This window comes from Rhinopithecus roxellana, chromosome 19 (genome assembly GCF_007565055.1).
Source record: "Rhinopithecus roxellana isolate Shanxi Qingling chromosome 19, ASM756505v1, whole genome shotgun sequence".
In the NCBI taxonomy this organism is placed as follows: domain Eukaryota; kingdom Metazoa; phylum Chordata; class Mammalia; order Primates; family Cercopithecidae; genus Rhinopithecus; species Rhinopithecus roxellana.
The window spans coordinates 70,647,250-70,935,607 of record NC_044567.1 but is presented as its reverse complement, the minus strand read 5'-3'; the positions used below and the strand labels follow the sequence as shown (position 1 = coordinate 70,935,607).

General features: G+C 43.3%; 3 protein-coding genes, 1 long non-coding RNA gene and 1 other non-coding gene across 14 annotated transcripts; 2 read left to right on the top strand and 3 right to left on the bottom strand.

Moving 5' to 3' along the window:
• The first annotated feature begins 26,079 nt into the window (after window positions 1–26,079).
• Window positions 26,080–26,554, top strand: LOC104661701 (small EDRK-rich factor 2). Its single transcript, XM_010362447.2, has one exon. It carries the CDS (start codon window positions 26,100–26,102, stop codon window positions 26,277–26,279), a length of 180 nt encoding a protein of 59 aa, XP_010360749.1. The 5' UTR covers window positions 26,080–26,099; the 3' UTR covers window positions 26,280–26,554.
• Window positions 26,555–61,362: 34,808 nt separating this feature from the next.
• On the top strand, window positions 61,363–214,717 carry MYH10 (myosin heavy chain 10). Of its 2 annotated transcripts, XM_030923661.1 has the most exons (42): window positions 61,382–61,474; window positions 68,712–69,085; window positions 86,981–87,137; window positions 102,658–102,685; window positions 113,936–114,038; window positions 121,388–121,480; window positions 137,079–137,142; window positions 138,936–139,034; window positions 141,123–141,266; window positions 141,502–141,597; window positions 143,225–143,343; window positions 144,262–144,414; window positions 147,851–148,024; window positions 154,163–154,336; window positions 154,592–154,706; window positions 159,364–159,426; window positions 168,744–168,937; window positions 169,030–169,151; window positions 171,381–171,450; window positions 171,546–171,706; window positions 176,169–176,277; window positions 176,384–176,515; window positions 177,381–177,587; window positions 180,053–180,190; window positions 181,329–181,452; window positions 183,859–184,030; window positions 185,479–185,691; window positions 189,485–189,629; window positions 190,966–191,172; window positions 193,177–193,281; window positions 194,538–194,690; window positions 195,398–195,646; window positions 195,889–196,101; window positions 197,845–198,057; window positions 200,792–200,953; window positions 204,487–204,615; window positions 207,357–207,445; window positions 208,180–208,303; window positions 208,389–208,597; window positions 210,289–210,397; window positions 211,653–211,825; window positions 212,980–214,717. In XM_030923661.1, exons 2-42 carry the CDS (start codon window positions 68,741–68,743, stop codon window positions 213,122–213,124), a joined length of 5,994 nt encoding a protein of 1,997 aa, XP_030779521.1. In that variant the 5' UTR covers window positions 61,382–61,474; window positions 68,712–68,740; the 3' UTR covers window positions 213,125–214,717. The 2 variants fall into 2 exon arrangements, with proteins under 2 accessions (XP_010360747.1, XP_030779521.1); XM_010362445.2 differs by lacking the exon at window positions 159,364–159,426 and having other exon boundaries at window positions 61,363–61,474; window positions 68,710–69,085; window positions 212,980–214,646.
• On the bottom strand, window positions 174,468–185,572 carry LOC115894855. 2 transcript variants are annotated; one of them, XR_004055073.1, is made up of 9 exons: window positions 185,202–185,572; window positions 184,904–185,108; window positions 183,602–184,157; window positions 183,191–183,244; window positions 180,898–181,255; window positions 176,743–176,985; window positions 176,236–176,323; window positions 175,726–176,070; window positions 174,468–175,176 (listed from the first exon to the last, which is right to left on the bottom strand). It is a non-coding gene; the product is annotated as an uncharacterized LOC115894855 (long non-coding RNA). The 2 variants fall into 2 exon arrangements; XR_004055072.1 differs by having other exon boundaries at window positions 184,904–185,572.
• LOC115895008 lies at window positions 178,854–178,915 on the bottom strand. Its single transcript, XR_004055218.1, has one exon. It is a non-coding gene; the product is annotated as a U7 small nuclear RNA (small nuclear RNA).
• Window positions 204,337–278,024, bottom strand: NDEL1 (nudE neurodevelopment protein 1 like 1). 8 transcript variants are annotated; one of them, XR_004055071.1, is made up of 10 exons: window positions 254,618–254,811; window positions 246,488–246,585; window positions 244,993–245,146; window positions 243,957–244,105; window positions 241,850–241,986; window positions 239,639–239,812; window positions 235,412–235,503; window positions 230,080–230,231; window positions 214,750–215,418; window positions 214,112–214,220 (listed from the first exon to the last, which is right to left on the bottom strand). XR_004055071.1 is itself a non-coding variant. In XM_030923664.1 (10 exons), the coding sequence occupies exons 3-10, from the start codon at window positions 246,571–246,573 to the stop codon at window positions 215,301–215,303; spliced, it is 1,062 nt and encodes a 353-aa protein (XP_030779524.1). In that variant the 5' UTR covers window positions 246,574–246,585; window positions 269,250–269,322; window positions 277,889–277,946; the 3' UTR covers window positions 214,730–215,300. The 8 variants fall into 8 exon arrangements, 7 of the variants coding, with proteins under 7 accessions (XP_030779526.1, XP_030779524.1, XP_030779523.1 ...); XM_030923664.1 differs by lacking the exons at window positions 214,112–214,220; window positions 254,618–254,811 and adding exons at window positions 269,250–269,322; window positions 277,889–277,946 and having other exon boundaries at window positions 214,730–215,418; XM_010362444.2 differs by lacking the exons at window positions 214,112–214,220; window positions 214,750–215,418 and adding exons at window positions 221,118–222,350; window positions 225,889–225,923.
• Window positions 278,025–288,358: the final 10,334 nt, after the last annotated feature.

The following is a 288,358-nucleotide window of genomic DNA, read 5'->3' as shown; positions in this document are numbered from 1 at the left end:
CCGGGCAGTGACTTATACCTGTAATCCCAGAACTTTGGTAGGCTGAGGTGGGTGGATCACCTGAGGTCAGGAGTTCGAGACCAGCCTGACCAATATGGTCAGCCTGACCCTGTCTCTAATAAAAATACAAAAATTAGCTGGGTGTGGTGGCACACACCTGTAGTCCCAGCTACTCAGGATTTCCTACTGAGGCAGGAAAATCACTTGAACCCAGGAGGTCAAGGTTGCAGTGAGCCAAGATCACACCACTGCACTCCAGCCTGGGTGACAGAGAGAGACTCCATCTAAAAAATAAAATAAAAAATTAACTCACATTTAGAAAAATAATGGAACCCAGGAGGGAAAAGCATGACGGTAACCCAAATAGAAACGATGAACTGGGGAGATGACTTGAGAGGAAAGAGACAGTATAGGAGGGAGGATAAAAATGAGGACATTCTAAAACACCATCACTGGCCACTGGAGGTGTGCTTGCCAATGCCTTCCCTTGGCCAGGTGGGGTGAGAAATGCCAATGTAAGGAGGTGTGAAGAGGGGACCCTATAAATTGTGAAACTTTGAGGCAGCAAGAGTGGGGACTGTCAGCTAAGAGTTGGAAGCAATTTTTTATCTCTAGAAATAGAAATGTCAATTTATACTTAAGGCCGACCATTTCTATCATTGTTTGTTTTGACAAAATTCACTAGAATTGAACCTTTCTTGCTCAACGATGAAGCAGGTACCCATCTGTTGTTCTCAATTTTTTTTTTTTTTTTTTTTGAGACAGAGTCTCGCTCTGTCACCCGGGCTGGAGTGCAGTGGCGCTATCTTGGCTCACTACAAACTCTGCCTCCCGGGTTCACACCATTCTCCTGCCTCAGCCTCCCGAGTAGCTGGGACTACAGGCGCCCGCTACCACGCCCAGCTAATTTTTTGCATTTTTTAATAGAGACAGGGTTTCACTGTGTTAGCCAGAATGGTCTCGATCTCCTGACCTCGTGATCCACCCTCCTCAGCCTCCCAAAGTGCTGGGATTACAGGCGTGAGCCACCACGCCTGGCCCTATTGTTCTTAAGGAAACTGAGACACCACCACAATCCAAATGCATTTGTTAACTGCTGTGGTTTCTTCGGGTCAGTCTCTGTGTCCGCTGAGTCAAAGTGTGTAAGAATGTGCCATTACTCTGCCTTTTACTACAGAAACGTGGCTTTGTGTTTATTTTTAAAGCAAGATTTGATTTCCAGAGATGAGAATCCCAGGGACAAAGCAGAAGACTTCTAAATGATCTTCTATCTTTAACCTTGCCCTAACCCCATCATTTTTTATTTTCTACACATAATGATCTTTTTGCTTTTTAAATAACTTTATGAAGGCATAATTTACCTATCATAGAATTCACTCCTTTTAAAGATACAGTTATATGAGTTTCAGCAAATGTATCATTAGGCAAACATTACCAGAATCCAGTTACAATATTTCCATCACCCCAAAGATTGCCCTTTGTGTCCACTTGCAAACCATCCTTGCTGCCACTCTAAGCCCCAGGCAACCACTCGTCTGCTTTCTGTCCTCTGGTTTTGCCTTTTCTAGAAATTTTGTGTAAATATCACACAACATACGCTTTTTCATGTCTGGCTTATTTCACTTAGTATAATATTTTTGAGGTTCATCCTTGCTGCAGAATGTATCAGTACTTCATACAAATATAGTATTTATATTATTGTTCAGTATATTTGCATATAGTACATTAATATTACAGTGTATTACAATAGTATAACAGTGTATTACTCAATATTCTATTACTCAATCCACTTCTGCTGCATGGACATACCACATTTTGTTTATTATCAGTTAATGGACGTTTGCGTTGTGTCCAATTTTGAGCTATTATGAAAAATGCTGCTACAAACATTTGCTACTAAGTCTTTGTATGGATATATGCTTTAATTTCTCTTGGATATACACCTAGGAGCAGAATCACTCAGCCATATGTGTGTCTGTGTTTATTTAGGAAGCTGCCAACCCGTTTTCTAAAGTGGCTGCATTATTTAAATTTCCACCAGCAGTGACTAAGGGATCCAGTTTTCTTCACATCCTCACCACCGCTCACTATTGTCAGTCTCTTTGACTATTACCATTCTAGTGGGGCATTTCCTGGTTTTTTTAACTTCTATTTTCCTAATGTCTAATGATGCTGTCTTTTCATGTGCGTATTTGCCATATAAACATCTTCTTGGGTGATGTTCCTATTCAAATCTTCTGTCAACTTTTAAATTGGGTTATCTTCTTACTAAGAATGATCTGTTGCTGGCCCAGCAAGGTGGCTCATGCCTGTAACCTCAGCACTTTCGGAGGCCGAGGTGGGTGGATCATGAGATCAGGAGTTCGAGACCAGCCTGGCCAACAGGGTGAAACCCTGTCTCTACTAAAGATACAAAAAATTAGCCGGGCATGGTGACATGCACCTGTAGTCCCAGCTACTCTGGAGGCTGAGGCAGGAGAATCACTTGAATCAGGGAGGTGTAGGTTGCAGTGAACTGAGATTGTGCCACTACACTCTAGCCTGGGGGACAGTGCAAGACTCCATCTCAAAAAAAAAAAAAAGAATGATCTGTTAAGAAAAGAAAACATAAATTGGGTGGATTACCTCCTTGTTGAAAACCTTTCACTGGTTTCCACCACTCTGAGGACGAAGACTCAGAGCCTCCATCTGGCCCTGCATGGTCTGGACCCTGTCTGATCCTTCAGCCTCATCTGTTCCACCATCCCTCCCTTGCTTTGCTGTTCTGTCAGAGTGTTCTTTGTTCAAGGAAAGTACCTCGGTTGGGCGCAGTGGCTCACAATTGTTATCTCAAAACTTTGGGAGGCCGAGGCGGGAGGATCACCTGAGGTCAGGAGTTGGAGATCAGCCTGGCCAACATGGCAAAATCCTGTCTCTACTAAAAACATAAAAATGAGCCAATGGTGGTGGCGGGCACCTGTAATCCCAGCTACTCCGGAGGCTGAGGCAAGAGAATCTCTTGAACCCGGGAGGCAGAGGTTACAGTGAGCCAAGATCGCACCACTGCACTCCAGCCTGGGTGACAGATGGAGACTCAGTCTCAAAAAAAAAAAAAAAAAAAAAAAAAAAAAAAAAAAAGGAAAGCAAAATAAAAGCAAATATGGAGCCGGGCGCGGTGGCTCAAGCCTGTAATCCCAGCACTTTGGGAGGCTGAGACGGGCGGATCCCGGGGTCAGGAGATCGAGACCATCCTGGCTCACACGGTGAAACCCCGTCTCTACTAAAAATACAAAATACTAGCCGGGCAAGGTGGCGGGCGCCTGTAGTCCCAGCTACTCCGGAGGCTGAGGCAGGAGAATGGCGTAAACCCGGGAGGCGGAGCTTGCAGTGAGCTGAGATTGGCCACTGCACTCCAGCCCCGGCAACAGAGCAAGACTCCGTCTCAAAAAAAAAAAAAAAAAAAAAAAAAAAGCAAATATGGTTATATCTTATGTATAAAAATATACATAAAAGGCCACATTAAACATTTTGCAAAACAAAGAAACACAATGATCAACAATGGTTTATTCTAGGCCTGCTAAGAAGCACTGATATTAATAAATATACCACTATTATTCATCATATGATAATCCATATTTGTTTATTTATTTATTTATTTATTTATTGAGATGGAGTCTCACTCTGTCGCCCAGGCTAGAACGCAATGGTGCAACCTCGGCTCCCTGGAGTACAGACAAGTGTGGCAGGGGGAGCTCTACCATAGATGGAGAGGCTGAGGGAAAGCAGCATCGCTTATCCGTACTCCAGTGAGCCAAGATCACGCCACCGCACTCCAGCCTGGGTGACAGAGCAAGATTCCGTCTCAAAAAAAAAAAGAAAGAAAAAGAAAAGAAAAGCATCCAGAATATTCTCTCCTGGAGCCTTTTGCATGTCAGTCTCTCTCTCTTACTTCCTCCACCCATCCTTTGTCTCAGCTCATTCATTCCTCTCCAAGCTAAGTCGGGAACCTCCTACATGAGATACTTCGTCATATTTCCCAAGACATCCACTGCCTGGCACTTAGTACTATTGTGATTAAATATTTAAACATGTAACTTAAATATTTGTCTCCTGTGCCATTCAAAAGGCTCCACACAAGGGGCAAGGAGGCTGGGTGCGGTGGCTCACGCCTGTAATCCCAGCTACTCTGGAGGCTGAGGCAGGAGAATCACTCGAACCCGGGAGGCGGAGGTTGCAATGAGCCAAGATCGTACCACTGCACTCCAGCCTGGGTGACAGAGCGAGAACTCCATCTCAAAAAAAAAAAAAAAGAATAAAAAATAAAAACACACACACACACAAGGGGCAAGGAGTTACCCTATTGTTCCCTTAACATTTAGCCAGTGCTGTGCACTCAGTGGGCATTTTGAACATATTTGTTGGATGAATAATTGAAAACAGAGTCCGTGCTTCCCTAAGGAGTGAGGTCCCGGCAAAACCAAGCTTTTCATAAACCAGGGGAGGACAGCAATGGGAACTGACAAGAGAGTCAGCAGAGGCTGTGACCAGAACCATGGCCACAGTCAGAGCCACAGGGAGGAACTGTGGATTGGAAAAATAGCAGATGTCACTGAGAGGAAACTTTAAACCATTAAAGTGTATGTACCAAGAGCCTGTCCCAGGAACGAGCCTCCAACAATAATTTGTACACTCAGAATTCCTTCCTCGGGAACCATAATCTTCTTTTTGAATTGAGAATAGTTGAGGAATTACAATGGATAAGTGTCAGAGGGGGAGCTCTACCATCAAACAAGAGGCTGTGGTAAAGACCTCTGACTCAGTCTTGAAAGAAAAAATTCCCTCTCTCCATTCCCCAGGACAGAGCTTTAAAAGTTAACTGGAGAGGCCTGGCGCGGTGGCTCATGCCTGTAATCCCAGGACTTTGGGAGGCCAAGGCGGGTGCCTGTAATCCCACCTACTCAGGAGGCTGAGGCAGGAGAATCACTTGAACCTGGGAGGCGGAGATTGTAGTGAGCCGAGATTGCACCACTGCACTCCAGCCTGGGCAAGAGAGCAAGACTCTGTCTCAAAAAAAAAGTAGTGTCAGGAGACCCAACAGGGCCCTCGATGCCAGACTGTGCATGAAATTTTCTCACAACCTTTTTCTCTTTCTCACAGTCAGTATTTCCTTGTTTGTCTCTCTTTATTTTAACTTAGAATGAAAACAGTCATAGGTAATTGTATTTGCTTGAAGGTACCCCGTGTTAATCAAATAAAGTGTGGATGAAATGAACATTTTGAAGTATCACTCTCAAAAACAATCTAAATGTCCGCAAAGGAGGGTCTTACAATTACATTTTTTCCATGGGTTGGTGGCCGTTGGTAAATGAGCTTTGTGAGCAGAAATCACTTTTCTTTCTTTCTTTTTTAAATAAATTTTTCCCCGGTTTTATTGAGGTATAATTGACAAGTAAAATTTGCATATATTTACAGTGTACAACACGACATTTTGATATATGCCTCATTGTAAAATGATTACCACAATCCATCTAATTAACATACCCATCACCTCACATCCTGTTTTTGTTTGGATGTGGCAAGAACATTTAGGTTCGGCTCTCTTAGCAATTTTCAGGTATATGATATTTCATACGTTGTTATTAATTATAATACCATACTGTGCAATAGGATCCCTTTGATTTTTACAAAGCCATGTGACTTGATTACAGAACAGAGAAAGACGGCTGAACTGTAAGTGTAAGTTGCTGACTTGGATAAATTCAACTGTAGGTTAGATGCTCGACACCCTCAGGCTAGCAGGGGCTGTAGAAATGAAGGAGAAGGTACCCAGAGCTAGGCTTTGAGCCATGAGAAGTTGCCAAATCCTCATCCGACTGTGATGCAGAGCTCCCTGTATTAAAGTGTGCCTCTGACCGGGCGCGATGGCTCACACCTGTAATCCCAGCACTTTGGGAGGCTGAGGAAGGCAAATCACTAGGTCAGGAAATTGAGACCATCCTGGCGAACATGGTGAAACCTTGTCACTACTAAAAATACAAAAATTAGCTGGGCCTGGTGGCATGTGCCTGTAGTCCCAGCTACTCGGCAGGCTGAGGCAGGAGAATTGCTTGAACCCAGAAGGCGGAGGTTGCAGTGAGCCGAGATTGCACCACTGCACTCCAGCCTGGCGACAGAGCGAGACTTCGTGTCAAAAAAAAAAAAGAGTGCCTCTTAAGTTGTGGGCGTGGCTTATTTATTGCTACAGATACAAAGAAAGTAAAATATCTAAAGAACGTACCAGGATACATGATTGCCCCTCATTGGGAAAGGACTAGGCAGATGAAAGTCAGTGATTAGAGGGAAAATTTTGTACTAGAAATTTGAAACCATTTTTAAAATTTTGAAAGAATCTCATGTTTACACAAAAGTTACAAGCATAGCAAAAAATATGTTTTTCTCCTGAACCATTTGAAAGTAAGTTGTTGATATGATGCCCCATCACCTGTGAATACTTTAGTGTTTAAATTCCTACAAGGAAACCCCCACATATGCACAATACAGTCAACAAGATCAGGAAATTAACACTGATACATTTCTACCTTTCGAGTGTCCGGATAATGTCCTTTATAGCAAAAGGATCCAATTCATAATCATATGTTGTCTTCAGTCTCTTTTAATCTGGATTGTTTCTCAGTCTTTCCCTAGCCTTCACCACCAGAGAGATTACAGGCCAATCTTTTTTCTTTTTTTTTTTTTTTTTTTTTTTGAGAGGGAGTCTTGTTCTGTTGCCCAGGCTGGAGTGCAGTGGCACAATCTTGGCTCACTGCAGCCTCTGCCTCCCGGGTTCAAGTGATTCTCATGCCTCAGCCTCCCAAGTAGCTGAGACTATAAGCAGGCACCACCACGCCCAGCTAATTTTTGTATTTTTAGTAGAGACGAGGTTTCAGCATGTTGGCTAGGCTGGTCTCGAACTCCTGACCTCAGGGGATCCACCTGCCTCGGCCTCCCAAAGTGCTGGGATTACAGGGGTGAGCCACCATGCCCAGGCATAGGCCAATAATCTTAAAGAATGTCTTCTAATTTGGATTTGTGTGATATTTCCTCATGATTAGATTCAGCTTACAAATCTTTGGCGGGAATATCACAGGAGTGACATATAGCCTTCTCATTGCATCTATCAAGCGGCACACAATTCCAATTTGTCCCATTACTGATGACATTAACATTAATCGCTTTGTTAATGTGGTGTCTGCCAGGGTTCTCCTTGGTAAAATTCCTCTTTTTCCCTTTGTGACAAATGAGATTTTGTGGGGAAGCACTTGAAGACTATGCAGATGTCTTGTTCTTTTATCAAATTTTCAATTTATTCCTTTTTTGATTTATAGTTTTCTATTTTATTACTATTCAACTTCCCTTGCTTTTTCTGGAACCATATGAGTGTATTCACTATTTTAATAAATTAATTTCCAAAAAGAAAGGACCTGAAGTCTAAAAGCTCCGCTGATCATACGTGTTCACCGAATTCATCCTTTCCCTTTGGCAAAGCTGAGGGCATGTACTACCCAAGGTACCCGGGGGGTGTGTGTGGTGGTGGGGGTGGGAGATAGTGGAGTGTTAGCAACCCTTGTGGGTCACAGGCCTGGAAGATGGAAATGGGTGACTATTACCAAAAGCAGGAAGAATGGAAACGGGACATCAAAGACAATCAGGGTCAGCCAGGCACGGGTGGTCACACCTGTAATCCCAGCACTTTGGGAGGCCGAGGCGGGAGAATCCCTTAAGCCCAGGAGTTATAGACCAGCCTAGGCAAGACGGCAAGACTCCATCTTAACAACAACAACAAAAAATTGTTTAAATTTAGCCAGTCGCAGTGGTGCACCTGTAGTCCCAGCTACTCAGGAGGCTGAAGTGGGAGGATTTTTTGAGCCCTGGAGTTCAAGGTGGCAGTGAACCATGATCGTGCCACTGCACTCCAGCCTGGACGACAGAGTGAGACCCTCTCTCAAAAAATAATTAATTAAAAAGACAATTAATGCCAAGAAGAGTTCCCAAAGTGCATATAAGAAAAACAAAACACTTGTGGAAAAATAGGAACACTTTTACACTGCTGATGGTAGTGTGGAAGACAGTATGGCGATTTCTCAAGGATCTAGAACTAGAAATACCATTTGACCCAGCAATCCCATTACTGGGCATATACCCAAAGGATTAAAAATCATTCCATGATAAAGACACATGCACATGTATGTTTATTGCAGCACTATTCATGAACAATAACAAAGACTTGGAACCAACCCAAATGTCCATCAGTGATAGACTGAATCAAGAAAATGTGACATATATATGCCATGGAATACTATGCAACCATAAAAAAGGATGAGTTCATGTCCTTTGCAGGATCATGGATGAAGCTGGAAAGCATCATTCTCAGCAAACTATCACAAGATCAGAAAACCAAACACTGCGTGTTCTCACTCATAAGTGGGAGTTGAACAATGAGAACACATGGACACAGGGAGGGGAACATCACACACCGGGGACTGTGGCGGGTCGGGGGCTAGGGGAGAGATAACATTAGGAGAAATACCTAATGTAGGTGACAGGTTGATGGGTGCAACAAACCACCACAGCTCGTGTATACTTATGTAACAAAACTGCATGTTCTGTACATGTAACCCAAAACTTAAAGTATAATTAAAAAATAAATAAATAATGAAATAAATAAATAAATAAAATAAAGTTGGATTGAATCATATTAAAAAAAAGAAGAAGAAGAAGAAAAGTAAAAGGCAACACAAGAAACAGCCTATGACCAGAGGGCATTCAGCGTCTAGTGTTTGAAAATGGGAGATTCTTGGGCCGGTCATGGTGGCTCACGCCTGTAATCCCAGCGCTTTGGGAGGCCGAGGCGGGTGAATCATGAGATCAGGAGATCAAGAGACCATCCTGGCTAACACAGTGAAACCCCCATCTCCACTAAAAATACAAAAAATTAGCCTGACGTGGTGGTGGGCACCTGTAGTCCCAGCTCCTCGGGAGGCTGAGGCAGGAGAACGGCGTGAACCCAGGAGGCGGAGCTTGCAGTGAGCCGAGATTGCACCATTGCACTCCAGCCTGGGCGACAGAGCGAGACTGTCTCAAAAAGAAAAACAAAAGAAAAGAAAAAAGAAAAAGAAAAGAAAAGAAAGAAAATGGGAGATTTATTAGAATGGAAATGGTGCCCAAAAGTAAAGGAACAAGCCCCAAAACCGGAGGGCGATCATGGGGACAGTGAGGTCCCTGTTTGATGGTATGTAGCATTGTAAGCCAGACCCGTTTCCATGGACCACTTCTCCCAAAAACAGTATGTCTTGGTAAGAGACTTTAGATGGAAGAACAACCCATGAATTTGCTCGCAGTTCTTCCCAGAGGTGGACATCAGCCCAGCATCTAAACTTTGGCAGAGATAATGGTATGGAGAAAGTTGTCGGCCACTGCTGAGCTCTTTATCGACTCTATTTTTTAAACGCAGGAAGTATCTGCCAAATTACCCGAATTATGCTTAATGCCACTCATTCTATTTCTCTCCCCCAGGCTTTTCTCTCTCCACCTCTCAACCACAGATCTATGGGGTCTGCTTATCATTCCTGCACGCACAGGATATTTTAGGAAACTGTTTGTATGTTGGCAACTGTCCCTGGCCTGACCAGAGTACACCTCCGCAGACAGACATATTCTGCAGATTTCAAACAAAGCAAATATGTTGATTTTGGCATAGGTTACCCCCAACTTATCAGACTATATCACTTGGTCGACTATGAGAAAATATCCAGGGAAAACACATTTTATGACTTCAATTGTTGTTATAGGTGCCTTCAAAAAATAAATCAGTGACCTGTAATATATTTAAGTGAAAGAACTCACATCTGGTTCCGATTAGCTCTGGAGTCTGTTGGCTGACTTAGCACGGGAGCCTTTTCTGGAAGTCAACTCTGTGTCTAGGGATTTTGTTTTCGCCCAGAGAGGCACAGTGAAGACCTTGTTTCAGCACAAAGGCATTAACTGTTAGTGTGACCCCTTGTGAATGTGGAAATGCTCACGAAAGACCTCAAAGTCAGAGTCTTGTCCTGGAGGGCTGAGACCGGCAAGTCTAGAGGCAAGGGCAGAATGGATGAGAGAGAACGTTCCAGCTCAACTGACTTGGCATTGAACGTTGCCACTTTAGCCTCCATTCACAAGAAGGACCCGTAGAAGCTTTTCTGCAAACAGTGACACCTCTCACCCTCATTCTTAGTAAGAGGATAAAATCAATAATAAATACAGTGGTATGTCTCATTTTCATTATGAGCAAGGTGGTACAACCCATAGCAGACACCCTGGAATCTCTCACTCTCTTCTCACAAGATAATAAGCGCTGTAATAATGGCTCTTACGTAATAAACAAAGCAGCATGTCTCACTTTCCTTCTGGGAAATATGGCAGGATTCATGACAAAAATGGGTGAAATGAAGCCAGCACATCTAATAGCTGCACTGCAGCCCACAGATTCTGAGGATTCCACAAAACAATGTGTAGAATGAGATGCCTTTGACCTGAATTCTTGGGATTTTAAAATCTGCTGATGGTAGCAGTTTCTGGCTAGCAGGGGCATCACAGCTCTTCTTGGATCCCTCTCTGGAGACAAGAAGAAGATGGCTACAACCTCCAGTTCCTCCCTCTCCAACTCACATTCTCCCCATGGATGATGGAAGCTGTGAAACTAACCCACCCCAGGGCCATGTAGGAAAATAGCATTCTGGCCTTCTCCTGGGACAGGAATGGATCTGTTTTGGGGTGGTCTCTTCTGGCTTCTCCATCTACATGGCCCTCCATCCCCTAATTACACCCTAAAGTCCAAGAGCTCCATCCTTGTTCAGCTGTACCACGTTGCCTCTCAAAGGAAACAGAGACCAATTTTTACCAGGTACACCACTGAACAGAGCGAGGTAACGAGATCCTTGAACAAACCTAACTTCACAGGGGAAAGACAGTTTCTTTGCCCGGTTGCATGCATATATACATGTAATAGACTTCGGCCTTCAAAAAGTCTTTGACAAGTGGTGCCATGTAAAGCTCCATGAGTCATTGGATGGTTGGTGGCTTTTTGTCACAGGTAGGAAGCTACCTTAGTGGCAAGGATAAATGGGTGCTTCTCTGGATGGAAACATATGAATAGTAATCTTTCAAATAGCCAGTGGGCCAGGCACAGTGCTTATGCCTGTAATCCCAGCATTTTGGGAGGCCGAGAGGTCAGGAGTTCGAGACCAGCCTGGCCAAGGGGGTGAAACCCCATCTCTACTAAAAATTGGTGGTGCACGCTTGTAATCCCAGCTACTCGGGAGGCTGAGACAGGAGACTCGCTGGAACCCAGGAGGCAGAGGTTGCAGTGAGCTGAGATGGCGCTACTGCACTCTAGCCTGGGTGACACAGAGAGACTTTTTCTCAAAAAATAAAACACAATAAAATAACCAACGATTATTGAGCTTTTATTATGTGCAAGACATTGCTCTAAGCACATTACAAGTATTAGCTCATCTTAGCCTCACCCACAGCCCTCTAAGGGAGGTAATATTATGATATTAATTTTACAGATGAGGAAACAGTTACAAAGAGTTTAAGTGACTTGACTAAGCTAGTTCTAGAACAATCGTTGGTGACGTTACAATAATTAATTTTGATTTTGTAGTAAATTTTCATAGTAAATATGGTAAAATTGTAATGTTTGTGAATGACACAAAAACACTTACAGGTATTGAAAAGTCCATGAGAATAAATTGCAGAAAGATGGTATTAGGTCCCTGGTCACATTTTTGGCTCTGTCTGCCTTAAGTCTCCCAACAATTCTAACCCTGCGTCATCCCTCAACAATGTCTCCTCCTTCCCAAGCCCTAGCAGCCATCCTTTATTCAGGCCTTTACTGTATCTGCCTTGAACTCATCTGATGGCCTCTTAACTAGTCTCTTGGCTGCCTATCACCTCCACACCCCAATTCAGTTAACACATCACTGCCAGATTAAATGAACACACAACAGCTCTGTTCTAGGCAAAGCCTGCTGATACCTACATTCAAGGCTGTAGCTAACTTTTCCAGTGTGATTTGAGTTATGCTCTTTGATTCAATACATTTTTGTTGAGTGACTATCTTGAGTCCAAGTGCTATTGGTAGGTTCTGGAAATTCAAAATGGAAAGGACTCAGTACTTGCCCTCAAATTGTTTATCATAGTAAGAAGTCACACTTGTAAACAAACAAATGTAAAATGGCAAGATAACCCTGTTCCAACATCGGAATGGACAAAAGAAAGTGGGAGAAGCACCTACATCTGTCCAGAGGCATCAGAAAGGGCTTCACAGAGAAAAGAAGCTTTCAGCTAAAAGGACAAGTGGAAGTTCCTAGTGGACCAGCCTGGGGAATGAGTTCTACGTGGAGGAGACAAAGCACAGTGAGGAGTGTGCCCTGGTGTGTGTTGGCAGAAAATCAAGTGGCTAAATTTAGTTGGAGTGCACAGTTTGATGGAAAGTGCAGGAAGTTGGGGAAACAGGTGACGAATAACAGCCCTTCATGAGCTGATTTATTGTATGGATACAATTCCAACTCCAAACTATGGAATGATTTTAAAGTTTGGAAACATAAGTGTGAGAATTGCCCATGATTTTTTTTTTAAATGAATAAGAAAGAAAGAAAAAAATTTTCTCTATTAAACATTAAAATATGCTGTAAAATTGTCATAGTTGCAACTGTGTGGTCCTGATGAGGATTAGGAAGATAGATAAAGAAGGAGTAGGAAATACAGAAATGGATCCAAGTATATATTACTAGACTTATGAATATAAATGTGGCATCTCAAATCAGGATCAAAGTGATGAATTATTCAAAAGATGGTATTGAAATGATTCCATGAACTCTTTTGAACAATGTTAGATTCCCTGCCCCTCTGCATGGTTCACGAAATAAATTCTAGATCAGCTCTGTCCAATAGATGTAGAATTTTCTGTGAAGGTGGCGATATTCAACACCTGTGCTTCTCAACATGGCAGCCACTAGCCACAAATGGCTACTGAGCATTTGAAATGGACCCAGTACACTCAGGAGCCACATTTTTTTATTTTAATTGCTTGAAATTTAAATTTACATAGCCATTAGGGCACAGCATGGTTCTAAAAGAACTAACAGTACTAATCTATGAAAGAAAGAAAAATACTAGAACGAAATATAAGTAAATATTTATATAATCTTGGGGTGAAGGTCTTTAGTATAATATCAAAAGCAGACATCACAAAAGAAGAGATTGCTCTGACCAACTAAAAATGTAAAATTTCAGAAGACATGGAAGTCAATGTTAAAAGTCAGAAAAAAATTACCTCACATAGGACAGAATTTATATGTATATAAATGATTTATATGTTATATAAAATTATAAATTAATAAATTAATTATAAGTTAACACTCTTAATATTGTAAATTAACAAAAAATAAAGAAGCCTTAGAAAAATAAACAAATAATAACACAAAAGGGTTGGGAGTGGTGGCTCATGCCTGTAATCCTAGCACTTTGGGAGGCCAAGGTGGGCAGATCACCTGAGGTCAGGAGTCCGAGACCAGCCTGACCAACAAGGTGAAGCCCTGTCTCTAATAAAAATACAAAATTAGCCAGGTGTGGTGGTGCATGCCTGTAATCCCAGCTATGCGGGAGGCTGAGGCATGAGAATCACTTGAATCCGGGAGCCGGAGGTTGCAATAAGCCGAGATGGTGCCACTGCACTCCAGCCTGGGCAACAAGAGCAAAACTCAGTCTCAAAAAAAAAAAAAGAAAAAAAAAAAAGAATATCACAAAAGAAGAAATACAGTTGTCCAATATATATGAAAAAAACTTCAACCTCACCTCTAATCACAAATTCACCAATCAGAACAACGATGAGGTAATTCCTTGAACTGGTGATGCCTTTAAAAATGTTGCTACAGGCCAGGTGTGGTGGCTCACGCCTGTAATCCCAGCAGTTTGGGAGGCTGAGGCAGGTGGATCACTTGAGGTCAGGAGTTCGAGATCAGCCTGGCCAACATGATGAAACCCTGTCTCTACTAAAAACACAAAAATTTGCCGGGTGTGGTGGTGTGCGCCTGTAATCCCAGCTACTCAGGAGGCTGAGGCAGGAGAATTGCTTGAACCCAGGAGGTTGCAGTGAGCAGAGATCACGCCACTGCACTCCAGCCTGGGCGACAGAGGGAGACTCAAAAAAAAAAAAAAAAAAAAAGAGAGAGAGAGAAAGTGTTGCTACATGTTGAGCGTCCCTAATCCAAAACTCCAAAATCCAAAGTGCTCCAAAATCCAAAACTTTTGAGCACCGACATGATGCCACAAGTAGAAAATTCCACACATAAGTACTTAACAGAAATTTTGTTTCATGCACAAAATTATTTAAAATGTTATATAAAATTACCTTCAGGCTATGTGTATAAGGTGTACATGAATTTCTGTGTTTAGACTTGGGTTCCATCTCCAGAATATCTCATTCGTTTATGCAAATATTACAGAATCTGAGAAAAATCCCAAATCCATAGCATTCTAGATAAGGAATACTCGACCTGAATAGGCCTTGTTGGTGAAGGGGCAGGGAGGCCAGGCACTTTCTTACATTGGAGGTGCAAGTATAAATTGATGCAACCTTCCTGGGATACAATTTAGCAATAAAGATCAAATTACATGGCCAGGTGCAGTGGCCTGTAGGAGTTCGAGATCAGCCTGGCCAACATGAAACCCCGTGTCTACTAAAAATACAAAAATTAGCTGGGCGTGGTGGCAAGCACCTATAGTCCCAGCCACTCAGAAGGCTGAGGCAGGCGAATGACTTGAACCCAGAAGGTAGAGATTGCAGTGAGCCGAGATTGCGCCATTGAACTCCAGCCTGGGTGACAGAGACAGATCTCTGTCAAAAAAAAAAAAAAGAAATAAAGGAAGGAAGGAAGGAAGGAAGGAAGGAAGGAAGGAAGGAAGGAAGGAAGGAAGGAAGGAAGAGAAGAGAAGAGAAGAGAAGAGAAGAGAAGAGAAGAGAAGAGAAGAGAAGAGAAGAGAAGAGAAGAGAAGAGAAGAGAAGAGAAGAGAAGAGAAGAGAAGAGGATGAAATTACAGGCTGAACATGGTGGCACCAGCCTAGGGAAAATGGCGAGATCCTGTCTCTAAAAAAAAATACAAAAATTAGCAGGGCATAGTGGCACATGCCTGTAGTCCCAGCTGCTTGGGAGAACTGAGGCAGGAGGATTGCTTGAACCTGGAAGGTTGAGGCTGCAGTGGGCAGAGATCCCGCCACTGCACTCCAGCCTGGATGACAATGTGAGACCTTGTCTTCAAAAAAAAAAAAAAAAAAGATTAAATTACACATCCTTGGATCAAATTTCAGGTGTTTTTATATCCCTCATCTATATCTTACCTGAAAATTCACAAAGTAAGACCTCCGATGTAGGCTGTATGATGGCCATAATCTGGGTTGCATCTCAGGTTACCTGGCTTTCTTTGTGGCAAAGGGGAGCCACGTGAAGGTGAGAGAAGTCCGGAGAGCTCCAGGAAATCATGATCACCTCCGTTCCCTGAGCATTTGTTTAACTGTATGCCAAGCACTTTGCACACAGCATCTTGTTTAATTCTCATGACAACCTTGCAAAGTACTCTTCTCCCCATTTGAACAGTGAGAAGAAGATTCTCCCCACTTTGCAAATGCACAAGCAGGCCCAGAGGGATTCAACAGTATCATAGCGCAACCAGAAAGCCAGGGTTTGAAGTCAGATCTGCTACTCCACGCTGTGCTGCTGTTGCTGGCAAGGACTCTGGGGCCACAGGGAGCATTGAGGCCCCCTTGAGGTGAACCTGTGGCCTGTAAGACCTTCTGATTAGGAGCAGCAACCCTCACCAGGCAGGGAGACAGGCAAACAACTCTGGGGCCATAAGAAGAGGATCACTTCAGTACCCCCTTCCTGGGATCCAAAGCAAAGAAATTCAATGTGTGTGTAAGTAGGGAGGCTAGGTTATAACTAGTCTGAAAAGACTAATTTGTTGGAGCTGAGACAGGGTAGAGCTCTCAGAAAAGGAATTTGGGGAATTGAGTGTTCTCAGACTTTTCCATCTGCTCTTTGACAAGGACCTGCCAAGTGACGATGGAATGCTGTGTGTGTGCCCGGCCTTGTCTGGGTTCATCCGTCTCATGCATTGGGCTTGGTGGCTTGGTGGCAGGTTCTCCAGCCGGGAGGGTGGGGGTAAGCTCCTTGGGAAGGGAGAACTCCTCCTGCCAGCTTCCTCCTGCAGCATACTTCGAGCCTGAGATGGTCTGACTGCTACTCAGACAGAAATGGGGCGGGCGGGGCAAGTCAAACACCATTTGGTCTCCATCAACGCTCGGAAAGCAAGTTGGAGCAACACTGCAGTCAGTTAGGTCTACAGTGAGGGAGATGGCCGGGACATTTTCCAGAGTGGCTAGACCTGCCCCCAGTGAACAGGACAGGGGCAGGAGAGCCCTGAGAAGTGGTCTCTGCTGGGCAGGGAGGAATGGAATGCTGTAGGGTGTGCTGGGACAGAGAGAGGAGCACAGAAATCAATTCTTGTTTTAAAAATTAGACCTGCCTCTTCCCTCAAAGAAATGAACATTGGGCTTTTGTTTCTGTTTTTGAAGCCTTTAGAAAAAAGTAGCCATGTGAACTTGGACAGTCATGCAGGCTCTGTTGAGACTCAGCTGTCTTATCCATGGAGCAAGGAGCTGAGCCAGAAGGTATTCTGTTGAGGTCCTTTTTAGTGTGAAGGTCAGGGGTACTCACTCTTCCTCCAAGATAAGATTCCTTGGGATGTTTATTTAAAACATTCCCAAGTTGTGCCCCAGACTTATTCAATCAGAATCTCCAGTAGGCGGGCCTGGGAGTCTGTATTTTAATCTGCACCCTGGATGAGTCTTATGTCGTCCGGGGTGCATTACGTTCTTACATCAGGAAAAGCCAGGGATTGCTGGTCGGTGACAGGATATCTCTGAGCTTCCCTAGCCCTATTTTGGAGAAAGGAGGAGAAAAGGGAAACTGGGGCTTGGAACACTAACCTTTAAGAGGGTCTATGATCCCTGAGTCCTTCTGTGCCCTTTGGTGTTTCCAGTGACTCCAGAGCTCTGAGGCTCTTCTGTGAACTTACTTTGCTTACACCTGGACACCCAGAAGGAGCATCCGGGGACCAGCACGGGTTTGGGGAGGCACAGCCCAGGACAGGGTTTAGAAAACTGGGGTTTTGGTGTGATCTTGGCAGAGCAACTGTGCAGTACCTTGGGCTAGGGCTTGACTTTCCTGGGCCACAGTTTCTTCATCAATAAAATGGAGACAATTAATGACTAACTCATTGACTGTCCAATAGTCAATAAAGATTCTGGAGGTCTAACTGCTAGGCACTGTCTTTTTGGCTGGCAGGAAGTATTCAGTGAGGTATTAACAGAGGAAATGCTTTGAGCAGTATGAAACTTTTTATCAGCATTTCCCAAGGGGCACACCATGGATGTGGGCTGTTAATCATGCTCCATGAAAATAAAAAGAGCTCTGTGTTCTGTTGAGGAAATGCTTGATTAAATTGAATTAAATAGTCTTTGATTTAGGACTGCTCTGGGTCTTTTATTGAATGTGCACTGCGACTTGCCAGGGCAAGAGTGTGTGTGTGTGTGCGTGTCTGTGTGTGTGCGTGTCTGTGTGTGTTTGAGTGTGTGTGTAGGAAAATGTAATCAGACCTCCCCAGACTTGCTTGTTTGGTGATACCATTAGTTAGTGAAACACTTCTCCTTTTGTCCTCCTTTAAAAAATTCTGGTAATATATATATATAACACAAAGCTTACCATTCCGTGGGCATTAAGTATCTTTACACTGTGACAACATGCAATCATCACTATCATCCACCTTCAGAGCTTTTTCATCTTTCCAAACTGAAACTCTATATCCGTTGAATAGTAACTCCCTGTTCTCTGATCCCCTGGCTGCTAGCAAGCACCATTCTACTTTCTGTCTCCATGGATTTGAACTACTCTCGCTACCTCATATAAGCAGAATTGTGTAATATTTGTGCTTTCATGTTGGACTTATTTCACTTAGCATAATGTCCTCAAGCTTCATCTATGTTGCACCAAGGGTCAACATCTATGTTGGAATAGGAATATCCTTCCTTCCTATTAAGGCTGAATAATGGTAGGGCCATTTGTATATGCTACATGTTATCTATCCACTTATCCATTGATGGAGATTAGGGTTGTTTCTTCCTTTTGGCTATTGTGTGAATCATGATGTTGTGAACAGGGGAGCATAAATACCTGTTCGAGTCCCCACTTCGATTCAGAAGTGAAATTGCTGGATGATGGAGCATCTCCTGGGCTAGTGTTTTGTGAAGGAAGCTTTGGAAAGGTTGCTGTCTGTAAGTCTGGGGGAGGACTACTATTAAGTGAGAACATTACTGAATTTTCCGGAGATGTTCCCGCCCTGGATGATGCAGTGGGAAAGCATGCTGGATTAGGAGTGAGGACTCAAATTCCTCCCTGAGCTCTGCGGGTCTTGTTTTCTGCAATGGTTAAATAACTATGACAAACTGGATGATCTTTTGAAATCTAAGATTCTTTGACCTATTGTGGTTCCCCTCCTACAGACATCAGGGTGGTGGGTGAGGGTGAGGGCGACGGGAGGGAGAAGTCTGGGAAGGCAACATTAGCTTGTGATGAGGGATAACTTAATGTCTTCGTCCTTCGACCTCAACGTTTTAATTGTTTAGCCTACAGTTGACTCTTAAACAACATGGGTTTGAACTGTGCGGGTCCACTATATACGGGAATTTTCTTCCACCTCTGCCACCCTTGAGACGGCAAGACCAACCCCTCCTCTTCCTCTTCCTCCTCAGCCTACTCAACATGAAGGATGAAGAGCCTTATGATGACTCACTTCCACTTGATGAGTAGCAAATATATTTTCTCTTCCTCACGATTTTCTTTTTTCTTTCTTTCTTTTTTGAAGAAAGATTCTTGAAGCAATTCTTCCACCTTAACCTCCTGAGTAGCTGGTACTACCACCGCACCTGGCCCCTTATGAGTTTCTTAATAACATTTTATTTTCTGTGGCTTACTGTATTGGGTTTTTTTTTTTTTTTTTTTTTTTTTTTGAGACAGAGTCTGTTGTCCAGGCTGGAGTGCAGACAATCTTAGCTCACTGCAACCTCCTCCTCCCAGGTTCAAGCGATTTTCCTGCCTCAGCCCACCAAGTAGCTGAGATTATAGGCGCATGCCACCATGCCCAGCTAATTTTTGTATTTTTAGTAAAGATGGGTTTTCACCATGTTGGCCAGGCTGGTCTTGAACTCCTGACCTCAAGTGATCCGCCCACCTCAGCCTCCCAAAGTGCTGGGATTACAGGCATGAGCCACTGCACCTGGCCCTTGGCTTAGTTTATGTGTGTGTGTGTGTGTGTGTGTGTATACATATATACACACATATATATACACACATATATATACACACACACACACATATATATATATACACATGTATTTTTTTAAAAATTTTTTCCCGAGATGGAGTCTCACTCTGTCGCTCAGGCTGGAGCGCAGTGGTGCGATCTTGGCTCACTGCAACCTCCGCCTCACGGGTTAAAGCAATTCTTCTGCCTCAGCCTCCTGAGTAGCTGGCATTACAGGTACATGCCACCATGCCCGGCTAATATTTTGTATTTTTAGTAGAGACAGGGTTTCACCATGTTGGCCAGGCTGGTCTCAAACTCCTGACCTCATGATCCACCCGCCTCGGCCTCCCAAAGTGCCGATGTGTGAGCCACTGCGCCCAGTCGGCTTACTTTACTGTAAGAATACAACATATAATACATATAACACACAAAATATGTGTTAATTGTTTATGTGATCAGCATGGCTCCCAGTCAACAGGAGGCTATTAGTAAAGTTGGCAGGAGTAAAAAAAAATTGTACATGGATTTTCAGCTGTGTAGGGGTCGGTGCCTCTAACCCCCGACCCCGTGTTGTTCCGAGGTCAGTTGTATTTTCTCTTATGAGGGAAAGTCATATTTTGCTCTATCCTCACCTTTGTGCTTCGGGATACAAAAACTTCTTGGATACTTCTCTCTCAGTTGTTCTTTCACCTCTAGAGCGGGTATCATAGTTGTGAATTTCTTCTCTTTTGACTTTTCCCTCCTCAATCAGTCTAATGGCTACTGGGAGAGAGCGAGCTGCTGTGTCTCCTCTTCCACTTTTCTCTGCTTAGCCTGGCTTTCCTTTTCTTCCACTATTAGAAACACACACACACACACAAAAAGTCCCACGTGTTTGTCTCCAGACCACGAGGGTGAACCTCAGGAATGACACTTTCCTCTAGGAGTTAACCACTTTTCCTCTTCAAAAGTAAAGTCTTCCCTCTACCAATAGGAATCTCTGGCTGCTGCTTGAATTTTAAATATAATAACCAGGTTTATACATTAAGCAAACTTTGCCTGGTTCCCTTAGCAACAGCTCTAACTTGGATAGCTTGCCATAGCGTGTTCTAAAGGAACTTGTGCATTTCATTATAATGACATCCCACTTATTTAGAAGGGAAGAAATCTTAACCTTTCAGAAAGATGGAAAGCTAAAATTAAGCCATGAACCAAAGCAAAACCCTTCAAGCCCCTCAAATATATAACCTTCACAATGTCCTGCTCTAAAGACAAGAGTGGCCAGGTGCAGTGGCTCACGCCTGTAATCCAAGTACTTTGGGAGGCTGAGGCGGGTGGATCACGAGGTCAGGAGTTCAAGACCAGCCTGGCCAAGATGGTGAAACCCCATCTCTACTAAAAAACTATAAAAATTAGCCAGGCACGGTGGCAGGCACCTGTAACCCCAGCTACTTGGGAGGCTGAGGCAGGAGAATTGCTTGAACCCCAGCGGCAGAGGTTGCAGTGAGCTGAGATTGCGCCACTGCACTCCAGCCTGGGGGACAGAGAGAGACTCTGTCTCAAAAATAATAATAAAATAAAAAAGACAAGAGCTTTACTTGCAAGAAAAAGTCTTTAGGCCCTGTGATTCTTTTACTCTTTGTTTTTTTAACACATCCTTCTCGACAGCGACTAAAAAATAGGGAGGGGTTTCTAGAAGTAGACACAGTTAGCACAGTGTCAACCCACATGGTACCCTGAAGACAAAGGAGACAGAAAAACTTAAAAAAACAACAAAAAAAGGAGGCATAGATCTGTGCTGTGACAGTTTTGACAGATTCCAATCAAAATGGATAAAATAAACGAAGTGTTGGGTTTTGTAGAGATAATCTTCAGTTAGCTGGAAAACTCATTGTTTTCTGAAGATTTCAGCGCCACCAGAGCTGTCCAGTGGAAGCATCACTGTGTTTTGAACCAAAAAAAAAAAAAAAAATCTAGCAAGGCATTCATACAAAGATTTCCAATCTATTCATCGGATGAATCCCCAGTGGTATGCATGGTGGTGGGGGAGCTGGTGAGATCTTGGCTAAGACTGAAGCCCTGGATTTTATGAAGGTTTGATGATTCCATGTAGGAAAAACTGATATATTAAATGCACAAGCAGTCCTTATGTTTAGACATAGGCGGGGGTTTTAGCCTGTGGACAACTTGCAGTGTTGATTTAGGGAAAATACTTTAATGGGCCTTTGATTCTATAAAGTCAACATCCAGTTGTGGAACGGGGACTGCTCTGCTCTGCATAGTAACGGAAATAATTATCTTCCCTGAGGGCGAAGCTGTAGGATGGCCCTATTTCTAAAACTATTGTTTCTTCTGGGGAGAGGTGTAATGCAGTCTTGTCCAAGACTGGGAGCAGTGAGCAGAAGGTGCAGGAAAAACTGCTAGGGCCAAATCTCTGTGCCCAGACTCACAGAGGTCTCCTAAGGCCTGAAGCAACCTGACTCACCTGCTGACGATTCCCCAGGCCAGGTTATTCAAGAACAACTGTGCAAGTGGGGAAAGGGAATGCAGAAATGTAAAGCAGCACTGCTTTAATGGAAAACTGTTTGGCAGTTTCTCGAAAAACTAAAAATAGGCCGGGCGCGGTGGCTCACGCCTGTAATCCCAGCACTTTGGGAGGCCGAGGCGGGTGGATCCCCTGAGGCCAGGAGTTCGAGACCAGCCTGACCAACATGATGAAACCCCATCTCTACTAAAAATGCAAAATTAGGTGGGCATAGTGGCACATGCCTGTAATCCCAGTTCCTTAGAAGCCTGAGGCAGGAGAATCACTCGAACCCAGAGGTAGAGGTTTTGGTGAGCCAAGATCGCACCATTGCACTCCAGCCTGGGTAACGAGAGCAAAACTGTCTCAAAAAAGAAAAAGAAAACATAAAAATAGAATAAGCATATGATGTAGAATAACCATATGATACAGCAATCCAACTTCTGGTTATTTACCCAAAAGGTTTGAAATCAATTTGTCGGAGAGATGTCTGCACTCCCTTGTTGTCACTATAGCCCCAGGGATTCGCAGCAGCCAAATTACAGAACCAACATAAGTGTCCATCAACAGATGAATGGATAAAGAAAATGTGGTATATAGACACAATGGAATATTATTCAGTCTTTAAAAAGAAGGAAATTCCGTCATTTGTGACAACAGGGATCCAAGTAAAGAACATCCTACTAAGCAAAATAAGCCAGGCACTGAAAGACAAATACCGCATGTTCCCACTCACAGGTAGACTCTAAGACAATGGAACTAGCAGAAGCAGAGAGTAGAATGGTGGTTACAGAGGCTGGGGATGGGAGGAATGGAGAGATGAATGGTGAAGGGGTACAAAAATCTTAGAAGGAATACTTTCTTTTTGAGATCTATTGTGCAGCATGGTGAATATAGATGATAATAGTGTATTATATATTCCAAAATTGCTAAGAGAGTGTGTTTCAAATATTCTCATCACAAAAATGAAAAGCATTTGAAGGGATGAATATGTTAATTAGCTTGATTTAATTCTTCTGCATTATATTCATAAATCATAGCATCACCTTGTGCACCATAAACATATACAATTATAAACTGTCAATTTACAATAAAATAAAATAGAACGGCTGGGCGCGGTGGCTCACGCCTTTCCCAGCATTTTGGGAGGACGAGTTGGCCGGTCACGAGATCAGGAGATCGAGACTATCCTAGCTAACACGGTGAAACCCCGCCTCTACTTAAAAAAATACAAAAAATTAGCTGGGCATGATGTTGGGCACCTGCAGTCCCAGCTATTCGAGAGGCTGAGGCAGGAGAATGGCGTGAACCCAGAAGGCGGAGCTTGTAGTGAGCTGAGACCGCGCCTCTGCACTCCAGCCTGGGCGACAGAGTGAGACTCCATCTCAATAAATAAATAAATAAATAAATAAATAAATAAATAAATAATAAAAAAGAATAACAATGCAAGATAGACTTCAGGAAACGTGCAGATCCCAGAGTATTGTTCTCATGCCATTAGGAGGCAAAGGACAAGAGCACATTCTTGGGTTGGGAGTTCTCCTGAAAGGAATGGCTATTTCATGATCAGTCATCCTGGAGCCAGAATTAGGGACTTGGAAGGAGGCTTGGACTCTTGGAGGGGAAACCTGCTCCCTGTTCTTGGAGCTTTGAGAGTTGAAAAGAGGGGAGGGAGGGTTTCTCCAGGGCTCCCTTATTATGGGAAGTAAGTTGGATTCTGGAACAGAGGACATGTCAGAGACTACAGAGAGATACCCAGAAGAGGCAGGGTTGCCTGATAAAATGCTGGATGTCCAGTTACATTTGAATTTCAGATAAACAACAAATAATATTATAGTGTAACTATGTTCCAAATATTGCCTGGGACATACTTAAAGTAAAAAAATTATTCATGGCCAGGTGCGGTGGCTCACGTCTGTAATCCCAGTACTTTGGGAGGCCGAGACGGGCGGATCACAAGGTCAGGAGTTCAAGACCAGCCTGGCCAACATGGTGAAACCCCGTCTCTACTAAAAATACAAAAATTAGTTGGGTGTGGTGGCAGGCGCCTGTAATCCCAGCTACTTGGGAGGCTGAGGCAGGAGAATCACTAGAACCTGGGAGGCAGAGGTTGCAGTGAGCTGAGATTGCACTGTTGCACTCCAGTCTAGGCGACAGGGCAAGACTCCATCTCAAAAAATAATAATAATAATAATTAATTAAATTAAATTAATTATTCATTGCTCATCTGAAATTCAAGTTTAACTGGGAGTCCTATATTTTTATTTGCTAAATTTGGCAGCCCTAAAGAAGGGACCTCTGTAAAGACCCTCCATTCTGTGCTTTCTGTCACCTTGGCTTTTCCGTAGTCCCCTTATGTGGCAAAGTCGGCCCCAGCCTTGTTGGGAACACGCGAGGGAAGGTCTGTGCCCCATGCTTGAGATGAAGCCATACTGGAGGGAGGGGCAGCCACTGCCAGAGGAGTCAGACTCCAGACTGAGGAGGGGTCCTTGGAGAGAAGAGAGTGGGGAAGTGACGCAGAAGCACAGGGCTGATGAGGGTGGAGGTGGGGATCTGGGTGGATTTGTAGCTCTCATGAACATTTCTGCTAGTGTACTAGAAGACTCATGGAGGAGAATCTGGTAAAATTGTGTGTTCAAGGGGACTGGGGCCCTTGGCTACTGTGATTTTGACAGCAAATGGTGTGACCTCATAGCTGGTGAAGTCTGGGGCACTTGGGCTACAGGTGCAACTTGAGGCATCAGTTAGGGACGTTTCTAAGCAACAGCCTCCTTTTTTTTTTTTTTTTTTTTTTTTTTGCGATCGATGGAGTCTTGCTCTGTCCCCCAAGCTGGAGTGCAGTGGCGCCATCTCATTGCAACTCCCACCTCCCGGGTTCAAGCGATTCTCCGGCCTCAGCCTCCTGAGTAGATGGGATTATAGGTGCATGCCACCACACCCGGATAATTTTTGTGTTTTTAGTAGAGACAGGGTTTCACCATGTTGGTCAGGCTGGTCTTGAACTCCTGACCTCATGATCCACCTGCCTTGGCCTCCCAAAACGCTGGGATTACAGGTGTGAGCCACCATGCCCAGCCAGTAATGGCCTCCTTTAACCTCCAAGGTATCATCACAAGATGTTAACATCCAAATTTTCCTGTTGTCTCCATTTCAGATGAGGTCTCAAGCTGAGAACATAAAATGTTAGGTGCCCACATGCTCTAAAGAACAGCTCTAAACCATCTATGCAGAGTTTGCTTAAGAATGATCCAAAAAAGCCAGCGTGGGGACTCTTGAGTATCAGCCTCTGGAGGCTATTTAGGGGTTGCTAAGAACTTCACTCATAGATCGGAAAGGGAATGATTTGATTCCCCCAAGTACTGGGATGGGGTACACAGAGCAGTAGGGGATGCCCTGTCTGTACTCAAGCCAGAGAAGCATACCTTCAAGTGCTTAGAGAACCTGGCCTGTGTGCCGTGGGTGGCCTCACGCTGGAGCCTGCTAGGTCTGGGAAATAAAGGTGAAGCAGCTCACAGCAGCTGCCCAGAACGTCCTGCACTTGCGTTGAGTGACAGGTCACAGATGAGTGGACTTTCCTATGGGCCCTGTGCACCTGTAGAAGGTGGCTGTGCTTAAGTTATCTGGAAAAAAGAGCCCCACCGACACACACACCCTGTGATGAATCTGAAAGGAATTGTGCTGAATGGGAGAAACCAGACAAATCAATGATGCCAGAAAGCAAATCAGTGCTGCCTGAAGACGGGGGAAGGACAGGAGGGAGGAAATATTAAGGGCCGTGAAGAAACTTTGGAGAGTGACAAAGTGTGCTCTATCTTGATTATGGTTCACGGGTCTCTTCAAATGTCAAAAATTACCAAATAGTGCACCCTAATTATGTGCAGTTTATTAAATGCCAACTGTATCTCAATAGAGCTGTTTCACAAAAAAAGGACTGCCTCTGAGAGGGTTTTGTGCCAGGAAAAAGAGGTTGGATGTGGAAGATGGAGTGGAGGAAAGGAAGGTCAGAAGTAGTTAGCCACACCAGGCATGGTGGCTCACGCCTGTAATCCCAACACTTTGGGAGGCCAAGGTGGGCAGATCATGAGGTCAAGAGATTGAGACCATCCTGGCCAACATAGTGAAACCCCATCTCTATTAAAAATACAAAAGTTAGGTCGGAGCCGCTGCCGTCGCCATGACCCGCGGTAACCAGCGTGAGCTCGCCCGCCAGAAGAATATGAAAAAGCAGAGCGACTCGGTTAAGGGAAAGCGCCGAGATGACGGGCTTTCTGCTGCCGCCCGCAAGCAGAGGGACTCGGAGATCATGCAGCAGAAGCAGAAAAAGGCAAACGAGAAGAAGGAGGAACCCAAGTAGCTTTGTGGCTTCGTGTCCAACCCTCTTGCCCTTCGCCTATGTGCCTGGAGCCAGTCCCACCACGCTCGCGTTTCCTCCTGTAGTGCTCACAGGTCCCAGCACCGATGGCATTCCCTTTGCCCTGAGTCTGCAGTGGGTCCCTTTTGTGCTTCCTTCCCCTCAGGTAGCCTCTCTCCCCCTGGGCCACTCCCGGGGGTGAGGGGATTACCCCTTCCCAGTGTTTTTTATTCCTGTGGGGCTCACCCCAAAGTATTAAAAGTAGCTTTGTAATTCCTTGAAAAAAAAAAATACAAAAGTTAGCTGGGAGTGGTGGTATACACCTGTAGTCCCAGTTACTTGGGAGGCTGAGGCAGGAGAATTGCTTGAACCCGGGAAGCAGAGGTTGCAGTGAGCCAAGATCACGCCACTGCACTCCAGCCTGGTGACAGAGCAAGACTCCATCTCAAAAAAAAAGTGGGGGTTAGCCAGAGAGTACGTTCCCCGGGCCAGAAAGGGGTGCCATGCAGTGTCCCAGCAGGAGACTTTCTGAGGGATCCATCATAGAGGCCCTTGTCACAAAGAGGCAACATGGGCCCACCTGCCAAACCCAGAGGGCACTAAAGTCAAGCAAGAATTGTCCTGCCTCTTACCCCCACTCCCAGCCCCCATTTTGCAAGAGCTTGAGGTAGCCAGGTTAGTGGAGGAGGCATGGAAGGGAAACAAGGAGGAAGCCAGCCATGACTCCCTTCCTATTTCAAATGCCAAACCCGGCAGGAGAACAGCTTTCAAACAGTTGGGAAATTAGAGTTTTGATATTAGGCTTGGTCTCAGTTTTTAAATCTCTAGTGATGAATAGTTTGTTAATTCCTGCAAGACTGTGATGTGGAAAAAATAAAGTTGAATCCGGTTTTGCATACCTATGAGTCTGGCTCCTTTAGTAACCTATTATGCTTTTTTTTTTTTTTTTTTTTTTTTGAGACAGTTCTAGCTCTGGCTGGGGGGCAGTAGTGTGACCTCAGCTCACTACAATCTCCATCTCCCAGGTTCAAGAGATTCTCTTGCCTCAGCCTCCTGAGTAGCTGGGATTACAGGCACACGCCACCACGCCCAGCTGATTTTTGTGTTTTTAGTAGAGACAGGGTTTCACCATGTTGGCCAAGCTGGTCTCGATCCCTTGACCTCGTGATTTGTCCACCTCGCCCTCCCAAAGTGCTGGGATTATAGGAGTGAGCCACCATGCCCAGCCACCTGTTATGTTTTCTTACACAGAGTCATCTACCTGGTCTTCTCTACCTACCAAGAAGCAAATGATCTGCCAGTTATTCTTAATTACCTCCACGGGAAATGAAGAAAAACAGCATGCATGGAGATACTGTCGGCTAAAGGAGTTTTGAAGGAAAACAACAGACACTTTCAGAGGCAATTATTCAAGTGGTTGAGAGCATGGACTCTGAAGCCAGGCTGCCCAGATTTGAATTCTAGTTTTCCCACCTCCTGGTTGGATGAGATTCTTTTAAGTTGCACAATCTCGGCCTTGGTTCCTTCGTTTGTTAAATGGTGATAATGGTAATAGCTCAGGCTAAGTTTTTCTGTGATAACAAACAACTCCATACACTCAGTGTCTTACAGGAACAAAGATGTATTTCTTGCTTATATCACATGTCCATTGCGGGTTGGCTTTGGCCTTCCCCTGTGGAACCAGAGTGAAGGAGGAACCCTTATCTAGAACATCGCTGGTGTTAGGGCAGCAGGAAGAGTGGTTGATGGTGGATCCATGAAATGGCCCTTTAGGCTTCTTCTTGAAAGTGATGTATGTGTCTTCTTCTACATTTCCTTGGCCAAAACCAGTTACATGGCTAAGCTTGACGTCAACATGATAGGGAGGTGTAATTCTCCCACAAAGGGCTACAGAGAATACATGAGACAATAATATAGTCTCTCTCTGTACCTATCTATGCAAAGCACTTAAAATTGCACCTAAGAAAGCCATACAAGTGCTATATAAGAGCTAATTAATACTTCTTTTCCATTTGAATTTATTTTGTCGTTTTCCTAAGGAGGCTGGTTGCTCTCAGACCCTGATTTAGAAACAGTCCCCACATTGCGAACTACCCAATTTGGCAAGAACCACCAAAACACCCAGGAGGAATTCTAACTAAGAAGTAGTTGGAACCTGGACCTCAAAGCCTGATTTAAGGGTCTTGCTGAGACATTTTAATAAAGAGAAATATATAATGTGTTTTCCCGGGCCAGTCTCTGGAAGTGTCTCCCTGAAAGACAGGCATCAAGGTAATGGATGATCATGTCTCAGCTATTTCAGGATGACTAGGACTGTAACGCTCAGCCTCTGCAAAGTTATTCTTAACTCGCTTGTCTCCAGGCAGACAGCAGTAGCTCCTTCTGTTAAATGCTTAGACCACGGATGGAGCAAGCCCAGGCTCTGGGCCAGCCACCCTGTTTCCTGGCCAACAACTTTTCCATGAAGCTCGATGGGGACCCAGACTGCCCTGTGGCAGGCCTGACACAGAATGTCTTCCGCTTGTGTATTTAGTTTTGAGTTTCCAACAGGGCAGTCAGAGTGTGGGACTGGAGCTGTCACCAGAGCAGAGGGAAGGGGGATTATTCCACCTTCCCTGACCTCTGAGGCCAGATCAGCCAATGGACAGGGCCATTCTTGGGTCTCCAAGACTCTTCTTAGCCCTTTAGAGCATTTCAAAGCCATCCCATCTAAAGGATGCAAGAGACCAAAACTCCGACTACTGTAAGTGGGGTACTAAAGCAGATGAGCTGTATTTTAGTTCTTATAGGGCAACTTTCATTTTATTCTAATGGCTTGCAAATCATTTCAGAATCTACCATACAGCTAATCTCTCCCTCACCTTATCTCGTTTCTACTTATCAGTTTAATTTATAAAGGGAAACATTTATAGATTATTTTTTCCTCCCTCCCTCCCTCTCTCCCTCCCTCCCTCCCTCCCTCCCTCCCTCCTCCCTCCCTCCTTTCTTTCTTTCTTTCTTTCTTTCTTTCTTTCTTTCTTTCTTTCTTTCTTTCTTTCTTTCTTTCTTTCTTTCTTTCTTTCTTTCTTTCGAGACAAAGTCTCATTCGGTCACCCAGACTGGAGTGCAGTGGTGTGATCATAGCTCACTGCAGCCTTGAACTCCTCGGCTCAAGTAATCCCCCAACCACAGCCTCCCCAGTAGCTGAGACTTTGGTGGACACCCCCACACTCAGCTAATTTTTATTAAAAAATTGTGTAGAGACAGTGTCTCGCTATGTTGACCAAGCTAGTCTAGAATTCCTGGCCTCAAACAATCTTCCCACCTCAGCCTCCCAAACTGCTGGAATTACAGGGGTGAGCCACCATGCCCAACTTATAGATTATTTTCTGATGAGTAACACAGGTACTGACTAGGGCTTTGGACCATACAGACAAGGTTTGAGTTCCAGTCCTGTCCCTCACAAACTCTAAGTTAATAAGTTCACAAGTATCTCTACCACAGGGACAAAGGTGATGCGGCTACAGCAGAGATCAGGAGCATCAGACGTTCATGCCGTAGTAGGTGATAGAGACTTCCTGGAGAAGGTGGCAAATTGAGCTGGGCTTCAAAGGATGATGTTGTATGTTAAATTGTGTACCCCAAATAGATTTGCTCAAGTCCTAACCCCTGGTACCTGTGAATGTGACCTTACTTGGAAACAGGGTCTTTGTAGATATAACCATGTTAAGATGGAACTCATACTGGATTAAGGTCGGTCCTAAACCAGTGATTGGTGTCCTTACAAGAAGAGGGAAATTTGGACACAGACACAGGGGAAATGCCACATAAGAACAAAGGCAGAGATTGGAGTCATGTATCTACTAGCCAAGGAGTGCCACGGATTTCCGGCAGCCACTAGAAACTAGGGAGAGGCAATGATGAGTCCTTCCATAGAACCTTCAGAGAGAGCATGGCCCTGCTGATGCCCTGATTGCAGATGTACAGCTTCCAGAATTGTGAAAGAATACATTTCGGATGGCACAAGCTACCCAGTTTGTGGTCATTTTTTAGTAACAACCCTAAGGAGCTAATATAGATGGCTAGGACTTAGAGATGGAGGAAAGGACTCTGTAGACAGCTGTGGTGTGCAAACCTAACAACTCTTGAAAGCATATAGTGTCTTTGGGGAATAAATAGTAATTTGATATGACTGGAGCAACAGAGGTGGAAAGAATTCAGAAAGAGCCAAATATAGTGGAAGATGATGATAGAAATACAGGCTAGACAGTGGGGCGCAGTGGCTCACACCTGTAATCTCAACACATTGGGAGGCCAAGGCTGAAGAATTGCTTGAGCCCAGGAGTTTGAGACCAGCCTGAGCAACATGGCAAAACCCCATCTCTACTAAAAATACAAAAATTATCCAGGCATCCTGGGCACACCTGTAGTCCTAGCTACTCGGGAGGCTGAGGTGAAAGGATGGCTTGAGCCTGGAGGCAGAGGTTTCAGTGAATCAAAATTATGCCACTGCACTCCAGCCTGGGCAACAGAGGGAGACCCTGTGTCAGACAAAAAAGAGAGAGAGAGAGAGAGGAAGGAAGGAAGGAAGGAAGGAAGGAAGGAAGGAAGGAAGGAAGGAAGGAAGGAAGGAAATAGAGGAAGGAAAGAAAGTGAGGAAAGAAGGAAGGAGAGAGAGAAAAGAAAGGAAGAAAGAGAGACAGAAAGAAAGAAGAGCGTGAGAGGAAGAGAACCGCGCCCGAAAGAAGAACCGAAAGAAAGAAAAACTCCACAAGAAGCACTACACGAAAGAAAGAAATCCCCCCCACCGCCTCCCTACCCGCCCTCCCAAAAGCCCGCCAGCCCTCCTCAACGAAAAGCTCCCCCTCCAGCCCGCCCACCTACCTCCGCAAGAAGGGACCCTCATGCCGCTCCTTATCCCTCAGTGCAAGGATTCCTGAAAGCCCCCTCAGCGGAATACTGAAAAGAATGATAGCAGGGGGACGGGCGCAAGCCGACTACGGACTATGGCAGGAGAGGAGCAGGGAGGGAGGGAGGTAGGCTGAAACCGTCAGTGCCAGGCTGGGGAGACTGGCCTTTATCCAGTCATGTTTTTGCCTGTCTCAGTGGACACACAGGAGCCCTTTATTCTGTCTCTGATTTGCTCTTCCTCGCCAATCATGCCTTGCTCTCATCAGAGGTCTGAACGGTGCTCGAGATACATACTTTTCATTTTTCAGGGTAAAACATTGCCATCCCAGCATGACTTTGAGTTTCTTTTTGTCCTTCTCACTGGTTTGGGCCCCAGTAAGGTTAGATGATGCTGGGCTTAGAGCCACAGGATGGATGACTTAAAGATAGGGACAGGGTCTCATTTGCCTTTGAATCCTCAGCACATAGCATAGTGTAGGTGACATGTATTATTCAGGACTTTAGCTGTAAGTAAAAGAAACATAACTTTGCTTAAGCAAGGAGGAAATTCATTGGCTCACAAAACTGGTGAGAAAAATGAAAGGGTGTATTTGTTTCCTAGAGCTGCTCTAAGAAACAACCACAAACACGTGTTGTTTAAAACAACAGAAACTTACTCTCTTACAGTTCTGGAGGCTAGAGGTCTGAAACCAAGATGGCAGCAAGGTTGGCTCCTTCTGAAGGCACTTGGGGAGATTCTGTTCCATGCCCTTCTCTTAGCTTTGGGTGTCGCCAGCAATCCTGCACCTTCCTTGGCTTGTAAACTCATCACTACAATGTCTGCCTTCATCATCAACTGAGGCTCTCCCTGTGTGCCTGTCTCTGTGTTTCTTCTCTTCTTATAAGGACAGCTGTCATCATGGATCAAGGCACAGCCTAATGAAGTATGACCTCATCTTTTTTTTATTATTTATTTATTTGAGATGGAGTCTCGCTCTGTTGCCCAGGCTGGAGTGCAGCAGTGCTGTCTTGGCTCACTGCAAGCTATGCCTCCTGGGTTCACGCCATTCTCCTGTCTCAGCCTCCTGAGTAGCTGGGACTACAGGCACGCACCACCATGCCCGGCTAATTTTTTGTATTTTTAGTAGAGACGGGGTTTCACCGTGTTAGCCAAGATGGTCTCACTCTCCTGACCTCGTGATCCGCCTGCCTCGGCCTCCCAAAGTACTGGGATTACAGGTGTGAGCCACCGCGCCCAGCCTCACCTCATCTTAAGTTGATTACATCTGCAAACACCCTATGTCCAAATCAAGGCACGTTCACAGGTACCAGAGGTCAGGACTTCAACATACCATTTTGGGAATACAATTCAACCCACAACAGAGGGATAGCTGGTTTCAGGTGTGGCTGGTTTCAGAGGCTCAAGCAATATCATCAAGGTTCTGTCTCTTTAATGTTCAGATAGGCTCTCTGCCTTGATGGCCACTAGCAGCCCAATGATATATGTATACGTATATGTATATGGTGATGATACCTGTGGACTTGGACAGGAAGTGGCAGTAGACAGCTCTTACATTTCATGCTTATAGAGGCCAAGAGGGATAATGAATCCGGAAATATGACAGCAAGACATGCTTGGTGATCAAGAGCAAATCGGAGACAGATTAAAGACAATCTGGATAATACAGAGAGAGAGGGGGGATGAGGGTGCCAGTGGAATAGAGCTGTTATGTCCGGGTGCCCTGGACAACTTGTTTCCTGGCTGGGTGGGACAATTCTCTGTAAAGCGTTCAATAAAGAATAGTTGTCCAATATCAGGCTCGAGAAAAGCACTGTTTTTATGTAGAGCTTGGTATCTCCTGCCAGGATGGGTGGGCTGGGATCTGTTTTTTCCCCTATGCAACTTCCATTTCCCATTTCTTTGGTGACAGCACCATCCTTTTCCTTTAGAGTAATCCCCACCACCACCACCACTGCCTCCACCTCCAGCTCCAGCTCCAGCTCCTGGGGTCTTCAGATAGCACAGGACTGGGCGGGCCATCAGGAGACTCCATCCCCTTGACCACCGTGATTGGCTCAGGGAAAGGACTCCTGTCTGTCTAGCAAGTCCCAATCCCTGGACTTTTTCTGGAACTACTGGGGAAGAGAAGTGCTCTTTTCTGCGAGAAGGTTGTTAAACTGGTAGGATGTAAGTGTGAGGCTGCTCGGAACCATCTGTGCCACCACATGGGAGAGGATGCCTGTGAAGGAAATCAAGACGGAAAAGAGCAGAGCTGAGAAACGCAGAGAGAGAACCTGAGGCTCGGGGACATGGTTTGAGCAAATGCGTGCGGCCAGGCCTGAAACAATGTCTTCCCAGGCACTTTGCAGAATTCACATGGGCCACTGGATTCCCTTCTCTGCTTTAGCTACAGCAAGAGTCCAGATTCCACAGGCCTGCTTCTCAAAGGCACCTCAGCCTTTGGTTGGGATGGACCCCGAGACAGTTAAATGTAGCCCCGATGCCTGGCACATCCAAGGAGTTGGGGCAGGGGGTTTCTCCCCTTGCCCCAAGTGTGGTCCCCAAAGGGGACCACTTTCTCCCCTTGCCCTCAAGTGTTTTGTTAAGAAGAAAGCAGAGGCTGAGTCAGTGGTCCCTTGAGTTGCTCTGGTCTTCCCCCAGGTTGTACCAGTGGGGACCACTCTGTCTCTGAATTTCTTGGCCTGCTCTGGCTAATACTGAGTCATAAGTAGTCACATCAGCCGCCTTTGCTAAAAATAGTCTTTATTTAATTCCAGGTGGATACCTTGCATTGAACACTTCTTGCTTTCACATCTCATTTGATCTTTACAGCAACCATGTAAGAAAGGCAAGACTGATATTATCATTATTGTTGTTTCCCCCAACATACAGATGAGGAAACTGAACTGGTAGTTTAACGGTGCATGGCTATAGTGTGATTGTTGCCGAGCTATAATCACAAAGTGAGACTGGGCCCCATTCATTCACTTATCCACCTATTCATCCATTTACTAAGGGTCTGCAAGAGCCAAACTCTTTGCTAGTTCCCCCTCTTTTTTTTTTTTTTTTTTTCTTTTTTTGAGACGGAGTCTTGCTCAGTCACCCAGGCTGGAGTGCAGTGGCACAATGTTGGCTCACTGCAAACTCCGCCTCCCAGGTTCACCCCATTCTCCTGCCTCAGTCTCCCGAGTAGCTGGGACTACAGGTGCCCACCATCACACCTGGCTAATTTTTTTGTATTTTTAGTAGAGACAGAGTTTCACCATGTTGGCCAGGATGGTCTCAACCTCCTGACCTTGTGGTCTGCCCGCCTCGGCCTCCCAAAGTGCTGGGATTACAGGTGTGAGCCACCGTGCCCAGCCACTAGTTTCAATAATGAGTTTAAAATAAGTAATAAGACGTGAATCCTACCTTCAAGGATTTCATGGTCTCTGAGGAATGATAAAGACATATTTCCAAATTATAATGTTAAAAAGGAAGGAAAGGGTATGTTTTATGAAAGGCCTTGGTAAAATGCTGTGGAAATTCAGGAGAAAGAGATTATTTCTACCTAGGGGGATTGACATTCGTGGACATCTTTGGAAAGCAAGCAGAATTTGGATGTACAGGAATGAGTGAAGCAGATTCCAGGAGGAGGGAAAGCATGAACAAAAACACAACCATGGGGGATCAAATTGATGAGCCAAAATATGGACTTGACTCAAGCACAAGTCATGTGAGATGAAGGATAGGAGAGCTTGCAAAGTTGGGTTCAGAGATGGATAAGGCCAAGCTAAAGAGATTGGGCTGTATTCTGTTGATGATAACTTTTTTTTTTTTAAGCAGTAGCTCCTTCCTGGAAACTAACCTATACCATGCAGAGGGTAGTTAGAAGGATAGGAGACTGAATGTAGGGATCAGTTTTCCAGGCAAGAAGTTATAAAGTCCAGAGTAGGATAATGTTCTGGTTATTTATTGCTGTATTAATGTATCACCCCCAAAACTTGATGGCTCAAAATGGCAACTTTTTTATTATTATTATTTTAGAGACAGGATCTTGCTCTGTCATGCAGGCTAGAGTGCAGTGGCATGATCATAGCTTACTGTAACCTTGAACTCCTGGACTCCAACAATCCCCCACCTCAGCCTCTCAAGTAGCTAGGACTACAGGTGTGCACCACCACACCCAGCTAATTTTTTACTTCTGGTAGAGGTGGGGTCTCTTTATGTTGTACAGGCTGGTCTCAAACTCCTGGTCTCAAGCAATCATCCCGCCTCAGCCTGCCTAAGTGCTGGGGTTAGAGGCTCAAGTCACTGTGCCCAGCCATCAACAGTGTTATTATATCTCACAATTGTGTAGATCAGGAATTTCGGTAAGGCTCAGCTGGGTGATTCTTCTGTTCCATATAGCATTATCTGGAGTCACTCAATGGTATTCAGCTGGTAGGCTGGAGGGCCCAAGATAGCTTCCCTCACATGCCTGGCTTCTTGAAAGAAATTGCTGGAAGGTTGAGCTCAGTTGATCTCCTCTCCTTCTCTTTCTGGCTGTCCAGGTAGCTCTAAGAGTGAGAGTTTGACAGAGGAAGTGGAAATTGCTGACCTCTTAAATCCTGGGCCTGTAGAGTGTCACAGCATCATTTCTATCACATGTATTGGTTCAACTAAGCACAGAGCCCACCCAGATTCCAGGGGGCTGGGACACACAGTCACTTTTCAATGGGAGCATTGTCAAAAATTTGTGACCATCTTTCTTTCACCACAGGTAATAATGGGAATGGAGAGAGGATAACAGGTAGAAGGTGAATTATAAAGGGAGAAGTCATAGGACTTGGCAACTGCTTGGAGTCATTCAGTCATGAAAGATTTATTGAGCATTTATGATGTCAGACAATGTTATAGACACTGAAGACACAGCAGTGACCAAAACAGATAAAAACCCCCGCCCCCGTGGAGCTTATATGCTAGTGGATTGGAGAGTGAAAGGTGATACTGATATTTCCAATGTCTGTTCCTGGCAGCACAGTGTGACCATTGTCAAATAGAGGGACCTGGGGAGGCCAGTTCGAATTTAGGTTTGATAACATAACTGGGAAACTCAGTGCTCAATTCTACTAGCACTTGTGTTGAAATCACAACCACAGTAACAGCCCTCCAACTCCAAGCCATTGAGGAAATCCAGGATTTTGCTTCCAACCACAGGCAGTGCCTAGGAGATTACAAAGAGAAAGACAGACACTTTTAAAACCTCATAGATTTCTGGCCTGCCTTGGGCTGGAAAAGCATGTGGAATCATGTAAATCCACAGTTTCACCAATTTTTAATTCATGAACAATCTTGTTTCAACAATAATTCTACCCCTTCCCCTTTCCAGATAATTTTGAATAAATTCCAGACATCATATTGTCTTAAATATTTCTGTGTGTATCTCTAGATAAAGACTTAAAAAATTAGCCACAAGGTCAGGTGTGGATCGCTTGAGCCCAGGAGTTTGAGACTAACCTGGGCAACATGGCAAAACCCCATTTCTACAAAAAATACAAAAATTGGCCAGGCCTGGTGGCACATGACTATAGTCCCCACTACTTGGGAGGCTGAGGTGGAAGGATCACTTGAGCCTAGGAGGCGTAGATCACAGTGAGCCAAGGTCATGCCACTGTACTCCAGCCTGGGTAACAGAGTGAGACCCTGTCTTAAAAAATAATAACAAATAACTGACCACCATATCATTATCACACCTGAAAAATTAACAATAATTGATTTCTTAATATATATTAAACCAATATTCATATTTTCCCAATGTATGGTTTGTTCGAATCAAGTGCCGAAAAAGGTTCATACATTATGTTTGCTGATCAGTATTTCATCCCTTGCACTTGATCTTGATCTATAGGTCTCTCTTCCATTTCTCTTTCTCCCTTCCTTTTACAGTAGCCCCCCTCTTATCTACTGGGGATAAGTTTCAAGAACCCCATGGATGCCTGATAACACAGATAATACTAACCCCTATATCTGCCATGTTTTTTTCCTCTACATACATACCTCTAAAATAGTTTAACTTATAAATTAGGCATGGTAAGAGATTAACAACAATAACAAATGATAAAAAAGTAATTAGAACAATAGACTATAATGAGAGTTACGTGAATATGGTCTCTTTGTCTCTGTCTCTTTACAACTATCTTATTGTACTATACATACCTATTTTTGGACTGTGGTTGACCACAGGTAACTGAGACCTCAGAAACCAAAGCTGAAAATAAGAAGATACTATTGTAATTTCCTTGTAGTTGTTTTGAGATGGAGTCTCACTCTGTCGCCCAGCCTGTTCAGTGCAGTGGCACGATCTTGGTGCACTGCAGCCTCCGTCTCCCAGGTTCAAGTGATCCTTCTGCCTGAGCCTCCCTAGTAGCTGGGATTACAGAAATGCACCACCATGCCTGGCTAATTTTTTTTGTATTTTTAGTAGGGACGGGGTTTCACCATGTTGACCAGGCTGGTCTCGAACTCCTGACCTTAAATGATCCACCCCGCCTCGGCCTCCCAAAGGGCTGGGATTACAGGCATGAGCCACCGTGCCCAGCCCCCTTGTAGTTTACTGTTGAAGAAATCAGGTTGTCCTATAAAATTTTCCACAGCCTGAATTTTTCGAGATTGCTGTCCTATGGTGATGTTTAACTTGTTTCTCTGTCCTCTGCATTGCTAGTAAATTGGTAGTGAGATCCAGAGGCTGAATCACACTCAGGTTTCTTGACAAGAATAGTTCAGAGTGGGATTGTGTCTTTCCATCAGGAGTCACATGTCAGGTTGGTTTCCTTCTTGTGACATTAACATCCATTGGCAATTTTTGTTAAAATGCAGTATTTTCAGGGGTTGTAGAGCAATGATGTTCCAATTCTATAATTCCTTTGTCATTTTTCAGCTGCAATACTTTTAGAAAGAGAAACTTCTTTCTCTCATCAACTATTTGGCCATCTGAGATAACAGTCAGACAGGAAAGGCAAGATAAATGCTGGATTTTTTTTTTTTTTTGCCTCTATTTACCTGTTTTTAAAATGATAACATCGTTCCCTTGCCCTTTTCAAAGCTAACCAATGAGCTAGATTGTTTCTTTTTGTCATTAAAAACCCATGTATTTAAACATATTTAATATGTTTCAGTTCATTGTCCTTATTATCATTGACACTCACATTGCGCCTCCCACCTTTGGCCAGTGGGAGTCTCTTCAAGTTAGCACCTGAGTTCTTTTGTCCCAGCGTAATAGTTTTCGATATTTTGTTTCCTGGCTTTCTGTTATGGCAAGATGTTCCAAGCTCATTTTGTATATTTCCCACCTCCAGACTGGATCTGGGCATTTCTCCAAGGAGTCTTGGTTTCATTGGTGGGAATGAAATATGTCTAGACCACAATTAGTAGCCATGAGGGATGCTCATTGCCATTGTTTCTAGGCTTTTTCAGTGGGCAGGGCTAGGAAATAATTTTTCTTTTTTCTTTTTTTTCTTTGAGACACAGTCTCACTCTGTCACCGAGGCTGGAGTGCAGTGGTGTGATCTCGGCTCACTGCAACCTCCACCTCCCGGTTTAAGTGATTCTCCTGCCTCAGCCTCCTGAGTAGCTGGGATTACAGGTGCGCACTACTACACCCAGATTTTTTTCTATTTTTAGTAGAGACAGGGTTTCACCGTGTTGGTCAGGCTGGTCTCGAACTCCTGACCTGGTGATCTGCCTGCCTTGGCCTCCCAAAGTGCTGGGATCACAGACGTGAGCCACTGTGTCCAGCCGGAAATTCTTTTTAATGACAAAATATTATCACCAATTCATACTGAAACTTCCAGTTCAATTCAGTACCATCAAGCTTTTACTTAACTTAATCTATCTTGCATATACATGCCTGCTTTTTCTGACACTGAAAATCCTGGTTCTTGACACTATAACAGAATTACTTATTTCTTTTATCTCACAGTATACACACAGTGGTCTCAGAATAACATTACCACCAACAATATGATTACGGAAAATAGGTCACCATTTTTTTCTTTCTTTCTTTTTTTTGGACAGTTCTTTTTGTCTTTAGGATATAGCCACTAGGAACGTACACTCAGGTTTCTATGCTTTCAAGTCACTTGGAATCATTTTTCTCTGTATGGTTATGCTTCACATTAAAGAGTTACGTTCATTTTTCCATTTGCTTTAGACTACTAATAATTACTCTCTTTTAAAACTTTATGTTTCTTATATTTATATAAAATATTTACATGGTTCTAAAGTCCTGTCTACAAAACAAGGTATACTGAGAGAAGCTCGGCTTTTATCCTTCTCTCTCTATCCTATTCCCTCTCTTTCCCTGTAGATAACGTTTTTGAAATTATGGTTTATCTTTTGTAAAATATACATATATAAATATATATAGTCATACGTCACTGATACTTTTTTTTTTTTTTTGAGACAGAGTCTTGCTCTGTCGCCCAGGCTAGAGTGCAGTGGTGCAATCTCGGTTCACTGAAAGCTCCGCCTCCCAGGTTCACGCCATTCTCCTGCCTCAGCCTCTTGAATAGCTGGGACTACAGGCGCCCGCCACCACGCCTGGCTAATTTTTTGTATTTTTAGTAGAAACGGGGTTTCACCGTGTTAGCCAGGATGGTCTCGATCTCCTGACCTCATGATCCACCCACCTCGGCCTCCCAAAGTGCTGGGATTACGGGCATGAGCCACCACACCCGGCCCAAACATCCTCTTTCATAATGAACACCATTCAGGCCCCAGGGAAATCCTCCACATATCTCACCTGGGCCTTGAAACCATGGTAACTGTGTCTAATGCCATGGATATGTGTGGGTTGTGCTGCTGCCAACCCTGGAAACGGACACAACTTTGAGGCCTGGGGAGGATTTAAGCAAGGAAAGGGCCCAAGTAAGAGCAAAGATAAATGACCATGGGCTGGGCGCTGTGGCTCGTGCCTGTAATCCCAGCACTTTGGGAGGCTGAAGCTGGCGGATCACCTGAGGTCAGGAGTTCAAGACCAATCTGGTCAACATGGTGAAAGCCCGTCTCTACTAAAAACACAAAAATTAGCTGGCCGTGGTGGTGCATGCCTGTAGTCCCAGCTATTTGGGAGGCTGAGGCAGGAGAATCACTTGAACTTGGGAGGCAGAGGTTGCAATGAGCCAAGATCATGCCATTTCACTCCAGCCTGGGCAACAGAGCGAGACTCCATCTCAAAAAAAAAAAAAAAAAAAAAAAAAGAAGATCAACAACAACAACATTATTTAATCCTGTCCCCCACTGTAAATGCAGTCGATTATTACATAACAACATATAGCTCCCCAGGAAAGTCGAATGCGTCTGCTGTTGTTTCACCTTGCGAAGAATATGTTGTAAAACTTGTGAGGTTTCACCAATCTGATAGGTTAGAAATAGTATCTGTGTCATTTTAATGTTTTATTATTCTAATTATGAGCGAGGTTGAGCTTGTGTGTGTGTGTGATTAGGACCATTTGCATTTCTTTTTCTGCGAATTATCTATTCGTACCTCTAGCCCATTTTCCTGGGGTATTACTGGGTTGTTTTTCTCTCCTCTATTTTTAGGAGCTTCTCATAAATAAGGATATGAACTCTTTGTGAGCACCTGTTCTTTCTCTGTGCTAGACTCCAGATTAGATTTAGGGAATTCAACAAAATATAAGACACCACCCACGCTCTCAAACAAACTTTAAATACTACACAACAACAAGAGATATACGTACCTTCATGAAACAATAAGAAAGGAGAGATCTCAGATGAGAACATAATTTGTGAACAACATTAGTTGCTATAACCCAGAAGTTCAGAAAAAGGGAGTGTTCAGGCTACGGTGCCCGGAAGATCTTATGAAGGTGGAATTGGATCTAAGCTGGATTTTGAGGAACAAATTGGAAACATAGAAAAGAAGTTTGGAAGGTGAGGATCCCACCCCGGCGGGGAGAGCCGTGAAGCTGGGTGGAAGAGTATGGTCAGCCGGGCGCGGGGGCTCAAGCCTGTAATCCCAGCACTTTGGGAGGCCGAGACAGGCGGATCACGAGGTCAGGAGATCGAGACCATCCTGGCTAACACAGTGAAACCCCGTCTCTACTAAAAATACAAAAACTAGCCGGGCGAGGTGGCGGGCGCCTGTAGTCCCAGCTACTCGGGAGGCTGAGGCAGGAGAATGGCGTAAACCCGGGAGGCGGAGCTTGCAGTGAGCTGAGATCCGGCCACTGCACTCCAGTCCGGGCGACAGAGCGAGACTCCGCCTCAAAAAAAAAAAAAAAAAAAAAAAAAAAAAAAAAAAAAGAGTATGGTCTTCCTGGGTAGGCATAGGAGGAGAATGACGCGTGCTAAGATATCAAATGAGAGGATGCAGGACACGGCCCTGGGGGCCAGAGAACATTACACCAATGACTCCAAAGCTTCCCTCTACCAGCAGGTCGAGTGAGCCCCACACCCTCTCCACACACCCCAACACTCTCTGAGGGTGGGAAACAGCAGGGACGCAAAAAGAGGGGCCATCAGAGAGACTCTCCTGAGTATTTATCTTAAGGACAATGAGCGCTACCTAAACGGGCTACTTAAATGATCAGGTCAGACAGATTCTGTTTTGTTGTTGTTGTTGTTGTTGTTGTTGTTTTGTTTTGTTTTGGTTTGTTTGTTTGTTTGTTTGCTTGTTTGTTTTACGGAGTTTCACTCTTATTGCCCAGGCTGTGGAGTGCAATGGCGTGACCTTGGCTCTCTGCAACCTCCACCTCCTGGGTTCGAATGAGTCTCCTGCCTCAGCCTCCTGAGTAGCTGGGATTACAGGTGTGTGCCACCACGCCCAGCTAATTTTTTATATTTTTGGTAGAGACGGGGTTTCACCATGTTGGCCAGGCTGGTCTTGAACTCCTGACCTCAAGTGATCTGCCTGCCTCAGCCTCTCAAAGTGCTGGGATTACAGGCATATGCCACCGCACCTGGCCTGGACAGAGATTCTAATTATATTAGCCCCTTAGTTCATTCCACTCCCATCACATGTGAGTGAAGCCGATGGGGGCTGAGGAAGAAGCCAGATGAGTTATAGACAAAGTAAAACATTTACGTTGGTTTACCCATCTCAATTATAGTTTGAGCTAACATTTTTGACCCTGCTGTATAAGACTGTAAGGGACAGAATGTGTTCCCCCACCCCAAGTTCATATGTTGAAACCCTAATCCTCCAATGTGACAGTATTAGGATTGGGGCCTCTGGGAGGTGGCTAGGTCATAGGGTGAAAGAGAGCTCTCCTGCCCTCTTTCTGCCATGTGAAGATACATAGAGAAGTTGCCAGTCTGCAACCTGGAAGAGGGCCCTCACCAGAACCTGACCAAGCTGTCACCCTCATCCTGGACTTCCAGACTTAGAAACTGTGAGAAATAAATATCTGGAATTCTATTGTAGTAGCCCTAACTGACTAAGACAAATACCTATCTCATAGGGCTGTTAGAAGAATGACATGGGCTAACACATATAAGGTGCTTAGCACCTACCTGGCACATAATAATGCTTAACAAGTGTAAGCTATTATTATCAGGTGATCGAAAAATAGTTGCTGAAGGAGTGAACAAATAACTAAGTCAAAGCATGAATGACTGACCAGTTGGTGACAGTCCTTGGTAGGAATAACAAAACCCTGAGGGTCAGACAAGCCTAGTGTCCCTCACTCCCTTGCTGAGAACCGCAACCCTCCCATGCCTGCACCCTCATTTTGCCCTAGTAGGAGCCAGTGCTGGTCTGGCACACAGATTCCTTGGCTGTGTCTCTTGGACAATTATAACTAAGGAATTCAGCTTATTTTGGGTGAAATCCCTGGAAGTCCAACTTGCGATCTCAGTCTGGGCAATGCAGCCACATTTTCCAATGAGTAACTCCCTCCAATGTAACTCCTGGCAGACGATGCTATCGGTCGCTGAGAGAATGTGCTGTCATACGTGGGAAATAGTAAGACCACTGCGTGGAGCTTGACTCATCTGTCAGAGATGGGGTATTTTGAAATCTTGACCTCATTTGCAAACATGTGTTTGCACATACCTTTTGTCAGATGCAACTTTTCCATTCCCAATTTAGCTCCTCCAAATTTTCCCTGAAATGAAAGATGTGACAATGAAGAGAGATAAAGAAAGACACTTTGAATAGGTCTTGATCCAGGTATGTTTTGGGAGAGCTCATCTGTCTCTAACTTCCTGTTGACCCCAGAGCCAGGTCTAGGGAGACGGAGGAGGAAAGTATCAAAAATGTTGACAACTACCACTTACTGTAAGCGTTACCTGTGTGCCAGGCACCATGCTAACCACTGTATGTACAGAGATTCCTTCACGTACATCGTGACGCTACAGACCCAGAGAGTTTAAGTGGCTTGCTCAATGTCATGAGCTGGAATGTGAATTCAGGCTGCCTGTCTCCAAAGCATCTTTGCTTAACCACTTCGGTAGACACTATCTGGATACTACTTTGCTTTATAACATCAACCAAGAGCCTCTGGCCTTCTGGTTGGAAACATGGACAAAGTTTCTAGCATTTTTTTTTTTTTTTTTTTTTTAGATGGAGTTTCGCTCTTGTTTCCCAGGCTGGAGTGCAATGGCACAGTCTTGGCTTACCGCAACCTCCGCCTCCCGGGTTCAAGGGATTCTCCTGCCTCAGCCTCCTGAGTAGCTGGGATTACAGCCACACCACCAGGCTCGGCTAATTTTGTATTTTTAGTAGAGACAGGGCTTCTCCATGTGGGTCAGGCTGGTCTCGAACTCCTGACCTCAGGTGATCTGCCTGCCTAAGCCTCCCAAAGTACTGGGATTACAGGCGTGAGCCACCGCACCCAGCCAAGTTTTTGACATGTTTATAGGCTGTCAGGCATTGTGGGGAAGAGAAGCTAACAGTAGGTCTCTGTGATTTGTAAATAAACACTTCAGAGGAAGAGTGGGTAGCCTTCTGTTTAACCTCCCAAAGGCTTCTAGGTCTGGCTCCCCCATCATCCTGACACTCGATGTCCTCCTCTCCTCCTCTCTCTGAACTGAACATAAGCCCATTGCCCCCAGGTTCTTTCCCATCACTCCCCAAGCCCCCACTGAAACACACCAGCATCTTCTGAATTATAGCAACCTTTACGGGAATGCGCTGTGTTATTTTTCCAGCGTGTGAAACAAGTGCTTCCCACTTGGTAAGTGCACCATAAAATTGCCACGACTGGCAATGAGGACACAGAGAGAGATGTGGATGGGGAGCGGGCACATGGCTTAGGGCTGAGCTCTGCCTTGACTTGCTGTGTCATCTGGTGCAAGTCTCCAGCTTGGTACCTCATCCATGAAATGATGTCTAGGTGGCATCTTTGGTCTCTTCCATCTGTAGAGGTCTGGATTCTGTGATTCCACAGGCTCATCTGAAGGGCACACTCCAGCTCTGCTGCTCTTTTGAGAAGGCTGGGTTCCTAGGCAGGGCCTCTGTCTCCTGCCTGAAGCCAACTTTCATATACCAGGGATGGAAAATAGTGCTATTATTAGTCGGCTCACAACTGTCAATGTGTTAAATGGAAGGAAATTGGGAAATCTCATTTCATGAGCACATTTAAGGACAGAGCAGGAACCACTATGTTCTGAGGTGTTAAAAGCTCTGCACAACTAGCTATAAAATTTGGGTAGCTGAGCACGGTGGCCCATGCCTGTAATCCCAGCACTTTGGGAGGCTGAAGTGGGCGGACCACGAGGTCAAGAGATAGAGACCATCCTGGCTAACATGGTGAAACCCTGTCTCCACCAAAAATACAAAAAAAAAAAAAAAAAATTAGCCAGGCGTGGTGGCAGACACCTGTAGTCCCAGCTACTTGGGAGGCTGAGGCAGGAGAATGGCGTGAACCTGGGAGGCGGAGCTTGCAGAGAGCTGAGATTGCGCCACTGCACTCCAGCCTGAGTGACAGAGCGAGACTCTGTCTCAAAAAAGTAAAAGAAAAATGAAAAAAATTTGGGGGCATAAAATGTGGGGAAATGAGGGCCTTTTCTTGAGCTCCCCAGTGGTGTTTCTCACACCCAATAGCTGAGGCTGGGCCAAACCAAAGAGAAGGCTTCCCAGCACAACGCACCCAACAGCCCCTTTGGATGGCTTCCCAAACACCTGTGGCCAGGCTCCTTCCAACAAGGAAATTAGCTAACTTGACTAGAAAATCCATCCCCTCACCCTGCATTAGTCAGGGTTCTCTTAGGCAGACAGAACTAACTTTTCTAGAGGGACAGAACTATCAGAACAGGGCTCTCTTAGAGGGACAGAACTAACATATATCCTGTTAGTTTATTAAGTATTAACTTACATGATCACAAGGTCCCACAATAGACTGTCCGTAAGCTGAGGAGCAAGGAGAGTCAGCCCGAGTCCCAAAACTGAAGAACTTGTAGTCCGATGTTCAAGGGCAGGAAGCATACAGCACGGGAGAAAGATGTAGGCTGGGAGGCTAGGCCCATCTCGCTGCCTCACGTTTTTCTCCCTGCTTTATACTCACTGGTGATTGATTAGATGGTGCCCACCTGATTAAAGGTGGGTCTGCCTTCCCCAGCCCACCGACCCAAATGGTAATCTCCTTTGGCAACACCCTCACAGACACACCTAGGATCGATATTTCATCCTTCAATCCAATCAAGTTGACACCCAGTATTAACCATCACACACTCCCAAGCGACAGATACCATCTTATGGTGACTCTCCATTGTTACGGTTCAAGCCAAAAGAGTCACTTGGATGATGGGAGGTTTGTGGCAGATAGATGGGTAGTGCCACAGTAAACCCATGGGGAAGAGTTTCTGGGCTGACGGGGCCTTGCAACACCCCCAAGACCAGTGATGGAAGCGGCCACATGCTCTACCAAGACACCAGATCTGTCCTCATGTAGAAAATTGTCGAGAAAGCCCGCAATTATCCCAAGTTGCCTATAAGATGCCATTTGCCCTCGCAGGTCTAACGTTTGCTGCATGATTGGGTCAAGAACCTTGGGGTGCTGAGGGATATCTAGGACTTAGCCTAGCCTAATACAAAGTCCAGTGTGGTGTTCCAGCCTCTGCCACAGATGCCTCACAATTACTCTAAGATTTTCAGCAGTTGCACAAATCTGAAAACGGTCCCTTGATTCTGTTCCCTAGTAGAAAAGATACATGGCCGGACACAGTGGATGTCATCTGTAATCCCAGCACTTTGGGAGGCAGAGGCAGGTAGGTCACTGAGGTCAGGAGTTTGAGAGCAGCCTGGCCAACATGGTGAAACCCAATCTCTACTAAACATACCAGAAAATTAGCCAGGTGCCATGGCGCACGCCTGTAATCTCAGCTACCTGGGAGCCTGAGGCAGGATAATCGCTTGAACCCAGGCGGTGGAGGTTGCAGTAAGCCGAGAACGTGCCACTGCACTGCAGCCTGGGTGACAGAGATCCATCACCAAAACAACAACAACGACAACAAAACTGAGCTCAAAGTTCACCTCCTCCCCGAAGCTTCTCTGAACACTTTAGCCAAAATCTTTTTGAATTCAAAAGTAAATATCGGTTCAATTCGTGATCCCAAATCTGCCTCAAGTACATTTGCAGCCTCATCTCGTCCCTCTCATGGATAATCCCGAAAACCGGATCAAGCCCAATTCCTTGAACATACCCCACTCTTTCCCATTACTTAGATTTTGATCATGATACTTTCTCTGCCAGGGCCTCTCTGATGCCTCCACCTATTTATTCTTGGAGGCTTATCCACCAAAAAGTCCTCCTCTAACAGCAAGTCTTTCTCTACCTCCACTCCCACCACACCTGCAGCCCAACCAAATGTGATCCTGTTCTTTTAATCTCGAAAACAGTATGTTTTAGTGTTGATGGAAAATGATCACTGAGCACTTTTGTTTTGTTTTTAATTGAGACTCTGTCTCAAAAAAAAAAAAAAAAGAAAAAAGAAAAAGAAAAAGAAAAGAAAAGATATAAAGAAATAAACTGGAAAAGCTACTATGAGCCAGGAGCAGATTTTAAAAAGCAGGTGGTTGATTAATTACACGATTATTCACATCAATCAATCACCCAGTCAGTCGAATTTGACTGTGCAACAACCATTTTTTGAGAACTTAAAATGGATGCCACATTATGTAGGTGCTATGGGGGATGCAAACTTTAGCAAAGTATGCTTTTCACTTTAAGGTAATCTAGAAGGCCGGGCGTGGTGGCTCCCGTCTGTAATCTCAGCACTTCGGGAAGCTGAGGTGGGCGGATCACCTGAGGTCAGGAGTTCGAGACCAGCTGGACCAACATGGTGAAACCCGTTTCTACTAAAAATGCAAAAATTAGCCAGGGATGGTGGCGCATGCCTGCAATCCCAGCTACTCGGGAGGCTGAGGCAGGAGAATCTCTTGAACCTGGGAGGTGGAGGATACAGTGAGCCAAGTTCGCACCACTGCGCTCCAGCCTGGGCAACAGAGCGAGACTCTGTCTCAAAAAAAATCATCATCATCATCATCATCTAGAAGAAAACATCTTATTTACAAATAATGTGAACACCAGAAAGATTGTTAAGTGTTATATGAAAGGGAACCAGACAGGAATTTAACTTGGGTTCATGAGCCTTCCCCCCAGAATCAACTATAACATTGCATGTGCACACACACGTGCAAATGGGAAGGACAGTGAGGATCCATAGTTCCCATGAGATTCTCAAAGTGGTCACTGGGTATTAAATGAAATAAGGCAAGCACAGTAAGACAACACTGTAAATCTCATTTATTTGTGGTATCTGAAAAAGCTGATCTTATAGAAGTACAAAGTGGAATAATGGTTACCAGAGGCTGGGGAAGTCAGAGGAGAGGGGATGATGGAGAAAGATTGGTCAACAAGTACAAAATTGCAGCTAGATAAGAGGAATAAGTTCTACAGCACAGTAGGGTGACTATGGCAAACAATATTGTATTAAATAGTATATATTTCAAAATAAGTAGAGAGGATTCTGAATTTCTCATCACAGAGAAATGATACATGTTTGAGACGATGAATATGCTAAATACCATGATTTGATCATTAAGCAATGTATACATGCATGGAATCATCACACTATATCCCATAAATATATACAATTATTATAGGTCAATTAAAAACAAAACAAAAGTGCTCAGTGATTGTTTTCCACCAACACTAAAACACACTGTTTTAGAAATTAAAAGAACAGGATCACATTTTGTGGGCTGCAGGTGTGATGGGAGTAGAGGCAGAGAAAGACTTCCTGGTGGAGGAAGACTTTTTGGTAGATAAGCCTCCGAAAATGGATAGAATTTCAATAGATGGAGACATCAGAGAGGCCCTGGCAGAGAAAGTATTGCGATCAAATCTAAGTAACGAGAAAGCGTGGGTTATGTTCAAGGAATTGGGTTTAATCCAGTTTTCAGGATTATCCATGAGAGGGGAGAGATGATACTGCAAATGTATTTGAGGCAGATTTGGGATCACGAATTGAGCCGATATTTATTACTGAATTCAAAAAATTTTGGCTATTCAGAGAAGCTTCAGGGAGGAGGTGAACTTTGAGCTCAGTTTTGTTGTTGCTGTTGTTGTTGTTATGGTGATGAATCTCACTCTGTCACCCATGCTGGAATGTAGCAGGTGATCTTGGCTCACTGCATCCTCTGCCTCCTGGGTTCAAATGATCCTCCCACCTCAGCCTCCCCAGTAGCTGGGACTACAGGCACATGCCACCACATCCAACCAATTTTTGTTTTTTGTTTGTTTGTTTGTTTGTTTGTATAGTTGTTTTGTTTGGGTTTTTTAGAGACGGAGTCTCGCTCTGTCACCCAGGCTGGAGTGCAGTGGCGTGATCTCAGCTCACTGAAAGCTCTGCCTCCTGGGTTCACGCCATTCTCCTGCCTCAGCCTCCTGAGTAGCCGGGACTACAGGTGTCCGCCACCACATCCACCACAAAAAAATAATTTTTTGTATTTTTTAGTAGAGACGGGATTTCACCGTGTTAGCCAGGATGCTCTTGATCTCCTGACCTCGTGATCTGCCCGCCTTGGCTTCCTAAGGTGCTAGGATTACAGGAATGAGCCACCGTGCCTGGCCTGTTTTCTGTATTTTGGTAGAGACAGGGTTTCGCCATGTTGCCCAGGCTGGTCCGGAACCCCTGGGCTCAAGTGATCCTCCAGCCTTGGCCTCTCAAAGTGCTGGGATTACAGACGTGAGCCACCATGCCCAGCTGGGGTTCAGTCTTGATGGGTGGGAGGACCAGGCCTGGTGAATTTGTGGAGAAAAGGCCTTCCAACAGGAAACAGTACAAATGAAGAGGGGAAGATGGCCAGAAAGAAGCAAAGAAGATGACAAGACCAACTGGAGGTGATAACTGAGAGAAACATCTGTTGAAGGAGGAGACATCAATTGAGAAAGTAGGTTGACACTAGATTATGGAGGATGGTAACATTCAAGCTGAAGAATTTCTTATTTTCCCTGGGATCTCATTGTTCCCCACTAGGATTCGGCACTCCCTGTAAAAATCATATCAACCAAAGTAATTTTTAAGGTTTCTTTTATGGAAAATTTCCAATATATCCAAAAATAAAGAGAGAGGGGTGTACTTTTTACTCAACTTCAACAATTCATGAACAAACTTCTTTCTATACCCTCTCCCACACTATTTCAAAGCAAATCCCAGACACCATATTATTTCATCTGTAATTTTATAGTGCACATCTCTAAAAGGATTCTTTATTTTTATATAACTGTGATAGCATCACCATACATTTAAAAATTAACAATACTTTATTAATATCATCTAATATCCAGTCTGCATTCAAATTTCTGATTGTTTCATAAATTACTTGTTTTCCATTGTTTCATAAACAGTTCATTTGTTTGAATCAGGCTCCCAAAAAAGCTTCACATATTGCAATTGGTTGATATACCTTTTAAGTATCTTTTAATCTATGGCATTGGCCCATCTCTTTGTTGTTGTTTACTTGCAATTTATTGGTTGAAGAAGCCAGGCTGTTTGTCCTGTGATGCTTTCTACATCCTGGATTTCGCAGATTGCGTTTGTCTGGTATGATTTAACATGTTCTTCTGTCCTCTGTATTTTCTGTAAATTAGTAGATTCACAGGCTTAATAAGATTTAAGTTTGAGCACTTAAGAATAGCTAGATATGGCCAGGTGTGATAGCTCATGTCTGTAATCCTATCACTTTGGGAGGCTGAGGTGTGTGGATGGCTTGAGCCCAGGAACTCAAGACCAGCCTGGGCAACATGGCACAACCTTATTTCTACAAAAAAAAAAAAAAAATAGCCAGGTGTAGTGGTGCATGCCTTTAGTCCCAGCTATCCAGGAAGCTGAGGTGGAAAGATCACCTGAGCCCAGGAGATCAAGGCTGCAATGAGCCGAGATTACACCGTTGTACTCCAGCCTGGGTGACAGAGACTCTGTTCAAGAAGGAAGGAAGGAAGGAAGGAAGGAAGGAAGGAAGGAAGGAAGGAAGGAAGGAAGGAAGGAAGGAAGGAAGGAAGGAAGGAGAGAGAGAGAGAGAGAGGGAAGGAAGGAAGGAAGGAAGGAAGGAAGGAAGGAAGGAAGGAAGGAAGGAAGGAAGGAAGGAAAGAAAGGGAATAAAAGAATAGCTTCCTAAGAGCCGAAGGGTAGGCCAAGTCTTTGTATGCATTGTCTTATTTAATCCTTAAAACAATCTCATTCAGTCTGTGCTATCATCATTGCCATTTTACAGATGAGGAAACTGAGGTCTTGAGATGTCATATTGCTTGTCTAAGGACACAGTTGTAAGTGGTAGAGCCAATTTAATTGATTGCTGAGTCCAGATGTTTACCCCGTATTAGACTGCTCTCATGCTGCTAATAAAGACATACCTGAGACTGGGTACTTTATAAAGGAAAGAGGTTTGATGGACTCACAGTTCCACATGGCTGGGGAGGCCTCACAATTATGACAGAAGGCAAAAGAGGAGCAAAGTCACATCTTACATGGTGGCAAGCAAGAGAGGTTGTGCAGGGGAATTCCCATGTATAAAACCATCAGATCTCATGAGACTTATTCACTACCACAAGAACAGTATGGGGGAAACTGCCCTCATGATTCAGTTATCTCCACCTGGCCCTGCCCTTGGTGCATGGGGATTACTACAATTCAAGGTGAGAATTGAGTGAGGACACAGCCAAATCATACCATGCCACCCCCTGTGCCATCCATCCTACCTGCAACAGAGGATTACCACCTGCCTGATACACGGTACATTATGAATATCATGATTATCCCTTATCTCTTTCAATTTCTCTTGCTTAGATATGCAGAGTAAATGCTGCTAAGTGTGTACAGGTATCTGCATGTCTATCAGAGTGGATCTTTCTATGTAAGGGCTGTTGGTATGGTCTATTTCGCTGTACAACTTCTAATTAGCACTGTCTTTCTATATTACATTTTTTCTTTGCTTTTTATAAGAACTTTGATTATTTCTTCTGCAGTTATGTATTGCCTCTGTATCATTTAAAACTCCAAGCAAGGAACAACGCTCATTAACATGTATCTATAGAAAATAACAAAAGAGCACTACACAATTCCTTTGAAAGGCTATGTACAAGTCCTTTCCAAATGGCAATGATAATGATGATGAGTATAATAGCAATAATAAAGAGTGACACTATTGACTGCTAGTTTGTGATAAGATATTTATCTTAGTTTGCTAGTTTGTGATAAGATATTTACAAATGCCACTGTGCTGAAACCTTTACAAGTATTCGTTTATTATATTTAACCCTACAGCGACCTTATAAAGTAGGTATTTTTTCTTGTGTGTGTGTTGTTGTTTTTGTTTTGGACACAGGGTGTTGCTTTGTTGCCCAGGCTGGAGTGCAGTGGCTTGATCACAGCTCACTGCAGCCTCAACCTCGTGGGTTCCAGTGATCCTCCCACCTCAGCCCCCCAAATAGCTGGCGCTATAGGCATGCAACACCAAACTCAGCTAATTTTTATTTTTTTTTTGTGGAGATGAGGTGTTCCTATTTTGCTCAGGCTGGGCTCAAGTGATCCTCCCACTTTGGCCTCCCAAAGTCCTGGGATAACAGGTGTGAGCCACCATGCCCAACCTGAAGTAAGTATTGTTATCCCTGCTTTTCAGACAAGTAAATGAAAGCTCAGAGAGGTTAAGGAACGTTCCCAGTATCACAAAGGATGTTTTAAAGCTTTTGACAAAAATATCTTTCAAGAATACAACTGATTTGGATTTTGAAAACAACTTTCAATGAGATGTCCACATACTTTTTTGCCTGCAGAATAATATCTATTTTCAACAAATCCAGGACAATATCTTGATTTCCTCTAATGCTCGATGTGTAGGACTGACCAGAAAGGAAGCAAACCAGTCCTGGCTCCTTAAAAATGAGATGGCAGCAATATTGTGTCATGTGACAACAGTCAGGCTTGATGCCAAGCTTGGACCCTCTATATCAACAAATGCATCACATCCCCTCCAGGTCTGATCCATCAGGGAGCAGCAGAAACTCTGAGACCAATAACACTGTATTATTTTCTAACCACTGATCTACTGACCAGACTTCAGGTTTCCCAGGCTATTCGCCTCCTGTAACCTGTTCCTCTTTCCATCAGGATGGAAAGGATAATGACAAGGGTCATCTGATAAGCTTTACTATTATTTGTTATTTGCTAACACTAAAGCCAGTAATTCTTACCCCTTTGCTAACATTTTTCTTTCTTTTTGTTAGTATTTCCTCTTTCATGTTACTTCTTCCTCTCATTTCTCTTTTCATCTGTCCCTCAAATATTGACTGAAGCAAACAACGCTAAAGCTTGGGAGTTCCCTGGTGTACATAGGGTTTAGTGTCAGATTTAGGAATCTCCAGGATCACTTCCCATCTTCTCTTGTCCAGCAGGTATTACATACTTTAACCAAACTCTATTACTTCCCGCCATTTCATGATATCACTTTTCCTTGCCTTTGCCATGCTTTGGTTCCTTCCATGCTTGCCTTTTGCAGCCCATCATCCTTGACTGTTGTCATCCTGCTCATCTTTCAGACTCAGCTTCAACACTATCTCTTCCCCAAAGCTGAAAGGGATCTCCTCATCCATCCGTCCACCCATCCACCCATCCTGTCAACCTACCGTCCATCTCTTCTTCTTTCCATCCATCCATCATCCATCCATTCTTCTTTCCTTTCATCCATCTATACTGCCATCAAACCTGCCGTCCATCCATCCTTCTATCCATCCATCCATTCATCCATTCATTCTTCTTTCCTTCATCCATCCATACTGCCACCAATCCTGCTGTCCATCCATCCTTCTTTCTATCCATCCATCCATTCATTCTTCTGTCCTTCATTCATCCATACTGCCATCAGTCCTGCCATCCATCTGTCTATCCATCCATTCTTCTATCCTTCATCCATCCATCCATCCATCCATCCATCCATCCATCCATCCATCTATCCTTTCTCCCATCCACCTATCCATACATTCATCCATCCATCCTGTCATCTTTTTATCCAACAAACATTTATTGAGCATCTACTATGTGTCAAGCACTAAGCTAGTTCCTGGGGATACAAGCTGGCCCTTCCTGCCAGGAGTTTACAGTCTAGCACTCTGTTGTCCTATATGGTAGCCACCAGCTACATGTAGCAGTTGAGCACTTACAATGTGGTTAGTATGAATTGACATGTGCTGTAAACCTAAAACATACATCATATTTTGAATACTTACTATGAAAAAAAGAAAGTGAACTACCCTAATAATCATGGTTTTCATTAATTACATGTTGAAATGTAATATTCTATATGTGTTTGGTTATATATGATTAAAATTAATGTGAATGGTGTCTTTTTACTTTTTAAATGTCTCCACTGGAAAATTTTAAATTATATATGTAGCTTGCATTGGTGGCTCATATTCTATTTCTCTTGGACAGTGCTGGTTTTCAATGAGGATACAGGGATAGAGGGAAAAAAGGGTAAGGATTTTTAATAGGTGTTTTAATGAAAGTGTGTACAGGATATGGGGGAGGGATTGTTTTTAGTACAGGAGGCCATGAGAAGAAAGAGGAAGGGAATCAACTTACAATGTGTCAAGCATTGTGCCAGGCACTATAAATATCCTTATGCACTATGGTAGGCATTTTAATATCTTCACGCATTGGCTTGGCACTTTAAATATCTCACTTAATCCTGACAAAGGCAATTACCGCAATCGTACCGTGTCTTTCCACCCACTGGCCCCCCCTTAGTCAAAGTCACCATCCTCTCTGAGCTGGGCTATCTGCTGCTGCAAACTGTTAACTGGCCTCCCCTGACTCACTTCAATCCATTCATCCGCCTTAAGGCCAGAATGAGCCTTCTAAAACACAAACCTGGTCATGTTACTCCCCGAGGTGGAACTCTCCCACAGATCCTCCATTGAGTTCTGGATAAAATCTAGTTCCACATCATGGTTTACATATACAGCCAGCCTGTCTACCCTCTCTGTTCCATATCTTGCTGTACCTCCATGCTTCTTCTCTTTGTTCTAGCTACTCTCAACTTCTTCCTGGGCTTGGAAAGCTCTGCGTTCTTTTCTCTCTGTGTTGGTCTCTCTGACAGAATTTTCTTCCTCTCTTTGTCTGGTTAACATTTTATTCTTCAGATTATATATATATATATATATATATATATATATATTTTTTTTTTTTTTTTTTTTTTTTGAGATGGAGTCTCACTTTGTCACTAGGCTAGAGTATAGTGGCGCGATCTCGGCTCACTGCAACCTCCACCTCCCAAGTTCAAGCGATTCTCCTGCCTCAGCCTCCCAAGTAGCTGGGACCACAGGCACGCGCCACTGCACCCAGCTAATTTTTGTAGTTTTAGTAGAGACGGGTTTCACCATATTGGCCAGAATGGTCTCGATCTCTTGATCTTGTGATCCGCCCGCCTCGGCCTCCCAGAGTGCCGGGGTTACAGGCATGAGCCAGTGCGCCTGGCCCAGATAATATTTTTAATATTGCTTTCTCTAAGAAGACTTTCTGGAACCCCCATCATTCAGAGTTAAGCGGCCCTCTTAACTTGACCTTGGATCTTGCGGTGTTTTCCATAATGTAGCACTGGCAATACCATATTGTATTCTTGCAACCTTTTTGGATGCCATACTATATTGTATTCTCCCAACCTTTTTGGATGAGAGGCATCTATGAGAACCTGCTAAAAGTTAGATCTTCTCTCCAGAAAAAAGAACACATGATAAATTTTGCACGCAATTTCAGAGATTTTATAGAACTCCTAAAACCCTCCGGGTTTCTGGGCACTCCAGATTTAGAACCTTTGCTCCACTACAGTTATCTGCCTATTTGTTTACTTTTCCTGCTAGACTTTATGCTCTTTGAGGGAAGGACCATGTCTATGTTATTATAAGTATTTCCTTAGTACCTGGCCCAGCCCATAGATACAAAAGATACTCAATAACTATTTGTCACAGGTATGGCTTGACTAAGATGCTAGGGGGATAGGATTATCGTGCCTTCATTTTCCTTTTCATTATTTTTATTTATTTATTTATTTATTTATTTATTTATTTCTTTATTTCTTTATTTTTGAGACGGAGTCTTGCTCTGTCACCCAGGCTGGAGTATAGTGGCACAATCATGGCTCACTGCAAGCTCCCTCTCTGGGTTCAAGCGATTCTTCTGTCTCAGCCCAATGAGTATCTGGGATTACAGGCACGCACCACCACACTCGGCTAATTTTTTTGTATTTTTAGTAGAGACAGGCTTTCACCATGTTGGCCAGGCTGGTCTAGAACTCCTGACCTCAGGTGAGCCACCTGCCTCAGCCTCCTAAAGTGCTGGGATTACAGGTGTGAGCCACTGTGCCTGGCTTATTATTTTTTTTTTTTTCAATGGGTTTTGAGGTACAGGTGGTTTTTGCTTACATAAATGAGTTCCTTAGTGGTGAATTCTGAGATTTTAGTGCACCTGTCACCTGAGCAGTGTACACTATACTCAATATGTAGTCTTTTCTCCCTCCCTCCTCCCATCCTGCCCCCACCATCCCGGAAGTCCACTACATCACTCTGTGTGTCTATGCATCCTCATAGCTTAGCTCCCACTTATAAGTGAGAACATGCAGTATTTGGTTTTCCATTCCTGAGTTACTTCACTTCAGAATAATGCATGCCTTCATTTTTCTAAACCAAATTAAATCTGACTTAGCGAAATCCTACATGTTGATGAGAAATGTTACATTAGTAATTTTCAGGAAGCTCTTCTCCTGAGTTTTTTCACCACTCCAGAGCTTAAGTACCTCAAGAAAATTCTGGAAGTTTCATTTTTTCTCAACTCATTGAAGCCTCTGTTTTTACCATCACTCCTGTTCAAGATATCACAGTTGAGCACTGCTCTTTCTCATTGGCCTGGTGTGACTGCCCTGGGTGGGCTGTGAGATGACCATCACGGTAGTTCATGCCCTGAGGTTCTACTGCTTCCAGGAATCGTATTCAAAGGGTATCCCTGTCTACACTTCTAGACACCCCAAACCTCCCACGGCTTTACCACAAAGGAAAAATTCTTCAACTCAAAAACACCACCCTTCTTATTTCTCTGGGATGATCTCACAGGAAGCCCTCCAACAGGCATGGCAGAGACTGAAAACTCAAACAAATAGCTAGAAGGATGGAGCAAATAATGTTAATGAGCATAGTAGGTCAGCTTTAAGAGATAACAGGGGTTGGGCACGGTGGCTCGCGCCTATAATCCTAGAACTTTGGGAGGCCGAGGCAGGTGGATCACCTGAGGTCAGGAGTTCAAGACCAGCCTGGCCAACATGGTGAAACCCTGTCTCCACTAAAAATACAAAAATTAGCCAGGTGTGTTGGCACACGCCTGTAACCCCAGCTACTTGGGAGGCTGAGGCATGAGAATCGCTTGAACCCACGAGGTGGAGGTTGCAGTGAGCCAAGAAAGCGTCACTGCACTCCAGCCTGGGCGACAGAGCAAGACTCCATCTCAAAAAACAAACAAACAAAAAACAAAACAACAACAACAACAAAACAGACAGCAGAGAGCGGCAGTGACTGAAGCACCCTGGGAAGCACATACTTTGTCTAAAAATGAGCAGCAGCCAAGGCATCGACAAATTGTTGCTTGAATTTCCATACCGTCCAATTTTTCAAGGGAAGCTGGAAATCTGGATGTTCATGTGATAGCTCTTTTTTTCTTTATTTTTCAGAAATTACCTTATTAAGGTATATTTTGCATATTCATATCATTCGCAGTGTATAATAATTTTTTAAATAACTTTACCAAGTTCTCCAACCATCACCATAAATCAGTTCATCAACTCAATCAGATCTCTCCTGTACATTCACCGTGCTGACCCTCCTCCCCAGCCCCAGGCCTCACTACAGGCAAATATTCTATTTTCTGTCTCTACAGCATTTTTATTTTTTTAGACCAGGTTTCACCATGTTGTCCAGCCTGGTCTCAAACTCCTGACCTCAGGTGATCCACCCGCCTCGACCCCCCAAAGTGCTTGGATTACAGGCGTAAACCACTGCACCCCGCCCTATGTTTACCTTTTTTAAAAAATTGTGGTCAAAAACACAGAATACATTTAACTTTTTAAGAAACCGCCAAACTATTTTACAAAGTGGCTTAACCATTTTCCATTCCTGCCAGCAGTGGCCTAAGGTTCCTGTTTCTCTACATGCTTACCTACATTTGTTATCGTCCATCTTCTCTATTATAGTTATTCTAGTATATGTGAAGTGGGATCTCATTGTGTTTTTTTTGTTGTTGTTTGTTTGTTTTTGAGACAGGGTCTCCCTCTGTCACCCAGGCTGGAGTGCAGTGGCACAATCTTGGTTTACTGCAACCTCCACCTCCTGGGTTCAAGTGATTCTCCTGCCTCAGTCTCCCGAGTAGCTGGAGTTGCAGGTGCCCAGCACGACACCCGGCTGTTTTTTGTATTTTCAGTAGAGATGAGGTTTCACCACGTTGGTCCGGCTGGTCTTGAACTCCTGACCTCAAGTGATCCACCCACCTCAGCCTCCCAAAATGCTGGGATTACAGGCACGAGAGAGCTGGCCCTTCAATGTAGTTTTGATTTGAATTTCCCTAATGGCTAATGATGTGGGATAGGTTTTTAAAGGTTGGAATTCATTCAATTTTTTTTTTTTTTAATGCTGTATATCAGTCCTGTACAGATGGAACAAAACAAGTTCAGGGGCTGGAACTGCCCTGAGGGAACAAATGTGGACTTCTGACCTACAGCCTGCGAAACAATGGTCTGTGAACTTTTTCTTTTGGAGATAAAATCAACCTAGACCGACAGCAAAAATTACTATAGAGAGAGGAGAAAAATTCCTCAGTCTTCTGTAATAAACATGTACACTAGAAAAAGGGACAATTTTCAAACTATTTATAATGCCACATTTTGTTTACAGGAAATCATTGTTACATCTTCATGAATGAGTCTTTTAGGTATATATTTATATCCCCTTTTTAGAGATGAGGTTAAGCGATTTGTGAAAGGCAAAGTTGGATTCAAAGCCAGGTCTATCTGCTTCTAAATCCTGTGCTTTCTTCATCAAGATGGCACCAAATTCTGGGATGAAGCTGCATGGGTGGAACTGGAGTCAGAGGAGGCTGCCTGGGATGGATGATAGATATATAGTGGCGCTAGGTGTTGGGAGAAAAAGAAAGGAAGGAATCAAAGAGATTTCAAGAGCGGTTTCATTCACAAAGAGAAGTTGGGAAGACAAAGTTTGAGCGGTGGGGAAGGGAGAGAGAAGAAAATAGATTTGGTACCTACCGCTTTTGCAGTCCCCCTCTCATCCACGCAGTTGGAAATGCAGGGCCCAAGTGCCAAAGAGCCACCAGGGGGAGAGACACATTTGGGGATATTCTCTTTATTATTAATTTCTCATCAAGATTAATGTCTTCATGGTGTTTCATTCTGGTGAACTTCCTGCCCTCCTCTTCTGATGGTCCAGACAGAGTTTGTGTTAAAATTATATGAAAGTTGGCTGGGAGGGGTGGCTCACGCCTGTAATCCCAGCACTTTCAGGGACCGAGGTGGGCGGATCACGAGGTCAAGAGATTGAGGCCAACATCCTGAACAACAAGGTGAAACTCTGTCTCTACTAAAAATTTAAAAATTAGCTGGGCGTGGTGGTGCGCGTCTGTAGTCCCAGCTACTAGGGAAGCTGAGGTAGGAGAATCACTTGAACCCGGGAATTGAAGGTTGCAGTGAGCCGAGAACGTGCCACTTCACTCCAGCCTGGCAACAGAGCGAGACTCCGTCTCAAAAAATATATATATAATATGTAATATATATAATATAATAATATATATAATATATAAAAATATATATATTATATATGCGCAAAAGTTTTTAAATTATGAGAAACCACGGACTCCGTGGCTTACAGGGTTATTCACGAGTGGATGCACTAAGCATAGAACATTGCAGAGAAATGACTTTGGTGGCTGACAAAGTGGAGACTCAGGCCTTAGAGAGGGAGTCTTTGGTCTTCTCCAAACACATTTCAAAATCCATTAGTGGAATATCATTCATATATTTTGGAAAGTTAACTTGCACTAACACGTGCAGACTGCCTTAGAAGGACAGACCTCTGCATGGAGCCAAGTCACAAGACACCTGGACACCGGGTAGTACCCCAGCAGGCAGGTGGGGGTGGGGGACCAGATGCAGCAGGACAAAGGACAAAATAGAGCCTGGGTCGGACTTCCCCAGGAAGGACTCTGCACTCAGCTGCCTTCGAGCCTCTTCTGAATTCCACCAACCCTTCCTCAGCACTTCCTGCCTTGTTTTTTGCTTAATTCACTTTTTGCCAGACTAGACGTTTCCTAGGCTTAGGCAAACACATCATTATCACACGTATGAAAATGCACCCATAGCCTACATTAATAACTGATTAATAACTGCATCTTGCTGTAAATTTTTATGATCTTGACTTTCAGCTTTTGTATGAATAATTCATTTTGTTCATGTGATTTAGACTTTATTATATTTATATATAATTATGCAAGAGTTACGTTGCAGGTGCCTAGATTCTCCAGACATTTCATTAAGTTTTATTTACTTTGATTTTTCCAGTTTCCTTTCCTTATTTTGGGGCCACTGTGTTTCAGTCTCCAACGTTTCCACAGGCCCTAGGGGACATGACAGTGCTGCAGGAATCCAGCCTTATATTCCTAAGAACCTCTCACAGCCCCTATCACGTAGGGAGCTCTGATGAATGAATGAAAGCGCGAATGAACGAGTGAATGAATGAGGTGAATAAAGTTTCTTCCAAGTTTTCTCTCCAAGGTCGGTTCTCTTCTCATTCTTCTGGAATCTCAGCCTTGCCTGGAGGTTGGGCAGGAGAGCCTCTCGCCCCGCTAACACCAAAACTGCGACCTTGGAGGATCGTGTCCTGGGCCCGGCCCTCAGCCCATCCCGGCAGAGTCCGCCTGGGGCCGGGGTCGGGACAGTGGCCGCAGCGTGGAGCGCAGCCGGTGCCCAGGCAAAGCCTGTGCGCATGGGCGGTGCGGCGCCCTCCCCTGAGTTCCCTCCCCCACTGCAGGTGAGTCGCAGCGCCGCGGCCCCCGCCCCGCGCAGCCCCGGGGGTGACGTCAGGCCTCTGGACCGCGCTCCGCCCCGCCCCTGCAGGCAGCGCTGAGGGACCGCGACTCCGCGGTGGAACCCTGTCCCGCTGCGGTAGAGGCCGGCTGCCGCAAGCAGAGGGGGCGACCGGGCGCTCGAATGTGCTGCGGCAGGGGCGGCTGCCAGACGCTAGGACGAGGAGTCTGCAGTCAGAGCGGCAGCCTCCTGCCGCGGCCCACCTGCCCCGCGGCCCCACAGCCGGTGTCAGCGCAGCGCGCGGGCCACAGCGGGGTCCGCACCCGCCACCTCGCGGGATCGCCGGGCGCCCAGCCAGCCTCAGCTGTCCATCTACGCACGAGCCAGCCAATCGCGTGCCACTCCTCCAGCCGCACCTCCCGGAGCCTATGACGGGCGTAAGAGGCAGCCTATGAAATTGGGGCTTCGGTGGTCTGGGCTGGGAGCGGGAGCCAATGAGCATCATTCCAGGTGGGTGGAGGGAGCCGGACTCGGGAAGGTAGCTTCGTTCGGGTTGCTAACGTCTTCCCTTGGAGATGGGCGCGCAAACCAACCAGTGGGTCTGGGGGCGGCGGTGATGGGCGTGGAGCTGGCCCAATGAGGGTGGGAGTGGGTGGGGCAGCCCAGAGCAGCAGTGCTAAAGGAGCCCGGCGGAGGCAGCGGTGGGTTTGGGACTGAGGCGCTGGATCTGTGGTCGCGGCTGGGGACGTGCGCCCGCGCCACCATCTTCGGCTGAAGGTGAGAGGTGCGGCTGCCTGGGTCCGAGTGCACGGCCCAGAGCAGGGGGACAGTTTGTGGAGAGAGGAATGGATCCTGGGCTGAGGGGCCCGGGCAGCACTGGAGGGCAGGAACGGGGGACCGAGGCGGGAGCTGGGGAAGACAGAGGGGCTTCTGAGCTGGAGGGTTCGTGCTGCGGGGACCTTAGGTTAGTTTGAACAGGGTCCTGGGCTGGGGGCAGTGGGACCCCAGTGGGTGGAGATGGATGGACTCCCAGACGGGCAGGGAATGAGGTCCTTGTGAAACCCCTGCGGGGATCAGGGCCTAGGTGTGCAAGAGGGCGACCCCTGGGGGGCTGGGGATGGAGATCTGGGGCTGGGGACGTGAGGACCAGGTTTTCGGTGTGTGGGATCCCTGGGGACGCTTGGTCGAGGGGCCAGTGTCCCAGCCGAGGTTTCGGCGTGCCCCGCGAGCCAGTGTCTGCCTCCCAGGAGGGGAGGGGATTCTAGCGGGGCTGGAAAGCGCAGTCCCGGAGGTCGGGTGGCGGGGGCGCTGGACAGGAAGGGCCCCTGCCTGGGTTGCTGGGGGGGGGTTAGGCCTGGCCGGACCGGGTCCCCCGGAGCGCTGGAGGGGTTCACCAAAGGCTTGGAAGGCGGGCGGCGCGCGCCCGACCCGTGGGTGGAGGGACAGGAGGGCAGAGACTCTGCGCGGCCGGGGGAGCGCGCGGCGGGTGAGGGGCTCCGGAGCCGGCCGCGGGCATTGGGAGGGTCGGACTCCACCGGCGCCGGAGAAGGAGCGCGGGAGGGGGGCGTCCTGCAGCGCCCTCCATGGAGCGCCTAGGCCGGGGGTGGACGCCCGGCGAGGCCCAGGCGGTTTGGGGGGGGGCGAGGCGGGAAATGTGGCGGGGCGCGCTGCAGCAGGACGGCCGGGGGGGGAGGGTCAGCACTCGCCTCGGGATCCCTTTATTGTGTAAGCGAGCTGGGAATGGCTCCCCGCAGTCTCTTCATTGCCTTCTGCAGTTGGGGGTCACACCCGGATCCCATAAAATCGGACTGGAATTGGGTCGGAGGGAAGTTGAAGCCGCGGAGTCCTGCCATTTGCGGGGGCTTTGTGGGCCTGTGGTGGGCGGATGCGGCCCTGGGAAGCGGGAGGCCCCCAGCCAGGCCTGTTTGGAACTAGGGCCTTAGAAAGGAGGTTGGCGACTCGGCGGGTCAGACCTGGGCTGGGGAGGTTTGGATAACGTGGCCTCTGCCTACTGCCGTTATCTCTGTTTCTTTAGGGCCTCTGCAGCTCCCTTCAAGATCACTGCGGTGGATGGAAGGGGGTGGGGTGGGCTGGGGTGGGGTAGGGGAAAGCAGGCGGGGTAGATGCAGACTGCAGATGAAACAAAGACGGCTGTTTTCGCTGAATAATGTAATACCAAACATAATACTTTGGCTTTGCTGAGATTTTGTTTTTTAACGTTGAAACTGAGGATTCTTTGAGTCAGGTTTAATTATTCTTGATAGTATCTCACTCTGGAAAACTTTATAATCTATTTATTGTTTTATCTCCATCAATCTGGCTTTATTAATTATTCTTTGAGTCCCTTGCTTTGGATGTTTAAGTATGCCCTGTCTGTCTCGGGTTCTGGAAAAGTGGCCATTTTATGCATCTCCTTACTTCTGCATCTTAAATTCAGTTCTTCCGCGTCCTTATCTGGAGAAAGCATATGGTGTAATTGTGCGATATAGCACGAGCTTTGGCAGCAGAAGGATGTGACCCCTGAGAGCCTGGCTTTTCATTTGGGCTCCGTAGGGAAATCATTACAACGAAGGCAGCTGGGATGGAAGGTGAGATGGAGGAAATCTTGAAGGGCACGTTGTAGGGTGGAAGACTATGCTTCAGCGGTTTATGTACTTTGTTATCGCATATGAGGAATTAAAGTCCCTGGTGTTGGATCCTAGTTTTGGAAATGTTTAACACAGTATAGAGATACTAATTGGGAGATGGGGCAGGCCATAAGTAGCAATAGTGGCCTTTTGCGTTTGGTTTGTGTTTGTGATCACTGGGTTAAGGATTTTGATAAATTAGCAGACTTGTCCCGCCCTGTCACGTAAATGACCTCAATGGTAGCAATACACAAATTGGGACAGTTCTGTTTTAGCTCATCTGTTATAGATGGATGCTCTGTCATGGATAATTTATCCATCCTTCTTGTTTGCCTTTCTATATGCAGGCCGTTCATAAAATTGAATTGTTTGCCTCTGTCCACACTTATAGTAAGTGCTGCGAGGGGGTTGATAACTTTGCTGGGTGGCATTTCATTGGAAGTGAAAAATGACCTGGGGGTGGAGTCCCAGGGGTGTGTGTGTCAAACCACTGAAAGGGATGGGAACTTCGGCTCTGTAGGGGGCTAATTCATACACAGATAAATGATTTAATTATAATTAGGCAGCAATTTCATATGACACCGATAACCCTCAGACCATCTTTATGTCTGCTAACAAAAAGACTCCTGTTTATCCTTATTTCCCCTAAGTTATGGGTATCTTTTTCTATAAAATATAAAACCTTTGCCAGATGATTTGTTGGCCAGTCCTATACTTTTTAAGCCATAATTGATTGGGTTTTTATTTAGTAGAAAGGTAGTATGTAGCATTGTATACTACACACCCTTCAAAATTTCCTCCATGCCACCTTCCATCATTGTAGCGTGTAGTCTGGAGCTGAACTCTGAGTTTAATCCCAGCTCTGCTGCTTGTTAGCTGTGTGCCCTTGGGCTGGTTATTGGCTTTCTCTATACCTCAGATTCTTCATCTGTAAAATGGAGATATTAATAGTGCCTCCCTCATAGGGCTGTTGTGAGGATTAAGAGTTGATATATGTAAACTGCTTAGAATAGTCGGGCTGTAATTAGTGATATATGACAATGGTATCTGCTGTTTTAAAAATCATAGTGTTGTCCATAGTGTTGTCCTCTGCAAAGCAAAGCACCGGTGAGTGGTACACTATTAAACACCAGTATTATCCAGATTGGATACCAAATGTACAATGGAGTTAACTAAATGTATTTGACAATCACAAGTGAAGAATTAAACCGAACAAAATATCTTCAGTGGTCTCATGAACTCTGTCAGTCAAACAATAATATGAGCACTTTCCACCTGCAAAGCCCTCCGGTGCAGCACAGGGTAGGTTAAGAAGAAAGTCAGGAGAACGGTACAAAATGTTAGGAGAAGGAAAAGGATTAAATTGCCACATTGACCTGAAAAGAACTTCTGAAAGGATGGCATTTGGGTCAGAAGTTGAAGGAATAATAGCTTTTTGGTTGTGGAGAAGTTGAATTTCACTTTAAGGGTTAGGACCATTCAAGTAAGTATTGATCAATAAATACAGAGCCCCTGTTATATACCAGGGACTAGACAAAATGCTCAAGATACAGCATGGAACAGACAACTATCCTCATAGTGTTTAGTTGTAGAAGTGTCAGAAAAAGTGAAAGTAATTGGTAATCCTACTAGCCAGTAAAGACCCAGTGAATACTTATTCTGTTAAAAAAAAAAAAAATACACGCGTGTATGTAGTCTTCCCCACAAAATTGGGAGCATGCTGTGTAATTACACTTTTGTGTTCTATCAGGTTTTTAAAAAATACTAAATTACAAGTATTTCCCCATCTAGAAAAATTGCTGATAAATTTAAGATGTCTCAATTTGATAAAATAATTTTAAGATATATAATCTACTGTTTCTAGACCTGTTCTAGAAGTTATTTGTTAAATTATGCTAATTTATAGTCACCTGCTGAATTTAAGCATCTAATTACGTGTCCAATGTAAAACTTAAGAAGTGTGTGCATGTCTACTGACAGCAAGACAGTTTCCTAAGTCCTCTGTAGGATATGCAGTTTACACCTGATAAGAATAGTAAGAGAAACTTATTGTATTTTGCTATGTATATTATATTTTGTTGTATATTTTCTTTTAATAGATTCTATCCTTCTGAAAGATGGAGTGTGTATCCTATTATTTCTCTTCAAATTTACCTATGATGTTTCCCACCTTGAAGCCATGCCTCCTTTCTTCTTTTCTAAAATTTTTTATTTTACTTATTATTATTATTTTGAGACAGAGTCTCATTCTGTTGCCCAAGCTGGAGTGCAGTGGTGTGATCTCGGCTCACTACAACTTCTGCCTCCTGGGCTCAAGAGATCTTCCTGCCTGACCCTGCCGAAGAACTGGGACTACAGGCTTGTGCCACCAAGCCCGGCTAATTTTTTGTATTTTTTGTAGAGATGGGGTTTTGCCATGTTGCCCAGGCTGGTCTTGAACACCTGGACTCAAGCGATCTACCTGCCTTGCCCTCCCAAAGTGCTGGGATTACAGGCGTGAGCCACCCCGCCTGGGCTCCTTTCTTCTTACCAGTGTGCAATGTTTAAGTTGGAAAGAGAAGACTTGTTGTTAATGTTATTAGACCAGTCCCTAGAGGTAATGGGCTTTTAAAACTATTATGCAGAATGTACGTGTACCCATGAATGTTTTCTGTATTGCCCTCTCCCAAGAGGATGCCTTAGAAGACTACTGCAAGTTTAGGTATAAAATGTAGTAGCAATTTTATTTGTATAGAAGTTTTAATAACATTAATCACGTTTTGTGATTTTTTTCGTTTCATCCTATTTTACGATTTTTGTTTTATCCAAGTCTATAACCTTTAAGACATCAACGTGTTATATAAATTGTTATGAATTAGTCTAGAATTGGTTTTCAACCTCTTTTTCTACTCTAACGTATCTGCTGGTAGCAGTGGCGCACAATAGCAACCACAGAACTTTGGAGCAGTGGTTGTCAAATGTGTCCTGGGACCAGCAATGGCAGCAGCATCTGGGAACTTGTTAGAAATACAAATTCTAAGGCTCAGGCTGGGCGCGGTGGCTCACACTTGTAATTCCAGCACTTTGGGAGGCCCAGGCGGATGGATCACCTCAGGTAAGGAGTTCAAGACCAGCCTGGCCAACATGGTGAAACGCCGTGTCTACTAAAAATACAATAATTAGCCGGTCATGGTGGCAGGTGCCTGTAATCCCAGCCACTTGAGAGGCTGAGGCAGGAGAATCACTTGAACCCTGGAGGCAGAGGTTGCAATGAGCTGAGATGGCACCCACTGCACTCCAGCCTGGGTAACAGGGTGAAACTCCGTCTCAAAAAAAAAAAAAAAAAAAAGTTCTCAGGTTCTACCCTCTACCTACTGAATCAGGTACTCTGGGATACAGCCCAGCGATCTGTATTTTAATAAACCCTCTAGGTGCCGCAAATGCATGCCAGAATTTGACAGCCGCTACTATAGAGGGTGAGTATTTGTAATGCATTACATTGCAACAAATACTTTCTGAAGAATCTTAGCTATTTGGTTCTAGTAAATTATTTTTTTAAATTTATTTTTGTTTGTTTTCGAGATGGAGTCTCGCTCTGTCACCCAGTCTGGAGTACAGTGGGATGATCTCGGCTCACTGCAACCTCCGCCTCCCAGGTTCAAGCAATTCTCCTGCCTCAGCCTCCTGAGTGACTGGGATTACAGGCACCCACCACCATGCCTGGCTAATTTTTTGGTATTTTTAGTGGAGATGGGGTTTCACCATGTTGGCCAGGCTGGTCTCGAACTCCTGATCTCAGGTGATCCACCCATCTTGGCCTCCCAAAGTGCTGGGATTGCAGGTATAAGCCACTGCACCCAGCTGGTTCTAGTAAATTATTATTAGGGGTTAAAGGGCTAGAATGTGTAACCACTATCAGTGATTAGTCTTTCAGGATACAAATAGAGCCCTTTAGAATCTAGAGAAAGTTATGGCACATATACGCACACACTAAGTGCATAATATTTTTATACCATTTCAGGGATTTCGTTGAACTTGAGATTAGCTGATGGACTCAGGAACCTCTGAACAACCTTAGACTACTTTATGATTTCCTTTTGCCTACAGAGAACCCCTAGCATTTTTGGCTAGGAGAGTGGAGTGAAGGGAGGGGAGAAGTGGGGACTGGATAGAGCAAGAGTAGGCACTCAGTTGGCTGCTTCTGTTGGTTTGAGTGAAGTCATGGAAACTATGCCTATGAAATTTATAATAACTTGGAGTTCGAAGTAGCAGCAAAAATGTTTAAGTTGGTATCAAATCCCAAGAAGATCCTGTCAGGCAATCATGATGAGTCACATCAGCAGGATGATGATGATGGATGTAAAATCCTGTCATTTGGTTCAAAAAGCTAATGCAGAAGTAGAGGAGGGGACGTAACTTAGCCACAAAGTGATGGAGCTCTCTCTGCTAGCTCTTTGTGAGCCAATAGTAAATGGGTGTTAAATAAACCGACTAGGTCTTGAGATACATTAATTGTAAATGTCACAGAACCAGTACTTTCCTCGATGTGGCCAAGAGAGTTGATAGTTCCTTTTTCTTCTGCACTGGTCAGACCGTATCCGGGCTATGATGTTTGCTCCTGGGCCACACACTTTAGAGGGAAGACAAGCATGTTGGAGTCTGTTTAGGCAAGAGATCCGGCAGGGGAAGGAGTCTTGGTGAATGAGGGGTGGAGGAGCTGCAGGGTGGGAATGGAGGCGTGAACAGCTACCATGACATATTCGAAAGGCTGCTGTGTGAAGCCAAGTTATGCTTGTGTTTTGTAGCCTCTGTTGATCACATTAAGACCTCATGGGGCCATAGAAAAGCTATAGGGAGACTGATTTGGGTTATTCATGAGAAGAACTTTCTAAGTCTGTTATCTGAGGCTAGAATGGGAGGCATGTTTTAGATTCTTTAGATTCTTTACTCCTCTGACAATCATGTGTTTTTGTAGCTATTTCCTTGTGGTCATATTAATGCCGGTACCACTTCATGAACCTTTTATTACCCATCTTTGTTTTCTTTTTTTTCCCTTTTTAACTCCCTGTTTAATTTGTGGTGAGGGTGAAAGAGGAGATAAAGAGAGAAAAAAAAAAGGTCAACCTGCAACTTTGCCTTTTCTTCTGTTTTTTTTTTTTTTTTTTTTTTTCAGCCCTCAGTAACTGAGGGCAAACTGGTTCATCAGACAACCAGAGCCGTAATTTGTGGTCACCCCTGAAATTAACCTTGGAAACTTGGTTAGTATGGCTGTGAAGAGGTATACCCCAGCCCCTTAACACAGAGTTAATGCTTAATCTAAGGTTTTAAGTTTCGTAGGAAAGAAAAACGTGTACATTCTTTTGTGTTTCTTAAACATCTAATTTTGCGCTCCTCCTCTTCTCTTAGAGGCGATTGCTCTTGGATCCTTCCACTTATAATGGCGCAGAGAACTGGGCTCGAAGATCCAGAGAGGTATCTCTTTGTGGACAGGGCTGTCATTTACAACCCTGCCACTCAAGCTGATTGGACAGCTAAAAAGCTAGTGTGGATTCCATCAGAACGCCATGGTTTTGAGGCAGCTAGTATCAAAGAAGAACGGGGAGATGAAGTTATGGTGGAGTTGGCAGAGAATGGAAAGAAAGCAATGGTCAACAAAGATGATATTCAGAAGATGAACCCACCTAAGTTTTCCAAGGTGGAGGATATGGCAGAATTGACATGCTTGAATGAAGCTTCCGTTTTACATAATCTGAAGGATCGCTACTATTCAGGACTTATCTATGTAAGTATTTCTTCCAAATAATCATGTGAAGTGGTAGCTAGGAATTAATGTAAATTATACATCTTGTCATAATCAAATGACAATGTGGAATGCCCAAACTCTCTGTTTAACATTTCTGTTTCTATTTAAGCAAGATTTGTTGCTTGCTTACCCAAGTCTTGCTTTTCTTTGAATCTTAACACATTAAGTTTAAATAATACAGCCTGCAATTACATATAATAAAATGGCATTTGAAGACTTTTGTAGTGGCGTTCTGGAGCATAATAAGGTGGGAGAGAGCGTGTAACAGGAAGACCAGAAGGTTTAATAAGGTAAAGAGAGTTGCATTAATAGGATGCAGACAGCAAAACGGTAGAAAATCAAGTGCATACCCAAGAGAGTAAAGTGGACGGGCTGTAAGCTTAGAAATTTCTGTGGACAGCATGAACAGCTTCACTGGATGTGGGGAACTAGGAAAGATGAATGCTGAGGTTTTTAAGAGGAAACAATTAGGGTAAGATTGAGGCTGGCTGGGGTCGTCCTGTGGTTAGCTGCTGACATGAATGTTAAAGTCACGGACTATGTCATTGACCATGTAGAAGAAGTTATTGAAAATCATAAGGGATGATGTAGAGAGGAAAAATGTAAGCCAGATACTAAAAATGACAAAATAGATTTGCGGGAATGGTAGACAGGTGGCAGTGATTTGAAGGAGGTGGCATGTATGGGACTTCAACTGACGATGAAGGGAAGTAGGGAGAAAAGTTGATGGTCGTGGTTTGAAATTGGAAAAGGGTTGTTGAATTTTACACAAGGAGTGTGCTACTGAAGGTCATGAATAATTCAAACTTCAGTCAATCAGAGGTACTTTTCCCACAGAATTAGTTTAAGGAATATTTCTGAAGTGCCCCCTGTGCTCTAGGTGCTGGGGGTAGTACAGTGAAGAAGACAGGCCAGGTCTCTGCCTTTGTGAAATGTCCAAGGAGGAAATGAAACAGGGCTATGGAGAGAGTAAGTAGGAGGATGGCTTTCCCCAGCAGGTCTGTTAAGGGCTGTTCGTGAAGGTAGCATTTGAGCTGGAGTCTGACTGGTGGGAGGCAGCTAGCCATAAGAAAAGCTGAGAAAAAGAATGATTCATTCATGACCTTTGCCAGAGTAGTTTCAGCCAAGCCTGATAGATCTCCCTTATTTTCTTCTCTATGAGATAGGAGAGTAAGAGGCCACAGGGTTGGAACGGTGGCTTGAGGAGAATGGAAAGGCTTAGGAACAACCCTTATCCAATTTCAGACTAAGCCAGGGATAAGAAAGCAACTGGAGAGTGGCATTGAGAGTCCAGCTGAGACTGAATAACCACGTGTAGGGCGACCGCAGTTTTGTCTGGCTATGTGATTTTGCCAGACCATGGGATTGCCCCAGGTCTGTGAGTGTGGGGGCTTTGGATCTCCATGGCTCCCACAGTGAGAGGGGGATTCAGTGGCCGTCTTTAGAGTCCTGGTTCGGTAGGAATGGGAGTCTGGCTGGGAGGGGCTGATGGATCAAGGCCTGGAGGTTTTCGGAATGTTGATGAACAGGGATCATGGAGTGAAGGGGTGAGAAAACCGCAAACTTAGGAGGTTGTGGTCAGACTGTAATGTCGACATGTAAGATTTGAGAGGTGGATCAGTTTCAGATGAAGCCCATTGCAATCAGGTGTGCAGGTATGGAAATGTGATGTCACCATCAAAAGCTGTGCAGTGTGAAGAGGAGCCAGGCTGCCTTTCTGCCAGCCTTCACCTTGATTTCCCACACTGGCAGCTGGAGGTAGCTGCAAAGGGAGCTAAATAGAAAAGGAATGAAAGAAAGGACAGGTTTTTTTGTTTTTGTTGTTTTTGTTTTGCAGCCATTTCACATAATTCAGAGATTTTACAGTTATCTCTTAGGAGTTTGTTGGATTTTTTTTCCAACTTAACTCAAGGACAACCGGAGTGAACTTCTGAGTTTCTTCTCAAAGCACAGCCTCCTTCTGCAGGAGAATCTGGATTTTTCTCAAAGACTCAAGGTCACACAGAGGTGGGGGTTTGGGAGGATCATATCTTCAATTTGTTGGGTGGAGAAAGGGTTCTTACCTAAGGTTCTAGTTGGAGAACTTGACTCTAAAGTCTATCTCGTCAAGAGGATGGTGTTGAGGAGAGCCATGCTAGCATTGTGATAAATATGTATTGGGCTTTGAAATTAACCAGCCAGTTGAGATGATCAGTTGAGGTGCAATGATACAGATACTAGGATAATTTGGGTAGAACCTTTTTTGGACATATTTCTATAGATAAGATATAACAAAAACTTATTTAAACAAATTAGGTTGCTAACAGATTTAGTTATGTTCTTTTCTCACCTTTTCTTTGGATTTATTCTCTCTGACCCCCAATTTCTCAGGTCATTAATTTTCATCTTCTTTCCTAATAAAACAGTTTAAAAACTGTAAATGTCTTCTCTAATACTGTTTTAGCTCACATCACAAGTTTCTATATATAGTATTTATTCTTCAGTTCTAAATATTTTCTAATTTCTACGATGATTACTTTAACTAGTGAACCATTTAAAAGTGTATTTGTAAAATTTGAAAATGTTGATTTTTAAGGTGTCTTTTTATTATTGATTTTTAAAATAATCTCAATCACAGAATGTTGTTCATATAGGAGACTTTTTTTGTGTAGTATATTGTCAGCTTTTATGCGTGGTCTGTATGTGTTTGCAAAGAATGCGTATTCTGTTATTGTTGAATATTGGGTTCTATATATGGCCATTAGATTAAGCTTTTTAATTGTATTGTTTATATCTTCCATAGCCTTGCTACTTTTTGTCTGCTTGATTTGTCAGTTACTAAGTGTGTGAAAAATCTCCCATTGTGTTTTATCAACGAAGTATGCATCCCTAAATGACACAGTTTAGTTTTGCCTGTTTTTGTTTTTGTTTTTATTTTGAGACAGTCTTGCTCTGTCGCCCAGGCTGGAGTGTAGTGGTGCGATCTTGGCTCACTGCAACCTCTGCCTCCTGGTTCAAGTGATTCTCCTGCCTCAGCCTCCCTATTAGCTAGGATTACAGGCTCGAGCCACCATACCCAGATAATTTTTTGTATTTTTAGTAGAGATGGCGTTTCACCATGTTGGCCAGGCTGGTCTTGAACTCCTGACCTCAAGTGATCCACCCGCCTTGGCCTCCCCTAGTGCTGGGATTACAGGCATGAGCCACCGTGCCCGGCCTAGTTTTGCCTGTTTTTGAATTTTTATATAAATGAATCTCCTAGTGTGTAGCCTTTTGTGTCTTTTGTTGTTGTTGGCTTAGGATTACATTTTTAAGATTTATTCATATTGTTTTACTTTGATGTAACTCAGTAGTTCCCAAAGTGTGGTCTGTACCCTCTACGATTTCCCTGAGACCCTCTCAGGGGAGCACACAAGGTTGAAACTATTTTTATAATAATACGAATATGTCATCGGCCCTTTTTACTGTTGACATTTGTAGTGATGGTGCAAAAGCAATGATAAATAAAACTCCTGACACCTTATCATGAATAAAGGCAGTGTAATAGGACCAAAGTGTACTAGAACCATTTTATTCTTCACTACCACTTATTGGCACTTTTTTAAAAAAAATGCAATTTCGCTCAAGAATGTTCTTGGCAAAGCAGGAAAAATAACTGATTTTATTAAATCTCAACCTTTAGGAATACAGTTTTTTAATATTTGGTGTGACGAAATGGTAAGTATGCCTAAAGCACTTCTGATGCATATCAATGTATGATGGTTGCCTTGAGGACTAGCATGTGGGTAGTTATTTGAGTTGCAAGCTAAACTTGCTACTTTTTAAATAGAACACTATTTTCATTTGATAGAGTGGCTGATAAACTGTGGTTACTCACACAGAGGTATTTGGCAGACATTTTCTTGAAAATGAACAAAACGAGCCTGTCACTTCAAAGAAAATAACTGACTGTATCTGTTGCCAATGATAAAATTTGAGTTTTTATGTCAAAATTAGAATTTTAGGAAACTTGTATCTACCACCATGAACTTGACAGCATGTCAATACTTAAAAACCTTTCTGATATGATAGATGGTGATAATAATGAAAGTGTTTTTTTTTGATGTCGTATAGTGAAATGTCATCATTTGAAAGACTTGCATAATTTAATGATGTGTGTATGGTGTCACGAAATCATACATGAGTAAAAAGACTTACTCAATACGCAAGATAAACTAGTAGATTTTGATGCAGTGGAATATGAGAAGTTCACTGATAGGGTTTCAGATGGTACCTTGCATCTAATTTTTAAGAAATTATCACTTGTTGGCCGGTCACAGTGACTAATGCCTGTAATCCCGGCACTTTGGGAGGCTGAGGCGGGCGGATCACCAGAGGCCAGGAGTTCGAGACCAGCCTGACCAACATGGAGAAACCCTGTCTCTACTAAAAATACAAAATTAACCAGGCTTGGTGGCACATGCCTGTTGTCCCAGCTACTTGGGAGGCTGAGGCAGGACAACCCAGGAGACAGAGGTTACAGTGAGCCGAGATCGTGCCATTGCCCTCCAGCCTGGGCAACAAGAGCGAAACTCTGTCTCAAAAAAAAGAAAAAATGAAATTGTCACTTGTTAAGTGTTAGTAGTGTCAAAGATAAGTATCCACGATTATCTGAAAAGACTGTTAAACCGTTCCTCTCTTTTCCAACTAAATATCTGTAAGTCTGCTTTTCTTCATGTGCTTCATCCAAAACAACGTATTACAATAGACTGAATACAGAAATAGACATGAAAATTGAGTTGTTTTCGATTAAGCTAGACAATAAAAGTTTTGCAAGAATGTAAAACAGTGCCATTCTTCTCACTTTTGTTTTGGAAATGAAAAGTTATTTTTCATAAGAAATGTTATTTATGTTAACATATAATGTATTTACTGTTTTAGAATGAATAGATATTTGTAAAACTTTATATTTTATATGAAACAAAAGGTTTTTGGGGTCCTTAATAATTTCTAAGAGTGCAAAAAGGCCCTGAAATTTTAAAAGTTTGAGTAGTTTATTCATTTTTGTTGGAATATAGTATTCCATCATAGTATTTTGGCCCAATAAATTTATCTAACTATTCCACTGTTTTGTACACTGTTTTTTTCTGTCTTGGTAATATTATGGTCAGTGCTTCAATGAACAGCCATATACATGTACTTAGTGCACAATAAGCATGCCTTTCTGTAAGGTGTGTAACTAGGAGTGGAATTCCTGGATGATAGGATATGCATATCTGTAACTGATATCTTCAGCTTTTCTAGATAATGTCTGATTTAGTTAGAGTCCCAGAAGGAAACAGAAGGCTCTCAAACTAGGTATTTGAGAGTTTAATAAAGGGTTTTACAAATAATGTGGGTAGGGTTTAAAAAAATAAATGAGTACTAGTGCAGTATCTCAGTAGTAGTGACGGCTGAGAGCCCTTGAAACATCTTGATCTTTAAAGAAGTCTTAGGAAAGAGCTATTGCCTCAACTCAGAGAGGTACCTGTATGGAGAGGGCTACCTGACAGGAATTGCCTTCCTTAGAGGCATGAAAGTCAGCTCATGGTCAGGAGGGAGCCTAGGGAATAAATATCCTGACCTTCTGTTCTCACGCTTAGTCTCCTGTTGATGTCTACCATTGGTTGAACTCAGTTTGAAGCCAGAGGGGAAGGTAATTTGATGATTCTTTCCTTAGGGTCAGCCTTAATTCGGTCTGGAATTGAATGTTGTGTATGGTGTGAGGTTGGGACAAGATTCATTTATTTTTCCATGTGGCTAGCCAGCTGACCCAGTTTACTAAAACATAATCTTTTCTCCACTGCTCCGAAGTGGCATCTTAGTCATAAATTCGGGTTCATAAGTATGCTTTTGACTCTATTGTATTTCCTGGGTCCATGTGCCTATCTTCTAGCTAATATCACATTTTCTTAATTATTACAGCTTTATAATGTGTCTTGGTGTTTAGTGTGGTAAATCCTCTCCTTTTTGTCCTTTAGGATTGTTTTGGCTGTTAAGTTCTTGGCATTTCAATATAATTTTAGAATCTGCTTGTCAGTTTTTCATTTACGCACACAGCCTTGTTGAAATTTTGATTGGGATCTTATTGATTCTGTAGATCAGTTTGGGGAGAAATTAGATCTTTATAATATTTTATCTTTAATTCCTGAGTAAACTCATTTGTTTAGTTCTAAATTTTTATTAATATTGTTTTATAGTTTTCTTTGTAGAGGCCATGAGCATCTTTTGTTATTTATTTTTGGATATTTTATTTTATTTGAATATTATTTAAATGGTGTTTAAATGTTTCCCTTATTACTCATATGGTATATAGATAATATGTACATAATTGTTACCATTATGTAGAAATACTGTATTTTTTACAGTTAATTTTTGTATATTGGCTTTATCTTCAGTGACCTAAGTTTACTTATTGGTTATAGCAGTTTAGCCGAAAATTCTATCGGATTTTCTATGAGCACACATGTTGTCCACAAATAATGAGTTTTATTTTTTACTAAATCTTATACTTTTTTTTTTTTTTTGGAGACAAGGTTTTGCTCTGTCAACCAGGCTGGAGTGCAGTGGGATACTCGTGGCTTAATACACCCTCAACCTCCTGGGCTCAAGTGATCCTCCCACCTCAGCCTCCCGAGTAGCAGGGACCACAGGCACGTACCACCATGCCTGGCTGATTTTTGTGTTTTTGTAGAGACAGGGTTTTGCCGTGTTGCCCAGGCTGGTCACGAACTACTCAGCAAAAGCAATCCACCTGCCTCAGCCTCCCAAACTGTTGGGATTATAGGCGTGGGCCACCATGCCCAGCCAGTTCACACACATTTCTTTTGCTTGCTTTATTGCACTGCCTAGGCCGGGCGCGGTGGCTCAAGCCTGTAATCCCAGCACTTTGGGAGGCCGAGACGGGCGGATCACGAGGTCAGGAGATCGAGACCATCCTGGCTAACATGGTGAAACCCCGTCTCTACTAAAAAATACAAAAACTAGCCGGGCGAGGTGGTGGGCGCCTGTAATCCCAGCTACTCGGGAGGCTGAGGCAGGAGAATGGCATAAACCTGGGAGGCAGAGCTTGCAGTGAGCTGAGATCCGGCCACTGCACTCCAGCCTGGGCGACAGAGCGAGACTCCGTCTCAAAAAAAATAAAATAAAATAAAATATTGCACTGTCTAGAATTTTCAGTACAGTGGTTTTTGAACAGAAGTGATCATCAGAGGCATCCTTGTATCATTCCTGATCTCAGAGGGAAAGCTTTCAACATTTCATCATTAAGAATGATATTTGCTGTAATTGGTGTTTTTTTAAATACTGATTCTTTATCAGATTAAGGGAGATTTTCTTGTATTCCTGAATGGGTGATTTTTTTTATCTTGAATGGATGATTTAAAAAAAAATGGATGTTAATTTGTCAAATGTTTTTCATTATTTAATGAGATGATAATGTGATTTTTCTTCTTATTTTGTTATTGTGGAGAATTATGCATATTTTTGAGTGTAAATTAACCTTGCAAGGACCAACTATTCTTCATATATACACAAAGAGAGAGTGAGATTCCTAGATTCTGTTTGCTAGTATTTTGTTTAGGATTTTTGCATCTACATTCATCAGTGAGATTAACTTAAAATTTTCCTTTCTTATACCTTTGTCATATTTTGCTATCAAGATTATGCTGGTTTTATCAAATGAATTGGGAAATGTTTCATCTTTGTTCTCTGGAAGAGTTTGGATAGGATTGATGTTATTTCTTTTTAAAGTAATGATAGTGTTTTCTTTGTGGGGAAGTTTTTCTATAATAGATACAGAACTTTTCAGATTTTTGTGTGGCTTTTTTTTTAATCTTTTTTTTTTTTTTTTTTTTGAGACAGGGTCTCACTCTGTCACCCAGGCTGGATTGCAGTGGTGCAATCATAGCTCATATGCAGCCTTGAAATCCTGGGCTCATATGATCTTCCTGCCTTAGCCTCCTGAGTAGCTGGGACCACGCCCGGCAAATTTCTGTATTTTTTATAGATGGGATTTCACCATGTTGGCCAGTCTTGTCTCGAAACCCTGAACTCAAGCAATTCACCCACCTTGACCTCTCCAAGTGTTAGGATTACAGACATGAGCCGCTGCTCCTGGCCTTGTGTCAGTTTTGATAATTATGTTTGTCTAGGAATTTATGTTTCATCTAAATGTTCAAATTTATTGGTATAAGTTGTTCATAATATGCTTATTTTCTGTAGGATTTATAGTCATGTTTTCTTTTATTCCTGATACTGATAATTTATTTGTATTACCCTTTTTAAAAATGAGTGTCACCAGAGGCTTATCAATTTTTTTGTTCTTTGCAAATAATAGACTTTTGACTTTGTTGGTCCTCTCTATATGTGCTTTAAAAGCTGTAAATTTCATTCTAAGTACTGCTATAGCTGTATTCTACAAGTTTTAATATGCTGCATTTTATTATCATTCCGTTGAAATTAATGAGGATGTTTTCTTTGACTCTGCGGGTAATTTAGAAGTGGATTGCCTAGGCTGGGCACAGTGCTTCGTGCCTGTAATCCTAACACTTTGGGAGGCTGAAGTGGATGAATCACTTGAGGCCAGGAGTTCGAGACCAGCCTGGCCAAAATGGTGAAACCCTGTCTCTACTAAAAATTCAAAAATTAGCCAGGTGTGGTGGCACATGCCTGTGATCCCAGCTACTCAGGAGGCTGAGGAAGGAGAATCGCCTGAACCTGGAAGGCAGAGGCTGCAGTGAGCTGAGATCGCACTACTGCACTCCAGCCTGAACAACAGAGTGAGAATCCATCTCAAAAAAAAAAAAAAAAAAAGTGAATTGTTTACTTTCTAAATCCAGGGGATCTTCAGGTTTATTTTATTATTTCTAATAGATTCCCCCCTTGGTCAAAGAACATACCTTCAATAATTTTCAATCCTTTTATATTTGTTAGACTTGCTTTATGGTTTGTTATGTGATTAGTTTGGTAAAGGGTCATGATGCACTTGAAAAATATGGATACTTTATTATCTGTCATTCCAATTACTGTGAAAATCCCTTCCTTTTTACTTCTGTCCATTTTTGCTACGTACATGCTGAAGCTATTATCACGTATATACAGATGTAGAAATTTGATGTCAGATCATGGAATGGTCATTTTTAGTGATGTTATTTTCTTGCAAAGTTGACTGTTGTTTTCTTGCAAAGTCTGATATTTGCATTAGCTTCTTTTTCTTTTTTTCTTTTTTTTTTGGATTAGTGTTTGTGTGGTTAATTGCTTTCTTAACTTACTTTCAGCTTTTCTGTGCCTGTGCATTTAAAATATGTCTCTTATAAACTGCTTATGGTGGTTATTTTTGTCTCAAATCTGACAATATTTTTTAGCTGGAATGTTTAGTTTATGTACACGTGATGTAATGACTGTTAAATTTTAGCTTAAATCTGTCCTCTGATTCATTGCTTTCTTTTTATCCTACCTGCTCTATGGTTTTTTTTAATCTTTTTTTTTCCATTGGTTAATTTTTATTATTCTGTCTTTTCACCTCATTAGCTATACAGTTTTGCTGTTCTCTTAGCTATTCTTTTAGTGGCTACCTATTCTAACACGGATCCTTGACCTATTAGATATGTGGAGCCTCTTATTCCTTTGTAGACCATGATAGGTAGAGCCTTAGGTAGAGCCTGAGAACACCTGAACAATTTTCTTTCCTCTTCCTTCCTAATTTATGTGCTTTTGTTGTTTAATTCCCTCTGTATTTTAAAACCCGCAAGACACATATACATTTTAATACTGTCAATATTCATTTCGTTTTATCCATTACTTTTTTTTTTCCCCACATCTTTTAGCTTCCATTCTTTTAGAAAGGGCCTCTTTTATCTGAAGTATCTACTCGTCCTTTATTTTTGAAGTTTTTTTGGGTTTTGCTGGATTTGGAATTCAGAGCCGGCGGTGGTTTTCTTTTAACATTGTGAACATGCCATTGCATCGGGTTCTGCCTTTCGTCTTTTTCTGTTGAGAATTCAGCTTGTAGTTTGACTGTTGTTCCCTTGAAGGTCATCTGTATTTCCTTCCCCACCCCGGCCACTGGCCGTCTCTAAAATTTTCTCAGTCTTTGAATTTCAACACTTTGACTCTGATGGGCTTAGGTGAAGTTCTATTCTGTATATAGTGAGTCCTCCTTGTCTTCAAGGGATACAGTCTAAGGTCCCCAGTGGATGCCTGAAACCACAGATGGTGTTGAACCATATATAAATGATGTTTTTTCCTATACATACGTACCTTTGATAAAATTTAACTTACAGTTTAGGCATGGTAGGAGATTAACAACAATAACTATTAATAAAATAGAACAATTAAAACAATATACTTAATAAAAGTTATGTAAGTATGGTTTCTCTCCCTCTTTCAGAATATCTTATTGTACTCTTCTTGTGATGATTTGATGAATTTCTTTTTCCTAGTTCACAAATTCACAGATAGAAGATTCATTCTTACCATAGATTGTAGCAGCCTCAGCATATGATTTTATCCTTATTAAGTTGAAAACTTACCGTATCACTTAAAGGAAGCACTTTATGGCTTCTCTTTGGCGTACCCGAATTGCCAGCATCACTACTCTTGTGTTTGGGGCTATTCTTAAGTAATATAAGGGTGACTTGAACACAGTTGATCTGAGATCTGGGAGGGCTACCAAGTGACTAATAGCTGTACAGCATGATGATGCTGGATGAAGGGATAGTTCACGTCCTGTGCACGATGGAGCGGAATTGTGCCAGATTTCATCACACTGCTTAGAACGGTGTACAATTTAAAATGTGTGAACTGTTTATTTCTGGAGTTTTTCACCAATTATTTTTGGACCACAGTTGATTGTGGACAACAAACTGCAGAAAGTGAAACCACAGATAAGGGGGACTACTGCATTCAGCTTGGAGATTGTAGTGGTTTTAACTCTGGCTTGATGGCTTTTGTTGATCTGGGAAAATTCTTAGCCATTATCTCTTCAGATACTGCTTCTGCCTCATTCTTTTTTCTCCTTCTTGGGCTTACATACTTCACATGCCAGATCGTTTCACCATGTCCCATCTGCCTCTCACATTCCTCTACATTTTCATCCTTATTTTTCCCCCATGGTTCACTCTGGCTGTTTGCTTCTGATTAAAATGTCATGTAACTAATTCTTTCTTCAGCTGTATCTAGCTTGCTGTTTAACACATGAATTCTTAATTGTAGTTCCTGGTTTTCTTTTTCTGTTTTGTTTGGTTTTTCAGTTTTAGAATTTTCATTTGGGTTTTTCCTTTAATAGTTTCCAGTTCCCTGTCAGAATTCTCAGTCATGTCTTTAATTACTTGAACATATTGTAACCCAGGGCAATAATACAAGTCAATAAAAATAGACACACAGAAGTTCCAGATATTGTCTTGGATTTCAGCCACAACTTGTTGCCTCATATGCCCAGTTATTGTGTACAAGGAATTGTGAAAATAATTTGAGACTCTGGATGGCATTAAGGTTATTCTAGAGTTTTGCTTTGGGCAGACAGGCTTAGGGAAACTAGGACATGTAGTCCATGCAGGAATTGACATCTTTTCCAACCGGGCTTCATGCTGTGTGGGGGCTGGTCTGTTTCTCATAGTCTTAACTCTTAGGGTATAGCCATCAGAGTCCCAGCTAAAAGCCTGGGGTGTTTACCACCCCCACCACCTACCTCTCCCTGAGTAGGCTGGAATGTTTTAATTTTTTGTTCTGTCAGACTTTTGTGCTGCTGAAAGCTCTGCTTAGCATCTTCTCAGCAACAGGTTTTGGGATTCATAACTATTATCTATCTAAGAAAGAAATAACAATTCCATATCATCAAATATTCAGTTACTTTTCTTATTTTCCTTATGTCTCATAAATAATCTCATAAATAGTTGGGCAGTTCGATTTAGGATCCAAACAAGGTTGACATATTGTGATTGGTTGCTTAGTCTGTTTTGTGCTGCTATGATAAAACAACACAGATTGTATGATTTATAAACAAGAGAAGTTTATTTGGCTTATGGTTCTAGAGGCTGGGAAGTCCAGGGTCAAGGAGCTGCATCTGGTGAGGGCGTTCTTGTGGCATCATTCCATGGGAGAAGGCGGAAGGGCAAGAAGAATGTGCTCAAGAGAGAGCAAGAGATAGAGTTTATAGCCTCAAGCCCTTTTATAATTGGCATTAATCCATCGATGAAGGTGGAGCCCTCATTGTCCAAGCACCTCTCATTAGGCCTCACCTCCCAACACTGTTGCATTGGGGATTAAATTTCCAGCACATGCTTTTGTGGGGACACAGTCAAAGCATAGCAGTTGTTACATCACTTTTAATCTCTTTCTCTTCCCTCTTTTTTTTTTTTTTTTTTTTTTTACTTCTGGAAATAGGGGTCTCACTATATTGCCCAGACTAGTCTTGAACTCCTGAGCTCAAGTGATCTTCCCACCGTGGCTTCCCAAAGTCCTGGGGTTAGAGACATGAGCTACCATGCCCGGCCACTTCCCCCCACCCTTTTTTTTTTTTTTTGCATACCATAGGATTGCAATCAACAAAATCCAGAATATGGGAAATTCTGGACTTTGTTGATTGCAATCCTGTGGTGCTCCCTATAAACTGGAAGGAGAAAAATCCGTAAGTTAGATCCAGAGTCTTAAATGGATTCAGATTCAGGAGACACTTAGTGCCACATTGTCTCTCACATTATGATGCTGAGATTGATCAGCAGTGAGTCATTTTAGGTTTTGCCAGCCTGATTGGTGCGTTAGGAATGGTCTCATCTGCCAGTCACCTGAGGATTTTAATAGTGATGGACATTGTCCAGATCTCCTGTGGCACTGGGGGCTGCAAAATGGTGAGTCTAGTGCCATAATTCCTCCTGCGTTTATTATCTTAGTGAATTCCTTTTAATTCAATGTATATGCCTTACACACACACAGTTTTCTCAAGTTGTTTTTTTGTTTTCTACAGAGTTTTTTCCTATTTTCTCTCAAAGGAGCAATAGCAACTGATGTTAGTTATCCTTCCTGTGCCCTCTATGTCTTATTATTACTGATAAGTTTTGTCTTTGTAACGTCCTTTTCTTTTATTATTTTACCATTGTTCTATTTTTCTTTAACAAGGATGCTCTCCTAGAATAAATGTCTGCTCTTATCACTTGATTTCTTGAGGTATCCATTCTGTTCTTTATTTTCTCCACTGTGGATTTTAATTTTACTTTTTCAGGTGATTCCTTACAGTCTTCTCTGGCCCTGGTCACCTATTTTTTTTCTTATGCATTTCTGTCCTAATATGTAGACTGTATGTTATACTATATTCTGTTGCAGATATAAATCTATCTCCTAAAGTTTTCTTTTAGTTATTTTATAGATAATTTCCACAGGTAATTTCTTTCTGAATCCTCTGAATGATGATCTTTTCCTTATTATGTAGGTTTTTTTTCAAACTTTGCCTGTGAATTTTACCTAAGTGCAGTGTTTGCAGGTGGTATGGGTGAATTATTCTTTCCTGCCTCCCTTTCCTTTTGAATGGTGGTCTGATTTCTTCTGAGAGCTACAGTTGGGATGTAGGGTTATATGATATTCCCAGTTCAATCCCTGTTCCTAGTAGGAGACTGTTGTATCTCTGCTCCATTGTGTTGACATTTGCACCAACCTCCACTGTCTGTTTCTCTAATCCTTTGAACCTGTGAAACAATGCATATACATAGCCCTGCTTTCTTAAGCAGAGGCCTGTCACTTCCAGGCTGAGTAAAATTTCCCAATCCTAGACGGAGGAGGATAGGCATTCCAGGCAAAGTGGTCAGCATAGGGTGGGAGCCTGGAGGCATAAAGCAGCATAGTGTGCTTGAAAATTTGTAAATTTTTCCAACTGCAAAGATTTTTGTATATCTTCCTTAGGTAAAGTATACAGTAGTGTTATGACGCAAACTTATATTTCAAGCCTTTGCAGCTCTTCAGGATTTTCCCAAGGTTCTGGCAATCCCATATTTCCAGCTGCCCAGGAGGCATCCTGCTTGGCTCACCCACCACACCACAATGTCAGTACATTAGAGGGATTCGTTATCTTTTCCCGCAAATCAGTTATTTTTCCTTCCATGAATAATGTTTCTGTAAGGCCTGGAGACCTTGGAGTCCTCTTTGACTTAGGTCTTTAATGGCTTTTCTGTGTTGAAAGTTTCTGAGCACTATGAAGTCTCCAGCCTTCTCTGTTTTGTGTTGCCTTTTCTCTCATCTAGGCCCTGTTGTGCCAGGACAGTTGAGCAGTCTCCGCGTGTCTTCCTGCTTCTCACCTTTTGCCCCTTCAATGTGTTCTCCATATGGCTGCCAGATTTATACTTTGTCTAAAATGCTTGTTTCATCCAATCACTTTTCTCTCCTGAACCTTCAATACCTCATCACCCATGGAGGACAAAATCTGAATTATTCAGTTTGTCTTTCTAGGCCCTTATCGCTCACATTCCATGGTACAAACTATTTTTGCTATGCTGGTCTTCTCACACTGCCTCGAGTATATCCTGCCACTGTAAGAGTTTTGTGCTTTTACTACTTTAACAGGAATTCCTTTATCCCTTCTTTTGACCCCATAGTCTTTAAAAAGAACATCAAAGACCATTTGGGGGCCGGGCGCGGTGGCTCAAGCCTGTAATCTCAGCACTTTGGGAGGCCGAGACGGGCAGATGACAAGGTCAGGAGATCGAGACCATCCTGGCTAACACGGTGAAACCCCGTCTCTACTAAAAAATACAAAAAACTAGCCGGGTGAGGTGGCGGGCGCCTGTAGTCCCAGCTACTCTGGAGGCAGAGGCAAGAGAATGGCGTAAACCCGGGAGGCGGAGCTTGCAGTGAGCTGAGATCCGGCCACTGCACTCCAGCCTGGGTGGCAGAGTGAGACTCCGTCTCAAAAAAAAAAAAAAAAAGGACCATTTGGGTCTGAATTTTTTACTTCGTTCTACAGTCTCTGACAAGGTGGTCATGACTTTCAGTGCCTGGAGTTTGTTGTGTTCTGCCCCAGAGCTTTCCGTTATTGATAATACCTGTTCATCATTCTCTTTTTGGTGCTTTCCGTTGTAGCTTGTTTAGTGCGCATCTATTTGTCTTCATACCCAGAGTGTATGTTTCTTAAAGAAGCTTAGTATCTTGTGTGTGTATTCAAATACTTAGTAAAGTTCATTTGAACTTTAAGGTCTCCAGAATAATTGTTTTAACAACATATTGCCTTCCTACCATGTGCCTGGGGGAAGATAGAAGTGGTGCAGTATCAATTCAGTGATCAGTTTATACAAGAGCTCAATACTTGAGCTAACTTTTTAGGTAGTTAGAAGTTAGGTTTATTAAACACTTTAATAATGTTCCTTCTTAAGCATTGATTATTGCTGCATTTTGGCAAGCATGGGATACTGATGATTAGTTAACCTTTTATATTTTTGATGACTAACTCATATTTGTGAGACTTATTCTTTCTTATTCTAGTTCTCAGGAAAGTGCCTAACGCATGGTAGACACACATGTTGGAATTACTTCTGATTAAACATGTCAGTTATGATATGTTATCATCCCATGCATACTGTGGGACACTAAACTGAATTTGTGTATTTTCGCTTTCTTGGAGCTTTTTTCTTTTCTAGTCTCTAATTATTTGCCTGTTATAAAATTGAAGAGTATAATCTGTAGCTTCATGATAGACTGTGATCTAATTTTTGAATGAGAAAGTGAGGTTGGGTGTACAAAAATTCATCAATGTATGGTTGCGATTTGTTAACTTTATATAAATTAAACTCAGTAAAAAAGTATTGAGGTTGCCTCTCCTTTGTTTTTCTCACCCTTAATAAAGCGTCTATTTTTACTGTTCATCATTGCCTTTTTGTCCTGTGGGCAGCAAAGATATACAGGACTAGTTAGACAAGAGACTTGATTGGGAGAAAGTGCAAGGTGATGGTCTGGGAAGCCCAAGGGCCACCCAGGGTTCACAGAGGTCTGTACTTTGCATACAAGAAGTCCAAGAGTCTGAAGACTTGAGGAGTCAGTAGTAATAATGTAGCCTCAGGCAAAGAACAGACAGATAACCTCCTGGTCTGCTCAGTAGTAAGGCTTCAGCAAACAGCCCAAATCTGAATTTAGGATGGGGGCCCTTTGCCCCTTCTACGCTACTAACCTAAGTAGGAAGTGCGTTCTACATCTGAGCCTGCAATTGTGAGTTCAGGAAAATACAAGGAGGGCAGCCAGAGAGAAAGTTTTGATCACTTGAAATTTTTTGGCAGGCTTTCATTCTCTTGGTTTAGCATTAGTAAACAGAGTAGCCTCTGGAGGGCTTTCTGGTGGCAATTGCTGGGGGTTTCAGCTCTTAATGAACGCAGCTGTTAGTTAGAACCCCCCTTAGTGTTCCCTGGGGAAGCTGGCCATGCAGTACCAATTCTCCAGCCTTTTTTCATGTCCTCTTGCTTTTAGATTTTGGTCTACCCAAATCACCTTAAATAAAAGGTCTGTTTCGTAATGCAACTGAGTGCCCTTCCAGATGTCTTCAGTCCCTGAGAGGGTTAGAGCATCTGTCAGCAGTTCTGACTGCTCTTGTTTTTCCATAATGCCCAGAATCGGTTTTGTAGAATATTCTCAGAACTCATTGTGTCTATATTTAAAAAACCCGCAAGTCATAAGCATTCATAGGGCCAATTCTGTGTAATGATTACAGTATTGATCAGGAAAAGTTTGTATCTTCTAGCCTGGCAGCTTTTATTTACTGAAGATCCCGAAGAGCTTTTGTTTATTTGGTTTATGTTTGTTGATATTTACTGTATTAGTAATTAAAATACATTTTAAAATCTTTATTAATTCATTTAAAAAGAATAGTAGTAAATCATGACAAGTTAACATCAATACATTTTTAAGAAAAAAATCCCTGTATTTTTCAAAACAAAAAAAAATTAGATGGATGAAAACTCTTACATTTTTGCAAATCTCTTCAGTATTAACCAAACTAGCTGGAATCTCATATCTGCTTTTGCATTCTGCTTTTTTATAGTATGTTATTTTGGTTGAAGTATATGAAGAAAATCCAGCCATAGAGATATTTAGTTGGAAAAAAAGAAGAGTGTTTTTTTGGTTTGTTTTTGTTTTTGTTTTTTGAGATGGAGTCTCAGTCTGTCGCCTAGGCTGGAGTGCAGTGGCGTGATCTAGGCTCACGGCAACCTCCGCCCCCCCAGGGTTCAGGCGATTCTCCTGCCTCAGCCTCCTGAGTAGCTGGGATTACAGGAGCCTGCCACTGTGCCTGGCTAATTTTTGTATTTTTAGTAGAGACGGGATTTCACCATCTTGGCCAGGCTGGTCTTGAACTCCTGACCTTATGATCCACCCACCTCAGCCTCTCAAAGTGCTGGGATTACAGGTATGAGCCACTGTGCCCGGCCAAGAAGAGTATTTTAATACCCTTTTTAGATAATTGTGGATATTCTTCTTTGATACTGTACTCAAACTGGACAAATGCTATTTTCTTAAAGATTAACTGCAATGTGGAATCTGAAACTGCATTAACAAGCTTTTCACACCTTGTGTACTCACGAGAGAATGAATGTAAAAAAGTAAATAACATATTGATTGTACCTTGTGATAGCCCTGTGAAGTCAGGAAGCTCACATTATTTCTACTTCATGGATGAGGAAATTGAGTCCAGCAGAGTGCCACTTAATAAGCTATCTGTGGGAGAACTACTTGTGGTTCATCGTACTAAATTGCCCATTATAGGCTAAGTTTAATTTGGGGGATAGTTTAATTATCCAAAAGGTAAACATCTCCTGCTTAAATGACTGTGTGGTTTCTGTCTCCTGATTGGACCCTTACCGATAAATGCAGAGGTTTTTTTTTTAATACTCTATTTTATTTTTATTCTAGACTTATTCTGGACTCTTCTGTGTAGTTATAAACCCTTACAAGAATCTTCCAATTTACTCTGAGAATATTATTGAAATGTACAGAGGGAAGAAGCGTCATGAGATGCCTCCACACATCTATGCTATATCTGAATCTGCTTACAGATGCATGCTTCAAGGTAATTGGAAATATTTGAATGCTAAGTGCTCAGAATTTCTTAAATGTAATTTAGTGTTTTTTAATGTCTCAGTGTATTCTACAAGTTTTGAATTTTATTTTTTTAATTAAAAAATGTTTATTATAGAAAAATTGTGAGTTTTTAAGGTTAAAACAGACAACGTAGCCATTTTCTGTAAGTATAGTAAGTATGTTTGTTGCTCTAAAACAATACCTCATAAATTTATATGTTAAAAAGCATCTAGTTTTCATATACATTTGATTCCCACCAGAAGCCAGTCTAACCAAAGCTCATTATATTAGGTTTTAAAACCATAGGAAGAATAATAGGAAAGGTAGATGCTTCACTGGGGAAAGATTATAAAGTATTATTTGTGATTTAAAAGCATGTAAAAGGTGACAATAAAAGTTAAAACGCATGTGTTAAGTTGGTTGATTTTGATTGTGTTCCTTTGGATCAGAATGAATATAAATTTGAGGAGTCATTCATTTGAACCCTGGCTTTAGACACAATGATTTATGGAGGGACATTTTTGAAAAACCAGAATGTAGTGGTTTTGAATGCAATTAATATTATTGCTCTACAAGACTTCATTTAAACATGAGAGTTCCTGGTGCTACGTGAAAATCCAATCTTCTGTAATAACTCTCCCTCTCTCTCCTTTTTAATGTATTTTTTGTTAATAAATTCTATAAGTTTTAATAAAAAACATAAGGTTCTTATAAAATTGTTCCACAATCTTCAGAAAACAGGCTGTGCTGCACCCACTTTTCATCAAATTGCAGGTCATGGCAAGTTCTTTTTGGTGATTAGGTCTGAAGGATAGTGTGAAGGAATTAATAAAGTACAATACCCATGTCCTACTTCTAGTTTTTGTTTGGATACTTACTATATACCAGATCTTCCAGGGCAAACAGGAAGTACTTCAAGAATAGAATAGTGTCATATATAAGTTGGTAAGGACAGTTTTGTAATTTAAAAATAAGCTTAGGCTTTTAAAGAAAGATTAAATTTAATTTTTTTTTTTTGGAGTTCAATACAATTTCTTAGTATTCTTTAGGAATACTAAGAAATGGCTAGGACTGTGAAAAATTGCTGTTAGATATGGAGAATGAAGAATCATCCACTCTTTTTGTTTTTGGTTCTGTCTCTGTTAAGAAGAATGATCTTTAGATGCAGAAAAGTGTATTAGTGAGCAAACTCCGCCATATGTGGGAGAAGAAATTGAAGAAAGTGCCCTCCTTCTCTGATTAAGCCCGTATTGTTCCTCATTAAACAGATACATCTTACAGTTGAGATTGTTGACCCTCTGGTCTTTGAAGTATTCTATAGAAGGGGAGTTTCCAGAAAGCTAGGGACAGGCTCATATGTATCACTGTAATTTTTAAAAAGGGGAACCTTCAAACCAATCCTTGGGCTTGAAATATGTTAAGAGAGCAGTCTGAAAACAATGTGAATATATTGATTAATGACTGATTAATGACTGAGGTTGGCCAGGTCTATCAGGATGTGCACCAAAGGGTGTGTGCCCCCTTTTAACATTTTTATCAGCGTACTTGAAGAGGTGGGATGCATGCCCATAAAATTTGCCAATGGCATGAAACTGGGAGGGATAATAATACATTTGATGAACAGAAACAGCATTTAAAAATCTCTTGACTGGGTGAATGAGGAGTTGGATCTAACATAATAGTTAACAGATAATAATATCCCATTAGTGGGTTCCCAAACCAGCTGTATAGATACAGTATGAGGAAGAATTGTTGGCTCTGGGGCTTTGCTGGTGAAAACTCCTCTTGAGTAAACAGAATGAGGAAGATATGAGGCAGATACGGCTTATCAGCATATCATATTATTATTAATATCATTTTAGTGTTAGAATAAACATTTATTGAAAATTACTGTGTGCCAAGCACTGGGTAAAGGCTTTGTGTCTGTTATACAGCACATGACAAGCTTGTAAAGTAAATAGAATTACTATCCCTATTTTACTAAGGCACAAGAAAGTGAAATAAATAACTTGACAAAGAAAGTGTATAGAGTGAAAAATACAAGCTAGGATTCAAAACCGGGCCATGTGACACATTCTTATCCACAATAATAAACTTCCATGTGAAAGTTAAAAGGAATTAGTTGATAGTTTTGATTACATAAAAATTTAAAAGTTTGATACAGAAAATGAAAACAACCCACTCTAAACAATTTCCCTTTGTATTTGATCTTGTAAGTAGGGGGCTACCTGCTGATCTACTACACGACGTTATTGAGGGGGCATCTTCAGGGCTAATCAGACATTAGCATATGCAGCATTGTTGATAAAGCTCACACCAGCTGCCAATGCCAATCAATCTAGGCCTTCAATTACAAATGTGAATGGATAGCCAAGTGTCACTGGACCTAAGAAGAGGATCAATAGCTTGACCGAGGACCATGTGGAGAATTCAGAGCACATGGCCCCACTAATCTATCATTTTAGATTCAATTCCCCATCCAAGCTGCCAAGAGCTTTTAAGATTCTGTTTCTTTCATCCAATGTGTTTATCATCCTTCCTAGTTTCATATCATGTAAAAACTTTTTCGGTCACACATCCCACATCTTTAAGTGTATTAATAAAAAATATTGAAAAGTTTTGCTTTTTATGTGAAAAAGCAAGCTAGCTTAATTTTTTTTAAGTGGATTTTAGGGGATACTGGATCAAAATGCAGTTGTGTGCGTGGCACATAGTCGTTGCTCAATAAATATTTGTTGAATGAATGAATGAAATCAGAATTCTTAGACGTAAACTTGATTGCAGAAAATCACGCATTCATTAAAAGCGTGAAATGGTAGATTAGACACAATTGGAAACTAAAGCAGTAGATTTGAAGACTAGAATGGAAACCAAAAAGAATCAGATGGTGCTTATGAGAGAAGGAGTGGGAAACATGGAATGTGTGTGTAAACTCGGGTTCCATGAAAAAAGTGATATTTTTGAAAAAGGTCACCAGAATTATAAAACACACTCAGGTCTTCAGATAAAAGTGCTGGGTGGAAATAATGAAAGGAGACATGCCTTGTCTTGCATACCTTGGTGGATAGGGTAACATGACATGCTGTCCATGGAAAGGGAGTCAGTAGCATCAGGCTTTTCATTTGCGATACTGTGTGTTAGGAACTGAATTCAGGAACACTGAGGTCTCTACCCTGCACATAATCATCTGAGGTCACCTAGGACTACCTACAGTGAGGCTCACCACCTTGTGGCTTGTCTTCCTTTGCTCCTGACACCTCACCAGCCCAGTTCCATCCCAGCTAGCTTCCATTCAGCAGCAGGCAACCAACACTGCTACCAACCCCTGTTGACCTGGATAGATGGAAAGGAAAGTTTTGCTTGCTGTAACAATACCTGCAGGGGCCACCTTTTTAGGCCATCATGAAAATTTAAGACCTGAGAGTCCACCATCTTCATGGAATCCTGGAATGAAATTCACTGTGTTTCCAGTCATGTTTTCATTTCTGTAATATTCCCTTTTCATTTTTGCCTTAGGTAACTCGCACTCTCCAATGTGCAAACTTTCTCTATGTTTAGTATCTTCAGTGAATATTTTCTTTTCCTTCAAGCTTTAACTGAGACTTGGCTTTCCCCCGCATATGGGGTATGAGCCCACTTAGTGAAGAGAACTCCATCACTCAAATCCTATGCACTGGGAGACAGGGTTGGTGTCCTTACTAACACTGTGTCTATGTGTCTGCTAAACCATTATTCCTTTACTGCCTCCCTCACCACTCATTACTTTCAGCAGCTTTCTTCTTGGTTCCTCTCCTCACTCCATAATGGGCCTCAGCACATTGTTTCCTCTCTGCCTCAAGCCTTGCCATTACCCTGTGTTACTTCATAGTTTTTAATGAACGGTCAAGTCCCTTGATCGTAAGGTCCTTCATTTCCTCTGTCTCTGACTTATGCCACCAACATCTATGGTGATGCTCTAGACTTTGCCATATTTTAGAATTACCTGATTTTTCAGATAATGTTTCATAAGTTCTATTGCAACGTCCTTCCATATTGGTAGTCCAGTCAGGAAGTCTCCTAAATGTGTTCTTTGCCTTCATGTGGATCCTCAGCCCATTAGTTGTTCTTCTTTCCTCCTGTATGTTAACAACACCCTTTACTTTGTTCCTTGTATAGTGTAGATTTCATGGCCATCTTCTATCCATTTCCTAAACCCCTCCCTTGTCCCATTGTTCATTGGTTATACTTGGTTAGTAAAACTCCCACGCTGGATGAATCAAGATATTTGTCTCTTTTAATGCTCTTATTTGGGTTGCTGATGCTTCTAGAGTTATGCTTACACAATGGAACCCACAAATGCCACTGTAATTTCATGACCACGAGCCCTGATTCTACTGTCAACTCTTGCTAATCCTACCTTGTTCCTCCCACTCTCCATAATGACTATTTCAAACCTCTGCAGGCTCCCGATCTCTGGGTCCCTCCTTGCTCCTCTACTCCCTGGCTGATGGCTTGGTCCCCATTCCACAGAGGCACTTGGAGAGGAACTGCCCCAGCTTGCTGAACAGATCATTCTCTCTTGTGTCTACTCCTGTCAAAGGCTGGTCTTACCGCGTCCTTCACCTCTGATGCTGAACACATCCTCTTAACCTTCTGAGGAATCTCGTGGTGTTGATTATTCTGGGTTGTGACTGTATCCTCTGCTTCTCTTTTTATAGGCTCCTAACATTAGCATTACGTTTTCCCTGTTAACTAAAGTTTTACCTATTACTTTAAATAAGAAAGTTAGTTCTTTTCACCTTCCTTTTACAGCCAGATTTTTCAAACCAGTGTTGCAGGTGGATAGGCAGATACGGTTGCTGGCAGGAGCTTGTGAAAATGAAGCAGGGTTTCAGCTGAGAGTGAGGAGGAAGGAGGAGAGATTGGAGGTTTAAGATAGAAATAGTGTGATGTAATCATCTAGGAGAGACAGATAATACTTACAATACATCACTGACATTGCATCAAATATTTAAAACAGTTGCTACTGGAAATGTAAAGAGAATATGAACCACAGTTATAGAGGGAGTTTTAACATGCTTCTGTCAGAATTTGACATATTAAGTAGGGAAAAAGAATATTAAAGAATGTGATTTAATACAACTTAGGAAGCTTATACTGAGAAATGTTATGTATGCAAGCAGAAAGCACATGTACAAACATGATGTCAATTTTGTATAGCAGGCCACCAATAAAACTCTCAGTTCCTGAAAGAAGAAATCACGGGCTACAGTCTCTGACCACAGTGCAGTAAGACAAGATATTAGCAATAAAAAGATTTCCAAATGGGTTAGTGTTTGTGGGAGTGTGTTTAATGAGTATGAATGTTTTTGTTATTAATCACTCATCTATATGGCTTTCAGTAAAAGAGGAAGTCAAAACTTACAGATTCTTTTTTTTTTTTTTTTTTTTTTGAGACGGAGTCTTGCTCTGTCGCCCAGGCTGGAGTACAGTGGCCGGATCTCAGCTCACTGCAAGCTCCGCCTCCCGGGTTTACGCCATTCTCCTGCCTCAGCCTCCCGAGTAGCTGGGACTACAGGCGCCCGCCACCTCGCCCGGCTAGTTTTTTGTATTTTTTAGTAGAGACGGGGTTTCACCGTGTTAGCCAGGATGGTCTCGATCTCCTGACCTCGTGATCCGCCCGTCTCGGCCTCCCAAAGTGCTGGGATTACAGGCTTGAGCCACCGCGCCCGGCCAACTTACAGATTCTTTAGAAATCACTACAACAAGCTGGGCACCATGGCTCATGTCTGTAATCTCAGAACTTTGGGAGGCTAAGATGGGCAGATCGCTTGAGCTCAGGAGTTTAAGACCAGCCTGGGCAACATGGTGAAACCCCAGCTCTATAAAAAATTTAAAAATTAGCCAGGTGTGGTGGCATGTTCCTATAGTCCTAGCTACTCAGGAGGCTGAGGTGGGAAGATTGCTTGGGCCTGGGAGGTGGAGGTTGTGGTGAGCTGAGATCATGCCACTGCACTCCAGCCTGGGCAACAGAGCCAGACCCCATATCAAAAAAAAATAAAAAAAATTACAAAATGTTACATATAAAAATTTTGTGAGTTACGGCAAAAGCCACTTTTAAGAAACAGTTCATGGCTGTAAACGTTTTCATTAGCAAAGGAAGATTTATAGACAAAGTAAAGTTTTTATTCAGCAAAATAGATAATAGACAATTTTTTGCGAATTTATTGAGCTGTACATTGCTTTTTTCCTGTGTCATTTCATAATAAAAAAGGTACTTAAAAATACGGCAATGAAATGAACCAAAACAAGAGGGAAAATGTACGAAGAGATAAGCAGATTGGAACAAAGAACATTTTCTCCTAGAACTGTTAAGAACAACTAAGAGCTGGTCCCATGAAAAGACAGACTAGACAAATCTTTGGCAAGTGTGACCAAGAAGACAGAACTACCAGAAATGACAGAGAGTATATAGAACACCATAAGCAAAGACAAAATTGACTCAAAATAAGGTGGAAAACTTAACCAGAACATTGTCCATGGGAGAAATAGAAGACATTGTTGAAGATCTATCTTTATGTCTTCAAGACAAGGCCCAAACGATTTTAGTGGTGAGGTCTGTCAAATCTTAAGGACTAGGGTGGCACGCGCCTATAGTCCCAGCTACTCCAGAGGCTGAGGCAGGAGAATGGCGTGAACCTGGGAGGCAGAGCTTGCAGTGAGCCAAGATCACACCACTGCACTCCAGCCTGGGCGACAGAGCGAGACTCTGTCTCAAAAAAAAAAAAAAAAAAAAAAAAAAAGTCTTAAGGACTAGGTACTTCCTATGTAATCTAAATGGGTTTAGACCACTAAACAATGCAGAGTAGGCCGGGCGCGATGGGTCACGCCTGTAATCTCAGCATTTTGGGAGGCCGAGGCAGGTGGAACATGAGGTCAGGGGTTCGAGATCAGCCTGGCCCACATAGTGAAACCCCGTCTCTACTAAAAATACAAAAAAATAATTAGCTGGGCCTGGTGGCGGGCACCTGTAATCCCAGCTACTTGGGAGGCTGAGGCAAGGAGAATCCCTTGAACCTGGGAGGCAGAGGTTGCAGTGAGCTAAGATTGTACCATTGCACTCTAGCCCAGGAGACAGTGAGAGACTCCATCTCAAAAATAAAATAAAATAAAATAAAATAAAGATGCAGAGTAACCTATATAGCATCAAAATCAGAATTTGTCAAAGAAATTTGAATACTTAAATTATGTTTTACTTTTTATTAAGGCAATATATAAAGATACTTTTAAAAAACACAAATACACAGGAGAATAAGACATAAAACTGGAGATACCCTATTCTGGATTCCCTCTTTAGGAATTTCTTCTTATATACATACATATGTAAATAAGTATATATGTCTATAAGTAATTATTAATAAGTAAGAAGCCTATGATATTCTTTTTCTTTCCTTTCTTTCTTCCCTTCTTTCTTTCTTCTTTCTTTTCTTTTATCTTTAGACTTCCTATTATGGAAGAAGAGTTTTTTGTTTTGTTTTGTTTTGTTTTTTGAGACGGAGTCTTGCCCTGTTGCCCAGGCTGGAGTGCAGTGGCACAATCTCGGCTCACTGTAAGCCCCACCTCCCGGGTTTACGCCATTCTCCTGCCTCAGCCTCCCGAGTAGTTAGGACTACAGGTGCCTGCCACCAAGCCCGGCTAATTTTTTATGTATTTTTAGTAGAGGCGGGGTTTCACCGTGTTAGCCAGGATGGTCTTGATCTCCTGACCTCGTGATCCTCCCGCCTCGGCCTCCCAAAGTGCTGGGATTACAGGCTTGAGCCACCGTGCCTGGCCTGGAAGAAGAGTTTCTATACTCATCTAAACCCTCACCATATCTTCCTGATAGAAGTTCAATCAACATTTTGCATTTTAACATTCAACATTTAAATTATTATCCTATGATTACATTTCCTTTCTTATATAATTTGTTTTCCTTGTGGTTAGTAATTTTCCCATTTTGGGGACTAGGGTAGTTTTACAATCACCTACATTAGTTTGAACTACAAATCCTCTTTCAGTAGACACAAATGCTTCAAGTAATTTCTCAGGGTCTTTCCCCCTTGAAGATGCACCTCCCAAAGCCTGTTATCCTCCTCCAGTTCGTACTTGTTTCTTTAGACTTGCCTTTGCCCTTCCTCTAGAAATTTCTTTTGCTTCTTTCCTTGGTTATATTAATTTATGGATCTCATATGCTGTTAACATTTTTGGATAGAGGATAACCTCTGGTAAGCTTCCTGAGAAACACTGGAAACAACCAATTATTACATCAATAAATAATTAATTAGAGGATGGCTCATCCATATAGTGAAATGCTAAGTAGCCACCTTGAAAAGGTGTTGAACCTACTGAGTGATCTTCCCTTCCCTTTTAAGAATAAGCATTTTAAGAATAAGATTGATATACATCAAAATGTGAACCTTGAGAATGCAAGTTGAAGGACTTTGAAACTGGATACAAGTTTCCTACATTAGGAGAAATAAAAGCAAGGAAAACAAGCCATTCTTGAAAAGAAACATCAAGGAAAGCTTTAAAAAGTCAGAAACTGGGCCGGGCGCAGTGGCTTATGCCTGTAATCCCAGCACTTTGGGAGGCTGAGGCAGGTGGATCACGAGGTCAGGAGTCGAGACCAGCCTGGCTAACATGGCGATACCCCATCTCTACTCAAAATACAAAAGAATTAGCTGAGCGTGGTGACACATGCCTGTAATCCCAGCTGCTCGGGAGGCTGAGGCACGAGAATCACTTGAACCTGAGAAGCAGAGATTTCAGTAAACCAAGACACGCCACTGTACTCCAACTTGGGTAACAGAGCGAGACTCCGTATCAATTAAAAAAAAAAAAAAAGTCAGAAAATATGTAACACCAAATATAGCACTTATAACAACAAACATGAGTACTTGTAGCACCCCTGTAAATAAAAGAGAGCCTAATACAATCATATGCCATTTACAAGAAAGACATCTCAAAGTAGCCGAATAATAAAAGTACAAGACTGGGCAGATACCTCAGCCAAATGCATACAAAAAGAAAGCATAGTCTAAAGTCACTTCAGCCTAAAGTAGACCTCAAAGCCAAAACAGGGACAAAAAGCATTATTTTATGTCAGGAAAAGGAACATTTAATAATGGTTTATAGTTGTCTTGGATCTATGTATTGAATCTTCTGATGTAGAGATACAGACAGTAGGAACTGTCCCTCCTCACCCACCCTGTGAAGCTGTAAGATATGGTAAAACCCTTGCGTTGACACTATTAAAGAACTGTTCTTGGGCCGGGCACGGTGGCTCACACCTGTAATCTCAGCACTTTGGGAGGCCAACGCGGGAGGATCATCTGAGGTCGGGAGTTCGAGACCAGCCTGACCAACATGGAGAAACCCCTGTCTCTACTAAAAATACAAAATTAGCTGGGTGTGGTGGTGCATACCTGTAATCCCAGCTACTTGGGAGGCTGAGGCGGGAGAATCTCTTGAACCCGGGAGGTGGAGGTTGCGGTGAACCGAGATTGCGCCACTGCACTCCAGCCTGGGTAACAAGAGTGAAACTCCGTCTCAAAAAAAAAGAACTGTTCTTACTGGGGAGACAGCATACAAATAAAGACAATATTGAGTAGTATGAGGAAAACGAAAAGAGGGTGAGGGCACACAGACTGAAGGGATTAGGGAGCGTGAAATGGTGATTTCATAGGGCGATTAGTTTAAAAATGCCCAAGAATCATTAGCTTTCTTATGAATCACCCGTTATCCTTTACTATAGCCAAAAATAAATAAACGCTAGGAATAAACACTAGTGCTGCCATTTCGGGGATGTCATATAGTCATCCACACTTTAACCTTTTGAGTGTGGCTTCTTTTATTAGCATAATGCCTTTGAGATTCATTTACCAGTAGTTCACTCTTTTTTAGTGCTGAGTAATAGTCCATTGTATGCCTATTCCATGGTTTGTTTATTCATTCACCGTGTAAAGAACATTTAGATTGTTTTCGGTTTTTGGCAATTAAGACAGTGTACAGTTGGCCCTCTGTGTTCGAGGGTCCCACATCTGCAGATTCAAGCAACTGTGGATTAGGGAAAATAATGGATGGTTGCGCCTATACTGAAGATGTACAGACAGACTTTTGTTCTTTTCATTATTCCCTAAACAATATAACAACTATTCACATAGCGTTTTCATGGTACTATTATAAGTAATGTAGACAGGTCTTAAAGTATTAACATATGGGAGGATGTGTGTAGGGTATGTGCAGATACTCTGCCATTTTATATAAGGGACTTGAGTGTGCAGGATTTTTTTAATCTGCTGTGGGTTGGGATTGCCGTGGAACCAATCCCCCACAAATGACATGGGCCAACCTTCGTATACAGGCTTTTGCATGAGCGTAAGTTTTCATTTCATTTGAGTCAATACCTAGGAGTAGGATCACTGGGTCATATGGTAGATGTGTATTTAACTTTATAAGAAATCACCAAACTATTTTCCAAAGTGGCTGTGCCATTTTGCATTTCTACCAGCAACAGATGCATTCTAGGTATTCACCATCCTTGTTAGCCCTTGGTATTGTCCATCTTTATTAAATTGTAGTCTTTCTAATAGACGAGCAGTAGTATCTCACTGTAGTTTTAAGTTGCATTTTCCTAATGCATCTTTTGATGTGCTTAAGATCTGTATATCTTTGGTGAAATGTCCAAATCTTATTGTCATTTTAAAAAGTTTGATAGTTTTCTAATTTTTCAATTTTGAGAGTTCTTTGTCCTTTCTAGATGTAAGTCTTTTATTGGATAATTGATTTGCAATTTTTGTCCTCCCAGTCTGTGACCTATTTTGGGTTAATTGTTGTATATGGTGCAAAATATGGGTTGAGATTCATCTTTTTGCGTATGGGTATTCAATTGTTCTAGCACTGTTTGTTGAAACAACTGTTTCTCAATTGAATTGCCTTTGTACCTTTGTGGAAAATCAACAAAGGTCTATTCCAGGACTCTCTGTTCCTTTGATCTATATGTCTTTCCTTTTGTCACACTGGCTTGGTTACAGTAGCTTTATAGTAAACCTTGAAATCAGGTAGTGTGAGTCTTCCACCACTGTTCTTTTTAAAATTCTTTATTCTAGTTCCTTTGTCTTTCCATAGGTATACATTTTAGAAGTCAGTTTGTTCCTTTTTGCCCAAAAAATCCTGCTGACATTTTGATTGGATTGCACTGAATCTATCGATCAGTTGAGGCCGAATTAACAGCAGTATTGAGTCTTCCAATCCATGAACAGTTTGTCTCTCTGTAGGTCTTTGACTTCTTTCATTAGTGTTTTGTAGTTTTCAGCATACAGAGATGTCGCATATACTTTGTTAGATTTATAACCAAGTGTGTCATATACCTTGGTATAACTAAACATTTAATATTTTTTAGTTTTAATGGAACTTTTAAAATTTCAATTTCAAATTGTTCATTATTAGTATATAGAAATAGGATATTTAAAATATACATTGACTTTTTTTGCAACCTTGCTAAACCTACTTGTTCTGAAAGGGTTTTGTTGTTTGTTTGTTTTTGTGTATTGTAGATTGTTTGGGATTTTCTGTCTAGATAGTCATGTCCTCTGCAAATAGAGACATTGCTATTTCCTCCTTTTCAATCTATGCTTTTGATTTTGTTTTCTTCCTTTGTAGTGTTGAATAGGAGTGGTGAGAACAAACATCCTTCCCTTCTTCCTGATCTTAGAGGGATAGCTTTCAGTTTTTCACTATTAAACATGATATTAACTGTAGGGTTTTTCGTAACTGCCCTTTATCAGGTTGAGGTTCCCTTGTATTTCTACTTTGCTGAGTTTTTAAAAATCATTAGTGGATATTAAGTTTTGTCAAATGCTTTTTTACATCTATTCAGATGGTCAGAGGGTGTTTCTTCTTTAAGTCTGTTGATGTGATGAATTAGATTATCACCTTTGGGATGTTGAACTAGCCTTGCACTCCCAGGACAAACACCATTTTTTCATTCTGTGCATCATCTTTTGTTAATATATATTGCTGGATTTGATTTACTAACATTTTGTTAAGAATTTTTGAGCATTTGTTTATGAGTAATATTTATATGTGGTTTTGTTTTATTGCAATGTCTTTTTCTAATTTCATTATCATGGTAAGGTTTGTCTCTTAGAATGGATTGAGAAATGCTTCTTCCTCTTCAGTTTGATGAAGAGTTTGTATACAATTGGTGTTACTTACTCCCTACCTGTTTTGTAGAATTTTCTAATAAAGCTATGGTTTCTTTGTGAGAAGATTTTTAATTACAATTTCATTTTCTTTAATACATAGAAGGCTATGCAGGTTACCATTTCTTCTTTTAGTGGTTGTGTCTTTTAAATAATTTATCCCTTTCATCTTGGTTGTCAAATATTTTGTCATAAAGTCATTCCTAGTATTTTCTTATCTTTTTAATATCTGTGGGTTCTTAATGATATTACTTCTTAAAAATTCCAGATATTGGCAATTTGTGTCCTTTTCTACTTTTTCCTGATTACTTTGGCTAGAGGTTTGTCAATACCACTGATCTTCTCAAAGAAGGAACATTTGGTTTCATTGATTTTTTTTCTTTTTTCTGTTTTCCATTTCATTGATTTCTTTATCATTTCCTTTCTTCTCCTTACTTTGGATTTAATTTGCTCTTTTCTAGTTTTTATTTAGGTAGGAGCCCAGATCACTGATTTGAAAACTTTCTCATGTTGAGAAAATGATTTCCTTCAACATGGATTTATTGCATACCTCCTTACGTGATTTTTGGAAGGTGCTTTGGAAAATACTGAGCTATCAAATGAGTCCCTAGTGTTTAGAAGGCTAGTTGCATTTTCGAAAGTGAGTTTTTTCCCCTTGAATATCACCATAAGGCTCTGTTTGGTTACATGTATAGGATTTTAGACTATGAAGATCATTAGAAACTGTCATAGTGCTGCAGTTGATCCTTGAAGGGTAGAGAGGATTCAGTGAAGCAGAGGTGGGGAGTTGATCACAGAGTTGGAGAGAATCTGGGAAGCTGGGTACTGAGGCCCAAAGTTAATACAAGATCAGATAGACAGATAATAAAAATAGATGGATCTGGCTAGAAGAGAGTTGGGTTTTTTTGGTTGTTGTTTGGTAGGCGGTGGGATAGCAAGAAGCATGGGGGAATGAAGTGTGCAGCAGGCTGTAGTGTAGGTCTCAAATTTTAGATAATGATAATAGCATGTACAGACGCAGGAAGAACGCCATCTTGAATGAATTAGGAGGCAATTCGATTTGGGTTAATTTGTGTGCTTTGATTTCTTTAATGTGTATACTACTTTCGAAAAGCCATAAACGACTTGGTATAGTGGAGTTCTATAGAAATTGCTAAGACCAGGAAAATTCGGGGTCTGAAGATTCATATTGAGAGTGAATAAGCAAAGACTTGGTAAAATCATGGTTTATAGGTGAAGAACCAGCCAGCAAGGAATAAATGCCTCATTTATAGATACATAGTTTGTGGCAGAGCTAGAACTAGAAAAGACTCCAGGCCCCATTATCTTGCCAGTGCCCACACGACACCTAGCCCTGGGTTTCTGTCAGCAGACCTTTATTAAAGCTAGCTATGGCTCACCAAGGCTGTTAATACTGAGAATAAAGAAGTAACACAGTCTCGGATCTCAAGCAGTGCATTCTAGTGGGCAGTCAACTGCAGTATTGTTTGTCTGATTCTAAAATACACTTAAAAGAAGGCAACATTGAGAGACCTGAGGGAGAGCATCTGGGAGGGTATTCCTAGAGGAGGTGAAGCTGGATTGAGGCAAAGGGACATGCAGGAGATATTCCAGTGGTTGTGGGTCTAGGAAGAGTATGTTGGAAGAAAGGATATAGTGTGACCTCTGTGTAAGTAAATGAGTAAAGGAGGCAGACATCGACTATGTACTATGAATGTTGGCTGTGGCAGCCAGAAAGAAGAATAACACTGGGTTATGAGCTATCAGAATGAAATTAGGGCCGGGTGCCATGTCTCACAACTATAATCCCAACACTGTGGGAGACCAAGGCAGGTGGATCCCTTAAGCCTAGGAGTTCAAGACCAGCCTGGGCAACATGGCAAAACCCTGCCTCTACAAAGATACAAAAATTAGCCGGGCATGGTGGCCCTGCCTGTGGTCCCAGCTACTCAGGAGACTGAAGTGGGAGGATTACTTGAGCCCAGGAAACAGAAGTTGCAGTGAGCTGAAATCACACCACTGCACTGCAGCCTGGGCAACAGAGCAAGACTCTGTCTGAAAAAAGAAAAAGGAAAAAAGAAATTAGACTTGAGGGGCAGGACAGTACTATGTTCTTTGTAAATCTCAGTTTATACATAGAATATATGAATGGATTTGTTTAAGAATATTATATAAAAAGAATATGACATAGTGAACACAGCCCTTATTTCTCTTTCATGGAAGTTATTTATGCCTAACTGCTGTGAAATCCTCCTTGGGCGCCTGAGACATCCACCAGAGGAAAAGCAAGCACAGCATGGCAAGCAGTGAAAAAGCTACTTGGGCCAGGCCCTGTGAGCTCAATTCCTTTCTAGGCAATGACAGACTTGTTTCGTATTGTTGAGAACACACACAGGTGCTAGAGGCAGACAGGCCTGGGTCCTCATCCCGGCAACCTTGCCCCTTTTTGGCTGTGTCACTTGGGAGGATTACCTAGCCTCCCTGAGGAACTTTTTCTCAGCTGTGAAATAGGGATAATAATACTCATAAGTGATTAGAAATTCTGCATCCTCTACTGGGAATTTTGTCCATGAGCTGGATATGGGTTTGATTTTTCACCTTTTTATTTGAAAATTTTAGTTGGATCCTTAAATTATTAATCACTTTAAAATCATGTGCGAGTCTTTTGTTATGTTTGGTGTATAAAACATGTTGACTTGAGACAATGTTTATAGATGTTTATCCTCCTTCAACTCTCTTGTCCTCTCAGTGTTTACTACTTTTTTTCCTCCTTTAAGATGAAATTAGCAATGATTCCTCTCTGCTTGTGGGTGTACTTGAAGCCATTCTGAAAGGCCATGGTTTCCAAATCTGGCCAGGTGTCAGAATCACCCGGGGAGTTTATTTAAGGAAGAGTTTTTAATCCCCATCTCCCAGAGCTGAGTGATTTAGTGAGGTGGAGTGCCAGGAAATACATTTTTATAAAACTTCCCAGTTGAATTTGATATGCGGCAGGGTTCGAGAATCAAGGTTAATTAGGCATATAAAGTCATCCAGGCAAACGATGTGTGGAATAAGCCTGAGTTACTGTTATTTACCCTCAGAGACTCTGGCATAAGAATAGGAGATAATGAGGGGGCTTGATTAGATTTAGGACTGTATAATGGGGTTGGAGGTGTTAACTTGGCTTGAGAGGAGTAGTTATTAATATTTTATAGGCTATTACTGCAACTTTATTATATCAAATATTTTTAAACCAGGCAAATGGTCACTTTCTTTTTTTTTTGTTTGTTTTGTTCTGTTTTATAGATCGTGAGGACCAGTCAATTCTTTGCACGTAAGTAAATGTTGAATGTTCAGATTTGTTTTTGATTTTCTTGGAAAGTGGAGCAATTATTTTTGTCTTGGGGGAGGGGAGAAGTAGAGCAGTAATTTTTGAGTTTGATGTAAACCTTGCAGTTATTTTAAGACTAAGATTATGTAAGTTGCTTAAATTGGGTGTTAATGTTTGGTTGTCAGTCTGGGCTTTTCACACATTTTGTAATGTTAATCTGTGAAACTGACATCTTTAGTTCATATGTCCAAGTTAGGCCTACTGGACGTTTCGGTAATTTATTCTTTTTACTCAATAAGCATTTACTGAATATCATGTGCCTATGGTACTGTGTGCTCAGTGTTAAACATTCACAGGAGAATAAAACAGTATCCACCACGGGACACAATTAGATTTGCACGTTAGAAAGATTACTTTGGCGGCAGTGTGAAAAACGGAGTGGAGGAAGAGTTGAAACAAGAGAACTAGGAGGCTCTTCAGTCATCTAAGCAAGAGATGATGAGGACTTCAGGTATAGAAGTGGTTGTGAACCTAGAGAGAAGTGGTTGCATTTAAGCAGTGTTCAGTTTAGGAGGCAGACTTAGCAGGACTTGGTGATTTACATGCATCAGGAAAAGGAGTTAAGAGAGAAGGTGAGTGGGTGAGATGAGCAGCAGCGTGTGCATTGGACCAAGCAGTGGAGAACAGAGGGTGCTGGAGTGGACTGGGGATAGCGAGAAGGTGGAACCCAGGTGGCAGTTGAGGCATGAAGGGGAGGTGAAAATGTTAAAAATAAAATACAATTTTAAAGAAACTCAAGTATAAACCTACTTTCAGATAGTTTGAGAAGGTGAAGAGTAGTTGAATGGTGGTAAGAGATCAATAGGATTTTAATTGTTATTGGTGGTGTTTTAAGTGTGACCAAGATTCCATGCTGATGAGAGGAAGACAACTTTTTGGGAGTGGCTGGGATGGGGGCAGGAAAGAGAGTTGAGAGAACAAGGAGGGTGATGAGGTGCAGAGCACAGGGTTTGGGCATCTGGACACAGTCTGGTCCTAATGAGGGGTGCGGCCCTTCTCCAGTGACGGGGCCAAGGAGGCAGATGAGTACCAATATGGGTAAGTAGGGATGGGGAGCTGTGAATTGAGAAAATTCTAATCTAATGGTTTTTCTGTGAAGTAGAAGACTTGGTATTTAATAAGAAAGGGGAGGAGTGGCAGGATAGGAGGATTGAGGAGATGAGAGTTAGTCGGCTTTGTTATATGAATTTTCTGCTAGCATTGTTTAGCCTTGAGGAGTTATATAAATTAGCTTTTTCTGAACAACAAATCACCCTGAAACTTAGTGGCTCAAATCAGCACAGTTCTACAGGTTTCCCAGCAGTTGGATTGGGCTCAGCTGGGCGGTTCTGCCGATCTGGGCCAGACTCAGCTTTCTCACTGAAGGCTCACTCCTGTGTCTGCGGACAACTGTGGTATGACTGGCTGACTGTTGGTGGGGATGCCTTGGTTTCTTCTCCACCTGGCATCTCTTTCTTCAGCAGTCTAGCCCTGGCTTTTAACGTGGTAGCAGTGTTCAACAGCAGCAAGAGGGCAAGCTCCAGTGTGTAAGCAGTGTTCAGGTTTCTGCTTGTGTCACAGTCTGCTGTCCCATTCCCAAGCAAGACATGGCCAAGGCATAGCATGAGTCAGGTGGGAAACATCATAAAGTGAGGCATGAAACAATTGGGGCCATTACTTTAGTCCATCCACCACAGACGTGTTGGAATACAACCAAATCCAGGTGGAGACTTGTACCTTCTCTTAGATGGAGTGGTTTGATGAAGACTTTTGGCAACATCTGAAAGCAGGAAGCACTTAGGGAGGGAATGACTTGCTGTTTAACAGAACGAAAGTTCATGAGTACTGATTTTGTTACCCAAAGTGACCACCATTACAGATGCTAGCACTTATAATTAGATGATCAACACCATTTTAGTTAGTACCTTGTCACCAATTAATAGACTTGGATTTATGAGGTAAGTCTTCTAGCACCTGGGTTTATCTCTTCTTGGGTACAAAGTGGCAGTCATCAAGTACCATGTTTGTTTTCTTCTGTGCTTTTTTAAATTGCTTTTTCCATTTTATTATGAATATTTTCAGACATAAAGCACAGTTGAAAGAATTTTGCAGTGAACACCCATGTGTCTACCACCTAGATTCTACTGTTAATATTTCACTGTACTTGCTTTATCCTGTCATCCACCAGTCCTTCTTCTACTGTTTATGTTGAGAGGAAAACTTTTCCTCTTGCAGCTTGGGTTCAGAATTTGGGGACCTGCAAGTTAACTGACAATGGACAGATTAACAGAGAAAAGATAAGACTTATATACACAAGTGTACTCAGTGATGAGTCTCTTGTGGAATTATAGAAATAAAAGGCGTATATCCTCTCCTTGACAAAAGGGTCCCGTAAAGTTTAAGGCTTCAGTGGGAAAGTATGGAGGGTTCTCTTGGTCTAATTGATGCTAATGAACAGTTGGGTTCACACTTCGCAGTGCCAAAGGGCACGCTTTTCTCAATCTGGGAACCTCCCTGGGAGGAGTCAATGGCAGCTGCATATACTGGGGGTTCTGCTAAAGTGTAGATGATGTTTCCTTATGTGGCTGCTGAGATGTTTTCAGTTTAAAGTGATTTTCATACCACTTTAGTGGGCTGTTAATCCCTTCATTTGATGCATTTCAAGTTCAATTGTAGATAGACAGCAGTACACTTTCCCCTAAGTACTTAAGCATATAGTGTTAACTGAAGCCCAGTATTTTCATCTTTTTCTTTTGAAGCAAAATTTACTTAGAATTAAATGCACAAAGCTTAAGTATTCATTTCCTGAGTCCTTGCATAACCTGAACCCTTAACCAGATGTAAACAAAAATACCATCACCCCAGGAAGTTCCTTCTCCTGTCCCCCGTACATACCTACCTCCACCTCTCTCAGCCTCATTATAGTTTAAAATTTTTTAGATACTCCTGATATTTAGTAACAACTTTTCATGTTCATATCTATTATAAAGTTACATCATGACCTGAAAAATATGAAAAAGTGAAACAGTGTATCTTAGATTTAAGAAAATATTATATGTTCCATGATGCCTTTGAGAATCCACCAAATATGGTACCCCAAGTGCATGTGACTGGTGTCTTCGTAAACTTAGTCCACCGCCAAGCTAATTAAGTTTTCTGCCTGAGGTAACTAATTAGGGGCAATCACTCTGTGATTTTCCCCATGCTCATGTTGAATAAATTTGTATGCCTTTTCTTTTATTAAAAAACTATTTAGTCAACTTCACAAACTTTACATATGTAGCTATATACATATATATATGTAGTACGACCAAAAGAAAATACAGGTCAGGCACAGTGGCTCACGCCTGTAATCCCAGCACTTTGGGAGGCCAAGATGGGTAGATCACCTGAGGCTGGAAGTTCGTGACCAGCCTGACCAACATAGAGAAACCCCATCTCTACTAAAAATATAAAATTGGCCAGGCATGGTGGCACATGCCTGTAATCTCAGCTACTCGGGAGGCTGAGGTAGGAGAATCGCTTGAACCCGGGAGGCAGAGGTTGTGGTGAGCTGAGATTGCACCAGTGCACTCCAGCCTGGGTAATAAGAGCGAAACTCTGTCTCAAAATAAAGAATAAAATAAATAAATACAACATGGTTTTATTATTATTTCTTAATCAGTATTAAGTAGTTTGATGGCATCTCCTTAAGCTTTTGAGAAAGAAAACCTTTTTATGTGAGGAATGCAAGCCTCTTTAAGTTATCAGGCCCAGAGAGGCATTGGAGTGAAACAAGTTTCACTCCCTCCTTGAACTAGGTAATTACCTCCTAAAGCCACCTGTTACATGTGCTCTAGACTAACTGATGCCAAATAGCCAAAAAATGCTGTACACTAGATACTATAACTCATCCCCTATGGTTCAGCAGTGTGTATCCAATCACTGATCAATGTTATCTCTGTAAACCAGTGAGAATTCCTGTAACACAGCTTTGTATCAGCCCACTCCTTGTTCCCTCTTTCCTTTAAAAACTGCTTGTAACAAAGGCCCAAGGCAAGTTGAAGTGTGTCCTGGGCAGCTGGCTTCAACCTTGGCCCAAATACGCTTTCTATATTAATTTTGCCTCAGCATCTTCCTTTAGGTCAACATTTCACTATTTTAGTCATTTATTCTGTAATTTACTTTTCCCCCAAAAGGATAAACTTCTTAATTTACACTCGGGCCTTATCTGCCCATAGTTCCCCAGGTAACCTTTTGTTTCTGCAGACTCAGGCCAGGCCTTGTGAGCTCCCACTTGCAAGCCACCTGTTTAATGCTTATTTATGTGAGTATCCTAGTATTATCGTGTGTGGTGAAGACACTCAGGCTGCATGTATCCTCTCTCAGGAGAGAGTAGTCTTTCACACTTGCACGCCCATAGAACTGGAGGTGAAATCCTGCTTCAGTGTAATCCTCATGTCGATTTTCCTTCTCATCAGAATTAAAATTCACAAAGCAGTCACCCCTGATGAGGAAATTACTCTGTTCTCTTACACCCCCCTTTTAAAGAATACTCTGTTTCTATTTTATGACTCTAACTGCTTTAGGCAAGTTGGTTTTCTCCTTTTAAGTATATTTGGGTATCATGTAAAAATTATAAAATAATGGTTGCTTCACAATGGCCTATTAAGATGTGACAATCGATGTTTTTGTAAAGGAATCTTATCCATAATATACAAATATTACATTAAGTAATGATGGCCAAGCCAGCCAGCCAGGATTGAGAACAGTTGATTCCTGCTAGGAATAACATACCTTAAAAGTTTTAAGGCAACTACATTGATAGAATTGATTAAACAACTAAGGCAACAGTGTAATGTAGTTGAAAAATCATGTGTGATCAGACAGGACTCTGGTGTTCTTTCTACTCCCAGCTCTACCATGAACTGTGTGATTCTGGATCAGATTGTCAGCCTCTCCAAACCCTATTTCTGTATGAGAATAACTATTTAGGGGCAATCACTCTGTGATTCACCCCACGCTCATGTTAAACGAATTTGTGTGCCTTTTCTCTTGTTTAAAAAAAAGAAAAAGAGTAATTATTTAGTCAACTATTTAGTTGATTTGCTTTTCTAATGACCCTATTTTAGATGTCCTCAAGTCCTAAAACTTTAGGAATTGTTAGATGGCTATAGCTGTGTGTCTCACTTTCGATATCTATGTTATGGAAGAAAAAGAAGTATCAAATCAACTTGTAAATAAAAATTTAAAATGTTCTAGGCAGATATACAAGGAAAGTGAACATATCTTTGGAAGTGTTCTCTCTGTTAATCTTTGCAATACCCCTGTTGTGTCCATTTACTGTCACATTATCCAAGACCTGATACGAGCTAGTGCCAGTGCGATAGGGGAGACTTGAGCCCAAGCCTATCTTGATCACAAAATCTCTGCTCTTCCCAGTAAGCTGCTTTCTAAAGAGAGTTTGGAAACTGTAGGAAGTTATCTACTAATGTTATATGTTTTTATAGATACAGATAATAGAGGGGGTAATATGTATATGGTGTTTTTCAGATTGAGGCTGTCTAAAACAAGAACTTCAAGCAGAGGGTGGTTTTTGAAGCTAGGCTGAATTCAATGTTACAAATATCCAGACAAAATTAAATACCTATATTTTTACCAATAAAGATCTGAAAAAGGGGTTTCTCATTGGGGAAATCCCCATGGTCCAGAAGGAATTCAAAGTTTCAGAATTGGTCACGTGTTAATGATCTGCATCACTGTTTCTTTAGGCTGTTGTTTTTTACGTTTTTGTTTTGGATTGCACATCCTTTTGAGAAGCCAAAGCTGTAGACCTATTGAGGAAACGCAAATATGTTCATGTTTAGAAACTCCTAATCTTTTGTGTCCGAATGTGCTTCAACAGATTCAGGATACCCCCAGCTAGAAGCCTCCTTGCTTTGTTCTTGTTAGCTTTGTACTTCTTCCACTCTTTTTTGAAGGGTTTCTTCTCCAAAAGAGCATGATGCTGGGTCTGCAGCCTTTCCCCTTAACCATAGTCCTGTCTTAGACCAGCAGTGAAACAGCCAGCCACTTAAAGGGTAAAACTGCTTCACTGTTACATCTCATTTTGTTGATGGAAATGAGGTCAGATTCCCTTTGTCCTCACTTGTTGAGGTTTTGGCCTGTTGTTCACTTTTCTGAGGATTCTCCTAACTAATTTTCTTAGAGAGAAGTATGCTGAGCTTTCTTTTTGGCTCTCTTCCCTCTGCTTTTGTTCAAGCTGCTCTTAGTTACTTCCTCTGTTTCCATCTGGAACAGATGTGCCATTTCTCATTGTTTCATTTTGTTTTTTCTATTTTTCCAAGGTCTATACTCCTTTGATCCTGCCACCTCCTTCATTAAAATCAGATTTTAAAAATTTCCATTACCATCATCATCATCATCATCGATCATTATCATAACTATTGGTATCACCATTACCATTTATTGAGAGCCTTTTGGCCAGGACAGTGCTAGGCCCTTTCCCACATTATCTCAGTCCTGTGGAGTCTCATTTTAAAGGCATGTAAACGCAGCCTCAGAGAACTGAGTAACTTGCCTAAAACTATAGCTAGGGAGTGGCAGAAGGATTTGAATCTAGGTAGGTCATTTTGATTCTGTAGCTCAGGTTCTTAACCACTGTCCTAACTATTGATTCATAAAGTTGAGTAATTCAAATCACCTCATGTATAGTGGATGAATATTTGAGTAGACAGTAATGGATAATGTTTACTGAATGCCACTTACATGCTTTAGTTGGGCTATATTTTTTCTTCAGCAACCCTATGCATTAGGAGCTGTTATCCCCATTTTATAGTGGGCAATGTAAGGCCCGTAGTCTATCCTCTTGGGAGCTCAACAGCAAGATTTTGAATATATCTATCTTTGAAGCCATATTTTCTATAGCAGAGTTACCTTAGACCTGAAGTATGTAAAATGTAGCAGAGTTCGTAAGCAATTGTTGAAGTATGGCTGCCTAAGTATGACAGGCAGGAAAAAATGCTTTAGGGTCACACTGAAGCATGTCGAGTGAGGGGGTTAGCTGGGAAACCACAGAGACAAACCAGGCTGGAAAGTAACAATCATCACTATATTTGAGACAAGTCATCGTCAGTCTAAAAAAGAGGCCCATTTCTTGGCGTAATAAGAAATTATCTTTTTGAAACCAACAACCAATCTCACGATTAACATGGAAACACTCAGTATTTCTAATAATGTTGAGAACACAACAGAGAGACCACTGTCATAGCTATTTAAGAAATTGCTCTTGAATAAAACCCAGATTCTTTACCATGACCTCCAGGGTCCATGGCACCCCTCCCCTTCCTGCTCCATCTGTCTCTCTTGCCACTCCCTCCCCTGATTGTTATTTATGTCAAATCCTGGCACCTGGCCATCAGTCCCTGGACTAGGCCAAGCTCTTTTCTGCTTTGGGGTCTTTGCATGTACCTCTTCATCTTCCTAAACACATTCCCCAGCTCTTCACTTGCCAGTTCTTGCTCGTCTTTCAGGAGCCTTTCCCCTGACCTTCATATCTACAGGAGGGGGCTGTCCTTCCTTCTCTTTTTCCTTTTGGTGTCTTTTGTAGCATTCCTTGTATCCTTGTAATCTGATAATCTTACCTGTTTTTCTTATTTATTTTCTGTCTATTCTTCTTACCTTGCGCCCCACAAGGACATAGACTATATTCACACTATATCCCTAGCACTTAGAAGAATGCCTGACACATAAAAGTTGATTTGCAAATGTTTGTTGAAAGAATACGTAATTGAATGAATGAATAGCAGCTATTGTCTTATCTGTGTACCAATAGTAGCCAGGTAGAAAATATAATGGTGATGAAAAGAGATGGATAAGAACAAAAATTATTAAAAAGAGCCTAGGAATAAACCTTTAAAATGTGTAGGGCCTACATTCATTCATTGACTCGGCAGTCTATATCAAGCACTTGCTCTGTTGGGCACTGTGATTTTAAGGATAAATAAGGCAAACATGATCCTTGCTTGTTTTGAACTTAGAAAAATGCAAAACTTATACCTGGGAGACACAGGGATACAGACATCATTTCTCCTAAAAAAAAAAAAAAAAAAAAAAAAGAGGCTGAATATTGATACCATTTAACTCAAAATTCTAACTATCGTTTTTTATTTGGGAGGCAGGGAGACGGGGAAGAGATAACAGAAAAAAACTATTTGAAGTTGATGTAAAAAATAAACCTCAGAGTCTACCTGATTTCTTTTTGCTCTTTTCAAAAAGAAGGATGATGGTGGGTGCTCTGGTTAGCCACATTTCAGAACCACTGAATATGGTGCTGACTTGGAAATAAGCCACATGTATGGGGAATAAGAATAAGATAAAGATAACTTTTTTTTTTTTTTTTGAGATGAGGTCTCTCTCTGTCACCCAGGCTTGAGTGCAGTAGCAAGATCTCGGCTTACTGCAACCTCCACTTCCCATGTTCAAGCAATTCTCCTGCCTCAACCTCCTGAGTAGCTGGGATTACAGGCGCCCGCCACCATTCCTGTCTAAAAGATAACATTGTAGATCACCTGAGAATGAATGTCTTTGTCAGTCATTGATATTGGGAGGTGGGCTGGGTCATCCAGGGGAAACAATTAGATTAAAGTCTTACCTCAAATCATAAAATTTTTTTCAGATTGAAGCTTCAGCTGTAAAAAGTGAAACTATCAAAGTTGTAAAAGAAAACAACAGATGGATTTAATAATACAGATGATATAAAAATGAGACTACAGATTGATGTAATCTTGGTTGCCAGAAAGGCCTCTTTTAGCAGGAATAGTGGGCAGAAACCTTAAAATAAAAGTTTGGTAGGTTCGAGTGTCCAAGATTCAAACACTCCTGGATGGCGAATCATTGAAGGGAACTAATGTTATGCTAACATGAGGGGTGATTAATAAGCTTCACATAGGAAATAGTCTTATAAACCATTAAATGGGTTATATCTAGAATTATCAGCTCTTGGAACTAGAAAGGATCTGACCCAATGCCTGCATTTTACAGATTTGGTGTATTGAGGCCCAGAGAAGAAAATGTCCTTACTGAGGCCAACAGTTGGTCACTAGGGTTCCTTCACCCAGTCTTCCCTGCGGTTTAGTTTGTGGTTATCTGGGTGCAGTGTTAAGATAATGCAACCAGTAAGGCTACCAAAAAATTTAAGATTTGGACACTTCAAACAGTAAATTTTTTTTTTTTTTAAGACAGGGTCTCGCTCTGTTGCCCAGGCTAGGGTACAGTGGCACAATCACAGCTCGCTGCAGCCTCACCTTCCTAGGCTCAAGAGATCCTCCCACCTCAGCCTCTTGAGTAGCCAGGACTACAGGTGGGAGCCACCACACCCAGCTAATTTGTTTTTTGTTTTTTTTTTTTTTTTTGTAGATACGAGTCTCATTATGTTGCCTTGGCTGATCTTGAACTCCTGGGCTAAAGCGATTCTCCAGCCTTGGCCTCCCAAAGTGCTGGGATTACAGGCATGAGCCACTGTGGCCGGCTCAAATAGTGCAATTCTAAGTACAATTCCAAGAAAGAGTCCTGTTAGAAAAATTAGATTTTCAATCCTTAGATTAAATGCTTAGAGGATTATTCATGGGCAATGTATATAATAACATTTTTGAGTTTGGAGTTTTTTTTTTAAAGAAAAATTAATTAGACATTGAAATTTTTATTATAATCCAAATTGAGAATTTTGTTAACTGTAAAGTTAGGTTTGCTTTGATCATGTCTTAGGGGAGCTTCAGTGTTTGAGCAGAGGCCGTAATTCAGGTATCGCTGTGTGCGTAGCAGCTTGTCTGTATTTCAAGCCTAGTACTGAGTAGAAATGAAAAGCAACTTTCAAAATGTGCCAGGCTTGCTTGTAAATATGAATCATTTAAAGTGGTGGCATTTGTCCTTATTCACAACAAAATTCATAGTATTTACTGATTTTGACAACAAATTATGTCTGCCTATGTGTCAACACTGGGCAAAGCTACAAGGATTAAAAAGAAACAAAACACAGGCTGGGCAAGTGGATCACTTTGGGTCAGGGGTTTGAGACCAGCCTAGCCAACATGGCTAGACCCCATCTCTACTAAAAATACAAAAACTTAGCCAGGTATGGTGGCGTGCGCCTATAGTCCCAGCTACTTGGGATCCTGAGGCAGGAGAATTGTTTGAACCCAGGAGGAAGAGGTTGTAATGAGCTGAGATCACGCCACTGCGCTCCAGCCTAGGCAACAGAGCAAGACTTTGTCTCAAAAAAACAAAAAGAAAAGAAAGAAAAGAAACAAAACACAAATAAATAAATATATGAGGCCATAGCCCCTACCATCAGGAACCCAGCCTATGAGGCCAGCAAATGATGGGAAGATCTTTAACAAGGTGCAAATGAGGCACAACATTGGCACCAGGAAGCAAATCATCACTAGCCTGCTGTGACAGGGGGATCTGAAAAGGCTTTCCATGGCTTTGAAAATAAGTATCAGTACCAGTAGGCATCTCAGAGTTCTTTCAGCTCCTTCAGATTAAATCATATTAATTTAATTGTTTTAGGGATTCTCTGTTTGCAGTGCTGGTCATGTTTATGGTACTGAAGAGTTTTCTTCATGAATGTTCTAATAAATTTCACTTATCTGGTAGAACCCCCCACCCTCAAGGGAAAAAAGAGTGTCATGAACATATTCCTGTGTCCTCTTACTGGCATCTATCAAGAAATATTTGGGTTTGCTGGGCGCAGTGGCTCAGGCCCGTAATCCCAGTGCTTTTTTTAAAAGGCCGAAGTGAGCAGATCACTTGAGACCAGGAGTTCGAGACCAGCCTGGCCAACATGGCCAAACCCCATCTCTACTAAAAATATAAGAATTAGCCGGGCATGGTGGTGTGTGCATGTAATCCCAGCTACGTAAGAGGCTGAGGCACAAAAATTGCTTGAAGCCAGGAGGCAGAGGTTGCAGTGAGCCAAGATCGTGCCACTGCACTGCAGCCCGGGCAACAGAGTGAGACTCCATCTCAAAGAAAAAGAAGAATTATTTGGGTTTCTTATTTAATACCTTTTACAAGAATAATTTTCTTTTCTAACTACTGCTGATCGTTATTTTTTCTGTTCTCTTTTTATTTTTATTAATTATTGTTCCAATGCAATTTAATTTTTCAGTTGTAATTTTGGAATGCATGTGCTGTGCTTTTGTTAAAGTAGCCAATATTAATTCTTTCTTTCAGGGGTGAGTCAGGTGCTGGGAAGACAGAAAATACAAAGAAAGTTATTCAGTACCTTGCCCATGTTGCTTCTTCACATAAAGGAAGAAAGGACCATAATATTCCTGTAAGTTTCTGCTCTGTTGTTTTTTAAATCTTCTTCTTATTCATTTATAATTTCAGAAGCAAAAATAAGGAAGCCAGTCTACTCTCACACTGCTATAACTGACAGCTCCCTTGTCTCCACCCGCTCCCCGCCACCTACCCAGCAACGCTTTTTTCCACTCCAGGGGCTAGGATACAAGGAAATTGCTGTTAAAGAGGCTTTCTGACAGGGCAAACTGGAATTATGGTTGTGGCTTGATGCCTAATTTCTTGCAAAGATTTGCTGAGAATTGTTCAGCAGTGCTTATGAAGACTTATTTTCCACCAGAAGAAGATGCTCGCCTATTTTCAGCAGTTCTTTCTGAACTTGCAGTAGACTGTTGCTACTACCCACAGCAGCCTGAGGGGAGGATAGAGATATGGGAAGAAGTGATGATAGAAAAAGGGCAAGAATAGAAATGTCAGTTCTCCTTAAGTTCTAGACATGCAGAAGTGGTAGTTAATACAGCCTGAGAGAATGCCAGCCAGCCCAGCTTCCACAGTTCTCAATTGCACATTGGCTTGGTGCTTTGGAAATGGCTTACTGCTAGGCAAAGACTCAAACTTGCTAACATTTGCATTTGTCTGTTTGTAATGAACAGCAGGAATCGCCTAAACCAGTGAAACACCAGGCAAGTGCTTTTCTTTATGCTTCTTAGTCTTGAGTGTTTGCACTAATTTCTGTCTGTAGATTGAGTCTCTGCTAGAATCAGATGCCACTAGTTCTAAGTGAAATCTGTCATTAAGAAAATTTACTTTTGAAAATGTATTGCTTAGAGCCTTATTCTTTCTTGAGAAGCGCATGCTGTTTTGCTTTAAATTTGTTTTCTAGATAAATTTTAATATTTATTTGCCATTTTATCATGACATTGAACTGCATGTTTATGAAGCCTATAAATTATGGTTTCATATGCCATTTACTAGGTGGAATTATTTTAATACTTACCAGACACATGGAAACCTAGCTTTGTGCCCTACACTACATTTTAAATTTGGGGCTGCCTCTTTAAAAGTTGTACCTTTGGAGCTAACAAATTTCTGATCTGTTAAAGTTTTATGGCATGGCATAGTTTATGCCTGTATGTGTTTTAACAAAGGCCCGATTATATTTAATATATTAAATAAATTAGAGCTGGGCACAGTGGTATGCACCTATAGTCCCAGGTGTTTGGGAGGCTGAGACAGAAGGCCTGAGCCCAAGTATTTGAGGCTGCAGTGAGCTGTGATCACACAACTGTGCTCCAGCCTGGGCAACAGAGCAAGACCTCATCTCTAAAAATAAGTAAAATAAAGTCAATTACAATGTTCTTTATACTGGGCAAGCAGTGTAAGACTGTTATTCTTCCTAATTATCAGATGCCTACCTTTCAGCTCGACAGACCATAGCAATGAACAAACCAAGAATCATAGCATATCCTCCATTTCTCACTACCTGGGAGGAGAAGGAGGGCAGACCTGAGCCAGATACCTTAGATAGAGTAGGACATCTATACTTGGATTTAATCCTTTCCCTAGCATTGGAAGGGTTTTGGTTTGTCTTTCCAAACATAATGATACAAAGCTGATATAAAGCAAGAAACAATAATATCGAGTTATGGAAATGATCTGTTAATATAAAGAAATAATCGTAAATATCTAAGGAATTGTCATAGACACTGAGATTTTAAAATATCTTTCTTAACATTCTTAAGAGATTGCCAGCCACCCAAGCTGTACTGTACCTATGAAGGCCTATGATGTCCTTTTGCTCCTTTAGCTGCAGAATAGACCAGTGATACAAATGAAGAGGGTTAATAAAATAATCATTATCCTGTAGGATATTTAAAAGCTTCTTTGCCAGTTAAAGAAGGAAAATCTGGGCCAGAAACCAGCTTTTCTTTATGCTTTAGAGGTACTTGCTAAATGTCCTTTTAATATGTACTTGGGTCACTATTGAAATAGTGTTAAGCAATTAATACACAGATTTAGGTTTTCCAATTTCCTATGGAACGCATAAATCATTGTTGTTAACATTTTGTTTCGATGTCATTTTAAACTACAGAGTGGATCCCTGTTGTATGTGAGTAGCATGCCTACCCCCCCACCCTAGATTTTACTTTGAGTCAAATCAATCCCTGGGAAGCACGTTCTCCCAAAGAAGAAGGCAGCAGCTTCTTTGGGCCGTGCTTCCCCGTCATTGCCGATTTGCATGTCGTACTGCATGTGTCCACTGTGCACACAGTCTTCAATGCTGCTTTTCCCAAGTTGATTTTAATCATAGTTAAGCAGTAGCTATGCTGATGTTTTTAGAAATATCAGAAGAAGACTCGTTGTCAATTTTTCTTCCCCAACACAACTGAGGAACATGAAATATTTAACAGCGCGATAGGGAATGGTCACATCCTGGAAGGGTCCTGTCAAGAAGTTACTTCTCCCCCTGCTGGGTGTCACTGTCTGCGACTTCTTCACCCCACTTGAATGATTGCCTTAAAGTTACAGTTACAATGTGAAAAGTCTGTACTTTCCAAGGTCACAGTTTCTTTTGGTTGATTTGATACCACTGGTTTGTGATTTTATATTGCACTTTATAAGCAAAAGTTAAATTCTGAGGAGTTATGTGTATACATCCAGCATTTTATCACTAAACGGTAGTATGAATTGTAAACCCAAAAGCAAGGGCATTTCTAGGCTCCTGATTTTGTCAGTCCTTTATTTATTTGCTCGTTTGTCTACTCATTTTTTTTTTTAAACAACTTAATTGAGATATAATTCATATACCATTCAATGTACCCATTGGAAATGTACAATTTAGTGTTTTTAGTATATTCACATTATGCAATTATTATCATAATCAATTTTAGAACATTTTCCTCACCCCAAAAGAAACTCCATACCCATTAGCAGTCACCTGCTATTTCCCCCCAGCCCCTGGCAAGCACTAATCTACTTTCTGTCTCTCTGTATTTGCCTATTCTGGACATTTTGTGTGAATGGAATCATATAATATGTGGTCCTCCCTGACAGTTCTTTCTTTTAGCATAATATAGTCAAGGTTCGTCCAGATTCTAGCACATATAAGTACTTCATTCCTTTTTATGGCCAAATAATATTCCATTATATTAAATATGTGTCACGTTCTGTTTCTCCATTCATCAGAAAATGAATATGGATTTTTTCTACTTTTTGGCCATTATAATTAATGCTGCTATGAACACTCACGTACAAGTTATGGTGAGAACGTATGTTTTCATTTTTCTTGGGTAGATACCTAGAGTTGAATTGCTGGGTCAGATGGTAATTCTGTTAAACATTTTTAAAGAGACTGCAGCATTTGACATTCCCACCAGGAACATGTGAGAGTTCCAGTTTCTCCATATCCTCATCGGCACTTGGCATTGTCTATGTTTTTATTAAAGCCATCCTAGTGAGCAGTGTGGTCAGTCTTTTATGTTTACCTTTTAAATTTCATCTTCATTTTCGAAATATGAACAAATATAAGCAAATCAGTGTTCAAAATTAAGTCACAATACTTAAGTAAACTTGAAATAAACATTTATCTACGAACTTTTGGTGTACTTTTTATAACAAAACTAAAGGTCGTATTTGGCTCTATCCCCTTAGTATCCACCAGCCGACTGCAAGTACAGCTTCTGTGTGCCCTCTTTCCTCCAGAGAGGTTGCTCTTAGAGACCCTCAAAGTCTAGCACAGAGTTCACAAAGCCTCAGCACAGCGCAATTTCAGAGCAGATTTGAAAATGATTAAATTCTAAAACTTGACCATCCCCTACAAATGATTCCTTCAAGCCAGCCCACTTGCCTCCCTGTCTTTCCAGTCATCTTCAGGACGACTTTGTGTCTTTCCCCAACCTGGTTTAAACTGTGCTGAACCAAGACAGAAAGGTGATAGATAGCAAGTAGCAAGTAATGAGAGCCTGCCAGTTGAGATTAGAGTCTGGTTTTCAGCGTGTGATTGGTTGCTGCTGCCTGCTTTTAACCTTCCTGCAGCTCTGCCCTGCCAGGCCTGCAAGGTACAGCCCGATCCCAGCCTGAGTCCCCTTGCTGGCTGAACTGGACTTTTGAAAGAGGTATATATTTTTAACCATTTCGAACTCATGCTATATCATATAGCGAGCGTATATTATACTATGTAATAAACCCAGGAGTATAATTTTCACTATGACTGGTAAACTTTTAAAGCAGTCTATAACTCTAAATATTTAGAACTTTAAAAATCATTTCAATAGCTAAGGCTGCTTGTTTTCTACATTCCAAAGTAACATTATAGAATAGAAACGAAGGACATTGCCCATCCAATTCAAGAGGAAAAGTGAATAGTCACTGCCCCCTGATGGTTTACAAATGCCTTCATAATTTGGTTGAGATTTGTTAGCACCATTTGTCTAATTATGAAATTGTTCAACACAGAAATTATCTCATTTCATGTGAATTTCTGTATGTTATGATACTTAGCTTTGTACCAGGTTTTTGGGGATTCATTTATGAGTTTTTGAGATCATTACTCAGTCTCACCAGTGTCCACAAATCCATTAGTAGGAGTGATACCATGACACTATTAACGTAGTGGGACCAACGCCAGGGATGGAGGGGTGCCTGAGTTCACAATTACCATGGTGACTCTGAGGACCCATAAATCTTCTTGTTGCCTTTGGCTCACTATCATCCCCTCCCCAAATACTTCTAGAATTCCAGGTGTCCAACCTTTTAGCTTCCCTGGGCCACACTGGAAGAAAAAAAATTGTCTTGGGCTACACATAAAATACACTAATGCTAGCTGATGAGCTATTTAAAAAAAAGGTTTGTGCATCATTTTCATGATATCCACCATCACAGATAAGCAGAAAAAGTCCTCACATATAAAGAGTTGGATACCCGTGGAACCTCTGATTATACATTCATTCAGTAGAACATTTGCCAAGTATCATTTTGATCTGATACTGACCGAGTTAGGCACAGGGGATACAACCAGGTTACTTGAAGCCAACACAAGAAGAATAGGATCAGTGGATCAATCTCTCTCTCTCTCTCTCTCTCTCTTTCTCTTTCTCTTTCTCTTTCTCTTTTCTCTCTCTCTCTCTCTCTCTCTCTCTCTCTCACACACACACACACACACACACACACACACGGGAAAAGGAAAGAACCAGTAAAAAATTTGACTCCAGTGATCTTTTTAGTCATATCTAAGTAATATTAAAGTAAGATATGCATTACTGGCTTTACCTCCAAGTTAGGAAAACTCTTTAAAGATGGACTATCAAAATATTTTTTCTTATGATTTGGTAGGATGGTGTGTGATTTTAAGGAATCCACAGTCTAGCAGTAGATATTTACTATTAAGGTAATGCCCCACTTACCAGAATGCCAGTGTTTTTCCAAGTTTCCACATTCTCATCACATAGATTGAATTAGGTTAAAAAAAAAAAAAAAAAAAAAAAGGCTTTTAGAGACCCAAACAGTTAATACAAACTGAGTATACCAAGGGCTTTGCAAGATATTAGTCATAGGAATGCTGATGGAAGTGACTGCCAACCCCGGAGGGGGATGGGGGCAGGCAGTCTGTTCTATCACCGAATAATGACTGACATTTTTTCTTTCCTTTTTATTTGGAGATGGAGTCTCTCGCTCTGTCTCCCAGGCTGGAGTGCAGTGGCGTGATCTCGGCTCACTACAACCTCTGCCTCCTAGGTTCAAGCGATTCTCCTGCCTCAGGTGCCCACCACCACGCCTGGCTGATTTTTTTGTATTTTTAGTAGGGACGGGTTTTCACCGTGTTAGCCAGGATGGTCTCGATCTCCTGACCTCGTGATCCGCCCACCTCGGCCTCTCAAAGTGCTGGGATTACAGGCATAAGCCACCATGCCTGGCCCCTGACTGGCATTTTTAACAATGACTCCCAGTCATCAGTTGTTCGGGATACCATGCTTAAGGAAGTTTGGCAGCATGTAATAGTTTAGAAAAATGCACAGCAAAAATAGTCTGGTAAGGGTTTTTAAGTGAGGAAACCAGAAGATTTGTTGTACAGGGAGGAAACTGTCTTAACGCCAAGAAAACGAACCGATGCCATGTAATGACATCCAGGTAGCTTGAGGTTCTCAACAAGACTGGTTCCTGACTGGTTTCAGCTGAACACAGTTGTAGATTGTACTTAAGACCTGTGAACGTGCAGACAGTCCAGATCATGCTGTAATGGATGTAGGTGGAGCAGGTCCCCTTCCTGTGTAATGTGCCTCAGGAACACTTCCCTACCCTTTCAGCAGAGGGACAGTCCACACCAGGGTGGCGTGACAGAACTGTACGGATGACATATATTTGTTCTTTTTTTTTTGAATTTGATGGTGATGGAGTGCCTCACATACCAAATACCACTAATTTAAAAGCCTTGTGTGAGGTTCTTTATATTCATCTTTTTTGCTTAGAGTATCGCATTTCCTAGCAGCTTTTAGTTAGTTTTTCTTTAGGTCTAAAATACTGTGGGTATTTTAAAATATAGGGTTAAGATTTATGTTTGGAAAAAGCAGATTTATTTAAGTCATAAAATGTAATTCTGAAATTACATTCCAGAAGCACAACATCACTTCTGGTGCTTTTCATGACCAGAAATGGCATCGTGCTTTCTCATAAAGCTTTCTATTGTGTTTCATGATTAAAGCACATATTAATATATTTCCATGTTTTGTTTGTAAAATCTGTTTTATAGCCTAATTTACATATAAGTAAAGACACTGACTAAAGCAGACATTTTACCAAATACTCTCTACTTAGCCTTTTAAATCTGAGCAAGTTAGCAGCATCAGCGTCTTTACCATCCTCTGAAAGTGGAGGCGAAGACATCGCCCTGTCTGTATGATAGAGATAGTATATGAAACTCCTTGGAAAACTGGAAAGTGCTACATCAATATAGTGGTAACTGTTAAATTAACTGCCTTAAAGTTTTCAAATAAGGCAGAGTTAAAATAAACAGAAGTATTAGTATGTTCTTAATTGAAGTGTCATGCTAAATTTCATTTCACGAAAGCCAATCTGTTTTATTTTTGAAATTCTCTGCCTGATTTACATGCCCCGTGCTTAAGTTGATCTTCTCTGTTCAGCGTGACATCTTCTTCTCCTTGTGATCACTTTATAGATGCTAATTTTTTTCCTTTAGTAGAGTCCATTATCATAACCAGGATTAAGAAGCCAATAAAAGTTGCTGGATGGCAGACAGAATGAAAAAACTGAGGAAAAGATGCATTTTCTTTTTTAGAAATTTTTTCCCTGATAACTTGAGTAAAGACATTAGATTAACGTACATCTGCTTTTATTTGTGTGTGTGTGTGTATGTGTAATGTCTTTTAGGGGGAACTTGAACGGCAGCTTTTGCAAGCAAATCCAATTCTGGAATCATTTGGAAATGCGAAGACTGTGAAAAATGATAACTCATCTCGTTTTGTAAGTTTCAAAGCACCAGAAGCTTTTAATTCCTTAGATTTCTAGTTAAATATCTACTGTGATTAAGCAAATGGATTACTTTTCTTCCTAGATTTTAAGAAGCTAATAGATGTAGTTCTGTAGGCATAATACAAGCTCACATGTAATTTCAAATTTTCTAGTAGTCACATTTAAAAAGAAAAAAGATAATGTGTAAGTAACTTTAGTCATTTTGTCATACAGAAATGTATAACTCTATGTCTTACTTTATGGATATGTAATTTAACCTCTCTGAGCTTATTTGTCTTTGACAGATAATAACATCTGTCATGGAATCGGAGTGGAGATTAAATGGTATGCACGTTGAGCATTTAGCCCAGCACTAGGCATAGTAAACATTCAACGCGTTAGATGTGGTAAACTGACCTTTCCCTATCTTGCTATTTTCTGTGGGATTTGGACTTCAGAATAATTTGTCACTACTATGACTTCTCTTTAAAAATTTTTTGAGACAGGGTCTTGCTCTGTCACCCAGGCTGGAATACAGTGGCACAGTCATAGCTCACTGCAGCCTCCAACTCCTGGTCTCAAGGCATCCTCCTGCCTCAAGTCTCCCAAGGAGCTGGGACTACAGGTTCACACTACTTCACCAGGCTAATTTAAAATAGTAATTTTTGTTGTTGTTGTTGTTGTTTATAGACTAGGGTCTCACTATGTTGTCCCGTACTTTGGGAGGCTGAGGCAAGAGGATCGCTGGAAGCCTCAGCCTCCCAAAATACTGAAATTACAGGAATGAGCCACCACACCCAGCCTAAAATTTCTCCTTAGCTATTCAACTTGAAAGCTTTACTTTCCCCTTCAGTTGGACTAGCTGTACCTGTTCACCTGAGAATGTTATCCTAAGTGATGGCCAGGTCTCTGTTACTTTGAGGACACTGCCCCTCCCCAGCCCAGCTGCTCAGCTTCAACACCGTCACAGCAAATCATCTCTAAACCCATATTCAACACAGTGGACATTCCTCCAGTAAGTCTTTTGCCCTGGATTATGGTCATCAAGTTTCAGAAACCCCTTCCACTGTTAGATCGAAGAAGGACTTCATTGTTCAATTATTTCCACTTAAGTTGTTCAAATTAATTCTTCCCTTTTTTCTCCTCCCTGCTCTGAAGTATTGGTAAAAGTCAAGAAGGCCAGAGTAAAAGAGACCTCAGTTCTAACAGTTCATTCTTCTTACAGTTCAATATTCTTACTGGGAATATTGTTTATTTCCAGTAAGATAATTTGGGGATCTAGTGTCATTGTGACTTGCTTTTTAAAACTGAGAGTGTGACATCATGGTCTGCACATTAATTTTCCAATGGCATCGTGGCTATGATTAGTGGAAGCGACCAGATTCAGGATCACAGAGGACCCAGCAAACACAAGGGCAACCAGAAAGCCCTCTGGATTAGTTCACTAGAGCTGCAATATAAAAGTACCACAGACTGGGAGCGGCATAAACAACAGAAATGTACTTTTCCACAATTCTGGAGGCTAGAAGTCTGAAGTAAGGTGTCGGCAGGATTCGTTTCTTCTGAGGCCTCTCATAACTGAACCCAGGTTCGGCTGCGTGCCACTTGCAAGCCATGCACAAGAGACGAGAGTTGGTGGGAGGAAAAGCAGGTTTGTCTGGAGAGCCAGCAAACGAAGATGGTGGACTTGTGTCCCAGAGGACCCTCTCAAGTCGGAACACATTTTAGGCTGTTTTTATGTTTAAAGCCAGGGGAAGGAGACAGGGTTGGGGTGAAGAGGTAACTGATGACCACAGACATCTGCGCACCAGCAAGGGTCCGAGGAGGCTGGGAGTATCCTTGTCCTTAGTCAAGTCACAGTGCTCCTATAAATCTTTAACAAAACATAGTTGTTCACATACTTCTCCTTTAATCTCAGAGTTAGTTTTAAAAACTACCTGATGGCGGTTTTTGCATATTATCTCAGTGCTCTAAAATTATCTTTGCCCATGTGCAGGAATGGGTAAAGGCCCCTTAAACAAAAATGTAGTTAGTTATGTTAGTTCTCTTGCTGATTCACTGTACATTCTTTCCTTGGCTTATAGATGGTTGTATTCTCCATGTGTCTTCGAATGACCTTCCCTGTGTGTGTGTCTGTGTCCTCATCTCTTCTTCTTATAAGAACACCAATTATATTGAAGTAGGGTGCACTCTAATGACTCCTTTTTAATGTAATTACTTCTTTAAAGACCCTCTTCCTAATTACAGTTCCATCATGAGATCCTGGGGGTTAGGACTTCAACACAGGAATTTGTGCAGGGACGCATTTCAGCCCATAGCACCCTCAGAGATAGTTTCAGTGCAAGATGCTTTCCAAGTTATGTAAGAAATTGGGATGTACTTTCTTGGAGTATTGTTTATTCCCAGTAAGATAAAATTTAAAGATTCACTTAATCCAAGTTCATTTGTAATTAACTTAGCTTTTTATGTGCAAAGTGGGATAAACAAATGTGCCTGTGTCAGTAGGAGACATGCCTGGGACTTGACTTGTGGGTTTAGAAACTATCTGAGGAAACTGCATTCCTTCAGATTTTCTGTCATTCTCCTGGATCATCCCCATTGAGCCTGAGCCACAACTAAATCTGAAATTTTCCTACTGAAATGCCCTGTGTTTAGTGGCTGTATCACAGGAAAGAAGGAACAGGGAGCTGCCAGCTTTGGTATGTGAATCTCCATCAAGATCTTCAAGGACTTCTTTGTGGAAAATCATTTATCTTACCACAGAAATCAAGTTACTAATCTATTCTGTTCCCCCCCCCCCCCGCCCCCCCGCAAGCCCTAAAACCATACCCTAAATTCAAGAGAAACAGTTTTGGTGCTCAGTTGTCTCATTTTTTCCTGGAAAAGATAAATTGCTACTAAGCCATCATTTGTGCCCTTGGGTAAAGAATGTAGTGATTCTGTTACGAAGTATAAGAATTTATCTCCCTGCCAGGGTGCGTTTCAACTCATTATTTTAGTGTTTGGAACAGCTATAATTCTGTATTAGTTATTGATTGCTATGTAACAAATGATCCTAAAACCCGGTGGCTTAAGGCATCGATTATCTCACAGTTTCTGTGTGTCAGAAAGTCAGTAGCAGCTTAGCTGGGTGACTCTGGCCCAGGGTCTCTTAGGAGGTCGTCGCTAAGATGTTGGCTACAGTTGTAGTCATCTGAAGGCCTGACTGAGGTGGGAGGATCTCCTTCAAATCTTCCTCAGGTAACTCTTGTTGGGAAGTCTCTGTCCTCCATGGCTGTTGGCTGGAGGCCTCAGTTCCTGACCTTGGAGGCAGCCTCTCCATAGGGCTCCTTGAATGTCACCATGACATGGCAGCCAGCTTCTCCCAGAGCAAGTGATCCAAGAGAGAGAAAGACAGAGGTTACACACCCTGCCTTGGAAATCACATGTCATCCCTCTGTTGTCTTCTATTGGCCATATAAACCAACCCTGATGCTGTGTGGGAGGGGACTGTGAATACCAGAGGTGGGGATCACTGAGGCAGTCTTGGCTATCGTGGCTACCATGAATCCTTACAATGATTTTCATCATTGATGTATGTAGGATTTTAATCTGTAACTGGAATGACTCTAGGTCAGTGGTTCTTAATTGGAGGCTCCCCAAGGAACGTTGGCAGTGTCTGGAGACATTTTTGTTTGTTTACCTGGGGGAATGGGTAGTGGTGTGCCAGTGGCATCTAGTTGGTAGAGGCCAGGGATGCTGCTAAAAATCATCCAATGCATGGGACAGTCCCCACAGCTTAGAATAATTGAGCCCAAAGTATCAGTTATGCTAAGATCGAGAAACTGCTCTAGGTTGTTCCTTCAAATTATAGTCTAAATTAAGGTAATTATTTTCTAAAATTTATTTGCAAAGTAATACATGAGTCACATGAGTCTATTTAATGCTTGTTATTTATACATCCTATTCCAAAGGTTGACAACGAAGTCTGATAGAAACCTGTTTTACATTCTGCTGGTAGGAAGAATTAGATTGTTTTCTAACCACCTGGAAGCAGCACATAGGAAAGGAGCAAGAATCAGCCATTCAATCCAAATGTTCAACAAACACTATTTCAGCTGAAGTACCACCTTCCAAAGTGCCTGCATTACTATATAATAACCTTTAAGCGCATTCTAATATAGTAAAAACTGATTTGTTTTTAGTAGAAAAAAGATTTTTTATTAAGGCATTGTTCTTAGACGGAGCTTTCAATTCGACCAAGAAACAGAGGTACCTTTAAATTGTTTACTTTGGGCTTTAATTCTTAGAAAGTCAACTTTTATTGATACGTATTTTTTTAATAATAGTTTATTGCTATCTACTGTTATCATAAGGTGTTACCTATACAGTACTAAAACAAGTAGTTGATGTCAGTAGCTCCATTAAAAATAATTAGGTCCATTGATTAAATAATGTTCAGTTAAAATTCCCCTTTAGTATTTCTCTTTGGGTGTTGGTTCTTGGAGTTTGAAAGAAACCATTGTAGACTCATTTTTAAATTCAATTCTGTGTAATTTTTATGTTTGATTTGTTATTTAGTTCTTTTAATTATTAAGCACCTATTTTTTGCCAACCACTGTGCAACTTAATTGATATCTCCAAATGGATATCAGTAGATTCTTCAAGTTTAACATATTCCAAATGAAAATTTTTCCTTTCCTTTTTTTTTTTTTTGAGACGGAGTCTCGCTGTGTCACCCAGGCTGGAGTGCAGTGGCCGGATCTCAGCTCACTGCAAGCTCCGCCTCCCGGGCTCACGCCATTCTCCTGCCTCAGCCTCCCGAGTAGCTGGGACTACAGGCGCTGCCACCTCGCCCGGCTAGTTTTTTTGTAGTTTTTAGTAGAGACAGGGTTTCACCGTGTTAGCCAGGATGGTCTTGATCTCCTGACCTCGTGATCCGCCCGTCTCGGCCTCCCAAAGTGCTGGGATTACAGGCTTGAGCCAGCGCACCCGGCCTCCTTTCAAAATTTGTTCCTTTATGTCTTCTGTCAATCAATGGTATCATCAAATCACCCAGTTGCTTAAACTTAAAATAAAAACAATAGCAGAACCTAGGAAGACAAAATACCTAGGAATCAGCCTTTTTCTCATGGCCCGTATCCAGGCCAGCAGTGAATCCTGTTGGTTAAATGTCCAGAACGTGTTTCAAATCTGTCTACATTTCTTCTCCTAACTAGCTAGTTAGTCTAAAACTGTATCTGAGGAGATTTCTTATTATTCTCTATCACAGTATCCTATTTATTCCCTCATGGCACCTATCCCAAGCTGTAACTAATTACTTTGCTTATTTATTATCCTTCCTAGTAGAATGTCTAAGAGCTTTGTCAGTAAGGACTTTGTATGGTTGGTTCCTAGCATAGTGCCCCACAGGCATATTTATGGATTTTATGGGATTCATTTACTTAAAATGTGGCAGACACTACAAAGTGCCATGCGCTCTTCTAGGCCCTGGGAATTTATCAGTGGTCAAAACCAAGTTCTCTAGCCCTGTAAAGCACACCTTCATATCGGTTTTAACTTCAGTGTGTTTTCAGCGGCATGTCATGATGTTGCTGAGCTCGGGGAAGGTGGTACCTATGCTAGATCCTCTGAGAATATGCATGCTCCCATTTTAGAAACATGGATAGAGAACATGAGGGAGGCAGTGGCTCCGTGGGCAGGCCAGGCCTTGGGTTGAGATCAGTATCATAGTAAGAGAAATATGATGTTAAAAAATGAGTTGTGTATACAGTGAAATTTCATTCAGTCGTATTTACAAGCTCCATGCTTACAGTGAAAATATTTGGGACTATAAACTCCATAAGCTTTAGAAGCCATTTGGTTCCATTTCTTTGATCCGATCTAGATGACTAATTTCCTGAAGAATATCTTTTCTTTCAAAGATACTAGCATATGGTTTATATTAAAGGGATTCTTTCTTTCGGAAAGCATTACCCTTAAGAAAATAATCATTCACAGTTAGTCCAGTTCTCTGTTTATGGAGAAGTAAAATGCATTCCAGATGAAGGAGGTTTACGTAAAATGAATCTCTCATAATGAAACTTTAAAAACAGGGACTTCAATTTTAAAGTGATTGTTTGGATCAGCAGATACATCTTCCCTCACAGAGTTTTAGTTACAATCACTTTCTCTATTTCCACAAATCCTTTTTTCTTTTCTTTTCTTTCTGTTTTTTTACAAGTTGACTTAAGCCAGTTTGGCAATTTCCAACTATTATGTACCTTTTGGTAGATAAGTATCCTCCAGCAATTAGAGCTAGGTAAGGGCTCTAGGCATCCTCCTTACAGTTACCAGGTTGTAATGAAAGCACGTCGGGATTCCACACCCTCATATCTATCAGCAGGCAGGCACTGAAAACAGTTTTGTAAGTTGCATGCAGCCCAGCTCTGTTTAATTTCTCTAACCAAACCTTTACCTGAAAGATACACTGAGGCAAACGTGACAGTATCAGTGACAGAATATGGTCTGCACCAGGCAACCAGCATCTTCCAGATCACTGGCTGCACACAGCCATTTAGTATCAAGCTCTGGGAGCACCCTCAGCAATACAGCCTCCTGCACTTACTGGAGTCTGGACACCTGTTCCCTTGACCCCAGATTGGGGAGGGTCTATATGTATCTTTCTTTGTTTTTATTTATTTATCTTTTCTTTAAGTCTCTATTTGAAGTTAATATGTATCTCTTTCTAATCAGTCCGTGGCTTAATGCCACTCATGTTACCCTAGTGATTTCTAATATCCATTATACTAAGTAATGAGGCCACTTAGTGCATGTGAAAACTCATTTTACTAACAACAAAGCTTCTGGTTTGGTTTGGAGATTAAGATAGCTAAAGCATTTAAGGTAGCCATCTGGCCTTTGGATTAAGTGCTAGCTCATTACTCCTAGAATGGGTTTTCTCATTTAGGGCAAATAGCTAACGCACATGCATAGCACCCTATCTGTGCTGATGTGTTTTAATGCATATTGCAGAGCATGTAATAACTTCAGATACCAAATTAAGAAGGGGGAAAATATCTTGAGAATATGAAACAAACCTGCATTGCCCCTGAATTAAGTTGCTAACTAATAACTAATCTAGTTTTAATTACTATGGTTACATTATAATCATCCCAGAAAAGGTTCCAGAAATTGATGTCAATTCAGAACAAACAAAATTTTTTGAAACTAATTAAGATAATTTTCTTTTTATTTTCTTCATGGTATCAAAATATCAAATATCCAAGTTTCCCTATTGCGCATTTTGAGTGAAATCCTTAATAAGTTATATTTGATTATATACGAGATAATTCTAGTTGTCTTTGCTGTTGAGAACGCTCACAGTACACGTGTAATTTCACTTGTTTCTGGATTGGTATACAACATGTGTTATCATCAAAATGTGTAGCTGTAATTAATACACAATGTAATTGTCATGTTTTGGGGGTTTCCCATGCTTTTGTTTTTACTGGTGAAATTCTGATTGAATATTCTAAGTACCATAATCTGACCTTTATGCTAATCAATTATGGAGTGGGCATTTTCAGCACAGATTTCTTCACATAATGTTTAAAAGATAGAGTTCCCACTTAAAAGTAAAACTCGCGTTTTCCAGTTTAGTCTAGATGTGTGTTTCAATAAAAATGTTAATTCTGAAAGTATTTATTATAGACGTGAGGAGAAACGTTTTTTAACTAACAGATCTTATTCTCTCCCCTCGGCCTGCCCCCAACGAAGAAAGAAAAGTCATCTTTGCATATCTGGCCAAGTGGCCAACACTGAAGTGACGTCAGGTCCCATGACGTCACTTCTTACCTGACTTGCCAGGGTATCCGACATGAAGGGGAATATTTAAGTCCTAGATCACTTGGGGATATTCAGTACAGGTTTTCCTTTTTGCTTCTGAAATTTCACTTTGTCAAGTTATCAAAGTGCTTGGCTATGTCTTGTAAAATATCTGAGTGTGAATGTCATTTAGCTAGAAAGTTGGTCATTTTCAGCTTCATAAGGTTTTTGTTTTGTTAAGGTGTTTTTAAAATAGAATACATTTTAGTGCTTTGGCTTATAACCGAGGTTTATCGGTTACCAAATATGTTTTCAGAAATACTGTTCTCTTTTGTCTCTTCCCACACTGCAGGCCCCTGCAGCCCTGTCCCCTTCGTCACTGTTCTCTGTGCATCTCTTCTTTCACTCCTCTTTGCTTGGCCCTTTGCATCTAGCCGAAAGATATTTCACTGGCACTCACTATCATGGCTAGTGCTGCTATGGACCCTAGGTGTGAAAAGGACTCCAGGCTAGGGAAATGATGCGGAATAGAGTGTTGCATGTTGGTGACTTTGCTTATTTATCTAAGTAAGTGACTACATGTCTAAATTATTTTGGAACATTTCTCTATGGGTCACCTGTTCAGAGGCCCCACATCTTAATTTTCTTCCATTTCTCCTTTGTTTGTTTTTGTTACTGAGTTTTTATTCTATAATCATAAGCTTAACTGCAGTCCAGCTTGATGTCGAGGGGAATAAGGAAACCGAAGAACTGCAGTGAGACCACAAACATTACAGGATATTGTGAGCAAATGGGATAGAGGGATGCTCTCCTGAGCTGCAGAAGAAATGGTCTGGTGGTTAAGATCAAACACAAGCAGGTTTATTAGAGTTGTCCGCAGTTGGCCGTGGTGATCTTCTTGCCAGTCTCAGCATTCCTGGACCCAGAGCACTCCACGGCTTCCATGATATCCACGCCCTCTTTCACTTTGCCAAAGACCTCAAGCTTGCCATCCAGCCACTCAATCTTTGCTTCACAGGTCAAAAACCTGGGAACCATTTGTGTTAGTGCAGCATTTGCCATGGACAAGATGCCAGGACCTGTGTGCTTCAGGATGAAGTTCTCATCATCAGGTTTCTCCCAGTAGATGGACTAGCACTATTATGGTGTGTGAAGTCAGCACCCTGGCCGATAAAATAAACCCTGGAATAATTCTGTGAAAGCAGGAACCCTCCTAACCAAATCCTTTTCCTCCGGTGCTGAGCACACAGAAGTTTTCCACTGTTTTTGGAACTTTGTCGGCAAACAACTCAAAGGAGATGCGTGGCCCAAGGAATTTACCATCAACAGTAATGTCAAAAGAACACAGTGGCATTGACCATGGCTAGAGGCAGGTGGCTTCAGGTGGCAGTGATGACTACAAAGCCCCATTTCTCCTTTGAACTCAACTTCCTTTCCTATTTTAATGTCCCATGAAGGTAGGGAAAAATGAATTCACTAAATATACAGTGAATAATATTCAAGTTTAGATTTCACAGTTGCTAGAATTCAAAGTTACCTGTATATTATTAATGTTATCATATTGCCCAAATAAAGAATTTGTTTTGTTTGATGAATTTTGAACTTGTAATTTATTTGAGGTGGTTAAAAAAAAAAAACAAAATAGTATTCAAAGTTGAAAGCTTAAACAGCATGTTGATATATATACTTAATAAAGAAGTTAAACATACATGTTGGTGAAAACTAAAAGTTTATATTACTGGATATAAAGAATTTTTTTAGGGAAATGTTTTCTTAAAATAAGAACTAAGTGATACCATATGATTTTGATTAACCTTTCTGCAGCCTTAAAATGAGAAGTTTGAGAACGCCTTTGCCTGGGCAGTCATGTTGGCGGCGTGTCCTTAGCAGCTTTGTAGTAATAACATTGCCTTTTGACTACTGTCTCTTAAAATAGCAATATTTTTATTAACTCAATGAGGTATTGTGTAGACAATACAGCTGTTTAAAATTTGTGGAGAATTTTAACTGTCAGTGTAACATCAGGACCCACTTTCAGTTTCTTTTTTGAACAGTTCTAACTATTCATAAGGATTGATAGCTTTTTAAGTTAAATCTTTCTTATTTTTTAAATAGTATAATATACTTATTTTTTAAATAGAATAAAGTTCATTCTCTCTTGTAATTACATGTGGGTCCATTGAGCCATTTTATAAATCTAAGATACATTATGGAGTATTAGTGATCTTATTTGTTTCTGTGTCTTGAAATAGTTTGCTGTTTTGTTATCCTAGAAATTGGTTCATTATTAACTCATTTATTCTCAACTATGCTAAAAAAAGAATATAAGAATAATGGGATTGCCTAGAAGGATGCTACAGTAATAACTATTGCATCATCTTTTAATTTTCTTATTATATCACCCCAAATATTGCATTGTCTTTCAAGTAGGTATGAAAGAAAACTGGAGAATCCATCTTTGTAGGTTACTTTTAGCTTTTAGTGAATGTAGTTGAAAAATCAGAAGTTTTCAATTTCTACTCATAATGTCAATGAGAAGGAAATTGACAGAAAAACATTTCACAAACATTGGATCAATCAGAAGATGAATACAAAGAGACAGATAGCATGGTAGACTGTAAAGATGATGATGAAATCAGTTCTGTAAAGAGGGTCTCAGATTGAGTCTCCAAGTGATAGCCTAGAATTTTCTCAAACTCAAGAATAATATATATTTCTAAGGGCAAAAAAGGAACATGATATGAGCATCCAGGTAGTCATTCAGTAGGAAGAATTTCCTTAGTATTTTGCAACAAGATTAAAGAATACTGTTATTTCATCTATTTGCTGAAATAACAGTATTCTTTAATCTTGTATGATGTCTGTACCAGTATGTACCTGGATAAGTTTCATAAGTGGACAAATGTAGAAAGCAGGTGTGTATATGAAAAGTATTAGAAGGAAATAGATAATATCAAATGAGAAAAGTCATTGGGTTGACCATTCTAATTGATGCTTACAAATCTAAAGATGAAAATGTTTTATAATTACAGAGCAAAAAAGATCTTTCTCTTGTAACAAAGTATGAGCGGCCGGGCGCGGTGGCTCAAGCCTGTAATCCCAGCACTTTGGGAGGCCGAGACGGGCGGATCACGAGGTCAGGAGATCGAGACCATCCTGGCTAACATGGTGAAACCCCGTCTCTACTAAAAAAATACAAAAATCTAGCCGGGCGAGGTGGTGGGCGCCTGTAGTCCCAGCTACTCGGGAGGCTGAGGCAGGAGAATGGCGTAAACCCGGGAGGCGGAGCTTGCAGTGAGCTGAGATCCGGCCACTGCACTCCAGCCCGGGCGACAGAGCGAGACTCCGTCTCAAAAAAAAAAAAAAAAAAAACAAAGTATGAGCTATCAGAATTTTATATATTCAACTATTGCATTCTGACAATGCAAGGGCAATAATAAGTAAGAACCTACTAGCAGAAGAGAGAAGGGTGCCTACAGTTGATACCTAGAATAGCTATTAACCCAGAATGTTATATCTCTTCAACATAGTAGATGCAGTTTCCCTCACAACTTAGAAGTTGAAATTAGATTGCAATATGCCAAGGACTCCTACTCTTTGTAGTGTTTGTTTTTTTGTTTTTTGTTTTTTATCCAGTGAACTTAAGCACAGAACCTCTCTTTAAAATACCATTTAGCTTGAAGCAGCTAATGTACGTGGTAAACACTAAGATTGCTCGGCTTGGCTGGTGCTGTTTATGTGAAGCCTTCTCGTTTCTCTGTGTTCCCATAGCACCTCTGTGCTATGCGTGGAAGTGCATGGACCACATTGTGCCTCAGGTGTTAAAGTACAGCCTTAGTGTTTGTCTGAAGTTTGGGGAGCATTAGGTCAGCATCTCTTCGTGTCATAATTATATTATTTGTGTAAAGTGCTTATTTGTTTAGCCTATCTCCAAAGGAGGGAAAATTTTTCTCCTATTAAAAATCCAAACAAAACTTTCTCCACACTGTAAAATCAAACTAACCAAGCAAACAAATTGTCAGTTTTATTATGCGACTCTTAATTAACAAGGTCTTTATAGAAGAAAAATACTAAATGCTCACCACTGATAGTCAAGCAGCCTTGTAATGATGGATTTGCATTGTGGTCTTCAGGGGAATTTAAATCATTACCTCAGTAAGTTTGATGGCATAAAATCAGTATCTAGGCTAGAAGGAATTGCAGGTTTGGTGACTGACACCATGCTAACTTCTAAAGAAATCCTAAATTCTTATCTTCTATTATATTGTCGACATTCATTGTGATGTGTGTTAGACTCATGTCCAGAGTAATACTGTTTTTGCCATTTGTTTTGATAACTTATTATGTAGCGTAAGTGTTTTTTTGTTCATGACTTTGTAAGATGTCCTAAGAGTCTGTTTTTCACAAAATGCCTTTGCTTCTTACTCCAACTCCCTCTTGAACACTGTGGTTTAGTGGCACCAGGAGCCAGCCTTCATGGAATCCACCTCTGTTATGATGACGGCCTGGTGCCTGAGTATATCAAGCTTGTCGTGTATTTCTTAGTGCAAGGCAGCACTGTCAGACAACGTGAAATAGAATATGTACATTTTGGTGGGGGCAGAGTTAGGACATTTGGCAACGGTAAAGGAGAATGAGGAGGAGTGCTAAAGGAGCTCCTTGACACACACCTGTGATAGAACTTTCTCCTGCGACTTGATCACAGTTTGTTCCTCCTCAAGCAGGAAGTCAGTATATTCCCAGGGCTCTGCCCCCACACTCCCCACACACATTCCCTTTCACCTTGTTTGCTAGCTTGGTTTGGGTTTCTTTTTTTTTTTTTTTATAGGAAAATGGGGTAAGTTCTTAATGAATGCTCATAATATTGAGCAAAAATATAATGGATTATTCATTTTAGAAAGTGATTCCTGTTTTCTTTTTTTAAAATCAACTATTGAGGTATAATTTACATACAATAAAATATAGCTGAGAAACTTCTTAGGTAGCATCCCAAACAGACAACTCATTTTTTTAATATAAGATAAATGTTAATGTACTGGAAAAGTAACACTTTGGGAAGGCTGAGAAAGGCCCTCAAATAGTAAGTAAAAGGATGAGCAAGCTGCCTGGCGCCGTTTAAGTAGAAGAGTGTAAATCTAACGACTTTCACTTTAATAGGGAAGCATATTTAACTTAATATGTTTATAGTAAATACACAGAATTGAATTATTATTATTATGTTATAGAATGCTTCACGGATCTGAATGTCATCTTTGCACAAGGGGCCATGCTCATCTGTGTAAAACGGATGTTGAGTTATATTTTAAAAATTGGCGTTTATCTAGGAGTTCCTATGATCTCTCCCTTAATTGTTTTTAAAATGTTGGCACACAATAAAATCACCCTTTTCAGTGTACAGTTCAATGCATTTAGATAAATGTGTACATAGTGTAGTGAGCACCATGATCTAGAGGAAGAATGTTTCCCTTGCTCCAGAAAGGTTTCTTTTGCCTTCGTGTTGTCAGTTCCCTCGTCCTGCCTCTGCCCCGAAACCGCTGATCTGTTTCTGTCCCTAGAGTTTTTAATAATGTCTGGCATGTCAAGAAAATGGAATCATATAGCAGGTAGTGCTTTATGTCTAGTTTCTTTCACACAGCAGAATGCTTTTGAGATCCATCCAAGTTGTTGGGTGTGTCACTGGTTTATTCCTTGTCGTGGCTCAGTAGTGTTCCATTGTGTGAATCTAGCACAACGCCTTTATCCATTCGCCAGCTGGTGGACATTTGGGTTGTTTCCAGTTTGGGGCTATTAAGAATAAAGTAGCTGGGGACATTCATGTACAAGTCCATGTGGATGCATGCATTCCTTTCTCGTGGGTGAAACCCCGCCCAGGGGTGGAATTGCTGGGTCACAGAGTCATCTGTGTTTGACACCATGAGAAACCGGCCAACTGGCTGTACCGTTTTGCCTTCTCGCCAGGGTTGTCTGATAGTTCTAGTTGTTCTGTGTCTTTGCTAGTCTTTCTTAAAACGTGTAGCCACTCTCGTGGTTATATAGTGGTGTCTCGTCGTGGCTGCTTTTACTTCGATTTCCCTAGTAACTAATGACACCGCACATCTTTTCATATACTTATTGGTCACTCACATGTCTTTTGTGATGAAGCGTCTGTTCAAATCACTTACCCAGTTTTCTTCTCGGGTTGTTTGTCCTGCTATTGAAATATAAGAGTTCTTTGTATATTCTGGCAACAAGCCTTTCAGCCCATGTGTTTCGCAAATATTATCTCCCAGTTTGTGGCTTCTCTTCGTTTTCTTCATGGTATCTTTTGAAGAGTAAAAGTTTTAAATTTTGATGAAATCCAGTTTGCCAGTTTTTTGTTTTATGGTTCACGCTTTTTGCATTCTGTCTAGGAAATCCTTGTCTCATTTAAGGTCATAAAGATTTTCTCCTGTTTCCTTTGAGAAGTTTTATAGTTTTAGCCCATATATTTAGGTATGTGATCTGCTTTACGTTTTATATGTAGCATAAGGTAAAAGTCTAGGTTCCTTTAATTTTTTTCTTTCATTTTGCATATTTTTCAAGCACCATTTATTGAAAAGACTGTCCTTTCCCTATTAAATTACCTTGACACCTTTGTTGAAATGAATTAACTTACATACATGATCAATTCCCGGACCCTCTTCTGTTTCAGTAATCTGTATCTCTGTCCTCACACCAATACCACACTGTCTTAGTAAATTTATAGCTTTTTGAAATCAAGTAGTGTGATTCCCCTAGCCCTGGTCTTCTTTCTCAGAATTGTTGTGATTATTCTAAGTCCTTTTCCATTTCCCAGTAAACTTGAGACAGCTTGTCAGTTTCCTCAAAGGAAGCCCTCCAATCCCTTGACTGTTCATATGAAGAATAATAGTGGTGTGTTTACTGGTATCAGCCCTTCTTAGCAGTCCTGGAATAAACATTCTTGATCATTGTGTTTGTTTTGCAAAATGTTTAATATGGCCCCATATATATGTATTTTTATTTATTTATTTATTTTTTGAGACGGAGTCTCACTCTGTTGCCAGGCTGGAGTGCAGTGGTGCGATCTTGGCTCGCTGCAACCTCCACCTCCTGGGTTCAAGCGATTCTCCTTATATATATTTTTATAAGTAAGATATAACCATACCATATTTGCTTTTGTTTTGCTTTGAGATGGAGTCTCACTCTGTCACCCGGGCTGGAGTGCAGTGGCACAATCTCAGCTCACTGCAACCTCTGCTTCTTGGGTTCAAGTGATTCTCTGGCCTCCGCCTCCCAAGCAGCTGGGATTATAGGCATGCACCACCATGCCCAGTTAATTTTTTTTGTATTTTTAGTAGAGACGGGGTTTCACCGTATTGGCCAGGCTGGTCTCGAACTCCTGACCTCAGGAGATCCACCCGCCTCGGCCTCCCAAAGGGCTGAGATTATAGGTGTGAGCCACCACGCCCAGCTTGCTTTCCTTTCCTTGTAATATCTTTAACAGATTGGGTGCTCAGTGTTATGACAACTTTATAAAATGAATGATGAAATAATAACTATTTTTCTGTTTCCCTAAAACGCTTATATATAGTAAAGAAATCAAATATTCCTTAGAAATTTGTAAAATTGTTTCATAAGACTAATCCAGCATTTTTAAAGAAGTAATTCTGTTTTACTATTTTTTATTTTTATGGGTTAAATTTTATGTTTTGTTTTTGTTTTTCTTGAATGGATTTCTATTTTCTAACTAATTCATGGATGCTTGTTGTCTTCTTAGTTTATTATAGTGTTCATATCCAGCATGTACTTATTTATTTTCAATTTTCTCTTTTTAATTTATTTTCAGGGCAAATTTATTCGGATCAACTTTGATGTAACTGGCTATATCGTTGGGGCCAACATTGAAACATGTATCCTTTTTCATAAATGTATAACCCAAAATAAAGAATGATTGAGTCTTCTTACAACCCCATGGCAACCCTCTGTGACGTCACTCCCAGTATCCAGATGATAAAACTTGAGCCCGGAGATAGCATGCCTTGTTCAAATATTTTCAACTACTGAATGTTAACTCCGAAGTGTTTTGTTGTTTGTAAAACCAGGCCATAACCTATTCACATGGCTGGGGAAGTGGAGAGTGCCACAGTGTTTGTGTGGTATAGGACATTCAGATGAATGCAGTTGCCCTCCCCCTGTTACTGTTAGCCCACTTTTTACCATGCATTTCTGATATTAGAAGGATGAACATGCACTCATTGAAATAATCCTTACAAGATTACAGAGTTAAAGTAGTCTCAATTCGTGTTAAGTAGAATAAAGCTGGAGAAAAAAATGTCAAATACATAGAATAGTCCTAAGAAATGTCACCTGCATAGAATGACCATAAGAAGATTTATATATGTGTATGCACATACATACCTAGATAAAACACATTTGATTGGAGATGTAAGAAAATAGAAATGGTTCTGAATGATAATGTGCCGATTAGAAAGATATATAGATGACAATTTTCGGGTACTTGTTAGAATAATCTCCAGTGACAGAAATACATTGTTTCTATCCTTCGAGGGATAGACCATGATTTTCTGGTTAAGAACAGTATTTTATGCTTCCAAATAGAGTCACAGCCAGCAAAATCTGGAAATACTTGAAAATGACAGGAGAATGATTCTGCAGTTGAGCTTTCTTCATACAGGCATGTCAGATCATGATTCATATGAATGTGTCTTTCACCAGACGTGGAGGATGTGTGGGATAGTCTGACTTAAAATTCAGGCTATCTGGCACATACAGAATTAATTCACTTTGGTGGCCCCAGAGAAGATTTACCTAAAGAGAGGCAATCTTCTTCCAAAGCTGTAATACACATTCTCTGAGATGCCAGTGTGACTGTCAACCCATACGCACTCCTGGAGCATCAAGAACTGTGGATCTGAGCCCCAGATAAGATACCCAGCTGGGCGTGCAGTGGTGTGAAACAACACAGGAGCTGCTGGGGACTCTGCCACCTGCCCCCTGGGAAGCCCAGGCAGGGTGGGTAGCAGCAGGTGTGGTTACTGGCCGCACTGGTTCTCCAGAGCAGCGCAGGGAAGACTAGTGCTTAACCTCGTCATAGCTGTCAAGGCATTTGGGAAAGTTACGTGCGCTGCTGAGTGTGAAGGGGCGAGTACCCCTCATGTAGGAGGCTTTCAATAGGGTAGCGTTGTGGGTGGTGTCAGCATACATTTTGGAGTCAAGCGAAATTTTTGATTCCTAACTGTACCGCTTATTAGCTATATTATTTTGACGAATTTCCTTGTACCATGGCTTCCTTATTTATAAAACTGTGTTAATCTGGTATTGTAGAGTTTCTCCCGCCTTCATTTTTAATAGCTTCTTACAGTTCCTCGTATAGTGTGGTATTCTTTTGAATGTAATCCAAGTTAGGGGAAGGATGAGGTAGAGTGGAGCTGAGTAAGGGAAGCACGTATAATCTTTAAGTTCCTTCCCAGACCAATGATTCTGGAAGATCAGTGAGGAACATAAGTTGCATCCATTTTTCTTTTTTCCCAGATGGAGGACAGTCATTTAGAATAGTTCTTTGCAGGATACTTTATATATATCAGAGAAAGAAGATGTTTTATGATTTAAATTTACAGACACTGTAAGGGCCTTTATTTAAGAATAATATTAAATAATTTAATTCTTAACCGTCTTTGCTCAGACCTTCTGGAAAAGTCTCGTGCTGTTCGTCAAGCAAAAGATGAACGTACTTTTCATATCTTTTACCAGTTGTTATCCGGAGCAGGAGAACACCTAAAGTGTAAGTTACAAAGGTTTTTACTATTTTATATTCACTGGAATATCTCTTTTAATATTTTTTTGAGAAAAAACAATTTTGGGAAACAGTTTTTTACACACAAAACAACAAATTTCCAGCTGGTTAAATCATGAAAAGCAAAATGAAATTGAACTTCCATGCCATGGGGTAAGTACTTTATTTTAAGCAGCAGGTATTGTAGATAATATAATCTTTTGTACTTTTATTTCTTTTAAAAAAAATTTAAATTAGAAGATAAATGATGCGTATTTTACAACTCTTTCAACATTTTAAAATATGAAAGTAAGGGAAAAGAAATTTATCTAATAAAATTAAGTAGAATATATATTTTTATTTCTAGATTTACAACTGAATATATGTTATGGCTCCCACTAGTACTAGAAAGAACCTGTGGTGGATATTGATTGATTGATTGATTGAATGTCATGAATCACAAGGACCAGAAGTTTAGAGTTGGGCGGGTACAGGCCGGGCGCGGTGGCTCAAGCCTGTAATCCCAGCACTTTGGGAGGCCGAGACGGGTGGATCACGAGGTCAGGAGATCGAGACCATCCTGGCTAACACGGTGAAACCCCATCTCTACTAAAAAATGCAAAAAACTAGCCGGGCGTGATGGTGGGCGCCTGTAGTCCCAGCTGCTCGGGAGGCTGAGGCAGGAGAATGGCGTGAACCCGGGAGGCGGAGCTTGCAGTGAGCCGAGATCCGGCCACTGCACTCCAGCCTGGGTGACAGAGCGAGACTACGTCTCAAAAAAAAGAAAAAAGGAGTTGGGCAGGTACAAAGGAGAGCTCAGGTCTGGGTCAGAATTTTGCTGGGTTAGAAATATATGAGAGAGGAGAAGATGCATAACTTTCCCATCTCTTCTGATTCTCAAATTTAGTGTTTCTGCGTGATTATTATATATATTATCTAGATATCAAAATAGACACATATATAGTAAAAACTTTTCTCATCGGGTGTCTAGGCTTTTGCTAACCACAGACATCTGTGAAACTTTTGAACCCAAAAATTAATCAGAGAAAGACCTGTAAGGGAAAAACCAAGCAACAAAAAAAATAAGAGTTACTGCCAAGGAGAGACTAAAAATTCAAGATTATGCGACATGTAACACTGAAGAGAAGAAAATGCTCAGGCTTTCCGACTGGCAATAACTGCAATAGGAATAAATTCTTTAAAATGATCCAAGTGTTGAAAGAAATAGAAAAAGATAGCAGCAGGCAGTACCCTGTAGAAGTGAAATGTGATGTAGACAAGAATCAGGGGACAGGGTGACCTGCAGAAATTCTCTGCAGGAGAGCAAGAGAGCCAGTCACAAAGAAAGCTGGGAGCACATTTGCATATCTGTCATATGGATAAATAGCCCTGCTCTTTTGAGCACTCCTGAGAAATATTCTTTGGCTCTCAAGAATGCATTTGTCAAAAGAGTAAGTTCTCTTTAATTAATGGCTCCTACAGTACAAGTAGTCAGTGTGGGTACCTGTTATGACAGTCTGCTGCACCACATCACATCATCATTCTAAAAGCAAGTTAACCACCATGCAAGCAGGCTTGGCGAAAGAGTTTCAGAGCCTTTGCTGGGCTTGGGACTTGCTTGATCCACAGCACTGTATCTTTAGCTTATGTCCATGGTAGTTTTCATATTCACTTCATAGTGTTTGCTGCAAACTACTTGCTAAGATAGGAATATAGAATATGGGTTTAAAAGCTTTCCTTCAAAAAAGAGGGCTAAAATATTTAAATCTGAAAACAATAAAGTTTTATCATCTGGAAAATTGACATCATTTCCCAGATAACCGATTTCAAATAGAACATTGTACAAACTGCCATCCCCAAAACTCCTGTTAAGGTTTTTGCATCGTTAACATCATCATTTTCCTTCATTGGTACAGATAACAAAAACATGTATGTTTGTGTATTTACATGAATATATAAAGAAAAAAAAAACATTTTGCTGGCAGTGGGTTGCATGGTGACCACTGTTCTCCTGTAACAGCACAGTTTGTATGCAGGTGTGGCTTAGTTGTCTTCATGAGTATTTATTAAATTTTCTTCCATTATATTTCCTTTTAGCTGATTTGCTTCTCGAAGGATTTAATAACTACAGGTTTCTCTCCAATGGCTATATTCCTATTCCGGGACAGCAAGACAAAGATAACTTCCAGGAGACCATGGAAGCAATGCATATCATGGGCTTCTCTCATGAAGAGATTCTGTGTATGTGTGATTTCTCTGAGATTCTGATACTCACTTTCCTAAGCCTTATACATTTGGGGTAAATCACCTAAACTAGAAAATGATTGGGAAACTAATGAATGGTATGAAATCCTGAAAAGACAATATCTTACTGAAAAGTTTTGTATAGCTAATTTTTAGCACAAAATAAATGAGAATATGTCTCCGCTACATTTTGAGGCAATATTAATTTTTTTTTCTTTTTATCAATATGAAGCAATGCTTAAAGTAGTATCTTCAGTGCTACAGTTTGGAAATATTTCTTTCAAAAAGGAGAGAAATACTGATCAAGCTTCCATGCCAGAAAATACAGGTAAACTGATGAATACTGACTTTATTTCTATTTCAGTGGCTTGTTGTGCTCTCCAAGAACGTGTTACAGTGCAAGCATAAAAGCACCTCTGAAGCATTTCCGAAGGGACCCTCAAGAGTAGACTGACAACCTCGTGTGCTTACACGAGAGTCCCCCTGATTCTCTAAATGAGGACAGGGGACAGGGCGTAGGATGAAAAGTAGCAGAAGTCTCTGCCTTAGCATGGAGGTGGCCTTGGGAATTGAGGGAGGAGAATTCAGCCGCAGGAGGCCACACGCTTGCCTGAGAGGGAGCTGCAGCTGCTGAGTTCCAGCCAGTGTGCACCTTGCCAGGATTATAGGCCCAGTGTTGCCAAATATAAGTGACTTTTCAAAGAAAAATGGAAATCTAGGTTTTAAAGGAAATGTTCTCATTTTTAAATGTTGAAAATGGTTTTAAATTTGCATTGGTCAGGAACAAAAGTTTGTGACCCAAATATATTTTTATATATTTATTAAATATGTATTTAATATAAAGTATAAATATAATATAAATGTATTTAAATTATATTTATTAAATATATATAATATATATTAAAAATATATATATCAGTTTGTTTCAGATGGTCTGAGAGAAAAAGAAAAGTAAGGATCTCTATATTGCCTTGACTACTTGATTATTCCAACAAGTTAGTTATCCTGCCTCATGGAGGCATCCACAATCCCCTGTGGCAGGTGAAGGCTGACATAAAGTCACATTATCTGCCCTTGAAATAATCCTTTTTTGTAACCAATTTGAGGCTTGATAACAATTTAATTCTGTGTGGCTCTTCTAAGGGGCCTGCCTCTCCTGCTGCTTCTTGGTCATCATTTCCTGGCCAAACTGTGACACCTCCTTTTAGGGCTGTTGATTTCCAGGACCATTCATCTGTCATTCAATCAAAGTAGTTTGATTGGCGGCTGGGCCTCCATCCTCGTATGGCTTTTCCATGGTTAAATAGACTAAAAATGGAGCCATCTAAAATGCAGAGTAAGGCACATATTAGTATAGCTTGGCTTTGAAATTTTTAAATGACCCATAAATAGAAGAGGATCAGGTCACGTCACTCTTGTAAAGGCAGGGAGGCTGGGCATGGTGGCCATGTAGTCCCAGCTACTCAGGAGGCTGAAGCAGGAGGATGGCTTGAGCCCAGGAGTTCTAGGCCGTCATGTGCTATGCATATCGGTTGTCTACACTGTGTTCAGCATCAGTATGGTTGCCTCCCAGCAGGACCACTAGGTTGCCTAAGGAGGAATGAACCAGCCCAAGTTGAAAATGGAGCAGATCAAAACTCCCATGAGATCACGCCTGTGAATAGCCACTACACTCAATCCTGGCCAACATAGTGAGAACCTGCATCTAAAAAAATGAAAAAATAGGCAAGGCAGTCAAATGCTGACTAGCTGTCTCTTGTAGCCTAAAAATGAGTGTGTATTAATTTGAAAGGATGGAAGATATTTTTCATTAGACCTAAAACTTCTCTGATTTTAAGACTTTTATTTATTAATACAATTTAATTATTACTAAGGTTTTTCAAGTGTTTATTGAATATATTGTGAGTAGATTATAAGTAAAAAATGTAGGATTTAGGAGACTTTTTACACTTCAGTTGCACAGAAACTCTGCCATCTTCTTGGGATGAATGTGATGGAGTTTACTCGGGCCATCCTGACTCCCCGGATCAAGGTCGGCCGAGACTATGTGCAAAAAGCCCAGACCAAAGAACAAGTAGGTTTCATGTTCATTCTTATTACTGATTTGTTTGAATGATAAGCCATGGCCATTTGGCCTTCCATACAAACTGTCTTACATAGGTGTTTTTAGATACTAATGGAGTATTTTTTTTTAGTATATTTACTTTTTCATTTTCAAAAAAATTTAAAAGGGGCCAGGCGCGGTGGTTCATACCTGTAATCCCAGCACTTTGGGAGGCTGAGGTGGGTGGATCATCTGAGGTCAGGAGTTTGAGACCAGCCTGACCAATATGGTGAAACCCCATCTCTCCTAAAAATACAAAAATTAGCTGGGTGTGGTGGTGTGCACCTGTAGTTCCAGCAACTCAGGAGGCTGAGACAGGAGAATTGCTTGAACCCAGCAGGTACAGGTTGTTGTGAGCTGAGATTGCACCATGCACTCCAGCCTGGGCAACAGAACGAGACTCCGTATCAAAAAAAAAAAATGTTTTTAAAGGTGATTTAAAATTTTTTTTAAAAAAGTAAATGTCAAATTATAATCCAGTTTTCCCCAACTAGATAGATAATCCAGTAGACAAATCTGCATACTTTGGGAACCAGGCCAGCAGAAGGGCGCCTGCCACCTTGTCCCTGTGCTGGGTGGTACGGCAGAGAGAAAGTGCCAGCTGACTGAGCTGACTCAGGGCGGACGGTGCCGCCCAGAACCCAGGCGCATGGGGAGGAGCGTATTTGTATTAGGCATCTTTACCCATCCCCCAAATTCATTATTCCCAGTGTTCACTTAATTGTACTAATATTGCCTTCTATTGATGTGTAAAACTGAGACATGATTAAGTAGTGACTGCCATCTCAGCTTTTTTGAGTGCTGTATAACACTAAATTCCATAAAACAGCTATTTATGCTTTGTTGAGATGGTTTCCAGAATGAAAGGCTGTGGTGATTTAATTGCAGGCAGATTTTGCAGTAGAAGCATTGGCAAAAGCTACCTACGAGCGGCTCTTTCGCTGGCTCGTTCATCGCATCAATAAAGCTCTGGACAGGACCAAACGTCAGGGAGCATCTTTCATTGGAATCCTGGATATTGCTGGATTTGAAATTTTTGAGGTATTCTTCCCCCTCTTCCTCTTGCTCTTCCTTCTTTTTGTTTGTTCTTTTAACAAATATTAAAGCTCACCATGTGCCCAGCACATACCAGGCACCGGGGATATAGTCCCTGCCATTCTCGTAGAGTCAAACAATAAATAGCATATAACCAGTGAATCCACAGGTCTGTGAGAATGCAGAAAGGGTGCTGTGATAGAACTGGGAGGCCAGCTTGAGATAGCTGTTCAGGGAAGGTGCCTCTGCAGCGGCAACAGTTAGGCTTACTTGAAGGATGAGACGCTGCCAGCCTCGGTCAGTTTGCCAGCATAATGAGAGCAATTCCAGTGGTCTTGTATGGGACAGAACTTATCACATGTTCAAAGCTGCTAGAAAGCCAGTGTGACTGGATACAGCTGACCAGAGGGAGAGAGGAGTTGGAGACGTGGAGTAAAGTGTGGGGCCAAGTTGAGAGGCCGTCAAGGGGGCCAGTGTAGTGGAACACGAGCAAGATGACGGGTCTTGGCTGGGGAATCAGGAGAGGAGCAAAGTGAGAGGGAGGCACCTGGGCAGGCAGTGATCTGTGTACTGCGGATATAACCAGGGTTTAACAATAGATTTCACTGTTGATCTGACTAGATTTGTCCAAACACTTACTCATCATCAATGCGGAAAAGGTTCACAGTCACACACCTGCTACAGTTTTGCAGGGAAGTGCATAAAATTTTGGGCATCTAAAAATTTATATCTTTATTTCCATAAATATAGATGTGAACCATGTAAATATAGTAAGGCACAAATATGAAATGCTTTTTGTGATCATCCATGTGTTAACTTTAGTCACTGTTGGGTATTGAATTGTCTTATTTTAAAATGAACCCCTTTAAAATTATAAGCCTATCCTCATAAATACTGAACCTGCCACTGCCACTCTAAGAGATTGCTTTAATGTGTATTGATTTGTAAATAAATTGAGAAATCACGAAAAGTGACTGGGTACAAATTGCATTAAAAAAATCTGTCACTTTCCTCTACATAAATGATCAGAAGATATAGTGAAAAAAAAGATCCTCATTTCCAACTGCAACAAAAACAGACAAAACACCTAAAAATAAATTTTAAAAGAAATGGGCAAGATTTAAATGAAGGCAACGTTACAGTGCTGCTATAAAAAAGAAAAGAAGACTTGAACAAGTAAAGAGACATACCTGTTCTCGATGGGAAAGTGTTACATTTATGTAGATGGTAAAAATGCTAAGTTGTTCAGTGAGTATTATTTTAGGAAATTGGTTCAAATTGTTATGTTAGCTCCATACAATGGAATACTATGCATCCATTATAAATATAAATATAAATAATAATGGGCTGGCTTTATACCCTAAGGAAAGATCCCACAATGTAGTAAGATACATTGTTAAGTTAAAAAAAAAAAAAAGCAAGGTTCACACACATACGCACATTTCTGAGTGCATAGAATATTTCTGGAAGAATCACAAAAATAGGAGATACTGGTTGATTATAGGGAGAACAAATAAGTTTCACTGAAGTGAAACTGACTGGTGCAATTCTGCGTACATTTTGAATTTTATACCATGCATTATTGATTTAAAAATCAATTAAGGCCGGGCACGGTGGCTCAAGCCTGTAATCCCAGCACTTTGGGAGGCCGAGACGGGCGGATCACGAGGTCAGGAGATCGAGACCATCCTGGCTAACACGGTGAAACCCCGTCTCTACTAAAAAATACAAAAAACCAGCCGGGCGAGGTGGCAGGCGCCTGTAGTCCCAGCTACTCCGGAGGCTGAGGCAGGAGAATGGCGTAAACCCGGGAGGCGGAGCTTGCAATGAGCTGAGATCCGGCCACTGCACTCCAGTCTGGGCGACAGAGCGAGACTCCGTCTCAAAAAAATAAATAAATAAATAAATAAATAAATATCAATTAAAATTATAATTGGTAGTTTAAATATGGAAGACAAGTAGAAATTCATTTTTTAAAACACCATTCTTAGCCAGGCGTGGTGGCTCACGCCTGTAATCCCAGCACTTTGGGAGGCCGAGGCGGGTAGATCATGAGGTCAGGAGTTCAAGACCAGCCTGTCCAAGATGGTGAAACCCCGTCTCTACTGAAAATGCGAAAATTAGCTGGGCATGGTGGCAGACGCCTGTAATCTCAGCTACTCCCGAGGCTGAGGCAGAGAATTGCTTGAACCCCAGAGGCGGAGGTTGCGGTGAGCCAAGATTGTGCCACTGTACTCCAGCCTGGGCAACAGAGCGAGACTCCTTAAAAAAAAAAAAAAACCACCATTCTTTGTCATAGCCCAGGCTAAACAGAGCAATATGATGTCATCATCCTGAGGCAAAGCAAAGTTCACCTACATGAACAGGAATAAGCAGAATCCGGCAGTCTGTAAATATGAGGCCTGTTCTGTGTGCTAGAAATACAGTGTTGAGCAAGGCAAGCACTGCCCCTGCCCTCCTTACATGACCTCATTCTGAAGTAGTGAATTTAACAGCTCCTGGAGAATGGGAAAGATTGGAGTGGCTTTTTCAGACTCTAAATCAACTCCTTGGAGATGGATTAAATCTTCTTTAATTGAAAATCACTTTTTGTAATGAAAGAGGTTATTTATGGGCACATGCAGCTTGTGTGAACAGTATAGAAGCAGGAAAGAGGTTGAGCACTTCTAGTGTATAGGATTAAGAAAATTATACCTATTAATTCACCCATCTATCCATTCACCCAATCAATTTTTCTCTTAAAAAATGGGCAGAGTTCACAGAGAAGGAACAGAAATGACAATAACATGAAAAACGCCCAAATTCACTTTATGAGGGCAGTGCAATATCACTTTTGATATTGCAAAGGTCAAATATTTGATAAGGGAAGGGAATGCTTAGAGAAGCAATGCAGAGCCTCATACTAAGCGCATTCCGTGTGCCAGGCCCCGCTGAGCTCCCAACAACAATTTCCTGCAGCCTGAGTGACAGTGGAGTGGGACAGAACCAGACGCATTCTCCACCCCAGCTTAGATGCACGCCCACCACCTCGCTCACCTCCCTTTGCCTCTGGTTTTTCCAAGCCTTTGTTTCTCTTCTTTTTCTTACTGTCTCATTTATTTATTTATAGTCCTTAACCATTAACTAATAAGAACTGAATTGTTTTACTTGCAGAGCATTCAGTTAGCATATTAAGTTTATTATCTTTTCATTTTAGCAGTTCAGTAATGCGGCCATAGACAGTATATTCTTTCTCTTTACCTTTTCAAAAAGGCTGTGTGTGAGAGAGGGATTGGGAGACCACCCCACCTGGTTTAGTCACTGTCATTAGCTAGAAGCAATCATGTACTTCATACCTAATTAGTAATTTTTAATGAAAACATGTTTTATAACTACCTGACTAATTATTCCCATTTTCCCTCTGCCTCCCCGTGTTTGGAAAATTACTCTTTGACATTTGTAGCTGAACTCCTTTGAACAGCTTTGCATCAACTACACCAACGAGAAGCTGCAGCAGTTGTTCAACCACACCATGTTTATCCTGGAACAAGAGGAATACCAGCGCGAAGGCATCGAGTGGAACTTCATCGATTTCGGACTGGACCTGCAGCCGTGCATCGACCTGATAGAGAGGCCTGTAAGAGCACTGTCTTGCTCGTTGTCTGTCATTTTCCATTCAAGCAGTGACCTTAAGTGGCATAACCCGAGACAGAAATTACCCAAGCTATTCAGTGGTGAAATACTTTTCTGATCTAAATTTTCCAGAAAGGTGATACTCTGATAAAATATCTACAGAATTTAAAAGTCAGTAGCATGCCAGTAAAACCCTTCTTTAGCTCACCTCGCAGCTTGATTCCTGTCCTTGCTCGCATGGGTATACTGGATAGTGGGCTCCGGCCCGCACAGACTGCAGATGGCCCTGTGTGCTGGCATTTGTGTGTACCTCTCAAAGGATGTGGAGCTCCACCTGATAGTTTATTTAGCTGAGAATAAGACGTGTCATGTAAATCCATTTTGCAGATAACTGAGGTTTGGCCTTTTAAAGTACAAAGAGGTTTTTATTTTGCCAGATTTTTTTTTTTTTAATGTGAAGTTTTTGTTCTCAGGAAAGTCTTGTCAGATGTATTTTTAGTGGCAATCTTAGAAAGCATCAGAAACTCTTTTCTTGGTGGTTTAATGTTCTGTAAAAATACATAGAACTCATTCACGTTCAAGCTTTGAGTGTATAACTCATTCACTTTTGGAACTCGACTCCATGTGATCTCAAGCAAGTATTGACAATCTGGTTCTGTACTCCTTATTTAGCTTTTGCTCAACAAGGTATCAGCTTCATTTATTTTATTTTGCTATCTGCCAAAATATAAGAAAAACTAAAACATGATTAAGCACTGACATCTGTAGTGTAGAGAAAGCTCTAACACTAGTTAAGTAGGTATGTTTGAATAACTCAGAGTTTTCTCCTAGGAGGTACAGCAGGCTTCTGGTTCTTGCTGCTCAGTCTCTGGTTGCCACTCGTATTCTTCATGTTTGAAGGTGTTGGAGGTCTCGTGGCTAGAGATCGTGGATGGCACAGCACCCACAGTCAGGAGGAGCAGTGGCACATCGGGAAAAGGAAGAACCTAGAAGACGTTCACCCATATTAGAGATGTAGTTCCAGCACATTAGAAATTTGAGTTTAAGGAAAGCAATGGATAATTTTCATTTGGCTTTTATAATACATAAGAAATCATTTTACCTTTCAAGGCACATTTATAGCAAAAATCTTAAATTACCTATAGTTGTGAGGAGAGTTGCTTCTTTGTACCTTACAGGGTCATTTAGAGGTGGCATGCTTGTAGTGACTTCCAGGTAACTTGTGCATGCACAAGCACATGAACACATTTCGTTCCATTTCATCACTGCTTTGTTGCCTAAAGAATTGTTTGGGTATTTATGTAAATAAGGGAAGGGAGTATTTCACATTGATACTGTTGATGACTATATGATATGTTTTTTGACATGCTCATTGTATGTGTCCATATGACACTGGAAGTCCTACATTTTAAGAATATAATGATTATGTATCTGCAGTTTTATTTTAGGATGGACGAGAACCCATAAAATTTGCTAGGTCAATATCTTTATAGGAATAATTGTGCCGAAAGTCTTCCAAATGGAACATTACCTGTCTTATTTTTTAAAATGTTTTTAGAGTGTTTTTAAATCTAATGGTTTTGTGACCTTTAAATGAGTCTTACAAATATTAATTCTTAATGTTACTTAATTGCATTTCTTTTGCTTTATCCTCTAGGACAAAATACTTTACTATTTTTTCATGTATTTTTTACTCTCACACAATAATTGTACTCTAAAGGTGAAAATGATGGGGTAATTAAACATTTTAACCCTAATAACTAACTCCAAGCAAAAATAGGTGAGGTAGAAGGCCAGGTGCGGTGGCTCCCGCCTGTAATCCCAGCACTTTGGGAGGCTGGGGCAGGCGGATCACTTGAGGTCAGGAGTTCGAGACCAGCCTGGCCAACATGGTGAAACCTCATCTCTGCTAAAAATACAAAAAATTAGCTGGATGTGGTGGCATGTGCCTGTAGTCCCAGCTACTCGGGAGGCTGAGACACGAGAATCACTTAAACACAGGAGGCAGAGGTTGCAGTGAGCCAAGATTGTACCACTGCACTCCAGTCTAGGTGACAACGTGAGACCCTGTTCCCCCCAAAAAATAAGTGAAGTAGAAGGGGTTTGATGTTTACGTTTTTAATTATTTTCCAGCCCTTGAGTGTAAATATTGTAGTAGAATAAGATCCAGATAGCAATTTATTGGACCAGGTGTGGCGGCTCATACCTGTAATCCCAGTGCTTTGGAAAGCTGAGGTGAGAGGATCACTTAAGACCAGGAGTTTGAGACCAGCCTGGGCAACACAGTAAGACTACGTCTCTACAAGAAAGTTTTAAAATTAGCCAGGCATGGTGTCATGTCCATGTAGTACCAGCTACTCAGGAGGCTGAGGCAGGAGGATCCTTTGAGGCCCTGAGTTGGAGGCTACAGTGATATAGTCACACCACTTCATTCCCGCCTGAGTGACAGAGTGAGACCCCATCTCAAAAAAAAAGAAAAGAATTTATTAAATCCTCAGTGATGGCCTAGAAATGCAGACTGGGGGTGCCATGGGGATATGAGATGGTATATACCATGGCCTTGGTCCTCAAGAACCTGATCTTGAAGCAAGAGAACAGAACACAACATAGTGGTGAGTTCATTGGTTCCTGTGTACGACTCTAAGTGATGCTGGGTGAATTCAGAAAAAGGCAAAGGCCACAAAGTAGGCTGGCAGTGTTGTGGAAGGTATTACAGGTGTAGATGCTGTGCAGGGAGCATTCCAGGGATGAGGTTTATAGTCAGAAATTAGCAGGCGAACAGCACACTGAAAGTGGTATTTTAGGGAAGTTATTTGGTGAGTGTCCTAGTCTGTTTTCTGTTACTATAACTGAATAACTAAGACGGAGTAATTTATAAAGAAAAGAAATTGATATCTTGTAATCTGTAGGCTGGGAAGTCCCAGGTCTAGGGGCTGCATTGGATGAGGGTATTCTTGCTGGTGGGGACTCTCGGCAGAGTCCTGAGGTGGCACAGGGCATCACATGGCGAGGGGGGCTCCTAAGAAATGGCCAAACTAGCTTTTTATGACAGACCCGCTCTCATGATAACTAACCTACCTCCTCAACAACCCACTGATCCCTGAACGAATTAATCCGTGTGCTAGGAAAGAGCCCCCGTGATCCAGTTACCTCCTAAAGCCTTCTGTCTCAACACTGCTGCATTAGGAATCAGGTTCCCAACATGTAAACTTTTGGGGAACACATTGAAACCACAGCAGCTGGGCATTCAGAAAGTATTGGAGCTGGGAAGTCATGATGTTCCTAGTCACCAGTTATGCCCAGACACTGACAGGCAATGAGTAGAACTAGTTAACTCGTTCCTTCTTTCCTTCCTATACTCTTTGTACTGGTACTTCTAGGCTCTTCCTTAAGCCTTTAGAGTGGACCCTTTATTCCCTGCCTAAATAGTCCTAATTTAAAGGAGAGATTGCTCAGAAAGGGGAGGGAGGGAATTCAAGATTTAATGCTGACTCACTCTGTACCTCAATTTGAGGATTATTCTACTTATTCATAGAAATATAAAATCTGATTAAAAATAAAAACATGGCCAGGCACAGTGGCTCACACCTGTAATCCCAGCACTTTGGGATGCCGAGGCAGGCAGATCACCTGAGGTCAGGAGTTCGAGACCAGCGTGGCCAACATGGTAAAACTCCATCTCTACTAAAAATACAAAAAGCAATTAGCCAGGCGTGGTGGCGGGTGTCTGTAATCCCAGCTACTCCGGAGGCTGCAGCAGGAGGATCGCTTGAAGCCAGGAGGTGGAGGTTGCAGCAAGCCAAGATCGCACGACCGCACTCCCGCCTGGGGGACAAGAGTGAGACTCTGTCTCAAATAATAATAATAATAATAAATAAAAACATAACATTTTTAAAACCCCATGAGAGTTTATGATGACGGGGAATTTAACGACAGCCTGTGGAATGACATAGGATAATGATCCCATTGATGTTCCTTGCAAAATGGAGAGTGAAAACAATACCTTCTAGACGGAAAATGCCATAAAAATGTCCTCTGTGGTGGCACCTGACAGGCCCGTGCCAGGCTTACCTCATCTCAGATAATCCCAACGCCTGCCTCGCAAGATTGTAGGCTGGTACCAGGCAAACCTCTGAGTTCAAAAGCTCTCACAAAACCTATGACCAATATTCAGAAACATAGGCTTCTCAGCTTACAGCTCTTGGAAATACCCAGTTAAGAGAAGGAATGATAATAGAGATCTTGACATTGAAGGATGAAGTGGAAAAAATAAAAAGGAGACACAATAATGATATTCATAATCACGCTGTCACCAAATCATTTAGAAAAAATGCAAATTTTATTTGAGATACTGTGTCAGAATTTAGGAAACTTCTCATTAAAAGTGCCTAAGAATGTAAAAGTGAGGGTAAAAGGAGGATGTTTCTGTTATATTAACATTAACGTGGAACTTCATTTCTCACACTTGTTGTGTGATTGGGGTAGATTGAGTTACCTGCCACTCTGAGCTCCTCTAAAGTGACCTAATCCCAGTTGCCTCAGATTACTGTCTTCTTTTAGCTGATCTGAAGCCCTGACAATTCTTTCAGGTGGAGGAGTCCTGGGGTAAGGATCTCCATTGCAGAAGGATTCCCTCAGCTTCCACCCGCAGGCATTCAGATCCCCTATCCCTTTCTCTGACCACATTATTACACTGTTTCATTTATATTTAACCATAGCCTCTAGCTACTTTTAAAAACAGCATTTGTGTGTATTGCCAACTCTTTGCCAGTAAATATGAAGGCTTTGTGAGTTGAAGAGAACTGATCTTAGAGTCTTATTCAAAAAGCTGATTTCATGAGTGTGCCCTAGAACTGATATGAGTTCAGTTTTATATCACACACTTGCCATATTTGCAGTGTGGTGATAAACGATAACCCTAGGAAATAGACCATCACTATTTAAGTATCTTATTTAGCTTTCATGTGTCATTTACCTCCAAAAAGGAAGTCACTCCAGACAATGGTGAGCTCTAGGCCTTTTGAAAAATTGAGACATAATTCACAAACCGTGAAATCCACCCTTTTAAAACTACAATTCAGTGATGTTTGTAGTATATTCACAAAGTTGTGGAACCATTACCACTACCTAATCCTGCCACGTTTTCATCACCCCCGAAAGAAACCTCTTACCCATTAGTGGTCACTCCACATTCTCTTCCCTCAACCTCCAACCACCACTAATCTACTCTCTCTATATAGATTCATCTAGCACTTTTTCTTTTCTTTTCTTTTTTTTGTTTTGAGACGGAGTCTTGCTCTGTTGCCCAGGCTGCAATGCAGTGGCACCATCTTAGCTCACTGCAACCTCCGCCTCCTAGGTCCAACCAATTCTCCTGCCTCACCCTCCTGAGCAGTTGGGACTGACTACAGGTGCCTGCCACCACACCCAGCTAATTTTTGTGTTTTTAGTAAAGATGGGGTTTCACCATATCGGCCAGGCTGGTCTTGAACTCCTGACCTCGTGATCCACCCGCCTTGGCCTCCCAAAGTGCTACTTTTTTTCAGTGAAGTAATCATTGAATCACATAAAATAGGTTGTCAAGTGCCTGTTAAAACAAATATATAAAGCAACTGATGACTTAGTTTATCAATTTCCATATACTTTACTTAATAGTTTAAAATATTTTGCCAACTATAAAGTGATACCGTTAATTTAAAAATTACTTAAACAGAAACTTAAACTGATAAGGATATAAAATGTCTGAAGCATTCTTGCTAGTTGAGGTGTTATAATGATTTCTCCAGTCACTGAATATAAACATTCAGTTTCATCTCTCCACTCCCACTGCTTTTCTGGCTTCTTTTATTTGTGACTTTTGTGGGGCCATCTGCTTGGAATTCATTTACTTGCAATTTACATACAGTATTTATAAGTTTGAGATAAGTTACTCCTCTGTTTTCATGCTAATACTTATTTAGCAGTTTGAGATGTCAGTGTTTGAATTATAAACTTGTTATGGCTTAGACATTCCCTTCCATCCTAGCAGTCTGTTTTCCATGGATCTTCATAAAACTAATTGTTTTAGAAGTTGAAGTGCCAAACTCAGTAGTATTAAAGTGGCATGCAAAACTTGTGAATTCTTGTTGCCTGTCATTATCAGGCGAACCCTCCTGGTGTACTGGCCCTTTTGGATGAAGAATGCTGGTTCCCTAAAGCCACAGATAAAACCTTTGTTGAAAAACTGGTTCAAGAGCAAGGTTCCCACTCCAAGTTTCAGAAACCTCGACAACTAAAAGACAAAGCTGATTTTTGCATTATACATTATGCAGGGAAGGTAAGAGCTCTTATGTTGAATAACTGGATTAAAATGGCTGTGTTTGAATGTTGCTACATTTTTATGAAGGTGTAACAAAGGTGCTGATAAACGTTTATAAACAAATACAGTATATATTACAAACATATTGTCTTTCAGACAGCCCAGTTTGGGGACTGTTGTATAAAAGTTTTTGGTTGAGGCTTAAAGTGTTTTTGTTTTTGTGTTTGGTTTTGTGTTCTCCATTTCACCACTTTTGGCTTTGGTGCGGGATAGGTGGACTATAAGGCAGATGAGTGGCTGATGAAGAACATGGACCCCCTGAATGACAATGTGGCCACCCTTTTGCACCAGTCTTCAGACAGATTTGTGGCAGAGCTTTGGAAAGACGGTAAGAAAGCGCTTATCTTTGTAATTATGCTTGGCTGGAATCTTTTATAATTAAGGTTTATAGATGGTTCTTTTACATATATATGGATATATATACTTCTTACTTTAAAGTCTTTCTTTCCCTAGAGCAGGGCTGCCATTATATCGGAATTTATCCGTTTTAAGAATACTTGGGTTAAGAAATGAATACAGAGACATCTGCCTTCTTGGTCAGATGTTATAGGGAGTACAGAAACATTCTAGGCCCGGAGCCACAAAGACGTACGCATATGCCTCAGGCCACCGCAGTCCCAATTCAGTTATAATCCAGGAACACTGCAATACAAAACCTGAGAAGGCCTGCTCATTCCATTTTCCCTGTGTCAGGCCTCCTGAGCTACATCCTTCCTCACCACCTGCCCCGGACACCCAGTGGCTGGTGGATAAACTCAAATCGCCTGCAGTTAGATCAGTTGCTTTTCTTTCCATCAGTCCTCAGAGTTCTTTTGTTATATGAACCTCAGGTGAAGAATTTTGGTGATTTTTATGGTAGACTACAAGATTTTACTAGTACCAGAAAATCACAATGTCTCTGTGTCTGTATGCATTGTGGGAACCAGTATCTTCTCCTAGAGCTCAGCTCTCCTGCAACATTTCATCCTGGCTCTATTCCACCTCTTTGCCTGGCTTCAGGCCATGCAGGACCTTAGCCCTGGATCTACCCCTGCCTAGACCCTGACCCTGAGGCCAGACCTATTCGGTTACCTGGCTCACGTCTGCTTTCTCTGTAGCATCTTAAGCCTTGTAATCTAGCTGTCTTCTCAGAGGTAGAGGGAAAGAAATGGAAGCAGAGAAGAAGAGGGCTAAGTGCAATTGGGGCCAAAGGAAAGAGACAGGAATTGAAGAATGGACACAGAGAAAGTGACTAGGGGAAATGTGACCCTATAAAAGATCATCTTAAGAATGACTGTGTCTGTCAGATCAAGTCAGTGTGAGGGATCTGCAGGGGTGGGATGCACACCTGCACGCATGCGTCCTGGGAACAGACTGTGGGTCTGAGACATAGCAAAGACGGGAGGGACCTGGGGGAAAGACGAGCTTTCCAACAAGTAAAACAGAAGGCTTTAATCTTTGTACCTTTAGGTGAAAGTCTTCAACTGACTACTGAATGCACAGTGTCACTTCCAGTGACCTACTCAGTCGAGGGATGCTGGGTGAGGACTGGGAAGAGAAGCAGGGAGCTCCAGTAGAACTTACAGTATCCTCAGTGATGAGCTCCTCTTCGCCTTCTCGATAGGCAATGTTAAGAGTGGGATATGAGAAACTGAGATGAGAACAGAAAAGACCTCTGAGCTCAGGTTGTTACAGGGTCTACAGTGCTAGAAAGACCAGCGCTGGTGAGTTGGAAATGTGTGAGGAAGAAGAGGGAGGAGTAATGTTGCAGTCTTAAGGATTTGCATTCCTTCAGGAATCACTTCAGCTGTGACAGCACTGGGGACTGTGTAGGTCACAAAGTCTCCTCATGTTCAGCTTCTCCTCCGGATACCCTTGTAAGGTCTTAGAACACAGCAGAGGGAGTGAGATCAGTATGCAAAGTGGATCTGTGATAAATGCCATGGAAATGGCACAGTGAGTTTTTAGGGATGTGCAACAGAGGAAGGGACTGCCTTTTTCTGGGGCGCTAAAGGGAAAATGTCATAACGAGAGGATGCAATTTTCCTTGTCCTTAAAGAATAAAAATGATTTGTTGATTAAACAATGGAAGCTGACATCTCCTGAGCACCTACTAAGTGCCACACAGTGTTTTCAGCACTAATTTATGAGCATTCATGGCCTGGTTATGCCTTAAACATCTGCGGGTAAGAAGGTTTACATGAACTAGCTCCAGGAGTGAGTGTCTGGGGTGGCATTTGTAGAAATGAAGTTGGCAGGAGAAGAAGTACAGAATGATCACGGTGGAGAGGTTGAAAATCATAGCTCAGGAGGAGTCTTCCATTTGGCTTTAGAGAGGGCTGGGGCAGAGAAGAGTGAGCAGGAAATGAGGCCGGGCTGGTAGGTTGAGGCTAGGCTGGAGAGTCCTCATGTCCCATCTCTAGTGGAATTTGTTCTTGAGACTGTGCTGAAGAAATAGCGTCAGTAGGTTTGTGACCTTGGGTAGTGACCCATTCTGAACTTGAAGAAGTGAAACAGGCAGTGTTTGTGGGTGGATTGGAGTGAAAGAGCCTGGAAGTGGGGAGTTGAGTATAGGGACAACTGAGATGACAGTGGGCATGGAGACGATGCCTGGGAAACAGGAACAGAGGAAACGGGGACTTTTCCCTGGTTTTTGAAAACCAGCCTCAAAAACTGGTTTTCTCTTCATTTTTAAGGAAAACAGGTATTGGGACCACTGACATTATAAGCATGGAAATGAGGTCCTTTATTACATATTTATTCTGACACTATGAACCCTTTTTTAGTCCTTGTCTTATATTCCTTAACCAAAAATGGTGTTGGAAACACCCATTCAGCACTTGACCCATTCGTATAATACTACATACCTAATTATGTACTTCCTATGGCAATAATCTGTGAGCTGGATCTGGAAGCAATGAGAGACATGTCCCCTGCCTCCCAAGAGCTAGTAATCCAGTTGAGAAACCAGGATATACACAGATGCAGTAACAGAACTGAGCTAGTCTTTTTCTTGGCTCCCAGCTTCCTACTTCCTCCTTCCATTCTTCTTTAGCTTCAGGTCTCACCAGCCCCAGATACTGGAGAGGGCTTTGGCACAATAGGTCAGAAGCTGTAGGTATGTAAGATTTGGTGGGCAAGGGTGGAGGTGGGAGGGTGGGATGTCATACAAATTACAGATCACAGATGCTACGTCTTACAGGTAGGACCCTGTCTGGAGACTCCTTACCTGCACTTTTGTGTCTTTCCATTTAAGAGATACAGGAAAGTTACTGATTTGATTACAGAAATGCTTAGAGGAAACTCTAGGCCTTGCTGAGCTCCTTCAGCCCTTGGCATGAGCCCCGTTCATCTGTACTTAGTCCACAGCTCTGACCCACAGACGCCATGTTTGCACAGCCCTATTGATGGCCCTTGTCTTTCTAAAGATATGCCGTTGGGAGTGCATTTGGCCATTCTTGTCAAAAATAAGCCAAGAGATATCTTATCTACCCCAGGTTTGCTTTGGCTCTGCTAGCCTCTGCTCTGGAATACTCCTACGTGTTTGCTCTCCAGATAATGCCGCTCTTAGCAGGAGGTGCTGTCGCTCTTCAGCTTAGGTGGACAGTTAGTTTCATCTGAGTGACAAAGAACATCTCAGAGGCCACTCACTGTTGGGAGGCGCTGTTCTTCAGGGCGAGGAGCGGGCAGAGAAGCAGTGTCATGTTTGTCCAATTTTGAAGACAGTTTGTTTCATACATAAAGTAGTGGCAGGCATAGAAGTTTAAAGAGGGTTCTAAGGTGGAGGATTTATCACTGCTCACTCTGGATGTAGAGTTCTCAGGATAAGGGGAGCAATTTTTCTCTAGAAAAATAACCCTAGAAAAACATTATTTTCCTCTTTTTAGGGCCACTGAAATGCAAAAGCAGAAAATGACAAGTTGAACATGAATAGAGGAATATATGATATCTGAATATAGTTTGCCTGTGAAGGTACAACACCTAGAGTATGAAACATTTTGTGTTAAAATACAGTTTATGGCTGGGCATGGTGGCTCACGCCTGTAATCCCAGCAGTTTGGGGGGCTGAGGCAGGATGATTGCTTGACCCTAGGAGTTCAAGACTAGCCTGGGTAACACAGCGAGACCCTGTCTCCACTGAAAAAAAAAGAAAGAAAAAAAAAATAGAGTTTGTGTTAGAGTTTTAGAGTTTTCTCAAGGCCAAACCAAGAGAAATAAGATTTATTGGTGGCAGCCCTGCCCTAGAGATTTATAATGCCCTCCTTTTTGCTAAAAGATGTTGTTTGGGATCTCTTTACCAGCTGCAAAGGACTTCTTGGCACTTAAGGTTTATATTGAGGGAAAAGAAAACCCTCAAGATTGCATTTTCATGTCAATGTACCTCCTAGGATATTTTCAAAACAGTATGATCAATAAGTATAATCTTGCTTATGATTCAAAATTATTTTAACATTTTGCTACAACAGAACTTGAATTTTGTTTTCCTTAATGGTATATCTATTGTATAGTAATTTGTATTCAAATTATTTTTCGGAAATTATATTTCTGAGAATCTGTACTGGAAGTAAAATTACACAGCAGCATAATTCGTGACAGTAAAAGCCACTAATACGTACATTCGCCATAGTGCTGTGACTTCACTGCCGTCATGTCCTAAGCTACTCACTATAAAGAGATTTTTCTGATAGACGACTCAAATAGTGCCTATTCCTCCTAAAATTCATCTTGCATTTACATGGGGTAATCATTTGACATTGATATCATGTAATGCTCACACCAGGAGCTGGGAATGTGCTCTTTTGATTGAGCCTTAATCTATTTTATAAAGAACTTTGTCCAAATGTGCAAATGCTCTAAACAGTCATGTTTGCATGGGATCTGCCTTGGACTAGCTCCTTTTGTAGCCCAATTTCAAAGTTGACTTGTGCTGTCGAATGTCTTTCACACTAACTGAAGTGTTTGTGTATTTGCTCTTCTGTCCTGTTTTTGCTGTTTCTCTGCTTTAGAGATTCAGAATATTCAGAGAGCTTCTTTCTATGACAGTGTTTCTGGTCTTCATGAGCCACCAGGTGAATGTATAAAGCCTGTAGGTCTCCCAAAACAGAAGGGTTTTAAGCCCACAGGAAAAATGTGTGGGGGGCCTGGCAGGGTGGCCGGGGAGGGCAGGGGGTAGGCTGGGGGGCTGGGGTGGGCTTTCGGGTTTCTGTTTTGGTTTTGCTCATAGGCCTGCATGAACCTTTCATTTCATGCTCAGTTTTATTATACTTCAAGGCAAATGTTTGAGTGCATAAGCAATTTAATTGCTACTGCCTACACATTGCTTCTTATTTTATGCATAGCACTTATAGCACCGCATATTAAAAGGTATGCCACTACCTTTTCCAATAGTGCCATTGTGATACACAGTCCTCTAAGGAAATTGTTAAGAACCGATCTGCTAAATGACATCTCCTTTGCTTTTGAGTCACCTTTAAATTTTCAACTCTAAGGAATTTCCAAGGAGGAGTGTTTCCTTTTATTTAAGACACATTTTGCAGACAAGTAATTACATATTTACCTCAGGTGTGTTGGTCTCATCACTATACCTTTTGTTTGGAATGTGTGTGCATATCTGGCTACTTGCCCTTTTCTTTTCAACCAGAGGCCCTGAAACGCTCTACAAGGCCTGATAATGTGCAAGTTGAGACGAAAACAGAGTGGAATGTTGTCAGGATTATACATTGAACCTTAAATTGAGCTCCACATGTTTGGGCTTTGTGATCTGAATCCTTAGCCCTGTGTTAAAATACAGCCTAACTACAGCTACAGAGTCTCCAAAAGCCCAATATGAAATGAAGCCCAGCCAGCCTTCCAAATGTTTAGTGAAATTGGCAAGTAGCAAAACTCAAAGATAAATTTATCTTATGAAATTTCCTTTATGATTTTTGTAACATGATAATGCTGAGATCCAAATCCATCTCAAAAGTTATTTTTAAAATGTTAAAGGACCATGCCTATTTTAATCCAACTCAAAATTCCTGCCATCAACTCTCGTTCACATACTATGAAAGAAGTAGATTGCAAGTATGGAGTGGGAGGAGATAAAAGATTATGCTAGAGACAGCATAAGCAGGAATGAAAACCCTACAGAACTCCAAAGGAAGAGATCTCTAAATTCAGTCCTCTTTGGCATTGGGGAATGCTGACAGTGTTGAAATGGACGGGGGGAGCTTGGAGGTGGTTTTCAACTATAACCTGGGACTTGTGCTTTATTAAAGGTTAGTGTTTGATCTTTTGGACTTTCTCCTAAAGTGAGTGCCCTCTTTAGATGAATTCCCTTTGGATTTCTAACCTCATAAGAGAATTCCAGGTTGTGAGCTCTTTGAAGGCAGGGCCAGTGCTTGACTTTGCTCACTGTCATCTCTTCAGCACCTGGCACAGAGGAGGCAAAGCATCACTAAGTCGCTGAGCGAGAGCTGATGGATGGGTAGGGGGTGGTGACCCCACACCCAATTTTCAGCCCCAGCAGCTTCGCCCACCGTTCCCACCGTGACCACCAAAAGCACGGACACTCTTTCCTGTGGGACCATGATCTTTGGGGTATATACACCAGGCATTTCTCTGTACCAGCAGCATCCAGTACAGAGCCGCTCTTAGATGACTTCATGCTAATGAATGAGCAGCGGGGAGGCCCATTCCCCTCAGTGCACCCTCACCTTGGCACTGAAAATGTTCCCGGTTCTGTCTGTCTCTGTGAGGTGTCCTTGGGTTCAATTACTCAGCTGAACCAAGTACCAACGGTCTCAATCTCTACTTCTCCTCAGAAGCCCATCCATCTACCAAGGCCAAATATGTTCTTTGAAATTGAGTGTAATATTTTACAGCAAAATCGTTTTCTCTTTAATGTGTTTATTGATTCAAGACCACCACCCCAGAGAGGGCTAAGGGATTTTAAAATGAAAATGGAGGACTTTAATATTTCCAGTGATTTCTTGGAAGACAATGGATGGAGGAGTTTCTAGGGATCCAGATTGTGATTGCCTGTGATGTGCTGACATGTGGTAAGCATCTCTCTAAAGCAGGTGACACAAAGCTAATAGGACCCATGTGCTTAAGTACATGTGTAATGATGGGGAAATAGCATTATGAAGAGCCTGCAGGCTTCTGGGACTGGAATAAAAAGAGATTTCTAGAAGAATTACAGGACAAGTGCAAAAGAGCAAGGAACAGGGGAGAACAGGATTCCTAGAGGCAAATACGGAGGTCATACAAGTTTCTGCTATAAAGTCGAGGACTCTTTTCTTACAAGTATATTTTGAAAGTCTGGGCTTCAGAGATAAACCAGTAGTGAAGATGCAAGCAGAATGAACCAGCAAAAAGGGGTTGTAACCTGAAAGCTACAGGCAGGGCTTTTGGACTAAAGGGGTAATGGGTAATAGGGTAATTGGGACTATCGAAGGCTTTAGACCTGATCTAAATCATGTTGGAGGGACAATTATGTATCATTTTCACTAACGCTAGTTTATACCTGCACCTTCAATTTCCTTCATAGAACAGCACTAGTTAGGCTCTTTGAACCTCCATGTGTGCTAGATTGCAGCTGACAGGTCTGGAAGAGTGTACCACCACAGCAAAACTCAGGGAAAATCTGAGAAGTCCGTGTAGAGCCAAGTATCATGACTGATAAGATGGTACCCATTTAATCTCCTTATAGATTACATCCATCGATCATAACCTCCATCTTAAGTCCCATTTTAGAATCTGTGGTTTAGGTCTGACATAGTTTATGTGTTTAAATTGTTCTCGCTTTCAGTGGATGAAAGTTTGTGTTATTGTTGCAGTATATTCTGCTCCTTCCTATTTTTTGATCTCAAGCGTTAGCAATAGTTGCAAACTCACTGAAGAGAAGCAGCGCTTGGGTACTGCAGCTTGAGTTCCTGAGGGCAAGTGCGGACAGCGACATTTAGTTCTCAGGGTTATTTTATCAACTGAGGCAACGTGAACCTGAATGCGTGGCACACGGGGAGTGCCTGAATGTATGGTGTGGTAGAGTTGCCGTTGCCTTGGCTGCATCTGCAGCAGCTGCTGCTGTAATTACAGAACAACAGAGAAACCCGATAAATGTTTATTTCCTTGGCTTTCCTTAAGTCTAGTATTGTTCATAGTGTCCCAAGGTGCAGCTGATAGGCAGCGGTGCCGGGCTGCCCAGTCTCAGCGTGAGTTGGGGACATGGGACCTGACAAGGGGAGAAAGCAAGCACAGAGCATAGTGAAGCTGCGGGCAAAGAGGGGCTTCCTGTCTGCCCAACGTCTTAGATGGCTGAAAGGGATAGGAAGGTAGATGGAGATAAGGGAGACATTCAAGTTTGGCTTGAGACTAGTGCTTGAGATAAAGAAGATTGTTTTCTCCTTAAATCACGTGCTTCTTCTCAACCTTTCAACTTCCTAGGGTTTTTCTAAAAATTTTCAGATGCTAGAGTAATTAGCAGATCAGTTCTAGCAACTAGTTATGTAACCACTGCAAACTTGTTATTACACTACCATGTAACAGGGATATGAGACAGACTGATGTTAAGATTGTTTCTGCGAATTCATAATAGTTAAATATATTTGTTTCCAAATTGTTTGTAACAGTGACAGTTTTCATCTGTATGAGGATGGAATTGTCTTACCTTATTTAAATGAGCATTGAGAACCTGCTCCATGCCTCGCACAGTGCCGGCCACTGAACACCTTTCATAAGGAGTGTGTGATGCTGTTCTCAGTCATCAGCATCTGGCTGTTGAAATTAACATTAAATAGGTTTCTTCTCGCTGTTTTGGTTTCCAGCTATATTAACTAGAATGAATTTCTGAAGATCTAGCTTCAATACTTGAAAGTAAATTTAGTAACACTAGTACTGTGGTCCATGCACAGATTTGAAAAACATAAAAATCTTATGGACCCGTCTCCTAGATTATCCCCTAGAAGGGCCAGTTAAGGATTCTGGCACCAGCCGATGCCATTCCTTCTATGAAACTGTTGATGGCAGTTTCATGATGAGATAGATGACACATTGCATTTTCTCTCTTAAACTGCAAATATATCCTCACAGATTTCAGTCTGGAACTCATCTAATTTCTGACTGTTTAAATAAATTCTTATAGATTAGTAAATTAGGTGTCAGTATAAAATACTTTTCAAGCTTCTAGAACCAAGTAATGAATTTAAATGCCCACCAGCAGTCCTAACCAGGCTCTCCTGACAGCTCAGATAGAAGAATTTATAGTGCAAGAATAAACAAAGGCAGTCTTTACCCTGAAACTGTGGCTGGAGGAAAGGCACTTTGAAATTTAGAAGCAATATTAGGTCTTCCAGTGAGGCGCACTGCTCATTTCAAGGAGCTGCTGGAGTCTTCTCTTCGCACTTTCTGCCTTTCTCTGGTTTCTTCTTTGATCAACAAGAAAATACTCTTAAAATAGAGGTTTTTCGGGTCTTGATTGTTGAGTGAAATCATACATTATTAGTGTGGCTCAAATCATTTAATGAATTTCCCAAAGTGTTTCTCTTTTACTCACAAGATAATTTTGTTGGTAGAATCTAACCCAGAGTTTAAAATGTTGAATTAAAAATAGCCAGGTACAGTGGCTCACGCCTATAATTCCAGCACTTTGGGAGGCTGAGGCGGGCAGATCACAAGGTCAAGAGTTTGAGACCAGCCTGCCCAATATGGTAAAACCCTGTCTCTGCTAAAAATACAAAAATTAGCTGGGCGTGGTGGCGGGCGCCTGTAGTCCCAGCTACTCAGAAGGCTGAGGCAGGAGAATCGCTTGAACCCGGGAGGTGGAGGTTACTGTGAGCCAAGATCGTGCCACTGCACTCCAGCCTGGGTGACAGAGCAAGACTCCATCTCAAAAAACAAGAACTGAAAGTCTAAAGCATTATTTTTTAAAAATCTGAATATTTAGCTTTGGATTGTCCTTATTAAAATTAAATTTGAAAATCAGGATTATTACGACTATTTATCGGTTACTATATTTTTAAAAACACACACACACAACACTGACAGCAGATTGTGTTTAAGAACTGCCTGTGCAGGCTAAAGTCCTGCACAACCAGTGTAACTGAATCCTTCTAGAGCAACATGGTGCTCTTCCTCTCTCGTTGTGGTGGTGATTTGTTCTTCTGGTAAACTTCGTGCAAGTTCACTTAGCAGATGCTTATTAAATGCCTACTGTGTGCCCGGCACCAGGCACCGGCCAACATTTGGGGGTGGGAGATTGTCTCCGCTGATGGTTGGGAGGCCAGAGACACCATGGGCACAGCTTTCGGGGCCCTGAGTATGTGAGATGCTGGAAAAATGTTCCCTGGGGAAACTCAGTCCAGTGAGAAGATGCACAGAACAGTGTGGAGGTTCTGTCCCAGGGATTTGAAGCCTAGAGAAGGGAGTGGCCTATTTAGCTTTGGAGGCAGGGTGAAAACCGAGCGTAAGAAGGTTTCCCTGAGGTAGCTGGTAAAGGAATGGAGATGTAAAAGTATTTAAGGGTTTGCCAAGATGACTGGAGCAGGCTGGGCATTCCAGGCAGAGAGAAAAGGATGGAATGTGAAGTCATTGTGTCTTTGGGCAAATGCAACTAGTTTGTACTGTTGGCCGTTAGGGGCATGAGTGAAAGGGACAAGAGAGGTGCCTTCACTGAGCACTTGAATGTTTTTCAGGCTCACAGCTCTGAAGCGTGGTCTCCTTAGCTCCCTTTCAAGAGGAGGAAATTGAGAAGTTGGGTCACTTGCCCCAGAATCACCCAGCTCATGAGTGTGGTGTGTCTGACTCTGAGTGGAGGCCATCACTGTGCTGTCCTACTGAGCTAAGTTATTTGGACAATATCCGACAGGCTGTGGGAGAAACTCAAGGATGTTAATTGCATAGTTTTGTCTTTTAGAAATGGCTGCTACATTACACAGGGACAGAAGGTGTAAATGAAGGAACCATGTAGCACTGCGGGTAGAGGATGAAATGGGGGAGAAGTACAGGATCCAGGTCAGAAGCAGGAGCCCAGCAAGGGCAGGGGAGAGGAGGGTGGATCAATGACATCTTAACCTTTGGCTTGACCACTTTTGGTCAGTGGTTCCATGGGATAGGAAACCCAGGAGGAAGAACAGGACAGAGGGTGGGTCCATGCTTGGGTTTAAGACATGGGCCTTGTCCCCTCTCCATATCCTTCATTTTTTTTGTTTTGTTTTGTTTTGAGACAGAGTCTCGCTCTGTTGCCCAGGCTGGAGTGCAGTAGCACGATCTCAGCTCACTGCGACCTCTACTTCCTGAGTTCAGGCAATTTTCTCCCTCAGCCTCAGCAATTCTCCTGCCTCAGCCTTCCGAGTAGCTGGAACTACAGGTGTGTACCACCACACCCAGCTAATTTTTGTATTTGTTACACTTTTAGTAGAGACAAGGTTTCACCATGTCGGCCAGGCTGGTCTCCAACTCCTGACCTCAGGTGATCCTCCCGCCTCGGCCTCCTAAAATACTGGGATTACAGGTGTGAGTCACTGTGCCTGGCCTTCGTTCCTCTTTAACTCCTCCTCCTCTGCTGAGCTCCTTGGGGATGGTCTTAGGCCCTCATCTCTTTCTGGTCTCCCCTAGATAAAAGTTGACAACTCCCAAATTTACCTCTCTAGTTCAGACCTCTCTTCCTAGCAGCAGACTGGAATATTCCTCTTGTCATTTGACATCTCTCTTACACTTCAAAGTCCCCAGGCATCCCAGACTTACTTAGAGTTTGGGTCTTGTCTTCCCATCCACAAAACCCACTTCCCTCCTTGTCTTCCCTACCAGCCATTCAGTTGCTCAAGCCACAATCCTAGCAATTATTCTTGAAATGCCCCTCCACCTCACTTTGCATATTGAATTCATTGCAACAGCAAGTCAGTTTTCCCACTAAAATACCTCTTGAATCTTCCTTCTCAATCCATCTTCATAATCTCACTAGCTCCAGCTGCCCTCGTCGCCTAGACCCTGGACTCCTGGAAGGGTCACCTGTCTGGTCTCCCCACTTCCACTTCTCCCCTCCCCCTTCCCCATGCCATTCTGCAGGCAGCAGCCAGTGCAAGTGTTGTAAGCTCCTCCTCATACCGGTGCCTCCTTCTCCGGGCTGGCCTTCCTTCGCTTCTTCCTGCCCCTGGTCTTTCACGTATGCTGATTGCACCAACTGGAATGGTCATCTTCCCACAGGCCCATTCTTAATTTGGGGGTATTATATGGCATTTCCCCAGAGAGAGCTCTAACCACTCATTTCTCCTATAGCATCCTGTTATTTTCTTTGAATGCATTTCTCACCCTTTTTAATTACAAACATATTTAATGTTGACATAATTTATCCACTGACATGTATATATCAAGCATGTTAGTGCCAGGCGTGATGCTGGGAGCAGGAATGCCACATTGAGTCAAAGCAGACATGCTAGGATTGAACAAGTATTTGTAGAAGGCAGAGGCACCTTTGTGATATCTGAGTGGAGAGTAGAATACAAGTGTTTAGCAGCTGGCTCTGGGTGGTCAGGTGTATCTAGTTAGAGTCATAGCTGAGATCACCTGGGTTGGGAATCCGGCTTGAGAAAAGCAGAGGGCCAACGTCAGCACTTGTATTGTGCCTTATTCTAGAAGGGTTGCAGATGAATTGATTTGGGATCCCAGGTTAGTGCCATGAGGTACAGGAAAAGCAGAAGAGAAATCATCAAGAAACATGGGACTGACGTAGCAAGAGGGAACTGGGGTACAGGAGAAGGTGGGGCTCTGAAAAAAGCCAGGAGTGGAGAGTTTTTAGAACGCTACTGTGACATCACCAGGTAAACGTACCAGGGTCAAGAAAAACAAGCACTGGGTGGTGTCTATTCATTCAGCAATTGACCAGTCACTGCCTGAGTAGTGTTGGGCGGGAGAGGAAGAGGACGGGCCATAAGCCAGTTGGCTACACACTGGGAAGTTAGTGGGAGAGGATATGGTGTAGCAAGGGTGTGAACTGCTCAAGAAAGAAGCTTGGCTCTGACAAGAGAAGTGGGCAGATACAGAGTGAAGGGAAGATCAGTATTTTATGGGGCCTGCAGAAATGGGTTTGGTGCTGCTTTCTGCTGGGGCAAGTGAAGGAGGAGAGGTTGAAGGCACAGGAGAGAACAGCGGTCTCTGAAGTAGACAGTCTTCAATGCACAAGCAAAAGAGGTAGCTCTGACCCACACCCTTGATCTGGTAGCTTTGCTTGGAAGCAGTTGTAGTATAGCATGCCTGCATGGGCCTAGAAATTAAACAGCTTTTACCCGCCCTTCTCCCAGCTTCTACTGAAGACCTGCGTAACTTGAGCAGTTCACTTTTACCTCCCGGGGTCATGATTCTCTCCTGTTAAAAACCTCATTGGGAATTGATAATTGAATGAGATCTTGCACATAAAGCTCTTCACACAGCATCAGGTCCCCATGTTTCTGTCATAGGAAACAAATGAAAGAAATGAGCTGTCCATTAGGGTTGAAGAGGGCATTAAAAAGGGCAGTTCCATTGATAATTCTGATTGATTTTAAAGTATTTGAGTAATGTGTTTCATTCACTTAATTTTTTTTTCGGTAAGAGGTTATGTACATTATGTACCAAATGTTTTGCTTGTGGCTGGTGCATTGTTTATGATTTCATCATTAGAAGCACTAGGTCTTTGTGGATAATGTAAAAATATCAGTTGCTCTAACAAGGGAATGTCTGACAAGTTTAGCCACTGAACACCGAGGAAGCTTAGGCATTTATTCTTTTCAGAAGGGTCCTTCCTATTTTGTGTTCTTGCCCTTTAATAAGTGTTACTCATGTTTTGAGAAGAGAGCTGAAGCTTACACATTGCTAAAAATCTGAACTCCTGTAATCTAATCTTCCTGCATTTGTTCCTCAAACTTGAGTGACTTTTCTTACTGAAAATCTAATGACTAATAAGAGATAATTCTGGTCCCTAGTCCCTGAGGTTATTAAGTAGATTTTTACAATCAAATATTCTTATATATATTTTTATGAGCCATTTCCTATTTGGAGGCCTTTCACAGTATCAGTCTGTATGTATCAATAATGCCAGCCAATGAGTTTTCATTTACCAAATAATTGTAAATGTAACAGGCAGAATGTTATCCAAGATAGTGAATTCCTGAAGCTAGCACAGCGGAAGGCATCTGCTGGTGTATGTTAGTGAGGAGCTGTCGAAGCACTACAGTCTCCTGCCATATAAGTGTGTGGTGGCTGTTAGTTCCCGGCTTGTGCAGTGCCTAAGTATGCTGACTGCCTTACCTATATGGCATCTCCTGTCATTTGTTCCACAAAGCTTGTGCTGCTGCACTTTCACTGTGTCTTTTCTTTCCCTGCTAACGAGTGAGGTTTGGCTTATATTTGTTTTCTCCTTTCTCCTCCCCAGTGGACCGTATCGTGGGTCTGGATCAAGTCACTGGTATGACTGAGACAGCTTTTGGCTCCGCATATAAAACCAAGAAGGGCATGTTTCGTACCGTCGGGCAGCTCTACAAAGAATCTCTCACCAAGCTGATGGCAACCCTCCGAAACACCAACCCTAACTTCGTTCGCTGCATCATTCCCAATCACGAGAAGAGGGTATGCGCTGAGCAAAACATATGCGAGTATTTTAAACTGATCTAGGTCAGGTGCTAAAGATTAAACTACGAAACTATTGTTTGCTTGATTAGGCTGGAAAATTGGATCCACACCTAGTCCTAGATCAGCTGCGCTGTAACGGTGTCCTGGAAGGGATCCGCATCTGTCGCCAGGGCTTCCCCAACCGAATAGTTTTCCAGGAATTCAGACAGAGGTATTGCTAACTTTTACTTATTTTGCTTACATATCAAAGCTTATCTTCATATGAATTCAAACAGTGATATAATAAGGAAATCTTTTTCCTTATCCGCTACATAGTTTTCTTATATAGCAAACATATAGTGACGTACTGGAGAAGGACAACCCTTAATTACCTTGATTATTGGTAGGAAGATTGAGTGCCTACTTTCTAAAAAGGCAGCCTGCTAGGAACTGCTATGGGTGCTGCAAAGAAACATGCCATGTTTTCAGGGCCCTGAAGTGAGCTTTCAGATAAACATAGAAAGCTGAAAGCTTACAGTTTACTCATTCAGACAGTTCTACCTGGGATTCAAACATAATTATGTTTGTTTATTTATTTATTTATTATTTTTGAGATGGAGTCTTCACTCCACCCAGGCTGGAGTGCGGTGGCGCCATCTTGGCTCACTGCAGCCTCCACCTCCCAGGTTCAAGCAATTCTCCTACCTCAGCCTCCTGAGTTGCTGGGACTACAGACACGTGCCATCACTCCCAGCTAGTTTTTTGTATTTTTAGTAGAGACGGGGTTTCACCAAGCTAGCCAGGATGATCTCGATCTCCTGACCTCGTGATCCCGCCTCGGCCTCCCAAAGTGCTGGGATTACAAGCCAAACATAATTATTTTTAAAATTGATTTTTTAAATAGATAAGTAATGTATGTTCCTTTTAGGAAAGTTTGAAAATACAAGAGAAGTAAAAAAGTAAATAAAAATCATCCAGGAGTGATTCCTGGAAACATGTTGGGGTACTTCTTTCCATCTTTTCCCAATGAATATATCTGTATGTGTGTGTATGTATATGAATTTGTTTCCAATGTATGTGTGTACGTGTGCACACACATGCATGCAATTACAGTCTTTTAGCGAACGTAGGGAAAGGAGTACATAGATTAGAAAAGGATTAAGAAAAAACGAAAGGGAAAAGATCTATCAGCCTGCAGTGGAAATGGATACATATGATGAGAGTTATTTTTCACTTTTTTTTTTTTTTTTTTTTTTTTTTTTGAGGCGGAGTCTCGCTGTCGCCCAGGCTGGAGTCCAGTGACCAGATCTCGGCTCACTGCAAGCTCCGCCTCCCGGGTTTACGCCATTCTCCTGCCGCAGCCTCCCGAGTAGCTGGGACTACAGGCGCCGCCACCACGCCTGGCTAGTTTTTTGTATTTTTTAGTAGAGACGGGGTTTCACCGTGTTAGCCAGGATGGTCTCGATCTCCTGACCTCGTGATCCGCCCGTCTCGGCCTCCCAAAGTGCTGGGATTACAGGCTTGAGCCACCGCGCCCGGCCATTTTTCACTTTTATTTGGTAATTTTCTTGAATAGTTACTTTAGTTTGCTTTCTTTCTTCCTTTTTCTGGAAATCAGATTTCAAAGTTTGACACCATTTGTTGTTCCATGAAATAAATGGTGCTGCCGGGTCAAAGAATGGTCCTTGTGCCCTTTCTCCCACTGTTCCAGATAGTCACCTTGAGAAGCCCTTCCAGTCCTTGTGTGTCTTCAGGAAAGCCATCATTCTGATCCTACTGTATGATAAAGTCTGGTAGATTTTCATTTTTTATTGTTAGGAGAAAAGCGGAGTATAATTGGCATCCAAGATACAAAGTTTGACTGATGTAGCCAGGATTCCTCCTTTAATATAGCCAGTATCTTTTATTTTTCTGATTGAGGTATAGCCTGTATACAGTGAGGTACACAGATTTTAAATGTGCAGCTCAGTGAGCACATATACGTGTGTACACCCTGACCAATGTCATGTCACATGTCGCCCTGATGTTGTGTGATGTTCTGAATAGAAGCCTATGAACACAGCTCTTACAGCCCTTCCTGTTATCTAATAAATGCTACAAATTGACAGTGACTTAAAGTACAGAAAGCCAGATTCTCTTTTGCATCTTGAGGATATGAACATTTTGTAGGAAATGAAGAAAAATGAAAGGTTTCTAAAACAGCATGCTTTTGATTTTTCTCTGCCACAACCTCCTAAACCTACTTTTTGACCTGAAAGAACTAACCTCGTTTTTACTTATGAGAAATAGAAAGTAGATCTACAGAAAACATCAGATTATCACCAGTTCATTTCTTTACTCTTAATTTAACATGTATTTACATACCCAACATTCTATTGCCTCTTAGAGCAAAACTCACAGTTAGTAGATACACATTGTCCACAAATTTCTACAAAATAGTTCTTGGAATATTTTCTTACAGATATGAGATCCTAACTCCAAATGCTATTCCTAAAGGTTTTATGGATGGCAAACAGGCCTGTGAACGAATGGTAAGCTTTTCTTGATTTTTTTTCTGGTTTGTAGACTTAATCTAATCTTTCTTGTAGTTAAAAAAAAAAAAGTAAATGAACTCTTTCTCTCTTAGATCCGGGCTTTAGAATTGGACCCAAACTTGTACAGAATTGGACAGAGCAAGATATTTTTCAGAGCTGGAGTTCTGGCACACTTAGAGGAAGAAAGAGATTTAAAAATCACCGACATCATTATCTTCTTCCAGGCCGTTTGCAGAGGTTACCTAGCCAGAAAGTAAGTAGTTATTCACGAATTCATCGTTCACTGAGGATGCACTTGTGCTAAATAAGCATTGCGTTTTGGGCTAGGGATGCAAGAGTATGTGAAACATAAAGTCTGTCCTTACGGAAACTGCTTTATAGTGGCAGAGATAGGTAAATACATGAACATTCTAAGTAATGGGATGTTGCAATAAGAAAACACACAAGGAGGCCAGGCATGGCAGCTCAGGCCTGTAATCCCAGCACTTTGGGAGGCCAAAGTGGGCAGATCACTTGAGCTCAGGAGTTCAAGACCAGTCAGGGCAACATGGCAAAACCCCATCTCTACTAAAAATATAAAAAGTAGCCAGGCTTTGTAACACGTGCCTGTAGTCCCAGCTACCTGGGGGAGCTGAGGCAGGAGGATCTCTTGAACCTGGAAGGTCAAGGCTGCAGTAAGCCAAGATGGCACCGCTGCACCCCAGCCTAGGTGACAAAGTGAGACCCTATCTCAGATACACACACACACACACACACACACACACACACACACACGGGGCTAAGGGGCTTGGGGTCCTGCTTCAGCTCAGGTCCTCAGAGAATGCTTCCCTGAGGCTGAAACCTCAAGGGTAAGAAGGCTGGCCCTGTGAAGGGAGGAGAGAGAAGCTTTTCAGTAAGGGAACTACAGCAGCATCGTGGCAAGAATCTGGCAGCATTTGAGAAGGTGACACAGTCCAGTGTGGCTGGAGCAGGATGAGTGAGAGGGAGCAAGGTGAGAGAAGAGGCTTGAGAATCAGACGCTGGACGGGTTAGGAGCGCAGTGAAGGGAATCTATACTGTCAAGGCCGCCTGGCTGCGGTGTGCAGAATCTACTGAGACAGGCCAAGAGTAGAATTGGGAGGGCCAGTTGGGAAGCTGTCTTAGTGATTCAGGTAGAAGATGATGGTGCCTGGACCCAAGAAGGTGGTGTTGGAGAATGAGAGAAAAGTTGTTAAATTTGAGATAGAATTCAAAGAACTTAGAACTGATTTGGATTTAGAAGATAATACTGGTATACTTCTTCCTACTGAACACTTAGGGTTTGGGAGTGAGAGAAGTTGAGAGAGGTTGAATAGTTTGTCATCCAGACAGTTTTGAGCAAACAGAATCTGAACTCCTGCACTGGAAGTCAGCACTCTGCACTAATGTCTCCTACATGTGGATTGGAAAACAGTTCTGGTTCCTGGGCAGTCTGCTTGCCCAGACTGTGGTCAAGAGGGCTTTAAACAGAAGAAGGTAAAGGCAATATTGGTTTTTTTGTGTGTGTGTGTGTGTGTGTGTGTGTGTGTGTGTGTGTGTGTGTGTGTGTGTTTTGCCTGTAAAATAGAATACAGAGTAAAAAGAGTAGCATGGAAAGTTGAAGACAAATAGATGATATCTTCTGGTTGATACTAAGAATCATTTGGCAAAAAGGAGTAAAAGACTTGGATTTTTATATACTAATGTTTAGATAGTATATAAATAATAAAGTGAACCTGTTGATAGCAAAGAGCCTCCTCATTGTATCCACTGAACTGCAGAATGCCTAACATGGCATAAGGAGTGAGCAATGGCAGGTGCCAGGCTAACTTCATAGAGTTAGCAAAAAACTTGACACCTGCCAGAAACATGCTACAAACTATGTAGATATACTTTGTGCAGCTTTTTCATGGATCTAAACCTTGCTTGCAAAATTTTCAAGATAGAAACTTAAAAACAAGATATTTCACTTGCATTATTTCATCTTAAGGACTTAAAGCTAACAATTCCATGTAATCGTATATGTAGGCTGGCACACCTTTGCCTTTGCAGCCCCTTGCCCCTAAATATTTTAGTCACACTATGTATATGGTAGGCTGGGACTTAGGATACATCAAAAAAAAGAAGATAACCTATTCAAAGGAACCAGATTATACTGTGGAAAAAGGCAGAATAGTGCTAATAGTCAAAAAAAATAGGTGTCTTTACAGAAATCCATGAACTTGAGCTTGAAGCGCCCTGGAGGACATTGGGATAAGGATAAAAAGGGGGAAGGAGCTAAAGTGATTTTGAACACTTTCAAAGTCCACTTTCCAAACACTCGGAGATAGGTTGATGTCACAGCTCCCTCATGAAAACCTGGAGGACAGTGCCTGACACACAGGCTCAATAAAAATCAGCCGACCACAGTGCAGAAGGAAACCAGCTGCCTCATTCCACTAAACAAAGTGCCCAGCATGTTTCTGACTCATCATTTGACAGTTTTATCTCCCAGAGGGCCAAGGAAGCAACTAGGGCAGTAGTTTTTAATAAGAAGATTGGGTGAATTTTTACAGCATTCCTGAAGGTGATTGCAAGAATTGGAAGATGGGTGCTTAATAAATTCAAAAGTCATTTTTGAAACTTTTGTTTTTGTAGTAGAAACTCTTGGAATTAAGACTTGGCCAATCCCGGCCAGGCACAGTGGATCACTTGAGGTCAGGAGTTCAAGACCAGCCTGACCAACATGGCGAAACCCTGTCTCTACTAAAAATACAAAAAATTAGCAAGGCATGGTGGTGCACGCCTGTAGTCCCAGCTTCTCGGGAGGCTGAGGGACAAGAATCGCTTGAGCCCAAGAGGTTGCAGTGAGCCAAGATTGTACCACTGCAGTCCAGCCTGGGCAACAGAGCAAGACTTTGAAAAAAAAAAAAAAAAAAAAAAAAAAGACTTGGCCAATTCTTTTTGGCTGGTAGGAATAAGTTAGAAGGTTTTGTAAGGAGCAAGAATAAAAACAGTTATGAAGCAGTGGACTCAGGGAAAATTCTAACCAGCAAGGAGGAATTCGTTGGCAGTATGGCAGCTGTGGGATTCTTGCAAGGAAACGTGACAGGTAATTTCTGCTCCCAAACAGCAAGTGTCTGTCTTTTCTTAAGACACTCCCACTCCTGATACCGCTGTTTGCTGGAGTGAATGAATAATTCGAAATGTTTTTCTTATTTTTTCCATCGCCTTCAATTGCTTCTCTTTCCCAGGAGCGTCCTATAGCTACTCCTGCAAGCTGTTATAAAAGGACTTCAGAGAAACAATTACAGATTATTTCTAGGAAATACCCAGTTAATTTACTCAACACACACATCCTCAGGAGGCCTGGAGTCTGTCAGTCACTTGGTTGTGTCCACAAAAATGCCTGGGCCGTGATCCCTGCTCCTGAGGAGCTCAGAGTCTAGGTGGGAGCACAGCCGTGTGAGTGGACTGTCGGAGTGGAGCATCAGCACTGTTAGTGGGGCCCAGGAGACTCAGGCCGTTCTGGTGCTCTGGAATCCAAGGATGTGATGTCCAGTAGTGGGTAGTCCCCAGAGGAGTGCGGCGCGCAAGGCACTTGGGATTGGCTGAGGAAAAGCCGCTAAGTTCTGAGTCTCGGAGTCCTTTGTCAAGATCTAAAATGTAGCTTCGGTAGCGTGGTGGGGTAGAAAGCCAACTGCTGGAAGCCAGGAAGTCAGCAATAGGAACGTTTGCCTGTGGACCCTGAGAGTTTCATAAGGAGTAGAAAAATATCAATTGTCAGTCGAAGGAATGGCAAGGTAATGAGCTTCATTTGGGCCTGGGGGTTGTTTTTGGCAGGAGGGGGTTTGAGGGTTTCTGTGTTCCTGAAGGAGAGTGAGAAATTGAAAACACCAGAGTGAAGGCGAATGGGAACTGGGTCTCAGACCCTGGTGTGGGGCTGAGGAGGTAGCAGGGTGTAGTGGGAAGTCCAGGTATGGTCATGAGGAGGCGAGGGCTCCACAGAGCAAGAGTCATCTCCAGGCCCTGGATGAGGCCTGGCCATAAATGAGAGACATTGACAGACCCACAGGCAAATGTTCCTATTACTGACTTCCTGGCTCCAGCAGTCGGCTTTCTACCCCACCACGCTACCAAAGCTGCACTTTAGATCTTGACAAAGGACTCCCAGACTCAGAACTTAGCGGCTTTTCCTCAGCCGAATCCACGTGCCTTAAGCGCTGCACTCCCATTCTAGCTTTTGAGTGCTGCGCTCCATCGTGGCAAAGTGGAGGCAAGGAGGAGAAACATTACCTTGGGAGATGGGGAGAAATGTTTCTTCTGTGACATATCAAAAGGAAAACAAGAGTAGCTCCTAAAGGCACGATAAAGAGCGGCAGCACAGAAAACGGGCCCTTCTGCCTACTGTCTTCATTGCCTCAGGAAAATCGGTGTCTTAGTGTGCGCAGTGTGGGTATATGGCTGAGTGGCAGCAGGACAACGTGCAGGGCAGCATCCATGAAGAAAGTCAGTGCAGGAACTGGTGCCAGGGGCCTGTGGTGGGCTGAGCAGGCCAACAAGCCAGTGTGGCTTCAAGCGGTCGGAACGACTTCCTTGTGCGTTTCACCCAGGACTTCAGTGATGCATCCATTCCCTATCCTAGACAAAGAACACGGGCCTTTAGAAAGGCTTCTTATGACAACAGCCATTCAGGTACTTTTTTCTTTACATCATAAGTTTTTCTTATTGTTCTTCAGGGCCTTTGCCAAGAAGCAGCAGCAACTAAGTGCCTTAAAGGTCTTGCAGCGGAACTGTGCCGCGTACCTGAAGTTACGGCACTGGCAGTGGTGGCGAGTCTTCACAAAGGTGAGCTCGGCTCACTTCTTTCCAGATCTCTTTCAAACAGCAGAATCTGATCAGGAAAAACCCACAGGAAAGAGCTGGAATGATAAACTGCTTAATTTTGTCATAGGTGAAGCCGCTTCTACAAGTGACTCGGCAGGAGGAAGAACTTCAGGCCAAAGATGAAGAGCTGTTGAAGGTGAAGGAGAAGCAGACGAAGGTGGAAGGAGAGCTGGAGGAGATGGAGCGGAAGCACCAGCAGGTGTGTGCGGTGACCCTGTAACTCCCACTTGGCCCTGAATCTCGATGCGATCTTGCACTGATGGCAACCCCCACACATTGCATTATGAATAAGCTATACCCACCATGTCATCTTATTTTATGTGAGGCCTTTTCACTCATTTCCAAATTGTATACATTTTGCCAACAGAGTTAACAGATACATTCTGCCTTGCATTTTAGATTTATGTAAGTTAAAATTAACCTTACCTCTTGCATCTTTGCTTTTGTGATTCTTGCTGTCAAGCATGTACTTAACACCTGTTTTCGATGAGGCTCCCAGTACTGTCACCTTCCTGTGTCTGTTGATGAGGGAAATAGAAAAACAGTCACAGGGCGAGATGCTTGAGTAGAGGTCACCACCTGTACTTTTCTCTAGCAGCGGTGGTCTTGAATGTGTGTCCCTCTTCTGGGAAGTCTTCATGGACAAAGCAGAGGCTCAGGAGATGGCTGCTGTGACAATAATAGAATTATAGTGTTCAAGGCCAAAAATATTAACAGTAAAGGCCAAGGATATCACTTACTACCAAACAGGCATTAGTAATCACCATGAACTTTATGGCGTTTGAATAATATTTTCACTCTCCTATGTATCTGTCCCTTGTAAATTACCTTCATAGATGAACTATAATGAATTTAATATGTATTATTCACAGTAACTTGTGACAACAGGAACAACCAAAATATTTTCATCTAGCTTATTTTGCTATAGACAAAAATGTATTTGAAAGTTCTGCTCATGATGTTATATATTTTCTTTGATGTGCATTGACCATTGAAATCACGGTGAATATATTCTGTGTACGTATGTAATGGAGCAAATCATTGACACTTTATTGTGACTGCAGCTTTTAGAAGAGAAGAATATCCTTGCAGAACAGCTACAAGCAGAGACTGAGCTCTTTGCTGAAGCTGAAGAGATGAGGGCAAGACTTGCCGCTAAAAAGCAAGAATTAGAAGAGATTCTACATGACTTGGAGTCTAGGGTGGAAGAAGAAGAAGAAAGAAACCAAATCCTCCAAAATGAAAAGAAGAAAATGCAAGCACATATTCAGGTATCTATAATAATTTTTACTTAGAAGCGTATTTTGGATTTTCCAGTGGGTCTGTTGAATAAATAGACGTCATGTTTTTGGATTCTTGAGAGAAGCAGAAGGGTTCTGGGTCGTGAGAAGCCACCCTTAGAAGGACGAGCATCATTTAAAACACACCTGTAACAGATTTTCTTTGAACACAGATTTGTCATTTTGAATAGGGATCTTTTTTTATGTTCTAAGTGGCATCTTACAGTTTGCAAAGAGATTCAAAGTCACAAACCTCCCAGGGTCTGTAGCATTCTGTAGAAGACCTAACTTGTCCTTCATGTTGTCAGTGATGTCTAATGAATGTTGCTCACTCCATTCATTAGATAGACATCTACTACGTGGTTTGGCTAATAAGAAATGCTCAGCACTGAAATAGGAGGTGGCCAACAGTCAGAATGAGAATTGTTTAAAACTAGCCCTTCCCTAGTACTTAACTTTCTTTTTGAATTACAGACTGTACTCATGAGGCACAATTTTTGGATTCCGATTGAAACAGGCAAATGTACTTTTTAAATGGGTCTTTATGTTGTAGGAGCACGGCCTGAAGGTTTTACAAATGAACTGTGATGTCTGGGATGTGCTTCAGAATCACCCGGGGGAGAAGGGAGCAGGTGGAGGCACACCCGAAATGGAACTGACCATGAGTTGATGCTTGTTAAGGGCAGGGTGATGCTTCTGTGTGGGGCTCATTATGCTGGTCCATGTGCTTAGATGTGTGTTTGAAATTTTTACAATAAAACACTCATTTTTGCAAGGGTTTCATTCTAAAATTAACAATGAGTAAATGATTTAGCCAAAGATACTCTTGAACATTTCCTTAAGTTGGCCATGTGTTCATTTGTACAACCCTAGTTTTGGTTTTTTGGGGGTTTTTTTTGGTTTTTGTTTTTTTGTTTTGTTTTTGAGGCAGAGTCTCACTTTGTTACCCAGGCTGGAGTGCAATGGCGCAATCTCGGCTCACTGCAACCTCCACCTCCTGGGTTCAAGTGATTCTCCTGCCTCAGCCTCCCCAGTAGCTGGTATTACAGGCACCTGCTACCACGCCCAGATAATTTTTGTAATTTTAGTAGAGACGAGGTTTCACCATGTTGGCCAGGCTGGCGTCAAACTCTTGACCTCAGGTGATCCACCCACCTCGGCCTTCCAAAGTGCTAGGATTACAGGCGTTGAGCCACCACGCCCGGCCTGGGTTTTGTTTTCTTTAACTTTTTTTTTTTTTCTTTTATTGGAGGGGGTGGGAGCTTTCCACCAGAAACCAGAAAGCCTGCTAGACAAATTCTAAAAGAGATGTAACACTTTGTTTTTCATTCTAGTTTGTATGCATATATATTAAGTGTGTGTGTGTATATGTATATCATATATGGGGTACATGAGATATTTTGATACAGGCATGCAGTGTGTAATAATCACCTCATATAAAATGTGGTAATCTATCTGCGATCCTGTGTAATAGCATGTTTATCATAAACAGTAATGTAGATTATAAAGATCTGCATGTTCTAATAGAAATACATGTAAACTCTATACTCCTGCCCAGTTTGATGACGTGCTTCTGCTGTGAAAGGTACACTTGAACTCAGACAGCTCATTTCTCACGACCTGTACTATTTAAATTGTCGTTTTCATGTTCTCTTTCTCTCCTCTTTGGCCAAACATGTATATATTTGGAGTCAGCTAAATTAAATACACATTTGATGAGTGCTACTACATTATTCATGTTTGCCTGTGTTGCTATTATTCCAAAATGTGAATTTTAATTACTATATATTATTCCATTTAACAAATGTGCCAACATTTAATTACCAAGACCTTTTTGTGGCATGTTCATAGTTATTCAATATTATAAATAACTTATCACTTTATGTCTTTTTATATAAATCACATCTGTGACAATTTCCTGAAATTGCTGGTTGAAAGGAAAGGCTCATTTTCAAAGCTACGTTTTTGCCATGTTGGCTTCTAGAAGGATTGACCCAGTTTGTACTTTAGCCTCTAGCGGATACAAATGTCTATTTCACATAACTGCATTTCATATTTTTTAAATATCCCTGGCATTTTGAGAATCAAAAATTAGTATCTAGGCTGAGGCTGATGGATCATGAGGTCAGGAGATCAAGACTATCCTGGCTAACACGGTGAAACCCCATCTCTACTAAAAAAAGAATCAAAATATTAGCTGGGCATGGTGGCGGGCACCTGTAGTCCCAGCTACTTGGGAGGCTGACGCATGAGAATGGTGTGAACCCGGGAGGTGGATGTTACAGTGAGCTGAGATCACGCCACTGCACTTCATCCTGGGCAACAGAGCGAGACTCCATCTCAAAAAAAAATAAGTAAACAAAAAATAGTATCTCGTTGTAATGCATTCCTGTGCATGATGAATGTGTGGTCAAATCTCGAGAAAGTGGCGAGACTGACTGTGTGTTCTTCACAAGGACCTGGAAGAGCAGCTGGACGAGGAGGAAGGGGCTCGGCAAAAGCTGCAGCTGGAAAAGGTGACAGCAGAGGCCAAGATCAAGAAGATGGAAGAGGAGATTCTGCTTCTCGAGGACCAAAATTCCAAGTTTAGCAAAGTAAGAGACTGTTCCCACAAAAAGCTGATTTTAGTTACGGAAAATATTTATATAATACTATGTTGATATACTCATTGAAAGTGACCTCAAACAGAAAATTCTCAAGATTTTAGGTTCATTTACTGAATTTTCTCTGTAAGTCTCTACTCGTACAGATTTCTAAAGACACAGGCACCACTGAATTTTTTAAACCTTACCAAATATCCTGATAATCTTTTAGACTTTTAACACGTGCATTTTGTGCCTATTGGTCACTCAGTGATTACTTGTTTCCATCTGTGCAAGCATTAATTCATCCACCATTGGCTGTGGGACTCTGAATACCAGGCAGCTGGGCCAAGCTCCCGGGGTGGGCACCAAGCCGTGTAAGCCTTTCTGCCCCTTTGGAGTACAGTCGTGTGTTGTTTAATGACGAGGACACAATCTGGGAAATGCATTGTGAAGTTATTTTATCCTCGTACGAACATCATAGAGTGTATTGGCACAAACGACACAGTAGAGCCTACTACACACCTAGACTAGACGGTGTGGCCAATTGCTTCTAGGCCACGCACTTGTACAGCATGTTACTGTCCTGAATACTACAGGCAGTGGGAACACAGTGCTAAGAAGTACTTGTGTGTCTAAACATATCCAAACAAAAGTCCAGTAAAAATATGATAGAAAAAGTACAGTAAAAATGATAGAAAAGATTAAAAATGGCACACCTCTATTGGGCACTCAGCATGAATGGAGCTTGCAGGACTGGAAGCTGCTCTGGGTGAGTCAGTGAGTAAGCGCTGAGTGAATGTGAAGGCCCAGGACATTGCTGTACATGACTGCAGACTTTATCAGCGTGGCACACGGAGGCTGCAGTACATGTATTTTAAAAACAGAGTCATTGCACTGTGGTGCTATGACAGCTCTGATGAAGTTTCCAGCTCCATGATCATCTTAGGAGACCGCTGTCGTGTATCTGGTTCATCCTTGTCCAGAACATCGTTCTGCAGCACGTGAGCGTGTACAGTCTGCTGGGGGAGGCAGTGCTGATAGTACTTGTTTTCTCTCGAGTCAAAGACAGTTGACCTTTATGAGGAATACAGAACCCAAGTGGTTATTCTGAATGGCTTTTCTGAAGCAGTCAATTTTTCCTGTCCAGGAAAAGAAACTCATGGAAGATCGTATTGCTGAGTGTTCCTCTCAGCTGGCTGAAGAGGAAGAAAAGGCAAAAAACTTGGCCAAAATCAGGAATAAGCAAGAAGTGATGATCTCAGATTTAGAAGGTTAGTGTTTGGGGCCAGAGGAATTGAGGACTAGGACATGTGAGTGTTTAGCTTTTACTGTGATCAGAACATGCAAAAATAAACAATATACATGGTGATTACTAACAATAAGGACCTTCAGTTTGTGTTGACTTATTAAAATTGGTCCCTTGGCTGGGCGCAGTGTCTCGGGCTTGTAATCCTCGCACTTTGGGAGGCTGAGGCAGGAGGATCGCATGAGGCCAGGAGTTTAAGACCAGCCTGGGCAGCATAGTGAGACCCCATCTCTACAAAAAAAGTTACAAATTAGCTTGGCGTAGTGGTGCGCATCTATAGTCCCAGCTACTTGGAAGCTGAGGCAGCAGGATTGCTTGCACCCAGGAGCTCACCATAGTGAGCTGTGATCGTGCCACTGTACTCCAGCCTGGGTGACAGAGGCAGCAGAATTGCTTGCGCCCAGGATCTTACTGTAGTGAGCTATGATCGTGCCACTGCACTACAGCCTGGGTAACACAGCGAGACCCTGTCTTTAAAAAATAATAAAAAGGGCTCTTAAGGTTATTCTGTGTTGCCTTGGAGCGATGATAAAATGGTTTTCCTTTTTTTTTTTTTTTTTTTAAAGACAGAGTTTCACTTTTGTTGCCCAGGCTGGAGTGCAGTGGCACAATCTTGGCTCCCTGCAACCTCGCTTCCCAGGTTCAAGCAATTCTCTTGCCTCAGCCTCCCAGGTAACTGGGATTATAGGCATGCGCCACCACAGCTGGCTAATTTTGTATTTTTAGTAGAGATGGGGTTTCACCATGTTGGTCAGGCTGGTCTCAAACTCCTGACCTTAGGTGATCCACCCACCTTGCCCCTCAAAGTGCTGAGATTACAGACGTGAGCCACAGCGCCAGGCCTGGGTTCCCTTTTTTAACTTTGGTACTATGGTAAAAGATATTGCCCTTTAGTGGGCATGGTTGGGGTTAAGTTATTTGGGTCCTACAGACCATTGTGTTTAATCTAAAGCTGCATTAAAGTGCCCAGATTTTACCTCATAAAGGGACTGGCCAGTGACATAAAAGCTGGCAGATACAGAGAAGACACTGCTGAGGGCCAAGCCACAGAGTAATATCAGGAAATCCTAGGACATTACAGCTTCTGCAAAAGAAATGAAAAGAGGATGGAAGTTGGAAAGAGCAGCTAGAGACTGGTACCATCACCAGAGGGAGGGAGCTCTGTGCAGGCGCCTGCAGGCAGGTGCCCACTCTTTCTTAATGTGTGCGTTTATGATAGGAAGACGACGGGGTTGGCTTTTAAAAAATATTTGGGGTTTTATTTGTTTTAGTATAAACAAAAGAGGGAATGTCAGTATGAAATTACTTTCATAAGCCGGGCGTGGTGGCTCATGCCCGTAATCCCAGCACTCTGGGAGGCCGAGGCAGGCGGATCACGAGGTCAGGAGATCGAGACCATCCTGGCTAACACAGTGAAACCCCATCTCTACTAAAAATACAAAAAAAATTAGCCGGGTGTGGTGGCGGGCGCCTGTAGTCCCAGCTACTCAGGAGGCTGAGGCAGGAGAATGGCCAGAACCCTGGAGGCAGAGCTTGCAGTGAGCCAAGATCATGCCACTGCACTCCAGCCTGGGTGACAGAGCGAGACTCCGTGTCAAAAGAAAAAAAAAAAGAAAAAGAAATTATTTTCATAAACCATTTGTACTAGTATATGGTTCTTCTGCTGAGGAAGTACCCATAAGCACATGTGCTTTTTTACTCACCTGTTTGATCAGGCTGTGACACTCGGTCTCATCCTCTCAGCAAATTGGTTCCTGCTGGAGAACACAAAGGCATACAGGTCGCTGTGAGGAAATAAATCATTCAGTGAAATAGATCACTAGGGCTGACTGGGGGATCGCTGCAGAACTTTAGAGGGGAGGGTGGAAAAGAGGCCCGGCCCTCTCTGCCCACTCTTCTGTCTCCTCTCTCCCAGTACTCGAGGATAGCAGTTTTCTTGGTTCAGACCAGGGGTTCCCATGGAAAAGGGGATGGGGTGACAGGCAGCTACGATTGCTGCCCCAGCACCGATTGCTGCCCCGGCACCTGCTGAGCCACTTTGCAAACCTGGGCCCAGCGATGGGTTTGACGTGAGAGGATTCGAGGCCCCTTCGGCTCTGACAGTGTGGCCTCACCTGCCATGAAAGGACATCCTTAGGACACTCAACTTCTTCCTTAAAATTCCCTCCCGACACTAATTTATCTCCCCTCCAGATCTCGGTGGGTTTGAAATGACTGAGCAGTTGACATCAGGGCATGACCATGTCATCAGGGCAGTGACATGCTTTCGAATAAAATGGCTTATTTTCAACTTGGATCAGTCTGAATTTTAGTATATTCCTGTGGTGAGTCACTCGGTGTGTTGAAGAGCCTCTTATGTCTTGCCTTAAAGAACGCTTAAAGAAGGAAGAAAAGACTCGTCAGGAACTGGAAAAGGCCAAAAGAAAACTCGACGGGGAGACGACCGACCTGCAGGACCAGATCGCAGAGCTGCAGGCGCAGATTGACGAGCTCAAGCTGCAGCTGGCCAAGAAGGAGGAGGAGCTGCAGGGCGCACTGGCCAGGTCTGCAGCCCCGCAGCTGTGCTGCACGGGAGCCCATGGGACTGAGTTTCAGCAGACTTTGTTATGTTCGGGAGCATCCAAAAACCCTGGGAGAGTGAGATGGGGTCTACTCACTGTTTGGTGTGACCTGAGAGAGTGAAAAGTCCAGGTGTACAGATTTTGTCAGGGCAGCAAGAAAGTCTCATAAACCATCTCAATATTTATATTTAATATTTAATACTTTAAAATGACAAATTATATTATGAAACCCTTGGAAATTCATACCAGAACAAATTATTTCACTATAACAAATGTTTTGGTCTCTGTACATTACAGATTAACTGCAGTATGTTTATTTATTTATTTTTTTTGACATGGCGTCTCACTCTGTCACCCAGGCTGGGGTGCAGTGGTGCAATCTCGGCTCACTGCAAACTCCACTTCCTGGATTCAAGCAATTCTCATGCCTCAGCCTCCCGACTAGCTGGGATTACACGTGTGCACCACCACACGCAAATTTTTGTATTTTTAGTAGAGATGGTGTTTCACCATGTTGGTCAAGCTGGTCCCAAACGCCTGACCCCAAGTGATCCACCCGCCTTGGCCTCCCAAAGTGCTGGGATTACAGGCATGAGCCATCATGCCACCACGCCCAGTCTGTAGTATGTTTTAGAACTTGAAGGGAAATCACTTTTCAGAAATTATATTTCTCCACTGAGAGCATGATTCAATAATCAGTTCTAAACCATTCAGTTTAGAATACAAATCAGATTTAATGAATATATGTCTAATGTTTCATTTCTTTATAAAGAATAACTATTTGGCTACATGGTTATAATACTTGGAGTTTATAATGTGTTACAATCAAAATCTTACAAGAAAAATCTCCCTTACCTCAAACATCCCAGCTATTCCCAATCAGAAGAATCTTCCAACATTTTAAACCACAGACATAAACAAAAAGTTGCCCTATGGTGTGAGGATGAGAGCCTCTTTCTTCCACTGTGTTCTTTGAGCATCCCTGGTTTGGCTGCATTCCAGTGGGTTCTCTGAGCATCCCTGGTTTGGCTGGGTTCTGGTGTGATGGAGGAGGTCACTCCTTCATAGTTAGAAGCAGATTTTTAACTATAACAGCCTTTGACTTCAGAGAAAATGTTTTCGTATTCTAAGGGCTAAAGTAAGAGTGTCCTACCTTTTAATGGAGAAGCCTGGTCGTTTGGAAAGGGGGCTGGGCTGGAATCTAGTTCTGGCTCTGCCATCATTAGCTTTGGGGCCTTCAGCAAGTCCTCTACCCAAGGACCTCCTCCTGCCCTCGCAGGTGCGGAGCATCTGCACCAGCCTCAGGCCCCAGGAGGAGGGATGTGGGACTGGGGTCTCGTGGAGAGGTGCTCAGGGGCTGGGGCTCACCTGAGAAACAGGCCATCCGGGCGCCGTCTCTGAGCGCCTCTTGTGCCCGGGTGTTTTAACAGAGGTGACGATGAAACACTCCATAAGAACAATGCCCTTAAAGTTGTGCGAGAGCTACAAGCCCAAATTGCGGAACTTCAGGAAGACTTTGAATCCGAGAAGGCTTCACGGAACAAGGCCGAAAAGCAGAAAAGGGACTTGAGTGAGGAACTGGAAGCTCTGAAAACAGAGCTGGAGGACACGCTGGACACCACGGCAGCCCAGCAGGAACTACGGTGAGTGTGGGAGAGGGAGCAGGGCCCGGGCGCCTGCCAACCTCTCCACCGAGCCCGCACAGAAATGCCTAGTGTGCTTGCTGTCTTTGGGAGGTGGTGTGCTTTTCCTCGTGATGGCAGATGGAACGGTGATTAAACAGTAATGGTTAGAAACAGACCCGCCTATGGGTAGAAACACCTGTGCAGGGTACCCCACTTCAGCAGAGTAACTGCTGTTAGTAGTGTGAGTCCTAGGGTAGACAGCAGACTGAGGGGCACAGTGAGAGGGTGTGGTCAGAAAAGCTGTGGTCAGGGATGGATGTCTAGGGAGAGACAGTGACAGCTACACAGAGTGGGGGGCAGTGAAAAGAGATTTATAGAAAGATAGGACCAGAGGGAGAAGGGTAAACACAGGAATAGGAGGAGATACCCAGGAGGCCAGGCACTTATGCTGGCAGTGCCAGGTGGCGTGAACGGTGTAGGTAACCAGCTGAAAAGGGAAGGGTGCCTTCACAAAGATGAGAAGAAGGCTGGTGCAGGCACTGGGACAGAGGTGTGCAGTGGGCAGAGGCATATGCAACATCATGAGCCAGCAGCCGGGGCGGGCATGAAAAAGGTGACAAGCATAGGTGAACATGGCCAGAGAAGGCTCCCAGGTAGAAAACTGCAGTGTGGCAGCCCGCGAGTCTCAGGAGAGCCTTAGCAGTGAGCCAGTTCGCAGGCCTGGAGGTGCTGGCCTGCGGCTCCCACGGACTCACAGGCGTCGTCACTGTGGAGAGCGGTGTAGGGGGTGTGCCAGCTTGCTGTCCTGGCAGAAGCCGTCTGCTCCCTCCCACACTCACACTGCCAAGTGCCTCAGGGCCACCCCAGGAGTCCCAGCCACAAGGGAACCCTCGCCACCTTGGCTGGCTGCAGGCACACCTGCTGGCTCTTCCAGGGTGTGAATGATGGAAAGAATAGCCCGTCATCCTGGGGAGCTGCTGGGGCCTGAAATAAAGCAAGAAACACAGAGGGAATTATTTATGAACGCAAGTGTGGCCAGAGAGGCCGAAAATGGCCTAGAGCAACCAGGAGGGAAATGGGTTGTGGTGAAAACCAGTGCATTTCCCCAGAGGACAAGGATCTCATCAGCTGGGTCCACCCAGCAGCTGGAAACCTGGGCACTCGGTCGTGGAAAGAATGACATCATGGTGTCCACAGGACAGGCCGGCTCGGTAGAGCAGCGAAACTGAGGTCAGATGGTGGGTGTGGGGAGACTCTCCATGCTGGAGAACAGAGGGGTGAGCCTTGGAATGTTTGCCATGATCCTGGCCATGAATATGTACAGCTACGGCAGCCGGACAGAGGTTGGTTGGTTTTTGTCTTCAGTTTTTCCCTCGAGAGAGGAAAAACCCCATCTGAGCCAGGCACGGTTCGAGGCTTCCTACCCCACTTTTTAATTTTATTTTATTTTATTTTTATTTTTTATTTTTTTGAGACGGAGTTTCGCTCTTATTGCCCAGGCCGGAGTGCGATGGTGCGATCTCGGCTCACTATATAACCTCCGCCTCCTGGGTTCAAGCCATTCTCCTGCCTCAGCCTCCAGAGGAGCTGGGATCACAGGTGCCTGCCTCCATGCCTGGCTAATTTTGTATTTTTTAGTAGAGATGGGGTTTCTCCATGTTGGTCAGGCTGGTCGCGAACTCCCGACCTCAGGTGATCCACCGCCTTGGCCTCCCAAAGTGCTGGGATGATAGGCGTGAGCCACTGCGCCCAGCCCTTACCCCACTTTAGCAGAGTAACTGCTTTTCGTAGTGTGAGTCCTAGACTTCTCTTTGATATATCTGCTTTTTTAAAATCTAGAAACCACTGAACTAGACTTGGCTGAACTCTCCACTCCCAGCTGGGCTTTTGACTGCAATAGAAAATAAGGTTCTGATCATTTTTCCATCCAACCCTTGCAAAAAAATAAATGCACGTATTTATTAAAACCATGCCTATGCTCAGCTGTAGCACTCACGGATTCTGTTTTGCCTGCAGCTCAGACGTGTCCTCCATTCTTGCTAAGGACCCTTAGAGAATGCAAACCACCCTCCCTGGGCCCTAGTTCTTCCCATGATTAGTATAAAGTAATAGTCCTCTGTAAATCATCTACTCTTCTGCAGACTCACTGGCATTTTAACTTTCTTGAGGACTTTTGACGAAAGACTGAAAGAAATTGGGTTGTTCAGCCTGGAGAAGAGAAGATGAAGGTTTCCTTTGACCATTGGGTTCAAGTAGGGATGAGGAACACACACACAAAACTATTTTTCTAAAAGACAACATGCTGCTAATAGGAGAGATTTCCCTAGAGTCTGATCAATGAAGCACTGGTCGCTAGAGTGAGCTGAAATAATCTCGATGGGAGCCTTGTAGAAGACAGGACCAGACCAGCACGTCTTTGACCTCTGGCTGAGCCAGTGGAACTTGGGGCTGAGCTAGGCTGGACCGCAAAGAATCCTCAGTGATTCCTTCTGGCTGGGCTACATGTGACCATGGAGCTGGCAGCCACCAGGCCCTGTTCTCTTGGCACAGGGATCTCTCAGCCAGCCCCTGCATCTCGTGACTCCATGAGAAGAGAGGTGAAGAGAGGGAAAATGTGTCCACATGGGAATCAGTGTGTGAATCACTGTTCTAAGTTGTGACATGTTATAAAGTATAGAGCAAGCTTGCTAGAGATGTGCTTCAGGATTAGTGTGAGGTTGTAGCTAATCCAAAAGTGCTAATATAGGTCTTAGCAGGAGCACTGTTTACCTGACTGGCTTCCGTCTTCATCAAGCTTGTGCTTAAACATGGTGCTCAGATTAACAAATTTAGAGTGACTTGCCATGGGGAGTAAGAGCTCTTCTAGAAAGTGAATAACTCTAGTTATTCAGGTTACCCTGTATTTGTTATAGCCAATTTTTAAAATATTAGAAAGCCATGGAAAAATACTTAATGCTAATGTGATCTTCATACCGTAAAGTGCAGGTTAGATAAAAGCAGTTTATGTCAGAACATTCCCATTCTATGGCCATGGACCTGCTGTGTTCTCATATCAAACATCAGAGATCCTTTCTGAACCCTTTGAGCTGCCTTTTAATTTTCCTGCCGCTCCAAAAGATAATGCCCTCCTCCCCAACCTCAAGCCATTTCCTAGTAGAGTTTTGGGAGGATGTTAGTTCATTGCGGCTTCTTCACATGAATGGTAGAGTCTTGCTTTGTTACTGTGCAACATCCTGATTGCTTTGGCCTTTGCTACCCCTTCACTTTTGAAAATCTCTGGGAGACTCCCTTTTTCCAGTTTTATTCAATTCTGTTGGGGCTGTGTCAGGCAGTTTGGCATCTTGTGTTAACCAATTCCTGACCTCCAGTGAAACCAGACTGCCCAGAACAATTTGAAGACCCCCTAGGGATGTCACCCTGTGTCTTGATAAGTCAGATGTGGCATGGAAGTTGCACTGGTTTTTTTGTGTGTGTGTGTGTGGTTTTTTTTTTAAAGATAGGGTGTCACTCACCCACGCTGGCATGCAGTGGTGCAGTCATAGCTCATTGTAGCCTCAACGTCCCAGGCTCAAGCGATCCACCTTAGCCTCCCCAATTGCCAGGATTACAGGCATGAACCACTACTCAGCTCTCTAGGAGGATTTCTGATATCACAGTAATAGACCTGCCAGCCTACTGGAAATAGCACATCAAATATTTATTAAAGGAATTTATGTAATATTTAAAACAAAAACAGTACTTTTTCAAAAAGAAAATGTGTTTCTAATCAGTCAGCTAATTCTGCTCTCTCTCAAAAAATGTCCTTCTCTAGTACAAAACGTGAACAAGAAGTGGCAGAGCTGAAGAAGGCTCTTGAGGAGGAAACTAAGAACCATGAAGCTCAAATCCAGGACATGAGACAGAGACACGCAACAGCCCTGGAGGAGCTCTCAGAGCAGCTGGAACAGGCCAAGCGGGTAAGGGAGACCCTGCCGTGTGCTGTGGCCTGGAGAAAATCCACCAGCAGACCCACTCCCGTCCTATCTGCCCATTCTGTTCAGTCATGTATTGATTATGCTCCAGCATCTATACGTCATTGAGTGGGCTGCTGGGTACCCAGTTGCCAAGGCAGGAGCGGCTTTCTGAAAACACACTGTCTACTTAGGGAAAAAAGCCAGATGCAAATACACGGATCCAGCCGCCATCTCAAATCACACAGTCTCCTCAGTGTCTCCTCTCACTAAATCCTTCTCCCAGTGGCTTCACTCAAAACCCTGAATGATTTGAAAGTCATTCTTCCCTTACTTGTCTGCTGCCAGTAAGTCACAAGTCCTGCCACTGTTCCCCTTCAGGGGTTCCTGACATTCATCTCTCCCTTCTTGTCCTTCCCTGCCTGTGATCTCACCGCAGCCACCAAGCAGAGTCTTGCCTTTCATTCATTGTTCCCGCTTCTGTATCTCAGACACAGGCTTTCCGTTCTGCTGAAACCGAATTTCTTGTGCCCTGTGACTCATGCCACCCCCCTGTGCAGACTGGCCTCCACGACTTCCCATAATCATCCTTGCCTTTGTGGCTTGGTCTTGCTCTGGTTTCCCCATGTCTCTGTTCTTTGCCTAGCCACATGCCACCTTTTAATTCAGACAATGACAATATTAACACTTACGGAACATTTGCATTTGTGTCAGGTACTGTGCTAAGTACCCTATGTGAATTGCCTTCCTTACTCTTTGTTACAACCCTGTGGCACAGTCTCCTATAATTCTCATTTAAAAGACAAGAAAACTGAGGCCCAGCGGTGTTAGGTAATTAAGCCAGGGTCACACAGCTGGTTTGTGGAAGGGCAGCTTGAGGCCAGTCTGGCCCAGATTCCCATGTGACCACCTTACCACACCCAATCGTGTCCCTGAGGCAAGATGTCATTGGAGACACATCCTGTTGTGACCACCCTGCACCAGGGGTGCTTGCTCATGTTAGTACATGTAAAACAGTTTTTACACTAACAACACTTGTTTTATACAAAGGACAGTGTGAGTGATTACGCTGCAGACACGACACACCTGGCATCGACAAGGATCATTACTTAGCACAGTGAGCCCCTAAATACCTGCATCTGCTCCTCAGAGCAGTACGTACGCATGTGTTCCTTACATAGAAATCCTCAGAGAACAGCAAACATTTTCATTCACTCATTTAACAAATGTTGATCACAGGCTTACTGTGTGTTAGGCACAATTCTGCAGACTCAAAAAGCAGTCCTCTGTATGGAGTTTTAGAAAATAATTAGTGAATAATGTTTTCCCTTCCGTCTCCTAGTTCAAAGCAAATCTAGAGAAGAACAAGCAGGGCCTGGAGACAGATAACAAGGAGCTGGCGTGTGAGGTGAAGGTCCTGCAGCAGGTCAAGGCCGAGTCTGAGCACAAGAGGAAGAAGCTCGATGCGCAGGTCCAGGAGCTCCATGCCAAGGTCTCTGAAGGCGACAGGCTCAGGGTGGAGCTGGCGGAGAAAGCAAGTAAGCTGCAGGTAAGCCAGAAACCTCCGCTCTACACACATCCCACCGTAGCATGTCCCTTATTTACCATTGTATCCCTCTGTGCAGTAAGAGACCCACAGCCAGCGTGCTGTGTAATACCTGACAATTGCTGTCCAGTAAATACATCGAGTCTTAGGTGTCCCTAGTGTCTATTATTTTGATGAAGTTAAATAATACTTATTTTAAGAAGAAGACATGAATTGGACTTGATCAGTTCCACTTTGAATTGTTTATAGTTGCTTGAACAGTTTTAAGCACTTCAGCTTCTCCATTAGTCCAGTAAATAATAGGAACAATGGGCCAAAAAATTATACTTCACATTGGCAAAGATTTGCAAGAGTTTTATTTTTTTACACTGCTGGTATAAATTAGTGCAACTTTTTTTTTTTTTTTTGAGACAGAGTCTCGCTGTCGCCCAGGCTGGAGTGTAGTGGCGCAATCTGCCCACTGCACCCTCCATCTCCCGGGTTCACACTATTCTCCTGCCTCAGCCTCCCGAGTAGCTGGGACTACAGGTGCCCGCCACCATGCCCGGCTAATTTTTTGCATTTTTAGTAGAGACGGGGTTTTACCATGTTAGCCAGGATGGTCTCGATCTCCTGACCTCGTGATCCGCCCACCTCAGCCTCCCAAAGTGCTGGGATTACAGGTGTGAGCCACCACGCTTGGCCCTTTTTTGAATATTTTTAATACATGTTTGGTTGAATCCACAGATGGAACCTATGGATAGGAAGGGCTGAAATATTATTTCCAACTCTGGTTGGAAATAACTTTAATGTTTAATATGGACTTCTATGCATCCAGCAAAAACAAGGTAGTCGATGAGTCCTTATTGGTAAGAAAAGATGTACATCCTATATTGCCACATTGAAAAAGCATTACAGAGCTGTGTTGTGTCAGAGGCCCAAGACCACATTACAGTACATGATTCTCCAGGACTCTAGGACTCAGCAGAGAGGCCTGCCCATGGCAGGCTGTGCTGTGGCTGTGCCGCCATCCACCTTCCCTCAGCTGGTGTGATGAGGACAGGCGAGAACCCACGGTGCCTACTGCCCCTCTGCGTCCCTCTGCTTCTTCCCAGCGCCAACTGTCATCAAAAATTATAAAGCATCTTATACCATGAAGATTTGTTTGGAAAATATTTTAGAAATATTAATTGAGAAGGAAAAAATATTATTCATTAAATCTGACCATAAGAAATAAATATTCATGATGAATATACAATACCAGTTTTTTAAAACCTTTAAGAACTTCCGGCCGGATGTGGTGGCTCACACCTGTAATCCCAGCACTTTCGGAGGCCGAAACCCTGTCTCTACTAAAAATACAAAAACTTAGCCAGGCGTGGTGGCGCACATCTGTAATCCCAGCCACTCAGGAGGCTTAGGCAGGAGAATTGCTTGAACCCAGGAGGCAGAGGTCGCAGTGAGCCGAGATCGTGCCACTGCACTCCAGCCAGGGCGACAAGGCAAGACTCTGTCTCAAAAAAAAAGAAAAGAAACTCTTGTATCCCTTTTATAGAAGCCTCAAGTTCTATAAGAATGTGAATTATACTTTCCTCCCAAAGCATGTGGTTAACGCATCTTCATGTGGAGGAGGACCAAAATCAAGCACCTGCTGGCCTTTCAGCCTCCCCTCAGAGGAAACAGTCACTCTTTCAAAGGCTTTGCTTTAATTTTTGTCTCTTCATGATAAAAACAGAAGAAGGTAGAAAACCAGTTAGGAGACACCGCCCCCCCCCCCCCCCCGCCGCCCCATCCTTTCCATAGGTAGAGACTATTAAGGTAGCCAGGGAGGCAGGTTCTAGTACCTACTTATTTGAGCTCCGTTTGAAGGCAACAGACTCTTGGTGGTGAGTCTTCCTTAACTGAATGGGTAGTTTCAGGTTCACACTGCCCCCGAGTTCTCTATTTGTGTTCTGTTTAAAAGCTGTGTTTCTAGACCCTTTCTGCTTGCTTACTTTTGAGTTGAATTTAATCTTTTGCTCCTTACAGAATGAGCTAGATAATGTCTCCACCCTTCTGGAAGAAGCGGAGAAGAAGGGTATTAAATTTGCTAAGGATGCAGCTAGTCTTGAGTCTCAGCTACAGGATACACAGGTATTCCACGGGGAACAAGGAGTCTTTATAATAACTAACATTTCTGTAGTATTTAAGCTGGTGAAATATGCTGGCCCCAGAATTGTCTTCTATGTCACCTCTTACTAGTTTTATGTCATACTTTTATTTGGAGCCAGGCTTGCTACTCAGGATTTCTCCCTGGAAGCTCAGTGTCTTAATGTAGAGCCTCTGGGGTTCCTGTGTCTGGCAGGCATGTGGGTGGCCTCGGAGGCAGCTCCACCTGCCATTCACTGCCGCTGCCTGGGCAGTGGTTTACCCAAGCCATGGCCCTTCTGCACACAATGTCTTGCTGGCCATTTTAAATAAGATTGTTTCATTATGGTTGGAATTTCATTGTGCTGACCTGTGAGAAACAGTCCATTTTGTAAAAGGGTGAGTTGAGGCTAGCTTATCAGATGGTTAAGACCTGCATTGCATCATCCGTTAGGGATGTTTTTAAGTCAGCTACAGGTTACTTGAAAATAATGTAGCACTTTATTCTTGGAGTTTTACAGCTTAATTTTGTTAAATTTACAAACATTTATGAGTGTTTATTTGTCAGGCTTTAGGCTAGGTGCTGGGGATTAAAAAAAATCTCAGGCCGAAAGTGGAATAATTAGGCAGTTGGGGATAAATTCATTTTAACTGAAGCATACCCCATGCATGACAAGGCACGGCCTGGTGAGTGAGACCAGAGGAGGCCAGAGACTCTAGAGCCAGAGCCTAGAAATTCTGCTCCACACGACTAATGCCTGTGAAGATTTTCCAGTCTGAAAGTAACAGGAAAGACATGTTTGTGCTTACATTTTAGAAGTCAGTCTGGCAGGAAATATAAAGGACAGGTAACTGAGGGGATGCCTAAGACGGGAGAGGTGATCCCAGCACGAAGGGCTGAGGGCCTGAGCTAAGACGGGGCAGGGGATAGAGAGGAAGGGATTCCAGGCATGACTGAGGAGATGCGAGTGTGGTGGGGGATGCAGGAGGGGAGGCCTCAGGGATGCCTGGAGCCTCCGGCCTGGGCCCTTGGGTGGACGGCGCCGCCATTCATTCTTCAGGGATCAGTCTGAAGCAGTGTTGGTGTGAAAAACTTCTACAAAGTTATTGTGTGTGTTTTTAAATCGTCTGTGTTTGTTAATGTCACTAGGTGTTCTCATGCACTGAGGCTCTTTTTTATGACATGAATTCTTTAATACAGGTGTACTTGTTTTGGTGATAAATATAACGGAAGTGTTGCCCTTTTAAAAAAAAATACACAGGAGCTTCTTCAGGAGGAGACACGCCAGAAACTAAACCTGAGCAGTCGAATCCGGCAGCTGGAAGAGGAGAAGAACAGTCTTCAGGAGCAGCAGGAGGAGGAGGAGGAGGCCAGGAAGAACCTGGAGAAGCAAGTGCTGGCCCTGCAGTCCCAGGTGTGTGTCCTCTTTAGGAAGCCGCGGTGGCCTCGATGTGTGTCTTCAGCAGCCCCTGGCCCTGCTTTGCTGGGCTGTCTCAACTCCATTTGGGACAGTTAATTAGGTTATACTAAATTAAGCCCATTAAATGGTTTTGCTTTGACCCAGCCACGTGCTGGTTATAATGCTGGAAGCCCTTAAAATAAGGACCTAGGACTACGTCAACAATGTAAAGTTTCAATCCAGTTATCATTTTAATAGACTATTAGCTAAGAAATTAAGTGACCGTCTAAGATTCATTTATGTTAAAAATCACAGTATTGATTTTTCTTCTCTCAAAATATTAAAAACAAAAGTTTTCTTTTTTCTTCAAATTCAAAAACTAATTGAGCTTTTTTTTTTTTTTTTTTTTTGAAACAGAGTCTCACTCTATCGCCTAGGCTGGAGTGCAGTGGCATGATCTCAGCTCACTGCAACCTCCACCTCCTGGGCTCAGGTGATCCTCCCACCTCAGCTTCCCCAGTAGCTGAGACTACAGACAGGCGATTTTTGTATTTTTAGTAGAGATGAGGTTTCACTGTGTTGGCCTGGCTAGTCTCGAACTCCTGACGTCAAGTGATCTGCTCGCCTCGGCCTCCCAAAGTGCTGAGATTACAGGCGTCAGCCACCATGCCCAGCCCCAATTGAGAACATTAATACTTTGTTTATCCTTGCACAAAACCTAGTTGGCTGATACCAAGAAGAAAGTAGATGACGACCTGGGAACAATTGAAAGTCTGGAAGAAGCCAAGAAGAAGCTTCTGAAGGACGTGGAGGCCCTGAGCCAGCGCCTGGAGGAGAAGGCACTGGCGTATGACAAACTGGAGAAGACCAAGAACCGCCTGCAGCAGGAGCTGGACGACCTCACGGTGGACCTGGACCACCAGCGCCAGGTCGCCTCCAACTTGGAGAAGAAGCAGAAGAAGTTTGACCAGGTGGGTCAGCCACGTGTCGTTTCCTCTTGCTTTTGTTCATATGGTTTAAAATAATCTTATTTAAAGGCAATTAAATGTGATACATATTTATATCAAAATTGGAAAAAGGGGGAAAGCAAAAAAAAAAAAAAGGAAATATAATATAATGGCAGCAATCTGGCGAAAAATCAGCCACGCCGTGGAAGAGAAAAGCTGATGTCACTGTTTCGGCTTTTCATATTCCCCCATCCCCTTGTGCACAGCTGTTAGCAGAAGAGAAGAGCATCTCTGCTCGCTATGCCGAAGAGCGGGACCGGGCCGAAGCCGAGGCCAGAGAGAAAGAAACCAAAGCCCTGTCACTGGCCCGGGCCCTTGAGGAAGCACTGGAAGCCAAGGAGGAGTTTGAGAGGCAGAACAAGCAGCTCCGAGCAGACATGGAAGACCTCATGAGCTCCAAAGATGACGTGGGGAAGAACGTAAGTCGCCTGGTGGGGTCCACACTTCTGCACGGGAGAGTACCCCAGGGGCCTGGGCCTTCACACGGGAGCAGGTGGCTCCTTGGGGGTGCCTGAAGGACCTGGGAATGTACAGCCCAGCCACGAAGCCATCTAGGAGTGCTTTGGCCTGTGCATGAAGAGGGGGTTCAGGTCTTCTGGGACCGTTGTCAGGTTTTCTGCAATCTCCCCCCAGCTCTGGCTAGAGGTGAACGTGTTTCTTCTTCCTTTCACTGCCCTCCCTGCCCCAGCCTACATCCTGGCAGGGGGGCCTTTCAACAAAAGGTTTCATGGTTCTGCCATCACAGGTAGTTGCCAAACATGAGGTGAGTGGGGACCTGGAGAGGAGGAGGAGGAGGGAATGGCAGCTCCCTCTGACCCGGTTCTTCCCAGGGAGGCCCCACTGTTTTCTCTGAGAGCTTCAGTAGCTTTGGGGGCTTATCCACAGCTTAGAAGCTTCTGTGGCACAGTTTCTCTTTCCATTGCATACATCTTCCACAGGAGCTGCCATGACACTTATTTACCCCACGTCTCTCCCTTAGTGTATGACGTGTTGAAGATAGCAAAACAAAGCCAGGCCTGGTATCAAAGGCAAGGTTCCCTGGCTCCTCCACGGGCTTCCATTCTGACCATGGGAAGCCACTTAAGCTTTTGAAGCCTAAGTTTCCTTATCTGCCAGATGGACATTATACTTGCCCAATTTCATGAAGTTACTGCATCTGCTTTGAAAAGCACAAAGTCCTCTAAAAAGGCAGGGTCCCATTTTCATGGGCTATGGGCCATCCGGCCACATCATACATCAGCAAAGGTGGCCCCACCTTCCTGCTGGGTCTCCTACAGCTTGGCACCCAGGGACTAGCCCCATGGACAAGAAGAGGCCACTGAAAGTAGAAGTGGCCATGGTTACACAGTGAAATGTGGAGAGAGAACGCTACAGTTGACTTCATGTTCGTTTTCTGTAGCATCAACACTCACACGTTCATCCCACAAACATGTCTTGTGCCTACCGAGCACCAGACACTGTGTAGAAATGGGCCCTCCTCCTGTCCTAAGATTCTCCACGCCTGTCCCTGTGAGAACTGCGGTGGTCCTGGACCCCAGAGGGGGTGCACAGCAGCACCAAGGCCTCCCTCCACAGGCTGCTGCGAGAATCAAAGGGCACAGGAGGTGAAGCTCTCAGCACAGTGCTTGGCACAGAGAACAAGGGAAATGGTGCTGGGGAATCTTTGTCCCTGGGAGCGATCAAGGCCTCTGTACTGTGCCCTGCTTCTTAGGCTGAAGCCACCCGAATAGTCAGCAGTTTCCACATGTGCTTTTCAATACGAATGATCTTTTCTACAGCAATAAGAGGTGTACTGTCATACTTGCTCCTCACAGACAGCAGGCAAGGGGTCAGTCAACAGACAGGTTCCCTGACATAGCTGTTTCCTTTGTTCTTTGGCTCACTGAAGAACTCTCAGCTTACAGGTCAGCAGAGGAGGATGACCAGAGAACACGTGTGAATAAAGAAATCCGCACTGTAGTTCTACGCTGCATACATTGAAATGGACAATAGCAGCAGACTTCAAGGGAGAGGGAAGGATGTGTGTGCATGTGGCAGGGGGCCGGCCCAGGGGGACCAAAGTGGCCAGCATGCCACAAGTGGGCCTGTAAAACAGGAAGACTGCTGTTCTTCCCACGTGCCTCCGCCCAGGTCAACTCTTTCCTGATGCTTCGGTGGTTTAGGTTCACGAACTTGAAAAATCCAAACGGGCCCTGGAGCAGCAGGTGGAGGAAATGAGGACCCAGCTGGAGGAGCTGGAAGATGAACTCCAGGCCACGGAAGACGCCAAGCTTCGTCTGGAGGTCAACATGCAGGCCATGAAGGCGCAGTTCGAGAGAGACCTGCAAACCAGGGACGAACAGAATGAAGAGAAGAAGCGGCTGCTGATCAAACAGGTAGGGCAGAAGGCGCAGCCTCCACAACAAGGGGTGCAGGCTCTCAAAGCCCAGCGCTGGGTCAGTATCCTGTTCATGCATGTTAGAACACATCTGAGTAAACACAGTAACACAGAGAGTAAAATGAATTTATTTGGTCATTTGAGAATTTTATTATTTAAATTTTATTGTAATTAGTTTAGGTTTTTCTATTTCTCAGACAGTATCATTGCTGCTTACACATCAATTAGAAAGCCCTCAGTGGACTCCCAAAGTAATCTGTGGTTAGGTTCAAGTTCCTTGTCTTAGAATGTGGGTATAGGAAAGAATTGATGCATCCCAGACACAGTGATTTGGCAGATGTCTGCAGTTCAGATCCCAAGTCCTAATAATTAGATCACTCTTCAAAAGGAAAAAGAGCAGATATTTAAATTTGTCATTTTATAAAGTTGTTATCCACGTATAAATTGTATACTTTTCTGAATGTATATTAGGCACTTTTCTGCATGTATGTTAAATTTATACTGTAAAACTTTACTTTAAATATGAATTGTGGATATTTTGCCAGTCCCTTAAAGTTCATGGCAATAAGTCTTGGATTTGGCGGGGGTGGGGGTGTGTGTGTTTTGAGACGGAGTCTCGCTCGGTCACCCAGGCTGGAGTGCAGTGGCATGATCTTGGCTCACTGCAACCTCTGCCTCCCAGGTTGAAGTGCTTCTTCTGTCTCAGCCTCCCAAGTAGCTGGGACTACAGGCACACGCCATCATGCGCGGCTAATTTTTGTATTGTTAGTAGAGACGGGGTTTCATGGTGTCGGCCAGGCTGGTCTCAAACTCCTGGACTCAGGTGATCTGCCCATCTTGGCCTCCCAAAGTGCTGGGATTACAGGCATGAGCCACCGTGCCCGGCCAGATTTGGGATATATTTAATTTTGCTTTATTTTGTTATTTTCACTCCACTAATTATTGGTCATTTATTGCTGGATAACAAATTACTCCAAACTTAACAAATTATTGCAAACTGTGACAACATTTATGTCACAGTTTCTGTGGGTGAGGAATTGGAAAGCGATTGAGTCAGTGGTTCTGGTACAGTCAGGACCTTGGCCCTGGCTGCATCATCTGAAGGCCCGACCAGGGCTGGAAGAGCCATGCCAAGCTGGCTCACACATGTGGTGTCAGCAGGAGGCCTCGGCAGCTTGCCACATGGGCCTCCTGAGTGTCCTGGAGGAGCTTCAGGAGAGAGAGATCCAAAAGAAAGCAAGCAAGGAAGAAGTTTCCGGGCCTTTTATGACCTAATATCCCACGTCTCATGTGATCACTTTTTTATTGTTTGTCAGAAGGAAGTCACCAAGTCTGGCCCACATTCAAAAGGAGATTATGCTCCAACTCTTTAAGGTGGGGAGTATTAAAGAATTTGTAGACTTTTTTAAACCACCACACTTTGAAATTCATGTAAGTGGCACTACATTGAAATTCATGTAAGGGTGCCTCCTGCTATCCTGCGCCTTGAGGTACAGCCCCAGGTCTCTGCAGAATACAGCAAGTAGATGACGAGCGCCTCTGCATTATGCGGAAGCAGCTGCCCTGCTCCTCGTCTCCCATGCCAACCCCTGCAGATGAGCAGCAGCAGCGACCCTGTTTCTCCCCTTTGGAGAGGACCAGTGGAACCACCACTCTGTCAAGCCTTGGTGCCTCCATACCAGCTCCCACACCACCCATCATCCTCTTAGCAGGAAGTGGAAGCTCTGTGAAGGCAGGGACCTTTCCTTGCTCACCTGAGCCTCCAGCTGCTAGAATACTACCTATGGCATAGGTATTTATGAAGGTATTTATGACCTATACCTTAATAAATACATGACAAAGCATTTATTTGTGGCTGAATAAGTGGACAAAGCAGGACAGGTTGAGGAGGCCATGTCAAGGCAGTGACACACAGTCCCTGTGGACTCATGGGCTGATAAGGTTTGGAGCTCAGCAGCTTCGTGTCTGGGCCCCGTCATTGGTGACGGAGGCATTGGGATTTGGTTTAAGGACTCCAGAGCACCTTCTTCTGAGCATCCGTCAGACAGTGTGAGCGTAATGCCCCATCCCCACTGCACACTAGGAGGCTCACTGAGCGAAGAGTGCCGCAGAGTGAGTGAGTGGCTGACAGGTGTGTCCCCCTCGGTTTCCTGCCCACATCTTACTCATCCTCACGCTCCCATCTGCCTGCTCCAGAGCTGGCCTTCATTTCGTCCCTCCTCCATTGGACCGCTTTAACTGCTCCCCGCTTTCCTGCTGATCAAAGGCAGTTTCTGCGTGGTTCTGGCACCCTTGTAACTTGGCCATGCCCCACGTCCTCACAGCTCTAGGAAACAGGCATGCCCGCTTAGTCCTCTGCACCTCTTAGCAACCACCCCATGCCCACTCTGTGCCTACTCTAGCCTTTATTACGTGGTTACCGCATTGTCTTGGGTCTTTCCATCTTGGCTTCATCTACACTCTGAGCTCAGGTCACTGGCTGCCTTCTCGTGTGCCCTCGCAGCAGTCAGTGGGATGGTTTGTATGAGGTGGTGGTGTTTAAAGACCCCTTTGAACACAATTCAGCTACTGTGGTTTTCTGTTGATAGTAACTGTTTGGTAACAGAGACCTCTACAGAGTAACAGAAGGTTACGCTCACCCGAGTCACCAGAGTCCCCACTTGAGAACAGGCTGCCTGCTCTGTGAGCAGAAAGTTGGATTTAACCCAGCATAACCCAATGCTGTCCATTAGGTGCGGGAGCTCGAGGCGGAGCTGGAGGACGAGAGGAAACAGCGGGCGCTTGCTGTGGCTTCAAAGAAAAAGATGGAGATAGACCTGAAGGACCTCGAAGCCCAAATCGAGGCTGCGAACAAAGCTCGGGATGAGGTGATTAAGCAGCTCCGCAAGCTCCAGGTAGGTGCCACCGCCCATGGAGTCTCTGGATGGCATCACGTGGCCCCACTGAGATCCAGCACCACGTGACCTGTGTGGCTTCTACAGAGTCCAGCAGTGAAGCTGCGGGGACAGCACTGCAGTACCACCCTGGGGCCACAGCACCGCTGTCACCCACCCTAGGGGCATAGCACTGCTGTCAGCACAGCCGGGGGCGGGGCAGCAGGCCGTGAAGACACTGCTTGTGTGTCCGCTGTGTCCATGGGAGATACTTGAATGCACTTAGCAACACAGCTGGGGTGGAGGCACCACGCGGGGTTCCTGTGGCCCTGAGAGCCTGTGGCGATACTTAAAACCCACCCTTCCTCACCTCAAGAGGAGGGTCATGTGGACCCAGGCCCTTAGTGCTATAGCTTTTGTGATCTTTTTGGTCTGTTTTTAATCATCACTTTTTCTACCCAGATAATGGGCCAGTTTTTACTACCACAATGACAAGAAGTGATCTCTGCAAGAGTTCACGGTGTGAGCAGGCAGGCAGTGGCCTCACTATAGTACGGATGGGAGCCACTTCTTAGGGGAGCTGCTCCTTTATGACAAAAACTTTTTCTTTGACCTTGTTGACACCACATCTTAAAAATTTATTTTAACCAAATATAAAGAAGAAATTTTTATGTACAAAGATCTTTAGCTGAAGTGTTATTATTTATGATAGAAATGGAAACCCTCTAAATGTCAATGGACTGCTAACCATTTAAGTGACGGGGTGTGTGGGGTACAATGGCCGGACTTAAATGAATAAAGGAAAATACAGTGTAGGGTGGTTTAGCTTGTAACTCTACACAAGTGTGTGTATACATTTTCACATACAGACATGCAGGCAGACATACTTACCTAGAAACAAGTTTGGAAGGAAAGTCATCTCTGGATAACAAGTTGGTAGGAACTTGTTTTTATATATATATATATTTTTTTTTTTTTTTGAAGCTAAATGTGTTTTTTGTTTTGTTTTGTTTTGTTTTTAAAGAGAGAGAGTCTCACTCTGCCATCCAGGGTGGAGTACAGTGGTGCAGTCATGGCTCACTGCAGCCTGGGCTCAAGATTTTTATTAGCTAATTACAAAAGTTATTAAGCTGGCCGGGCGCGGTGGCTCAAGCCTGTAATCCCAGCACTTTGGGAGGCCGAGACGGGCGGATCACGAGGTCAGGAGATCGAGACCATCCTGGCTAACACGGTGAAACCCCGTCTCTACTAAAAAATACAAAAAACTAGCCGGGCGAGGTGGCGGGCGCCTGTAGTCCCAGCTACTCGGGAGGCTGAGGCAGGAGAATGGCGTAAACCCGGGAGGCGGAGCTTGCAGTGAGCTGAGATCCAGCCACTGCACTCCAGCCTGGGCGACAGAGCAAGACTCCGTCTCAAAAAAAAAAAAAAAAAAAAAAGTTATTAAGCTAATTAATTACAAAGAATATAAATTATAATACTGTGATTTTAACAGCTTTATTGAAATATAGCTTACATACCATACAATTCATCAATTGAGCATTTTCAGTGTTTTTTAGTTTATTCATAGACTTATTAGGCCACCACTATCAAATTTGGGGCATTTTGGTCCCTCCTAAAAATCCTCTACCCATTAGCTGTCACTCCCCATTCCCTGTATCCCTGCTGCATTCTGCATTAATCAACTACTAATCTTTCAGTCTCTATAGATTTGCCTTTGTTTCATATTTCACATCAGTGGAGTCATACAGTATGTGGCCTTTTGTGACTGGTTTTCCACTTAGCATAATGTTTTCAAAGTTCATCCATGTAGCAGCATGAATAAGTACCGCACTCCTTTTTATTACTAACACTCTACTGTGAGGATACATCTACCACATTTTATTCATCTATCCCTGAGTTGGACATTTGGGTGTTTCCAGTTTTTGACTTCTGGATAATGCCTCTATGAATATTCATATGCATTTGTGTGGACATGTGCTTTCAGTTTTCTCAGAAATATACCTAGGAGTGGAACTGATCTGGGGTATATGATACCTCTGTGTTTAACTTTGAGGAACTGCCAAACTTTCCCACAGTGACTGCAGTTTTACATTCCCACCAGCTATCTATGAGGGTTCAAATTTCTCCACATCTTGTCAACACTCGTTATTGTCCATCTTTTGATGGTAACCATCTTAGTGGGTGTGAAGTGACATTTCATTGTGGCTTTTATTTTTATTTCTCTAATGACTACTAATGAGGTTGAACAGCTGAGCTGTCTTTTAATTACTGAGTTGAAACAATTCTGTATTCTGGATATAAATTCTTTATGAGATAAATGATTTCCACACCTGCCTTAGCTTGTTAATTTCTGCCACCCAAAAAAAAAAGTCAGCTTGGGTTTTGAGAGTTTATTGTGTTGATGTGTAGATCAATCTGGAGAGTATTGCTATTTTAACAATATTAAGTCATCTGGTCTATGAACATGGATAATCTTTCCTTTTATTTAGATCTTTTTTATTTTTTTCAGTGATGTTTTGTTCTTGGTATACAAGTCTTTCACTTCTTTTGTTAAGTTTATATCTAAGTTTGTATTCTTTTGATTCTATTATAAATGTAATTGCTTTCTTTTGAATGTTCATAGTTAGTGTATAGAAATATAATTGATGTTTGTATGTTGATCTTGTATTCTGTAATCTTGCTAAACTCATCTATTAGTTCTTGCGGACTTTCTTTTTTATTGTCCATATTACCAGCAGTTCTAATTCTTTTTGTGTCTTTCTTAAGCCTGTCTATATACAAGATCAGATCATCTGCAAATTGAACTAGTTTTACTTCTTCCTTTCCAATCTAGGTATCTTTTATTTCTTTGTCTTGCCTAATTAATTACCCTGGCTGGAATCTCTATTGCAGTGTTAAATAGAAGTGGCAAGATCGAACATCCTTGTTTCTCATCTTTTAGAGGGAAACCATTCAGTCATTAATCCTTAAGTATGATATTGGCTGTCAGTTTTTCATTGATGCCCTTAATCAGAGTTGAAGAAATTTCCTTTTGTTCATAGCTTGAGTATTTTTATATTGAAAGGGTATTAGATTTTGTGAAGTGCTTCTTCAGCATTTATTGTGATGATTATATGGTTATATTAATTCATTTTTGGTTGTCACACCAACCTTGCATTCCTCAGATAGATCCCACATTCCCACTTGGTCATGGTATATAATCCTTTTCACATGTTGCCAGATTCAGTTTGCTACTATTTTGTTGAAGATTTTTGCATTTGTATTTACAAGGGATTTCATTTTGATCTGTAGTTTTCTTATGATATCCTTGTCATTTCCATATACTTTTATATTTACAATGAAAGTATATTACTTTTATAATCTAGAAAAAAAAAAAAGTCATGTTTACAATCTAAGAATGGGGCCAGGCACAGTGACTCACAGCTGTAATCAGGAGGAATGCTTGAGGCCTTGAGTTTGACACCAGCCTGGGCAACATAGGGCTCATCTCTAAAAAAAAATTTTTTTAACTAAAATTAAGAATGTAAACCACTCCAAAACCTTCTTATTAATAGGCTCAGATGAAGGATTATCAGCGTGAATTAGAAGAAGCTCGTGCATCCAGAGATGAGATTTTTGCTCAATCCAAAGAGAGTGAAAAGAAATTGAAGAGTCTGGAAGCAGAAATCCTTCAGTTGCAGGAGGTTGGTTGGTTATTTATTCATCCATTTGTTCAACAAATATATTTGCCCTTGAAATTTCTCTAAGATCAAAAAAAAGTTTTAATATCTTTGTAGCCCACTGTAATGTCAGTATACATTTTTGTTGTTTTATTTATTTTTTGGTTTTTGTTTTTTTTTTTAAGTATCCATTTTTAATATGGTCCTCCACCTTCTTGCTGCTTCAGTTTGGAAACAGAAAATGATCACTTCGACACTGCTCATATATATTCCTCTACCTGGCTAAAGGCAAAGGAGCTGATGAGCAGCTTCTCAAGCCACCTCTTGGCCTGCTCCCCTGTGCAGGAAAGGGAAGTGATACTTTAGTGTTGATACGCAGCAAGTACTGTGTAACTCCAACCTTGGTGATGCAAAATTGCCTTGTTTTTACACAGAAGCACTATTCATGTGATAACTTAAAAGGAGAGAAGTTTGTTTCATTGAATTCCTGTTATTCCTTCATTTATCTTTTTTGTAAGTTCTCATGAGGCAGAGACTGATAAAGTGTTGCATATAGGAATTGTAACAGTGCAAGGCACACTTAAATACACACATTACCGTACAAATGAGGGAGAATCAAAATTTCTTCACACCTGAAAAGATAAATATTGTCAGTTAATATGAAAAAATTCCCAATACAAATACCTACAAATATTGGATAAAATATTAGCAAAGGCAGAGTTGAGCTTGCAAGAAAGGAGCGTGGCTCTCTCGGTGTCAGGAATGAACAAGGAACTGAAAATCAGATCAGTAAAACCGAGCAGACCCTGAGAGGGGACCTGAAAGCCAGCTTCGGGAGGTTTTCATCCTGCTGTCCTCTATCTCACCATTTTTTGCTCCTTGTGTTTTTTTTGACTTCTTGAGTTGGACACTTAGCTCATGAGCTTTCAAGCTTCTTGTCTAATATGTTTATAAAAGACTGTAAATTCCCCTCTAAGATCTGTTTTCATCATGTCCCACAGATTTTGATGTGGAGTAATTTCATTGTCATGTAATTCTAAATTTTTCTGATTTCTATTATGATTTCTTCTTCATCCCGTGAAGAATTTAAGCTTGCGGTTTAAATTTCCAAATGTCTGGCATTTGCTTGTTTTTTAAGTTGCTTTCTAGTTTTATCACATTGTGGTCACAGAATGTTGAGAAGGGCTCTGGGACCTAGAACATGCTAGTTTTCAGAAGTGTTCCGTGTGTACTTACAAACGATGCGTGTTCATCAGTGAAGCAGATGTGTAAGCTCTATGTATCCATCATGGAGCTGATTGGTGAGGTCCCCACATGCGCATTTCCCCAAAGGCGATGTGGCTCCTGGAGCCTGCCTCCTAGAGAGCGCTCCTGGGCCATTACCCAGATGTCCAAGCGGCATTCTCTGTACCATACTGTTTTTTCTGAAAGTGTTTCTTTCAGACTCTCAGGCAAGGCCTGAATCACACTGCATTAAGGAGAAGAGACTGAGCTGGAAAGCTGGCCCTGCCCTTCCCCCTATTTCTGACACTTTTCCTTCAAACACCTCTGTTAATCTGGCTTAGAGGCCCCTGGGTCCCTCAGTCTGCCTAGAGCTCCCCCACCGCGCCCCCAGCCAGTGGACAGTGAGTGTTTCATAGGCCCAACAGGACAAAACACCAGAGGCCAGATGGCAGAGTTGTCTGGAGTCAGTGGCTTGGGATCAGGCCTGGAACATTCTGTCTGCTGCCTCTTTTTCCTTCCTGACTCCCACCATGCCGTGTGCCAGGATGTGCTAGAACCTGGGCCTGTTAGAGGCCTTCGGCCCACACTCATGTAAGGCAGGTGCATGTGCCGGAGCAGACAGAGGCGCCCCCGTGCAGCCCTGCTCCTAAGACACCTTCAAGGTGTGCTCTTGCCAACTGCGGCATCTTTTGGAAGGGGCAGCTGGTGGGAAGAGCCCTGGACGGAGAGTCGGAACCCTGACTTTTTGCTGCTGACTAACCTTGGGACTTTGGGCCAGTATCTTCATCCAGGTGGGCCTTAGCTCCCTTATTTATAAGATAAATGCACCCTTGAGTCCTTTCTGTGGCAAATCATCTTTCCAAAGAAGTTTGTGGAAGAGCAGCCATCAGGCAGTTCCTTCCGTGGGCTGGCAGGCACCAGGCTGTCCCCATTGTCCTGCCCAGTCCTCTGAGAGCCCCCCGTGGAGCCACAGTCCCCTTCAAGAAAGAGGCCTTGCCCACCTCAGAGGCCCAGCTCTGCAAACACTTGAGCCCCTGTGGAGGTGCCGCCCTGCCTCCTCCCCATGGGAGCGTTGGTCCTTGTTGCTGCACAGCTGCCTGGATCCGCACTGGTCTGTGCAGCCAGCGTCCTTGATCTCAAACTGTTTATGTGAAAGATACTTCAGGATCATCAGTTGGTACAGCTCAGGTTTCTTAGGGTTCAGGGTTTGTATAAAGTTTGTATTCAGTTTATATTAAGAGGCACCAGCTTTCCAAGAAGGGCAGGAACATAGCCACCCTTACGCTGGAGGTGACAGCAAAGCCCTTATGGCAATGAAGACTTCCCTCTGGACATTTTTGTGTAAGATGCTGACACCACACACCACCTGGCTGGTCTGCACCGAGCAGATTTTCGCCAGTTTAATTTCTCAAATCTAAATGACAGTTCGAGGTACAGGTTAACAGTGACAGGAACAAGGTCGCTGTAGCTTCAGGCACTGTCAGATTCCACAGTGAGGAAACTGTTCATAGCCAGAGCTTAACGCAGTCTCCACTGCTTAGGAACTTGCCTCGTCTGAGCGAGCCCGCCGACACGCCGAGCAGGAGAGAGACGAACTGGCAGACGAGATCGCCAACAGCGCCTCTGGCAAGTGAGTCTCCCGTGGCCAGGGCGGGTTCGTCGCCTTGAGGCACACACACTGCTGAGAAGGCTGGAGGTGTCCACGCACCTGGTATCAGCAGGTGGTTTGCTCCTCTCTAACTGGGCCTGGGCTGCCTCAGCCATCCTACCCCGGGGCCAGTCCTGCTGAGCCCCGCACACCGCAAGCGGGAGCCGTGGTGCACACTCACGGGCACTGCGGGCCTTCACTTTCCAGTTCATTAGCTTTGGCGAGCAGGTTCCTCAGACATGACCTTTCTCTGAATTCATTTTTTGTTAAAAGTCATTATCTTTTTTTTCCAATTCAGTTGATTTCTCCACTTAATTACTGAACCAGAGGTTCATCGCGTGCCTTTTTGAGCATGCCATCATGAGTAGAATTTGATTCTCAGAGAGTCAAATACTGAAGAGTTTCAGCGGGGGGAGGCTGGGGTCGTGCTTGCGTTTTGTAAGTGACTCTGGCTGCTGTCTGTGGAGAACAGCTGGAGAGAGGCAGGCAGGGCAGCGGGAGGCCACCCCAGCGGTCCGGATGAGAGATGACAGGCCTGCATCTGGGTGGTGGCAGTGGGGGGAGGATGTTTGGAAGTGTCATCAGTGGGACCTACTGATGGATTCGGGGATGGCTGCTCAGGTTTCCAGCAACAGGGTGGGTGGAGGAGCCTTCGCTGAGGCTCCCAGGCTGTGCTGAGCTAGGATTGAACTGTCCCCTCCTCCTCTCCCCACCAGGTCCGCGCTGCTGGATGAGAAGCGGCGTCTGGAGGCTCGGATCGCACAGCTGGAGGAGGAGCTGGAAGAGGAGCAGAGCAACATGGAGCTGCTCAACGACCGCTTCCGCAAGACCACGCTACAGGTGGCCCATGCAGGAGCCCGTCACCCGGGGAGGGCTGTGCCACTCCTCAGGCACAAGTGACCATAAACTCCTCTCTCCTCTCTAGGTGGACACGCTGAACGCCGAGCTAGCAGCCGAGCGCAGCGCCGCCCAGAAGAGCGACAACGCGCGCCAGCAACTGGAGCGGCAGAACAAGGAGCTGAAGGCCAAGCTGCAGGAGCTCGAGGGTGCTGTCAAGTCCAAGTTCAAGGCCACCATCTCAGCCCTGGAGGCCAAGATTGGGCAGCTGGAGGAGCAGCTTGAGCAGGAAGCCAAGTAAGAGGTTTTTGCTGTCATAAACCAAAACTTACCAACCAGGCTCAGTCAGAGACAAAACAGACATGTCCCTTTTGGGAGGGGCTCCCCACTGCATGGGCGGAGAACCCATATAACCAGACTGGGAGACAGAAGTTGGTGTGAGCTGTGAGAGAAGAGCTGCGAGCGTTCAGAGTCTGGGAGGACAGAAGGCCTCTGTGAACAGTCAGGGAAGGCTGGGCTTTAGGACTCAGCTCAGGGCTCACCACACGGCACTCCCTGATTTCCTAGGCACTCTGAGTTTGCATCTCCTACCCAAAGTCGATTTCCCAAGCGTGTAGCATGCCATGAAGCGCTAGTTTGCTGCCAGAGAACAAATGCAGTATGACAGAAATCAAAGCCTTTCTTCTCCCATAGGAAAAGATTGCTTAACAGCTTTCATATTGTATTAAAGCATGAAAAATTGTACAGTACAACTGCTGGCAGGCAGGCGTTTACAAAGCTATTAGGTCATAGTCCCCAGAGCCAGGGTAGACCTTCAGATTCACCCTCTTGTTGGGGAGTGTGGAGCCCAGACATGCAGGGCTCGTGGCCAGAACGCCTGCATCCTCCCCGGCCCCCTGGCCCAGGACTTCCCACTCCACTCTTGGACTCCAGTGGGCTGAATCAAACAGTTAAGGGTTTGTTTCTGGTTGGAACTAACAGAACTCACCCTGTCGGCTGACTCCATCCCTATCCCTTTTTGCATATTTGTTAAGGAACAAAATAACTTTTTCTGTCTCCCATGGAGTCCTCCAAATAAGTTACCTCTCCTTCACATGGGACAGTGTAGACCTATCTAGAAACATGGATTTGTTTCACCTCTAACCAAAGAGGGAGTGTAGGGGGTTTGCTTTTTGTTTTTTTCTTTTGGTTTTTTTTTTTTTTTCAATGTGAGCTGCCAAAGCCCTGCGTCATAGGAGGTAATTAGTAAATTCTCAAGTGAAACAATCAATATATTGGGTAGTTTCTCAGGGGAAAAGTTTAGGTGATTAAGGATGGCATATTCAAAAGTCTGTGTTCAGTGTAACTGACAGGTAGCTTGTATGTAACATTTGCTGTTTAGAAGATTACTGTGTTCGGGCCGGGCACGGTGGCTCACGGCTGTAATCCCAGCACTTTGGGAGGCCAAGGCAGACAGATCACCTGAGGTGAACAGTTCGAGACCAGCCTGGCCAACGTAGTAAAACCCCGTCTCTACTAAAAATACAAAAATTAGCCGGGTGTGGCGGCATGCACCTGTAGTCCCAGCTACTCGGGAGGCTGAGGCAAGAGAATCGCTTGAACCCGGGAGGTGGAGGTTGCAGTGAGCAGAGATGGTGCCATTGCACTCCAGCCTGGGCGACAGAGTGAGACTCCGTCTCAAAAACACAAAAAGTAAGATAACTGAGTACAGTGATTAATACCTGTATACAGTAATTAATACCTACACGTGCAGGAATAATGTGCTTTTTCTACCTTTTCGCTACTGAGGAATACATTAAAGGCAATTCCTATTTTGACCAGAAGGAAAAGGTCTCAGCACCACATTAGTCACGATATTCTGGGCAGAGAGGTCCATGACGCCTCCACCATGTGTCATCTTCCCAAAGAAAAAGGGCTTTAAAAACTATTTTTTCCCCACACAAAATATCATTTCAAGAATTTCAGAACTACTGTGACCACTTTCACAGGGAACGAGCAGCCGCCAACAAATTAGTCCGTCGCACTGAGAAGAAGCTGAAAGAAATCTTCATGCAGGTGGAGGATGAGCGTCGACATGCAGATCAGTATAAAGAGCAGGTACGTGAGGAAATGCCTCTCTGGGAAGCGTGTGAGTGAATGAGCTGGTGGAGAATGAGCTGGTGGCACAACTGTTTCGGCTAACATGGGCTGTTCCACGTTCCTGGCGGGCACTCTCAGTACCCGAGACATAGGAGGGAGGGGACAGCAGGTCAGGAAGCAAGTTGCAATGAGGCCTGGACTGAACTGTAAAGCTCCTGCTTTCTCCACTAGAATGCGCACTTCGTGAGTACAGGGATTTCTGCCTATTTTGCTCCCTGTTATCTCCATAATGCCTAGTACAGTTCCTGGACATTGCTGGCAGTCATGAGATACTGGCTGGGTGTAGGGTGGACCCAGGAGATAGTGAATAGAAAGGGAAGGGAAGACAGAGGTACTACACGCTGCACCCGAGTGGCTTCAGTGTCTGCATCCAGGCCCCCTTCTCTAAGTGCGCAGGGAATGTTCCGCAGGACTTTCAACTGTGGGGCAGGCCTGCCCTGATTGCAGCGTGGGCAGCTGTACCCTCCCTCCCGCTCCCTGCCCTCTGCCTGGTGAGACTTCGCACTGCAAACACTGGCCAGAAAGGTGGATGGATCTGAGGACTTCACTGCCTTTGGCCCGAACCCTCCCCAACTTCACTCACTCAGTCAAGCAACCTGGCCTTCCCTTCCCACCCCTACCCTTGGGGCCTAGCAACATGGAGAACAGTTGAGGGTGGTGTGCGCTGGGCCCACGAGGCACTGGCCAGCCCCTGTGTGGCTCAGGAATGAAGGGTCCTAAAGGGAGGCTCTTAGTTCTGTGGCAGGTCATCCCAGGGTGGTTTTCTGCTTGAATCCGAGTATAATATCTGAGATGTGCCCATCCTTGAAAGGAGGTGTAAAGATGCATTGTGCAACCTCCCGGGCTTGGGGATTGTACCACATTGCTGTTTCTTCCGCATTTTGCAAGAATAGCAGTTCCCTTTCAGTCCCCTAGGTCACGTGTGTGAAGATAGTAAACTCTGTCATTTTTCTGCAGAAAACTCACCGGTAAAAACAGTCTTGAGTATTTTTTCGTTTTTTTGGCCTAGTGTGCTTTGTAGATGCTGGCTTTGCTGAGAGCAGCAGGCCAGTTACAGAGCCTCTGACCAGCCCCCAGGCCTGTGTGTACATCCGTGTACACGTGTGCTCACAACAGTAACAGGCAGAGCCCCGCACTGCCACACTCGGGGTGCAGAGAGGCTGACACTGGACTCACCAGTTTGGTTTGTTTTGGTTCATGTACCCTCCCCAAGATGGAGAAGGCCAACGCTCGGATGAAGCAGCTTAAACGCCAGCTGGAGGAAGCAGAAGAAGAAGCTACGCGTGCCAACGCATCTCGGCGTAAACTCCAGCGGGAACTGGATGATGCCACCGAGGCCAACGAGGGCCTGAGCCGTGAGGTCAGCACCCTGAAGAACCGGCTGAGGTGAGCAGGCATGTGGCCCCGCGCTGACAGGCTTTGTGGGTTAGCTTAGGCTCGGGGCATAGCTGGTTGGAGGAAGTTTACTTAGATCCATGCCCGGTGATCCATTCTTTCTCCTGAACCACTTCATTTAAAATTTCTGACCTTGATAGTCATCCTCGGGGAGAATGAAAGAGGAGCAAGCCCACTCATTGCCAGTCACTAGAGGACCACACTAATCCACCACACCAGCCACTAGAGGACCACACTAATCCACCACACCAGCCACTAGAGGACCACACTAATCCACCACACCAGCCACTAGAGGACCACACTAATCCACCACACCAGCCACTAGAGGACCACACTAATCCACCACACCAGCCACTAGAGGACCACACTAATCCACCACACCAGCCACTAGAGGACCACACCAGCCACTAGAGGACCACACTAATCCACCACACCAGGCTGGAGCTGCGTCAGGCGTCCATCCCCGTCCAGACATCCAGTAGCGAGGCGAGCTCCCAGCCTCTGTTAAAAAGCAGGGCAGGAGCTCCTCCCGGGACCTGGTGCCATCAGCCCTCCTCAGCGCCGTCCTCCTCACTACACTGGATCTGCTGTGTACCAGGGAGGGGGCGGAGCATGGGAGAGCTACAGCTGAAGTCCCTGCCCTGCAAGACCAGCTCAGCCGAGGTTACAGCACTTCTGGCCGATGGGCAGATTTGGTGCATAACCTGCTTTTGTACAGCCATCAAGCTAAGAATGGTGTCTACGTTTTTAAATGGTTATAAAAAAAAAAAAAAAAAGTATGCAACAGAGTCCCTAGGTGGCCCACAAATCCTCAATAAAATATTTGCTATCTGGCTGATTCCCTGGTTAGCAGGTAGAGCTTGGCCTTAATCCATCTTCCTTACCATTTCCATCACAGACAGTCCTAGGCTGAATCAAGTCCTCCCCGGTTCTCCGAGGACCCTGCTTTGCCTACTCTGCAGGCAGGGTTGTGGGAGAGGCAGAAAGGCACACAGTCTTTTCCCATTGTACCGCCACCCCCACAAGGTCGTGTGTCCAAGGAAGGGGTGCAGGGGAAGGTTCTGCGGCACTGAGTGGTTGGACGTACTGACAGCCACGTGCTCCTGTCTGTTTACCCACACACATCCGCTTCCTGTTCTCTCCAGGCGGGGCGGCCCCATCAGCTTCTCTTCCAGCCGATCTGGCCGGCGCCAGCTGCACATTGAAGGAGCTTCCCTGGAGCTCTCCGACGACGACACGGAAAGTAAGACCAGTGATGTCAATGAGACGCAGCCACCCCAGTCAGAGTAAAGTCGCAGGAAGCCAGAGGAGGCGATACAGTGGGACACTTAGGAACGCACCGGTGCCAGCCTGCCTTGGGGCCTCCTGCAGATTTAGGAAATTGGCAAGCTATGGGATTCCTTCCTGAAAGATCAACTGTGTCTTAAGGCTTTCCAGCCTACGCATACTGTATCCCGCTTCAGACTTAGGTACAATTGCTCCCCTTTTTATATATAGACACACACAGGACATACATATTAAACAGATCGTTTCATCATTGCATCTATTTTCCATATAGTCATCAAGAGACCATTTTATAAAACACAGTAAGAACCCTTTTTAAACAAACTCCAGGCCCTTGGCTGCGGGTTGCTGGGTTATTGGGGCAGCGCCGTGGGCGTCGCTCAGTCGCTCTGCATGCTCTCTGTCGTACAGGCAGGTCACCTAGTTCTGTGTTCACGTGGCCCCCGACTCCTCAGCCACATCACGTCTCCTAGACCATTGTGGACTCTAAACTGCACTTGTCTCTCTCATTTCTCTCAAATAATGATCAACACTATTTCAGTGAGCAAACTGTGAAAGGGGCTTTGGAAAGAGTAGGAGGGGTGGGCTGGATTGGAAGCAACACCCATTGGGGGTTACCATGCCCATCCCCCACGGGGGGCCCTGCCCCTCGAGTCGATGGTGTCCCGCATCTCCTCATGTGAACTGTCCTTGGCCAGGGCTGGTCTGTGCATAGAAGGGATAGTGGCCACACTGCAGCTGTGGCCCCAGGTGGCAGCCATGGATCACGTAGACGTCCAGATGGTCTCCCAAACCACCTGGCTCAGCCGGCGCCCTCCTCAGGTCAGGAGCAAGCAGCCGCGGACCCCTAAGCCGAGCTATTGGAAGGCCCTCCCTCGCCAGCCAGGCCCTCGCGCTGACCTTGCAAACTCAGCCGCTGCTTTGAGCCCAAAATGGGAATATTGGTTTTGTGTCCGAGGCTTGTTCCAAGTTTGTCCATGAGGTTCATGGAACCTCCAGAACATATGCCATCTTCCTGAATGTTGACATGCCAGTGGGTGTGACTCCTTCATTCTTCCTTCTCCCTTCCCTTTGGACAGTGTTACAGCGAACACTTAGCATCCTGTTTTTGGTTGATAGTTAAGCAAACTGACATTACGGAAAGTGCCTTAGACACTACAGTACTAAGACAATGTTGAATATATCATTCGCCTCTATAACAATTTAATGTATTCAGTTTTGACTGTGCTTCATATCATGTACCTCTCTAGTCAAAGTGGTATTACAAACATTCAGTGACAATGAATCAGTGTTAATTCTAAATCCTTGATCCTCTGCAATGTGCTTGAAAACACAAACCTTTTGGGTTAAAAGCTTTAACATCTGTTAGGAAGAATTTGTCCTGTGGGTTTGGAATCTTGGATTTCCCCCCTTTATGAATTGTACTGGCTGTTGACCACCAGACACCTGACCGCAAATATCTTTTCTTGTATTCCCATATTTCTAGACAATGATTTTTGTAAGACAATAAATTTATTCATTATAGATATTTGCGCCTGCTCTGTTTACTTGGAGAAAAAAAGCACCCGTGGAGAATAAAGAGACCTCAATAAACAAGAATAATCATGTGAACATGGAATCTGTTTTCTCACCTTCTGTTCTCGATTTCCCATCTGTGATCTGACTGGAGGGTGGGCGCTACACAGACTTCAAACGACGGCGCCAGGCCCTTTCGCCGAGGGCGCCGTCTCCCAGATCAGACGACAGAGTAATTCTCAGGCCAGTCCTGGCTCCAGCTCTTGTTCCTGCCAGTGCCTCGCAGGGTGCAGTTTCGCCGAGGGCTCCATCTCCCGAGTCAGACGACAGAGTTAATTCTCAGGCCAGTCCTGGCTCCAACTCTTGTTCCTGCCAGCGCCTCGCAGGGTGCAGATGCACTAGAAAGGGAAAGACCACCCAAAGGCAGAAGCTGGCCTAGCTGTCAAGGGAGTGATTTAGGAGGGTTCTGGTCACCAACCAATGAAGCTCACTGCTGGGTAGGACGTTTTCAGAGGTCCAAGACATTTCAGGCTGCATTTTCAGGCAGACACGTATTGAAGATGCTTTTGAAGGCTTCAGTGATGAGGCCACAGCCTCTCCAGTGCAGGCCAACTAGGATGAGAGAGATCCTAGGGCAGTACAGAATCACACAGAGAATGCCCATTTCTTATTCCATGGTATTCTTGGGTGAGGCTGGTTCTGGGAGTAAGGGGTCTGTGACTAGGCTTCTCGGCAGCAGTGGAAACGTGTGAAATGGGCAGAAGTGCCCTCTTCCTCCTGTGCCACTACCATGAGAGAGGAAAGGTGAGTCACAGGGGTGGTGCTTCACCCCCACATCCAGTATTTTATCCAAGAGTGTATGGAATTCAGAGGCTTGTTTTTCTCAAAAAGTAAGAACTCTGGGCTGGGCGCGGTGCTCAAGCCCATAATCCCAGCACTTTGGGAGGCCAGTGGATCATTTGAGGTCAGAAGTTCAAATCCAGCCTGGCCAACGTGGTGAAACGCCATCTCTACTAAAAACACAAAAATTAGCCAGGTGTGGTGGTGTGCACCTGTAGTCCCAGCAACTTGGGGGGCTGAGGCATGAAAATCACTTGAACCTGGGAGGTGGAGGCTACAGTGAGCTGAGATCACGCCACTGCACTCCAGCCTGGGCGACGGAGGGAGACACCGTCTCAAAAAAAAAAAAAAAAAAAAAAAGAATTCTTCCCTACTGGCTGGTCTAACTGGTGTTCCCGTCACAGTTTCCCAATTACTCAGCGTGCCAGGAGAAACAACCTGTGTGGCCCAATTCCAGCCCCTGGTTCTGCGAAGATACTATTGAATAACTAGAAGGGACCTTTCTTTGCTGACCACCACTCCAGGCCTAAGGAAAGGTAGTTTACACAACCTTTGTTGGGCATTCAGAGCACAGGGAGGACAGCTGACGGCAGCTGGGCTCTGAGTGTGTCAGAAGGTCAAGCTGGTCAGCTTCTGCCCAGCAGCAGCGTGGTTCCCAGGGAGGAGGAACTCACACAAGACCAGAAAGGCTTGCTCTTTCGTTGGGCCTGAGTTTAGATGACATGAGGCGACTCTGAGGCTTCATTTAGGGCCTTAAATACTCTGTCCTTGCCATATCGTAGATGTCGTTTTTTGTTTTTTCTTAATGCAGCCATTCCAGGGGACTATTTTAAACTGCTTTGGAGGGATAACAACTTTTTTTTTTTTTTTTTTTTCCCCGAGACAGAGTCTCACTCTGTCTCCCAGGCTGGCTCACTTCGGCCTCCACCTCCGGGTTCAAGTCATTCTCTGCCTCAGCCTCCTGAGTAGCTGGGATTACAGGTGCCCGCCACCAGGCCTGGCTAATTTTTGTTTTCTTTGAGTTTGTTTTTTTTTCTGTAGAAACGGGGTTTCACCATGTTGGACAGGCTGGTTTTGAACTCCTGGCCTCAAGTGATCTGCCCGCCTTGGCTTCCCTCCCAAAGTGCTGGGATTACAGGTGTGAGCCACCATACCCAGCCGATAACACCTATTTCTAGCCTGGTGGCTTGAGGGGACACTTCTAATTCCTGATGGCATCAGGCTATAGATTCGTCACATTTTTGTGTCACCAATTTTTCCTGTCCCAGGATACCTCGGCTAAGATGAATTGTGGGCCATAAGGCCAAGCTGTTCTCCTAGCCAGCTCTTCCTACGGCTCTGGGTATGACTGACCCATGGCCCTTTTCCTGGAGGCTGGTGCTGCTGAGAGACCAGGTCAAGACTGGAGAAGACCTCACTGTTGTCAAACCACACCTTCCTGCTCTTCCTTCATCCCCCCAAAAAAGAAAAAAGCCAGAACAGGCTCCAGGTCAGAATGGCCAGGAAGTGGTGATGACTCCTCTCCCTCGAGTTCCAGGCAGGTCTCCCCTTACCAGGCCCCACCCACACAGGCTTCCCAGTCTCTGGGAGGAACGCAAGAAAGCACCTCTCCCTTTCCACCTTTCGCGGACAACATCCGCACCAAGAGCTTTCCCAGATTTTGAGTGTTTGCCAAAATGCCGTCCTGAGCCAACTGTCAGGACCAGACAGAGAAGCCCACTTCCTTCTGTAGGCACCTGCCATTTGGGAATCAAGCAGATTGCGAAGCACCCATTCTTGTTGGGAATCTTATATGAAGCTATTGAAAGGGTGTAAGTCCATCATACTCCAGCTTTTCAGAGACATTCACTGTAGCTACAGAGCCTGTAAACTGGGCATAAAGTGTGGCCTCAGCCTTCAGTCCCTACTGAGAGTAGGCAGCCCAATAACAGGCTCCATTCCAGCTGACTGGATGCCACAAAGCCCTATTTGAGAGGTAACGTGACATAACCGACAAACCGGGTCTCACAGATCCCCACACAGCGCTGCCTCTCCCAAGTATGTGCCATACTGCACTGGTGCCAAGGCACCCTGGCTTCACGTGGGCCACATCTCCCATGTCTCACAATCACTGTCAGGAGGCAGCAGCTGTGATGGTGTCATTGCCCGACTCCTGGCGAGATCAATCAAGCCCAGCATCAAAATTTGCAGAACGGGAAATACAAAATTAGGCGGGCGTGGTGGCGCACGCCTGTAATCCCAGCTACTTGGGAGACTGAGGCAGGAGAATTGCTTGAACCTGGGAGGTGGAGGTTGCAGTGAGCCAAGATCACACCATTGCACTCCAGCCTGGGCAACAAGAGTGAAAATCTGTCTCCAGAGGAAAAAAAAAAAACTTGCAGAATAAGCATCAGCAGCTTAGAAGGAAATTCTGGAGCCGCACCGGAATCTGCTTTTCAGGAATGCTGTATCACCAACACACACCAGGAGACAGGGCACAACACTGTTACAGTCGGGGAGGGGGCAGAGCTGGCTACAGGGCGCTCCCTAAAGCTGTGGCTCCACGCAGGATGCCTCCCCTCTCCCAGAAGTGCCAGCTTCCACCTTGGCTCTCAGGAGACCCGCACTAGTGGCGTCTCTGGGGCAGCTGCCAAGAGAGGCGGAGTCAGCATGCGCAGCGGGCACAGGAGGAAGGCTACGTGAACCGACTCCTGCTGCAAAGGCTGTGCCGGCCCCGCCACCCGTCACTTCCAAGCCTTCAAAACCTGCTCCTCTCCTGAGGCATGGCACAGAGAGTGGGAGTCAAGGCCACTGAGGCCTCAAGTTTGGAAAGGCACAGCAGCAAAAGACTGGGCTCGTGCCCAAGCCTGGCTTCATGATGAATTAGCCGTGCGAGCTCAGGCAACTCAAACCCAGGCTCATTGTCCTTTCTGCCACCTGAGGTCAGAGCACTGTGTCCTGTCCTCAGGTCACCTCTGTATAGTTCTCGCAGGCCTCACTGTGACTCAGCGTCCCAGCTTTGGCCCCTAGGTCTCAGCTGCATTGGTCAGGGGTCATTTCTGGGCTGAAGGAAGTGGAGTGCTGGCTACGACTCTCTTCTAAGACGACACTTGGGAGTGAGGGATAGGACTGAGCGGCTGAAACGAAAACACCTGGAGGCAAGAGGCTGTCCACCGCCCGGGAGATGAGCCCACCAGCAGGGAGGAAGGGCACACGGGCGCAGATCAAGGAGGCCTCGTTCCTGAGGTTTCGTGGAGAGCCATGCGAAACCAGATACCCACAGCCCCAGGAAGAAAACCCACCCAGAGGCACTCTTTAGCTAGACAGGCAAGCAGCACATAGCGGCATTCATGCCAGGTGGCAGATGCTCTCTCTGACCATGTCCAAAGTAGCATCTTACACCCCACAGTCCAAACAGAAAGCAGGAGATGAGGTCCAGGGAGTCGGCTGGTTTCCTCACGAGGGGGTCATTTGCCAAGAGGTGCTATAGCCACAAAAAAAAAGTCACTAAGGCCGGCCACGGTGGCTCACACCTGTAATCCCAGAACTTTGGGAGGCTGAGGCAGGTGGATAACCTGAGGTCAAGAGTTCAAGATCAGCCTGAACAACGTGGTGAAACCCCACTTCTACTAAAAATACAAAAAAAAAAAAATTAGCCAGGCATGGCGGCAGGCACCTGTAATCCCAGCTGCTTAGGAGGCTGAGTCAGGAGAATCGCTGAAACCTGGGAGGTGGAGGTTGCAGTGAGCCGAGATCACACCACTGCACTCCAGCCTGGGTGACAGCGAGACTCCATCTCAAAAAAAAAAAAAAAAAAAAGTCATTGAAGTTGGTATATAACTCTCAACTGCTAAATTAGACTAAGAAAAATTTTTTTTTTAATTTTTAAAGTAAAAGTCTCTTCCCAAAGGGACCAGAAATAAGCCCAACAGCACACTGCTACCCTCCAGGGACCTGGCCCAGGCTCTTCTGGACACAGAGCAGTGGTGACATGCAGTGGATGACACGTGGGCCCGTGTAGCCAGGGCCCTTCCTCCAGCTATCAACTGAGTGGCCAGCAATTGGCAAAACAGTCTGGATAAGATGAGCCCAGGGTGGGGCTGGGCACGGTGGCTCACGCCTATAATCCCAGCACTTTGGGAGGCCAAGGTGGGTGGATCGCGAGGTCAGGGGTTCGAGACCAGCCCGACCAACATGATGAAACCCCCGTCTCTACTAAAAATACAAAAATTAGCTGGGTGTGGTGGCGGGCGCCTGTAATCTCAGCTACTCAGGAGGCTGAGGCAGGAGAATTGCTTGAACCCGGGAGGTGGAGGTTGCAGTGAGCGGAGATCACGCCACTGCACTCCAGCCTGGGAGACAGAGCGAGACTCCGTCTCAAAAAAAAAAAAAAAGATGAGCCCAGGGTGTTCAGATGCAAAGGAAGTGAGAAATCACTTGGGGAGCTCGGGATGAAGATTCAGGGCTCCAAACATCATCTGTGCTTTAATCAGAGTCAAAGACTTGCCTGCTGTGTTTTAGTTGGGGTTCGTACGTAAATAAAGAGGCCAGTTAAATGCTGAAACCGCTCATCTAATCCAAACCTTCCAATGAGGGTTGGGAAAGAAGCTGGACGTTGCTGCACATCAACAAGAGGCTTAGGATTGTCCTCTCAGCCACTGCAACTGAGCCGAGCACAGCACACACCCACTGCAAGTGTCCCTGGAGACTCAGCTCAGGACAAAATCTCCAGGAATAACAGCAGATATTCCTGTTCATAGATTAATAGAGAAATGTTTGACAATGGATCCTACTTAATAGTTCTTATTCACTCAGGATTTTATTTTATTTTATTTTGAGACGGAGTCTAGCCCTGTCACCCAGGCTGGAATGCAGTGGTATGATCTCGGCTCATTACAACCTTCGCCTCCCGGGTTCAAGCGATTCTCCTGCCTCAGCCTCCCGAGTAGCTGGGATGACAGGCACATACCACCACACCCAGCTAATTTTTGTATTTTAGTAGAGACGGGGTTTCACCGTGTTGGTCAGGTTGGTCTCGAACTCCTGACCTTGTGATCCGCCCGCCTCGGCCTCCCAAAGTCACTCAGGGTTTTGATTCACTTCATTTTCATTTACTTATAGTTTTAAAACTATAAAATATACTGTTTCTGTTGTTATAAGCAAACAGTGCTCAAAATCTGATGCATTCACACCGAACCTCAGTTTATGCGTTCTTCAATGTGTTACCTTGTGTCTTGCTTCCAAACATCTGACACCTTCTCTCACTTGCTAACATTAACCTGAGGGATGAGAAGAAGTGCCAGTTCAAAGAGACTTCTAATCCCAGAATGACATCTATCATGAATGGCAGCACAGCTGCAGGACCAGCTCCTGGATCCATCCCAGTTACTCTGGGACTTCGTGAACTTCCACCCTCAACATCCTGGTCCTTCCTTCCAGATTTTCACATGGGGCCCAGGCCACCCTCGAACTGCTCCTGGAAATCACAGCCAAGCCCAGAAGCCAGTGCCAAGAAACAGCATGAGGACGCCCGCGCTGCACATAAGACATCTCCAGAGGCCGCCTGATCTCTGTCCCATTCCACAGCTGCTGTCGTTGGAACCTGACTTTATGGGCCCCAGCTCTCCTCTCATGGGATGGCAGAGACTGAATAAAGCAACGTCAATCCTTTTTTTCTGTGAAATTTATTGTTTCCACATTAAAAGACTTTTTTGGAGGGAAGTATTTTTTGTAACCACATGATGATCCTATACAGCTGCCCAGAGTAGGACACCATCAGAGTCATTAACATGCCATATGAGTTCTGAATAAATAAAAGCTACAAAGCCCAAGTTATATACAAATATCTTAGGCAATAATGTTTACAAACCTATGTACAATAAAACAAATGTAAACAGTAAATGCAGCATGAGAGTAATCAAAGGATGCACAGGGACAGCCGCCGCTGTTCAGTCCACCCCGGAGCTGGTACCAGCCCGCCCTGGAACCAGCCACTCACCCTTCCGAACACAATGGGACGGCCCTTGGAAGAGAAAACAAAAACGCTCCAAAGATGTGGTTGAACTGAAGGACGGGAAGGCTGGCGAGAGGCTGCCCGCCTCCCTCACCCCGAGTCTGAGGCGCACGGAGGAGGAGACAGCACAGAGGCTCGGCCCGTGTGTGCCCCGTCCCAGAGGCTCCTGCCACGTGGGGCTCAGACGGGCATTGTGCTGCTCTGGGAGGCAAGTCCATGGAATGGTAGCTGCGTAAGTAAAATCAGAAGGTGCAGAAAATGTTCCCTAATTCAGTAACCTTCCTGACTCTTTGCCAGAAACAGGCCCAAACCGTGAGGGGCGGAGTTGGGGGACACATGATCATGAGCACTGGAGATGCCTGGGGGGGAGCTCAGGAGGGCACACATTGACCTGATTTGGGGGAGAACTTCTAGAAGATTTGCAATGTCCTAAACACAACTAAATCCTATCAGTACAGCAGAGTGGGGGCTATGAGGCAGGTGCGAATGAATGGGTACTTCTGCATCCAGTGACCAAGTCATACACGTATGTATCACCTTGTGACCCACGAAAGTGCAATCATGTGAAACCAACGGCACTACGGCGAGAAGAGAAAATAGCAGTATTGATACCGCGCAGAGTTCCAGGGCTGGGCAGGGCCCAGCAGGCGCCACTGCATGCAGCCTGCCCTCTGCCAGCCGTGCGGAGGCAGACGGAGGGGCACGAGGCTGGGCCCAGGCACCGAGGGGTGAGGCGTGGGTGTCCTGGGTTGCTGGAGGAGGGCAGGAGCCCCCACCTGGAGGCTGGGCACTCACACACTGAGAGGCAGCACACCCGGCGCTGACGACGGCCGCGAGGAGCCCAGACCAGGAGGAGGAGGAGCCGGGTCAAAGCCGTTTACTGCCCTGTGGGAGCAACCAGAGCACAGAAGGGAAAAAGAGGACAAGAAAAACAAACTCATTTAAAATCACTCACACACAATAGGAAATTCATCTGCTTTCTAAAACTATTCCTTGCCCGCAGTAGGGTCCTGATGGCCCAAAGGGGACTGGCTGGCTGGAAAGCACCAGCTGGTTAGAGAATGGAGCATTTGGGAATCCTGGGGAACCAGGGTCACATGACCCTTCTTGGCAACTTCTGCACACCGGCCACTGAAGCCACAGTCCTGATTATTTCCCCATAGAGCAGGTCTAAATGCCTGGCAATAGCGAACTAGTTAAATAAATAATGGTGCAACTAAACAATAAGATATTACACAGCCATTAAAAACACACTCCACAAGCTTTTTAATAGCATGGGAAAATATTCAGAATGTAACTAAGTGGGAAAAGATGCAGGTTACCAAACTCTGTATGTTCAATGACATGAAAGAAAAAAAAGCAAATAGTATATAGTCTAGATTCTAGACTATGGCGCCTTGGACAGACATTACTATCCATATAGCTAAATCCACAGTGCAGGGGTGGGGCGGGGAGTGTGTATAAATAAGTGTATATATACACACATTATATATATGCACACACACATATGTATACACACACACCAACACATACGTACATAAGATCATATATATCATAGAAAGAAAATTTAAGACTCGTTACTTTTCTTCCCTCTGGGCTGTGGGTGAATTTTGTTTACTACTTTATCCTTTTTTAATCATTTTCCAAATCTCCTTACATTTTCCAAATATAATGTATTAATACATGAATATCTTAATAAGGTGGAGAAAAATAACTTTTTAAAAACTGTTTAGCAAGCAATGCCAGATGAGTAGGCTTTCCAATGCAGACTGGTGTGCAGACAGCCCAGCCCAACCCAACAGCCTGCAGCCAGGACCCAGCGCACCCGGAGCCCAGCGATGCAGGGAGCACCCCAGCGTCCCCCTCACCCACCGTGCAGCGCAGCCACAGGAAGCAGCAAGAGAGGGAGGGAATGTGCAGCCTGGAACCTCTCTCAGGAGCCACTTCAGCCTTTCCACCTTGAAAAGCTTCCTAGGAAAACTGGTCCCACTAGCAATTTGGGAGACAAAGCCAACTACGGCAAGGGGCCACACTGCGGCACGCCTGCGCACTACTGCCCCCGCCCGCTCCAGAGGGCTCCAGGGAGCTGAAGACAGACTCGTGGAGAGAGGTTCTCCTTAAAAAAAAAAAGTGCGGACACACACTCCCTGCAGAGACAGCTGTTTCGTGCACTGGCGAGGCGAGGAAAACCTGACAGAGAAGCAGGCATGCAGAGACTTGACAAACAGTCCCTGCCTACTTGGAAGAAACAAAGTTCATGTCTAAAGAAACTAAACTCAGAGTACATATGTGGAGCTTAAATTCCAACCATGCATACAGAGACCAAGAGCCTCAGGAGAAAGGCTCTGACAAATGTCATTTCTCCCTGTTGCCCACTGTCCTACTTCAACGACAAACAGCCAGATTGTCCCTTTCCTCGCTGGGTTAGGAGAGGTCTGATTTTTAAGCTTCAACACATTTGCAAGTCTGAAACCATCCTTCCTGTTCTCCCAAGGTCACAGGCCTGTGCCTCTTCTGGGGCCAAGGCCATATCCTATTTGCCACGGTAGCCCTCATATAATAGGCTCCATCTGTCTGGCTAGTCCCAGAGTCCCTGACACCTGCTTCCAGAAACCTCAGGGATCACCAGGCAGGCCCCACAAATGGCCGCAGCTCTCAACACGTGAACCTCAGATTCCCAGCCTCACACATCACAGGGGCAGGGCAAGCCCCCAAACCGGGACAGCAGACAGCCCCCGGAACCCGGCAGAGAGGGAGCACTGCTGCATGCCAAGAAGAATCTGGCACCTGGGCCATGGGGGTGTGCAAAAGCAGCAACTAGGAGATGGCTCCTCGAGCAGGTTGAGGATGGGATTCTGGCATTTTCAAGTGAGATGGACTTTAAGGAACATCAGGTTTGTCCCACTGTTCCACTGCCAAGGCAACCAAAGCAAGAGAAGGTCCAGCCATTAGCCTAGGCTCACCTAGTGAGACGCTGATGGGGAAGTCGGGCCCACAGCTGCTTCCAGATGCCCAGGACAGGACCCTTGCCTAGTCTCCTCCTGGTGAGAGGCCACCTAGAAGCCCTCAGCAAGCAACCACTTCAGCACTCCCAATGCAAGCCGGCTCTAACGGGAAAAGTAAGTGGTGCAGCCCAGGCTATAAAGAGAGAACCGGTAAATGTCTATCTGGACAGAAATGGAACGCTTAATGTGAAGGCGGGTAGAGCAGAGAGAGAACGCCAATCCACCAGCGTCTCACCTAGCGCCTCTCTCCTGAATCAAGAAGTAGAAAGTTAAAGAACAGAGAGAGAAGAAAGCTGGCCTTCTAGATGGGATGACAGGTCTGGTGAAGTCCCCTCGGGGTCTGCAAAGCTGTGCACGGGGAGATGATTTTCAAGAGAAGAGACTCTCGATATTCAACATACTCAGTTTCAGGGAGCAGCGAAGGACCACAGGGCAATGTCCCAGTGGACAAGACCGGACTGAAGGAAGAGAGATGGGGCAGGCTGGAAGGTACAGATCTGGGAGTCATATATGTAGGAAAAGGTTCCAGTTATAAAATTTCACGATCTTACCACCAAAGACTAGTTCAGGAGACTGAAATGTAGAGAATCCAGCTAAGAAAAAGTGCTAAGGTCAGTTGTAAAATGGCAGTGGAAGAAGTGAAAAGAGGGAAGAGACAGGGCACATTTAGAAGCTACTCGGGACAATAAATCTAAAGCAGCCGAGATAAAGGATGGAAACATTAAATCTGTCAAAGCCGCAAGGATGAGGACACTGGAGAGGGCAGGAGGGTGGGCTCAAGCTATCCAGAAGAGCCGGCAGGTAGGCACACGCCACACCAGAGTCTCCCTATTTCAGTGGATGAGTGTGGGCTCAGAGCAGCTCCGGCCTGCTCCAGTCCTCAGCCCAGGCTCTGCAAACTGCAAAGCAGTTCTGAAATGTGAGGCAGATCTTACACACGTCCCCATCTACCATTCCATTTTAACTGGGAACTCCATGCGTGAGCACAGAGGTGAGGGAGTGCTCACACTGGTCCTTGATGTGAGAAAACAGAAGCAACTGGGTAACGGGAAGAACCCCAGTCCCAGGAAGACAGTCAAAGGTGATCCCAGGGCCTGAGAGTAACCCTAAACCGCCATCGCCAGACTCTGAAATCAACACTGCAGCGCCCTAGCCCACTCAGGCGTGCCACCTGGCATGCTACTCCCAGCCACCCCAGGACCACTGCAACTAATTTGCTCTTGTTTCTCACAGTTGAACTAGTAATAATGGCATCCAGTCAAGTCGAATAGGACCGTGAAAGCTCACGGATGGGCTGTAAGTCAGTTAAAGCTGGGTCAGCCCCATGCAGTTAGTAAAACCAGACTGTTAATGTGTCTTCCACCACACACCAGGATTAAGAAAGAATGAAAAAGAGCACAGCAAACAAATTCAGTTACCCATGAATAACGTGGGAAATATGACTTTTTCTTGCCTAATAAAAGAAAGGAAAACATATTAAACAGTAATACAAATACTATTTCCACACTGGAAATAGCCCTAAATTTAGTTCATGCCCACCTACACACAGCCCAGAAGAACTCAGAGTGGCTTACAAAAATAGAGACACGTTACATAAGAAACTACATAACGTTATGGGGGGAAAAAAAGAATGGTTTGGAGAGAATCCAGGTGACCACACTCCACATGAAATGTGCGTCCTTTCAGATGGTGAGACAAAGAGTGACCACAGTTGAAGGAAACAGCTCGGCACCTGGGAAGCAGGCACGGCAGCCCACATTTCAGGAACTGGCAGAAGTGATCAGAGACTAGACAAAATCCTGATTCCAAGAAGCCCTCCAGTGACCAGAATTTACAAAATACTTTTGAATCCCACAAAGCAATATGCTCAGTTAAGATATATTGTTTTATGTTAGAAGGCTTCACTGCATCTAAAGTTTCAGCGGGTGGGAAGGTGGAACACACGTACACCCACACACACGCACACGCACACAAACCTACTTTGATGACGTCTCTCCCCCAAACAACCCTGCCACAGGTTTCTAGCGGCACTAGTGAGCTATCGCCACGGTGCTACAGACTCCTCACGAGTGAGCGGGAGGGCACGCAGGCAGGTTCTACAGTGGACTCAGGAGTGAGAGGGAGGGCAGGCAGGTTCTGCAGTGGACTCAGGAGTGAGAGGGAGGGCAGGCAGGCTCTGCAGTGGACTCAGGAGTGAGAGGGAGGGCAGGCAGGCTCTGCAGTGGACTCAGGAGTGAGAGGGAGGGCAGGCAGGCTCTGCAGTGGACTCAGGAGTGAGAGGGAGGGCAGGCAGGCTCTGCAGTGGACTCAGGAGTGAGAGGGAGGGCAGGCCGGTTCTGCAGTGGACTCAGGAGTGAGAGGGAGGGCAGGCCGGTTCTGCAGTGGACTCAGGAGTGAGAGGGAGGGCAGGCAGGTTCTGCAGTGGACTCAGGAGTGAGAGGGAGGGCAGGCCGGTTCTGCAGTGGACTCAGGAGTGAGAGGGAGGGCAGGCAGGCTCTGCAGTGGACTCAGGAGTGAGAGGGAGGGCAGGCAGGCTCTGCAGTGGACTCAGGAGTGAGAGGGAGGGCAGGCAGGCTCTGCAGTGGACTCAGGAGTGAGAGGGAGGGCAGGCAGGCTCTGCAGTGGACTCAGGAGTGAGAGGGAGGGCAGGCAGGTTCTGCGGTGGACTCAGGAGTGAGAGGGAGGGCAGGCCGGTTCTACGGTGGACTCAGGAGTGAGAGGGAGGGCAGGCAGGTTCTGCAGTGGACTCAGGAGTGAGAGGGAGGGCAGGCAGGCTCTGCAGTGGAGGCTTTTTCAAATGGGGCGCTTTTCTCATGCTGAAACTACAAGCCATACTTCTACACTTCTATACAGACAGGCTTTTGCGTTCTTTCACCTGCCAGAGTGTATAATGGACCTAGGAACTGCGATATCCTGCCCTTCCTTTTGCAGCTGGTACACAACACCTTGGTTTTTATCTGGTCAACAGGTCGGCAGGAAGAAAGGCCAGAGGTAAAAAGCCAGGCAGGCCAGAAGCCAGAATCGAAGCAAAGCGGCAAGAAAGTGAAAACACAGCAAAACCCACAAAAGAGTTATCCTCAGGGATACAGCAACTAGAACGGTAACTCCAGCAACAGCAGGTTAATATTTCAGTGTGCATACACAATCTGCTTATCATATAAGCGAAACACTCACACAATAGCCAGCTCACAAAAGCATATTTCTTAATAGAAAAGGCACAATGTAAAATGTCTATCATTTAAAACCAACACTAAGTATCTGCAACTGTTCTGACTGGAAAGCACAGCCATTCCGGGTTCAGCTCAAGAAGAAAAGTCTACAATTGCATCTCAGATGCTCTCAAGGGGCAGGGGTGCAGTCAGTGTGCCCAAGGCCCGTTCCTGGCTTCAGCTCACCCTGAGGTCCCCACATCTCTTGGCAATCCCTGCCCTGGTGCTCTGCCTTGGGAGGCAAGTGGCAGGCAGGAGTAGTGACCCTGAACAGACAGTGTCATCCTTCCCTCCGCGTGACTGTTCTTAAGGGCTTCCACACGCACAGGCACCTGTCCAACCTATCCATTTATGGTTCATGCCTGCTCTCATGGAAGGCACCTGAGGCCCATCAAGAAATATGACTCCAAGGAGAGACCAATAACTACTCTAGTAGAGGGTCATTATAAGCTGTAGGGAAAAATAATGAGGCACTGTTTCCAACATGTATGAAGACTACCCTAAACATTCGCCATATCATTTAGGGGAAATGGCTACTTTCATGTCAAACCGTCCAGTCATTCCATTTACCATTCCAGTATAAAAACAAGGGCTGCCTCAAGTCTGCCTGAAACTCCTAAGCCTGAGGAAAATGAATTTTATATCTACTCCACCCGAGGAAATTCAATGGTTAGAATAAGGTTCTGATGTCAGCTGGGTGCGGCGGCAATCCCAGCACTCTGGGAGGCTGAGGCAGGAGGATCACTGGAGCCCAGGAGTTTGAGACCAGCCTAGGCAACATAGTGAGACCGCATCTCTTCCAAAGAAAAAAAAATTATTTAAAAAATTTGTTAAAAAAAGAATAAAGTTCTAATTTGTATAGTGAGGTTTTAGAATGTGTTTTTAACACAAAATCCTTAATGAAATGTATATACCTCAGGGTAAAATTCTCTTAAGGGACAGAGATCAACCAAAACATTCCACTACAAGGAGAAGAGCCTTTTCAGAGTCACTGTGTGTCAAATCTGCTCCTTTATAAATGTGCCGTAACTATTGAGGACGGCAGAAAGTGCCAGCTGCTTTAAGAAATTGTGAACATTTCCAGAGTTGTACCTGTCCTGCTTTCAGAGAAAAACAAGCAAGAATTACCTCTATGACTCAAAGGAAAGACAGTGGCAGGGGATCATGGGTGCCTGTTGGCTGCTTCAGTAACAACTACCTTAGGCAGCACCGTGAGCATCCCAGACCACAGGTCCTACCAGTGACCCATATTAAGGCATACTTGTACAACCATGTATTACCATGGAGTATTTAAAAATAAACAAGTACATTGAGGTAGAATAATATACATGACATGGAAAGATAATGGCAATATAAGTCGTGATAGGCACATTGCAAAGCAATATTTAAAGTAAAATCCCATAACTGTGTTACAAACAACTTAGAGCAGATGCATAAAAATATGATTTGACATGCCTTAAAATAACTGTAAGGAACGCAGAAACAGTGTGAAGGCAGGAAACAACGACTTTTTAGTTCATATACTTCTGTACCAACTGAAATGTTTTGCATTAAGGATGCTTCAATCTTTTTTTTTTTTTTTTTTTTTTTTTTTTTGAGACGGAGTCTCGCTCTGTCGCCCAGGCTGGAGTGCAGTGGCCGGATCTCAGCTCACTGCAAGCTCCGCCTCCCGGGTTCCCGCCATTCTCCTGCCTCAGCCTCCCGAGTAGCTGGGACTACAGGCGCCCGCCACCTCGCCCGGCTACTTTTTTGTATTTTTTAGTAGAGACGGGGTTTCACCGTGTTAGCCAGGATGGTCTCGATCTCCTGACCTCGTGATCCGCCCGTCTCGGCCTCCCAAAGTGCTGGGATTACAGGCTTGAGCCACCGCGCCCGGCCAGGATGCTTCAATCTTAAGACAATTTTATTTCAGTCTTCAAAAGAGCCTTAACTTTATACAAAAGTTGTATTTCCTAAACTGTATTTGATCCAGTGCCTAAGTACTTCAGGGCTTTATATTTCTCCAAAATTCTCACAGGGGATGTCTGTTGTACAGTTTGCATATATTTAATTGTGATGCTCTCTTCTACCCCGAAAAAGTATTTGCAAGTCTGCCAGCCTGTAAGCACCTGGAGAACAGGGACCTTATCACAGTCGTTTTGACTCACCAGAGCCTCACACTGCTGCCTTTCAAGAGTCTGCTTCCCAGGACAGAAGCCTCAGATTCAGGGTTCCTGGGGCAACAGACTCCACGGGGACTAGGGGACAACAACAGACATCATGCCCCTAAGATTAGAATGATAACAGGCTGCAGGCAGGTTTGCCAAGCTGAGTTTACCTTTTCAAGGCTTCATTATGCTCACTTAATAATCTGTCACTTTACTACTCAAAAAATCATCACTTAAAACATTTAGGACTTACCCTTTGTCGAAGAAAGATGTATGCCCTGATCGAGAGAACTTTGTGCCATTGCCATTCAGCACCCCACAGTTAACATTCCCTGAAATATAGGATTTTCGTGATGCTTGGTCCTTTGCAAAATTCCTGCAAGCTGCTAATTTGGATTCTAAAGCCTATAAAAAAAAAAAAAGAAGGAATGATACGGTTGTCAAAACAGTAGCTGCACATAAAAATTTGCATTTCAAACCATTTCTATTTCAAGCCTCAAAACCTACTCATCTCAGTTGATAATGGTGGTTAGTTCAGCCATGATCAATCAACTTTCTAATAAAAAGGCGGAATACTTATGCTCCCTTTCTAATGAGCTCAGAATATTTTATTTTTTCCTCTTAGTGTTACTGAGGGAAATACACGTAATCTTCCCCTTACAAGTAAGAAAAGTGTGGTACGGGAGGTCGAACAGCAGACCCCAGGTCTCTTGCCCCTATCCATTGTTCGTTTCTAAGTTGTAGACTGTTGGTTGGTGTTAGGAGCAGGGTGTGTTTTGGGAGCAAGCACTATTAAAGAACCCAAAAATATCACCTGATAATTTTTTTTAGGGCAGCCAATTCTTTCTCTAGGTTCTTCATTTTTTCTACTGCATGAGAATGAATGAGAACACTTACAACACTTTACATGAAATTAAAAGCTATTTTATTTCTAATGGCATTCTGTAAAATGTTTAACTGATACCCTTTGTCTGTAATTAAATAATTCACCTGCAAATGACACTGGTCTTTTAGCATTTACCTCTAAATTGGGCACCCTTGTTTTGCACCTGTCACCACAACATCTGGCAAGCACCAGGCTCTGCCAACACAGATGTCATGGAGAGATGAGGCGTTTCTCATGTATTTCCACGTGCTTACACATCATCAACTGCCTCTTTCCCATAAACACTTTGCCCAAATCAAACCCCTCCTTCTCCAAAAAGAAAAATACTATCCCTGGCCAAAATATATATATATATATATATATATATATACACACACACACACACACACATATATATATAATATATATATAATATACACACACAATTCATGTCTATTATCCACAACAGTAAAGGACTGGGAATGCACAGCTAAATTAAATCCACAGGTAAAATATACTTCACTTTGAGAATCCATTTGGACATCCTCCCCCGACATTTCAATAAGAGCTATTAAAGAAACAGCAACAACGGCTGGGCTCAGTGGCTCATCCCTGTAATCCCAGCACTTTGGGAGGCCGAGGCAGGTGGATCATTCAAGGCCAGGAGTTCGAGACCAGCCTGGCCAACATGGTGAAAGCCTGTCTCTACTAAAGAAAAAATTTTAAAAATTAGCTGGGTGTGGTGGCATGCACCTGTAATCCCAGCTATGCAGGAGGCTAAGGCACAAGAATCACTGGAACCCAGGAAGCAGAGATTGCAGTGAGCCTAGATAGCACCGCTGCATTCTCACCTGGGCGACGGAGTGAGACTCTGTCTCAAAAAAAAGAAACAGCAACAAAAACAGACAAACTTTTTTCTTCTCCTTCTTTCCTATGACAAAAGTACAATGAGCTACTAAAACGACAACAGAAACAAGGAAGAGAGGTAATGACCTTGTAGGACAAACTCTGAATAAGCATAATTCAGCAATAATTCAGCAGCTTATCAAAGCTACACATATACAGTAGAAATTGAGAGCCATTCAATTCCTATATTCAAGACACACATTCATTCACTCAAATACATACTGAGTATCTATCACACGGCAGGCACAACTTATGTCTGAGACATCAGTGAGACATCCAAGCACGAGCACCAGGTCTTTTCAGGGGGAAAAGGGTGGTCTAGAGATTAAGATTTGAAAGATATCCCCACCCAGGGGTGGATGAAACTATGGCTGTGATTAAGAAGATCAGAAAATCAAGGACAGAACTCTGACTAAAACCAATGTCGAAAGGGTGAGCAGATGAAGACCTTACAAGATGACTAAGAGGAATGGAAAGAAAGTTGGGAGCAGCCATGAAACAGCATCAGAGAAGCAGAGAAAAGAGGGCATTGAAAAAAAAAAAAAAAGGGTCAGTGTTGAATGCTTCAAGTAAAATTAGGACAGAACAGCATCCACTGGATTTGACAGCACTGAGATCACCAGTGAGCAGTTTTAGCGGCACGAGCAGGGGACAGAGCCCAGGCTAAAGTGTCTGGGGAGTGTGCATGCAGTCAAAATGCTAACAAAAAACAGAGACACGCTTTCAAGAAGCTTTATGTAATACCACATAAGTATTACATATATTTATGTGGATAGCATGCAATACAGAAATATCAAAGTATACATGTATAATACATAACATATAATGTGTAATACGTAAACATTACACACAAATATTAACACATATATAGTAAAAGGCTGAAGATACAGGAGAAATAAAGATTTGAGGGTTGGAAGAAATGAGATCCAAAGCACAGATGGACCAAATTAGCCACGGGTAGGAATTTGCACTTTTACCACCGGGACAAAAAGGAGGAATGGCTACAAACAGAGGTACTAATGGGAGGGTAATAGCAGAAGATGAGAAAAGAAACCAAAGAAGCTTAAAACAAATGGCCTTCATTTTCTCTGTGAAGGGGATGCAAGAGTAGAGAACGGCTTCCAGTTCAAGTCAGCGGACAAAGTGTAAAGAGGTATAAATGAAATATTCATAAAAGCCAACAAAGGCTGGTGGACAGCAGCAGACGCAAAGTGTTGATGACTTTTGGAGGTCGTTATTTTGATAACTCTTAGAAGACAGATTGTCAGCTGAATGTGTAAACCATACAAGGATGCCAAATTAAACTTTCATGCACCACTTCTGAATAAATTAAAGTACTAAAGCAAAACAAGGAACAAAGACAGACGACGACGTGGGGATGAGGAATAGGCAGAACTAACCCAAGAGTAAAACGGAGAGAAATCCGAGGGCAACAACAATGCAGCAGCCCTCGAAGCCCATCAGGGCATCCCGCAAAGAGTGTGAAGAAGAAACTAGAAGATAGGAGAGCAAAGAAAGATACAGGTTTTTTTCTACTCAAAAGAGAGAAGGGGAAACAAATGCTAGGAAAAGAAAGCAGCATACAGTCAGCTACAATACGAAATATTAAAAAAGCCGGTATGATTTTGAGTAAATTACAGTTAAAGAACAAAATTCTCAAAACACATTTGCTGAGTGGCACAAATATAAAGACCCACCCGACAGTCCAACATCTCCTCTGTGATGACACAGTAAATGACACACATACGGGCATTGTTACAAATGCTGTTTGACTGATTTTCCATTTTTAGAACCAACCAACAGAGAGCTCACACAGCTAGTAGAGGGCTCAGAAAGCGGAGTGGAAGTGTCGGGGGAAGAAAGGGAGAGAACAGAGAGTTAAGATATAGCCTTATACTGGCCAGAAATGGTGGTTCACACCTGTAATCCCAGCACTTCGGGAGGCCAAGGCAGGCAGGTCACCTGAAGTCAGGAGTTCGACACCAGTGTGGCCAACATGGTGAACCCCGTCTCTACTAAAAATACAAAAATTAGCCAGGCATGGTGGCGGGTGCCTGTAATCCCAGCTACTCGGGAGGCTGAGGCAGGAGAATCACTTGAACCCAAGAGGCAGAGGTTGCAGTGAGCCAAGATCATGCCACTGCACTCTAGCCTTGGCAACAAAGTGAGACTGTCTCAAAAAAAAAAAAAAAAAAAAAAGATATAACCTAATACATTCGAAAATGAAAGTTTATGAACGTTAATTTTTTTACAAGAACAAAAAATAAAAATAAAAATTTGGGAGGAGGTGATCTAAATTCCTCATCTCTGCTTAAAGTTGAATAAATCAAGATAAACAGAAAAATAAGCATATTATTTCAAGTACTAAAGACAAATACTCCAACACAGAGGATTTTAAAATGGTTATCTTGGGAGTGAAGAAAGATTACTCTACGTACTATAGGAATGACCTATGCACTTTACTTTGTATTTTAACTTTAAAATGCAGGTTTAATCTGATGGTCAGAAAATAACCCCTATGATGAGCTGAAACAGGCAAACATAAGACTTGTGTCTTAGCCTCCCATATCTGCTTTAAAGTATAACGCAATTTCTACATTTTTTAGAAAGTGTCACACACGAAAATAAGTGAAGGGGGTAGTAGATACTGGGAAACGGCAAGGGCTGGAGAGGTAAAACTCACTAAGGGAAACATGAATGGAAGCTAATGCTAGAAATGCAGACTTGATAGTGGCATAAATCCACATGGTTCTGCAACTGTTTCCAGTAATTCAGATGGCAGACCTTCTATGTGGCCAGAGAGACCATGAAGTAAGTCAACAGTGACAGAGTAAGAGATGTGTGAGATCACCGATGAAAGAAAGGAAGTAAAAGCAAGAGATGGCAGATAAAAACAAACACACCAAAAATGGGGTAATACTCTTGATGAGGTTAAAGAGTAGGTATGATACAGAGTAAAACACTGACTAAGCAGAAAAACGGATTTTTTTTTTTTTTTTTTTTTTGAGATGGAGTCTTGCTGTCTGTTGCCCAGGCTGGAGGGCAGTGGTGCAATCTCGGCTCACTGCAACCTCCGCCTTCTGGGTTCCAATGATTCTCCTGCCTCAGCCTCCCAAGTAGTGGGATTTCAGGCACCTGCCACCACGCCAGAATAATTTCTGTATTATTAGTAGAGATGGGAGTTCACCATGTTGGCCAAGCTGGTCTCGAACTCCTAACCTCAAGTGATCCACCCGCCTCAGCCTCCCAAAATGCTGGAATTACAGGTGTGAGCCACCGCGTCTGGCTGGGTTTAATATTTCAGAAGCAAAACTGTTCTGGAATACAAGGCTCACACCAAGGAGAAGGCACTGAAGTTGAGGTGGCCAAGGAACAATAAGGTGGGCAAGACTAAGAATAGAGAGTAATGCCATGAGCCAAATGTTAAAGTCCCACAAGCACAAGACAAGGGAATGACCAGGAAGACGGCAGACAACAGTAAAGACCAGGATGAGGGTGGTAGAAGACACACAGCAGGCCTTAGACAAAGTATTCTAGACAAGGACAGAGGCGTCGTGCTGTTGAAACAGGAATGGAGAACAGGAAGAATGCCCCGGTGGGAACCTCAGAGCTCAAGGTACAGGCTCTTGTGCAGGGGCATCCTGAAGGGTCATCTGGACTAGCCTCTGGCCAGTCAATGGATGCTTTTGCCTGTCAGCTTCATGACAGCCTTTACCACGGGAAAGTCTCCTTTCTTTCTCCCCTCACTTCAAACTAAGAAATAATTCAATACCTTGTCAGTAGAAACACCTAGTGATAAATAATTGAAACTTACCCCTACTTTCCGTAAAAGATCCCCCACGATGTTTAGTGCTGATATCCTAGCAGAGGGAGTTAGTGGACTGGTACCAAAACCGTTTGGTATAGCTAGAGAAAAATAAAAGCTGAGTGATTACACTTGCAGTTTCCTTGATATTTGGGTTTTGTTGTTGATGTTACAACGTAGTGTAACACTCAACGCAATATCAACAAACAACTTCCAACTATGGACAAAGTACAGATACCATAAATAGGCTTAACCACTCTCCAATGGGTGGATATTTACATTATATCAAATTTTTATTTTTATATCAAATATATATAATTAAATTATATCAAGTAATGCTACAAGGACATATACTCTTACACATCTAGACAAGTATTTCTGGAAAAAGAGATTCCTAAAAATAGAACTGCCGGCTCAGGCATACATCCATTTTTTTCACCTTGACAGACCCTGCCAAAATGCTCTCTAAAAAGCCTGTACTAACATCAGCAATCTATGTGGGGGTGCCCTTGATAATACTAGGTATTATCTTTTTTTTTTTTTTTTGGACAATTTGATAGTCACGTTGTTTTACTTTCTATTTCCATAGTAACTAATCATTTGAATCTCTTCTGAAAATCAGCTGTTTCGTCTTTGTATGTTTCTCCACTGGTTTATCTTTCCTCCTGTAATCTATCTGTAAGAGTTCTATACATTCTGAATATTCACCCTTTCTCTTACATACATTGTATCTCTCAGTGTGACATTCATCTTGTAAATGCTGTGTTTTGGTAGGAGAACCTTTGGCTTCTCCATCTTAATGTCATAATCTTTCCCACACTTTCTCTTAGTATTTTTCTATGTTTTTTACATTCAGATCATTTAATTCACCTAAAAATTATAGTGTCTATAAGACACATACCTAATTTCTTTCCTCTAAATGGATAGCCAATTGTCCTAGTATCATTTAGGGAAAACTCATCTCATCTGAAATGGCACTATAACTATAAACTAAATTCCCTAAATATATGAATATATTTCAGTTCCATTGAATTATTAGCCTATTCTATCAGAAGTATGCTACTTTAATTATTATAATGTTAAAATACATTTTGATATCTCAAAAAGCAAAGGTCCTTCTTGTTATTAGCCTATTTCAAGCTCTTCTCAGCTGTTCCTGCACATTTACTATTCCAGAATAATTTTAATACCAACATAGCAATTTTTAAAATCGTGTTCGGCTTTTTATTAGAAGTTGAAATTATAGATTGACTTGGGAAGAATGGATACTGTAAGAAAATTCAGTCTTCCCATTCAGAATCATAGTATTTACCATGATATTTACCCACATCTTCTTCCGCACTCAGTAAGGTTTTCAGTCGTGCACATTTCTTAATTTTTAAGAGATAATATGACATCATGATTAAGGGCTCTTGAGCTGAACTACTGTATACAAATCCAGTTCAGCCATTGGGTAAGTTACCCATATGTAAAAGGGGATAAATAACATCTACCTCATCATAAAGTTGTTGTGAAGTTTAAATTAGTTAATGTACTTTAAAAATGCACGTAGTAAGTACTCAATAAAGGTTAGCTATTATTTTTTATGTTTGTTTTCCACAGAGTGCTAATCAGCAACGAGAACACTTGAGTGGGGTTTTTGTTGTTTCTTATCCTTCTTCTCCTCTAGAATGCAATCTCATTGCAGGCAGGGGCTTTGTCTTACCACTGCGCTCCCAGCATCTAGAAAAATGCATGACATATAATAGGTGCTCGATGTGCTATAAAACACTGCTGTACTGTTCTTGGCAGGGATTTCTAGATCTCATTTTTCCCTATTTGAGTTTTATATTTTAGGTGTTATTAAACCTGTGCTTTTATGGTAAGGTGCATTAAATGCTTTTTAGAAACAAACATTGTAGGCCAGGCACAGTGGCTCACACCTGTAATCCCAGCACTTTGGGAGGCCGAGGTGGGTGGATCACCTGAGGTCAGGACTTTGAGACTGGCCTGACCAACAGAGCGAAACCCCATCTCTACTAAAAATACAAAATTAGCTGGGTGTGGTGGAGGGTGCCTGTAATCCCAGCTACTTGGGAGGCCGAGACAGGAGAATTGCTTGAACCCAGGAGGTGGAGGTTGCAATGAGCCAAGATCGCACCAATGCACTCTAGCCTGGGCAAAAAAAGCAAAACTCCGTCTCAAAAAAAAAAGGAAAAGAAACATTGTAAAAAATAAAATACAATTAAAGACAGACCACTTCAGAAAGACCAGCTCTAAGATCTCACCGATTTCTCTGACTACCTGCTGCTGCTCACAATTCTGTGCTTGCTTTTTTTTGGCGGCGGGGGACGCAGTCTCGCTCTGTCGCGGAGGCTGGAGTGCAGTGATGCAGTCTTGGCTCACTGCAAGCTCCGCCTCCCAGGTTCACACCATTCTCCTGCCTCAGCCTCCCGAGCAGCTGGGACTACAGGCGCCCGCCACCACGGCCGGCTAATGTTTTGTATTTTTAGTAGAGAGGGTTTCACGGTGTTAGCCAGGATGGTCTCAATCTCCTGACCTCGTGATCCGCCCGCCTCAGCCTCCCAAAGTGCTGGGATTATAGGCGTGAGCCACTGCACCCTACCAATTCTGTGCTTTCTTGTAATGAAATTGCAGTGATCTAGTACACAGCAGCTTTTACGTTAGCCCGTGAAAATTCATGCTATTGGTTCCAGCCTAAAAACGTATATATTAAGCAAATATTACTGCCATACAGTTGGCACATCTCATGATGTGCCAGAGCAGGCTCCATGTCCTGCTGACTTCCCAAGTCCCTGAATGAAAACTCTTAACGGGCTATTTAAAAAAAAAGTGCACCACCTATGGGTGTCACCTCAACTGAGGGTTTTCAGTATTCTGATGAGTCTTCAACTAAAGGATTTTCAGATCTGCATAATTCTAATCAGTAACATAAAACCAAAACTGTTAGTCCTCAGATGTAATTGGGAAATCTTCAAATACACAAGTGGCTAGTCTGAAAAACTGACCGCAAGGGCTCCTGGTGACTGCTAATAATCTATTGCCTGCCCTTTGTCCTCAGCAGTAAACCTGGCACATACTAGTGCAATTAGTAACACCTTATGACCATATAGCACTTTCACATACTTTATCTGATATCATCTCGTAACAAGGCAAAGACAAGTGGAATTATCTACTGAAGGGCCACTGAGCACTTGAAATGTGGTTAATGTGACCAAGAAACTTAATTTTATATTTTATTTCATTTTAGTATACATTTAAATAGCCACATGGGCTGGTGATAATATACTGAGTAGCAGAGACATACAGAGCTCACTGTACTAGCTGCCCACACAGCATTCTGAAAGAGAAAACCCCATATTTTACAAAGGGTGGGACGACAGCTTCAATATAGGGTGGGGAAAAAAAAGCATGGGGGGATGAGAGTAGCTGAAATATGAACTGCGAGCTGCAAAATCTAAACAAATCTCAATTGAGAGCTTTAGGATTCTATTGTAAGGTTCTATCTAGTGGCTACTAGACGGTTTTTCTGCTTATGTGGATTGAGAAAAACACACTGGCTGATGGCAATGTGAGTATTCTGTATGTGCCAATCATCAATTACTCCGAATGATGCTTTTGAAAATGGCAGCTCCTGAAGCATGTAACAGAATGGGCATGTCTACTCAAGCTGGTCTTACATGAGTCTGAAAGGCAACTTAATGATTCTCTGTACATTCTATGTAGAAACATCTCAGGTCTCCCAGGATATGGAAAGTGGCAAAAGGAAGAAATAAAACTGTATTTAAATATCATCCCCAAATCTGTATGTGACAAAGAAATGTGCACAAACATACACAAGCACACAATAGAAAAAAAAAACTCAAAATGTTAATGGTGGGTGCCTGTAAGTGGTAAGATAACATGATTTTTATTTTCTTTTTTTTCTGTGTTTTTAAAATTTTCTACCTAAACGTACTGCTGTAATCGCAAAATCTATTGCTATCATCAAAAAATAAACTTTCCTTAAAAACCTTTAACTTTTAAAAATCTCATCTTAAATGTAGCCATTGTTTCACTGTTTCCTATGTATGAGTGGCCTAGGAAAACAATTCCTTCTTCTGTTTCACATAGCACTAGACTTCACCAACTTTTAAACTAAAATTACTCTTTAAACCTTAGCAACCGCCTTCAGCAACAAACCCCCTTAAGCTGATCATCTAACACACGGCCTCAAAAAGAAAAGACATTACAAACCTTTCGGTGATGGAAAAGTGTTCTCCGTTCCTTTGCCAACGGGGGTAGCTGGCAAAGAGAGTGATGCTTGGACGGCGGAGTCCATCTTTTCACAGTCTAGAGTTGGAGAGCTAGGAGCCGACTTTCTAGTTACTTCCTGTTGTCTTTCCCGAACTGCTAGTTCTTGCCTTAGATCTGTAAAATATTCCAAACAAGGGCAGGAATACTCACTAGAGGGAGCAAATATATCAAGAAAAGTGACATCTAAAATGTCATAAAGACCTTCTTCCTAAATTACTATTTCTCAAAAACGAATTTTCTATTTAATTATTAACAACTTTATTTCTAGGGGAATAAAAATGGCAAAACTACTGTCTAAATTATCTTTTAGAATTTAAAAGTGTTATAATCTGAGAGAAATTACTTATGTTCGTATGCAAAAAGTAACAGTGCAGAGTCCACGGTACAATTCTCACAAAAGTAAATATTCTTCACCAACTCATTTGCTTTTATTTTCAAATGATGTAGTTTTGGGGTTATTGCAAAATCAACTAAGTGCATTTTTGTAATTTTAAATGGGTTGGCATTAACTATTATCACGATGAAATATTTAGTTTTAGAAAAGAAGTATTCAGAGTGGTTTAAATTTTTGTCATTCTTCTTGCTTTGTTGCCCAGGCTAGAGTGCAGTGACACAATCTCGGCTCACTGCAACCTCCACCTCCTGGGTTGAAGAGATTCTCCTGCCTCAGCCTCCCAAGTAACTGGGATTACAGGGGCACACCATCACACCTGGCTAATTTGTTTTCTATTTTTAGTAGAGACAGGGTTTCACTATGTTGGTCAGGCTGGTCTCGAACTCCTGACCTCAAATGATCTGCCAGCCTCAGTCTCCCAAAGTTCTGGGATTACAGGCGTGAGCCATCACACCCAGCCAATATCAGGTTTTTAACCCAAAATTAATGTTATCTTTTCCGATTATGCAATTTAACCTACAGAATATTTGCTTACGTTAAAAAAGGAACAAAGTCATCCCCCTTTTGGGCATGTATCCAAAAGAATTCAAAACAGGATCTCAAAGAGGTATTTGCACACCCATGTTCACAGCGGCATCATTTGCAAGAGCAAGAGATGGGAGCAACTCGATGTCCACCCACAGATGAACAGATAAAGAAAATGAATACATACAATGGAATATTATTCAGCCTTAAAAAAGAAGGAAATTTTGTCACATACTACACATGGATAAACCTTGAGGACATTATGCTAAGTAAAATAAACCAGTCACAAATACTGTATAATTTCCCTTATATGAGGTTTCATAGAAAGTAGAACTGTGGTTGCCAGGGGCTGAAGGGAAGGGAAAATGGGTAGTCACTATTCAAAAGGTATAGTTTCAGTTTTGCAAGATGAAAAAGTTCTAAAAATTTATTTACACAACAATGTGACTATACTTAACACTACTGGAGTATACACTTTAAAATGGTTAAGAAGCCAGGCACAGTGGCTCACACCTGTAATCCCAACATTTTGGGAGACAGAACCAGAAGGATCACTTAAGGCCAAGGGTTCAAGACCAGCCTGACCAACATACTGAGCCCATCTCCACAAGAAAAAATTTTTTTAATTAGCCAGATGGGGCCAGGCATGGTGGCTCACGTCTGTAATCCCAGCACTTTGGGAGGCCAAGGTGGCCGGATCATGAGGTCAGGAGTTCGAGACCAGCCTGACCAACACAGTGAAACCCCATCTCTACTAAAAATACAAAAATCAGCTGGGTGTGATGGCAGGCACCTGTAATCGTAGCTACTCGAGAGGCTGAGGCAGGAAAATCGTTTGAATCTGGGAGGCGGAGTTTGCAGTGAGCCAAGATTATACCATTGCACTCCAGCCTGGGCGAAAGTGTGAGACTATGCCTCAAAAAAAAGTTGACTCTAAGCTTCTTCTGGCATAAGGGACAGTAAGGTAAGGGAAGACAAACACAATTGTCCCTCGGTATACATGGGGATTGGTTCCAGGACCCCCACGTACACCAAAATTGGCGCATACTGAAGTCCCACAGTCGGCCCGTATATATGAAAAGTCCGCCCTCCATATACAGGGTTTTGAATGGCATGAATACTGTATTTTCAATCTGTGTTTGGTTGAAAAAAATCAGAGGATAAGTGGACGCATACAATTCAAACCCATATTGTTCAAGGGTCAATTGTATTCTTTAAGTTATAGATTTTACCTCTTGCTTCATCCTTTAACCTCTGCACAGAGACCAACAAAGATTCCTTTTCATCAAGTTCACTTTCTAAAAATGCGTTTCGTTCAATGGCCTGATTTAGCCTTTGTTCAAAGTCTTCCAGTGAAACTATTGTTGCCCTAAAAAGAAAAATTAGTGTACATGAATTAAATAAATAACATGTGCAAACAGATAGTACAAAAGGAAACTGTCAGTTTATCTCATGACATTTCCTGACCTAGCCAGCCTGGTCCCATTCAAAGAAGATGATCCTGCCCCTTCCTGACCACTGCTGGCACTTAGTGTCTCTATCATTTGGGCAATATATGCAATATATTCTCTTAAATTCCCATCTATTCCTTAATGTTCCCTACGGAAAGGCTGTTTGTTACACTATTTATATCTCCACTGGGTTTTGAACACAATACAATTTAAGTTTACACATTTTCAGAAAGAAAACTTTTCAAAACTTGTAATATATGTAAGAGTTTGTTTAAAACATTAAGTCCCGGCCGGGCGCGGTGGCTCAAGCCTGTAATCCCAGCACTTTGGGAGGCCGAGACGGGCGGATCACGAGGTCAGGAGATCGAGACCATCCTGGCTAACACGGTGAAACCCCGTCTCTACTAAAAATACAAAAAAACTAGCCGGGCGAGGTGGCGGGCGCCTGTAGTCCCAGCTACTCGGGAGGCTGAGGCAGGAGAATGGCGTAAACCCGGGAGGCGGAGCTTGCAGTGAGCTGAGATCGGGCCACTGCACTCCAGTCCGGGCAACAGAGCGAGACTCCGCCTCAAAAAAAAAAAAAAAAAAAAAAAAAAACATTAAGTCCCAAGTCAGGGAACCTAAGGCCTATTCACACTGACTTCCTAGAACTAAATCAAAAGGAAAACCCCAACTTTCCACATCTAAGTCACAAAAGGACCAGAGTCACAAAAAGACCCTTTGCTTGCTGCAACCACTCAGACATTTGCATAGGGTGTCCCTTTGTAACTTCAACTTCACTTCAGCCTCTGACTGGCTGCCCTCCACAACCAATCAGGCTGCTGCCTCCTTTACGCCCTGAAGCAGCTTGCCCACTGTTTTTAACTAGGGTATTATCATAGTGAATGTACGTATCTGTCACCCCCAATGGTAGTGACCAGACTAGCTCCGCATCTGTAAGTTTAGCATCATGTCAGTCACTTAAGATTACTGGATAAATATTAAGGAAGGAAATACCAGGAAACAATTATAAAGCAATAGGAATTAAGTTTGGAATGGTTAAGAAACAACTAATTACAGATGCATAAAAGTTTGGCAACAGAGATAACAAGCCACTGTAGGTTGCTCAGAAAATGTGAACTGAAATCAACATTTTAAGAAAATCTATCAGTCAGTATTAAAACAAAAGAGAATAAAAAAGAATAGAAATATAAAGACCTATCAGCTAGAAGGTAACTACAGAATCCAGGTATAAGATGTGAGGACCTACAGGAAGTATGGAAGTGTTAAGAGCACAGAGGGAAGATGGGGGAATGCATGAGATAGTTTTTAAAAAAAAAAAAAAAAAAAAAAAAAAACCTAGGCTGGGGGAGGTGGCTCACGCCTATAATCCTAGCACTTTGGGAGACCGAGGCGGGCAGATCACTTGATGCTAGGAATTCAAGACCAGCCTGGAAAACATGGCAAAACCCTATCTCTACTAAAAATACAAAAATTTGCTGGGTGTGGTGGCACATGCCTATAATTCCAGCTACTTGGAAGGCTGAGGCACAAGAATCTCTAGAACCTGGGAGGCAGAGGTTGCAGTGAGCCGAGATCATGCCACCACACTCCAGACTGGGCGACAATGCGAGACCCTGTCTCAACAAAAACAAAACAAAACAAAACCAATAGGATCGACCATAGTGTATGAAAGAAGGAAAAAAGAAAAATTGAAAGAGAAAAGCTTTGAAGGGCATTATCTGGGAGATGAGGATTTGGGGTTCCTTTCCATCCGATGAGTTACAGGTGACATGAAACACCAGTCGCAAATGTTCTGGGACTAAGATCTAGGGGAAGAGCCTAATAAAGATTTTAATCACTAATTACCAACGTGGTTTTTTCTAACAAAATGCAGTCATTCGTTTACCTTTTGGCTCGCTCCAGGTCGTCGTTGGCCTGCTCCAGCTCTCTCACATACTTATGCAACTGCTCCTTAATGGCCCGAGTCTGACTTAAATCATCTTCTAACACTGAGACCTGCTTATAACTCTGTGCATATTGATGCTCTAGCTTCTCCTGAAGGCATCAGTATAGGAAAGTACATGTCATTAATATACAGTCCTCTTTAATAAAGAGGTAACTCAAGTTAAAAGGGTGGGGGGGAACCCGAGGAATTTACCCACACTCTTGTAACAATTATTTTAAAAACAACTAAATGACACATTCATTCTAAGTACCTAAACTCGTGTTAAATTCTGTCTACCATTCTCCTCTCAGAAAGAAACCCAGTAACAATGTCTCTGAAAAGAAGTAATATAAAAAACCCTTGCCTCAAAATCCCCAAACTTGTTGAGGAAACCTCTGGGTTTTCAGGCTAAACGCGGCCCAGGGTAAGCACAGAGTTCAAATTCCCTACCTTTTACCTGCCCACCCAACCTTCCCCAAACCCACCCACTGCCCAGACACTAAACACCCTCAAGCACGTGGCTACAGCAGATGGTGAAGGGCAGAGAAAGGAGTTAATCCTTTTGCTCCTGAAAAATTCCTTTTAGAAGGGAAATTTTTAACCCAAACTGAACTCCAAAACTGAAAGGGCTATGAACAATAATGAAATAAATGCATATTCCCTATCAATATAATTATATACATACAGCAGAATGACGCAATCTATCTGTCAAAACAAATAATCAGGTAGCTTTTGAAAATTATAGGAACTATAATAATATAGCTAGGAACATTATAGCTAGAAAAGTGACAGCTACAAAGTTTCAAAGTGAACTCCTAAACTCTAAACCATCTTTTCCCCTGGTTCCATGAAAGAAAACATTTTATTCAAAATTTCACTTTAAGCCTTTTTTTCAAACTATTTTTTGTCACCTGCTTCTCTTAAGCACCTGAAAAATATATTTCTCATTTTAATAAAACCCAACACATTAGACACCAGCGTCTATCGCTGCAGTTACCTTTAATGCCTCCACTTCATATTTCAGTCTTTGGTTATCAGCCTGTAAGTCTCTATTTCTTTGTTCAGCCTGTACTAATTGTGCCTCCAACTCTGCTTCTAATTCTCTGCTTCCTTCCTGGAATTCAACTAGCTCATCCCGAGCTTCCTGGAAGCTAATCAGAAACAAAGTGGGAAAGACGAGTTACACTAGGAACCACAAGGATTGTCTTGGAGGTGATTCTATAGCAATTCGATAATTTTTGCTTGAATGCTAATGCTGTCATAAAATATAAAGACAATCTGTTTTGCATCTCTTACTGTATATATTCAGGGTTCAATGAAAATGACAAGCCCAAAAAGGAGCCACAAGTTAGTGATTATAATATTTAAGAAAAGTAAGGCTACATGGCTCAATACTATTAGCTTCTTCCACCACAGAACTCAGATGCGAGAAAAATGCATTTTTGCTTTCATTAAAGTAACAAATTTGGCATTTCCTTCTACGATATTCAACAGACATCATATTCACATCACCATAGAATTGCTGCATATCTCTCTAAATACATTTATTCTCATGACTATTTCAAAATTAGGTAGTTATTACATTCACTTCTGTATCTTTTTTTATTTAATGCATTAATAGAGAAGTACCTATTACTATGCCACAAATTAGTTTAATATTTAGATAACTTTTTTCAATATAATTGATTTTCTTTGTAATTCTATTATTCTATGCATTTAAAAATATTATGCTGAGTCCATAGGCTACCCCAGCCTATTAAGACATCTATGACACAGAAAAAGATTAAGAACCCTGCCATAGATACACACCTTTCATATCCACTGGCACAACAGAATAACTGACTTCGGTAACAATAATGAAAGGGCAGTAAAAGGTTTGATAAGACTTAGTAAACTCTGTTAACCAAAATAGGAAAATGTATCAATATTTTATTTAGAAAGATCCCATTTTTAAAAAAGAAATTTGAGACAAGTTTTGGTGCTTAAAAGGTTGTTACCTAAAAGTTCTTCCAACCAAATAACTGAAATTTTATAAAACGTTCCATACCCCTGAAGCTCCTCCCGCTCCCTCAAAGCTTTGCTGGCTCCAGACACTGATCATGCTTGCCTGAGGAGAACGTAAAGTCTGTTCTGTGGAGCCCTAGACAGTTTATCAGAATCTCCAAATGACCAAAATGATGAGGCAGAATCAGTGCCCCAAAGCACACCAAAGAGGGCCCGGTCTACTAAAAAGCATAAAGGAGGCAAACGACCGGAAGAAATCATAAATGACAGTTTTCCTACTATTTTAATAATTTGAACAATATAAAGACTTATGGCATGTTTACACTATTTAAATATAACCAATGTGGTGACTGTTTCTAGAATCTCAATCCTAGAATCCTAAATCTGCAATTCTAAATTTAGCTTTATGTTAAAAAGAAAAATGCACAAACAAGACATGGTGTATTCCAAACGCCCTCTCCTACTTTTACTGTGCTTTCCAACATTACCTTTGCTTATACTTCAAGGAAAGTTCCTTCCAATAAGCAGTTTCCTCCTTTAAACTTGAAAAATCTGGTATATCTTCACCATCCATGATCAAGAAAGCCTGTGAAATATTAAGGACAAACTGTTAACAAATTAGCGAACAGAGAAATCTAAGCAAAAGCATAAAATCTGGGACAACACTGAACTGCAGCATTCTGGAGGGAGTAAAACATGAGCGATCCAGTGGCTAACTCTCTTCCAACTCAGGCACGTCAATCACTTCACAGCTCCACTCTCAGGGACCGCTAGTATTGTGAATGAGATCATGACAAAAGTCCTTTGATACAAAGCAACAGGAGGCACTATCAGTTGCAGCATAGGTGCTGGGTGACTTGGGCCCACAGAATCACCCTGCACAGAGGTGTAGCGTCGGTTTAAGGCCACGTGGTCTTCTGGGAATCGGGAGACAGAAGCAAGCTTATTGTCAGAGATGCTGCCACCGCATGCATGCCCTTCCCAGGGGTACAATTGCTTCAAAATATCTGCTTGGAACATTTGATACCAGGTGACCCTACTAGAAAATCAGGCACCACAGTCCCAATAATTTACTATTATCAAATTTCTAAAAACTTCCAAAGCTTCCTTCCAAAAGTCCACTCATCTCCAACTTCAATGATCTCTCTTTCATCCTGGTTCTTCTCCCAAGGCATTCAGAGAGGGGGGAAAAAAGCAATTTAATTAACTTACATTTGGACTGGCTACTTAAAACTCCCAACTGATTGCCAGGCCCACTCTAGAGGCATGCCTACCGTCTCCTAGCACTCCCTCCCCACACATCCCACTCTATATTCTGGCCATACTGTTCGAAACTGTCTTAACACACCATGCTCTTTCAGGTCTGGAAAGCTACTCCAGGTTTTCTCTACCTGGAGTGGATCCCCTAAATAGGAAAACTTCTATTTATCCTTAAAACCTAATTGTCATCTTTTCCAGAGAGGTTTTCTTGCCCTCCATTGGACAGCATTAAAATCTCCTGCATTCTTTGCTACCTCTGTACCCCACACATGCTTTCACTGATACAATTACCACAGAGCAATGCATTTGCTTATACCTTTGTGTCGCCTGTTAGGCTGGTTTACTTATTTCCGTTTCAGCCCAATGCCTGCACAATACTGGATACTCAATATTTACTGAATAAAACCATAATTCATTCAACCTATTCCATACTGGGCAGCAAGAACTCAAAACCAGCTTTAAAAGTACATTAATAGGCAGGATGCAGTGGCTCACGCCTATAATCCCAGCACTTTGGGAGGCCGAGGCGGCCGGATCACGAGGTCAGGAATTTGAGACCATCCTGGCTAACATGGTGAAACCCCGTCTCTACTAAAAATACAAAACATTAGCCGGGCGTGGTGGCAGGTGCCTGTAGTCCTAGCTACTCAAGAGGCTGAGGCAAGAGAATGGCGTAAACCCGGGAGGCAGAGCTTGCAGTAAGCCAAGATTGCGCCACTGCACTCCAGCCTGGGTGACAGAGCAAGACTCCATCTCAAAAAAAAAAAAAGTAAATTAATAAAAACCTGGAGATGCAGAGAACTTCGAGTTTATCTAGCACAAGCCACTCAGGAAGGTTTAGCAAAAAAAAAAAAGGAAAATTATTTTTAAAAGAATGAACGGTTAAATCTCTCTGCGTCATCAAACACAGAACACAGTGGAAGTTCAATAAATAATTTGAATTGAGGCTGGGCACGGTGGCTCATGCCTATAATCCCAACACATTGGGAGGCGGGAGGCTGAGGCAGGAGGACTGCTTGAGCCCAGAAGCAGTGAGGCTGCAGTAAGCCATGATTTTGAGGCTGCAGTGAGCCATGACTGTGCCACTGCACTCCAGCCTGGGTAACACAGCAAGACCCTGTCTCTTAAATAAATAAATAAATAAATAAATAAATAAATATCTGAACTGATTTATAATCATCCTTTCAATATTCCCTCTTGACTTTCAAAGTACCACTTTATTAACATCTGAATTCCTATTTCAGGAATGGAGTGAGCAAAAAGATGTGTGGGTAGTTTACTTCTACCTCACAATGTACCACCATATATTAAATCAATATGAGAAAATTCATCATTATCAGTTAGACAAAAGTATTAATCTGATACATGGGCAGCCACATTCAGTCACTGACATAGGCTCAGTACAGCCTCCACATCGAAGAACAGGGAGCTGATGGGATTTCTGGGAAGAACCTTAGAGATAACCACTGCACACTAGCTACCTCAAATCATCATCATCCGGCCCTGAAATACAAATGGACAACCAAGAGCCATCTGATAAATAAGAAAATCCAGTAGCATGAATAAGAAAATTTTAGGACCTACTGAGAGGAAACAGACAATTCAGGAAATGAGATTTTTTCTTATACAAGAACTCAGGAGGTACTAGACAAAGACTTAAAAAAAAAAAAAAAAAAAAAAAAGTCAGCAGGGCTACCTCCTACACATTTCCTGAGACAAGTACAAAAGAAGGGAGAAAATCATGACCTGGACAGCATGGGATGCAGGAAAGACAGGCTCCAACCTAGGGCTGCAATGAGAAGTCCCAGGATGAAGCCCAGTCCATCTGGCCCATAGAATGCTTCAGACAGATGGACAACACCGAGAAAAACAAGGAATCCCACAGAACAGATAGCATAGAGCACGAGTAAAATGCTAGATATATTTAAGGTTGTAGTGAAGACGTGTTACTCTACTGTCACTAAGAAAAAGAGCAATTTAAAAGCTCAGGAAAATAAAAAAAGCAACACAAGAAAGTCCTGATCCTTATATAAAGCATTTTGTAAGTTAATGATTTCAACTCTAAAATTTGTAATGTATTGCTTTTATCTTATTTGAGGCAACTGGGATAAGTTCCATGACTGTGTAGCCATTGATGAACTTCCTGTTTTTGGTCTTAGCTTTGCCCTAAGTCCCATATGCTGCTCTCTTGGAAGCTTCCAGGATTTGGTGAACAAAATTGTATTCTCGTTTTTTATGCCCCTCTGGTTTTGTAGCCTTTGATGATAATACCTGTCAGCCTTGATCTTCCCAAAATGATTACTTCTTGCCTTTTTAGCTTATAATGATTTGGCAGCCATCTCAGTCCCTGAAATATTTTGTCATGCTTTGTATTGCCCCTAGATTACCTATCTGCCTTTCTGGGGCTGAATGCCTAGTGCTGCTTCTGTACTGAACATTTGATTGACCGGCTGGATCAGTTTTATTTTGAGTTTTCAGTACTCTTTCTGTTACTGTGCAGCATTTGATGATATTGCCAATAGTGTGGTCTGTGAACCGGTATCATTAGGAAAGTTCCTAATGACTGTTAGATACCTTCCTTGGCATCGATCATTTATTTGAAGGTGTTTAAATGTGGAGCCAATTCTTCCACAAAAAGAGTTAGGATTGTTTTGAATCTATAAATGTTATTCAGGAGTCCACTTCAAATCATTTCCATGTGGGGGTATTTTTTGTTGGTTTTGACCCATTTACATAGTATCAGAGGACCTACTAGCAGCTAATGCTTTGAAGGGCGCTTAAGTAGTGATCCCTGAGGAATAGCATTGTTTACCCCTCTGGATGTACTGCGAGTATCCATTTGTCTCTGACTTTTGGTTCTTGAACAGGGACATATTCCTAATACAACACCAACTTTTCCATGAGTGTCCCCTAATAACTCAGGTTTTAAATAGCCTTTTGCATGAAACTTTTTGAGAATCAATTTCTGGCCCTTGCATCCTCTTTGTCCAACTACTTACATTCAGTGTCAAATAATTCTAGCAAAATTATTTTACTTCACACTCATTCTTTATTTTCTTTTTTTTTTTTTTTTTTTTTTTGAGACAGAGTCTCACTCTGTTGCCCAGACTGGAGTGCAGTGGTGCAATCCCAGTTCACTGCAACCTCCGACTCCCGGATTCAAGCAATTCTCCTGTTTCGGCCTCCTAAGTAGCTGGGATTACAGGCACACACTACCACACCTGGCCAATTTTTGTATTTTTAGTAGAGATAGGGTTTCACCATGTTGGCCAGGCTAGTCTTAAACTCCTGACCTCATGATCTGCCCTTCTCGACCTCCCAAAGTGCTGCCATTATAGGCGTGAGCCACCACGCCCAGCCACATTCTTTATTTTCTTGCTGAATCTTACGTGAATTGAATGTTGACCATAACTTTTCTAATCAACAGGCTATTTTCACAACCCACTTATTGGCCCCTCTAACAGTATTAGGTTACTATGTTGGATATAATTTACTAAAAGGACCATCAGCTCTTCCAGATCAAACCAACGTAAAACATTTAACCAAGAATAAGTCATAGGAGCAGCATAGCATAGTAGTTAAGAGCCCAGACCCTGAAGCCAAACTGCCCAAGTTTGAAGTCACACCTGGAAGTTCTGATTTGCTACTGATGCATCTACTCACTACTTGGGTGACTTTGGGCAGGTTACTTAATTACTCAGTGCCCCATTTCATTTCCTCACCTGTAAAATGGGGATAATCATTAAAATGAGGTTATGAAGTGAGCTAATATTTGTAAAGTACTTAGGACAGAACCTGGCACATAGTAAAAACATAAATGTTCAATAAGTTAAATAAAAATTGGTAGTTCAGGCCAGGCGCGGTGGCTCACACCTGTAATCCAGCACTGTGGGAGGCCGAGGCGGGTGGATCACGAGGTCAGGAGATCGAGACCATCCTAGCTAACATGGTGAAACCCTGTTTCTACTAAAAATAAAAAAATTAGCCAGGCGTGGTGGCAGGCACCTGTGGTCCCAGCTACTAGGGAGGCTGAGGCAGGAGAATGGCGTGAACCCAGGAGGCAGAGCTTGCAGTAAGCCGAGATTGCGCCACTGCACTCCAGCCTGGGCAACAGAAGCGAGACTCTGTCTGAAAAAAGAAAAAATTAAAATTAAAAAAATTTAAAAAAAATAAAAATTGGTAGTTCAATAGCAGAACTTTCAAGTATGACCACAAAGTAAACAGGCTTCAAAATTTAAAACATGCAGATGATTATTTAAAATTGATCATTTCGAGAAGCTATATGCATATTCCAGTGATATCACCATTGCTGAAAAACATTTCCAAAAGTTTTTATGAATAGCCTTTATGAGCCACATTAAGAACAAAGCAGGCGAACAAAGCAGGCCAGGCGCAGTGGCTCATGCCGATAATCCCAGCACTTTGGCTCATTTTAATGATTATCCCCATTTTACAGGTGAGGAAATGAAATGGGGCACTGAGTAAGTAACCTGCCCAAAGTCACCCAAGTAGTGAGTAGATGCATCAGTAGCAAATCAGGCGGATCACTTGAGGTTAGAAGTTCGAGACCAGCCTGGCCAACATGGTGAAACCTCGTCTCTACTGAAAATGTGAAAAAAAAAAAAAAAATTAGCTGGGTGTGGTGGCAGGCACCTGTAATCCCAGCTACTCAGGAGGCTGAGGCAGGAGAAACGCTTGAACCCAGGAGGAGGAGGTTGCAGTGAGCTCAGACTGTGCCACTGCACTCCAGCCTGGGCAACAGGGCGAGACTCCATCTCAAATAAAAGAAAAAAAAAAGAACAAAGCAAACCTTCTTACTTTGTAGTCACACCTCATCTTTATTGCTTCCTAACAGGTATTATCCAGCTCTATCGCCCTACTTTCACCCATCAGATTTACTCTTTCTAAAAATCAGATTCCGGCCAGGCATGGTGGCTCACGCATATGATCTCAGCACTTGGGAGGCTGAGGTGGGAATGTCACTTGAGCGTAGAAGTTCAAGCCAGCCTGGATAACATGCTGAAACCCCGTCTCTAACAAAAATACAAAAATGAGCTGGGTGTGGTGGCATGCACCTGTGGTCCCAGCTACTCGTGAGACTGAGATGGGAGGATCGCTTGAGTTAGGGAAGTTCAGGCTGCCGTAAGCCGTAATCGTTCCACTGCACTCCAGCCTGGGTGACAAAATGAGACCCTGTCTCCAAAAAAATGAAAACAAAAATCAGATTATTTACAAATAATAAAATTTGCTACCACTGCAGATACTCAAATGACAGGTGGGCACCTGAGGCAGGAGAATCGCTTGAACCCAGGAGGTGGAGGTTGCAGTGAGCCAAGATCGTGCCATTGCACTCCAGCCTGGACGGCAGAGGGAGACTCCATCAAAAAAAAAAAAAATTATTATTCTCTGCCCACCCCCACCCCATCTTTATTTAATACCAGGTCTCAATATGGACAGAGTCTCAAAAGCATGACAATTTTTACGTAAAGCATTATCATACCATGTATGACCTTCAGAAACCTAGCAACAATCAACTCATTTGAATTTAAAACAGCCCGTCCAAAATGCCTTTTATTTACAAGGAAATTACTCTGTGTACAATGGTAAGAAAATCTATTTTCAATATTGTTTCTGGTTAACAGTTCTACGATGGACTAATGACGCTGGAAGAGTTCTTTCAGAGCTCTTCCATGTTGGTATGTTGGTAATACATGCCTTTTTACTGAAATTCTACTGCTCTCAAAGATGACATTTACAGAATTTTTAACTCTTCGAAGTTGATCATAAACATGGTCTCTCTTTGATTCTATCAGACTTCTTTTTCTACTTTATGGAGTGCTCAGAAACTTACGTCAGAAGTAATTTTAAGCTTTAGTAACCAAATTTATCTCAGCATGGTTTACAATGAAAATAAGTTGTTTTGCAGATGTCATGAAAGCAAGATCTAAGTTTTACTAAGGTTCCTACTTATTTTAAGCTCCTTATCCAACTTCAATCTATTTAATTAAAAAAAATCAAAAGAACTACAGTTTCAGAAGATTTAACAACTTCCATCTGGATCAAGTCAACCTCTAACCAGGGCTGGCCAAAGGTTTTGTTTCTCATGCACTCTAATTTTAAATAACAATAATTTTAATAATAATTCAGAAGAGATATTTCAGTTGGTTTCCCTTTACTTCTCTTCAGACCATGACTTAACGCTGCATTGTGCCCATCAACTTCATGATTTAGCAAAGACATTACCCTGTCTTTTAAGCATATTAAGAGCAACACAGTTTAGCAGACAAAATGTTAACCAGCAACTCCTGAACAAGCTTCACAGTAAGATTTTTCTCATGACTGAGCAGCAGTTTTTATCCTAGGTGAGTTTGCTCAAAAATAATTAAGTAATCTACCAGCTTCTGGCATATCTTTGGCAAGTCACATTTTCTGCCTTGTTTTCTAGCTGAGAAGGGTATAAAAATCCCATGAAAAGAAACCAGAACTCCGAGCCTAGAAATGTAAATTATGACCCAAGCTAAGCCACTCACCAGTTGATTGAACCTAAGTATAAATCAATTACCCCCATCCCAGCTCCATTTCTCCATCGAAATGGCGATAACATAATCAGCTGCAACCACAAGGTGATGCGGTTCGAAAGAGATAGAGAGTTCTGAAGCGTGTAAAGGTGCTACGTAAATAGAACGTAATAATTAGTAGGGATAGAACTTTCACCTGCTTTGCAAAACTTAAAGGGTCATCTCGTGGCTTACGGCTAGAAAAGAGTGGAGCACAGGTAACCCGAGCCAGTTGGTGACACTTTCCCGAACTCCAGGGGAGGATGATTAGCAGTTCTGGGCGGGAGTCAGGGGAATGCCAATCCGAGCCCAACGTGGGCTGCTCGCGCTCTCGCCCCCCATGGGAGAGAGGCACTGCGAGATCAAAATGCAACCCCGCTCCAAGACACCCTCGCAAATGAAGGAATTTCGGGGAGGGGGTAGGAGGAGGCGGGCTGGGCGCGCCGCTGCCACCTCCGACTGGGCCACTCCTTGCGCCGCCAGCGCCCCAGCCCGCGGTGCCACGTCCCGGCCTCCGTCACCGCCAGCCCTCACCCCACCCGGAACGGGGCACATCCTCCGGAGGCTACCGGGATCGTTCCCTTGCAGGCGCCCCTGGGGGACCACACGTCGGACCAGGGAAGGGAGGGGACAGAGCGGTTGGAACAGTTGTCCCCGGGCTGGCCGCCCCAGAAGCCGGCCCGGCCCGCCCCGGCAGAGCCTCAGACACGGCCCCGGGCCGAGAAGGCTCCCCAAGGGCAGGCCTCGGCGCCGCCGGCCCAGCGCAGCCCCTTAGGGAGCGGCCCCGCGCTGCAGGCTCACCTCCAATGTGTCAAAAGCGCATGTTCACCGCCGCTCGACCCACGTCTCCGCTCCGCTGGCCTGGCCAGGCCCGCCCAGCCGCTCGGCTCAGCTCCCCTCCGCAGCCCCGAGCTCCACTCCGCGTACCTCCGCAACCGGCTCCTCCCCGACACGTCAGGGACTGCCTGGGTGTCCGAGACCATTCTGTGACGCACGGGGGCGGGGCTCGGAGCATGCGCGGCAGCGCGCGGGTATGCGGGGCGGGGCGGGGCGGGGCGGGGCTAGTGTCACAGGGGGCGGGCCAGAGCCCGGCGCGCTGACGTCAAGCTGACGGCGTCCTCGTGCGCAGGTGCTCTTGGATTCTGGGACCGGCTGGTTATGGCTTCAGCAGTTCCCTGAAACTGCTATTCGGGAGAGTGGTGCCAAGACGGATGGGAACCTGCCTTCAGTTTTCCGGCCACCAAGGCCCTTCAAGGGTCCAAGTGTCAGTGTTCCCGTTTATAAAACGAATCTCGGCTCATAGTTCACCTCCGAGTCCATTCCCCCTGCCCGAACACCCAATGGAACACCAGGGGCATTCTAAGCATCACTCCCACGAAGCTGTGTTGTTTTTACAGCACTTCCACTGCTTACATTTTGTATTTGTTCTCATCTTCCTCCAGTAGAATTCTAAGTTCTATGAGAGCTAGAACCTCTTATGCCTTGCTCATCCCAACAGATAACTTGGTTCTAGGCAAAGTGGACGCTCAAATATTTGATGAATGAATGAATGGATTCGTTGGCACCAAGGGGATTTTATATTTGCCCATTTATATATTGTATATATCTGAGCATATATTCATTTTGTATACATGCGTGTACGTGTGTGTATGGCTGTGGCTTTCTCCCCTCCAGGGCCCCCAAGAAATGGAGTCCTACATTATATATATAATATATAATAATATATAATTACATATAAATTATATTTTATGTATATAATATATAATATAATTATATTTTATGTATATAATATATAATATAATTATATTTTATATATATTATATAATTATATTATATAGTATATATTATATAATTATATAGTATATATTATATAATTATATAGTATATATTATATAATTATATAGTATATATTATATAATTATATAGTATATATTATATAGTATATAGTATATATATATAATATTAGTATATATTATATAATTATATAGTAGTATAATTATAATAATTTCACAAATTTATATATTATATATAATTTTATATATTATATATTATATAAGAGATACATTTTAAAAACAATTTAAGAACTTTTGCTGTATATTATATATAATATAATATGTAATATATAATTATATGTAATATATAATATAATTATATATTATATACTATATATAGTATATACATTATATATTTTATATATATACCTCTTACAATCCATCTTACTTTTTTTTTTTTTTTTTTTGAGACGAAGTCTCGCTCTGTCACCCAGGCTGGAGTGCTGTGGCCGGATCTCAGCTCACTGCAAGCTCCACCTCCCGGGTTCATGCCATTCTCCTGCCTCAGCCTCCCGGGTAACTGGGACTACAGGCGCCCGCCACCTCGCCCGGCTAGTTTTTTGTAGCTTTTAGTAGAGACGGGGTTTCACCGTGTTAGCCAGGATGGTCTCGATCTCCTGACCTCGTGATCCGCCCGTCTCGGCCTCCCGAAGTGCTGGGATTACAGGCTTGAGCCACCGCACCCGGCCCATCTTGCTTTTTTTTTGAAACGGAGTTTTGCTCTTGTTGCCCAGGCTGGAGTGCAGCGGTGCGATCTCAGCTCACTGCAACCTCCGCCTCCCAGGTTCAAGCGATTCTCCTGCCTCAGCCTCCCAAGTAGCTGAGATTACAGGCGCCCGCCACCACGCCCGGCTAATTTTTGTATTTTTAGTAGATTTTTAGTAGAGACGGGGTTTCACCATGTTGGCCAGGCTGCTCTCAAACTCCTGATCCGCCCGCCTCGGCCTCCCAAAGTTTTGGGATTATAGGCGTGAGCCACCGCACCCTGCCCCATCTTGCATTATTAATGTTTATATATATTTTAGTATATAAATACACACATATGTGTATATGTATGTGCGTGTGTGTATGCCCTAGCGGACCTGGAAGCATGCTGGAGGGGATACTAGTTCAAAAAGGAGGGAAAGAGGGATAGGCAATTTACATAGGGAGTGGAAACTTAAAGGAAGGGATGCATGTTAAAAACAATTTTAAGAACTTTTGCGGCCGGGCGCGGTGGCTCAAGCCTGTAATCCCAGCACTTTGGGAGGCCGAGACGGGCGAATCACGAGGTCAGGAGATCGAGACCATCCTGGCTAACACGGTGAAACCCCGTCTCTACTAAAAATACAAAAACTAGCTGGGCGAGGTGGCGGGCGCCTGTAGTCCCAGCTACTCGGGAGGCTGAGGCAGGAGAATGGCGTAAACCCGGGAGGCGGAGCTTGCAGTGAGCTGAGATCTGGCCACCGCACTCCAGTCCGGGCGACAGAGCGAGACTCCGCCTCAAAAAAAAAAAAAAAAAAAGAACTTTTGCTGTACAATATACAAAGTAATCCTTTCTTTTGTTTTTTAGAGACAGGGTCTACTATGTTGCCCAGGCTGATCAAGAACTCCTGACTTCCGCCAGGCGCTGCAGCATTTTGGGAAGCCAAGGTGGGCAAATCACCTGAGGTCAGGAGTTCGAGACCAGCCTGGCCAACAGGGTGAAACCCCGTCTGTACTAAAAGCACAAAAATTAGCCAGCCATGGTGGCAGGCACCTGTAATCCTAGCTACTGGGGAGGCTGAGGCAGGAGAATCGCTTGAACCCAGGAGGCGGAGGTTGCAGTGAGCACTACTGCACTCCAGCCTGGGTGACAGAGTGAGACTCTGTCTAAAAACAAACAAAATAAAAAAGAACTGACTTCAGGCAATCTTCCCACCTCAGTCCCCCAAAGTCCTGGGATTACAGGCGCCAGCCTCCATGCTAGACGCGATGTAATCCTTTCCAATTTCAGTGCTTTTAGGATTGGATTTGTGGGTGTGGACACAAAAATAATGTGTAAGACATGCCTCAAGGTGAAAGCAAAGTGAGTCTAGGAGGCCCAGTTTATACTTTTGAAGGAGATAGACATAAACATGAACAATGCAAGACGGATTGTAAGAGGTACCCAAATCAATAAAGATCAGAGAAGGGATTAATGGGGTTTGTGGGAAGGGTAACATATTACATATGCCTATTACGAATAATATTATAAATAATATGCATATTCTATGCAAGGATTTCCAATTTTTTTTTTTTTGCACAAGGCCAAGCATGGTGGCCCATACCTGTAATCCTAGCACTTTGGGAGGCTGAGATAGGCAAATCACTTGAGCCCAGGAGTTCAAGACCAGCCTGGGCAGCACAGTGAGACACCTGTCTCTAAAAAATATAAAATAAATGTTTGCACCAAAATAAATTTGTTCTAACTTGCTATAACATATCTGAACAGGATCTAGCTTGAAGCACCAGGAAAAGAAATCAGTTTGAAGAGAGTCCCTATATGAACATGTATTCTACAAAATTGAAGCAATAAAAAATATTAAATTTATGGTGAAGTCCGGGTGGAAAAATGGTGGAATCATTGATGCTTCATAAAAGTGTATAAGGACAATGCCCCAAAAGAAATCAGCAGTTTACAAATGGATAATCCATTTTAATAAAACATGATTTTATTAAAACATGTTTTAATAAAAACATGACGATGTTGAAGATGAAGTCCACAGCATCAGACCCTCCACATCAATTTGTGAGGAAAAAAAGTAATCTTGTTCATGCCCTAATTGAAAAGGTTCAATGATTAACAGCAGAAACAATAGCCAGCACCACAGATATCTCAACAGACTTGGCCTACACAATCCTGACTGAAAAATTAAAGTTGAGCTAACTTTCCACTCAATGGGTGCCAAAACCATTGTGCCCAGGTCAGCTACTGTCAAGAACAGAGCTTTCAAAATTTCACACATTTTAAACAAGTGAGATCAAGATCCTGACGCCTTTTTTTTTTTTTTTTTTTTTTGAAGAATTGTAACCAGAAATGAAACTTGACTTTACCAGTACAATCCTGAAGACAAAGCACAATTAAAGCAATGGCTACCAAGAGATGGAAGTGGTCCAGTCAACGCAAAGTGAACCAGTCAAGAGCAAAAATCATGGCAACCATTTTTTGGGTTGTTCACGGCTTTTTGTTTATTGACTTTCTGGAGGGCTAAAGAATAATAACATGTGCTTATTATGAGAGTGTTTTGAGAAGGTTAGCCAAAGCTTTAGTGGAAAAATGCCCAGGGAACCTTCACCAGAGAGACCTTTCCACCATGATAAAGTTCCTGCTCATTTCTCTCATCGAACAAGGGCAATTTTGCAAGAGTTTCAGTGGAAAATCACTAGACATCACCTTACAGTCCCAATTTGGCTCCTTCTGAAGACTTTTTGTTTCCTAATCTTAAAAATCTTTAAAGGGCGCCCATTTTTCTTCAGTTAATAATGTAAAAAAAGACTGCATTAACATGCTTAAAATCCCCAGACCCTCAGTTCTTTGGGGATGTACTAAATAAATGGCTGATATCATTGGTTACAAAAGTGTCCTGACCTTGGCTGGGCACAGTGGCTCACACCTGTAATCTCAGCACTTTGGGAGACCGGGGCGGGCAGATCACTTGAGGCCAGGAGTTCAACACTAGCCTGGCCAACATGGTGAAACCCTGCCTCTACTAAAAATATACAAAAATCAGCTGAATGTGATGGTATGTGCTTGTAATCCCAGCTACTCAGGTGGCTGAGGCTTGAGAACGACTTGAACCTGGGAGGTAGAGGTTGCAGTGAGCCAAGATCATGCCACTGGGTGACAGAGCGAGACTGTTTAAAAAAAAAAAAAAAGTGTCTTGACCTTCCTTGATGGAGCTTGAGAAATAAAATTTGTATTTTTTAATTTTATCTTTTAATTCAATTTTTCTATGAACTGTTCGAAGTTCTCTTGTATGCACTGGCAATTGTGCTAAACACTTGGTCTGCTTAATTTCGTTCTCACAATAATCCCATGAGATAGGTACTGTTATTCCCATTTTTTAAATGAGGAAACAGACTCAGCAAGGTGAAGTTTCCCAAAGTCTCTCAATTAGAAAGATGAGGCCTCAAGCCTCAAACCCACCCTGTTCCGATTGTCTGACTCTCCAGAAAACACACTATTAACAACTAGTATACTGCTAATCAAGAAGGGGGAGTATTAGCAATTACTACCATGTATTGGGCTAGAGCACTGTGCTAAGTGCTTTACATGCTTTCCCTCCTTCCATCCTCACAATGAGCCTGTGAGGCTGAAAGTATTGCTTCCATTTTACGTATTGTAAACTGAGACCCAGAGGAGCTAGGGCTTAAACTCAAGCAGGTCTTACTTCAAGGCCAGTGACCTGGGACAACGAGCTGATGCAGCTCGTTCAGGCTCCGGGACTCTGCTTCCCTGGCTGAAGCTGTGCTCTGGCCGATGAGATCACAGACAGGGAGAGGATGAATGAAGGCTTTCCTATGGACCTGGTGTCAGGACAAAACAGTCCTATCCCAAGAGGAAAAAAATTAAGAAGGGCTGCGGCTCTGTCCCTGCCTCCTGGCTGAGGTGCTGGGAAACGCACTGAGTCATCTAATGGCAGGCCAGGCCCCTCGGAAAATGTTGGCATCATCTTCCAAGCTGTCACCCCTCCCACGCAGCCCAGACCCAGAACTGGTGTTTGTCAGGACTGGACTATTGGCCTTATCTTAATGAACAGGCTTTGCCTGGCAGGATTCTAAGAGGTGCCAAAGGGCCCAGACTGATCTAATTCCTTCCTCCTCGTGGTTGAGCTTTCTCCCTAGGAGATGGGCCCAAGGGACTGGGCATGGCAATTAACTATCAGCAATCTTTGCCCCAGCCCCTGCTTCCAATATACCAAATCCAGAAAAAATAAAGTGGAAAGGAAGACGGAAATCAGCCCCGAAAGGGAACAGAAGTTATAAAACCAGCCTTGTGGCAGTAAAAAAGGTGAGTGAGGGCTGCCCCGCTCTCTGCTTTTATAAATCATTAGGAAGGGATTTGCCAAGGCATGGGTCCCAGTACAAAGTCTTTCTTGGATTGAGCCAAAGAGGTTAATGTCACAGGCCCTGAGAGCATGCATGAGGATCCCAAATCTCTCCTGTCACAAACTCCGAGATTCAGGAAACAGAGGCCAGATTCCACCACTGGGAGGGGTGGAGGCTGACCAGCTACCCTAAGGGAGATCTGGGTACAAGCCCAAATCCTAGCTAGTAAAGATGCTGGACTTTGGCCACATCACACACTCACAGGTGATGTAATGCACACAGGCCCACTGTGGAAATTCTGACGTGATGGGGCATAGTTAACTTTACAGAATCAGGTGAGCAAGACATCTCAAAATCAGCTTCAGCCTAATCTCTCTATATTCCTTTGGCCAGCATTTTTTGCTAATCTCTAAGGGTATAGATCTAGCTGGGTAAGGGACACCCACTGGCTGGCCAGTTGCTCATGGTCTGGCGGCTGTGTCCACCAGATGTCCCACCACCACCTCCAGCTCTACATGCCGAAACCCCAAACAGATTTGCCTTTGCCCCAACAGAAATTTCCAAAACAATTTTCATGTTTCTGTCAATGGTGCCATCATTCCAGTCAGTGAGGCACAAGGCACTCATCAAATCCCCCTAATCATCTCCCCTCCGCCCCAGCTTGCATCTCACTCTTGTGGTCACCAAAGCCCGAAGACTTTCCCTTCCTAAACTCAAGTAAATCTATGCATTTTTCAGTACTTTCTTCCCACATCGCCCATAATCCAAAGTTTCTTACTTGTCTCTCCCTCCCTCCCCAAACTTCTCTCCCTTGAATGTCTTCTTGTTTCAGCCCAGCAGTCCACACCTAACCATAAGAATAATCTTTCTAAAATCCCACTGTATACAGAGCATCCCTGGCTCCAAAACTTGTTTTGGCATCTTGCTACCTTTGTGATAAGGAACAAAGCAGTCTGGTATCAAGGCCCTCCCAAAGCAACTCCAGCCCACTTCTGTGGTCTATATCCTATGGATCACCTATCTAGGTCTGGCCAGACCCTCCAGCATGGTCCCCCAGAGAGATGATTCCCTTCCCCTATGGGCCTATCTTGTTGACTCCCACTGCCCTGTACACTATAGCTGCTCCCTAGGCTTGGCCGACCCACCTCCTCCTCTGCTTTTTGAAGTCTCATTCATATGCTAGCTCCTCCAGGAAGACTTCCCTGATACCCAAAGCTCCAAAGTGAGCACTCCCTCCTCTGAGCTCACATGGAGCTCTACACAGTTCACAAGAGACTTATTAAACATGGCCTTTTAGTCACAGAGATGTCCAATCTCCTCCAAGAAACCAAAACTCACTGAGTGTAGGGACAGTGTTGATTGTCTAAATATATCCCCACAACAGGCACTTAGCAAACACTCATTTAATATGCTTCAACAAAAGTGAAAGAATGAACCAATGGTCTGGTGGCTATAACTTCAAAGGCAAGACTGACAGAACATTCTGGAAAATATCCCAAATCCTGAAAACAATCACCATAGACAGGAATTTTCACCGGTGTAAAAGGCTGAACTTAGATGATATAGGTTACAAAGGAACTAAGATTTGGGTCATAGGCAACTATGCCTTTTCTCTAGCCTAAGTCTTAAACCCAAGCCACAGCGTCTACAATCCCCAATGCAATATCCTTTGCTGTTGTAATTAAATAATATTAATAATAATGTGTTTTTAAAATCTTAAAAATATACACTTGGAGCCAGGCATGGGGGCTCACGCCTGTAATCCCAGCACTTTGGGAGGCCAAGATGGTTGGATCACGAGGTCAGGAGTTCGAGACCAGCCTGGCCAAATGGTGAAACCCCATGTCTACTAAAAATACAAAAAGTAGCCGGGTGTGGTGGCACATGCCTGTAATCCCAGCAACTAGGGAGGCTGAGGCAAGAGAATTGCTTGAACCCGGGAGGCAGAGGTTGCAGTGAGTCAAGGTCACATCACTGTACTCCAGCCTGGGCGACAGAGTGAGATTCTGTCTCAGAAAAAAAAAAAGAATATATACACAGACACACACATATACACACATATATATACATACATATATACATACATATATATGTACACGTGCACACACACACATATATATACACATATACACTTCAGCCTTGAGGCGAGAAGTGGTTTTATATAGAGAGAAAAGTCTTTCATTCATTAGCAAGGAGTTTAGTGCCTGCTGAGGACCAGGCACTGTTCTAGCCATGGGGATCCCAGTACAATTTGAAAAAGCACCCCCCGCCCCTACCCAATATAATTAGCTTATATTCTAAAGGGAAAATAGACAACAAGCAAATAGACTAATCTATTTCTGCCAGGTCATGAGAAATGCTATAAAGAGAAACAACCAGGGCAAAGGAAAAAGTGTGACAGGACTGCTCCCTGAGTGAAAATAGGGCTTAATAGTCATGGGATTCTCTTCCTCCGTAAAGTTGTCAAGGCCCTTAAAACCAAAGACTGCAATATAAGATGTAACCACGATGTGAAATTTTAAAAGAACATTAAAGTATGTGCAGATGCCTTAAATAGAGAAACGCATCTTAATTTTTCATCATAACATTTGGCACTGAGTGGCCACTCAATAAATATTGGTCATATAAATGGGTTGCTGGGCGGTCCACAGAATGCCAGATCCTTCGACCAGGAGATGAATTTCCCCTTCCAAAACTTTGGGTGGTTTTTTTGTTTGTTTTTTGTTTTTGTTTTGAAACTGAGTCTCGCTCTGTCGCCCAGGCTAGAGTGCAGTGGTGCGAGCTTGGCTCACTGGCTCACTTGCCTCCCAGGTTCAAGCAATTCGCCTGCCTCAGCCTCCTCCCCCAAGTAACTGGAACTATAGGCCTGCACCACTACACCTGGCTAATTCTTTTGTATTTTTAGTAGAGACGGGGTTTCACCATGTTGACCAGGCAGGTCTTGAACTCCTGGCCTCAAATGATCTGCCTGCCTCGGCCTCCCATAGTCCTGGGATTACAGGCATGAGCCACCATGCCCAGCCGCCCTTCCAAGACTTTGAATGGTAACCAACTCATGTCTGATTCAAAAATGCTCACTTATGGTTTGGTCCCTGACACAGCCAGCCACAAACAGCCCAGCCTGGGCTATTCCTATACCACCTTGAAGGGAAAGAAGGTTCTATTTATTGTATTTATTGCATCCTCATTAGCTTCTGGAGCAAACAGAGCTCACTGACCACTCAAAGCAGCTCAGACTCCCAAACCTCAGCTCTCCCATCAGAGTTTGTCCCCACACTTTCAAACTCCAGTTGGCTGTAAGTCAACAGAAAGGCTGGAATTGGGTAGAGATGAATTTGTTATGCAGTGTCTTAGGTTCCAAGCCCCCTTCCCCTTCCTTCCCTTTCCACTGTGCCTGAGAATGCAGCCTGCTTCTGGCCCTTGGCCCCCTTGCCAGGAGGGTGCTTTGCCTTGTGCAGGCCGCCAGGTATAGCCTGCTGAAAGGTGGCTTTTAGAGAAGAGAAAAATGAGAACAGTTTAGGTTGCGGCTGAAACAGGCCTTCCTATAAATGTCCTGCCCTGGTGATGGTACCTGGAAAGAAAGAGACCTCGTCCTTATCCAGGGGAATAAACTAAAGTTTCAAGAGCCTTTCATCCCCTGTCGAGGTCTGTCTAGCCTTTTCTCCCCTATTGATGGAACTTGACACCCTGCCATGCTCCCATGAATCTCTGGCTAGTCCTAATTTCTTCCCAGAAGGCTCCCTGAACTGTGGACTTCCTCCTGATCTAGAACCTCATGGTCTTCCTGACTTCCCCAAGCTTCAGTCTTCACTCTCATCCTTGGCTGTCATCCCAGCCACTTGACAGCCACTATCCACACCCCACAGTGGCAGCTGCCTCCCAAGAAATGGATGGCATGACACTGTTAATTGCTCATTGGGTTAACACCTGGCAACCCCAAGGGCTGTTGACATCACACCTCCATAAACAGTGTGACTGTCCCTGGGAAAAAAATGAGATGTGCTCACATACCTTTATATAGACAAGGTGGCGCCAGGTTTACCTATTCCCAAACTAGACTAATGAAATGACGGGGCTGAAGAGAAATGGAGTGTTTCTTACCAGTCTAAGCTTATTAAGCAATCTCTGCCTGATTCCCATTACCAGGTAAGCCAATGAGTCAAAGTTGCCAGGACTAAAAGATCATGCTTCCAACCATTCAACAAATATTTAATGAGGGCCTGGCCCTGTTCTAGATGCCTGGCATAGCACAATTAACAAAAGAAGCTAAATTATTTCCTTCCTGGAGGTTTTCTAAAACTGAAAAAAAAAAAAAAAAAAGAAGGAAAATAGAAGGGAAACAGAAATAGACAAAGAGGCTGGGCTCAAGGGCTTACTCCCGTAATCTCAACACTTTAGGAAGCTAAGGTGGGAGGATCACTTGAGGCCAGGAATTCAAAACCAGCCTGTGTAACATGGCGAGACTCATCTCCATGTAAATTTAAAAATTAGCTGGGCAAAGTGGCTCACATTTGTAATCCTAGCTATTCTGTAGCCTGAGGTGGGAGGATGGCTGGAGGCCAGAGATTTGAGGCTGCAGTGAGCCATGATAGCACCATGGGTTAGTTGCCTGGGTAACAGAACAAGACCTTAACTCAAAAACAAAGAAAAAAAATAGACAACCCTGAGTATGTCAGCAGTAACAAGTGCTAAGGAGAAAAAACTAGGCAAGGTTTTTTTAATATTTTAGATTTAAGGTAGCACCTAGGACAGCAGCCATGCCTTATTTATCTCTGACCCCAATGCCTGGCATGTTATGGGCAATTAACATTTATTGAATAAAAGCTTTCAATGATTTTTTTTTTTTTTTTAAACAAGGTCTCACTCTGTCACCCAGGCTGGAGTGCAGTGGTTCACTCAGTCCACTGCAGCCTTGACCTCTTGGGCTCAGGTGATCCCCCCACCTCAGCCTCTCAAGTACTTAGGACCACAGGCATGTGCCACCACACCCAGCTAATTTTTGTACTCTTTGTAGAGATGGGGTTTCACCATGTTGCCCAGGCTGGTCTCAAACTCCTAGGCTCAAGCGATCCTCTACCTCGGCCTCCCAAAGTGCTAGGATTACAGGCATGAGCCACTGCACCTGGCCTCAAAGCACTTTTTTAGTTTAGAACTCTAATAAAGAACTTCCCTTTAGAAACAAGCAATAAGAAGCAATTGCACATTCAAAGTAGGACAGCAAAGAATAGAGTCCATATTTCATCTAACAGGTATAAGAGATTCTAAAACATTAGATGACAAATGCATACAAGAGCACTGAGAAACTAGCACCCTCGTGTAAAGGGCTGAGGAGGATGTCACAATTCTTGGTAGGGAGTTTAGCAGCCTGTATCAAACACTTAAAAATGTGGAACCTTGGCTAGGCACATGGGTTCACGCCTGTAATCCTAGCACTGTGGCAGCAAGGCAAGAGGACTGCTTGAGCCCAGGAGTTCAAGACCAGCCTGAGCAAGACAGTGAGAGCCCGTCTCTACAAAAAATGTAAAAGGAATAAAAACTTTATATTAAAAAAAAAAAGGTCTGGGTGTGGTGGCTTACGCCTGTAATCCCAGCACTTTGGGAGGCCGAGGTGGGCAGATCACAAGGTCAGGAGATCAAGACCATCCTGGCTAACACGGTGAAACACCATCTCTACTAAAAACACAAAAAAACAATTAGCCAGGCGTGATGGCGGGCACCTGTAGTCCCAGCTACTTGGGAGGCTGAGGCAGGAGAATGGCATGAACCTGGGAGGTGGAGCTTCCTGTGAGCCTAGATCGCACCACTGCACTCCAGCCTGGGCGACAAAGCAACAAAGTGAGATTCCACCTCAAAAAAAAAGAAAAAGAAAAAAAAAAAAACAAAGGTGCAAACGTTGTGATCCAGCATTCTGCTTCTAGGAATTTACCCAAAGGGAACTATTCAGGATGTGTGCATATTGTCCAACAGGATGTTCATCAAAGCATTGTTTAGCAAAAAATTAGGGACAACATAGACTAAAGGACTAATGAAGTGGAATGATGTGATAGCTACACAATATAACAGTATTCAAGCCGGGTGCGGTGGCTCAAGCCTGTAATCCCAGCACTTTGGGAGGCCGAGGCAGGCAGATCACGAGGTCAGGGGATCGAGACCATCCTGGCTAACACGGTAAAACCCTGTCTCTAGTAAAAATACAAAAAATTAGCTGGGTGTGGTGGCGGGCGCCTGTAGTCCCAGCTACTCGGGAGGCTGAGGCAGGAGAATGCCGTGAACTCAGGAGGCGGAGTTTGCAGTGAGCCGAGATCACACCACTGCACTCCAGCCTGGGCAACAAAGCAAGACTCCGTCTCAAAAATAAAAAAAAAAAACAGTATCCAAATGGTAACAACAATGTTATAGAAGAATATTAATAAGGAAAATGTCCACAATATGCAGTTAAATGAATCAAGCAGTTAACAACAGGTATGTGATCCCATCTTTGTAAAGTAGAAAAACATGCATACATTGTCATTAGACAAAGAGTCTGGGGACAAAGACACCAAAATGAGGTAGGATCACAATCTAATCTCTCTCTGTCTCTCTCATCTGTTCTTCCTTCGTTTTTTTTCTTTTCTGTATTTTTATCAAAAATGTCTTAAATGTGTAATTTTCTAAAGTTTAAAAACTAAGGATGCATCCATACTTAACAAAGCAAGATAATTTCCTCAAAATTCTTTGTAAATGATGTAAACTATTTCCTAAGCCTATGGATTTAGGATCTGTTATAATTTTTTTAAAGGCAGCCTTTCAGCCAAGTAACCCCGACCTGGGCACTCACATCAGTAAAGCTTTAATGGAAGGGTTCCCAATTCTGCAACACAGATCTTAGGAATTAATTCCCTTCTGCTATGACTCCCTAATTAGCCCAACCTGATGTTATGTTGTTATGTACAGTTTCCTCCATTTTTTTTTTTTTTGAGACAGAGTCTTGCTCTGTCGCCCAGGCTGGCCCAATCTCCACTCACTGCAAGCTCCGCCCCCCGGGTTCACGCCATTCTCCTGCCTCAGCCTCCGGAGTAGCTGGGACTACAGGCGCCTGCCACCGCGCCTGGCTAATTTTTTGTATTTTTAGTAGAGATGGGGTTTCACAGTGTGAGCCAGGATGGTCTCGATCTCCTGACCTCGTGATCCGCCCGTCTCGGCCTCCCAAAGTGCTGGGATTACAGGCGTGAGGCACCGCGCCCAGCAATCTTTTCAATTTCATACCTTCTAAACACCTACTAACTGAAAACATAACGATATCTGAGACTTTAAGTGGTAGAAATACCTGGGATGTCAATTATCACTAATCTGGAATGTTAAGGATTGCTTCTCTGAGCAGCGGGGGCCGGAGGGGGTGTCACTTGTCTGGTGACCACTGTCTAAATAAGAACAAAACAATACTCCAACCATTTAAAACTAAATATGGCAAAATAACAGTCATGAGATCACAGAAGAAATTTCACACTAGTTTTCACCCATCCCTGTATGATACAACACAAATCTAGATGTCTGCTTCGAAATTACAAGGGGGGCCAGGTGCAGTAGCTCATGCCTGTAATCCCAGCACTTTGGGAAGCTGAGGTGGGTGGATCACGAGGTCAGGAGTTCAAGACCAGCCTGGCCAAGATGATGAAACCCCATCTCTACTAAGAATGCAAAAATTAGCCAGGCGTTGTGGCAGCCACCTGTAATCTCAGCTGCTCAGGAGGCTGAGGCAGAGAATTGCTTGAACTTGGGAGGCAGAGGTTGCAGTGAGCCGAGATGGCGCCACTGCACTCCAGCCTGGGTGACAGAGCAAGACTCTGTCTCAAAAAAAAAAAAAAAGAAAAGAAAAGAAAAGAAAATTACAAGGGGGTTTTATGGCCTTTACATGGAAAACATTCTCCGCTCAAAATTAGGTGATAGGACTTCTCCAATCAGAAGTGCCTATAATATAGAGGTGGATTTTTACTCATAAACACTGAATTGCAGACATGAAACATCCCTGGTTCCATGTTAATCACGGTAGAAATGCCCCTTCCAGGAGAGGGAAGCAGGCCAGGCAGAAGAGAAGACATTCACTGAAGTACTGGGGACAAGATAAAGGGGAGGCAGGGGGCTGGGCGTGGTGGCGGGCGCCTGTAATCCCAGCTGCTTGGGAGGCTGAGGCAGGAGAATCACCTGAACCCGGGAGGCGGAGGTTACGGTGAGCTGAGATCACGCCACTGCACTCCAGCCTGGGCAATAGAGCAAGACTCCGTCAACAACAACAAAAAAATGGTGGGGGTGGAGGGGATAGGCAAGGGAGCCCTTTCTCCAAGCATGTTGCTGTTTCAACAATTTTCTAAAGATTGCGTGTTAACAGGATGGTTATTAACACCCTGATAAAAAGATATTAGAGGAAGTTGTTTGAAAGCAAGAGGCCCAGACACATAGAGAAGAGGATCAAAGGACAGCAAGGTCCACCCTCCCTCGCCTGTCATTGCAGGTACCACCTTTTCTCAGGGCTCCCACACTGGTGTGAGAACCCAGCCATGCCTCGTGTTACTCACCTTGGCCAAATCAGCCCTGTCCCAGCTGCTTTTGTTAAAATGACTTCCCTTCTCTGGGCCTCAGTTTCTTCATCTGTAAAATGAGCAAGTTGAACCAGATGACACTGTTGACAGTGAGTGAGTCAGGACCCACGCTGACATCTAGCCAAGCACCATCCTGGCGGAGCGGAGAGCCCTTCTTCTCCTTGGCCAGTCTGCAGAACGTGACAGCAGAGCCGGCCCTCTCCTGGGAGGGTGAGGATAATGACTAAGGATAGTCTTATTCTTGCCAACGTTCCTCTCTATGCCCTAAGGAATTGCTGATCTTGCAGAATGCACCACTTCATGGGCATCTAAGGTCTGGTGTATCCGTTTCCTGTGGCTGCTATAATTATCACAAGCCTGGTGGCTTAAAACAACAGATTTATCTTCTTGCACTTCTGAAAGTCAGGAGTGTCTAAACTGATACTTAAGGAGCTAAAATCAAGGTGTCGGGCAGCGTTGGTTCCTCCTGAAAACTCAGGGAGAGTCAGTTTCTTGCCTCCTCCAGCTTCTAGAGGTCACCAGTGCTCCTTGGCTTGCGGCTGCATTTGCTCCCATAGCTGCTTCCATCATCATATTGCCTTCTCTGATTTTGATAAGCCTCCCTCTTATAAGGACCCTTCTGATTACATTGAGCTGGCCCAGATAATCCCCCCATCTCAAAAGCCTTAATTATATCTGCAAAGTCCCTTTTGCCATATAAGGTAACATACAGGTTCTGGGGATTAGGATGTGAACATTTTTGGGGGGGCTATTATTCTGCCTACCCCTTTCTGATCTTCCAGTTTTACCGCCTGCACGTTATTTGCTATTTCTGCATATCATCTTTGAATATTTATTTTAATTTACTCACGTATTTAAAGATTAGCTTAAATCTTCCATTAACCTCATTCTAAACGATCATTTCTATGAAATCATAGAATTTGATGCTAATTGTATTTTCCGTAACATTCCCTAAAATAAATACCTAACTATTGAAATTTCAAATGTGCATCTCTTACCACCTAACATCAATCTGCCTGTCAGCAGTAGTACACAGACCATCACTTAGGGAATAAAAATATAGTCCAGCCTACTGAATTTACAGAAAAGGGTAATTTGTCCAAGAATACACACGAGCAAAGAGCAAAACTTCAGCTACACCCACAACTTCTGCTTCCTGTCTCCATGCTCATCAATGACAACTTGAAAGTACGTCAGCTTTTCCTTAATAGCATCCCTAACATTAATGATTCATATAATATAAGGCTTGGTTCCTCTTCTCTTACACTCATAGATATTTTATATTTGAAAAATGGGGCTTCCCTTTGCTTCCCCTATCAACCAGTATTCATACATCTGACTTATAAACAGCAGCCTGTTTACTTGACCCACATCTGGACAGCGTCCAGGCCCCAGGGAAGAACAAACTGAGAATGGAGGTCAGTGGCCAGTGGTGACTTTGTAGTTTGCCCTTTGGCATCTGTCCCAGATGCAAATTGAACTTTGAAACCACTTTTGAGAAGCCAAGAGTCCTTTCTGTACACAGAGTATGGGATGATGTAATTGTCCTCTTCTTATATAACAATCTGCATGCAATTTTAAAAAATAGCTGTCATTCGTTGAATATTTAGTATGGGACAGGCCCTGTGTGAGGTGTTTTAATTTTATTTTTGGGGGCTGCCTCCTGAACCAGAGCAGGTTCAGAGAACTTAACTCACGTAAGTGCTTTACAAACACTCATTCATAACGATGCTATGAAGCAGCTATGTGTGTTCCCACTTTACAGACAAGGAAACCCAGTCCTAGAGAGGTTAAGCAACGTCTCCAAGGTCACACAGCTAGTATGACAAGGTCAGCATTCATAGACCCTCAGACATAACTTTGGAATAATCTGCCACATGAGAAAACCAGGGAAGTTGAGGAATCTGCCCAAGGACATATGAGTCTGAGTTAGTGGCAGACTCAGGGACAGAATTCAGATCTTCAGCTCTTAGACCAGTCTCTGTCTTTGGATTTTTCTCTCTGTTAAGCTATTATCTCTCGGGTGATCTGCTTCTTTTTTCTCTTATTCCATCTCACACTCCTTCATCGGTGCTTCTGGCCCTCATCAGTTTCACGGTGATGCAAAGCTGTGGAGATATCTAATGAGGGTCCCAGAACGACCCTTCCCGACCACTCCCTCTGACCCAGCAACAAACATGGAAAGTTCTAGACAATCTCCATGAGTCTGTATTCATTACGCTGGAATTAGTAATAATGTAACCTGAAAAGAATTAAAGTTTACCTTTATCCTTTTTCCCCCCCAAAAAAAGAGAATGCTAAGCAGAAACATGGTGGAAACAGGATTAGATGGGGTCATGATCAACAGAGGAACTTGTTAATCAAAATTTTAACCCAATAGGAACCCACATGTGTGTCATTTAGGAGATTGGCTAAATAAATGATTGTATATACATACAAAGAAATACTGTATGGTCACTGGAAATGATGTCATAGAACAATGCACATGAGAACAAATTATGATTTCGTAAGTTGAAAGCATGACACAAAATAAAATTACTCCACTTTTCTTTTTATAAGTATATGCTCAGGAAAAAAGACTGGGAGGATATAAATGGTGGTTATCTCTGAGTAATTCATATTTTCTTTTTTGTGTTTATCAGTATTTTCCAAATTTTCTACAGCAAATACATATTAATTTCATAATCTAAATCATCAAAAACTTTAGATGAAGTCATTAAGAACCACTATTTTCTGAAGTCTGTGCTCTGAGACTGCGTATACAAGAAAATAAGGGATCAGGCCAGGTGTGGTGGCTCACACCTGTAATCCCACCACTTTGAGAGGCCCAGGCAGGAGGATTGTTTGAGGCCAGGAGTTCAAGACCATCCAAGGCAACATGGCAAGACACTACCTCTATACAAAATTTAAAAAATAGCCAGGTATGGTGGTGTGTGCTTATAGTCTCAGCTACTTGGGAGGCTCTGGTGGGAGGATCACTGAACCTAGGAGGTTGATGCTGCAGTGAACCATGATCATATCACCACACTCCAGCCTGGGTGATAGAGTGAGACTCTGACAAAAAATAAAAAAGAAGAGAGAGAGAAAGAAGAAAGAAAGAAGGAAAGAAAGAAAGAGAGAAAGAGAGAGAGAGAGAAAGAAGAAAGGAAGGAAGGAAAAGAAAGAGAGAGGAGGGAGGGAGGGAGGGAGGAACGAAGGAAGGAAGGAAGGAAAAAGAAAAGAGAGAGAGGAGGGAGAGAGGGAAGGAGGGAGGGAGGGAGGAAGGGAGGGAGGGAGGGAGGAAGGGAGGGAGGGAGGGAGGGAGAGAGGGAAGGAGGGAGGGAGGGAGGGAGGAAGGGAGGGAAGGAGGGAGGGAGGGAGGGAGGAAGGGAGGGAGGGAAGGAGGGAGGAAGGAAGGAAGGAAGGAAGGAAGGAAGGAATCAATCAACCATAAACTTTTTTATAGAGCTGGCCATACATTAGTAATTTAACAGTCATCCTGCCCTAGTAGAAAAATGAGCAATGGACACAAATAGATGGTCCATAGAAGAAATATAAATGGCCAATAAACACCTAAGAAGACCCTCAGCTACATCATTAATAACTTTTAAACATAAATTAAAATGACATTGAGATATCTCCTTGCTTTTTATTTATCAGATTAGCAAAATTTAAGACAAATGATAATACCCAATGTTAGTAAAGTATAAGGAAGCCCACTGTCTCCTGCGATGCTGGTCGCAGAGTGAAAAATGCGGTAACCATCTCGGTTACCACGATGGATTAAACACATGTATCTTCACTTCCTCTTGAAATCCCACCGACAAAAAAGACCAAACACAAATTTTAAAAGGTATAAACCCACAGGGACAGAGGATAGGAAAAGGAGACAACAGCGGACAAGGGATGTCAACAGGATTTTGGAAGCTGGAAAGTGGATGACTAAGTGACAGCTGATGCGGTCGATCAATAAAGGCTGAAAACTAAATGCCAACCAGAAGCAAGCAGTGCCGTGCCTCTAACTCCAGAAAGTCTCAGGAACTGGAGGTGCAGGTTACTTTGAAAAGCAAGGTAGGGTGGGGTTAGAAACAGGAAGATCTGTCGAAACATATGATGTGTTTACAAAGCATTTCAACACAGGGCTTCACAGCGCAGGCAATCGACAAGCCAAGGCATCTACTTCTCTCCCACCCCAGCGGGAGAAGGTGTGCTTACTGGAGGAACTAAACCAGAAAAGCTCCAGATCTGGGGAGACTGGACACATCCTAGGGCAGGGTTAAGTCACTACACCATAAAGGGAAGAAGGATTTGGGAGAGGGGAAGTCTTTGAAGCTACATACAGAATGCTGAGACCCCCTCGTGTCCCCCGATGGCCCCCCAGAATGTTAGCAGCCTGGCTTGTACCCTCCAGGCAGGAGACTAGAGCATTCTTCTAGGGGGTTCCCAATCATAGGGACTGGTCCCCCCATTTGATCACCATACACAAAGTCAACAACCAAGGCCAGATACAGACACACACACAGACACATTCACAGACGCAGACACAAACACCCTCCAATCAGCTTCTAGTTCCTTGATCATAAAAATGAACATTCAACAAAGAATCACCAAACATTTGAGGAAGCCTCCAATGTGAAAGATAGAACAAAACAGCATAAAAGAAATTCAAGGGCTTCAATATAATCCATAGGTACAGGAAAAGTAAAAGAAAAAAGAGGCTGGGCGCAATGGCTCATGCCTGTAATCCCAGCACTTTGGGAGGCCAAGGCGGGCAGATCTCTTGAGGTCAAAATACAAAAATTAGCCAGGCGTGGTGGTGCATGCCTGTAATCCCAGCTATTCGGGAGGCTGAGGCACAAGAATCACTTGAACCCGGGAGGCAGAGGTTGCAAAGAGCCGAGATTGTACCACTGTACTCCAGCCTGGGAGACACAGCAAGAGTCTGTTTCAAAAAAAAAGAAATAAATAAAAAAGAAAAAAAAAAGAGAGAGAGATTTGGCAGCAACAGACACAATGCAGGGAGCAGAAGTAAGCTGGAAAAAATGTTTAATATCTTCAGAGAAATAAACAAAGGCATTACATCATGAAACAAGAACATGGGGCTTCAAAAAAGGAAATGAGAACAAGAGCCCTTTTTTAAAAACAGTGAGGGTCGAAATTAAAATATTCATTTGAAGAGTGTGACCATGAAATTGAGAAAATCTTCCAAAACAGGAGAACCAAAGACAGATCACCCAAATCGGAGATTAAAGGAAGAAAATGAGAGGATAAACCCCAAAGTCTAATATTCAAATAATAAGCGTTTCAGAAAGCAAGCACAGGGAAAATGAGGATGAAGGAATTATTTTAAGATAATAATTCAAGAGATTTTTCCAGAATTGAATAACATGAGCACCCAGGTCGAAAGGGTCTCCTGAGTACACAGGACAATCAATGAAGAAACACCCACAGATGAAATTTCAGAATCCTCAAGATGACAAGACACCCCTAAAAACTTCCACATAAAACCGGGACAAGTACAAAGGATCCTGAATCATAAGAGCAGAAGACTTCAACAAGAAACTAGAAGCTTGAAAACAATGAACCATTGCCTTTAACATTCAAAGAAAAAAATCATTTCCAACCAGTTTTCTAAATCAAGCCAGACCCTTTGACAAGTATAAGGATAGAATGAAGGCCTGTTTCCAGATAGTCAAAACCTAACCAAATTACCCCCTATCATTGGAAGATGCATGTCACCAAAACAGGGAAGAAAATGAGGAGGAAAATGTGAGATCCATACAAACAGACAAGTACTGTATGATTCTCCAAATATGAGGTAATTAGAAGAGTGAAATTCATAGAAACGGAAAGTAGACTGATGGTTGCCAGGGCCTGGGAGGGAGGGAGGGAAGGGAAAATGGGGATTTAGTGCTTAATGGGTAGAGTTTCAGTTTGGGAAGATGAAGAAGTTCTGGAGATGGGTGGTGGTGATAGTAAGCACAACAACATGAACATACTTAATGCCACTGAACTGTACGCTTAAAAATGATTAAAATGGGCCAGGGGCAGTGGCTCATGCCTATAATCCCAGCAGTTTGGGAGGCCAAGACAGGTGGATCACGAAGTCAGGCGTTCGAAACCAGCCTGGCCAGCATGGTGAAACCCCATCTCTACTAAAAATACAAAAAATTATCTGGGGGTGGTGGCGGGCGCCTGTAATACCAGCTACTCAGGAGGCTGAGGCAGGAGAATCACTTAAACCTGGGAGGCAGAGGTTGCAGTGAGCTGAGATCACGCCACTGCACTCCAGCCTGGGCAACAGTGCGAGACTCCATCCCCCCCCCAAAAAAAAAAAAAAGATTAAAATGGTAAACGAAAAATATAAAATGGGCAAGGCACATTAAAAATGTAAAATGATTGACTCACGCCTGTAATCCAGTACTTTGGGAGGCCGAGGCAGGAGAATGGCTTGAGCCTAGGAGTTCCAGAACAGCCTAGGCAACATGATGAAGCCCTGTCTCTACAAAAAAATACAAAAATCAGTCAAGTATGGCAGCACGTGCCTGTAGTCCCAGCTACTCAGGAGGCTGAGGTAAGAGGATCACTTGAGCCCGGGGAGGTTGAGGCTGCAATGAACTGTGATTGAGCCACTGCACTCCAGCCTAGGCAACAGAGTGAGACCCTATCTCTAAACAAATAAATAAACTTAAAACTATAAAGTGGCAAAAAATCATATATATAAATTAAAAAGTGGCAAAACTTCATCTCTACAAAAAATACAAAAAATTAGCCAAGTATGGTGGCACACACCTGTGGTCCCAGCTACTTGGGAGGCTGAGATGGGAGGATGACTTGAGCCCGGGAGTTCAAGACTGTAGTAAGCCGTGATCACACCACTGCACTCCAGCCTGGGTGACAGAGCAAGACTCCATCTCAAAACAGAACGAAAAGAAAAGAAAGAGAAAGAAAGAAAGAAAGAAAGAAAGAAAGAAAGAAAGAGAGGGAGGGAGAGTGAGGGAGGGAGACAGAGAGAAGGCAGAGTGAGAGAGGGAGGGAGGGAGGGAGGAAGGAAGGAAGGAAGGAAGGAAGGAAGGAAGGAAGGAAGGAAGGAAGGAAGGAAGGAAGGAAGGAAGGATCCAAAAGAGAGAGGATTCATACAAGAAACAGAAAAAGGAATTCCTAAGATGACAACATTCAGCAGTCCTGGGCAGAAACCAATCCAGGCAGGAGCAGCAGGATGAGGCACCAGGCAGATGTCTCTGAGGAATAAGAGAAAGAAAACGAGACAAGAGACTGAGAGATAATCTAATGTGTTTGATCAGATTGCCAGGAATTTTATAGCTCTGTTGGAGAGGAATCAGTGATATGTATCTAAAAACTAAGCAAATGAAGGCACAGTGGCTCAAGCCTGTAATCCCAGCTACTTGGGAGGCTGAGGTGGGAAGATCTCTTGAGGCCAGGTGTTTCTGACCAGTCTGGGCAACATAGCAAGACCCTGCCTCAAATAAATAAATAAATAAATAAGATGGTATGACATTTCTTAAGGGAATCTGGACAAATGAATGAAAACTAAATATACATACAACCTTTCACCTAGGAATCCAACACCTAAGGATTTATTCTAAGGGAATAATAGGGCTAGTGTGCAAAGACGTACATTCAGTGATGTTTACTGTGGCACTGTTTATTATTATAGAAATAAATTGGAAATACCCTAGACACCCACCAATAGGAGACTGGTTTAATGAATCATGGTACAGCCACGCAATGGAATACTACACAGCTGTTAAAAAAGATGAGGTAGATAATTATGAATTAACAGAGATGATACTCGAGAGATATTATTAAGTGAAAAAAAGGTTACGAGACAGTAAGTAGGATTTGACATAAAAATATTCATTTAAGAGTCTAGATGTCTATGTGCCAAAGTATTAATCTTTGGAGATAGAATTATGCAAACACTTTCAATTTCTCTGTCCTGATTAAATTTTTATCAAATATTATATTCTCAGGAAAAATCATCCAGTTCCATTTACAAAATGAAATAAAAGGAACGCCAAACCCTGAAGAATACAACCATACAGTTCACAAAACACCTTCACAATCATCATTCTGCTTAAGTTTACAAACGTCCAATAACATAGAGATGTCTTACATTTTGTAGATGAGAAAACACGTTCAGAGGGAAGCACATGGCCCATGAGCAGTGAAGTCAAGGTCCCAGGATGGGATCGCAAGCCCCTAACTTGGTCAGCTCAGCATGACTTCAGTGTATCGCACTGACTGTCTCTGTCAGCTCCAGACAAACCTGTCGGAACCCTACGAGCTCCCTCTGCAAACCAGAAAAACGCTACGTGGGCAGTTCAGGAGATAGGAAACCAAATCAAGGTGATCAGACTCTTGGGGAAAGATGTGCACAAATGATGTGGTTTCAGGAAGCCACCAAAGCCATCTCTTTATGTCACCCATCACCCAACCCTCACACCACAGGGACATAACCAACTTTCCAAACGGACTTCAGCCTTTGACAATCCACTTGCCTCATGGGCACAGAGGATCCTCAGACATCAGGAGCGCCCCCCATTCTGGCATCTCTCAGGCAAACCCTCATGTGGCCCAGACCTTCTCCAATCAGCCCTTTCCACCCAATGTACCTGGTCCTTGTCTCAGACTTCAGCTGACCAGATCCACGGCAGCATACGGGGCCCACGCTGAACTTGCTGACACAAAGTAGAAGTCAATAGGAAGAGTGAGAATCACCGACCAAAGATACGCAAGGACCGGAAATGGGTTAGAGTCAGGAAGGCTGGGGCCTGCTGCCCTGAAGTGAGGCAACCCTGCCCGCCTCGTCACTCAGCTGGTGTTGAGCAAGACTGCAGTGCTTTGGGAGGGGAAGAAGAAATTCAAGTTCTAACTCCTCAGCCAGGCCTTCAGCCTCCCCATCTCCCCTGCATGTGTAGTTGGGAAGCCACTGGTCTTCCGGACAGATGACCTGTTCTCTCCTCCACTTTCCTGGCTTCATTCCTGTGTTTGGAGGGTAAAGGCATGGCCAAGAGCTGTCTCTACTTAAGGGGGGAGACAGTGGATGCCAATGTTGTTTGCCTCTCCATGCGGGCCAAGCACATAACGTGGTATATAAGAGAATGAACTTGTCACATAGCCTCCACCTGCCACTTGTAGCTGTGAGAACTTGAAACCGGGCACAGTGGCTGACACCTGTAATCCCAGCACTTTGGGAGGCCGAGGCGGGCAGATCACCTAAGGTCAGGAGTTCAAGAACAGCCTGGCCAACATGGTAAAACCCTGTCTCTACTAAAAAGACAAAAATTAGCCAGGCATGGTGGCGCACGCCTGTAATCCCACGTACTCGGGAGGCTGAGGCAGGAGAATCACTTGAACCCGGGAGGCGGAGGTTGCAGTGAGCCAAGATGGTGCCACTGCACTCCAGCTTGGGTAACAGAGCGAGACACCGTCTCAACGAAAAAAGAGCTTGAGCAAGTTGCTTTTCTCTCCTAGTCTCATTTTCCCCATCTATAAATGGAAACAGTTCTGGTACTGACCTCATAGTATTGTGTAGAGCTTAAATGAGATAACGTAAGTTATCCCAAGTCCGGTTAGCCCCTTTAAGTATTAGTGGTTGTCCCCTTCCAGCCCTATCAGATCTGACTCACTCCTTATGGCTTTATTAGGTCAGACACCCTGGTCTGAAGAGTCCCCTGAACACTCTTGCCTCCACAGTGGCAGCAGGTCTCATGCCTCAATTAGTCTTACCATCTAGAAGAAGCACCATTGTTAAGAAGGGCTAGGAGGCTCTTCATGGATCCCTCTTTTCCTTGTCCCAGGGTGATGTCTTTTCTCCCCAGAGTCAGCCGTGAAGGTAGGGGCTGTGTGGGTTTGTCTCTGTATCCCCAGGAGCACTCATCAGAGCCCTGGAGGTTAAGTCCATAAATATCTGTGGACCTTAGAGGTACATAGAAACATCACCCCTATTTAAAGCATGTGGGTAAACTTAGGTACCTGGGCTGAGGAATCCATAGCAGTGGGACTGAGGCTTTTTTCAGGATGTGGCAAAGCCATGCATGCAGGCAGGATCAGGGTGACCCTTGGCTCCTCTTGGCTCCTCTCGCAAGTCTCTGAAGCCCCTAAAGATGTGAAATACGGGAGTGTGCGGAAAGCCGTGGCTTGATCTGCCTGGAAATCCTGCCCACCTCCATCTCCAGAAGGAAGCCTGCTTCCTGCTTAGCCTGCAGCACACTTAAATCCCCCTCAAAGCCCCTCTTGGGTTTGCCACCTGCTAATCAAGGCACCTGACCTCTCCCTGGCTCTCTGTCATCACCTCCTGACACCCTTCTTCACAGATGATGGATATCCTGATAACTGAGATGGCACCCTCTTTGCCCAAGCTGGAGTGCAGTGGTGCGATCTTGGCCCACTGCAACCTCCACCTCCCAGGTTCAAGCAATTCTCTGCCTCAGCCTCCTGAGTAGCTGGGATTACAGGCGCCCACCACCATACCTGGCTAATTTCTGTATTTTTAGTAGAGACTGGGTTTCACCATTTTGGCCAGGCTGGTCTTGAACTCCTGACCTCATGATCCAACCGCCTCAGCCTCCCAAAGTGCTGGGATTACAGGCATGAGCCACCGCACCTGGCCCGAGATGGCACCTTCTTAAGGATTGACCTCTGCCACTTGCTTCCTCCAATTTACCACCTTGCCAGGGTAACCTGCCCGACTCCATACTGCTCTTAGGGTGCCCCAAGCTTTGTTGAGGTTTACTATGTGCTAGGCACTGTGCAAAGTGTTTTATGCACAATATCCTGCTTTAACTCTCAAGTAACTTTCTAAGGTAGAAGCTATTACTATTCCCATTTTACAGATGAGGAAACTGAGACCCAAAGAAGTCATGCAACTTGCCCAAGGTCATGCCGTGAGTGGACTCACACTCTAACTTGTATTTCAGACATTTCTGTGAAATTGTGTTCACTCTGGTAAACTCTTTGAGAGAAGAGCCGGGATTTGCTTCTCTCTCACCTCCCATATTGCATAGAAATGGAACCTTACACAGCATGTTCTAACAAGTTTTAGAACTACTGGGCATGAGTCATCACCAGGGAGCTTGTTAAAAATGCAGAACCTCAGGCCCCACCCCAGTTCTATTGAATCAGAATTTGCATTTTCACAAGAGAAGTGGGTGATGTGTTTGCTCATCAAAGTTTGAGACCATACTGTTCTAAACTGAATTCAGTGGATGGTGCTCTACAGACACCCACAAGCCAAACAAGCACAGGAAAACAAAGCAAAAACACCTACAGGGCTCTTGATCTTGGGAACTGCACTTCTGCAGGAAGCACAGAGCAATAAGTTAGGGCTGGAAGGTTCCCCATGCCTCACTCAGTTTCCACTTCCCGGTGCTCCAGCAAGATCTTGGCCCTGGGAGTCTGGATAGCAACGAGACGTCTTTAGAGCGCCACCTGCTGGCCGTGATTAGGTATGTATCGCTCATTTCTGCTCCAGGCATTCCCTCTCAAAGCTGCAGCTCAAGGTCTGAGCCTTCTGTAATGGATCCCTTGGTTCTTTATTCTGCCCCGTCAACATTCACCATTCACTATTCCTGTCGCTGGTTCAGATAACTCCTTACTCTCTAAATGACAATGATGCAGCACCCCTATGTTTGCTTAGCCCCTTGACCTCAATTCAGTTCAGCTCATTAGGCATTTGTTGAGCTCCTACTGGATGCAAAGCATTAAGACTTTAACAGAACAGCCTTCTCATGAGCATCAAAGCAAGTGGTCAGTAAATAAACCAGGCCGTTAGTGTTCTGACTCAGGGTAAAAGCACAAAGATTTAATACTGGTCCCTATAAGAAAGTATTTGCAATATTCACATGGACTTTTTTTTTTTTTTTTTTTTTTTTTGAGACAGAGTCTCGCTCTGTTGCCCAGACTAGAGTGCAGTGACGTGATCTTGGCTCACTGCAACCTCCACCTCCCGGGTTCAAGCGATTCTTCTGCCTCAGCCTCCTGAGTAGCTGGGATTACAGGCGCCTGCCACCACGCCCAGCTAATTTCTGTATTTTTAGTAGAGATGGGGGTTTCACCATATTGGTCAGGCTGGTCTCGAACTCCTGACCTCGTGATCTGCCCACCTCGGCCTCCCAAAGTGCTGGGATTACAGGCATGAGCCACCATGCCCGGCCCACATGGACATATTTCTATTTACCTGTGTTTATATCTATTTTAAATCAATAAGAAAAGGAAAGCATCCAAATAGATAACTGGGGAAAAGATACAGATAAGTTCATCGCAGAAGAATGCAAATAGTCAAAAACATTTTTAGGAAATTTACTTATTTTATCCCTTTTTTAGCCTCTTTTTAAATAATCAGATTTTTAGAATTACTCCATTTCCCCATTAGCTTTTTCTTTTTTTTTTTTTTAATGGAATCTGGCACGACCTTGGCTCACTTCAACCTCTACCTCCTGTTCAAGCTATTCTCCTGCCTCAGCTTCCCAAGTAGCTGGGATTACAGGCGCCCGCCACCATGCCCGGCTAATTTTTGTATTTTTACTAGAAACAGGGTTTCACCATGTTGGCCAGGCTGAAGGCTGGTCTCGAACTTCTGACCTCAGGGGATCCACTTGCCTTGGCCTCCCAAAGTGCTGGGATTACAGGCGTGAGCCACCGCACCTGGCTTGACCACCTTTATTTTGGAAGAACATTTTTCTGTGTAGAAAATTCTAGATTGTCAGCTATTTTCTTTCAGCCCTTTGAAGATTATAACATGCATCCTTGACTTCCATTGTCTCCTGATTTCCATCATTTATCTTGGAAGAATTATGCCTGCTTCTCCAAAGATAACATGTCTTTTTTTTCCTCAGCTGATTTTTCTTTTTTTAAAGACAGAGTTTCACTCTGTCGCCCAGGCTAGGGTGCAATGGTGCAATCTTGGCTCACTGCAACCTCCACCTCCCAGGATCAAGGGATTCTCCTGCCTCAGCCTCCCGAGTAGCTGGGATTACAGGTGCCCACCATCATATCCGGCTAAGTTTTGTATTTTTAGTACAGACAGGCCTTCACTATGTTGGCCAGGCTGGTCTCGAACTCCTGACCTCAAGTGATCTGTCCATCTCAGCCTCCCAAAGTGTTGGGATTACAGGCGTGAGGCATCGCGCCTGGATCGATTTTTTTTTAAGAGACTGAGTGTCACTATGTTACTCAAGTTGGCCTTGTACTCGTCAGCTCAAGCAATCCTCCTGCCTCAGCCTCCCTAGTATTTTGGGACTACAGGTTCTTACCACTGCACCTGGATCCTCCCCAGCTGATTTTTAAGAGTTCTCTGTCTTTGGTCTCAGAAGTTTTACTACAATGCTCCTAGGTGTGGATTTTTTTTTTCTGAAGAGTTATAGAGTTTCACGAATCTGTGGTTTAATGTCTTTCATTAATACTGTAAAATTCAGTCACTAACTTCTCAACTATTACCTCTGACCCAGCCACTCATTCTCCTGCATCTAAGTGATTCCAATTGAATGCATGTAGACCTTTACACCATGTTCCATATGCTCTTATGTGCTTTTCTGTGTTTTCCAACTCCATACTTTAGACTAAATATTTTCCACTCACCTGTCATTCATTTATGAATCCTTTCTCCTGTTGTATCTAATCTGCTGTTAAACCTATCTATAGAGGGTTTTTTACATCTTAGTGAGTAGGTTTTTTAGTTCCAGAATTACCATTTAATTCTTTTTAAAACTAAGGGTCTCTCTGTGTCATCCAGGCTGGAGTGCAACGGCACAATCTCAGCGCACTGCAACCTCTGCCTCCCAGGTTCAAGCGATTCTCTTGCCTCAGTCTCCCGAGTAGCTGGGATTACAGGCATGTACCACCATGCCCAGCTAATTTTTTGTATTTTTAGTAGAGTCGGGGTTTTGCTGTGTTGGCCAGGCTGATCTTGAACTCCCGTCCTCAAGTGATCCGCCCTCCTTGGCCTCCCAAAGTGCTGGGATTACAGATATGAGCCACTGTACCCAGCCCCTATCTACTTTCTTCAGTGTATTAGAGTTCAAATATGATAATACTAATACCTTGTTCTCCTTTAGATCTGGTTCTATCATCTGTTTTTTCTTGCATTTTGTTTATTTGGTCTTGTCTCCTGGTATATCTGCTAATTTTTGTTAAATATTGGATGCTGGGTAGAATGAAAACTTGCATTCTCATTTACAGGTTGGAGTTAAAATAAAAATTGTAGAGGCTCTGAATGACGTTATTCTCCAGAAAATATGTCCCCCCGCCCCAGCCCATTAGAGTAGGGTCAAATCATTTAATCCAATCAGGAATTGAGATGTTACAGGCTTTATGTGGGCTGGTCTATTTCTGGATTGCCCTGATTCCTCGGTCATGGTCCTGTAGGACTCTCTCTGAAACCCTAGGGCGTTTACCACATTCTTCTTATCAGACCCTGAACTCCAATTTTTAAATTCTCACCACCCTGAAAAGCCCAAAAGCAAGGCTCAGCTTAAGAGCAGCTTTCTGCTTTGCTTCTGCCCCTCCCCCTCACAACAACACAGGCAGAGAATATGATTTGGCAAATTTTCTGAGAAAAGAAACTACATGGAATTTGGGGCTCACCTCTCTCATGCCCTTTTTCCCCAGGATCTTAGTTCCTTACATTCTGTTTGCCTTGGATTCTAATTTTTGAGCCCGGTGATACTGCCCAAGCTTTAGGTTACCCTTTTCTGCCCAGCCTCAATGTCTCCCAAGCAAACTGGCAAATTTCTTGAGAGTCAAAAGCAGTGGAGAATATCCCCTGACCTCAAAATGGTTCCCTTCTCTCCAGGATTCTGGTTATTTAATTCCGCACATGTTGACTGCTTTCTGATGCCTTAAAACAGCCGTGTGTGTATGTGGTGTGTGTGTGTGTGTGTGTGTGTGTGTGTAAGAGAGAGAGATCTAATTTTTACATTGTCCTCTAAAAGAATCCTAATCTGATCCAAGCCAGTCTGTCACAACCAAAGCAAAAAGCAATGGATGCATATTTTTTAAAATGAGAACTCTAGCTGGGTGCAGTGGCTCTCGCCTGTAATCCCAGCACTTTGGGAGCCTGAGGCGGGCTGAGGTCAGGAGTTCAAGACCAGCTTGACCAACATGGAGAAACCCTGTCTCTACTAAAAATATGAAACTAGCCAGGTGTGGTGGCGCATGCTTGTAATACCAGCTACTCGAGAGGCTGAGGCAGGAGAATCGCTTGAACCCAGGAGGCAGAGGTTGCGGTTAGCCGAGATTGCGCCATTGCACTCCAGCCTGGGCAACAAGAGTGAAACTCTGTCTCAAAAAACAAAAAAAAAAAAAGGAGAACTCTGACCATTCTGGAGAAGACCATGAAGGAAGAGAGTAGAAGCAGAAAAGGAAGTGAACAGGCTATTGCAGAATTCCAAACAAGCTGATGGTAATGCCTTAAGCTAGGATACTGACCCTAATGACAGAGAGGTGGACGACTTTCAGATTTTTTTCTTTTGGTAAAGATAATGTTATAATAATATCCAGGCAAAGTGGGTGGGGGTGACAACAAAAGACAATTTCAAATATCGCTGAAGGGAGTCCAAATTGGCACAACCTTCTAAAAGGCAAATTTACAATATTTATCACAAGGCTTTAAAACAATATTACCTAGGCCGGGCGCGGTGGTTCAAGCCTGTAATCCCAGCATTTCGGGAGGCCGAGACGGGCGGATCACGAGGTCAGGAGATCAAGACCATCCTGGCTAACCCGGTGAAACCCCGTCTCTACTAAAAATACAAAAAACTAGCCGGGCGAGGTGGCGGGCGCCTGTAGTCCCAGCTACTCGGGAGGCTGAGGCAGGAGAATGGCGTGAACCCGGGAGGCGGAGCTTGCAGTGAGCTGAGATCCGGCCACTGCACTCCAGCCCGGGCGACAGAGCAAGACTCCGTCTCAAAAAATAAGTAAATAAAAATAAAACAATATTATCCTTTGAGCTGTCGATTCTATTGCTAGTAATTTATTTTAAGGAAATACCACCAATATATTCAGTAAAAACACTTATTGCAGACTTTTTTTTTTGAGATGGAGTTTCACTCTTGTTGCCCAGGCTGGAGTGCAATGGCGCCGTCTCAGCGCACTGCAACCCCCACCTCCCGGGTTCAAGCGATTCTCCTGCCTCAGTCTCCCTAGTAGCTGGGATTACAGGTGGATGCCACGATGCCCAGATAATTTTTGTATTTTTAGTAGAGACAGGGTTTCACCATGATAGTCAAGGCTGGTTTCAAACTCCTGACCTCAGGTGATCCGCCCGGCCTTGGCCTCCCAAAGTGCTGAGATTACAGGCATGAGCCACCGCGTCTGGCCAACAATTTTTATAATAGGGAAAAATTAGAAACCACGTAAATATGAATCAACATGAGACTAGTTAAGCAAATTACTACATCTATTAAAAAAGAGGATCTAAAAGAATGTTTATTGGGATTAAAAGACAACAATTGAAAAAAAAAGGTTCAAAAAGCATTCATACAATGTGACCCCATTTATCTTAAAAATAATTATATATAATATGTATAAGTACAACTATACATTTTAACATAATTATATATTATATGGCCATATATACACACACACACACACACACACACACACACACACACGCTGGAATAAACACCAAAATATTAATGGTAGTTTTCTGTAGAAGTGGTGTACAGCTTGTACTTTGTGTGTGTGCGTGCGTGTTTGTGTGTGTTAAAATTTTCCACATTTTTTTTCAACAGTAGTGCTATTTTTATCATCCGAAAATAAGATTGTTCTTACTCTGAACTCTGTCCCTGACCCTAGCCTTACCTGTCTCAAGAATTGAGGCCTCTCAGCTGTCAGGAAGGATTAAAGCCCTGGGATGAAGACTGCCAACTCAGAAAATCCTCCAAGGTGGCCAGCTCACATCAAGCACTGTTTCTCCAAATGCTGCCACCACCCCGGGAGTGGAGAGAGGTTTCCCTTGCACCTACTGTGTCCCTGAGAACAAACCTCCCCGCTGTCTTGGTGACTTCCCTCCCCTGCCTGTCCTGAAGCGTCTCTGCCCCGGGAGTGGGTCACTTGACGACAGCGAGAGGGAATCCGTGTGGTGGGTGCCAGGAGCGCAGCCCCGCGCTGCCCGGGCTGGCACAAGCTTGGACCATGACTCACCCCCTTCCTGCTCACCCGGCGTCCCGCCCTGCTGTCTCCGCTTCCTCCCTGGCCCGCACCCTCGGATCACTATCCTTCCTTGCTAGTTTCATCCTGTTGAAAGAGTCCCAGCTACTTTTCTCTGGATTCTTTTGTTTGATCCACTTCAGTGGTTTCCCATCCAAAGGGCTCTTGGGTCAAGCATCTCACCCGGACCTTGGGCTCAGTCACGGAAAGTCCTAGAGTCGCCTATTTCTAGCTCTGGGACCCCAAGTTTCTGTCCCCTGCGTGGGTGCCAGCCACTCGTGCCAGAGCGCCAGCCCTCACCCACTCGTGCCAGAGTGTACATGTGTGACACTTCAGATGGTACACAAGTGAACTTTTTGTATTTAGAAGTTTGTATTAATTTATTAAAGTTTGTACCATTTCAGGAATTGAGAGTTCAGGTTTCATTATATTACATATATATACTTTTTTTTTTTTTTTTTTTGAGACGGACTCTCGCTCTGTCAACAGGCTGGAATGCAGTGGCTCAATCTCAGCTCACTGCAACCTCTGCCTCTCGAGTTCAAGAGATTCTCCTACCTCAGCCTCCCGAATAGCTGGGACTACAGGCGTATGCCACCACCATACCCGGCTAATTTTTTGTATTTTAGTATTTTTTGTATTTTAGCATTTTTTGTATTTCACTATGTTGGCCAGGATGGTCTCGATTTCCTGACCTCGTGATCCGCCCGCCTCGGCCTCCCAAGGTGCTGGGATTAGAGCCGTGAGCCACTACGCCCAGCCCCTAATTATATTTTTAAGGTACAGATACTTATATTTGAGGCTGTTAAAGTTATGAATGCTTATGTTTAAGGGTTGTGTTTTGTTTTGTACTTTTTCCCAGGCTGGACTGCAGTGGCGCAGTCTCTGCAACCTCTTCCTCCCAGGTTCAAACAAAATTCTCGTGTCTCAGCCTCCTGAGTATCTGGGATTACAGACCTGCTCCGCCACACCTGGCTAATTTTTGTATTTTAGTAGAGATGGGGTTTCACCATGGTGCCCAGGCTGGTCTCGAACTCCTGAGCTCAAGCGATCCACTCACCTTAGCCCCCCAAAGTGCCAGGATTATGAGTATGAGCCACGGCACCGGGCCAGGCCATGTTTAAGATATTTTTAAGAAATTGATGTTTTTGCTGGGCGCAGTGGCTCATGCCTGTAATCCTAGCACTGTGGGAGGCAGAGGTGGGCAGATCACTTGAGGTCAGGAGTTCGAGACCACCCTGGCCAACATGGTGAAACTCCATCTCTACCAAAAAATACAAAAGAATTAGCTGGCCCTGGTGGCAGGTCCCTGTAATCCCAGCTACTTGGGAGGCTGAGGCAGGAGAATGGCTTGAACCTGGAGTGGGCGGAGGTTGCAGTGAGCCGAGATTTTGCCACTGCACTCCAGCCTGGGCAACAGAGTGAGACTCTGTCTCAAAAAATAAATAAATAAATAAAAGAAAGTAAAATGATGGTGTTGCTCAAACACCCCCTTCACCCCACTTCTGGCCCAACACACGAGTTAGGCTTGAGAAGGCAGCCCTTTTTTTTTTTTACTTAAACATGTATTGAGCTCTAATAATACTGGATCTTTGTGCAGGGTCTACAGAGCTGTGTGAAATAGGATCCCCCTCCTTCAAGGTCTTAAAAGATGTAGAGGAAGGCCAGGGGCAGTGGCTCACACCTGTAATCTCAGCACTTTGGGAGGCCAAGGCAGGCAGATCACTTGAGCTCAGGAGTTCGAGACTAGCCTAGCCAACATGATGGAACCCTGTCTCTACCAAAAACACAAAAATTAGCCAGGCGTGGTGGCACACACCTATAATCCCAGCTACTCTGGAGGCTGAGGCAGGAGAATCGCTTGAACCTGGGGGGAACAGCGGTTGCACTGAGCTGAGATGGCGCCACTGCACTCCAGCTGGGCAACAGCAAAA

Bases quoted from the DNA above. Each gene is read 5' to 3' on its own strand.
- LOC104661701 (XM_010362447.2), top strand. From the start codon at position 26,100: ATGACCCGCGGTAACCAGCGTGAGCTCGCCCGCCAGAAGAATATGAAA.
- MYH10 (XM_030923661.1), top strand. From the start codon at position 68,741: ATGGCGCAGAGAACTGGGCTCGAAGATCCAGAGAGGTATCTCTTTGTG. The intron at 143,344-144,261 runs GTAGGTTTCATG...ATTTAATTGCAG, and splicing joins AAGCCCAGACCAAAGAACAA to GCAGATTTTGCAGTAGAAGC. The intron at 154,337-154,591 runs GTAAGAGCTCTT...GGTGCGGGATAG, and splicing joins TTATACATTATGCAGGGAAG to GTGGACTATAAGGCAGATGA.
- NDEL1 (XM_030923663.1), bottom strand. From the start codon at position 246,573: ATGGATGGTGAAGATATACCAGATTTTTCAAGTTTAAAGGAGGAAACT. The intron at 244,106-244,992 runs GTAACTGCAGCG...TGATGCCTTCAG, and splicing joins ATGAAGTGGAGGCATTAAAG to GAGAAGCTAGAGCATCAATA. The intron at 215,419-230,079 runs GTAAGTCCTAAA...CTCTCATGGTAG, and splicing joins ACATCTTTCTTCGACAAAGG to TGGCACAGGAGGAAGAGGGC.